At 37.1% G+C, this 288358-nt stretch overlaps 2 protein-coding genes and 3 pseudogenes across 2 annotated transcripts; 3 read left to right on the top strand and 2 right to left on the bottom strand.

The window, feature by feature from the left end:
• Window positions 1-45841: 45841 nt before the first annotated feature.
• Window positions 45842-99745, bottom strand: LOC122148917 (annotated as a pseudogene).
• A 720-nt stretch (window positions 99746-100465) lies between these two features.
• On the top strand, window positions 100466-127909 carry LOC109059402 (annotated as a pseudogene).
• A 1256-nt stretch (window positions 127910-129165) lies between these two features.
• LOC109112717 (E3 ubiquitin-protein ligase LNX) lies at window positions 129166-173139 on the bottom strand. The gene is given in 17 exon segments (XM_042777653.1): window positions 129166-129966; window positions 130089-130247; window positions 131677-131935; window positions 133417-133483; window positions 133485-133544; window positions 133546-133596; window positions 134882-134983; window positions 134985-135017; window positions 139581-139886; window positions 139888-139974; window positions 141132-141340; window positions 149893-149968; window positions 149971-150050; window positions 151552-151799; window positions 168584-168707; window positions 168710-169090; window positions 172894-173139. Coding segments are annotated over 16 exon segments (2280 nt in total). The 5' UTR covers window positions 168993-169090; window positions 172894-173139; the 3' UTR covers window positions 129166-129830.
• A 60136-nt stretch (window positions 173140-233275) lies between these two features.
• Window positions 233276-283974, top strand: LOC109112741 (annotated as a pseudogene).
• On the top strand, window positions 252729-254505 carry LOC109113154 (GS homeobox 2-like). The gene is made up of 2 exons (XM_042777652.1): window positions 252729-253403; window positions 253677-254505. The coding sequence occupies exons 1-2, from the start codon at window positions 253016-253018 to the stop codon at window positions 254015-254017; spliced, it is 729 nt and encodes a 242-aa protein (XP_042633586.1). The 5' UTR covers window positions 252729-253015; the 3' UTR covers window positions 254018-254505.
• Window positions 283975-288358: the final 4384 nt, after the last annotated feature.

Genomic DNA, 288358 nt, shown 5'->3' with positions numbered 1-288358 from the left:
AGCATAGCATGAAACCACAACAATTTACGAGATTAATATATTTTTGTTCTAAACTCACTACATAACGTCAATTTAGTGTTTTAAAATAACTTTTTTTGATCTGATTGTCGCAACTGTGTGTTTTACTGTCTTCGTGTGACAGTCAAAATGTATATAGTTGGATGCTTTTGTCCATATAAGGGATTTCTTGGAACTCAAACTAACCCATCCTTTAGCAAAACACACACCCAGCAACACCGAACTGTTAATAAAATTACTAGATGAGATGAACTGTGTCACTGTGTGTATTCAGATTGTATTTGCTTGGGAATATGTGGATAATTGCTTAAAAGGGAGGTGAGTGTGAGTTACCTTCATGAACATGCTGAAGCCAGTCTTAAGAAGGTCAGTGAGTCCCCCCGACATGTGCTCTACATCAGGGCATTCACGTCTGTCTGGGTGGAAGATCTCTTCTAGCACCTGCTTAAGCAATGGCCGGTATGTTGCCTATACACAGCAACAACAAAAAAACAACAGCTTATTGCATGTGTGTCAGATAAAATTCCTGGATAAGCATACAATTTGAGGAATTATATAAAAAGAAAAACCAAGAAGAAAAAGCTTGTTCTCCCACTCACAAACACTTTTCAGGTACCCTGCAGCATATGTTGATTTTAATTGGCCTTTTAGTATGCAAAAAGCGCAATATTTCTTTTACAAGAAAAAGCCTGATTCAAGAGAACCCCAAGAGGTACATATTTACAACTGTAAGTGATAAAAAAATGAGCGAAGAACAACGAGACAAAAGTGCAACTGAGCATATAAGCATCATTCAAAGTGACAAACAAGAAGACACATTTAAAATAGACTTGCTAAACACTATTTTCTTCTCAGAGCAATGTGTCCAAGAAAACAAGCAATCACCCAGTAATGAACCTTGAGGTACACCAAAGTTGTAAAAGATTATGCTGAATCAGTTGATATGACTATCTTGACAGAAGGGATCGGGTGTAATAATAAAAACAATGGCCTACAGTAAACTGAGCTCTCAACTTAGCATTTGTGTTTTGAATGTTTATAATTAACTTATTTTTGACAAAAAAGCAACAGCATTCAAAAACAAAATCCATGCTAACTTGTTATTTTTCTCTGTTTGGTGAAACCCATAACCATTCACAAGTAATTTACTTTGCTAGAAAAAGAACATAACAAGATGATACAAAGAAACAGGTATAATAATGTGGGCAGCCGTTCTGGAAAAATTAAAAATTATATTTTCCCATTTTCAATTATGTTTTTCCCATCTTGGTGTTCCTGTAATGTTCTGTTTGCTGTGTGGTGATTGAGTGTAGGAGCTGGTTTAAAAGTAAGGGTTGTTTAGGACAGTTATTATCTGCGCAGATACATCAGCGGGAGCCAGTAAAACTGGAGATTCAGTAACATGATGATTCATGGTTTCCCTGAATATAAACTCACAGCCCCGGGCCACTTCAAACCCCCCTACTGTTTAACTTACATTGACACTGCACTGAAATAGTGCCATTGTTGGGTTCAACACGGACTTAACCTGTTCGGGTGTTGTGAAAATATGTGTTACAAAAAGGTGGTGAATACACGTGTTCGTATGTGAATATATGCGAGTGTATGAGTGAGTTTAAAAGGGAACAAAACAGGCAGCTCTCCTGAGCCTACCTACCATGTGTTTTCCTAGGGCTGTCAACTGATTCAGTGTTTTAATAGAATATCACCTACATGATATGCTTGATTACCTAACTGAATAATTCACAATATTTAATAAATTAATTTTTTCTGGAAAAAAGATCCCACTTGAAAAGTGGCAGAGGAGGTAAAACACTGAATAGACATCACAAACAAAGTAACTTTAGGTAGTCTATATATATATATATATATATATATATATATATATATATCTATATATATATATATATATATATATATATATATATATATATATTTTTTTTTTTTTTTTTTTTTGTTCATATTAGTGAATCTAAGTCTGGTCATTTTTCTAAAAACTAAAACCCATTAAAATACATTTTGGTTACTTAAAAATGACTGAAATAAAATAAAATATATGAAATTTGAACATTTTATTTCAGCTAGCTGCCAAAGAAACATTTCTCATTTTCATTTATTTAACCTTGATGTACTTAAATAACTAAAACTGAAATAAAAATTAATAAAAACAATGTTCATATATTAAAATAAAATGAAAAAAAAAATGAATAAAACTATAACAAAATTGAAAAAGAAAATATAAAATTAAAAACAAATTCAAACTATTATTAAAATCTATAATATCATCTCAATAATACTTAAATAACACTGGTGTCAAGTTCAACTTAGAAAAGCACACTATTAAATGTGTTAACTTTTTAAAACAATTCCTTTTTGTCCAGAATGAATATGTTAAATTGACACCCTCTAGCTTTTGAATGCCAGCACAGACATTGGAGAGTTTACAAATGAAATACTTCAGCATTCCAGAAGGTTGACCATGACCTAACCTGCTCAACCTCCACACATCCAGATGCAGATTTTCCAGTAATCACACACACACACACACACCCACACACACACCACACACACACACCACACCACACCCACACCCCACACACACACACCACCCCACCCACCCACACACACACACCACACCTCTCAGGTGTGTGTTTAATTTCATAAATCTTTCCCTGAAATCTGCGCTTGGGGCTAGAGATTTCATACCTGGCCATGATGTCATGATGTCTCCCCCGCACAGAGACACACCTCTATTAATGTGCTGTCTTGAGTCTGTCTTGCAGGTTTCAGCATCTTCTAAACTCAGACGTGACTCAGCAACCTACCCTCTCCCACATGTGTGTACCTGTGGGAAACAGCTCTTCCTGGCATCTCTGAAGGAGTTGGTTAACAATCTCTATCACCAATTCTGCTTTCACCATTGGTGAGTGTTGCAACTCATGTGATGACCGCCATTTTTTTACCAGCCCCGCTTACTCTGTCTGGATGTATTCATATAAGGGTAGATATGAAGGAAGACACTTTGTATAATAATAGGAGCATACAGATGATAAATTAATTAACATTTGGCCAACAGACGAGGAACAGAAAACAACACAGAATAAGCACACGTGTACCATCATTCACAATATGCAATCTGAAATGAAAAACACTCACACCCAGTGTATATGCACTTTGTCACGTTTAGTCATCTAATGAGTCATTTCCGAACCCACAACCACCATTATTACACACACAAAACAATTTAATGAATTGCATTCATGACAACACAAAATAAATAATTTGCCTTTCCAGGTCACAGTGACACGCCTGTAAAAATGTTGCTCAACAGATGAAACATAAATGAGGTGCTTGAGGGGGAGATAAGCTATACTGAGTCAGTCTCTCAAGCTCAATGTATGTAAATAAACCGTAAACAAAACAAAGAAAATCTCATTAATTAGGGGGTGATTAATTATAAAAAGAATCTAGAAAATAAATTATTATTGTTTCCCAACTCATACACAAAATTCTGCAATAAGAAATTTAAATCTCAGCAAAGTATCTGAGTATATAATGATATTTATGAGATTAAAATGTATGATTCATCAAATATACAGTTGAAATATGCAAAACTCTTCCCTACACACTCTTAATATATTTGCTCAAGGTCAGATATTTTTCAAACATAAAAATATGATTTCATGAATTACACAGACTTCAATATGTTGAAAATATCTGAACCGGTTTTACCTTTGCATGTCTTTTTTTAATGTATTAATATTATCACTAATCAATACATGTCCTGGGACCTTCACAAAAAACAAACAAACAACACAATGTAACAAATACTGTCAAATTTGCTGCAATGTGTACACTACAGTTCTAAAATTTGGAATTCAAAAGTTTGTTTTTGTGAAAGCAGTGTCTCATGCTCACTAAAGCTGCATTTATTTGATCCATTTAACACAAATACCATTATAAAATATTATTACAACTTTAATAGAAACTGTTTTAAATATATTTTAGAATTATTATATTTTTATTCACTGGTTTTGTCACCAAAACTGTGGTCTACTGAGCCATCCAAAAATAACATGAACCCATTGCTTAGATAACATAGCCTTAGTATCAGTCACATTATCAGTAAACATCCAAGTTAGATCATACCTCTAAAAATCTAAATGTGTTTAGATAAAAGATACTCAGTATGCTAAACTCGTATGCTAAAAAAAAAGAAACCCCCAAAAAAGCATATCAAAAAAGGCTTATTATTCTTGATTTGAGTGTGACTCGTGGGTTTTTTCCTAGAGTGTCCCGGTGCCTAACCAGGTGGATTATGGGTAGTTTTGAGAGAAAGGCCAGCAGTCAGTGTTTTTTAAAAACCTGTCCTTGCTGCTCTGACCAAGACAGAATTCTGGAATGTCTGGGAGAATCTGAGTCTTTTACAAGCCTTATTTTCTTTGCATTTTACACGAAGTCAAGAATTTCCACAAGTTCAGTACCACAGAAGTACATGTTTTTGGTGTAAATATTGCCAACTAGATGTCAGCGTTTTAATGTTAATGTGAGTCTTTGTGAATGGTGAGTTTCATCACTGCCAAATTCTGTGTCTCGTACATATTATTTTTGGGGAAGTCGGTGGCCTAATGGTTAGAGGTGTTGGGACTTGCAATCCACGGGTTGCAAGTTTGAGTCTCGGGCCGGCAGGCATTGTAGGTGGGGGGGGGAGTGAATGTACAGCACTCTCTCCACCTTCATTACCATGACTGAGGTGCCCTTGAGCAAGGCACCGAACCCCCAACTGCTCCCCGGGCGCCGCGGCATAAATGGCTGCCCACTGCTCCGGGTGTGTGTTCACGGTGTGTGTGTGTTACTGCTGTGTGTGAGCCCTTTGGATGGGTTACAAGCAGCACGAATTCCGAGTATGGGTCACCATACTTGGCTGTATGTCACGTCACTTTCACTTTCACTTTTTAAGCACGTAATGTTAGCTCTTTCCACAGACAGAAACACAGAAATCTGACCTCAAGTGATAACGTAACCACATTAAAAGATGATGTATCACTGCTCCTCCTCTTTCAGCTTTTCTTTACTGGGCATGGCAAATGTTCCCATCAAAATATTCTGATCTAGAAAGATGAAAGGAGCAGTTGAGACACTATCTGCCGACACTAAAATTAACAAAAGTCTAGGGTCAGTAAGATTTTTATTTAAAGAAATAAAGCTTTTATTCAGCAAGGATTCATTAAATTGATCAAAAGTGACAGTTAATAAATTTATAATGTTACTAGCACAGAGTCTAGGTATTTTACAATCCCTGCTGTTCTTCTGAACTTTCAATTCATCAAGGAATCTTGACAAATGTATCACAACAAAAATATTAAGCCAGCACAACTGTTTTCAACATTGATAATAATTGATTTTCAAAATGTGAAAATGTTTCACAATCAGCAATTTAGAAGGAGCATGTGACACTGAATACCTGGAGTAATGACTGCCCTGCACCGGGATTTTCATAGAGGAAAACATGCGGTTAAAAACAATTTTTTTTATGTAATAAAATTTCACTAATATTACTGTTTTACTGTATTTTTGATCAACATAAAGGCATACTTTGTTGTATAAGAGAGCTTTTTTTTTGAACAGTTAGTTTAACATAGTGAAGACCGACAGGGAACTGTACTGAGGAGCGGAGCGTTGGAAAAGATTTGAGATAACAAACAAAAATTGGCCCACTACGCAATAACTTCTAGATGCATATGCAAAGATGTAAAGGGAGACCAAATGCTTAACAGTTCTCTGCCAGCGACTTCGTACATATTTCTTGTGCTGCAATTTATTTAAATTTTTTCCGAGTGTTAACAACATTTTCAACTGGTCGGCTTTTTACATTCATATCATTTACTTCGGTTAAAGCCATTGAAGCATCGCAATATCACAGCATTAATCTGAGGCCTACAGCTGGCACACAGCTTTTTTCTTCCCAACCGTGATTCCCCTGAGAAACTCATCTAACAGAGCTGCGTGATTTGATGTATTTCCAAAGCAAAATCAATATAACAAATCAAAAATTGATTTGGATGGAAAATACTAGGACAATATTGTTTCTTGCATTATCAAAAACAACAGAGAGGATAAAGCAAATTCGAGAAGCAGTCTACTGGTGATAAATAAGGATGTGCTATTCCAAACACATCTTGAATGCAGCTGTTGCAGGCGTTTTTGATGTTAGTTGAGGGCGGCTTACCTTGACAGTTTCATAACACTCCATCTGTGAAAAACACCTCTCGAGGAACAGATGGGATTTAAACTCCTACGCAGATCAAACATGGCCAAATGATTTAAGGCTTGTTGTAAAGGTTATAGACAAAACTAACAAACTTCAAAAGAGTATTTTGGCTATTGAACAGGCAAGTAAAATGAAAAATCCATTAAAAACATTCAGTGAAACTGTAGCCCTGCGAAGTTACAGTCTAGTGATAATCTAAAACAGCTTCAAAATGTGAAGCTACTCTGTTGGAGAAAGTACTAGATCCTCACAAAACTCACCAACTAACAGAAGCTAACAAGAGTAAAGAGTTTAATAAAAAAAACTACTGTTTAAAAATTGTTGGGGTCAGCCAGATGTTTTAATGTTTCTTTGAAAGAAGTCTCTTATTAGACCCACGGCCTTGTGTTATTTGATCCAAACAGTACAAAAGTAATAGTATGAAATACGATTACGATTTAAATAAGTGTTTTTTATTGCAATGATTTTTACAATGTAATTTATTCCTGTATGAGCAAAGCTGATTGTTTTATTTTTTTTAATAGCCGATTACTCATGAAACAGTTGAAACAGCTGTGCTGATCACTATCGGTTTTGTGGAAGCGGGACAACATGTGTTTTTTTTTTTTTTTTTGATTGTGTCAGGATTCTTTGATGATAGTGCAAAATAAAAGTAAAAAGAACTGGGAAAAAATTTAGATTTTTTTGGTAACAATGTAAAAATCTTTACTTTCACGTTTGATCAGTTTAATGCATCTTTGATGAATAAAAGTATTAATTTATTTTAAAACATAACAAATCTAACTGACCCCAGTAGTATAAACAGGAGTATATATCTGATGATATAAATTAAAGTTAAATGAACTATTATTCTGGCAAGAACTATGAATGTTTTCGAATCAGTTTGAATCTCCCAAGACAGCATTAAACTTGACCAGATAAATAATAGACCAGATAAACTAATGTGAAAACATAATTAAGAAAAACTAAACCTAAACTGAAAAGTGACTGAAATATGAAACATGAACTATTTCAATAAAACTGGCAGAAATGTCAGTTTAGAAGAGTGCTGCTGATAATCACCTTAGTTTGCCTGGCTGTAAATCTACATGTGCTATAATATGAATAATTTTTAAAATAGTAATGCACCATGATACACCACAACTTGATAGAAAAAGCGACACTATTTTTAAGATAGATGAGCTGTTGTCAGGTAGTGTAGCAGACACTGAGGGTTACTTCATAAAAATGCAATGAGTTCCAAGCATTACTATTTCTAGCTAATTATTCCCCAACACTGATGAATAAATCTACTAAAAACTACTGAACCAGCAGAGAACATGTCTGAATGACTGTATTGCAAGTGCTCTCTGGTTAGGAAAAGAAGACATTAGTGTGTTACATAACTAGCTCTCTTCCCCTCTGTCTCTCAGTCTGGATCTTTCTCTTTCGCTGTCTATAACACAAATGCACACAAGAGTGTATGAAACTCTTTCAGCGGTACAAGAGTGGATGTTCAGTTCTGTCATACAGTATGGCTAAAAGGCTGTGACGCACTCCAGCTTCCAGTAGTCAAAGACTCACACAGTCTGTCACAAGTCCTGCATGAATACAATTAGCAAAAAGCATGAAAGGCGCTATTTATTAAAAAAACAACAGGACAGAGAATTATTACAATATCTGTACGGAATCCACAGAGGCATTCTGCTCTGTATTTAATATAAAACTCTTTAACAACAAAAATGTTTGTATTGCCATCTGTAACACTGTACATTTATATATTAAAATGTTTATTTTGTGCATGGAATTATTTAGCAATATGCAACCATGCATATTTTTGAGTCTCTTGCAGCATCATACATATGACTTACCAGTCTCTATCTCTCAATGAAAGTACAAAAATGTGATGATTTATGATTTTGTTCTTCATATTTTTGTTAATGTGAGAAGTATTCCAAATGGAGTTCTGGGAAAAATGTGCCTGCATTCTGGTAACTTTTTCCATGAAGTTAGAAGTTAGCAGACCGTACAAATTGTGACAGATGTTTTCTTTAGAAGATGTTCTTCATTTGAACATTCTTGAATCATTCATATCACTTAAATTACAAGATCAGAATATCATTAGGACAATTCAACTTAAATCATGTATTATGTTGTGGTTTCTGATAAAACTGCAGCCAAGGGAAGATGTAAGTGGGTACAAAGTTGCAATCAGCAAATTTTTTTTTTTACATGCCATATATATATATATATATATATATATATATATATATATATATATATATATATATATATATATATATATATACTGTATAAGATTTCAGACATTGAACAAAAAATGAGGACAAGAGGATATCAGAGAGTTGGTTCAGCTGAAGTTTTTAAAAACGTGAAATGTTTTAGGGAGGCCAGCTAAACTTTAATATGTGGCATTGCGTGTTTGAGAAACATAAATTGCATGTTATCTACACGCCACTCAAGGGTCACTGACCTGGGGTGTGCTACATCACTAGAGAGTACACCGAGCTGAAGTGCTTCAGGTGGTCTCGGGCATGACTGACTCCCCCTCAGCCGCCTCAAACATCGTTTTCCAGGGCAGAGTGAGCGTGCTCCACTGTCAGCCCCTCAATGACTGAGACTCCTACAGACAAACATTAAGAAACAAATGAGTGTCTAAACATTACATCAGTGTTCATGGAATAATCACTCTTTCTGGCTTTCTTCACATGTAGAATTGCATGTTTGCACAATGTTACAAATGGTAACTCTTGTTTTGGAATTCCAAGGCAGCATCAAACTCTGGGGTCAGAAAATTTGGGTCAGAAAAGAAGAAACAAATGCCTTTTTTTTCAACAAAGACGCATTAAATTGATTAAAATTGACAGTAAGGATATTTCTAATGTTACAAAAGATTTCCGTTTAAAATAAATGCTGTTTTTTTGGATGTTCTATTTATGAAAGAATCAGGAAATAAAATATATTTCAATTTCAACAAAATATTAAGCAGCACGACTGTTTTCAACATTGATAATAATAACAAATGTTTTTCTTGATCATGTGACACTGAAGACTGGAGTAATGGCTGCTGAAAATTCAGCTTTTGCCATCACAGGAATAAATTACATTTTAACATATATTAAAATAGAAAAGAATTATTTTAAATTTTAATAATATTTCACAGTATTACCATTTATTTATTTGTATTTTTAATTCAATAAATGCAGCCTTATGAGAAGTATTTCAAAAACATAATCTTACCAACCTCAAACTTTTGAATGGCAGTGTACATATTTAGTTTTATATATAAAACTGAAAATTGTGATAAATTACATTGTAAATAAATATACTAATAGAATATATTAAATGTTGTAAGAATGTACTGTGGGATCTTACATTAGATTGAGTTGTATTCTGAAAGGGAATCTGAGGACAAAGCACTTTTCATTGGAAGGCAATAGCTTAGAGTTAATCAAAATTTAATGTGCACTCATCAAACTCAAGCTAGACGCTGGGGAATGAGAGAGCAAGAGATCAGAAAGAGAGTGAGAGAACGCCTCAGTTTCATTTAGAGCAGAAAGCTTTACAAAGCAGTTCATTAAAAACACATTTTGTTGTGAATTCCAACAGCACTGGGATGGTGCTGAAAGCAAATAGAGACTCTGTAGCATACAAATGGAGGATAGCCCAGCAACATGGGTGGGGTGAGGCTGGCACACCATTCCTAAGGCCAGCTGAGGAATGCAAGGGCTGGGTAATGATGAGCCGCTCATCCTTCAACCAGACCTAAACAATCTCACACCTGAGAGAAATAAGACATTCAGGTTCTACAGCAACCCTTTTGGGCTGCTAAAACCGCAGATGCATGGCTCAAAGCAGAGCAGCACACATTACGCAAGACTACAGGATGAAAATGGCTTTATCTCAGATGCATCAGCTCAAAAACATTTTGATGGTAGAATAAGACAAGAGGTGGCATATATATCATCTGTAGCTAATAATCATAAAATCATGAATTCCAAAATCATTGCAGCTCAAATGCAACCGCACAGTATGATATTGACTATTGGATCACAGGATGATTTAATGGCATTTTACAAATGGCTTCTCGGTCTTTGGTGCACCATATCCAACTTCATAGGTATTTGTGAGCTAATGTGCCACAGACACGGGTTTCATTAAATGTATAATCTTACTATGCATCCTACCTTTATAAAAAAAAAAAAACCTGGGGAAATTACTGAATTTTCAGCAGTCATAACTCCAGTCTTAAATGTCACATGCCCCTTCCGAAATCATTCTAATATGCGGATTTCATGTTAAAAACAGTTTAATGTTTTGTGAAACTGATAATTTACGGTGACGATTCTTTGATGTATGGAAAGTTCAAAAGAACAGCATTTATTTTGAAATAAAAACTTGTATAAATATCTTTAATAATACATTTGATCAATTTTAATGCATCCTTGCTCGCAAAAAAGTACTCATTTCTATTATAAATGTACTAACCTCAAACCTTTAAATGCATATGAAAATTACAAACAAAATAAATGACAAAAAAAATAAACATATTCAACATGATTTGCACACAGTCATCTATAAAACGAACAGACTCACTAGGACAGACTACATCAACAAGTCTACAGATAAGTGCAAGAAACAGCAATTACTTTAGATGCCAGGACCTGAGAATGAAAAAAATCAAGATTAACCCACCACAAAAATTAAGTGAATAGGGAACACATTTCAGCCCCAAAGTCCTTTGACATTCACAATCTTTTACAAGCAGCTCACTAATAATTATGACTTGAGCTCTACATGGTCCCATCATTAACATTTAATTTTTTATAAATGCATGCATAGCTGTTATGCAATGCTTTCTGATACTTGTGCTAACTAACAGTTTAAGCTTCTGTGGCTGTAGGCATCACAGTCTGGTCTGCATACACTCACTTGAGATGTTTTCCCTCTGTGTTAAACCTCTGTGTTCACTGCAGCAAGACACATAGGACATAAAGACGTTGTTAGGGTGGATGAATGCTCTCCTAAGTAAAAAATATTGCTCTGTGACCCTTTGTTCCTGCAGTGTGTGTGTGTGTGTGCAGTTGTGTTGCAGTTATATAACTCACTCCAAAAAAAAAAAAAAAATGAAATGTATCGGAGGGAAAACCCAACACAAAACAGTGGTGTATGTGTGTGTTTGTGTAAAGCTATAATCTAAATTTGGTATAAATATTTATAAGGATAAGAAAGTTCACTCTGGCTGAGGGCCTGCTGTTTAAACCAACCAAAGAGATCTTTTTTTTGGGTCCTGAAGGCCTCTGACTGCAACAAGTGTTTTTTTTTTATTTTTTATTGTAGATGGTTCCAGAAATTCTGATTTAAAGCTTGATATCAAAACATATCACAAATAAAGGCAGTGAGTGTGTATGAGTCAGCCTCTCTTCTATCTGTTTGTTATGTCCGTATTTAATGTCAGCTCAAATATAACTGGTTTCATATTTAGCCTTCTGGCTGTCTGTTTGAGTTGCTTGTTTTCTTTTTCCCCCCAAATGCGTGCTATTTAGCTTCCTCTGTCTCTGCTCTTTTCCTCTTGCTCTGTCGCTCATGACAGCTCGGTGGGAGATAAGGATGAGGGATGCAGGCAGATGCGGATGTGAATATTTGTTTTTTCCGAGGAAGATGGAAAGGCATGAGTAAATATAACATGCCTGAAGAAAACCCACGGCATCTAGGGGAGGTAAAACAACTAGTAACAAAAAATAAGTGGGCTTTTTGTGAAAGTTAACTTTTAAGATTGTGCAGCTATAAACCATTTCCCATAAAAAATATAAGAGAATATGTCAAAGGGGTAATTCATTTCCATACAGCTCTATAGCTACATTTTCCACAAAACTGGAAAAAACTAGTCCTAAGTTGGCCTCAAACTCACAAATCAGGGTGAAATGATCAAGGATATTGTAAAAACAAAAATATATAATAATAATAATAATAAACAGTCACAAAAAAACAAAAAAAACAAAAAAATTAATAGTGCAGAGTTGTACTACACACACAGCAACCAAATACAAAAAAAACTGTTAAGAAAAAAAAAACTGTATTGAAAAGATAATTTGTAACTTTCAGCCAATTTAAACAAACAAACACAAACAAACCAATTTTTCAGGGCAAAAAAAAAAAAAAAGGAAATTAAGTCATATCAGGAGATATAAAAGACACACTGTGAGAAACAGAATTGCGATTACTACCAATAGATTAAAAGATGTAATTACAATAAAGTCAAAAAGTATGAGAAATGAAGTCACTATTATTTTTTTTTTTTTCTTTAGTCTGAGGTGGAAACAGTCTTTATCACCATACCTGACTCGCTAAAATGAAGCTAAAACCCAATAACTTATAACAAATATCATATATATCTCACACAATCATATCCTTCCATCAACAGTTGTCCCTCCCTGACTAAGAAACTGCAAGATATCGACAGCAGACAGTTCATATGTGCAATATGTTTGTGTGTGTTTTTATCATAGCCACAGACGGTCGCTTGACTGTGTGCCAAAAGAAACGGTGGTGGTGCGATGGGGTGTTGGCTGCGGTTTAGATAGTAATGCTGATCATAACACCAAAAACGGTGAGAGCCAGCCAGGTGCTGGTGTGAGAACAGACGGGGGAGTCACACACGTGTGCATATCCCCCACATTCTCCTCTCACGCAAGCCCTTTCCTTTGAAATACAGACGAGACTGTGTGTGTAAAAGGCATCCGCCTCCACTTTTTTTGTATACTGATCTATAAAAAAAGGAGAACAGAAGATTAACATCATAAACACTCAAACAAGCACCCTAGATCTTCTATTGCATGTCTGCTTGCTTTGACCAAACAACAGTATACATGACCCCCAGAAAGAGGACAGTTGATAAAAAAGATAGTCACACAGCAGAGAACAAAAGGTGCAACAAGCAGTCTGTCAAATGAATGCGCAGCGTGTAAAATGTGGCCTTGTACACTCTTAATGAGATGTAATGAGAGACAGAGGTGAGGAAGTAGTCAACTACTTTTGACTAATATGTAGTTACTGCATTTTGCTTTTGAGCGACACCACGCACAAATGTGCATGCAGCAAAAACACCATTAGTCCTTAATGATGTGGGAAACTGGAAAGTGTCTGTTATTTTGCAGGGCCTGAATTTCGTTTTCAGGACCTTTGATCAGACCTTTGAAAGAACTTTGATTCCAAACTCTGAATTGAATATATTTCAACTAAAAAAGACAAGTAAACTGTCAGTAATAAAATAAGAATATATAAATGACAAGGAATGGCACAAACAAATACAATAACAAGATACAACTAATATTAACTGTGCTTTAAGTTTTTCAGGTAGGAATAAATGTAATATTCAATTAAATAACACTGGCTAGTCTTCAGTGTATAAATAAACATTAATGACAGACAGCAGCAGGTCTATTTAGGTTGCTGTCTCTTTAAGATCTCATGCATGGATCTAACTGTTACACATACATTTCATTTCTGTTTACATTCACTTAATAGCCTATATACTGACAATGTTTAGTATAAATGCGAAGCTGCTTATGTGAATTCTTATCCGCGATGGATATTTTGAAATAATAGAGGGGGGGGGAAACTATGATGTCAGAATCCGGAGGAAGAGTAATTTCGCGGCAGAGATTTTCCTGTGGGGTTTTTTAAAGGAGTTATTCAATTACTAAGTAAAATAAAGCCTGTGGTAAACATAACTTAACGATACTTTTAAGTTTTTTGTTCTACAGCGTAAATTACAGCATAACTACACACAAAACATCAAAAGACACAATTTGAAGCAGTTATGTTCATTTTTGAAAACTTATGTTTTTAATAAGTTACAAGATAAGAACGTTTGGTCTGTGAGTGTGTGCAGTTTACATTGTAAAAAGCAAAAAACAATAAAATGACAAAGGCACAGAGAAAAATGAAAATGAAAATATAAAAATCCATTGATACAAAAAACAGCATTAGAATTAGACTTTTTGTCTCTTTGAATACTGTACTTTTTAACCTTTTAAAAATACTTTTTTAGTTAATTGCTGTCTATTCAAATAGCACAGTGGTGAATCATAAACCCTGGAATCAATGCAGGTGGAAAGAGTCTGACAGAACAAAAGAACATTCCTTTACTTAATTCCCCCCACAGACAATAACATAACAATCTCCTGAATGCAATAAAGACTACTAAACTGGACTAAACAGAGCCATCTCCCTAACAACTGAAAATGGTTCCATCCTCAAAGGAATGTAGACACCTTAATAAACTTCCTTCTTTTCTCCATCGTTGTCTTCTTTCCCTCCTCACACAGTCACACCAGCTTCAGTCTCAAACCTTTCAGCTTTAATATTCAGTCTATGGTATTATTAATAGCAATGCTTGGTTTAGTAATAGGTCTTAAAAGGTAATGAAGAACAGGATATTCGTGTGTGCATTCATGCGTTATATATATGAGTTTGTGAATCAAAGTGCTGTCTTCTTGGCCTGGGAACAAAAGAAGAACATCTCTGTATAATGTTAATCCACAATGGAATTCTGGCTCAGACCTGAGAATGCGGTTGCATATTCCAGTGGCATTCAAAACACAACACTATAAGAAAGTGAAGAGGTCGAAGCTCAGAGACTAAATGACCAATAGCAAGCATGCTGAGGACACTCTTTGAGAAGTATTTTATAATATATTCCATAATTATTCCATTGCTCATTAAAAATGCTTAAACCTTGCTCTCAGAAGAAAGGTACAAAATCTGTCATTCAAAAAAAACGGTACCTTTTTTAAAAGGTTCACGTTTGTACCTTTTAGGTATTAATATGGACTCTAGGTACAAAGGTGTGCCTTTTGAAAAGGTACTCCACCACACACATATATTACACATTTTTTTTTCTGAGAGTCAATGTAAAAAAAAAGTTTGACAATTTGACAATCAGTAAGTAATGATACTGAAACAATTCAAATTGACGTCACGGATTCAGTTTGGTGAAATATTCGTCAGAATTTCATTAAAAGAATCGGTTCATAAGAGTCATTTGTTAAAAAAATCAGACTACATTCTTCCAAGAACTGTGTGTTTTGATTCACTGAAAAGAGTGCGGTTAATAAGAATCATGTGTTGAAATCAGGCTACACCAGTCCGCTGTATATTTTTAATTCACTAAAACATACACTATTTATGTTAAAACTACATTGCTCATTGCAATGACAACTCAATAAAATTATGTTTCTTGGCATTATTTGATAGCACATAGTCTTTTACTTGCATCAAATGCAGGCTCCAGCAGGCTGCAAACTTACACTAACTAAAATATGATTTATTTTGATGTTGTGTTGAAGATTCTGCTGAAACATGATGCCATGATAAAACCATCGTGCTTTGATATCTACCTTGATGAATGATTGCTATATTAATCTACAGTGAGTATTTACATGGTGTGCAAATGTAATTTTAAAGATACCATGGCACATACACCCCAAATAACATGGTTCTTTTTGTTAGTGACAGAGGTTGAGAATCTTTAATACTTTGTTTAGTAGAGTCCACAAGCTGTTGAAAGCCATACCTATGAAAATTAAATATATGGAGATTAAAATCAGAAACAAAAATTGCACATTTGGCTGCTGATCCCCTTATCAAGGCCAGCGGAAAACTACAAAACAAATTTAAGCCTGGCTCAGGCAATTGTTTAAGTAAAAAAATGCCGCATTCCCATTGTAACGACAGACTGATGCTGGAGTCTTACTTCACTTTCTCAGCACAGCATTCTTGCAATAATCTCTAACAGAACATTATATAACTCAGAAACGCTATTCCAGATACACTCGTGTTTTAAAAAGAAAGAAGTGTTGTTGCAGAAACTATGTGGCGGAGAAAGAGAGAAAAATACAAAACTGAGTGGATTGAGAAAGGTTTTGTAAAATGTAAACTTGACCTTTTGAAAACTGCACAAACTTCCTCATCATATGAATCACTAAGTGCTCTTCTGAGATTTGAAGAGATCCTCCTGCATCAAGTCCTTAGAAAACACTCCAAAAATCATTATAGTTTGAGAGATGCCAAAAATAATGCCATCGTCACAATAAACATAAAATATATCATTAGACTCATTAACATGCAGGATATGAGGTAATTTAAAGGTAATGGAAATGTAAAATAGAGTAAATATTGTTGAAATGGACAGCAATGTATGGAATGTTTTTGGCATATTACACAATGGCTGGAGTGGAATCTAACAATTAGGCCAAGTGCCATACTTTACACTTCACCAGCAATTTTAATAAACAACATTTTTGTGATAGTGGATAACATTCAAAGACTAAATTTTTTTTGTTAAAGTGTTCATAAAATGCTAATACAATGCGATTTCAGTTTTTCTTTTCTCTTTGAAGTGTTACAAGATCTTGGTGCATAAAGAAGATCTGTAAAGTTACAAAGACTAAAGTCTCAAATCAAAGGATATTCTTTAGTAAAGTTAAGTCAACCACACCCCCAAAGCGGCACGTTCTAACATACCGCCCCCACAAGTCTATGTCCACGATGTGGGAAGATTTGCCTAATGTCACACAAATGTTCAATGTAAAATAAAGTAAGGCATTACTTTTATTCTACGTTGTAGTATTGTTGTGCCTATTGCACAATGCTTTGTGCTGAATGCTATAACAAGGATTCAGTGCCATGCTGAAGGGACACGGCTGTTTTTTAATAAACAGGATGATATTAACCCGTCATAGTGTTAAAGCTGGTCATATGTGCTAGTTGCTGAGGAAATACATCAACTGTACAAGTTCTGGATTGCCTAATCAGCTTTCTAAATTGTGCAATCCAGTCTAAAGCCGGGGTCCAATCAGATATTAGTTTATAAAAGCTCCTTCCGTCAAATCTGCCATCCGGACCGTTCTCACATGCGAACCTCCGAAGTCTCAAGCCCACGTGTGTGTGACACTGTGTTTAGTTGTAACAAAACTACAAATGTTTGGTCTTCAAATAAGAGGCACCGACTTTAAATCAGTGGTTAAGTTGTATTTTACAACACTGTTTCAGAACAGTTCAACCCAAATATTCAGATGTGTGCAGATGCATTTTATGGGGACTGTCGGAAGCTAATCTGCCAGCTGTTCTGGCCTCCAAAACTGTGAGTAAGTTTTACTATATTTAAAGATTAGCCACTGATCAATTTATACATTACCATACAAAGCAACACTCAAAACAAATCATAAAACACAATAAACCGCTTGTCGTTTCTCCAATCACAAATGTAGACATGGTTTTATGCAGTACCATGCAATGCAATGCTTAAAAGACATTATAAGTCATTATAAACAGTAATTATGTCCCCACTGGACGCAACAAATGCCTTGTTTGTAAAGGGTTTTATTGGTTTTGTCTGGTCGTGCTGGGAGGTGGCATCACAGTATGGCAAGGGGCGTAACATTTCCGTCACACGCTTGAGGCATTTGGCAAATCACAACGTGCTGGATGGCTGGCCAATCAGAGCACACCTCGCTTTTTAGACCGATGAGCTTTGTAAAAAATCGATGCGTTTCAGAAAGGCGGGGCACAGAGGAGAAACAATATACATTATGTAGAAAATAATGTGTTTATTAACCTTAAACCACATGAACCTTAAACCGCATGAACACATTTCATTTCACAAAAAAATGTTCTTTTTAGCCAACCAGAAATGACCCCTTAAATAAAACAATTCACCCAACGCATCCTGAACCTCGACTGGATCCTGACTAAGTTAACTAGCAGACCACATATTCTTTTCCACTGAAAGGACTGAAACTGTATTGTGATCGACATACACTACGACTAAGTGAGGACGAAACCAGTGCATAGGTGTATAAAACTGGGCTATTAAGCCTGGGAAAGATTAACATTCTTGATATCCTTTCTTGGTCCACAATTATCTCTGTACTGTCGTCAAGGGGTTCAGATCCAGGGAGGCTGTGGCGTACACCACCATCTGTTCAATGACCCGAAATGGTAAAGGAAAAATGAACACAGCCTGCTTGGGCAACCCATGGTTCCAACTCGACTGACCTTATCCCCTTGTACATTGCCATGCAGACCATACAGGCTCAAGACTGTAAGTGAGATCACAAACTCTAGCAAAGAGCCAAACACAAGCCAGAATCTTTTTTTTCCAGGCAACAACAAACCAGTTGAGATTAAGACTATGTAAACGATGTTTGTATGTATTGTATATGCGTTGAAATGCCACAAGATGGTATTGACCGGCATCTAAAGCAAAACGTATTAGGATGTGCAACAGCTGAAGCAACCTAAACATCTTTAGGAAGCAGCATTAATCCAGTCTTCAAGTTTCACATTGATGGAATTTGGTGCTCAAGAAACATTTATTTTTATCATTGACGTTAAAATCTGCTGTGTTGCTTAATAGTTTTTGTGGAAACACAACACATATATCTTTTTTTTTTTCGAGGATTCTCTCCGATGAACACCAAAGTTCAGGGACCAGAGATAAGACCTAAAATCACCTTGGGCATACAATCTGAAATGGTCTCGAGATCCAGAACCAAAGGATAAAGGTCAGCGAAATTTATGTTGATCTCTGAAGTTAAAACTGTTATCCAGGGAGAAAGAGGAGAATTCTGGCAGGAGCACTTCAACACCTTTTGTACTTGTGCTACTTCTAATCCTTTAAACCATATCCACTTGGCCCTGAATGCGAGACTCATAATAATCCTTTTAAATCATGGCTGGATGAGACATAAAAGAGAGAAAATAAGTGAGGTAGACAGAACAAAAAACAAAGTGGAAGAGAGACCAAGCGTTTACAGTATGTGACCTGACCACTGTAGTTTACGTGTGGTTTAACATACCAAGTCATGTAGAAGAAAAGGAAGTTTCATTTGATAAAAAAATCAAAGAGTCTGAGCATGTATGACCTTTAGTACATTAATGGCTTTAATCTCAGTCACATCTGAAGTTTTGAACTGTTTAAAAACATGAAAAACAAGAGCCAAATAAAAACATTGCTTATATAAGCTAAGTCTACTGTATGTGAACTAATACGCAGGAGAGGACGTCCTAATTAGTGCCTCCTAAAGCACTAAACCACACCACACATGACAATTACTTACTGTATAGGTTCAGGTATCCACACATCCATGATCACCAAAGACCTGCCTGTATGCTTATGTATTATGCCAGGTTTAATACTAATGGAAACTTACTGTTCTGAATTTGGGGTCAAAGATGTAGGACGAGTGTTTCATTCCCCTTATATAAGAAATAATAACCACAGATGGCCTGGAATAAGGCTGAACTTATTATTATTATTTTTTTTTATGAAGACTGAACCCAGAAACATCCTAGTGTTGGGTTTTTTTTTTTTCCCCATGAATATCAGATTCTTAAATGACAAGCCCATCATAAAACATAAAGGCTGCAAGCAATTACAGGGGTTAACTGCGGGAAAAAGCACTATATGGCCTAAGCTTGACCTTACATTGTACTCGTCCATGAGGCATCAATCAAGAGGCACAAAACAGAGTTATGAAAGTTAGCTTTGGTGTATGGCCAAACATACATACATACCTCTTGTCAAGCAGAACAAGGTATGCACTTGTAGAGACATGGAGTTTTGGTCAGGCAATTCCCTTGAAAATATCTGAGCCAAATCTGGTTGACAAGGCTAAACTTTTCTCTGATTGGTATGAATGCATTTTCAGAGTAAGTTTTCTTGGCATGTTAACAGGAAAATGGGATTTGATAGCGCAAATCCAACTTCTTTTCTCAGCCCACGCCTATCAGTCGAATGTCCTTATATTTGATGTAATTCGTGACTACCTAATTTGTGGGGTTATATGATTTTGTTTAGAATAATAAACACGCGACATTGACACACACGCTGTACACTGACTTCTTTTAGCATTACTGCCCACACGCACACGTTAGTTTGTGTTTTCCAGTATGCTTCTGTAGTATAGCGCCGGTTTGGCCACTAAATGTCAATACTGTCAATGATGGTTACCTCACTTTTGTTTTGCAACACACCAAAATGTCAGGTGAGATACAGTAATTTGTCCAATGTTTTTTTTTAAAACTGCAGACAGAACAAAAATGTATCACTGGACTGGACTCTTTCAGGCCCCCGACTTTTAGACCCAAACTATTTAAAAGGCTAAATAAAATGAATTTTATTTAGTACTTTAAGAAGGAATATTGCCCAAATCATTAAAAACAAGTTTCTTTCCAACATGACAATTCAAGTGTTGGGGGGAAAAAAAAAACCCAGTTACTTTAAAAAAAATAATGCTTTATAAAATTGTGTTACGCCCTAAAAAAGTAACTAATTGTGTAAAAAGGTACTTTTATGGAAAGTAATGTGTTATGTTAAAAGTTTAACACTCTGACAAGCAATAAAAATATAATAGTAAATAAATAAATAAAACAAATGAATTTTTTTTCTAAAGTAATTTTTGCTTATTAGTATGCTTGAAATTAAGGTCAGCAGCAAAGACACTTGTTATAAAATGGGGATTAAAAACAATAAGGATATTTGTGCTATTTAGACTTACTTGATATTACAAAGCCAAACTGTGTTTAAATTGGTTTTTGTAGAGTTTGGCATGAGCCCAAAGAATTAGAAGGCGATAAATTTCGAGGCCAGATGTTACAATGCTGACAAAAAGTCAAATTTGAGCTTATGATGGCATTAGAGGGTTCCAGTGGAGAGATGGTCAGATTTGATGTTCAGATCCGTCTGCACCACTGGTAAAGCCCTGAACCATATGGTTCCAGGCCGCCGCCTAGACTCCCAAAGAAAACAAGAAGAAAACTAACAACAAAATGATGCCTACGCACATTCAGTTCTTGGCCCCTGAAAAAATGACAACAATCTCTCTGTCTTGAAAATATAAACGTACACCAAACAACCAGTCTAATTGGTTCCAACTGCTGCTAGATTGCTTTGGCTGCCAGCTCTCCCACAGGCTTCAGATTGTTTGCTTCCCTCTAGAGTTGCGTGCGATGTGAATATGTGATTTTTCAGCGGTTGCATTATTGTCAAGGTTTGATCATGTGTTTGATAAGGGTTTAGATTGAAGGTGGTTATACAGTATTTTTAGCACTGAGCTTCAATATGGGCAGCTCACGCTATGGAGCTAGCTAACCACTACACAAAATTTCACACACACTTTAATACACAATCTCAACTTTCAATTTTCTGCCCCTTTACCCTGCATATGACTAACAGCAGAAGGCATGAGCCTCTAACACAATCCATCTCACTGTTCTCATCAAATAAAGACGCTCAGCATGTGCCATCATTCCTTTACAAGCAGGTTTGTTTTGAATGGTGTTTAATATCTTTTAGAGAATTACACAGTTGCGCAATGACATTAGTAAGGATTTGAAAGGCACAAACCATATTTATATGGCTGTGTGTGTTCAAAACACTAGCCTGAATAACACAGAGATCATGGATTTCCAGGAAATGCATAAATTGATAAAATGTCTATCCTCTGAATGCAATATCAGTCTCTTGGAATCAAACAGCCTGACAAATGCATGAATACTGTATAAATGTACCAGAATAATATCTAAGATCTAATGTACATATAACCTTATTATATAAATATTACATGAAAATAATTAAACTGAAATTAAAATTGAAAAACTGAAAGCCATTTAAAATAACACTAAATCAACATAACTACTATATAGATAAATACTAAAATAACGCTACAACAGGTGCATAAACAACTGGGTTACACTGAAGGTCTGAATTTCGAAAAGGTTGTCTGGTTTAACTGTCAACAATATATGGAAATATTATGTTTATTTTTTAAGAATATTAAATAAAATGATCAAAGTTAATAAATTAAGTCTTCATTTTATTTTAGCTTCATATCCTCTAAGATCTACAATAAAACAAACTTCACAGTACTGATCAATGACTGTCAATGCTCATCAAGGACACAAAAATAAATTCCTTCTTAGGAAATTAGTAGTTCTATAGCTTTAATTATCATCAAAAGGGAAACAATGCATCAGAATTAAAAATGTCATATTTTTCAAACATGGCATGATCTTCACTGTAAGAAAAAGTGGGTCATGCTACTCACCAGGATAAATGAATCTTCCACTTGTGATTATTTCTGCATCGGTGAAAGGGCAAGTAATCACTAATGACTAGAAAAAAAATTGTTTATATGAGACAATATAATTCTGCACAGGACCTGTGGAGCTGGAAATTAGCGATGCATGAAACGCACTGCTTACACAGACTTCATTTCAAAGCAAGCAGCTTTTCTGCGAGTTAGACGCTGTGAATGCACCACAGGATTGTTCAACAGTAGTACGTCAGTTTATGTGCTTAGAGTTGTACAGCTGCAATTCCAAATAATAGACCTGACGGAAAACAAATAAAATAAAATCATTATTTGTCAGTATGTGCTGGTTGTACAGCTGCAATTCCAAATAATAGACCTGAAGGAAAAAAAAACTAATAAATAATCAAGTTGTCAGTATATGTGCTTAGAGTTGTACAGCTGCAATTCCAAATACTAGACCTGAAAGGAAAAAATAAATAAATAATAATTTGGTGTTTATTCCTCATGTACACATTTTAGACAGGCAGATGAAAACCTGTAGCTCCATTATAACTGCAACATGTTAACTTAGTGTGCACACCATATGTATCTAGACATTTAGCATGCTTGATGAAAAAGCTACAGTTTGGTGACAGTGCAACGTGGCCTGGACATTAGTGAACTTGAGGTAAATGCAGCACATTGTGCTGGTCTTTATTTCCACCGCACCAATGTACCAAGACATTTAAAAAGCACTGGACGAAAAAAGCTGCGGATTGTTTACTGTTGATTTCAACCTTCTGTGCAGAGCAAGACATTTATTGCACATTGAGAAAAAGCCTGCTGCAAATTGTTTGGTGTGGTGCCAAAGGGACATGGGAGGTTTGACATTTTAGTGCACTCAAGGTAAAAGCTTGGTAATGATGCGATTGTGAAAACAAAAAAACAAAACGTGTGTACCTAAAGTTTTAGTGTAACTTGAGAAAAAAGACACAAATTGTTTGAGCTGATGCACAGACAACGTGACGCTGAAAATACAGTGTACTTCAGTGTGAATGCTGCGAGTGTTTGGTGTCAATTCCACCGCACACATGAAGATATTTAGGTTATAAGCCATTCGTTGTTGGGTAATGATTGGAGTTGGTGGATGGAAAATTTTACTTTATGCAAAAAGCTGTTGTTCCACTGCACACATGTACTGTAACTAGAGTATTCAGTGTACTTGAGTTAAAGCCCACACACATGTGATACTTGAGGTTAAAATTGTGCTGTTTGTTGATAAGGTGTAAAAGTATCATAAATGTATCAGTATAACCTGTATGCTATATTCCAAGTTTTATGAATTCACACTGATAGCTGATAGCTTTGTGTAGAGAAAAACAGATCAAAATTTGATTTGCCTCATCAGAGTTCATTAGAGAAGTAGCAACTTGTAAACAACTGTTCAACTTCAAAACTGGCCTGGATCCAGTTCTCGAGATCGATTCACTTGCGGAGTGTACAGCTCTGTGGTTTGACGCACTGCTCACTTTAAACTGTAGAAACAGTAATGTGGTGTGTTGTCATACTGTCCCGTTGTCCAGTTGGAAACTGGAATCGTGGATGCGCTATTTGAGGATGCCTGCTCTAGAAGACAGAATGTCATGCAGGTTTTAGCACCGTGAATCAAATAATGACAGTGTTTTATTTTTAAGTCTTTAAGTACGTAAGTGCAGTACACTGCTCTACACAAACACGGTTTCTGACATAACCTGGACACACACTCCCATCTACCATATGAAGCAACATGTCACTGTGGCATGTTTAAAATTCTTATAACCGTCTTTAAACAGAGACAGAAAAAAGCAAATTCCTCAGCTAGGAGAGTTTTCTACTATGGACTACAGCTAGCCAAAGGAGCTGCAGCTTAATAACGTCATCTTAGTGGGGCTGCAGGTTTTGCAGGGACACTTCAGAGAATCACAATGACGTGTTTGGGAAGGAGCAATAAATACACAAGCAAACTTCAGTAGAACTTATGATTCAAGAAGGTGTTGCGATATTCAGGGTGATCCATTCATCCAGTCATCTAACAGTCATGTAAAATAGAGCGAGCATTTGTGTTTAAATAAGTGAGTGTGTGAGAATATGTATGAGTTAATTATTTTACATTAACAAAGATTGGACTTTCTGTAGCCCCATTCCATGTTACATTAATATTTATCTTTCCAACAGCCATGCTTTAGTTTGCCAGTGTGACTTACCATGTAAGTGGATATTATCTACATTCATTTCTAGTCCCATAAGTATATGACAATAAATATGAATCAGAGACATACACAAACACTTTCTTGATTATAGAGGCCTAATGAAACCCCTTTCAGATGGTGACCTGTATCTGAGGTTTAAATACAATAATATTCCCCTCTGAAAGATCCTAGTATGGCTATGAAACAGTGTACAAACATGCTCAAGGTTTAGGGCTTGAATGAGGATTTTAGTGTACTTATAATACAAACTCAGATTTTGTCAATTGAAAAAATTAAAATTCAAGAAAAAATATGACCACTTTTAAAAAAGAAACACTATGTGAAGAATTTGAACACTATTTGAACTGTTCTTCCTAATGTAGTACAATAGCTTGCAATTTTATAATGTCCAGTAGCTCTATTGCCCCCTATTGGAGATAATACTGAATAAGAAACACATAGACCCTCAGTACAGCTAATTACCAAAGTCTCCAAACAATAAAACAAAATACCAAAGTAGCATGCTGTATTCATGCTGCAGTGCATGCTGAGAACACATACATTATTAATAAATCAGTAACATTGTTCAATAAAAAATTTGCTTGTTAGCCTAATCAGGACACCATTTGATCTAAAAATTTTGTATGGCACCTTCACGTTTCACAATTCACATTTCTAACTATCCATGACTCAAAAAAGTACTCATCTCTTCATTTTCTTGTTTCCTCCATAGCAAATCAATGGGTAACTATGGTAACTGGGATTTGTCTCTGTCTTGACAACTGTAGGCCTATATGCACATTATTATTATTATTATTTTACAAACATAAAAAATATAATAACAGCAAAGGATAAAAAGAGTTAAAGGCGGGGCTCATAATAAGTTTGCAAACCTTTTTATGAGACTTGTGAGGCTTATGTTCATAAACTTTCACTGTTCTTAGAATAAAAATCTCTGGTTTTCACCACATGTTGGTCAAATGTATTAATGGCAATATTTGAGAAACAGGACACAAAACTCAGGGAGAAAGGCAAAAGGAAGTAACAAAACAATAAATCAAGGCAGTTCACTTCTGAACATGACACACACACACTCAAATATCTCCCATGACTCAGAAACACAAGGCAAGGGAATGTAAATAGACCAAACAATAAAACAAACACAGAAGAAAATAAGTAATCAAACTTTACTAAAAGGTAGGATGTACAGGAACAAAAAGACCATAAAAAGAAAACAAGCCTTACTCAGAACAACCTTTCAAGAACGGGTTGTGTGCCAAATAGTGGCCATCAATTCAAACTGCACTGATCATCCTCTTTACACAAAGCTGTTTTTAAAATATACAAAATCATCAAAGAAATATAGGTGGCTTGTGTCAGAGCAGATATGATTCAGAAATATCAAGATATCACTATGTGCAAAGAATAATCAGGAATAAAGAACCCACTGTGTGATGAAGAGAAAATGAAAGGTACTGTGATTGATCACCTGTTGAAGTCTGTTGGGCATCCACTATAATAATCCATGAAAACTGCCCTCTGGCTTCAGCCTGCAGAAATACAACTAGTGTCCTGTTATTCCTATAAAACAGCCAAGACATCACCAGGATATTTTTATTTATTTACATTTTTCATTCATTTATTAATTACTAAATATATTCAAAATCTTGTATTTATGTATTTTGTATATATATATATAATCTATATATATATATATATATATATATATATATATACACACACATACACACACACACACACACACATAGTAATTAATATAAATAGAACACGCTAAAAAAATTCTAGTAGTAGCCTGGCTTTATATTAACAAATATAAAAGAAAGATTTATGTTTATTAATTAGCAATTTATGTCTTTTGTCATTTCTTTTTATCTCTTTAGAGTGAGTGTAATTGTATGCATTCATATTTTCAACAGCATGAGAAGAACTTGAGTCTTAAGTGAAGTTTCCCGTGCAGCCTGCTGTGAAGTGATTACGTACAAAGGATTTGTGTCCACTGCATGAATCGGTGTGTGTGTGTGTGTGTGTGTGTGTGTGTGCTTTGGGGGAAATGCTCCTTTCCCCTCTGGGTTAAATGCCACCTGGCACTCTCATTACTACTTTGAAAAACAAACATATGGTTCTGACGTACAAAAAGCATATCTCTGCACGTGTGCACACACACTGTAAGAGTGAGTGTCAGAGAAATGGGTGTTGAAGTCCACAATGAACACACTGTGTGTCCATTGAGACAACCCCTGAAAGAAATGTTTATGACATCCTGTCCTAGAAGTTACGCAGCTAAAATTTAACTCCATAAAATTTTGTTGTAAAATCATGTTTTTTCTTACTTATGCATTCGACACTATGAGAAGTAATTTTCTTGCTATTTTGAAGAAAGAAAATGCTTATTAGATTCTGTCTGATTCCACATCTGATTTTCCTATAGACACTGCATGTGTAGAAAATAAAAAGTTTAATTTTACTTCCCCCTGTGCATTAAAACTGGTTCAGTCAACACTTGAAATGAGACGTGTACAGTATCATATATAGGGCTGCCTGTAAACATGCAACAGTAAAACTTACACTTGACCATTTATATACAGTAGAACTACTTGAAAACTCCAACTCTAAACATAAAGAAACAAAAAATGCAAGTGACTTGGTCATGCACCCACAAATAGACGCATGTTATACGCAAATAACAATACAGAAATAAAGTGTATGAAAACACCAACACAACATTCAAGGGCAGTGTGGGATAGTGACTTCATGGGAATGTGTCTGTGAGGTTTTATTAAACCACAAGGTGTCACTGTGGCACAAACGAATCGGTCCAACCAAACTAAAGTCAAATTCCATCCACCCCAACACCAAAATAAAATACAATACAAACCAGCAACACACACACACACACACACACACACACACACACAACCACACACACACACACACACACACACACACACACACACACACACACACACACACACACACACACAACACACACCACACACACACACACACACACAACCTGTAGTAAAACTTGGTTTTATTTCATTTCCTCCGGGGGATTAGCGTCAGTCTCGCATCGTCCAACATCTCTCTTTTTACAACACAAAAAAGGTCAGAAAAAAACACCAGCACTATGCAGCCCAGAATGTGTTTCTCTAGACGCATGTCCTCTCCTTCTCGATATCCTCTGTTTCTCCCTCCATCCTTCCATTTCCTCCCTCTCTCTTCCCTTCTTCTTCCCATCATCCCTTACTTGCAAACTGGTCCCTTATCATAAGAGTGCTCCCATGAAACACTGTGAAAGCCTGAGTGAGAAAATGCTCTGTTGTGCTATTTCTCAACACTTTTCTGTCCGATTTCAACACAAACAAAACTTGCTTACATTGTTCTCACATTTTAAGATACATGTTGGTGTTTATTTAACTAAAGAATGTGTGAGAAATGACAAGCCTGACGTCTGAGAGAACTGACAAACAGGCAAATGCTGTTTACTTGGCTTTTATTTTAGCAACCAATTCAATAATGGAATTATGCAAATCAAGCAATGTGCACAAATGCACAAATAAGCTGAAATAATGTGGACTGATGTCTTCAGCAAATGCATGTACCATTGATTAACAACCTCTTAGCTCACAGTAGGTCCATCTTTGAAGGTTTTAAAGTTATCGTTCAGTTTTCCTTATGGAGTAAACGGTTGGAATTTTTACTTCCTAACTGTTGTACTCTATATTTAATTGTACAAGCTCATTTTCCTAATTTTATCATCTAAACTACCATTTTCTTCAACTAATGTTGACTTAAAGTTAATCTTTATAAACACTTATAATTTAATAACACTGTTAAATGTAATCTGTAGCAAATATAAGAATTAACCTATTTTAGTTCATTTTAATTTTAGGTGTTTTTGCATATTATTTATTTAAGGACAACGCTGTATAAGAATTTTAATATTGATAATTTTTTGAGTTTTTGCAATAACATGAATTTAACAAGTCAATAACAAGTTTTCTGGCTCTTGTTCTATATCATTGAACAAAACCCTTATCCACAATATAACTTGTCAAGAAGAGAAAAACACTCAGGCTGAGCTATATAACAGCCACCAAACACAGCTGAGGATCTAAAGCACAGAATCATTTTGTTCTAGAATATTGTGAAAAAAGACCTGAAACATTGTGAGAATGTCAGTTTTGAGTTTAATGATTGAAAACAAAGTATGAAACTTGAGATGGCACATTGTTGACCTATTTCAAGACATCACGGCAGCACACATCAGTAAAGTGAGTTTACATGTTTAATCAGACATGATGTACTAATTAGCCAATGAGGGCAGTGAAGTAAATGTGTAATGTGATCTGAGGCCGAAACCTCTGGCTTGGCTCTGAACGTAATATTCATGAGTGAAACTTGAACCGCGTTTGAGTTTTTATAAGCAATATGTGTGCATATTAAAGTGTATGCTGTGATGACCTCTGCTAGCTCAAATGATATATCAACAAGAGCAAGCGCTCTGTGTGTTTGTGTTTACTTAGTTTAGGAGACAAAACTGTCTCCAGAAGTGAGCTGAAGCTGACAAAATTATTAATGGATAAATTTAATAAATCATTTTTATTTTATTTTATTATTAATATTCTATAATAAATAATATTATATGAATAAAATAAATATATATTCCTAATTTAGATGTTAAGTGTGTGTGTGTGTGTGTGTGTGTTCTGGAGTAAGACATGAAGTGTATTTAGTGAACCGTCATCAGTATGTTACAGGGCTGTTCTGTAGGATGAGACTCTGGCATGACTTACAGTTATTTCACCAAACGATCCAGCATGAAATTCTGCTTGCTGCCAAACCAAACCACACAAAACCCTCAGTCCACATGAGATGGACCCTTTGAGCTTGAGTGTTAGTGAGTGTGTGTGTGTGAATGTATTAAACATATGGGTTAGTCATGTTTATCAAACTGACATATCGGACTACCTAAAGACCAAATTGACAACTATATATATTTTTTTTTGAATTTATCCACCAAGATCCGCATTCGTTTTTAAAAGACAACATGAACTCGTATTCACTTTTAACGTCACAAAAAAAAAGACATAATTTAGACTGAAACCAGAAGTATCCAGGAGAATTTATCCACCAAGATTTCATATGATCCAGAAAATTAGACTATGATGTCATTAAATAATATATATTTTTCCAACTGCGTGGTATTGCTCAGCAGAACAGAAATGTTCAGAAGTGTAGAAATGTATTATATTTTAATGAAAATATTTTCCTTTTCTTCATTCAGAATAATGAGTGTACTTAACTCTTTCCCCGCCAGCATTTCTGAAAAAAGTTGCCAGCCACCGCCAGCAATTTTGATGATTTTCACTCAAATTTGATGGACTCCGGTATATTTTGCTGTATGAATATTTTAATATAGATCAGAGCCTCTACTTTTAAACAAAAAAATAAAAATCAATTTTATTCTGGCTTAAGGCATTCTTTTTTTTATCAACACTTGAATATAAGTAGGTTTCATAAAAATGTATAGTTTTGAGCAAAAAGATGAGAAAATCACATTTTTATCAAAAACTACATCTGGATAATATTCAGTATGATTATCAAAGCATAAATCCAGTAAATCGCTTCCATCAACACCTCCAAAGCTTGCACAGACATATACCACTTCCTGGATCAACATTTTACTCCGTAACCTTACGCAGTTTTCATTTATATGCTGTCTATTGCTGATAATCGCATTATTTTTAATATGCATCTGTTTACATGAGAGATCGCTCGTTTCTCCGTCCTGTTCATGTGTTTTTGTTCGGGAGGTTTTGTACTCGTTCTGAAGATGTGTAATAGCGCCCCCAAGTTTATAACAGTGAAAACAAGAAAAGCCGTAAAAACTCGTCTTTGGCGAGGAGGCGTTGTCTTCTAAAGTACGAGATAACTCGTCAATGGCAGGGAAAGAGTTAATAGTCAAAAGTACACAGAATATTAATACATCTGCCAAGTGTAAATTTTGATTTCAAACTCAAACAATTGTCTTTAAAACTTACTAAAACTAATTAATTGCTAGTCTTGCTAGTATTAGTTTATTTGTGTTGGCAAGAACGTTAAACTTTTTAACTTTTTATTTAAGAAAGAATTAAAAAAAGTATCATGCTTTCCACAAAAATATTAAACAGCACAACTGTTTATTTAGTATAGATAATATGGAATGTTTCTTGAACATCATCTTATTAGAATGATTGCTAAAGGATCATGTGACACTGAAAAGTAATGACTGCTGAAATTCAGCTTTGCCAATACAAGAATAAATAACAATTTAAAACATATTAAAACAGAAATCTGTTATTTACAATATTACAATATTATTGTTTTTGATCAAATAAACCCAGACATGGTGATCACGAGAGATTTTTAAAAAACATTAAAAACTCTTACGGACTCTTCTAAACTTTTGAAAGTTAGTGTACAAAAAATAAATAAAATAAAAAAATAATTCAAACAGGCGACAGTTTGTAACCAGAATGTGAATTTATCTAAACAATCTAACTGGATTTTGCAGCAGTGAGTGCTCAATCCTCCACGCTTTTCATCATCCTTTACAACGTTTGTTGCACTTATGTGCACAGTCACACAAACTCCACTTCACAAACCCATGAAATACAGGATCCATCTCACGTTAGGTAAGTGTATTTCTCATAAACACTATTTTCTTATTTCTCTCATAAACAATAACTTTTCAGACTGCGGTAAGAGAGACCTACACCAAATGGGTGAAATACCATTTCCTGTTTAAAGATCATTTACTGCACACAATGTCTGAGAATGCACAACAATCCCCATCATTTCAGTCTCTGCATAAAATATTGGGGAAAAATTCCGAAAAGTCAAAAAAGGGAACTAATTGGCTTCTTTTATTTACATTTTTTTCATGAATATGGCATCTGCAATAAGCACTTCAACACACACCATGAGTTATTACAGAAACAAAAGTATTGAATTAAGCCTCATACAAGTGTTTGTCAAATCAATGGGGAGTTTTACGAGGAGAGCTGGTGGTAAATCTTTATGCTGCGGGAGACATACATTCCACAGGAGGGAGATAAAAAGATGGAAAGAGCAGATGAAAATAAGAGGGCAACCACAAGATCTATTTTCTTGGGAAAATGTGTGAAAATGCCTTTGTGAGCATCAGCAGCACATAGCAGATGAATCTTGGAGCCTCTGCAGCATTTTCAGATGAGAGTCATTCATTCATGAGCTTGGGGAGGACAAACAGAGACCCATGTGGCTTGATTGATGAAAAGACACGATTAAATTTTGATCTTTCCTCCATGTGTGAATGTGTTTGAGAGAATCGAAGAAACATAATGAGTATGTACATTCATGGCTATGCAAATCTAATGATATAGGCCTCAATGTTACATAATAACAGAGTCAAATACAGTGCATTTAATGTATTTCACTCATACATTAAAATGATGTCATCATTTACTTACCCTCACCCTCATTCCAAACATTACATTTACATTTAGATTACATTTAACATTAGTAACAGAAGACTGTTAAACTGACTGCTAAACAAAATAATGCATCTCAGAAAAAAAAAAGAAAAATAAATATTTTAAATGTGTATAACATTTTGTTACTCTCAGTGAAGCATCACTGCATCATTCTCAAATCATGGTGGCTAAAAGTATACTAATAAATTTTAGGGTAAACTGTTTAACTTTCAGTCAAATAGTTATGATGATAATATACTGTACAGTACACTGCTGTTCAAAAGTCTGGAGAAGGAATTTGTAATGTTTTTGAAAAAAGTCTCTTCTGCTCACCACAACTGCATTTATTTGATTAAAAATACAGTAAAAAATAGTATTACTGTGAAATATTGTTACAATTTAAAATAAATAAAGTACAAAAGAACAACATATTTTTTTTTTAAATATAAATCTTTTGTAACCCCAATGCCATTTTTAATCAGTTTAATGCATTCTTGCTGCATGAAAGTGTTAATAAAAAAAAGTCTTACTGATATCAAATTTTTGAACAGTAGTGTAACGTCTAATGAAAAAGATATATTAAATTAACAGTATTTTATTAGTGTTCCCAGACTTTTGGAGCCCATTGTACACTCATAATATTATTAATAATCTTGTTATTCATGTGCTGCTGATTTTTTTTTCTTTCGTCTTTACAGTCTACTTAATGGAAACACAAATGCACAAATCCAGGCCACAAATCTCCTGTAAACAATGTTTCATTTGAAATTTCAATTCACAGGACCCTAAATTGCAATAGATTTCATAACAGATAAACAACTTGAGATGAATGCTCACCCCCACGAGTCGTGTTATGTAACACACAGTTCTGTTTGTGCATATGAAAGCAGGGCATATATATGATGATCTGATGATGTGATGGACTGCTCTGCTGGGTGCTAGTGTAAAACTTTCAACTTCCACAAAAAAGTGTTTAAGCCGCAGCCTGAGGTGCTCAGGTTTAGTGAAGTGGGCAAAATGCACAAACTCATCCTGGGAAAGTGGTTCTACTGACAGTACTGGACAATAGAGGACAGTGTCCCAGACTCTGTGCTGCCAGAGAGATTCAGGATAGAGATCTGGACAGCGGATGTGTATTCTAGATTGTGTTAGTGTGCTGAATGGAAACACACAAGCAATTGTATTTAGTGAGAGAGAATGTACAGAGTCCAGGCTTCCGACTAAGTTCTATGGTAGAATATATGTATAGACTACAGTTAAAAGACATTATTACTTTTATTCAGTGAGGGTGCATCAAACTGAATAAAAGTGACAATAAAGACATTACATTAACATTACAAAAGATTTTAAATAAATGCTGTTCTTTTGAACTTTTTATTTATTAAGTTCTTAAAAAAAGTTTCAAGGGTGTTCACAAAATAATTAAGCAGTTGCGATTCACAAACAAAATTCTTCCTATATTCCAGAATATATACAGTACATTGTGTTTTTAGACATTATAACTGAGCAAGAAAATCACAGTAATTAATTTACTTTGTTCATATGGAGATGAAACAAATCTGAAATCAGAACATAAAGTCACAGAAAGGCAAACTCAAAAGCATGAACTGCAAGAGTTTGTATACATATATGCAAAAATCGATTATTAAATGCACAACATGGAAAAAAACATTACGTTTAATATTCGCAAAATTATGGCATCAATGCATTTAAGTTTCCTAAACAGTTATGGCTGCCTGTGTATGGTCAATGTCACATGATACAGAAAGATATGGTATCACACCATTTCAACTTCTTCTACAGTAGTACAAACCATTTACAGTAATCTTAAAAAGTGTCTATGTGTGTTTTGGCCTCCTTGAGTGCTGCAGTCATTCGAGGGGCCTGCATTGGACACCTGAGCTACAGATGAATGTGTGTGTGTGTGTGTGTGTGTGTCAAAGAGGACAGAAAAATTTAAAAATAATAACTAAAATAAGCCAATGGATATGTTTTATTCTGGAGTTCAATGATCAACAGAAATTTGAAAAATGGGGGAGTTCAGAAGCCAAACGATTGTAATCAGAAAAAGCGGAGAAGCAGAAAAGCCAGTGGATGAGTGAGTGAGAGAGAGAGAGAAGAGAGCGAGAGGAGAATGCAGGAACGAAGTTATGAGAAGCATACTTTGCAGGCTGGGAAGGTATCGAGGGATGAGGGTATGTATGGGCAGGGATTAGGGGAGCTCTAAGGAAATTAAAAAATAAGCAAAACATAGAGTGCAAAGAAGAACACACAGGTTTCATGCTGGTATGATTTTCCTCTACTCCTAGTCAGGGCTTCCAGATTGCGACCTAAGATGGTCGAATTTGGCGACCAAAATTTGAGAGTGTGCGACAGACAAAAATCAACTGACACTGTTATATTGATAAGATATGAGTAGAGAATAGGTGATAAAAAAATTTACCGGTTTATGAACTTGCACAACTGGAAGTGCAAGCTTAATACAAATGACTCACAGTTATATTTTAAAAGAACCCAGAAGAAAGAGAAGTCTGTATTTATGTGGAGACATACAATACTATCAGAGCTGAAGTGGTGAACTCACACACACATAGCCCCTTGATGGAAAGCAGCTCTGTGCATAAAGGCGGTGAAGAATGAACCTTGTGTTGTGTGGTGTGTGTGTTGGTGTGTGTGTGGTGTGTGTGTGTGTGTGTGGGTGTGAGTGGAGTGGGTGTGTGTGTGTGTGTGTGTGTGAGTGTGTGTGTCCAGAGCATGCAGAAGACAAAGGGGCAGTGGTCCACATTTTGCTCAAGATAAGAATGAACAGATATTGTGAAAAACTAAACGAAAAAAGACAGTAAGGAGAGGAAACTATGGAAAAGATAGAGAGCTTGGAGAACAGGAAAAATTCACATTAAGTATGTGTTCACCAGAATGAGGCAGAAAAGGCCTCTAACATAGATATTGAAACACCATTAAATGACCACAGAAAGCAAGGGTATATTAATTCATTATAAATTAGAGGGGATTTTCTTCTACATCCATCCCCATTACCCAAGAGAAGTTCACACACTTTTAAATAATTCCTATGGTGGGGACACCACGAGGAGAAAAAAAAAACTCAAGAAACAGCAACAAATAGATATAAAATGGATAAATCATCATCCCTTAATTAATTATTATAATTCACAAAATCATATATGATGCACTAAATTTTTTCTTGTTTTTTTAAACTAAATAAATAATCAGTCCCATTCCTTTTTTTGCACAATATAACCATATTACCATACAATATTTCTTTTTTATTATTTATGCCTTTTGATTTGCCTTATTCTATATATTTATTTGTGCTGGTCATTTCCACATTTTTTACATTTTGATTACCTTTGCTTTAAAGTTAGTATTAAAAAACAATTTAATAATAGTTTAATGTAATATTTAGCAAAATGAATATCAATTTTTCTTACTGTACATAATAATGTTGTGACACCTAAATCCATTTGTAGCACTTAAAAAATTAATTTCAATTTTAAGAACAACTTTAATATCGCCCTAAAATGAAAATTATTATCAGCTTGACAGTGTTGGCCAGAACTCTGCTGGACTATTTGGTGTATGTAGTGAAGTCTCAAAATGAACACCATTATTATTGAACAAGAGATGGCAATTAAATACTAATCAACCAGTGAACAATAATAACTAATCATTAACCATCAATACACAATTACAGACATACTCAAGAAATCAAGTAAAAGAATAATAAGACAGAAGAATCAAGAGGAAAGAAGAAAGAGGCTAATGGTAGAGCAAACCTGGGGGGGGGAAAGTATAAAAAGAGAAGGGTATTCACCCCCTGCAGAGAAGAACAAGAAGACGGAGAGAAAGAGAGGAAAGAAGAAGATAAACAACAAACTTTTTTCTACATACAACTTGTTCTATGACTGAGAAAGGAAAAAGAACAGGGTTATGTGTTGGTTGGAGTGAGATCAGAATAGATTATATGGGCCGTTCCCCCCTGGCTGCAGGGCCTTGATGAACACCAGACCTCCAAACAGGAAATGACCCGCCAACGTCAAGCAAAAGGAGGCCCTTCCATCTGGAGCCCCAGTGCTGCATAAGACACGAATCACACACAAATATGAAACGACCGAACAAAAGAGCAGAGCGATAAAAACCAACACTGATTTAACCAAAACCAAAAACGAATAAGACAGCCTCATCATTTCACTGCTAATTCCACTCATTTACAGCAGTATATGGAAATTCCTGCCACGGACAATCAATTCAATCCCCAACAAAGCAGAGAGACAAAAGAGACTATGTAAACAGTATCACGTGAATAGGGCTACTATTTTCTACTATTAACTCAACAAAAACTGCTAAACGAATAAAGTGCACAAACAAACTTTCCTTAATTTAAAATGTAAACAAAAAGGGAAAAAAAAAGCAAAACATTCAAACAAAAACAAAACAAAAGGAAAACAACACAAAACAAAGTAAAACAAAAACAAAAAATGAACAAAATAAAACAAAGGGACAAAATGAAAACAAAAATAGCAAAGCACAAAGCAGAGCAAAGAGCAAAAAAAGCAAAACAAAACAAAAAAAAAAGAACAGCTATTAGAGGCATAACAATGAACTCAAAAAGATGCAGTATTTTGGAGACTGAAAGCACAATGTTGACATGCAGAGAGATGGAGAGAGAGACAGGAGGGAAAAAAGTTGCATCTCTGCAGTGACCCAGACAGAGACAGATATGCACACAAGTATGCGTTTAAGGGCAAGCAGGACAGACCCCAAGAGAGGACAAATGAAGTGAGAGAGAGTGTGTTTGGATTGTGAGTGAGTAATCTCAACCATTCCCAAAGGAGTGATATGACCAGAAAGAATGTGGACGTGTGTTTGGCTGTGTGTAAGACGGCAGGGACTGTCCCCTCGCTCGTGCTTGTCTGTCGAGTACGAGTGACCCCATGGCTATGATTACTGTTTAAAGCCTCTTTATGAGCTGTAGGGTTTCCTGCACAAATAAGTGCTAACTACATTTATTAGACTTTTACTTCCTTCATGAACATAAAGTACACACACCAGAATTAAACTGTTACTGAAATATCCTGCAGGCAAATTGTAACTGGATGATACGAGTGGTGAAATCCTCCAATCAAGTAGGCTTGTCTGTTGTGCTTCCTGTCCTGGAGCAGATGAGTATTTTCATTTTTCTTTAATTAAAGAAGAGATTTTTTAATTTCCCTCAAATTAAAGCATGACTGTTAATTTCCTCTGTAGAAACCAGTTTGTACTAACCACTGCTGTCATATCACACACACACACACGCACGCACACGCACACACACACACACACACACACAACCACACACACACCACACACACACACACACACACACACACACACACACACACCACACACACACACACACACACACACACACACACACACACACTGTGGTATTTAATATTGTTTAATAGTGGTATCATGGGATAAGAGATCTCTTTGTCTCAAAGCACACTCAGTAATAAGTACAGTAGGAGTGTTGCTTTGCTAACACAAGTGTTAGATTTAGTCTCCATGTGAACATCAACATCATTTTGCTTGGCACGACCTGGGCCACTATAATATAGGACATGATTCTGCAGGCAACAATAGTAACCACAAACAGTATTACAAAAGTCATAAAATAAATAAAATAATACTATATAAAAACAATATTTACAAAAAAATATAATCAATCAGTTAATATATAGCTTTTCAGTATTCCTCAATTAGGTAAACTGATTAAAATTTTCAAGTAATTCTTTAAGCAAATGTTCAGTAATAAAATAAGAAATATCAACAATTTATAACCAGTAGAACAAATGAGAAGCAAAATAAATAAAAGCAATAAAATTAATTGTACTGCATATTCAGAAATAGTTAAAAACTACAAACGTAATCAAATATAAAACTATAACTAAATTTATTTATAAAATAATTACCTAATAAATAAATAAATAAAAATTTAAAAAATATTTTGGTTTATAAAAATTTAGTTTTTTTGACTAATGTCAATGACATTCACACAAATCTGAAATTTGTCCCACATAAGGGATGAATATGAATACAGAAGGAACATTAGATGACATGGTATCTGATAGTTCACCAAAACAAGCCTACACATACACTCTACTATATGAGGCCACACTCAAAGAGGAAGACATCCTCATATCCCTCATCTCCAGAGAGACCTCCCAACATGATCCCTGCAGCCTGTGATTCTCACACTGATTGTGAAAAAATAAAACAATAAATAAATCCCTGTCATGTACTATGTGAACGTGTTAATTTGGATGCAATTGTACTAGTGTGTGTATTTGGTTTTAACATGTATTTGTGTTCAGTAATGAAGTAGGATTTAAGGATTTTTTTTCTGTATATATTTGCAGTTAAATCACTGTGAAAGAGAGATTATGTACATGGTTTATGTGCTGGGACACATTCAGGTCATGCATGATGCTTCTACATGTACATGTGTTTAATGTGCTGAGACACATTCAGGTCATGCATGATGCTTCTACATGTACATGTTCATAAACAGTTGTGCGTGCATATGTGTTTACTCCTGCAGGCTTTGACAGCTTTCCAAAATGTGTCTGTGTGTAATTATGAATTATATTTATAAGTGTATTAATAACTCTGCTGACAGATACAGCACTTTGTTTTGTTTCTCTGCCTTCTCATAACACAGAGATAAAGCTGGCACATATCTAGAAGATCATTCATAATGAATAATAAATGAATGATATTACTGGAAATGGTCCTACAAAAAAGCTATTCTATTATATTATTATATTCTAGCAGATATTGATAGGCCAGTAATTACTTAAATGTTATGGTCATATACAATAAAATAACCAATAAAATAGCTGATATTCAAATTCAGTATTATTTGTTGTAAATAAATTTAAAATAAAAACATAAAAAATTCAAAAGAAAGAAAAGAATTTTAAATGTTGGATCTAGATATTTCAGATACTGAGTATATATCTATAAAAATATATTCATTCATTCTGTGATTTGCTGAAGATTACAAGAGAACAGTTATCAGATAATTATTTCATATTATTTTATATATTTAACAAGTAATTAAGTTGTTAAATTAACAATTTCCTTTAAGTAAGAGGTGGCAGTAAAAAGAATAAATGAAAGCAATCTCTAAAAACAAACAAACTCTAATCCAATAACCAATATTATACCATATTTTTTGCATTTCTGGCCTTTTTTTCTGTCAATTTTTAAGGGACAGTTTTTATTTATTAAAAAATTGAAGGTATGGGTAAGAAATAAACACAGAAAAAACTGACCATTTTTAATCACTTTCTTAAAATTTTCTATCAATGCCACTCTTTTACAAAAACAAAACACCTTGCTCCATCTCTAAATCAACTTTCTTTTTCATGCTGTAAGTCTTATTATTTTTCAGCCCCTTTTCATAATCCAAAGAGTTCTCAATGGATGAAAATCACTTAAAATAAAATATCCTGTATCACTTGGAAATAACTACACGGGCTGCAACCACTTCTTCATGCTGACTTTAAACCTGGACGTGGCCAGCAGACATTAATATCATTCAACGTCATAAATCATAAACCATAAACCATAACAAAGAACAGATGCTTTTCTATTTCCATTTCTCTTCACTGTTCATAGCACAGAGCCATTTAAAAATCAGGTCTGTGATTCATGTGCTATCAATCAGCTCCTAATTCAGACAATACTCCTTTATAAACAGTCTTCAATGTTTTATTTATTGATGGGGCTCGTCCAGTTCTATAAACAGACACAGTAGCACACCATCACACTGTTTTCAGAAAATCAAACATCTCCGCAAATAACATTCTATGTTTCACACAAATATAATATTATATATAATATTTCTTGTTTCATAGCAGTAGTGATAGTTCAGGTTCCAACATGTGGAGTTGGCTGTGGATAACTCCACTAAAGAAACCCGTTTCCTATGATCTAAGACTGAAATGGAAACATTTTCCTAGTTAAACACACTCGTCCTTTAATTAAAAGCAGAGACAACCCCCCCCCCACCACACAATTTACTGACAACAATTAGAGCCAGATTTAGAATCAGACGCATTTTCATTCACATTCTACAGGAGTGAGAACACTCCTTTCTCGTTTTCTATCCATCTTCAAGTGAATTCATTCCTCTCTCAGTTCTGATCTGCTTCTCAACCTCTCTCTGTTTTCAGGAACTTTACAGGCCTCAACTCTGACTCTCCATCCGCTGTTCTGTGAAGCCACAAGGCTTCAGTGATGACAGCACTGAACTCCAATAACATCATAATAATATGCCGCAGCAAACACCCCTGCACTGCTGTAGATCAAACTCAGAAGAAAAACAAAATAGAGAACGCCATCTCACGCACAATATATAAACTACATAAACAGATAGATGGATAAGCAGGAGACCATTATAGTGAATAAGGTTGTTTGGTTCTAAAAACTATTAATTTATTCATTTGAGTCCCTCCCTAAACAGCCCTTTTTGTAGAAGGAACAGAACAACAGAATGACAGCTAGACAGATAGAAAGATATAATAGACACAGAGGAGACTGTTGACAAAGGAATTATTGAATAAAGTCATTATTTTTGTTTTCTTCGCTTACAAAAAGTGTTCCCGTCGCTTCATACAGTATAACCCAGATTGCACGTCTGATGGCAGATGGAGTATTCTGATGATGACTTTCATACCTTTTATGGACCTTGACATTTCTATTTACTTGGCAGTCTATGGGACAGTCTCAAGCCTCCCGGTTTTCATCCAAAATATCTTAAATTGTGTTCCGAAGACTAACGAATCTTTTACAGGTTTGGAATGTAAGTGTAAGTGATTAATGACAAAATTTTTCATTTTGGGGTGGGAGTATCCCTTTAAGACTGGTTTTGTGGTCCATGGTACACATATTAGCCCAGTTCTCTTAACTGTGCAAACTGGCTCCCTATATAAACAATGAATACATTTTAAAATCTGTGTAATGTACTTATAAAGCTCTGAAATGGATCTAGCTTCTCAGTACTTGAAGGCGCTCATAATCCCGTTATAGTCCGTCACGTCCGCTGCAATCCTCAAAACACTGGCCATTTTATAATCAAAATAACTGCAGACATTGCAGATACTTTACAATTTACACCCATACTCTGGAGCAATCACGTTAGCATTGTCGGGAGGCAGAAGACACTCTGGCATTTTAACTCTAGATTAAAAGACTCCATCTCTTAACTTGGCATACCACATAATACAACTGTCACATTTCTATGATTCAAATTTGTTTAGAGTTCAGATTGTAAGGCCTCATTAATTAGGTCAAAAACGAACCCGGGAACACTTTTTTCCCAAATATCAGATGCACTCCTATACATCAAGACGAAATGGAATCTAGGCTAATAATTCTCGCTTTCATTCTTATTCCAAGCCCATAGCTACCAGATCCATCGGTATCCAGATCAATGTGATCATAATACGACCTCTACAGCCCTGGATGTCAGCGGAGACAGATCCCCAGCAAAGACCTCATCACCTTGACAACCATCAGCAGAAGACAGTGAGAACCAGACAAGTACCCTGCACCTGTGTTGCAGGCTGAAATGAAACCACAACATGCTGGTTTCGTCTGGCCAGAGGAGAACTGGCCCCCAACTGAGCCTAGTTTCTATCCAAGTGTTTTTTTTTCTCCATTCTGTCAACCGATGGAGTTTGGTTCCTGCACACTGTCACCTTTGCTTGCTTAGTTGGGACGCTTAACTTACTGAGTTGCCCAGACACGTATTGGAGAGAGCTGAACTTGGATATGAACACTGAATCATCAAGACGGGACTTTAGCTGGAAAAATTACTCTGTTTATTGTCTTCTATTTTCTGTTTAGTCACTGTAAAGCTGCTTTGACACAACAGTAATGTAGAAAGCGCTATACACATAAAGTTGACTTACAGAATGATAGATAGAGTACAGAACAACAGATATAATGTACAGAGTGACAGACAGAAAGGCAGCAGAATGGCATAATGATATTATGATACATAAAATGTTCTCGAACAACAGACCGACAGATAATAGATAGAAGACTGGTGATGATAGATAGATAAAAAAAGATTTTTTCAGTCGAGCCTGCTAGACGCACCGACAGACAGATAGATGAGTAATAGACAGACGAAGACAAGATAAACAAACAGAGAAGTCAGACTGAATGATAGCCAACAGACTGGGCAGCTGATCTGTGGTAAACAGGACAGCAAACGCTAATGAGAATAGACAGCTGTGAAGATTACACTTTTCATCAGCCTAATCTGTAATTGTGTTTGCCAGTACAACACTCTGTAATCCACCACACCCCTGAGGAGGCGAACGCATGCTCTGTAGCGTTTTTTTGTGTGGTGTGTGGGGTGGGGGGGGGGTTTTTAACCTCATCTCGCCCTCTGCATGTGCTGTTTGCTCAGACAGGCTTTTTCTTCCGCGCTGTAATATATTTGTGTTAGGGGTGTAGCGTCCTGTTATTCAAGCTCTCTGTGGAGTTTGAGAGAATATGTTTATGTGTATGTGGTAAGGTGAAATTCATTGCATGACAGTGTAATGTGGTTCTTTCTTAGCTGATTTTCTTTCCTGCGGAGTTTAAAATGAGATGTTCCCATGCTGGAGCCGTAGCTGAGGATTCGATGGTTATTATTGTGCATAAGCGTCCCTTGTTCCCATAGCGACCAGATTTCAATTCGAGAGCTGCTTGCCATTCTGACCAATTTAACTGAGCTGAATGTCACAATCAATATATATTTCACTGATCACATGCACAGCAACTGGTACAAAGACACCAGCCACAGCTGCACTTTTCTTGTTATCTGTTAAATAATAATTTGATTGTTCCACTGATTAGTGAAAACTAATGGCAGAAGTTTCTAATGCATCACACGTGTAATGCAGGCTTCACATGTAAGCGTTCATATGCTCAGAAACTCCTTTAAAACCAAATAACTGTCACTGAGCAGTCATCTCATTTTCCCCGGAAACACACCGGGGGCCGTTGGCACTGTAATTGCAGGCCAGTTTTTATATGAAAGAGTCTCAGGCTTTAAAAGACAAAGAATGGGAACGAGTTGCCCCTCAGCCAAGAAGCGCAGGAAGTAGTTTACTGTAGCAAGAGCCAAGCTTCTTCATTAATCAAGAGAAAAAAAGAGCCAGGAAAAGAAAGTTAATATTCTTTTTAATATTATCTGTAATATTACATTTTTATGCCTAAAATATTGTAATAGAGCCAAAGCATTCTTTTATAATGCAAGATAAGCAAAACACAGGACAGGAATGAAAGAGGAGAGAAAAAGTTTTAATGCATAATATAAATGTACTAACATATAAAAAAATATAAAACTTTCTAAATGAAAGGAAATTAATATATATATATATATATAATATATATATATATATCAGTTAATTACATTTACTATAAAAATATCTCATAACTATATAATATCATAGTTTTCACTTTCTTAATGGCACTTTCTGCGCAAAAGACATGCAGACTCATGTATACTCAAGTAACAACAAGCCAGGCTGTTGGGGTTTTAAGACCTCACGGAATACGGAAACATTCATAACAACTTAAAAACCCTGATTCCAACCACACTGACACACACACAGAGATTGAAATGACACAGTAAAGAGATGAGGACCCACATTCCATTTCTATTACCACTCGCTTTGAAGGCCATGTGATGGCGACTCTCTCAGGGTGTAATCCACCATCCTAATAGGCACTTTGGAGTTGACTTTAGTACAACATCAAATCATCACAGGAGTAAAACAAGCTTATATACACACACTTACACACACACAAAAACAGGAGCTAGAGCCCTTAAGGTTGGAAAAATTTGAGACTTGTGAGGTCCAGTTTCCAAAAGATGCACGTTACACAGTCTTTTCATGAAACCTCCATGTAGCCTTGAATATCACAACTTATATGGTTCGGCCGCAAGCAATAATGACTAAGACACTAAAGCCTCTGGAATTATTTGTTTGAAGTGCAGCGAGTGTACGAGTTCATTCAGTCCCACAATCAGCCGAATCAGTTACAGGCTCTCATATTGGCTCCCAGATTCAGAAGTGCTAATCCATCAGCTTGTCACCAACCGAGAGAGAGAGCCTGAAAAAACTAGAAAAAAGGGAAAGGATAAGGCATTTTAGTAAAAAGTAAATCAAAGAATGTATCTTTTTTAAACTTTTGGAGTGGATTTCACCCTAAAAGGAGGAGTGTGTTTTATGCAGTGAGTGGTGTGTGACTGATGGAGTGTGAGGGTGTAAGTGCGTATTCCTGAGGACAAAGAAGACAAGACGAGGCAAGAGGTGCTTCCCTTCATTCATCTTAACCGCATTCACCTTGACTGTCCTCCACTCCAATGTCCACAATCTTGACTCCTCTCTGCACCCGTTCTCTTCTCCTGCCTTGCTCTCACTCTCCCTCCAAAGTAACATACAGTACAACAAATGAGCGACAAGCCTGTTGGAGCAACCCTGAGACAGGCTGTGGTTTCCAAAAATAGTGAAGCATGTAAACATTATCCAATAACTTGTTGTCAAATTCTAAGGCACACACCATGTCAGAAATTATTTTTTGGGGGGGGGGGGGAGAAAAAAAAAATCAATTCACGTATCATGGATTGCCAAGAAAAATTCTGATCATTAATAACGGTCTACCTTCATTCCATACTGAAAAGCAACCGAAAATATATATGGTGGTGAAACGAAACTTTACCCAATATTTGTGAGTTGTGTTTTTAATTTCTCAACAAGCGATCTTTTACAAGCCCAAATTTTTCAGGATGCCATTTTTTTTTCCAGGTTTTAAGTGAGCGTTAGATGATTGCATAGTTAAACTAAAAAAATCTCTAAAAAACTGGTCCAATCTTAATATAAACTTATATGGTACCCAAGATTATGTATTTATTTTTGGATGAATTAAATAACAAAAAACAGGTCAGGTTATATAATACATACATTTGAGTTATCAGTTGCAAAAAATGTGTATGTATGTATATATTCTGTTTATGTAGGCTATATACGTCAATTCTATATACAGTACCAGTCCAAAGATGTCCCATTCGTGTGGACCGCAAACTTTTGACTATACTTGTACTATAATATAAGCCTACACATAAAGAATTATTTGGCAGATATATATTGGTATCGTGTCCTTTTTTTTACTACCTTAATATCGGTATACTGGCCCCCCCAAAATTCCCCTATTGGTCGTTCATTGGGGCTCTACTACCCATCTGTATATAGTGTGTCCTAGGAGACATAGGAGTGATCTCAAACTTATAGCAGTTGAGCGAATGCGTGTGCTGGTTTGTCAGAGTCACCATTAAGGCGAGCAGTTGCCGCTCTTTTCCCCACTGATGTATGTAGTGTGAAGTGAGAGTTTTTGTTTTTTGTTCAGAGCAGCTGTGCAGCGGTTTTGTTGGTGGTTGTTTAAAGTTGTTCAAATGTTTCAATTAATCAAATAGTGTGCTCGCACAAGAGATTGGTCATGGACCAGCTTCATGAAAATCAACTCAGTGATGTGGAAAACTTGTGACAATAACATTATATAATCTAACCCTTTCCCATCAACCAACAGATGACTGACTGATTGTTCTATACACATTCCTGCTTTATTATATGGGTACGGGATCACGCTGAACTAGTATTCCACCACTTACCTGTGATCTCCATGCAGCAGAGGGTTAATGAGGTCTGCGGTGTGAGTCGGAGTGTCAAAGCGCCAAATTCCCCAACTAATTATTCCCACCTTCTTCATACATGTTATTTCTCCATCAGCACAGCCACCTGGACATGCTTCCTGAGACATAGAAGTACACATAAACGCTAGCAGCACCAGAAGATCATCAATGCTCAGCTCACTCAGGCCTGAACTTAGAGTCAGAACCTGTTCCAGGTTCACTAGGACTTTATGAGGGGAAGAAGTTGTTTTCAGAACCTCTAGCCAGGTCAGAGTCCCCCAAGGCCTGCAGAACAGAGACAAGACATCAATCCCAGCACTATTAAGAGACGGTATTAAAAACTATGTGCATTGCAATCTATCAAACTACAGCTGTGACAGTTATATCCAAGCAGGAATTATAAAAGTTATGCTATAGTTTTTTACCATGGACATGATCAATCATTATGTCAGAGTCCTCCCCACAGTCCTTTTCCACTTCTGCATATGTTAAATTCTTGTAGAAAATCAGTGTCTGAAGGGAGCAATTACTAGTTTTTGACCATGAAGTAAGATCTTAATTCTTTGAACTGAGCTCAATTTGGGAATGACATCTGCCAAAAAATATCTTTTTCTTTTTGATGTTAACAAATAGTTTTTCTCACAAACAAATAGTATAGGTTAAGCTATTGTTAGAATCGATTGTCTCTGAAAAAAAGTGTACAAAACATTTTTTGTTATAATTATCAATGTTGAAAATAGTGGTGCTACTATAATATTTTGTAGAAACTGATACATTGTTTTCCAGATTCTCTTTATCTACAGAAAATAAAAACAGCAATTATTTGAAAATAGAACATTTTTGTAACTTGTAAAATTACTTTTACTTTTGACTAATTTAAATGCATCCTTGTTGAAAAGTATTACAAAATAAATAAATAAGAAATAAAATAAAACAAAACAACAACAAACTTATTGACTTATTTAAAAATTTTTAATGGTAGTGTGTTGATGATATTCATATTAATATAATGTGACACATTAAAAAAAAGCACAATTATTTACTGCATTATTAATATTTTTTGTAAGTATATTAAAAATAATTAACATAAGTACAGTTTATTATGCCATCAACTAACTGCCTAATCTGCATACAGTAGTTGCAGGACATTTCAATGTTGCCACCTACATAGGGAACCTGTGAATGGGAATGCTTCTTGAAGTTCCAATATTTAAGCCCAACCAAGGTGAAGTGCAGATGACCCTGAAAAAGTTTCCACAAATTTGATATCTCCTGTTATGCCATCTATCTACAGGAGGCGATATCAGAAACAAATACAACTCTGCTCTCTGGAAAGCTGCTCGGTTTACGTGAGGACAATGGACCTGTTGAGGATACACATCAATGTGTTTATTTTGTGTGTTCATGTGAGTATGAGAATGATTGTGTGCTTGTGTTAAAATGTGTGTGTATTAGAAAACCCCCTAAAATCGAATAACCTTGAGGCTGGATTCATTGCGATGAAAAAAAATGTCCGATTGAGCTCAGCAAAGCTGTTCTGCCTAACACAAACACGGTTTCTCTCTCTGGAGAGCGCTGAACTGGCCTTGCTTCAGAATCTCATATCTGAAAACTACAAAATCCTCCCACTGAGCCTGAGAGTACAATGACAACCAAACAATACATTCCAAAGCACTGAAACATGGAGTCTCAGCCCAATAGGCCCCTGTGTGTCATCCTTCCTTTCCGAACATAAAGCGGCCCAACCTGAAACCCTTTTATGAGGCAACTATTATCAGTCAGAAGAGAATAAATGGAGTGTGTTGTAGGTATTCCTTGAAGTAAATGAGATTCCACACCATTATCTGCTTTAGGGATTGAGATTTCCTCACAGCACACAGAATCAGGATCTCAGAATCAGATTACAATTTAGATTTCCAAAACAATAAAAAAACTGCCGAGCAATCAAATTGAATGTCAACTTATAATATGCTTTTTTCTCATGACTTTGAGACGTTTTAGACTGTTTGAAGGAAGTCGAGCAAGGATCGTCGAGCCCCAGCGGCTAATTCAGATCGGTGCTCCATGTAACCTCCGAGCCAGACAGCAAGGATATGAAGGACTCACTCATTCGTCCATTGGACATAATCATTCTAAATCAGGGCCTGGAAAATGTAGGGAGGGACTTTGAGTTGGCGGATGACTGGAATCGGATTGAGTCACACCTGTGGATGCTTCAATCCATGAACGAAAAGGATATACATTAAAAAGAAACAGCTCTTTGAGAGGAAGGAACCATTGTAAAGCTATACATTTCCTAGGAAAAGATAACAAACAATGATAAACAAAACAACCCAATTCTGTCAGAAATGAAAGTGGGTCTGAATAAGCCAACTATCAAATTCCTTCAAAATTCTTTTTATTCCTTCTTTTGTATTATGCGGGTTAAAAGATTAGCTCAGGAATTTTGAAGACCTGTGCAAGTAGATGGTAAAGAAGGATCAGAAAATCCTTGAAATCTTGAAACACACATGGGCATCAACAAGATGAGCATTTCAGAAAACAGGACCATTATGTGATAGAGTTTTATGTGTAAGTAAATTGCATTACATAAATCATCACTTCACTGAACTTGACAATGTGCAAAATGACAAAACACTTTGTCCACAGACATTGTGATAAAAAATGGAGATTAACATGAGTGCCACATCCAGTCTTGTTCTGTTTCTGAATCAATGCCCAGATCCGTGTTTGACAATGAGTAAAATCGAGAGAAAACAAGAACAACACTCCCACAAAGGCATGTGACTCACACCAAACTCTACCACAAAACATATTTTTATCCTTTGACATTGTGAAATCGAAACCCTTAGCCCAAATATTTGTGGAACAGTGCTTAGGCGTTCTCTTTCTACTTCATTTAGTGGTGAAAGAAAGATAAGAGACAGAGATGGAGGGAGAGAGAGTGAGAGTAAGGATTATGATGTTGTCAGTGTATCATGATGGTAAGAGATATTCTGCAACTTTGATTGATAATGTACCACAGTAACATCATCTGGCCTCACAAACTATAAAAGGACACTCAAATGCATTCTCTCATTATGATTCTGTGCTAGAAAGGATAAGCTGTGGTAGGGCTGCCATGCACCTATTTATTTATTTTTTTAATGACAGTCCTTCCTCACTTGGTAGCCAAGGCAAGCTAGGACACATCCAGAGGAACAAGAAAAAATAACACCCTTGAGGGTTAAAACACAGGTTTTTTCAGCTTCTGCAGTTCAGACTTCTACTTGCCCTGCTAACATTTTGGCCCTAACACACTGGTACTAACACAAACATTTTTAATTTATATTTTGAATTTGTAGTATGAAAATATAAGATTATATTTTAAAATCTAATCTAACTACGAGTTTTTGACCTGTACTACTTATATGCTTTACGAGTCACTATGCTATCGTTGACTGTATGGCACCATCTTGTGCCACTTAGCCACCGCGTGTTACAATGGAAGACTTCAGCATTAATTTCAACATATATGGTAAAAACAAATCTTTTTAGCCATGTAAAAAACGGGATAATGTACATCCAGCCGGTTGTTATCTCAGAATAAACCCCTTCAGGCTGATACAAGACTTCGCGTCGGGGTCCTGATCACCCTGTCGGGGTTTATTCTCAGATAACAACCGGCTGGATGTACATTATCCCTTACATATATACACTTGTCTGAGTGTAAAGTGTGTGTGGTGTGTTTTAAAAGTTCTTCTTCTGTGTTCAGGGCCATAATGGTTTGTGTTTGCATTCTTTCGAGCACCTGACATCTGCATGAGGGTCATGTTCACCTAATTGGGCTGTTCAGTTAAGTGACCTGCTGAGACACAAACACTAGAACATGAACACACACAGGAGAAAAATGCACAGATTTTAAATTTACAGCTGTTGACGTAGTGATCTGAGACGCTATTTCCCCTAATTTAGTGTCCAGGGGTTTTCCTTGACAAAGTAGAGTAAGAAATAAAGGAAAGTTAAAAAACTAAACTCTCAGTCCTCAGAGAAACATTTTCTCTCTCCACCCAATGCTAACATTAGAATCCTTCAGATTAATCAATTCATGAAGTATGCAGAACAATCTCAAAACCAAATGAGATCATGTCTGTAACAAGAACTTGGTCACAAAAAACATGGGTTTGATAACGTGGATTCCAAAAAAAAAACTCGGATACTCCTACTGCATTGCAGTTATGCATTGAAATCAAGATGATACTATAACCATTAGCCGCAATTACTGAAAAAACAGGGGGTTACAGTAAAGCTTATATGGAAGTCGTACAGTATCACCACACTGTCGCCATAAAGCATGATATTCATTAAGCGGCATTCTGTTTCAGTGAACTGTTAGTGCTTTGATAAACAATGTAAATGTAAAATGAAACAAAAATTATTCATGTGAAATCACAGGTCTGAGCCTAATCATTTTAGCCCAAAAGATTCCCAGATTTCTGAGGGGAAATGACCATTTTAGAATCGAGTGTAACAGCGCCCGTCCACTTTTTCAGTGGCTTTGGTTCCAGGAGTATTATTCCCATTTAGAGGATTCAAAGAAGTCTTTGTTTAAGAGTTATAAGCCATGAATCAAACGAACTAGCAATGAGGTGAATCAAAACATGAAAAATGTTGATCTGAAGCAAAAATAGTATTTGAAAATCAGAAAAAAAGACAAAGGTACAAGACTGTGTGCCTAATGGCTTTAAAGAAATGACAGTTTACTTGTCGTTGAGATCACTCTACAGAATCACAGGTAAGTTCTTCATGAATGATACTGTTAAATACAATTATTTGAAAAATAAGTTGAAATAATGCAGGCTGATGGTTTTAAAAAAGCATATGCCATCCATTAAAAACCTTGTAGCTCACAGTAGATCTGTCTTTTATAAGTTGCTGTTCAAAATCTATTCCCCTATGAAGAAAATGAATGGGAGTTTTACTTCCAGAACCCGACTGTTTCACTCTCTAGAAATTATAAATATGTTCCAAGTAAACACTCAAAATTGCAAAAATTTCCTAAAATGAAAGACAAAAAGGTCTCATAAGCCAATAATTGAATTGACCATGCAGTTTCGCCCTGCCCTTTGTCTCCCATCCAATCACAAGAGGCTGCCAGACCACGCCTGTAATGGCTAGCTGTCTCCGACAGGAAATGAACTCCAGATGGGCCTCTAGAGGGAGCTGACCCTGCTGTGTGTGTGTTTGTGTGTGAGAGAGTGTGTATCCAGTTTGGCACTAACCAAAACCAGGTGCCTCTCTCCACACAATGGAGCCCTTCTATGGCCCTCAGGGCAGCAGGGACTCTGGGGTAAGATAGTGGGAGACGGGACCTTTTATGGGGAGGGGGCACTGTTGTTGTGGGCACACCGCTGGAGGAATGTTGTTGATGTGTGTATGTTTGATCCCTGAAGCCTTTTATAAAGAGGGCTGTAAAAACAGAGCACCCTAAGAATACCCTTCGCTGTCAAGAGGTTACAACCAGGCAAAAATAAGGTCTGCATATAAAAGCATGATGTCAGTAAGTAAGGAAAGATTGGACTCCACTGAAATAGGCCAGGAGCTAAAGCTCATTCAAATTACAATTAAAATTACACTAAAATTAAGTACTGTTAAGTAGTTGGTTTTTCTTAAAATTCTCCTCCACCCAAAAGCAGTTCTGCCATTATTTACTGTACTCATTCTCAGGTCGTTTCAAAATTGTGTTACTTAATTTCTTCAGTTGAAGATAATTGAGAAATTTAAAGAATGTTCTGGTATTTATTTTCATGCAATCAGAATGAATGGATGAAATGAAGGAAAAGCACAGTGAAAGTTTCAGAAAAGGGTATATACTACAATGAAACAAGAAGACAATGAAATTTAAGCCATTATTCATGGATTGACTCAAGCTATTCACTCAAGAACCACTATCACTGGATCACTGAGTTGACAGAGATACTGTTTGACATTAGAAGACTTGGAATATACAGTAGTCTACAAACCATACACATTATTTTTATGATATCTTGATGTTTTTGGTCCTTTTTGAATGACAACTCCAGTCCAGTCCATATTTTTAGATGAACTATCCATTTAACACACACACACAAAAACTAGAATTAAATATTGCAATCCATCAGTTTACAAAAAGACAGAGACCAGAGGAAAGTTTTGAAAAATGGAAAAAATGGCATCAGTCATCCATTTAGTCTACAGAGAACATTTAGAGACAAGGCCGAAGGAAAAGTGTAAACAATCAGATGGCAGTAAAAATTCATGAACACACACACTTGATGTAGGCTAACATATAATTCATCAAGACAGAAATAAACTAAATAAGAATGTCACAGGTCACTGCTTTCCACCGTAGCAGGTCATTAGAATTAAAAGTACAAAACTCAGAAAGACAAGCCACTAAATAAAGCTATTAAAAATTTCCAAAACAATTCAGTGCAAGGAAGACAAAACAAAGATGTACTGTCAAGAATGGCTACTCAACCTCAACATTACAGAATCTTGATGGTATGTGGACCATTGTTTGATCGGGTCACAACACCATCCAGGTCTCCAATGTTAATGTCAGGGCTCTTGAAAGAAACTAGGACTCTCCTAGGACAACACAGTCAATGAACTACTTACAAAATGGATACTTTCAGACTAATTCCACAGTTTCTCAGAGTAAAGGCTTCCCTATCTTTATTAACAGGATTATACACAAAGGTGGTTGCAGATCCTAGATTTGATGTGGTTTATGACCACAGGGCCTGGTCTTATTCTGTAAAGGCAGAGATTATGTGTGCTAGGTGAACATACAGAATGGCTGCAGGAAATGCAGTGAGGTGCAGAGCGTCTTGAAGTACAGCGCTCATTTCATCAGTCAGGCTGTAAATGGCCTCCTTACACCTGATCAAAGCAGTTTCATTTCAGCTCATTTAGTACAAACTTCTGGAGTTTATGGAGATGAAACCCAGTCCACATATAACAGACCAGCCGAAGAAGGATGTTTTGGATTCCCTTCTTCATTACATAAGTAAACATTATTAAATTTGATTGTTGTGTCAAGGACGTATTTTTGAAGGAGTCATGGCTCACAGCTCTCATATCTCGGTTTCTCCACCAAGTAGCAAACTATGCCCGAACACACTTCTTCCCGTTGATAGACACGATCGCTGGTGTTTAGGGATTCAGCATCTAAAAGAAGAGTTGACTGATCCATGTTTGCATTGTAGCATGCTGCCACTCTCAGAAAGATAGCTTTGTCTTGCAGAACTAGATCTTAACTCGTGGGCTAGCTTCGCACAACTGTATTTAATGCCACGGTGCGCTCAAAAATGTTGCACATCAGTGGCTGCTGGCGCTCCGCCGACCAATAAGAAATCTTTACCACAGACAGAAAATTATGAGCACTCACTATCGAACACTGTTGCTACTATCTCTTCAGAGATGGCAGAGATGAAACATCCTCTTCAGTCTTTACAATCCCCGGCATCAGCCGCGCCTACTGAGAACACTTCTGTGAACGAGAGTGTTTTCCACCCCCAAACACTATCGATTTTAACTCTCTCTCCATGAGTGCATCTACTTCACATATCCTTGATGAAGAATCGGTGGAACCTGCCATGCAGCCTGGCCCCCCACAGGATGCTCTCTCCACATTCTTTTGATTCTGCAGATGGCAGTGGCTTGTTTGGGTCTTAATAAATCTGTTCAGCCTGCTCAAACTAAAGTTTTCTTCAGGCAAAATTTTGATGGTACGTTTACTATGCCACCATGCAAGGACTTTATGACTGAATTCTCCAGTGTATTAACAGGCGCCAATGTGTGGAGAAAATGAAAGTTTGAAAGATGAGTTTTTTTAACTTTGCATGCATGTAATCCTATTGTAGGAGACTCCCAAAACAATATTAGGAACCGTAAAAATGGCATAATGGGGTACTTTAAAGCCTGTTCATTCTACTCCTTTTCCTGTTTGGGACTTGCTGCTTATTCTAGAGTTTCTTTGTACACCACAATTTGAAAGCACTGAATGTTGTGGATATTAAGTGGTTGTCCTTGAAAGTGTCTTTTCTGCCATTGCTTCTGCCAAACACATTTGTGAGCTTCATGCCCTGTCAGTGAGTGAATCGTTCTATGCTGGTTACCAGAGGATACCGGGGTCATTCTTCAGCTTAATCCAGCCTTCCTCCCAAAGGTCTTTTCAACACAATTTGTGAATCAGTCTATTCATCTGGCTGCTTTTCAACCTCCTTTTTCTCCCTCCAATGCAGTCGGGGAGAGGTCTGTCTTGTACGAGCATTGAGGTGCTATGTTAAGTCTGCTTCTTTCTGCTTCTTTCAGACAGACAGATCAGTTATTTGTTATGGTGAGGTACACAAGGGTGCTCCTTTGTCTAAGCAAAGACTATCATGTTGGATTGTCGAGATCATAATAATTCTAACCAACCTTTACCAGTGGGTGTTACCTGTCACTCTACTAGTGCTATCTCTTCATCTTGGGCCGCATTACGGGGAGTTTCCTTGGCGGAGGTCTGTGCAGCTGCTACCTGGTCCTCTCAAAATACCTTTGCACGATTCTCCAAGGTCAACGTTGCTGCTTCCCATGATATGAGTTCTGCAGTCCTGCTGGAGTATCCTTGATGTTTGCAGGTGGGTGGCATTCCTCATGACTGCATTGGTATGTGTCATCCACTAGAGCATAGCACCATCTCTGGCAGTCATCCGGAATTCAAAGAACCACAGTTACACATGTAACTAGCGTTTTCACAAGAATCTTAAGCAACACAATTGATTTCAACATTTATTATAATAAGAAATGTTTCTTAAGCAGCAAATTAGCATGTTAGAATGATTTTTGAAGGATCATGTGACAATGAAGACTGGAGTAATGATGCTGACAATTAATCTTTGCCATCACAGGAATAAACAACATAATTTTATAATACATTGAAATAGAAAATATTTCACAAAAAAAAAGAATGTTTCATAATGTTACTGTTTTACAGTATTTTTACTTAAAGGTGCTGTATGTAAGATTGACACAGAGTGGTTGAACTAGGTATTGCAGTCCAAATTCAAAATATTGGAGAGGGTTTTTTTCACCCGCCCCCTCCTCCTCAGACTTGACACACGCAGGTTACCAGATTGAACACACAAACAGGAACAAGCACACTTGATGATGAATGAAATGAAATACACTTTTTTTTCTCTGCCAACTGACAACCCGGTGTCACGATCTAAAATTGGTCAAACTCTCATTCAGCCCTAGAGCACAGAACGGGCCTCAAAATTAGGCCCTAGCCTGGTCCTGGCTCGAGACGCTCAGGCCCTAGCCCGGCATGTGTTTGACAGCTTATCAGAATTATCGAGGCCGCCTTTTTACCCCACTTCTCCCAAAACAGCTTAAACTACTGTTTCAGCTATTAAAAATAGTTCAGTTTTGTATTTAATGGCAAAGTGATTATATTTTGTTTCATTTTTTTTAAAGTTCATTTCGAAAAACGTTTTTTTTTTTTTTTTTTGTTGATTAAATATAAGTTTTTGTTTTTTAAAGTAATGACCAAGTGGTCAGCGGCAGACAGTGAGCTGCTCATATATGTTTGATCAATTTAGCCTTCTCAAATCATCACAACTTGCCTAAAATAAAATCTATAGATACTAAAACAGTTCAAGCATATAACAATGTTTAAACGTTAAACCTAGATAAATGTGCGCTATATCCAATAGTTTGTGCGGAGAGTGGAAGCTAAAGCGTGCTTTGCAGGATATGGAGGGACCAGCACGATCACTTGCATGTTTTCCGTGGATACACCGTCATTTTTGCTCATAAGGTAAGAGTAATTCATCATTCTTAACTGTTAAGGGTCTACAACAAAACGTTTTTAAAATAAGGAAAACAAACATGATGTGCTTTCTGCCTTCTGGTCTTGAACTGGAGCACTTCACAAAAATGAACCGAAACTCAGCGAATACATGCGTCACAGACATGATAAACATATCTATAGAAAGCTTTAAAATTAGTACTTAACGAAATAAAACATATCGAAAACAAAAACTCTTTCATTACAATCATAAAACATATAGATGCATTTCTTAAAGGCGCGAGGAGATGGCGAGCATTGCACATGACCAATTGGCTCGTTGTTTGTCGTGGTAATCAAATCAAAACTCTTCCAAAACGCAGCTTTTTCCAAAGCATTGGGAACTTTTAATACCTCCCCACGCTCCAACTTCTCCCTGATGCTCTGCATGGTCAACTGTCACCTGTATGCTAATGCATGCATATATGCGTTGCGTATTGCATAGGCGATGCATAATATTTATAATATAATCATTATAACAGTATTTCATACAGTAGCCTTTGTGTTCTCTGCCCACAAACTATTGGCTCTGTGCGTATATGGGCACAATAAAAGGAGAGAAGCTATATGAGGGGGACCCGACGGGCTTGCAGACCTCTAGTGGGCGGATTTCACAAACCAAAATAAAGACCGGCATTCCGGCCCAGAACGCACATTTTCAAAAGGGAATAACTGACTGTAGCATTGTTTTTCAGATAAACAATTATGTTAACTTAGCATGTTTCTTAAATATCTGCAAACATATTATGGTATTTTTATGCTTTATTAGAGTCAAAATCTTACATACAGCACCTTTAAATACATGCAGCCTTTGGAGCATAAGAGCATGTGTTGTGTTTGGTTGTCATGGAGGATCCTGGGACACAATTCAGTCTGTCTACAGAGAAAGACTAAAACAGATGGATGAGTGGATGGGATGAACATTAAATGAAAAGGACAGGAAGAGGCAAGTTTTAATGTAAACAAGAAAGATAATGAAATGTATGCAGAAAAAAACTAAAGAAATGTAGGCAAATGAATGGAGTGAGGCGAAGGCGGTTTACATAGACCAAGAGATAAGTGCAGAGTTAATGAGATACTCTTAAAGATAATGCTAGATAATACAGCTGATGGATGTTCTCTTAAAGGTAAAGGCAGATGGTCTGGCCTGCATCAGGGAAGTTTATGTAAGAACATCCTCGTGAATCTTGAGTGTATGTGCTTTGTTAGTGCAGCATAGGCCATGTTACCTTGATGTACTAATTCTATTCAGGGTATTCATTCTTAGAATTAGTTGAGTACAATGAAATTTCATTAGACAAAGAAAAGTTTCTCAAAAGTCTGGCAATTTGTGAGGCAATTCAGACACTTCAGTCACTTATGAAGTTACCTTTAATTTAACATGGAAGATATCTGCCTATGTAGACAGCAGACAATGAAGCAGCTTGCTAGGGTTTGGATCAGAGTCATAGTCCTTTACCTCAAAAAACAAGCAATGTGACAAGTCTTGTTTGCTTGACAGGTCCAGTGGTTTTAAACAAAGCCAGACTGATCTGATAAAGACAGACCATAGCAGTTGTGGTTTCAACGTGTTTTCTGCCGTTGAATGAGAACAATGCAGTATGTAAAATAATCAGTGCAACATAATGTTGTTTTTGCTGCAGTATGCAAACACACTTTTGCTTTCCTGCTCTCTTACACAGTGAACAAATAAATAAAGTCAGAACGTACCAGTATATATCCCCATTCTCTTCCCCATAATTGTATGGTTATGCTAACGGTATCATTTAGTTCAGAAAGTGTTTACAGACACGCACACAATCACATAGAGTTGACAGGCCACATTCTCAACAGTGTCACCACTGACCACAAGATGGCCACTGTGACACGACTCTGAAGCCAAATCCAAACACACATGCAAAAACAAAAAAACAACACACCTACTCGTATCACAGGATTAACTGCTATAATGCTAAAAATTCAGTGAATTTAGTGAATAAGATATTTTTTCCTGATGCCTGTTTCTGCCCCAGTGTAAAAACAAAAGGCAATTGTGACTTAATTTTTCACTTTATATTTTACGATTGCAACCTTGGTTTTGTAATTGCAGCTTTATATCTCAAAATTGTGACTTCATTTTTCACAATTGCAAGGTTATTCTGTATAATTGCAACTTTACACACGTCATATATTAACTGTAATTTGAGTGTGTTGTATCTGCATGAAAGTGTAACATATTTTGTTATTCATTTTGGCTGAATTTGCTATATAAGAAAGCAGACTATAAAGAAGTCTGACACACACAAAACACACTATGGCTGCAACTCAACTAATGTTCTGTCTCTCTATTACAGTCACACACAAGATAGACTTTGACCTAATAATTAATGTCAGACTGAAACACCAAAACACACCTAACAAAACATTACTCTTGAAAGCACACACAAGTATGCGATGTGAGGGGTTAAACTTAACCATCTGATTCTAGATTGTGTCTCTAACACACAGTCAGAGGGTTGAGTTCAGTGTCTGTGTGTGTGTGTATGCATAATGAGAGGAAACCAGGTTTCAAAATAAGAGTTCTGTATGTGATGTGCCAATGAATCATACTCCTCCTTAAAAAAAAAAAAAAAAAAATTAAATTATATATTTTATATATGTTAAAATATATATATTATATATGTTAATTAAAATAACATGTTGAAGATTTTTTGCACAAGTATGTGAACAGACTGAAATTAACTGGCTTTGGAAGTGCAGATACTTATGGTCTGTAGGTGGCAGCGACATACCATGTAGTTAGAGTTCATTCAGGAGTGTGTGTGTGTGTGTGTGTGTGTGTGTTATTGTGCATGTACTCTGTGTTTTGCATGTTTTCTTGGTTAATAAAATGCTCCCTACGGAGGATCAAGCTCTGAAATAAGTCTCTTTTTCAGCATCTGTTTACCGCGTCCTGGCGGACCTAGACAAACTAAAAGGTCCAAACATTTACAATCATTCGAATCAGGTATAAACAGGAAATGTCAGATTACTCCATAAACTCACACACACTCACATCAGTGTGCTTTTATGGAGGGAGTCTCTTACTGAAATGAGTCAAACACAGTGTATGCTTTGAAACATAATTTTGACTTCCTGCTAATTTGGGTCTTTATGGCAAGAAGGCATACACGCACGCACCTTTATGATTAAGACATTACTCAGCGGAGAGCATTATGATCAAAAAGATAGCTAATGGGGGTACTGAACATCTTCCTGGGATGTAGGCAAATTTGGTCTTTTATTCCCGGAAACTACAGCTGGATGATGAGTCACTGCAGAATTGGGCTATTTTATGATCACTGCATATTTAATTCTGTTAACACTGTACGGTTCAAACTGACCAGGGAGGAACATGAGTCTAAAAGGAGGACAAACGAAGGAATGCACACACTCTCTGTCACACATACGCATAAACAAAACAACAAACTGCCGAAATGCTGTATATCATATGGCTCAGTTATCTAAACAAGTGCAGACATCTTCTGCTATCATTTAGAAGGAGAGAGAGAGAGCAGTTGAAAACAGAAGCCAAAATCAGCATGTCGTGGTTATCAGTCTGTCTGTTTTCATTCTTTCAGCTTTCTCTTCATCTCCCACACATTCACAGAAAAAGATCCGGCATCAGAACAATCTGAACTCTCACAGTGACAAGACAAGGCCAAATTTGGTTAGAGAGGAGATCAATACTTGAGATTACATGCAACTCTGCAATATTCTTTGGGCATCTATAAGAACAACAACTAAAACTATAAAAAGAATAAAAAAACATGTTACTTGAAATAAAATAAATGGTAACAGATCTAAAATTGAAAAATATAACCAAAATTAAACAACAATAACAATGGACTGGATTTAAAGTTTAAATATTTATAAAAGCTATAAAACTATAACCTCAATGATACAACAATAACAATGGACTGGATACAGAAAAGAGTGCAGATTCTGATTTGGATTCCAGAACTGTACGACAATGAAATTATATTCCTAATCAGTATCTCTTGCTTGTTTTTCAGTAATTTTTAAATGTAAAACATGCCATTTTCTGTGCCACTTTAGAAACTCCTAAAATAATGATTCTAACAGCTTTCTCCTACATTACACCAGTCTGCCATTGGTCAGTCAAACAGATACTCACACTAATGTTGTGCTGCTAGAGTCAACCTACCAGAGATGTACTAGTTGTATCTGACTTATTATAGGCGCAATGGAGGACGAAGAATACACACAGTGGAGCAATGCGGAGGTTTCATGTCTTTTAAGTCAAAATATTGTGGAAAGCAAAACACTGTATAACTTTATTTGCATCTGCATCCATTGTATTTCGTGCTGTTTTACTTCCTTTTCTGGGTCAGAATGTCTACGTTTGGTAGTTTCAGCAGTTTATAGTGTAAATGCAAAAATCAGATACGGGTCACTTTTAAAAGATGATGTAAGCGGGTCGTCAAAAAAATCGGATATAGTCAGAAAATCGGATTTGGGCATCAAGATCTGCAGTGTAAATGCAGCCTAAGATTCACTTAAAGTGAGAACTATACATCTTTTCCAAGTTGAGAACTATTTACATTCACAAAGAATTGTTTATTACACTGTGCCAGTATCATGGACCATAACAATGTCAGCATCACTTGGCCCTTTGAGTGTAGTTTGGGCTCTTCCTCAATGCATCCTATAAATGCTCTCATTTGTCTTGCACACATCCAGTCAGTTTTCTTCATTAGTAACATGGGAGGTGTTGAATTTGATCTTTAGCTCCTTGCATTCTTTCTTATCATGTAGACAACAGGTTAAGTAAAATTATGAATATGCAACTTAGTACATATATTTAGCAAAATGCTCCCGTTTATAGTTATTTTTTCTAGCTGACTAATGAGCTTATGAATGTTTAATGGTTATTTTCTGAGGTATGTATTGCTACGTGACATTGTTTACAGACACTGCTTTTCTGCACTTGTACTTCGCAAGTGTGCCGTCAACTCTGGTCTTTGGTTGAGATGAGGACTGTCTGAAAGTCTTTTTTCCATGAAAACTTTGATGTGCATGGTCTCAGTTTATTATGTCAACATAATAGATGTGATCGCAAAACAAGCAGGAAAAAAGGCATTACATGCAAATTTTTAATATATGTTTTGTGACGTACATTAAAAGTCACCAGTGGAGATCTCAGCAAAAATATCACTCACAAATTAATATTTTTGGTGCAAATGTGACCGTTTTAGGTGCAGTCTGGAGTCCTGCGTTACATAAAACTATGACTATTTTGCTAAATGAATAGCAAATAGCAAAGGAAGAATCTGGATTCAGTTCTCTTGCCTCTGTCTATTACAATCTTACACCAATATGCTTAATATATCAAAAACAATGTCTCAATCCAAGTTTTCATGTAAACTTTTATCAGGTAAAGATCATGTAGTGGTTGACTAATATTGGATTTTTCAGTGAATGATTCTTAAACTTTTCTATTCAGACTAACCTGAAAATTTGCTTACACTCTTGGATGTCAGTGATGGGATGAAACCCTGTGTTGGTGCTTATTAGCGTGAGTGAGATGTGTTTTCAGGGCTGATGAAGGGCTGTACAGTATGTGTTCTGCTCTCTTTCCATCTGCTCAGTGTGCAGAGTCAGCAGAGCCGTTTGATTGACACATGGAGCTGCTGTGGTGAGCACGCCGTAGGAATCCAGCATTCCATGAAAGAGGACTCAGAGGAACCAAGCTGTTCCGCTAAGATGTACTGTAAATAATACAATAATGCTTCGATTAACTTGATCATTCATCATTCTATTATATCAGCGGCGTCCAGCAGGCACAGACTTCGCCCACTTTAAACATGATGCCAGGTAAGCTAAGGGAGGGGCCAGAGGCTGTTGTCATGGAGATTGAGAGAGTGATGTTTTGATGGGCTGAGAGAGTACTGTTCAGGACAGCAGGACAATGCAGCACTTGAGCTGTATGCAAACCAACATTCCCATGAGAACAGATAAGTGAAAAACAACACCAGTTAAATAGCAAGAGTAAAACACAGCAGCAAAATACTGGATGTTGTTTTCATTTCTCATTAAACCACTTTTATTTGTCTCTCCTTCTCTTTATTTCTTTAGCTCTGACCCTCATCTTCATTAAAATTCCTGTTCCTTATCTAAACAACTAACATCAGTTCATTCAGACTTCACTGGAGCTCTGGCCAACATATTCCTGTAACCTCATCTCCTGTCTGTCCTTCTGAATAACTTGGAATTTCAGTTATTTCGAAATGCTCCATATGATCCTGAAATGACTGTAATGATTTAAGATTATTAAATGTGCTCTAAAAAATAACGTAAAAATTAAGTCCCACAACACACATTACAATATCTTGTCTGTCCCACACCCTGATTAATTGATATAACAGAAAAGAGACAGATAAAGTTATCTGAAGCAAACCACAGAGTACAATACAGAGTACAGAAAACAAAACAATATGTTAACCTGGATGCTGTACTGCATTAACTTAGTAAACTTTGTGTGTGTGAGTGTGTGTCCATTCCAGACTACACACACACACACACACACACACACACACACACACACACACACACACACACACACACACACACACACACACACACAAGTAACCATTACTAACAGTCATTATCACAGCAGAGCAAATTACAAAAACAAACTCACAGATTGGATAAAAGAGTGAGTAAGTCTTTGTCTTTCTCTAAAACACACACACACACACACACACACACACACACACACACACACACACACACACACACACACACACACACACACACACACACACACACACACACACACACACACACGACACTTACGAGAAGAGTCAAGATCATCATAAGAATTTATAAGGATGAGAACAATTAACATTAAGAGCAGAGGAATGAGACTATCCAATTGAGCACTGAAAGATTTGGACAACACTGCTTATGAACATAAAAAAAAAAGAAATGAAAAAAAAACTGAAAAAAAAAGACAGACAAATAAGTGAACAAATTAACACAAATAAAAACAACTGACAAAAAAAACATGCAAGCAAAAGTATGTGTTGTAAAAAAAAGTACTGACAAAAGAACAAAGAAATTAAAAGGCTAAAAGAACAAAAAAAGAAAAAAATAGAAATGAACAGATTACTAAATGAAAAAATTCAGGCACAAAGAAAAAAGATAAAGAACTGATAAACAGACAAAAATGAAAATACAGACAAATGAAAAGAGTAAGTACTCAATAATGAACAGATGAATATATGAACAAACACAGAAAGAAATTTAAAAAACAAACAAGCATAGAAACAAAGAGCCAAAAATAACTCATTGAAAATAATTTATTAAAAAATAAAACAATTAACTAAACAAAGAAATGTACGTAAAAATTAACAAAAAATTTGTGAACAAATAAACAACAACATCAAAAAAGAATGAACATACAAACAAATGAGTGAGCAAAATACTAAAAGTAAAAAAAATAATAAAATAATAAAAAAATAATAATTTATGAATGAATGAAAAAATGAATGAACAAACATTATAACACACAACTATAACACATAAAGAAATAAAAAAACAACAACCAAAGAACTAAAGAAAAAGCAAAATGTAACTAAAGAGAAAGAAAGAAAGAAAGAAAGAAAGAAAGAAAGAAAGAAAGAAAGAAAGAAAGAAAGAAAGAAAGAAAGAAAGAAAGAAAGAAAGAAAAGATGTGGGCTGCATGTGAAAAGTGTGTGTTGGACCCATTGCCCCCTCTCCAAACAGCTTCATAATTAGCGGTTGCGTGTTGGCCTCATTTGGGTTACTTTCATTCCTTTTATTTTCCCCTCTTTTCCATGGAAAACAACAACACACATGGCACTACTCATCTGTTCTCCCCTAAACGAGAGAGAATGAGGGAAATAAGAACTTGAGTCCCCTTAGCCTCATGTGTAGGACAATACACATCTGAAGTTACGTTCTTCCCTCTGAATTTATTTTTCCCTCAGTCGCATCTTTCCGCATCCGGTTGTCACAAGTCTCTCAGGCGGAAAAGGCGCTTGGCTACGTCAGATATCAAAACCACACATAGAGTCAAATTTGTGTTTAGCCGTGGAGCTACGCCACACATATGAAAAGCAAATTGATGTCAGACACGCTGAGCATGTGGCGCTTTAGACTCGTGCTCAGTGCTGACACATAGGCTTGCCTCAAATCCATGTTTACGACTGAAAACATCTCGAATGGCACACAGTCTCTCTGAGCTGAGTCTAACTCTGAGAGACAAACACCACACGCTCAAACCACACAGGAAGAGCAAGAGTGTCTCTAATTACGGAGGTTAATTAGATAATGGATAAGTGAAAAGGAGGGAGGGGTGAGATAGATATGCTGCATGAGAGAGATTCAAAGACAGAGGAAGAGAGACATTTATTTATATTTTTGGCATATGAAGTCACATTCCAGTTGTATAATTATAATTTATTTTAATCAATATTTCTAATAATAATAATAATAATTAATATAATTAATTTCCAGTAGCATACAGTATATCATGTTTTTAATAGTTCCATTTTTATTTTTTTAAAGTTGTATTTTCATTTATAATGCCATGGTTTACCCACTAGGTACCTGTATGGCTCTCTACTAAATATGTCTAGAATATTTTTTAAGTTCTTCATTTGAATAAATATTTAGACATGATTAAACACTAGATTTTTACACGAGAAATTTAAAAAGTTCATAACTTAGGCCTACATCCTTTTTTAATAATACTCGCACAATTACACACAATGAATGCAAGCAAATACTGAATTTTTAAAAGCTTAAAATGGTGCTAAAAAAGGCATTAAACTGGATTCAACAAAATATTTTTATAGCCTTTATTTTTACATCATATACACATGAATTGATATTGAATCGAAGATTGAAATCATCAAAATACATGCAGCCTTGGTGAACATAAAAGACTTCTTTCAAAAACATTCTGAACAAACACAGTTTTTGTCAGGCCCATAAAACAGTAAATGAGTCACAGAGAGAGAGAGAGAGAGAGAGAGAGAGAGAGAGAGAGAGAGAGAGAGAGAGAGAGAGAGAGGAGATGGCAGAGGATAAAAAATTGATCCCAGCTTTTAGGAGGAGTACATCAGGCAAGCATAACATGGAATGCACTTCTCTGCTCACTAACACAAGTGATGTTTTGAGGGATGCTGCACAGGGGCTCAGTGCAGACCAGCAGCGGAGAGAAGACATTTAAGTACTTCCAGACACATCAGCACAGAGCCTGAGGCCTCTCTACCTCCTCTGTGTCCTGCTGTCAATCAGTGTGTGTGTGTGTGTGTGTGTGTGGAGATGGAGATGAAGATGAGTGGGAGGAGTGAAGCTGAGGGCTAGTGCCAAAAACATATACAGTATGTGACCCTGGACCACAAAACCAGTCATAAGGGTTAATTTTTTGAAACTGAGACTTATACATCACATGAAAGCTGAATAAATAAGATTTGTTAAGACAGTACAATATTTGGCTGAGATACAACTATTTGAAAATCTGGAATCTAAGGGTGCAAAAAAAAAAAAAAAAAAAAAATCTAAATATAGAAAAAAAAGAAAGAAAAAAAAATCGCCTTTAAAGTTGTCCAAATGAAGTTCTTAGCAGTGCATATTACTGATCAAAAATTACGTTTTCATATATTTACTGTAGGAAATTTACAAAATATCTTCATGGAACATGATCTTTATTTAATATCCTAATGATTTTTGGCATAAAAGAAAAATCAATAACTTTGACCCATACAATGTATTTTTGGCTATTGCTACAAATATACCCCAGCAACTTCTTTAGGGCAGATGAGTTTTCTCTCAGCTTCAAATGAATGCAGTCCAAATGTAAGTGTAAACAAAGGCCAAAACGAAAGAGAAACAACATGAAAATGGCATGCATTCTCCAGCTCTCACGTTTCACCAAAACCATGAGAGCCACGTCAAGCTGAAAACCAGACACAGTTACTGTTAATCAAAACACACACTGTAAGCAGCACTGCTGGTGCAGCAAAACTGAAACAGATGCACACAAACGTGGAAAGAAACAATTCACTCAAAGTGAAAATTCAATCATCATTTACTCACCCTCATGATGCCTGTATGAACACAAAAGGATAAATTATGGATAATATTCATGATGATGTTAGTCAATGAAACCAAACGCAACAAGTTCTTTAACCCAATCGAATGTGGGTATCAATACCACAAGTTTCTATTTCTATTTGGCGTACTTTTTATACGCACAAATTGACTTTGGCGTGCATATGATATGCAATGGTTAGGATTAGGGGTGTGGGGTAGGTGCGTATTATATGTACGCCAAAACTGCATATCATATGCACGCCATGACATTGCATATCATAAGCATGCGAACACTGCATATTATATGCATGCCAAACACATGCGTATCACATGCACACCAAAGTCAATTTCTGCTCAAGAAACATTTATTATCATTATCAACGCTGAAACTGTTGTGCCGTATGATATTTTTGTGCAAACTGTGATAAATTTTTTTAGTATTCTTTGGTTTTCATGCTTTAAAGTTGACAACTGAACCAAAGATTATAAAAAAATAAAATCAAGAGTTAAAATTAAATTATGATCTTTTCCCCCCGTTAAAATGTTACCTGACAATGTTTTTAAATTAGCCAAACAACTGAAAATTTCCAGTTAGTGCAACTTCTGGTGAAGTTAAGTTAGAATTTACATTTCAGTCTGTTCTTCAGTGTAATCATAGGGCTTCTTAACACTTAGAATATAGCGTTGTATATGGACAACATTTATGGTTGCTTCTATGTTCATGTTAGAGCCCTAAATACAAAACATCAGCTTTGAAAACTCTTCAGATATCTAATGTGTTCCATGAATAAAACAATCATTCAGGTTTGACACGATATGAGGGTTTTTAAAATGATGAAAGAAATATTAATTTTGGGTGAACTATTCCCTCCAAGATTCAAACACACAAATCAACAAACAACTTCAGACATCTGGACCCCTGGAGCTGTTTCATTTAGCTGGTATCTGACTTAAAGCCGCAGTGCCTTGAAACTATTCAGAATTAATTACATTACTCAACCGCTGCAGGACCAATCAAGAGTGCAGAAAGAACTACAACCACCAAGGAGAAAATTCCCAGGATGTTCAGAATTCTGGCTAAGCTATGCGATGAGAAAATTGAATCTGTGTCTTATTGACCGCAACTGACCCTGGACAACCCATTACCATGGCAAACAATCCAATATCTCTCACACACACAGCCTAAGGCTTGAGAGGAACATGGAGGCAGGACAAAGGAGGACTGTGTTTGAAGGTGATATATTACTGAAGGTGGATGTCATAATTTGAATCTGGGAATAAATAAAAATGTGTGTGTGTGTGGGTAAGAGTGTGAAACCAGCTGTATATTAGAGCTCTCTGTTGGCACTCGCTAACTGCTCTCGGCTCGGTGAAAGCGCTGCATTGTGGGGGATTTCCAAAGTCAGCAGCGTCCGACTGGAGCTCCAGAGTACACTCAATTCAGGCTGACGCCAGCTTGTCCGCAGACGCACACGCAAAGGTGAAAAGACACAGACCACCTTGACATTCAGACACACCGACATTGTGGCGGTACAGATTGACACACACACTCATACAGCTGTCAGTGACTCTGTCTACAAAACCAAAACACTGACCTGATTCACCATTCAGCATGTTTTCACACACCTCAGCCAAAAATGCATACACACATAGCGTATACAGAGCATATGTCTGATCCTTGCGCTATACCTCAATGCTGCATTCAGTAAGACTTACATACTGAGATTATGCATTATACATACAGGTTTCATAGAAGAAGTTACCAAAGGTTTCAAAGGTTATATCAGTAGTCCTGTACTGTAGTGCTCCATAAACTAAGTATATATTTGTCCAGAACTCTATATACATCTGAATAATGGACATTCAAGGCTGTTAAGTGTGTTTGAGAAAAAACTTTTCTCTGATCAGTTCTTGGTTTGGTACTGTACCTTGTGGGAGATGTGAGGCCCAGAGAGCTGTCAGCACATTCACTGCAGAGATGATGGACTCTCTCATACAGCTGGACGCAGTCTGACAGCCAATGAGTGCTAAGAAACAGTGACAGACTGATGTTGACCAGGCCTGTATATATATAAAATGTATTCCTGTGATGCAAAACTGAATTTTCAGCATCATTACACCAGTCTTCAGTGTCACATGAGCTCATTCTAATATGATGATTTATTATCAATAATGGAAACAGTTGTGCTTAATATTTTTTTGGAACCTGTTATATTTTTTTTCAGGGTTCTTTGATGAATAAAAAGTTAAAAAGAACAGCATTTATACAAAAAATAGAAATCTTTTATAATAATATACACTACCGTTCAAAAGTTTGGTTCTTTTCTTCTGAAAGAAATTAATACTTTTATTTAGCAAGGATGTGTTAAATTGATAAAAAGTACTTAATCCTACATTTATACCTAAACCTAACAACTACCTAACTATTAATAAGCAGGAAATTAGGAGTTTATTAAGACAAAAGTCATAGATAATAGTTAGTTAATCGTGAGAATTGGCCCCCAAACTAAAGTTTATGACCGAAATGTTTCTTGAGCACCAAATCAGCATTTAATTATTTCTGAAGGATTATTTGACATTGAAGCAGTGACTGCTGAAAATTCAGCCTAGCCATCACAGGAATAAATTAAATGTCAAAATATATTCAAATAGAGAACAGTTAAGTTGTAATAATATTTCACAATATTACTTACTTTTTTATATATAAATAAATGCAGCCTTGGTGAGCATAAGGGACTTATTTCAAGAAACATTCAAAAATTCTACCAATCCTATATGAATTCTGAGATTAATGACACAAATGTATTATTTATAAAAAATAAAAAACAGGGAAGAACCTTAAATACTTTCTCTTTGAAGTCCTTACTAGTTTTAAGTTTTTCAGAAATCCTATTTAAAAGTCTACTGTATTTATGTCCTGGTTTAAATGAAATGAGAAAAGAAAAAGTCTCAGACTTTACGATCCAAAATATTTTCAGCAATCACTAAAAAATATACTGGTTGACCACTGAGAAGAGATTTATGTCCCAGATAGTCTAAACTGTAAAATATGGAATATGTTTCCGAGAACTTGATGAAGAAAATGAAATTAGGAGACCTAGATCTGAATGTCTTTCCTAGATCTGAATCTTTAGCTTTTTCTTTGATCGCTGATTTATCTGACACATACGGACTGTTTCAAACACTTTCTTCAATCAGCAGTGTTGAATTAGCAGGCACATAAGGCTTTTACATACACAAAAAGACTGCCATATATGCTCAGGTCATATGCAAAGACACTGAGAAACAAATCCATGCAGGATGTTACTTCACAAACACAGCTGTGAGAGGAGGTCAGGTGTGTATGGAGGACGTTAGCCGCGTGAGTGTGCATCTCTATTTGTGGGGTTTTATATATGAAGTCAGTGTGTGGTCAGTTGATATATGTTGTGTTCGTGTGCATGTATATTTATATGTAAATGTATATGTGAGTGTGGGCGTTTACACTGGAGGGTGAGATGGAGTATGACAGACACTGGAACTTCCTGTGAAGAGTAAACGGATTGTGTCTTGTTTCCGGCAGTAATCCATATGCCCTAAACACAGGAAGGCAGACGGGCTAAACAAGTCATATCACACACACTAAAGCACTGGCTGGACTCCAGCCAGAACTCTTCTCTCATGTGTTTTCCCTTCCTCCTCAGAGTCCTATATGATGTGCTCTATCTATCAAACTCTTGAACACAAATACTGTTCGTACATTATGAGGTGCTGTCATCCCTAGATGAAAACATGAAGATCGATCAAATAGCTCACTGCCTTTTATAGTGCACTGAAAAAATCAAGAATCAGAATGTATATATATTAAATAATGGTCAAGAAATAAGCTCTTCATCAAATGCAGTATATACTTGGACAGTATGAGAGCTCAGACACAGCTAGAGATTGCAGACAGATAGATAAGAGAGATGAGAGGAACCAGAGAAGGAAATCAACAGATGAATGATCAAAGCAGCAGAGAGATGAACACGATTCAAATTAAAACATTAGAGTGACAGATTTACAAAGAAAGCTAGAAAGACTGTAACTCTTGCAAGCTGGGGACCGGCTCCAGGGCACATGTGGAGGGGTGGATGAAGGGGTCTACAGAGATGTTTTTTAGGGATCAGTGAGGACTGTCAGACTGGGCAGCAGGAAAAACAAGGATGTTTGGACACCGGGTCAAAAAAACGAATATGCTCGCACCCACGCACACATGAGCTAGATGCACATTCATACTGAAATAACGCCACGCGGTTTACTCCCACAGCGATCACGCATGTGTATGGGGGAGGCCAAACAAGCTTGTTGTGTTAGTGAGGTCAGAAAGCCAAGAAACTGTCCAGAGAGTGTCTCTGGGTGTGTGTTAGTCTGCTTACAGTTAGATATTATCCAGGACGAGGCAGTGGGCTCCAGGCAGAGGGGAGAGGGTTGAGCTGAGGGGTGGGTTACGGGTTCAGAGGTCAAAGGTGAAGCACCAAAACTTGTCTTTGTGCATGTTAAAGATGGCCTGGAGCCACTGATGGCAGTTTAACAGCGTGCGCAAATGTGCATTATCCATCTCTTTTCAAAGACAAAAAGAGACACAGAAAAGATGCCTTTGGCTCCTGATGTGACAGTACAAAGAATTAGTTTGGTCTGTGGATGTAATGTAATGAAAAATTGAATGAGAAACAACCAGTTTCTTCTACGATAATGTTTTATAAAAAGATTTAAATTTAATGACCATAGAATAAAAGGTAATAACATATTTTCTTTGCAGCTTGATTACAGAGAGCTTCAATTTCTTAATCATTAATTTTAAAAACATCATATGACTTTGTTGGATGCACCACATTACTTTGATTTGGTGGGCAAAGGCATTTCAAATATTGAAAATATTTTAACAAAATACTCTTTTATTCTAAGAAACAATATTGCAAGATTTTCAGATATTTAAATTGACAAATTACATGTACTACACTGAAGAGGTAATCAAGTCATTATACGTATGAATTATATTTTTTTATGTATTGTTTTTATTAATTAGTAGATCTGGACCAATAAAATTGTCATGTCATTGAACCCCTTTATTCTCTTGGTGAATGTCTGAAATCATATACTGTTAAAAAAACAAATTTTCTGTATTTTTGGCTATCAGTATATGTGTTTGTGTGTGTGTGTATATATATATCTATATATATATATATATATATATATATATATATATATATATTATATTTTTTTTTTTTTTTTTTTTTTTTTTTGCAAGAAATCCAATCCTAAAATGTTTTAAACTTCACATAATCATTTTTACTAGCCATTCAATAATCCAATGACTTAAATACTTCATTTTTTTTAAAAGCCTGCCATTAGTGTTTTTTTTTTTATGCATATTAGAGTCAAAATGAATAACGAACTCAAAATAGTAACACATTATAAATATAGGTAGGTGAGCCACATAAGCCATCATAAAATAGCAAATATATGCACAGCTGCATTTGTGACTGCAGAGACTCTATACCAGTTGTTTATTTTAACATTGATAGCATACTGTCATACCACCCAGTCCTAGGCTACATATTGAGTATGACCAGAAAGAGAAGGTTTAGAAAAGAAAGAAAGAGATCAGAGCTGAAGCCTTTTGTGGAGTTCCGCATAAGTAAACAGGATTCAAGCTGAGCTCAAGCAGAATGATTTCCTGATAGTGTGTGGGGTGAAAGAAGTCAAAGGTCATAGGTCCACTACGACGGTATTAAGAGCACATTTACCACAAAATTAATCAAATCTTCAGTCAGCCACTCACACCAATGCCCTTTGAAGGACCTCGATACCACAGACCATCTGAAAACATCTTACAATACATACATATAGATAACACATGCATCACTATTACTATAACTCACACTCCGTATGGGTCTTTTACATCCATCTCAGGGAATCTGATCACAAGTGGTCAGACCAAACAGATAGTTGTTTACAGTTGCTAGTACAACATGGCGTCCTTGTGATCAGATTTTCCAGGGGTCTTTGATTTTGTTACTACATACATCACTTGTCAGTGTGCCTGTGTGTTGTTAAAGTGTAGGTGCTGGGTAGCAAATCGCCACTTCACAATATCAACAACAAACGTTTAAGTAGGAGGTTTTTGATTTTTAGCCTACATTAGATGATCAGGGAGTGCGTGTTTGCTAAAAAAAGCCATATTCTGTGTTTCTGTCATGAACGACAGATGCAATTTTTATTGGATACTTCACATTCAAGAACATGGTGATGCTTGTAGTGCTTTTCAGCATCTGCTCTCTCCCACTATTTGAGGCACTTCAAATAAAACTTCATTTCGAAGAGATGCACTGAGAGTTCACTTCACAAGCATTTCACCATGTCATTTATTTCATTTGATAAAAAAAATTCATTAAATGCACACTGAAAAAGGGGAGCAAAGGTCTTCATGACAAACCACCTAAATAAAAGTTACTTTAAACTTAGAATTATGACTTTTAGTAAAATAGTAAAATGTACTTTTTAGTAGTAATAAAAATAATATACTACAATTTATTAGCAACATTTATTATATTTATTATTATTATTTCTCTCAAGAAATATCAGGAGCAAACCCGATATGTATTTTTTTGTCATTCTTGTTTTAATTCATGCATGTTACAATTTCTTTTGGTGCAGCAACTTAATTTGACAAAAATGTTTTGTTGTAAATTAATTCTTATATTTTTACTGGATAGATTGATTAGATAAAAAGACTGATTTACATTTTCAGAATTAATTTTTATTAGATAACATTTTTGATAATAAATTTGCATGAAATCATAAACATACCTGTTACAAGTAATGTACGTAATATTTGTAATAAATATCAACAGTGAATTATACAGAAAAAAAATATTGTGATAATATTTTTGGCCACTTAACGTCTTGCACCATGGTGACACCCATTCAAATTCCCTTCAATTAATGTAAAACTCTACTTAAATAATATGATCCCATTAAATAACTTCAGTGCTTTTTTACCTAATAGCATGACTGACACCATAATAAGGGAGGGTTTTGAGAAAAATGACATTTAGTATGAATCTAATTACCACTCTGTATGCTGGTCTGTGAGGTAACGGGGGAATGGGTGTGAACGAGAGTACTTGTTGACAGCTCTTCTTGACCACAACACACCCTCTACAGCAAACACACTCTACACATACAACACATTCCCCTGCCAGGGGATGCACACCAGCCGTACCAGACTCAAGGGCATGATGCCCACCTTTCCTCAGCTTTGTGTCAGCTTATTAACTCTAAGCTGCTCTCTAAAACCATTTTAGTGGGAAAAGCAGCAGCCAAAGAAACCCAACCTGTCAAAACTTTACAGCCATAGTCAAAAACAAATCAGTGCATTACTGTCATTAACTACCAGCCAAGCCCACAGCTTTAGCAAGGGAATAAAATAAATATAAATAAATAAAATAAAATTGAAATAAAATAAACACTAATAAATACGTACCATAAGACCTTTATCCTTCAAAATAAAATAAATCCAATATGGCTACCAGGGTAAAATAGATTAAAAATAGATTATTGTAACCAATATTTGTTTACTATTTATTAAATAGATTATTATAACTATATTTGTTTGCTTGTATATTTTTATTCTTATTAGAGAATCATGCTATAAGCTAACCAACATGCAAAATCAATCTTTGTTAAAATCAACTGTGAGGAGCACTGTTTTTGTGTTTGTGTTGTTGCTGGCAATGTAGAGGGCTCCAAATCTGTCATTTATGAGCTTCCATGATGGTTGGGATCATGCTATCTATGTAGGAAGTAGACAGCTCACGAGTTTTGGGAACAGAGCTACAGACTCAATGCAGTAGGGTGAGGCCTGGCTGGATGGGGCGCCTTTATTAACAATATGCAGCGGCTTTCCCGTACTGTGCCCCAGGAGGGTGAGAGAGGTAACCACAAAAATGAACAATTATCACGCCACAATCCACAATAACAAAAAACAAAATCTCTGGTTTCAGAATCCAGCATGCAAATATCAGAGAGGGGGGAAAAAAAACAAAAAAATCAAAATAAAAATAAATAAAAATATAATAAACAAGGGGAGAGAGGAAGAAAAAAAAATCAGAGATCCTGTTACGGCCAATGTTCAGAGTGCTAGCATAATTTTCTCAAGGCTGAATGCAGATATTTGATGTCCCAGAGAGAGCCTTATAATTAATGAATATTGACTTTTAGAGGCACATGCACACACGCACACACACACACACACACACACACAGACACACACACACACACACACACACACAGAGTGGGTAACATTAACACAATCAAGACATTTATATGCCTATGTAAAAAGTCTGTATAACTGACCAAGAATAAATAGTTCAAACATCTTATTTTTTGTAATGTGTTTACTACAGTTTAAATTTCATCTCTTTTTTTAAACTTTTCTAGTTAATTTAAACAGAAACCTGAGAGTTTCGCCAAAATTTTAAATTCTATTCTTTTACCCATTTATCTATAAAATTTCATTTACACTTCATGTCATTCCAAATGTGTATGGCTTTTCATTCTTCTGTGGAACACACAGGAAAAAAGGTGTGAATCAAAAGTGATTTAATTTGTCAATGAACCAATGTTTTTTCTGATCCCATTGACTTCTACAAAATATTTCTTTTGTGTTCTTCAGAAGACAGAAGCCAGTTTTACATGACATGAGGGCGATGACCAAATTTAAATTTTTTGGATGAACTAACCCTTTTAATAAAAGCAGAAATGGAGCATGCTTAAGGTAGTGCTGTTCTTTATATATAGCTTGGTAGCAACAAAGGATTAGCATCATGTTCAACATGCTAGTAATTACCTGTTCCCTCTTTTTTCCCCGCGAGGCAATGATGATCACTGGAGAGCTGAAGGTTTAAAGATTGTGTGCTGATTGCTGTTTAGCTGTTTTGGGGTTTGGCTGATGCAGCCCTGCTCTGGGGTGCCTGGCTTCTGCTTCATGTTTTTGCTGGATTTTTTTTAATGAGTTCCTATGGGCTGAGTTTTTCCCCGCTGATCTCTTTACAGCCACAGGAACCAGAAACTTCCATCAAAAACAGTCTGTGAAAACTAATAACAGACTAGTGAGATATTAGTCCTGGAAAACACTCTTTTCTACAAGTTCTAGAGTGGGTAAGATATTATTAAGAAGTTCAACCCTCTAATAAATTATTATTATTATTATTTTTCAAATGCTCTCTGATACTTCGTTTAGCTTTTTCTTCTCCTCTCTTGGCTCGTTGTTTTTCCACATTTCCTATTAAGGTCTCTGTCCTTTCTCTCTATCCACGTCTCCCTCACTCCTTCCGTCCTCTGCATATTTGACCCTTGACCTGTGATGTGATGCACACGCGTGTATCCTCTCAGGGACGGCCTCAACGAAAGCATTTCCTTTTCACTTTTGCATCCTCAGAGAGCTAACACACCCACTTGAAGTACTCCGATCCAAGCTGGCCTCACAACTCCACTGATGCTTAAAGAATCTCTCTGTTTTTTTTCCCAAAGCCAACACAGGGTGTTTACTCAGAGCTGTGGCCAGTTAGGCTGTTTAGAACTGTTTACCTCACTCTCGCTTCACTCACTGCACCTGCAGACCACCAGAGTAACTACAGAGAGTACAGAACTAACAGCAGTACACAACCACCAAGTTAAAAGTGACCAGTACAACATTACATTATCAGATGAAAGACATTAAAAACATCGATATACATAGCTCTTGAATCAATTAATCAAGATCTAACATAATATCTCTACTGTGTTGTCTGAAACAACCTCTGTTCATCAGGCCTGTAAAGTTTCTTAGAATCTAACAAAGACAGACAAACTGTTGGTTAGCTGATTGGTTAGCTGAATGGATGAGTGGATGGATCTGTAGATGGATGTGGATGGATGCATGAATGAACGAATCAGCAGATGGAATGAGCGGGTGGATTGATAGACTGATGAGTGGATGGATATGTAGATGGTTGGATGGATTTTAGTTGGATTATTTGGAGGGATGGATGGAATGGAGGACAGATAGATCATTGGATATATGTAGTTAGATATAAATGTATGGATGGATAGATGGACAGATGGACCGATGAATGAGTGGATGAATTGGTAGATGAATGAATGAATGGATCTGTAGATGGGATGAGTGGTTGGCTGAAATGGATGTATAGATAGGTTTAGTTCGGAGGGTTGAATGGAGGGATGGTGGGATGGACAGATGGATGGAGGACTGATTGACATATACTGTAGGTGTAGTTAGATGAATGAACATATGGATGAATGGATGGATTGATGTGTAGATGATGGACACATAGGCTTAGTTGGATGGATCGATAGGTTTAGATAGACAGATGGATGAATAAGTGGATGGATGGACCATTGGATAGGACGAAAAAAAAAAACAGGAGGAAAAAAAATGGATGGGATGATTGGGGATAAATGAATGTATGCATAAAAACTGTGAATTGAATTAATTAAAACTAATGGATGGATGGGCAAAATAATGGATGGTTCAGTGTATGGAGGGATGCCAGACTATAAGGGACTAATAACAGAATATATAGTCTAGAGTACACAGTGTGATATAACTGGGGAAGAACTGCTAGATACACTCCTGTGAAATCTATTAAAAGTCCAGGAGCTTTACATAATTATGCATAACTGCATAACTAGTTTAAAATGACTTCCGGTGATGATCTGAAATTCAAGGTGCTGTTTAAGCAAATATAGATTGACCTGTCAAGCCATGAACACTTGAAAAGTATGCACTAGACAAAGAAAAGACAATGAAGGAGAGACCTACAGAAATCACTTAATCTTTAACTCTCAAAATAGAGATATGAAGCATACTGCATTCAGGATGTCATTAATCAAACTCTATAGCCCTGTTTTTGAACAGATCAGTGGCTGTGTGATGGCTAACCTGCAGGAGGAGTCTCTACAAAAGGCAAGGCAGGCGTCCCAGCACGGGAGGGCGGGGATTACGGAGAGCTTGAGCAGCAGCCAGTCCCAGCTGTAGGACCCAACTGTGACTTTATCCAGAGCCCCCCAACTGTCCCGAAACACTGATGCACATAATGAACAAAAGCTGTTCGGCTGTAACTCGCCCTGAGAAAGGATAAGAGGGAGAAACATAAGGCTATCTTATTTAAGCTGTCTTGATTCAACAGTTACACAAAAAAAAATTTCAGTCATTCTGAATTCAGTTTACTTTCGCTTGTATCTATGGGTCAAACAAACCTTCAAAACAACTGTTTTGAACTCCAGAAAAAAAAAAAAAAAGTACTTCAGTCCCATCCAATGCAAATACATAAATTCACTGGGACACACACACACGGTGGTAAGGAGTTGTAAACACACAAGTCATCCGGTAGAACAGTCTCTTCAGGGTGTTATGAACTTCACAAAATGCTTGACACTACAGATAATCATAGTATTCTTACTAATAAGGAACTCAAACATAAACTCAACGTACGGGTACAAGTTTTATTTTTGACTGTATGCGTATTATGTAGTGCTAAGTAAAACCATGTTTCTATGTGAAACTTCAAAGAATATATAGGAATTCCCAAATTGTGAAGGAATCATTCTTTTGATTTAGTTAGTTTTCATGATGTGCTCAAAAAGATTCACAACGTACCTAAAGCACAAAACTGCCACTAGGAGAAACTCTGGGAACTTTTTTACTTGGGAGTAAATACTTCAAAAATAAAATAAAATAAATAAATATAAAATAAAAAAAAAAATCAGTGTATCGTTCTTTTGAATCAGTTCAATTATAACTGATACAACTAGAATGACCTTTGATCTTTCTAATGCTATGCAAAGTAAGAATATAGTGAGGTTTTAATTAAAACAGAATAGTACATAAAACAGGCACACTGCTGGAGATAGGGGAAGAATTTTTATCTTCATAAAAAGGACCGCCCCTATGTGGTTTGGTGGTGCATTTGAACAGCAGTGTGTTATGTTATTTTAAACACACACACACATGCTTCAGCTGGTCCTCCATGTGTGTTGAGATTGAGTGTTTGGAAGGATTATGGATCTAAAGGTCACACTGCTTGGTATCCTCATGTATGACATACAAGCCAAAAATATAAGTGTAGTAGGCGGTTTGTTTTTCTCCCCACTCAGAAGTGTTCGTATTTGGTCAGCCTCCTACTAAGCTCATTATTACGTTTTTCATGGTTCAGCCAAAAAAACACTCCTACACAGAAACACATCCTCACTGACCCTGGAGTTCCCTGAAGGGGGCTTGCCAAAGACAAGAGAGAGAGATGGTGACAGAGGAAAGAAAGGGATTTCATGTAGTCCAGCACTTTTACTCCATATTGGCCTCTTTAACCAATGGGTTACCCTTTTAGCTGATAAACATAAATTTGCTTTTAAATGAACACCATTTTGGCCACATCCAATTAGTTTGATACGATTTAAAAAAATGTATATATACACCCTGTACAAATTCTGTACTATTATAATTCATGCTCAAATTTCGGAAGATAAAAAGATTCAAAACACAGAAAAAAATAAGGGGTGGGTGGGGGCGGGGAGCATTTCGTCTGAGGGACGCAGAGAGTCTGAGGGTGAGGGTGGGGGGGGGTTCACATGAACTCATAGAGTCACATCGCTATGTTGATGCTATGAACCCAGCACCAGATGTGGGAGTATATCCTGTGCACCAATGCAGCCAATGTTTGCTTTAGGTCCACCCAACTGCACATGCACACACAACAAGAGACAGAAAGAGCACAAACAGAATGCAAGTTGGCTTGAAAAAATCACGTAGAACAAGCCTCACATCCAAACAGTAACAAATCAGGCAGACATCCAGAGGGTGGTTATGCGATAGATTGAGACTAAATCATTGGCGGGCTGAGTACAGAGCGGGGGGGTCTGTGATTCTCCATGACGTTTTTATTCTTCTTAACCTCTTAAGACCCCGAGAAAAAAGTTTTAGGAAAAAAATAGTTTTTTTCCATGTCTTTACATTGTTTAGAGCATTAAAAATATGGTAAATATAGATATATATCTATTTAATATATATATATTATAATATATATATATATATATTATTATAACTATAATCTATATATATCTAATTTTTAAAGTTGTTTCATCATAAATTATGCTATGACCGCGGTAGAGGACATCGGGACTCAATTTCTTGAAAAAAAAAAAAAATTAAAGACATGAATGAACAAGCATAGGCAACAACAACTGATTTTTTAATTCACCAATACATTTTTAGTTTTCAAGATTTTTTTTTTTTGTTACCAAACTTTGATAAAGATGATTCTCAACTAGGTTTTAACAGAATGATTTAATATACCATTTTCCTTTCTGTAAAATGTGTGTAAATGACCATAACGGGTTTTGTCTCATTATATACAATGTATCTATAAACTAAAATCTAATTTGCATATTAATGTGCTTTGGGGCAACTTGTAATGAAAAAACGAGAAGTGTAATATGGGAGTAAGTAATAATGACAAGATTTCCATAATAATATATATATTTCATAGAATATTGAAATATAATTTCTCTCCCTATTAATTTGTTATGTCCTCCAAAAATGCATACAAACAAAAATGCTTTTAGTATGGAGGGACATGTATGAAATCAATGTCCTTTTCGAAAACAGAAAGCTTATATTTTGATTTGAAAGCCCATACCATTTTCCTGAGATGTTGATTTATGATTGTTGAAGTTATCATATTTCCATAAGTGTCTGTCCACTAAATCTATTTCAGACATTTTGATGACCAAGGCGAGAGGGAGTGGTCATGGTGAAACCATTTCGTATCTCTGAAAAGCCCTGAATGAGCTCTGTACTGGACATCCATATTTAAAACTGTGGCATTAACAGTTTAGAGAAATTCACAAAAATATAATGTCCTCATATGAGGCCGCAGGGTCTTAAGGGGTTAAGATGACAGATTCACAAGATGTTTCCAACCCCATTACAGACTAAATTTCACAAACATACCATTCAGTGGTATTTTGTAACAATGTCTCTTGAGAAACCCTTTCTGCATATTTTATTAAAATGAGAAAGCAAATGAAAAACCACAATGTTAGTGGGGCATCAGGGAGTAGAATTAGGACATGGACACAAGACTACGTTCTTGCAGATAAAAGTCAAACTCTAGTTGGGGGTGAGGAGGAAAACTGACCTGCAAAACTGCAGTAAAATCTGGATGTGCAAGTCTGGAGATGGTTTAGTTTATGGGTCAAGAACCTTTTCCAACTACTGCAAACTAATTGGCTAAAAATCTATGTAGGGCAGAGAGCAGATGCATATGAAAACTGTTTGACAAGTGGCAAAATGAAAAAGACAGTCAAGCTACTCCAAAAGGCAGAAACACTAACCCCATAAAGCCTTTTTCTCAATAATGAACACTCGCCAGCTCATTTGTATGCAATGAATCAGGGGAAACTGTAGTCCTCTAATGTCTACTGTATGGCCACATTCCTTGAGTGGTTGGGTTAGGGAAAATGGTGGCACTGTCTAGAAAGACCAGTCGGCTTTTGCCAGCTCATAAAATTATGCTGAGAAAATGGATTTGTTCCAGAAATATCCAAAGACTGAAACGGGCTATTATAGATTGAGTCAGCTTTAGAAAGCTCTAACAAATACCCAAGAATCCCCTCAGCATAATTCGTTGGGCACAGATTTACCAGGAAAAAAAGAGAGAGAGTGGTTCCAAGCAGACCAAAAGCTGGAAGAGAAATAAGAGAGACACGGAGCACTAACCATAACATGACCATGAAAACAAGGGCTGCTGAACATACACAAAATACACACAGGGAAGCAATGACCCAAAGTATGCACATGCAGACAAGCAAACTCACGTTCACACAGCAAAAAGAAGACCACTAACTGTTGCATACAGTACATGCAAAAAATGAAGATCACCAGAGCACATACTCATTTTTTATGACACCGCCCATCTGAATAATGCATTTGATGCTACAAGATGAAGCAAAACAAAAATCTATAACAGCTGTGACTGCATTTGATAGAAAAATACAGTGTGTGTGTGTGTGTGTATGTGTGTGTGCAGCTTGTTCTGTTTGATACGCAGTAGATTGTTCTGGCACTGTAAAAGTTCTGTTGGCTTGAAGATCAGGAAATAAACTGATCCAGTGAAAAATATTGGCTGAAGTTTCTGTACTGTAAGAGTGCATGTGCTTTGGAAGAACAGCCCTGTGTGTTGTTGAATCAGAAACGTTTAGCAATACAAACCCTCTGGCATCATAATATTCTCTTACTCTCCTAAACAAACCCACATTGACAGATGTGCATGTTGTCACATTAACCAGAAGGGCACTCGCTTTATAGGATTTTACTGTTAAATTTACAAACAAACACGCAGAAACAGCAAAAATGGTTGTCTTGTTTGCATATTATAAGAACAAATAACTGAGATGGACCGGCAATGAGTGTGTGAGTCAGTTTAGAGATTACGGTCCAATGAACTGTCCTCCCTGTCATTTAGGGTGTGTATTCTTTTGCTAGATGTTAAAATTCAACTAATTGCACGCTGGTTGACAGATGAAAACTGTTAAAATGTTGCACTAAACTATAATAAAACTATTGAACTAAACCAAAACTGGTTGAAAGCTGTTGCACTAATACTGCTGAACTAAACTAACTAAAATTGGTAGGATAAAAATGTATAACTAAAACTGCTGAACTAAACTAACTAAAACTTGTGGAAAGCTGTTACACTTATACTTAAACCAAACCTTTAGTTTTTCCACCTAAGTCTTCTACTCTACTCTTCAACTCTAACACACTATTCCCACTGATTATAGTTATTGTGCCTGTGTGTATTTAAGAGCTCTGCGAATGTCTTACATGCCTGTGAGTATTTTTACCCCTCATTTCAGACTCTATTGCTTATGAACAGCAGAGCACCTTTAGAACATGTGTGAGCATGTGATATCAACATGAGGTTCATATTTCCTCAGTGACCACATGGGAGTTCTGCCCAGTACTGCTTGCAGTCTGAAGGAGGCGCTGTGGGTCTTTGACTGGAAACCACTGAATCGCACTGGCCCCATCTTATTCTTTTCCCTGTTCTTCCTTTTCTGTCTTTAACAGTGAATCTCTCTCTCTATTGTTCACTATGTTTGTAATGGCTATTGATGTAAAAACTTTAGTAAAAAGTTTTTGAATATACAACTTTGTCTTGTTACACAGTATTCTGCAGCATTGCACACACATAGTTAAAAAGCTCCAGTAAATGTAAAAAAGTTCTGTAAAGCCACATTGAGGCCCTTTGTTTCTATTTGTACTCTGGCAGCAATTAAAAGTTCATACTATCACAGCTGTTTGTGGTTAAATTTACCTTTACTAATTAAACATAAGCTTTGGATTTCTAAGCTTTCTGGATTCCCACTGTTTCAGAGTCAATAATTCTGTGAGTGTTTTTAATGTTGGTAGGGAACAGGTTCTCAATGTCTCAAGTAGTTGTGTATGTATATCAGTTTTAAATGTGGGCGTGGCCTTACCTAGACTCAATTTGATTGGCAGGTTTTCTTTGCTGGCTGCCTCGACCAATTGCCTCCTCACTTCCATCACTGCCTCTTTTTGCTTAGCAACAAGCATTGTTTCCCATAGCAACCGTGGCTGTGGGCAGATCTGTGGGAAAACATGGCCAGGAATACGTGCAAAACCTATTCAAAATCCACAAAACAAACAAAAACAAAAAACATAATATAAAAGAACAACAAAAACAAAAACATTTACATCAGACTTTATTAATGTATTATACATAACCCTCATGTTAATTAATTTAGAAACTATTACATAGATGCCCCTCATTGCTTGCGCATAATTTCACAACAGACAAAAACTGCAGTGATTTAGAAAGCAGTGTTTTATTTTATTTGACTTATTCATTACATATACAAAAAATAAAGAAACCACAAATAACAAAAGAATCCATCAAAACAGGATAACACCAAAAAAACAAAATCATCCTATCAAAAAATAGTTTACATAGACAAACAATTAATACAAAAATCTATTAAGCCATTTCTCTGAGTCTGATTTACATAGACAAACAATTAAAAAACAGTGTAGATTGACACAAGAACATGTCCTTAGTCTTGCTGAGTTGACTATTTATCTTTTTCAATCTCCTACCCATCCATCAGTAATAAACTGCTCTATCTTAAGTAACTGTACAATCATTTTTCAGCAAGGGTTTCTTAAATGATCTCCTCCCATCTGACCTGTGCTAATGAGGCATCATCATTCTGTTCATTCACACTGGCTTCCTCCTCTTTCCTGTCTTTAATCATCTCCTGGATTGTGTGTGCGTGTGTGTTCCGGCTTATGTGCTGCTTGTCATATTAATCAAGTCGTGGAAACTTCTCACGAACTCTTGATGAGAGAACTGACTGTATAAAATGAAATTGCGGAGGGTGGACAGCCTGAGAAACACATCAAGTACATGAGCAGAATTTTGGGAAAAGGACAAGAGTAGAAGAAGTAAAAGGGTAAAAGACTGATAAAGTGAGGTTGTAGGACACAAAACAAAGGACGAAAAATCCGATCGAGGGAGAGAGGAGACATGAGGGCAAGCGAAAATGGGTGGGGGTGTTTTACTGACACTGAAACCAAATGTTAAACCTGCTCTGTTTTTCTTTTGCTCTTTTTGCTTTTCCTATACATCTGTCTATTTCTCTCGCTCTCTTTCTAACAGTTGCCATGTGTTGGATCTCAGCTGTAATGTGTTCCAGACAGAGTTTTGGCAGTGCTAGAGAGAGGCCTGACTCCATTACTCCAAAGACGAGACAAAAAAGAGGGGGTACAAAAATGAGGAGGACAAAAGCCTACATAATAATCATGGGGCTTGTTGTTCTAAAGAGTAGACTTGTGTCAGGAATTACGAGTGGAGGGACAGTATAAAAACATGGCAGATAATGCAAGAACACAAAAAAGGCTCAGTAATCTGGAGATAAATGAAATGTGACCAAAAAAAAAAAAAGCGGGAAAATTGGAGAAAAATAAGATCACATGATGGGTTGGTCACACTTCCTTGCCGATTCTTGCGAAAGCAGAAAAAAAACCATAACATTTTTTTAACAGACTGTTAAAGCACGGAATGCTGAGCCCATTGTGTTTTCAGATTACACTAGATTAGGCACCAAGAAAAAAAAGAACAGTCGTGAATATAATAAGGGTGTACACTACCAGTCAACTGGCAGTATACACTTGAGTGAATTTATGTTTCCCATGATCTTAGAAATCTTTCCTTCTGATGTCTTATGTTTAAATGCTTTAAATCAAAGCAAAAGCAAAGCAAAGCAAAAGTAAAGTAAGTAAATAAAATATTAAATGAGTTTGGTAAATAAAATAAATAAAAAAATAAATAAAAGAAAATATAATATATAAAATAAGAAGAAAACAAACAGAACAAACAAAACAAACAGAACAAAAATCAAAGTCATGAACTGCACTGGCAAGTGAAGAAAAAAGCAGTCAACAAATGTCGAACATGTGAACTCCTTCAAAAACTAAACTATAAGATAGTTTTGACATTTTCTGGTCATTACATAATTCCCATAATTCAATTTGTGTAAATTCATAGTTTGGATGTGGAAAATAGCATAAGAATGACTAGGTTTTGAGTGGTAGTATTTTACTGGTAGTATATACTGACTATATCAAGGCATCTTAAAGAGATCTTTAATGGCCCAGAAGATGTTCAGCTAGTACAAATCTTTGAAACCTGGTCAAGAATGTTACGTGCTTGTGGGTAGGTACGGTGTCTGGTGCAATGAGGCTGAACTGATTTTGCATGTTGTAAAGAGATGCACATATATTCCGCGTAGTTTACATGCCAGAGTTAAGACTGGACCCTCTCTGTTTGCATGTGTATGTCAACTCGGCATGTATTCCAGGAAGACGAGGGGTCCGCTTGGAATGTTTTGGAGGGGCAACATGGTTCCAATTTACCCCAAAACCTCCCCCCTTCTTTACTCCACTCCTCTCCTGAAGTGTTCCCCAGGCTCGATGTCCTGACAGGGGGGTTCAGTGAGTTTGTATATGAACATTTGTGCTGCATTAGTACTCTAACCTATGGAGGGCACTGTTGGTCTGCAAAGACCACATATGTGGTAGGGGTTTATTACCCATCCCCGCCACAACTTCTTTGTGCTGTCCAGTGTGTATGTGTGTGTGGTAGGGGAAGTTCAGGGTTCCTGGAAACACATGACTGAGCACTTAAGAAACTACAACAACTGACTAAGTGAGCCTGAACGCCTTAAAATAGGTCTTTATACACGCACAGACACTAAATTGCATCCAAAATGGTTCCAAAATGTGATTAGCAATAATTAGATGCCGTTTCTCAACAACGTTTCGGGTGTGTTGTAATGTAACACGCACTTTAAATAAAATCCCAAAACAATACGGAGCCAATGTTTCACCCGCAATTTTACACAGATGTGCTGTTATGATGCCATAATCGTTGTGATGGGCTGATTGATTTAGTAGACAGTGATTAAGTCTGTGTTTATCAACAACAGGAAACAAACAACCCCCACTCGTTGGCAGCATTCAATCCATGTCAGTTTATTCTTCAATTACGCCCACTTCTAGGACTAATGACACTATGCACACATATGCTTGCGCACATAAGGAGACCTGGCAGACGCTCCACTGGAGAGGTGTGTGTATTTTTCATGCTCATTACAATCTCTAACAGGAGAAAAAACAAAACTAAAATAAGAAATAGAAGCAAGCAGAATCCTTGATTCATCATCAGAGAAACAACAAGAGCACACACACAGGACAGGTTTTTTTTTCCTGTCAGGATTTGATAAAGGAAAGAGCAAAGGAAATTGGAGTGCAAAAAGTTTCTAAATCTGAAAAGTATCTCCAAAGTGAGCCTGCCATTTCACTTTAAAGACAAATGTCATCTGTATCTTAAAGAGATTCGAGAATGACTGCTATGTAAGTGTCATTTGGTTGTTTCTAGCCTTTAGATCCATAGAGAATGAAATTATATTATTGGCGATTTTCATTAATAACTGCACCTAAATGTTTTATCCTTTGACTTGGTTTTATGTATGGTTTTAAGAGGTATTTTGTGATATAATGGTTTTATATAACTCTCTCTCTCTTTCTATATATATATATGTATATGTATAAGAATATAAAATAAGCAGTTTTATATATTGTGCACACTACTGGTTAAAAGTTTGGGGTCAGGAAGATGTTTTATTATGAGGCTGCATTTACTTCATCAAAAATGTAACGAGGCAACAGGGACTAGAGACGTGCGGATCCATTTGCAAAGCTTTATTCATTAGAATGGTCAGAAACAAGCAAGGGACAGACAATGGCAACAGGTATATTGAGGGCAAGACACAAGAGTAATCCGATGAACAGGCGTAGGTCGATCAACGGGAAAAATAATTCAAAGGGCTTGACAAGACAGGTAATCCAAACCAATAAGCAATAGTCTAGATGAGAGGTGCAAACACAGTCCGAAACAGCAAGGCAAAGGGTTAATTCAAAAATACACAGGCAGAAGATCAGAAAGCAGGCAAGGCAAGACTTTGACTAGACTAAGGAAACTACAGGCGCATTTCAATAAATTAGAATGTTGTGGAAAAGTTCATTTATTCAGTAATTCAACTCAAATTGTAAAACTTGTGTATTAAATAAATTCAATGCACACAGACTGAAGTAGTTTAAGTCTTTGGTTCTTTTAATTGTGATGATTTTGGCTCACATTTAACAAACACCCACCAATTCAACAAATTAGAATACCTCATAAGACCAATATAAAAATATATATACTTCTGGAAAGTATGTTCATTTACTGTACATGTACTCAATACTTGGTAGGGGCTCCTTTTGCTTTAATTACTGCCTCAGTTCAGCGTGGCATGGAGGTGATCAGTTTGTGGCACTGCTGAGGTGGTATGAAAGCCCAGGTTTCTTTGACAGTGTCCTTCAGCTCATCTGCATTTTTTGGTCTCTTGTTTCTCATAACCAGCTTCTTTGGCAATGAATGTTTGTGGCTTACCCCTCCTTGTGAAGGGTGTCAGTGATTGTCTTCTGGACAACTGTCATATCAGCAGTCTTCCCCATGATTGTGTAGCCTAGTGAACCAAACTGAAAGACCATTTTGAAGGCTCAGGAAACTTTTGCAGGTGTTTTGAGTTAATTAGCTGATTGGCATGTCACCATATTCTAATTTGTTGAGAAAGTGAATTGGTGGGTTTTTGTTAAATGTGAGCCAAAATCATCACAATTAAAAGAACCAAAGACTTAAACTACTTCAGTCTGTGTGCATTGAATTTAATACAGAGTTTCACAATTTGAGTTGAATTACTGAAATAAATGAACTTTTCCACGACATTCTTATTTACTGAGATGCACCTGTAGAAACTTAAACAAGGACAGGGAACTGGCTCCGTAAAGTAGCTATGCTAAACAGCATAAATACTAAACAAAACTCTACAGTTTGAACAGGATCTTTGTGGGTGTTATATAGTGTCAGTGATTGGTTTCAGGTGAATGTGTGATTAGTGAAATGGCTGCTGGGAAATGTAGTCCGGGGTGACATGTGAAAGTCTGTGTAGTGAGAGAGTCATTAAAATGGAAAAGCAACCTCTGGTGGTAATTGGATGGAATTCCATGAACCGGATTCGTGACAAAAAAATAGCAAAAATATAGTCAAAAACAGTAGTCAATTACAATTTAAATTAACTTTCTTTTTTTAAATTAACTTTCTTTCTTTCTTTTCTTTTAAAATGGCATTTATTTCTGTGACCGCAAAGTTGAATTTTCAGCAGCCATTACTTCAGCCTCCAATGTCACAAGATCCTTCAGAAATCATTCTAATTGGTCGATTTACTGCTCAAGAAACAAGTTTTTTTTATTATTATTATCAATGTTGAAAAAAGTCCATGGTGCTTTTTATGGTACTGTGGGTATATTTGTTCAGGACTGATCATCATTTATTTGAAATAAAAATCTTTTGTTACATTATAAATGTCTTTACTGTCACCTTTGAACAATTTAATGCATCCTGAAAAAAGTTTCAAATTCTTGCAAACTTCTTTTAACTTCCTGACCCTAAAATTTGAATGTAACAAAAATATAAATGTAAATAGAAACTATATTCACTGTTTGACTGGTGTGTAGAATGGTTCAATTAAATTTACAGACAGTTTAGTGGCATCATCTCCGTCCATAAAGATAAGCATAATTCTGCTAAAATCTTTAAGATAAAAATGCAACACAAAAGCAACATCCTGTTACATACATCTAAAAAAGACTGGCACACACAAACTTACAAAAACACATCACAAATCACCCTCTCATCTGTGGCTCATTTTGTTTCATGTGAGAATCCCTGAGCAGAAAGATAAATCCCAGAGAGCAGACACTAACCTTTAAAACACAATGAATGGGAGCACAGTCACAGGTTCAGGAGCTGCTGCTGGCGCACTCACAGCCCGCTGGGGGTTTGGAGTTTCTGCATGTATCAATACCTCATGTCTTCATCTCATTTAAATCTACTTATTCCTCCAGCTCCATTACAAATATATTGACTTGACAATCAGTACAACCAGAACAACAGAATAAAAGAAAAGAAAAGAGAGGAGAGGAGAGGAGAGGAGAGGAAAGGAGAGACAACAGGATCAAAGAAGAGGAAAAGAGAGGAGAAAAAAGATGATGAGACAAACCAAGATGAGAAGAAATGAGAAGAGGAGACACAAGACGAGAACACACAAACTGAGATGAGAGGGGAGAAAAGATGAGGTCACACAAACCAAGACGAGAAGGGAGAGACAAGATGAGAAGACACAAAGTGTGATGAGAAGGAGATGAGCTGCAGATTAGATAAGGAGGAGAAGAGAGGAGCAACAATATGAGGAGGCACAAACCAAGAGGAGAAGAAATAATAAGAGGAGAGACAAGACGAGGAGACATAAAGTGAGATGAGAGATAGTTAAGATAGAGTTGTGGTGAGAAGGAGATGAGGTGGGATATGAAGTGAGACGACAAGCAGAGGTGAGATGAGATGAGATAAAATTAAATGAGATGAGAAGAGAAAAAAGCTCTACATTTTTATACATGTTGCAAAAAGTATATACAGAAATTTCTATAAGTCAGAGTCGTGTGTGGGCTTGAAGTGTGCCTGTCACCATATTCTTATTTAACAATCCACCTGTCAATCAGAGACAGGGAAAACTAGTGGAGGGATATGACGGGGCTAAAGTGAGAGTAAACACATATGATCTGTCAACAAAGACTCAAGTACTCAATACTAAGCATGACAAAATGTGACAAATGACATGACATGAAAGTCAGTCTTTTTAGTCGCCTGTGAAATGTGTGTGTCTGTGTGATATATTGTCTCTTCTCTCTAGTGTTGTTTTCTCACTGCGTAGTGCAGTCCATTTCTCCCCCCTCCACACACACACTACCACTTTCATGCGATATCCTGAGCAGCTCTAGGACAATATTCTGGTTTAATGCTGGCTGGACAAGGCACAGAGCTGGGTAGAAGGTAGTAAAAAATAAGCTAGAAGTATGGAGGTTGTGTTAAATACCTTAAAATAAAATAGCTGAAGGGTCCCACACACACAAAATCAAAGCAACCCCACTCTACTGCAGTGCCAAGAACCTATTACACCAGCCTGACTGGAAACAGACAAACACACAATCATCCAGTCCAAAAACAGCAGATTTTTGGCCAATTGTAAATTGTCTATTTGTATTACTGCAGCAGGGAATAAAGAAGATAGGCAGGTTGGTTGATTGCGCAGTAGAGCAGAGCGTGAAAAACAGCCCTCCTTTAGCTAACCAAATGTGAAGTCCTGAAATCTGATTTAACCAAAATTTCACACACAGCACAATCCATTGCAGACTGCATATGCTACCATTTCAAAGAACATAAATTCATGTCCTTAGTAAAGTATTTCAAACCCAACCTTTCAAAACACCAGACATGGCATTAATTTCTCCCACAACCACACTAAAAACATAGAGAGATCTGGACATTTCTCCAGTCAGACCTGAATAGGCACAGTGTACAACCAGACTGTTATTAAAAATTGGGGTTCACACAGGCAAGAAAGAGGAAAGTCTCCTATCAGCAGCCCGGGCCAGTCACGCTCAAGACGGCTGCCTGAAATGACCCACCCATAAACAACACTAAATACAGCGACCCTGAAACAGAACCTACAATTACAAAGGGAAACACCATACAATAAAGAGGGCAAAATTAGCCAGACAGCCCACATAGTAGGATCTTAAAATAAAACCTTTCATAAATATTTCTCACAGTCTATAGATATAGCTGGGTTAGAATAACACAATGTACCCCAATCACATTCACCTGAGCTGACAAGAACAATACCCAATATCAGCACTGCAGGGCTAGGACACAAAAACCCAGTCAGAACCATTATTATTAGTGGTGTTTGCTGAGGCAAACATCCCTATTAGTATTGCTCACTAACTAGGGTTACAGGCTGAACAGACTCCACTTCAATTATAGACTCCACTTCTGTTCAAAAAATGTGTTCTACATAAGAAATAAGCAACCCAGACTCATTGGACAAATTTGCCTGTGCCATATTTGCTTAATTCTACAAGTCTGATCTCTTTTATTGTAACTTATGTTTCACTGGATGTATACCAGAGTGCTGCATTGCTGCACCAGGTGAGTTACCAAGCAAGTTTACTAAATCAGAAAAGTCATACATGTAGAGCTGGTTATGTAACATAAATGTCGAAATGTATTTTGAGGTCATAGTATTTGTGCAAGGATCCATGCAAAATCTTTAATCAATAATGTACCCCATAATCAAAATTTGTGTGAAAATCAATGAAGGTTGCTGCTGTTTTACTGACACTTGTGTTAATTTCAGATGGAATATCTATGCATACAGTAAAATGTATGCATAGATGTGTTTTTGGGGTTCTTTTGACGTAGAGGGTGAAATATCCTTTTAAAAAGTTTAGCGTGTAACTCACCCTGTACTGTTTGTGAATGACATGAATGATACCTCAAATATAGTGCAGGGTTTTGAGGTGTGCTATTTTCTATTTTTAAGGATTAGACTTACAATTTACACCTGGTGGGTGATAAAACAGGCAGCCAAAAATCCAACAGACTTATTTTAAGGCATGATTATCAAAGAGACTTGTACAAAACGAGTATGCTCTATTGATTTTGGCCTGCAAGCAAACACCCCAAAACATCCTAGCAAAGGTTAAATAACACTTTACAGGCTTAAAAATAAAGGCTACTATTCAAAGAAAAGCCAAAAGAAACCTATTCAAAAACATTTTATATTCCTGCAGTTCTTTAGAAGACCACTCAATGTAATCTAGCAGTAAGTATGTTTACATGCCCAGTTTTAATCAAGCTACTTGTCTTCATCTGTCTTTCCACGTATACATTACAGGGAAAATCACAGATAAGGTGAGTTTGATCACGGTTGGAGCTAAACTCTGCAGCGCATTGGGCAAGATTTGAGAAACCCTGCATTAGATAATGCCAAATTGAATATTTAAAGGTTTTAATACACTCTGTGTGCCATCTCTGTCTTTTAAAAAAAAGTGGTGCACAAAACAGGGACCAACTGCAGACTGATTAAAATGTATACATGCTGGACGAAGCTGAGCTATAATTACATTATTCAGAACTGTTAGTCCAACTGGTAAAATTTCAGTCTGACATAAAAAATAAATAAAAAAGTCAGATTATTTCAGTTCTGACTGTTCAGTTCAGACTGAAAATTTAAGTTTTAAAGTACATGTAACCCCAATTATTGTGGCAGCGAGTTTTGCACAGACAAACACCACTCATATTGTTTCAGAAAAATCTAGGTAGGAAGGTATAGAGGAATGAAAGTAAAGCATTAATCTATTTGTGTTTGGATGATCTGTCTGATATGTGCATATTCCTTGACCCAGAACATTGGACTGGCAAAACTCGGTCAGAAATGAATGACTTAGATGGCATTATACAACAGTCTGGAGAGATGTTTAAAGACATTAAAGGGATAATTCACCCAAAAATGAAAATTCTGTCATCATTTACTCACCCCCATGTCGTGCCATACCTGTATGAGTTGCTTTCTTATGTTGAACATAAAAGAAGGTATTTTAATGATTGCTAGTTATCAAACAGTTGGTGGTTGCCATTGACTTCCATAGTATTTCTTTTCCTACTATGGAAGTCAATGGCAACCACCAACTTTTTGATTACCAGCAATCTTCAAAATATCTTCTTTTATGTTCAACTCATAACAAATCAAATAATACATTTTCTGTGAGGCAACTAGCCCCGGCCTCTCCATCTGTGTGTGTGTGTGTTCGTGGTGCACCTGGGTATCCAAGGGAGTAGATTTGCTCTCTTGAGGATCAGCTGGGCCCTGTCAGAATGCATCAAAAGCTTTGATATTTGCCTGGAGCCTGTCTAGACTCTGCTAAACAAAAACCCTAGGCTTGTGACTCGCTTGCCTGCTGAGCTAAAGCAAGAAATCCCCCATGCTCACATTGAACAGATTTGACTGCATGGAACTGGACCGGTTCTCCTCCACTGAGTCCTGGAGCTCCAGCCGAGAATAAGCTGACCTGAAAAAAGAGGGAACCAGTGTAGCTACAGAGAGAGTGGGCAAAATAAATGCTTTTTTTTTACCCGCAAACTTAAATTAGAAACATAAGGGGGGTGAAAAACACTGAACATGACATTCTAGAGAATACTAAAACTACACGCAGCAACACAAAAACTCTGTCTCTCATGAGCAAACAACCATTCCTCAGTTAATTTGCAGATCACGTCATGACAGAATGAGCACATACTGAGGTAATTAGCACACGCCTACACAAATACTTTAATAAATTAAAAAATTAAAAGACAAAATCTATTATCTCAAAGCAGTCCGCATTGCACAAACACTCTAAAAGCAACCAATATGATTTTTTCCATTGTCCACTGTCAATACAAGTACTTATTAATTATCGAAACTGACATTCTAATTGTGCTATTTATAAAAAATGTAATTGTTTGTTTATAGTTTTACACACACACACACACATATATATAAAATTTATTATTCAATTTAAATTATTACATTTATTTATAATAATATAATATAATATAATATAATGCATTGATTCGATTTGTAAAAAAGACTAAAGAAAAGTTCTGTTATAGTGTATTCCATGACTATAAATATAATTCTGATAAACCATACAGTAGTAAGATCAAGTGGTATCTGTGGATCCCGTACTGTCGTTATTCAACTTTCAACATTTTGAAAACCTCCATGGATTATGTGATCCACATAGGGGGTGACATATATACAGTGATGAATGAATCTAGAGCCGTCAGGTACACACCACCTCATCTCTGCATTTGGATGCACCGTTCAGCGCTTATTTAAGATCAGAGCATGTTCTTTATATTCCTTCAGAGAAATATGCCAAGCCTTTCAGATGAGTCCCTGTTTCATGTTGCTCTAGTCAAGCACTTGACCAACCAAGTAAAAGGCATTTTCACATAAGGCCAACATCTGCATAGACTTATAACAAATATCTCATTAAAAGAAAGGGATCTCTTCAGTGGTTTTGTGCTGCCCAATTAATGTTTTGCAAAAGATTCAGAGAAGGTCAGAAAAATGGTTGTGTAAAACTAAATTCTGCCTGTTCTTGCTGTAAAAAAAAAAAAAACAGGCTATCATTATAAGTGGCCCTCAATGAAAAATAACAAAGTGTGAAATATGGGCCTTTTAAAGCACGAAACAAATAGAAACCAATTCCAAACCATATTAAACATGCACTTTTACACACAACCAGTTACAGAAGGCTCTTCAAACGGAGACTTGTCCTATTCAGTCTCCACGCCATCTGGCTAACATTGAGCTCTTGTATATTTATATGGAGGTCTCAAGAGTGTGTTTGTACTCAGCACTGCGGTGCTACTGTAACCAGCTAATGGGGGTGAAAGGATGTGGTCCTGGAATATGCCATGTGTCTGCGTCCATGTGTATGTAAAAACAACAGCATCAATGCTCTCACAACAACAGTGATTGAACAGGGTTAAGATGACAAATAGCCACAATGGGAGCCCAAAATGGAGACAAGACAAATCTGGCAGCTTTGGAGGCACAAAATGTAAAAGGTGAAACTGGTTTATTCATTGGTGTAGCTCATAAGAGAACTTAACTCAATCACTTCATTTCCGCAGGCAAATGTGCTCTCTGAATCCCTGCCTGACGGGATCTGGAAAGAAAACAGACATACGAAACACGTTCCTCATTTAACAAACCCTCACGTCTAACATGTGGGTTTAGACCTAATGGGTTGTAAACAGCGTTTGGGTTTCCATGCTAATACCATTTGACTTCCAGATGAAGTAGGTTTAGTTTTGACATTGTTACTTGCTTCAAAAAAATCTTGTATCAAGAGAATATTATATCAATATATGACGATCCACCACAAAATCATCTGCCAGAAAGGTTATATGGTGTCAATTACCCCAAACATTAACAGATGATGTTTTGACTCATGACTGAGTTCAACCAAAGGGCATAAGTGCAATACATTTAACAAAAATTTCCCATCCAAAAAACATGACTGGGTTCATTTAGGAAAAACATTAGGTTTCCACTCAGACAGTGCGTGAGTTCACAAAATATGTGTTAAAACAATTGAGCAACATGACAATATTACACAGAAACAGCAGTAATTTGGGGTCATTCATTACCACATCCTGCCTCATAGGAAATGACATCGGCAAAAAACTCCAACAAAGCCATTTAGTTTACAAATACACATTTATGATGCCTAAAGAAATGTGGTTCTCCATTAAAAATACTTGGCTGGGCATCGTTCTTGTGCCAACATGTGTATAACCAAGTCTCATGGTGTTCTAAGATCTTTCCCACTGTGAACAGACAGACTTTGAGAACAGCCGTGATTATGCAATATATTTCTCTAATCCTTTACCAGAACTGAGGTTTTTTGGTCTAAACCAAACTACGGTAGGGACATTCCCCTTGAAGCAGTGATGACAAAACATCAGACAGATGGATCAAGAAATCTAATATATAAATGCAGCTTAATAGAGCTGCTGTGGTCTATTTTATGTCCTTAATATTTATAAAAGAGAAGTAATGACAAGAAAAAAAAAGTATTTTGCTACTGAAGATACTGAATTCTGGAGTACTCTTTGTTCTATTCCTTGTCATTTGTTTCTTTGTTCTTCATTTTAATAGTGACTCTTAACTTGTCATTTCTGAAGCTATAATTACATTTTGGATGTGTGTGACATACGTATCTATTTATATTTATATACATTTAATAGCTACATGAAGTTACTGTATATCAAAATATACTTGTTTTAAATCAATTTATTTTTAATTATAAATATATACAAATATATTTGAAGTAATGTTTAACATTTTAAAGGGTTAGTACACCTAAAAATGAAAATGCTGTCATTAATTATTCACCCTCATGTCGTTCAAACTTGTAAGACCTTTGTTCATCTTTGGAACACACAAATTAAGATATTTTTGATGGAATCTGAGAGCTGTCTGACCCTGTATAGACAGCAATGCAACTAAAATGTTCCAAGGTCCAGAAAACATAGCAAGGAGATCTGTGATTTAATCCGTGTGACATCAGTGGTTCATCTGCAATTATACGAAGCTACGAGAATACTTTTTGTGCGCAAAAGAAAAAAAAACAAATAACGCATTTATTCAACAATTTGTCTCTTCCACATAACACCGGTGCCATTTTGGAGAATATCCACTGGACGCTGTTTCCGTTCAGATCAAATCAATTCACAACAACAGGAAAACAGATCCAGCATGACACAGCTGTGACAACAGTAAATGGAAACCAAAATCATCAACACACAGAGGGTTTGATTTAAAATCAGACCAAAGTTAAAAAACTGTAGTTACAGGCTAATACAAGTTGAATGAAGTTTCATCACAGCAACTCATAATGTAAGTCAGTAGTGTGCATGGCCTCCACGTGCCTGTACGCACTCACAAAAATGCCAGGGCATGCTCCTGATGAGATGGCAGATGGTGTCCTGGGGGATCTCCTGCCAGACCTGGTTCAGGGAATCAGTGAGCTCCTGGACAGTCTGTGATGTTCCTTGGTGGCTTTAGATGCTCCAATACATAATGTCCCAAAGTTTCTCAACTGGATTCAGGTCTTGGGAACGTGAGGACCAGTCAATGGCATCAATGCCTTTGTAATCTAAAAACTGCCTGCACACTCTAGCCACATGAGACCAGGAGGAACCCAGGGCCCACTGCACCAACATAAGGTCTGACAATGGCTCTGAGGATTTCACCTAACAGCAGTAAGGGAACCACTGGCTAGTAAGTGAAGGCCTGTGCGACCCTCTAATGATGTTTCTCCCCAGACCATTTCTGACCCAGCACCAAACCGGTCATGCCGGATGATGTTGCACGCAGAATAACATTCCCCATGGCATCTCCAGACTCTTTCATGTCTATCATATACTCAGTGGCAAATGGGGGTCTTTTTTTTGCAGGATGTCAGGCCCTCATGAAGTCTGTTCTGACAGTTTGGTCAGAAAACATGCAAAACCAGTAGCCTGCTGGAGCTAATTTTGGAGGCTCTGGCAGTGCTCCTCCTGTTCCTCCTCGCACAAAGAGAGAAGATACTGGTCTGCTGCTGGGTTGTTGCCCTTCTATGTCCCCGTCCAGCTCTCCTCATGGTAATGGCATTTCTCTCAGTATCTCCCCCATGCTCTTGAAACGGTGGTGGGTGACACACCAAACCTCTTCGTGACCACAAGTATGGATGTGCCATCCTGGAGGAGCTGGACTGCCTGTGTAACCTGATTGTGTTGTCTTGCATTTTTGGGGGTTGTCTTGCTGTTGACTCTCCAGTGCACCTGCTGTCACTTTCATTTGCACCAAAACAGTTGAAAGTGATTCATAATCATTTATGTTTCCTAACCGGACAGATTGATATCCCTGAAGTTTAAAATGACTTGGTTTTTATAACTGTTTTGAGCAGTGTACAAGTTCATCTCGTCTCATCATCATCCTCTCTCATCTCTCTGTCAATGCTTCTTCGCTTGTTTTCGGTTTGCTTGTTGTCTTGACACTTATGGAATGAGAAGACTGGTCAGTTAATCTTCTTGGATACAATTTGGAATATGATATGAATATATGTTCACAGCTTCATCCAGGTTGACTGAAATTTTGAAGAAGTCACTCAATTTAAATTCAAAAAACATTTTCAAAACACAAATATCAAGGAAGGCATTTTATTTCACTATTTACAGGGTATATGCAGGATTTTTAAAATGAAATTTAAGTCTTTTTTTTTTTGTCTTTTTTCCAAATTTAAGACCTCTTGAAGTTACGATTAAGACATCTCTTATACCATTTTAGGCATTTAATACTTTTTATGGCTTTAAATTTTGATACAACTAAATTTAAGTCTGTTTTAAGGACCCATGGGAATCAGGGGATTAGGGCTTCAGTTTGGTTTAGATCATTTTTATTTGGGAGATTTGTATTATTGGCCATTGTTATTGAAAGAACACTTATTACACTTTTTTTGTTATTGTTTTTTAAATCACAAACACACACACATAAACTGACTTAAATTCTGGCCCTTTGGCACTGGGGGGTGGGTTGTTCGAGCTACCCAAGCCCCCCCGTCTACGGGCATGTTTCAGTGTATGGACAAAAAAAAAAAAAAAACTTTTTAAAACTTCTTCCTTTGTGTACATACAGGTTTGGAGTGACATTAGTATATTTTCAATTTTGGGGTAAATTATTTCTTTAACTACAAAGCTTAAATTTAGTTTCAAATACAAACCTTAGGTCTAAATCTAACTGTTTAGTTAATGTAACAACCAGCCCATCTGAAAGAAGTAATCAATTTTAAAACATGTTAAAAATTAAAATACTGAACATTAAAACAACTTTAAAAAATTTTGGAGCTGTAATTCCACCACAGTGTGAACATGATCTCATTGCATGTTCATCGTTTGGCCTTTACAATATTGCTTCTGGGCATTTTCCTGAACCGACTTTAGTTTTTTGAGATAAAAAAAATTAACTTTATGATACCATGTCTGCATGCCCTAACATTGTAAATGCTCTTACTGGTTCTGTGCCAAGCAGCCTGGTGCCAAGATGCCCTTGTTATCATTCGTCTGCTTTAGGTATGTGAGCTCTAGCATGCCCACCTGAACGTCAGTCACATGACCTGGAAACTGTGGCAACACGGATAGGATTTTCTCAACCAGACTGTCACCATGGTGGCTAACAGCTCCTATAGATTAGGCAAAAGAGAAAAATAGGAAAAATAAATGATTTTGAAAGGTCATAGAATAACAAGTTAAACTGTGTTATATACACCACGATGATGCAACATATTAAGACAAGACACCACAGGTAAATAGATTAAAAATTAACTAATAAATTTCACCATATTTTCTAGTTGTTTAGTCACAGTACATTAAAAGAATTAAGTATTACAAATTTTGTAACAATATATTAAATACGCAAATGAGGCATTATCTAAAAAATGTGTACTAATTAGGTTCAATTTCTATAACAGAAATCTGAACTTTGGATAAAGCCAGGTTCAAAATTCTTCTTTTGTTTTGCTGAAAAATTAGAGTTAAAGGATTTTTGGATTTCTTTGTTTCTTTGTATCATGCCATAAATCACAAAAAACTTTAAACTTTTAAACTTTAAATCTTCAGAATATAGATGTGAAGAAAAGATTGGGTGTAGGTAAGTGCAATTAAAGTGGATTAAAATATTTCTGGTTCAGTGAAGGAGAAAAAAAAACACTATTTTTGAGAAAGCAGCCTAACACTATGTAATTGAAATGCAAATAAAAAAGACATTTTATGGAAGTTCATTAATCCAAAATCTCAAAAATGACCAGAGCATGAAAGAAAAAATAAAATAAGAACATGGTTTTGCCTGTAGTGTCTTGACATAAGTACTTATGATGAATACAGACATTTAGACAGACTGGACTACACCTGTGAGATCAAGAGTTCTGTCAATAAACACTGTTTGATGCTTTATTCAGGGCTGACTTCCTCCTGTTTTTGGCCTGTGGATGACTGGCCAGCTCCCCTGCGATCAGACGGCTCATCGGGACCCACAGAAAAGCTCTCCTCACGGGTACCGATGAAACTCAAACAGGGCGTTGATGGCTGATGCGAGAGATTTAATCTGAATCTGCAGCTCAGGGAGAGAGAGTGCATATCCACATCCACCAGACTCCCAAATCGTCTTTTTTTTCTCCGGCCTTTTCTCATTGATGGACTCAAGATCCACTTCCAAGGGGAAGAGATCAGAGAAAGCAGGCAAAAGGTGAAGGTGCGAAGACCACAGGAGCATGCATCACCTCAGCAGTATAGATCATATCACCCATCCACTCACACAGTTTCTCTTCAAACTGCTCAAACACCGGGTTCCCCTCCAGATCACCGGTCACATTATTCGCAAGCAGGTGAATGTAGTGCGGAATAGTTGTGAAAACCACGCAGTACTGGAAGCGACTGAGGGAAATGATGTCTTTGATAATGTCTGCCGTTTTACCTTTCAGCACGGTGCTGACCACAAACACAGCTTTGGGTTCGTTCTGTCCACCTGCTTCAAAGCTTGAGAATTGTTTGATGTTTCTAGCTCCAGGCACAAACAGAAGCGCAGCTCCCCCGGTTTCAGTGCAGAACCTCTCAGAACAGCGATCATCCATGAAAACAACAGTCTTTTTTTACCTTTGACATAACTTTTTCCCACGTCTGACGGGGGAAACCACACTGACACCGTCCGTGGGCAACATATTTCCAAAAATGCTGGCGGTTTTACACTGAGACGAACGATAGCAACAGCTGAACTGTCAAACAGACACTATTCAAAACAAACCCATGTGAGTCTCTGGAAGGTGACGTGGCGCAGAGAGAGGGGCGTCGCGATGATTATGCATCATAGTGTAATTATCAATCTGGGAGTTTTGAAAGCCACTATTAATCTTTAATTAACAACAACAAGAAAATCAGAGTAAAAAAATATTTTTTTTTTATATTAATATTTTGTCTCAGTATTATCTGATAAAAATGATGTTTTTCGTGGTTGCTTTTAATTTGTCATTGTTCATTGTTCATTTCAATTTTTTGTGATATTTTGTTTGTTAAAAAAAAATACTGGGGGTTGACATTTTTCATGTGTCATAAAATCCAGTCATTTAAAATTGATGCTCTGATAAATAAAATTGACACGAGAAAACAAACAAACAAAATAGCCTGTAATCATATTGATGTGGACTTGATGTTGAACTTCCTGCGTCTCCCGCACACGTGACGCGTCAGTGAAGATGTGGTCTCTTTGGTAAACGCGCACCTGCTACACCAACACGCGGCGTGTCACTGTGACAGCTGTGACGGTCAACCCTAAAACCTATTAATCACACTACGCAAAGTTTACTTTGGTCGAATCGGGGAATCATTTAGGTTACACTGAGATCTCAAGTCTCAACGCAAAAGCGCAAAAACCCGAGGTGATCATGTCCACAAGAGATGGTAGCAGAGAAAAACAGCTGATGAGAGAGCGCTGATGACGAGACGGACTGGCTTTATGGGGTGAGAAATAACAAACACACTGATGATCAAGACTTGAAAATTGTCTGGAGTGATTCAGGAAAGCAAATCAAACTTCCTCGTGGTGAGATGGAAAGCATTACTCCAACATCTAACAAAACCAAAAGCACACGTTTCTTCTAAGAAAGGATCTGGCCCTAAATTTATTACATCAGAAACCGTTATTTATTCAGCTGCACGCGTTTCAGAACATTTACGTTCAAATCAACGCTTACAGAGAACATATGGCAAAGAATACAGTTATACACACCTAACATAACAGCATCATGTAGTAAGTGCTGCTGCATTTAATAGCATCTGATCAAAGTTGGTTAGAGCTCTTCAGAAATATTATTATTTTTTTTTCAGTATCAATATGGCATAGGACATGACAGATCCATATCATGCCCAAGTCAGAGATGAATCTGAGAGAAGAAAAATCAATACAATGTACTATAGAGTTGACATTTTAAATATCAGGTTTTAAAATCGTATTTAAATTTATCCATTCAAGTTCGCTTGTTTATTTATTTGAAATCAGTATGATTCATATGAATTCCTTAACCCTCTAATGCTTGACATATACAATAACAGTAAGAACAGTATTGCATATATTTAAAATGCCTAGTTTTAGGATCAAAGCTCTGTAGTTTATATATATATATATATATATATATAATCTATACTATATTACTTTTTATTTTAATAATAATTATTATTATTATTATTATTTTTACTGTGGGATGCAAAATATACAAGGCAATGTAATACCAATGACGATTGAGCCAGAAATAGGCAAACACATGTTCCACAAAAACCTGATGTATCATATAGGAAATGCCCCATTTTAACATTACTTTTCTTAAAAAAAAAAAAAAAAAAAAAAAAAAAAAAAGTTTCAGTCCAATAACAACTAGAAAAAGTTACATAACAATTATATTTACTTACTAAAATGGACACAAACACTGTGACCCTGAAAGTGGACGCTTTTAAAAATTACAATAAATAAATAAAAAATAAAATGAAAAGGAAGAAAACTATCAGATGATAGAAAGCCTGTGATCATGTTGATCATTTAAATGCCATACAAATTTGCATTCAAATATGTCAAAGTGTAGCGTTAATAGTGTTAAAAACACTATGGCAAAAACTTTACATTTCTTAAAACTGTTTTTTTTTTTCCATGTGAAAATAAATCTTGTCCTAATTTCTACTTCTTTTTCATAAATAGATGACAATTTTGATGAAGAAGAGACAACAGAAAAGGAAGTTTTCAGGTGAGAATGCCCAAGAAAATGTGTTTAGCTGTTGAGAAGTTTCCAAAGAAAAGGAGTAGAACTTTTCATGTTTTAGCATCTTTATCTAAGATGCTAAAAATGTTTTTTATCTTTTATTGTCTTTATGAATGGATGTTTATCCAAACTTTTGTAGACTACACAGTTCACAACTGCATAAAAAGACAGAAAATATAGAGTACAAACTGGTGCAAAGACCTTAGGTTTAATTATTGCAGTATTTTTGTTGACATCTTAGCTTTAATCAGAGCAGTTGATTTATTAATCTTCTCCAAAATGTCGCTTTGCCTTTTTTTTAAAGCTATTTGAAATAAGCTCTTCCTCATATTCATTTCATTTGCATTTTCATCAGCATTTACTTTAATACATGGCCCCAACACAAACACATGCACAGTTCATCTCTCTGCCGTCTTGGGATTTTCTGCTCCTGGCAATGTCAAAAACTTTCAGGTCACTTTAGCCTCGAACTCTTTTGGATTTAAATGAGAGTTTACAAGACCTAATGGTGTGCCGACTCAGAATGAGAGAGGCTGGACACATTTATTTCCTGTTAGGGCAAGTAGCGTTGTACAAATGAAGCGTGTGCATTTAATTCCTGCTTAGTAATGACCATATGTGCACATTAGCAGTATGTGACACATCTTTGCCGATAGACCTCTTTGCAAAAAATGCTCCCAAAAGTGGATCAAGCCACACATGTTCTGGTGGGAACTCTTGGACGCTTGTTAAATTCAGCGTTGGATGTGCACAGGGCTAATACTCCTCTTATGTGCTCACTGAGGTAGGAGTGAGAAGGAATATTAACCATGTGTTTTTATCCTCTGCTTCCCAGCATTGTGTAGAGACGTGTTAACTGTTTCTTGGAGTTGACACAGCGTTTTTTATCGGTTGGATTGCTTCACCTTCATTAGAGTCGGGGCAAAACTCAAACCCAAGCGAGAATTTTCCCTCACGCTGCATTGGCCTTAAATAAGCCTGATGAGGCCGCAGTGATATAGGCCTCACTTAAACTAATGTAGGCCTGGTGCTAAAGATGTGCTTGTAAATCGATCCCCTTCATTGCCTATATCTGCAGAGTGTAGAAGCCGTTTTATTGTTCTGTAGCATCAATTAGTGCATGTGATTAAATCAGACAGACTGATGAAACTGACAGGAAGTGTGTGCATCCAAAGGAAAATGAAGATTCTTCTGCAGAGCACACACCTGGGGCTAGTTGCATGTCTTAAAAAGTTAGTCATATTTTTTTTTCTTCAAGACTCAGGATTTTCTTCAGATTCAAGAGTGATCTAATTTGAGTCTCAGAAGTACGACAAATTACCCCTTGTCTCGTTGGTGAAACTAGTTCTTAAATTTAAAATAAAAAAGAACAATTTATTATTATGCTTTAAATTTTATGTTTTTTTCCCCAAACTATCATTTAGTGAAATCTAATCTATATCATTCCCTAGTTTGAAGATGTAACTGAATCTTGATTATTTATGTAATATACACATTATTGTACAATCTAATTGGTTAATTATAAACACATATCTTCTTCTGCAGTGCTCTGATTGGTGATGTTGATGGAGTGAGTGGACTCAATTACCAGGTGCTTGTTTTAGCAAAACTTATTCTAAACTTTTTTTTTTTTTATCTATTTCGATTAGTTGTGATAATGTAGGATGTTCATTTACCTTTACAAACAGTCATTTTGTTCTTCCCTCACAAAGGAAAGTGAATCAGACAGTGATGATGATGTCTGTGTGACCATCGGTGACATTAAAACAGGCGGATCTCAGGGCTCGTGAGTAATTCAGTCAGAGTTTTACAATTTTAGTTATATATGTCACTGTCAAGTCGGTCTCGTGTCATACAGATACTGATGACATCTTCAATTATTCTGGGTCTAATAAATTGCTATAATGATACTTAATGGTCTGTTTGTGGTTTACTCTGTAGGTCATTTGGTTCTAGTTCCGTTAGTCTGAACATAAAAACCTCTGTATCAGGTAATAATGATATTCATTGCAGTACAATCTATTTTTAAATATTTGCTTATTATAATTGCCAAAAATGTTATGTGCTCCACAATTTTTTGTGAAATCCTGCATTATTTATACTTAAATTTGTGACCCCCTCCCCCCAAAATTAACATCATTTGGACGTTTTCGACAGCATGGTGGGCAGACAAGTAAATAGTCTAATTTGATTTTCTCCATTTTTGCTAATATTGTAATTTCTTCACGCTGAACTCCTCCACCCTATTACAAATATGTTTATCAATAATAGAAAATAATATAGCTCATGTAATTAATAGTTCAACCTCCTGAGGTTAACGTTTTCTAAATGAAGAATTTCCTTTCACTGACCATTAATTTGAAAAGTATTTCCTTTCACTGACTATTAATTTGAAAATGAAATTACTATGCGTCTTAGCATCCCAATGTCCATCCCTATTTTGTACCCTGTTGTTATTGTAATAAAAATATGATATGTAGCTATGTCCAAAGAGATGGAGAGACTATCAAGCCTACTATTGCATTACACATAAACACTGTGAAGTGACATTCCACCTTTAAAATTCATTAAAATTATTATTATAAAACTTGTGGACCATTTCAATTCAAAAAGTTTAAATATTTCAGGAGTATTTATAATAAAAAATATATATTCTATGTCTTATATTTCTTATATTACCATCATGCATTCCTGAAGGAAGCTTACATTTAAGCCTGACTGAACTGTGCTGCTGAGAATCCCTTTAGGATATTTCTCTGGGTTTGGTTTAATATGGGTGTGGGAATCCAGCCTCTAAAATCTTATCTGCTGTGAGTCAGGCTTCAAGTCCAGAGGGCTGGATCTGGATGCTGAAGGCAATGTCCTGAAGGTGGATGTGGAGTCCTTTGAGGAGAAGCCATGGAGGAAGCCAGGTGCAGTTGATAGCATTAGGATGTGTGAAGTGTGTGTGTTATTCTAACACAGATTCATATGTACCTTTTTCTCTAGAACAGCTAACAGTGTGTGTTGTGTATAAACGCAGGTGCAGAGCTGTCTGACTACTTTAACTATGGTTTTAATGAGGACACCTGGAAGGCTTACTGTGACAAACAGAGACGACTACGCATGAGCCTAGAGATCCTGAGTCTGGGGTCATTAAGCAAAATAATGGTACATTTAACATAAATAAAATATGCCCTTACTTCTATCATGATGGTTCATACTACGATGTTGATAATGAGTTATGAGTTCTGACTGGGCATTTACTGCTGTTTCTGACTTGAAAGCTTTGTTCCAAAGTCCAGTGAGCTGCCTACAAAGACAACTGGCTTCTAAGGGAGCTTCCTTATTTTTGTGAAACCTCAGAAGTGATTGATTTGGAGCACTCATTATGTATACTTTGAAATTGTACAATACTATCAAATTGTGATCATGGATCTTAGCTAGTTTTATTGTATTTATGAAAAAAAGTAATACATTCCAACAAATTTAGCATCAATACAGACGCTGCATCCAATGTGTCCGCTATGTTTTCTCCCTGAAATCCTCCACCCGGAAACTTAGGACTCATAATTACAACTTTGTAGTGGTGTTCATGTACACTCAACTTAGAAATATAATGTTTTAGACATGACTTGAATGCATCATGTACGATTTGGAAATGTTTCCAACAGTTTGACATTATCATGTTGCTAAGCTAATGGCACAATAATCAGCTCTTATGCCAGATAGCACATGTACGTCTGCAATATGTCTGTTAAAGATTATTTAATCTGGAAATCATCTGCTGTGTATATACATCTGATAGATGTCTTTATATATATATATGTGTGTGTGTGTGTGTGTGTGTGTAATTTTATTTATATTATATTTTGTCATAATTTTGTTATTTTGTTTTGTGAACCTTTCTTTTGCCTCGTCTGCCAGATTTTTTTTCCCACTGAGCTCAGTGCAGAGCATTCTGGGGCTGCATTAACCACATGTGAAAATGCCTTAGAATTTAAGATACCTTAGGAGGAGGCAACTAACTGGATTCATAACTTTTGGAACACCTTTTACTTTGAAAGTGCCTGTGGCAACTTAAAATGCTGCTTCTGTAGGTGGCTCATGAGTTTTTGGAACACTTGTGTATGTAGAATGAGTGTGTATGCATAATGTCTGCTCTCTCTCTCTCTCTCTCTCTCTCTCTCTCTCTCTCTCTCTCTCTCTCTCTCTCACTCCCCAGGTTCATCAGAGTTCTAGTAGTGATCTGTCAGAACACTCAACCAGGTACATCAACCTTTTATCAAACACATCAGTATGAACCAATCAAACCAACCAACCAACACCATACACACACATTGCACACATTTTACTTATTGAAACAACATAAGGGAGAGTATATGGTAACAGAATTTAATTTTTTTTTTTGGTAAACTGTCCCTTTAAAACAGTAAAAAAGGCCAACATTTTAGTTTTAAAAGCGTCTTTGGCTTTAGTCCTAAAACCATTTAAAAGCTATTTTAAGTATTTTTCTAGTATAGTGAATGCAAAAATCTCCACTCAAACTCATTCCATGCACTGATGCATATTATAGGCTATAATCAGCCGCCTGTAAGCAGTCATTTAAATTGATCTGAAAAGGTGTACCAATGAAGCAATGTCAGAGAAGGCCAGTAAGCTTTTGCATACAATGTGCATTGAGTTAAATAAACTGTATTAAGTATCTGTAATGAAGAGGAAGTAGAATAACTACAGTATACTTGATGTAATTTCTGATGCTGTTTTCTCTTTTTGTTCTTGAATCATCTCGTGCAGTTGAATTGTTTGGCATAAGGGCAGTGTAGCACTCTTAATGGCTGCTTATTTACTGTGCGTGCTAGCCATGTTCCCAGTAACGGCATCATTACATGATAATGGCTTTCTGCTGTTGTCCCAAATGCTCTGTACTCATATATACGGGTAAAAAAATTGCATTTTTTTCCCACTTGATTTCTATCAGCTCTTGTTTTCTGTTCTCCCCTGAAGAAAACATCCTGACTGTTGAAACCTATAATATTTCACTATTACTTTTCCATGAGACACAACACAAATACACACATGCTACGGTTCAGCCCTGGTGGTCCAGACTCTCTTTGGTCCTGGGCAAGAGTTAGCAGGGTGATTTTTAATCAGCCATTCCTTGAACCTCTCCTCAATCAGTTGAAGGTTATGCCTCGCTCAGGGGGACGTGTATGAACCGGAGCATTCAAGGGTAAAGCAACAGTCCGGCATTCATTATTACACATACAAGTACAGACAGGATGCAGGAGTCAGACACAGTACGCCCATTTAAACACAGAGCATGATGTGGCATTTTCAGAATCAAAAGGGTCTTAACAGAGATTGTCATTCGATCTTGTTCAGCCCCATTAAAATGCAATGTTTTTGCTCTAAAAAGAGTTCACATGAGTTAATGTGCATATTCAGGTACAGCTTGACTGCATGGTTCATAAATGGGACTTACTTAAAGTCAGCATGATTGAATGCACTGAAAAATTCTTAGAAAATTCTTATTTTGTCTTTCACAGAAGTGCACTCAGAAATTTTTGTTCATGTTTCACTGATTGATATTGAGTCGCTATTGAGCTTTAAACTGACACCTAGTTGCCAAGTATTTGGTACTAATGCTACGAATTTATATTTGAAGTTAGCCAGGATTACTTTATTCTATAAGTGAAAGCGTCACAGGGGGTTTAGCAAGATAAAGTGAGTAATATTCAGCTGGTCATGTGATCTCATAATGGCCACTTTCATACAGTAAGTCGACCCTCTCTATACACAATAAAACAACTTTTGTTAAGCTACAGATATGATGGAAGTTTTAGGCCCTGTCCCAAATGACACGCTTCATGTGCACTTGTGGTCTTGCAGATTTACAATGGCTGCCACATGCAGGCTGCCAACAGTCTCTGTATCGGTTGTCCCATTCGTCACATTAGCTTTCAGAAGAGTCCTTGTGAGCGCCTCCTTTGTAGCCACTAAGCACCTTGATGCGCATGTCTTCCAAACCCACACAGCAAGAGCCCAATAGATTAGGGTGCCATTTGGAACAGGGCCTTAGGTTAGTGAACAATATTTTAAGTTTTTTTTTTTTTTTTTTTTTTTTTTTTATGTAGTGTAAACCATTTTTATTGGGGAAGATTACTGAACACATCTTTAAAGGGATAGTTCACCTAAAAAAATCATACAGTATGACCTTTTTTCTTCCGTTGAATATAAAAGAAGATATTTTGCTAAATGCTTTTTTTAGTCCATGCACTTGCATTCAATGGTGCCAAAAACAGGTTAATTACCAACATTTTCAAAATATCTTCTTTTGTGTGAGTAAATGATGACAGAATTTTTATTTTGGGGTGAACATCCTTTTAAATGGAGAAATCGGTTTAAAATATTTACTGCATGACATAGATTGCTGAGATTAAAAATACAGATGAGCGCAGACTGCAGAGCCAGGGCTGGGGTGTGAATTTTTTATGTGTACCTTTTTTATAAAATCATAAGAGGGTAGCACTTAAATCTACTGTCGTGTCTGCTGAAAATAGGTGAAACACCAGAAGTGTGCCAATCTGAGGCTTTTACATTTGTGTGTCTGTGTGTCTGTTTTCCACTATAGTTGACTCTGTCCCAAACTCCACCAGCAAGACAAGAACAATAAGACTTTTGCAGACAAGCTGGTCAACTCTTGAATGCTTGCTTTCTTGCAGCATGCATAATTTTTAATGCAGCATTAATTTGCTCTGTTCTATCTGATTAATTTTTAGTGACTGAAATAGGTTATTGCCTAGTTCATTTGTGCATTATTTAGAGTATTTTTAGCCTTGTTTCAGGAGACTTGAAGATTTATGAATGGTGACGACTACCACACATTCGAGCGAGCGTATGACTGCTGTGTGTACATAAGCTAAAAATATTGAGGAGGAGAAGGAGATTTCCCAGATCAGCAGGAAAATCGCATTGACTGAGATTGTGTGTGTGCCAAGTGTCCTATAGCGCAAAAAAAGAACCAGTATCTTTTTTGTTCAATAAATAGCTTGTAGTGTGCAACCTCCTCACTCACACATATGGACTCAACATAATGATCTGATTTTGATTTATGCTTGTGGGTGTGAAATGCAGGAAGTCGAGTGGTGCGATCAATGTTATCAGAGGACAAGCAGGGACCATCAGTCGAGTGGAAGGGAGAAGACGTCACAGTGCTGATGAAAAATAACATCCAGGTGTGTTTTTGCATGCTTGATGGGCACAGATGTGAATCGCTGTAAATAGTAGAGTACTGATCTCATATAGTTGTGTAATTTCAGGTTGTGTCAGAGCAATCCTCGGACACAGAGTTATCTTCCCCAAAGCTGTTGCCCTTCTTTCCTCCCAATATCCCACCTCCACCTTTCCCTCCTCCCTCCATCAGCACCACACTCCCCCTCATACCACCACCTGGTAAGTGAGCTCCATGCTGTACACTCATGCACACTCACTTTGTCAGCAGAAAAGGTACGGGGCTGTGCTGTGCAGTGACGTAGTAGCATGTGAATGTTACGACATTGCGGGTTTTCCTTCAGCTTGTCCTTGATAAAAAAAACTCTCACTTTTAATAGTTGCAAAATCAAGCAGAACACGTCTGACAGTGACACAGTGCAGCATATTAACCAGCTTATTAAATGTAAATCAGATTATTCTCATAACCAGCGGGTCAATCCTCATAATACTATTAATAAGATTAAATTAGAAATTTTAATGTTATGTTTCAGAATATATTTGCTTAATATATTATAATATTTTTTTTTTTTTTTCAAAAGTTTGTTGTCAGTAAATAAATAAAATGAGTACTTTTATTCAGTAAGGATGCATTAAATTGATAAAAAAGTACAGCCATTTATAATTTTACAAAATATAAATATTTAAAATAAATGCATTTCTTTAAAACGGTCAAAAAAACAGTTTTAGCATTTTTTAAAAATAGTTTTTACACATCAAAGCATCTTCTAAAGGAGCATGTGACACTGAAGACTGCAGTAATGGCTGCTGAAAATTCAGCATTGTCATCACAGGAATACATTTTATTTAAAATATATATAACAGAAAACAGTTTTTTTAATTTAACAATATTACTGTTTTTAATGTATTTTGGATCAAATCAATGCAGCCTTGCTGAGCATAAGACTTATTTTGATCCATGAAGCTGGACGTTTCCTGACTGAAGGCCAGCACTCTTTCAAACAGTCCAAGGGAGGTTAAAGGACATGTTGATATGTTTTCATTACACTGCATAACCGTAGGGAATTTGTGGTTGCCATGACAACATTTTTCCAGGATGTGATTAATTCACACCCATATTGAGCGACCTGCTGTCTTCTCCTGGTCTGAAGAGATCCTTAATATCCTAAACACGTCTTATTGGTCTACTTAAAACATAAAGGTTATTTTTTTTATGATGCCCAAAAATGCTGTGTGCTTAAGGTTGAAGGTTAGAGTTCAGGTGCTAAACCAGATGAGCTGCAGCAGCTGTGTGTTTTTCATTTGACAGCGACTAAATATTGAGCATGCATGTGTCTCTGTAGGAGTCTGACAACATATGCGCTTGAGCTGGTGTGTCTGTATCCAGGTGTGTGTAATTCTCTCCAGGTTTCCCTCTGCAGCACAGGCCTGCTGGCCGTCAGTTTGCCCAACTTCCTGCTCAGATGCTGCACCTCCACACTTTCAACAGGACGTCTATATTTGAGCTCTCTTAACTCTACTCCTCTTCTGCTTCAAAGCCCTATCAAAAAATTGCCTTCTGCCAAATCCTGCCACCCCTCCTCCGGCCCACTCAGACCTCTCACTGAAAGACTCACCCATCATCCCGTTTTTCAGGACCCACTCATCCTTTTTAATACAGTCAAAATATCAAACTTTCTGGTCAGGCCTAGCCTTTGAAGTTCAGCCTATAATCCAGAACAGGCCTTTTTCGTTTTATCATAGAAGCCCACCTTCTCATTTTTAAGTTATAGGCCTCTTTATTTTTGACTCACTCCCCATGTGGATATCGCCAACCCATTATGGCCACGCTGTTCCTTTGTTGTCATTAATGTGCTGCGTGTGACTAAAAATAGCTCAGGGCGGGAAGAATGAAAAAGTGCCATGCTAGCAGAATCGTGGCACTGAAAATGTGCTGAATGACCCAGCTGTGCTGAAAGAGAGAGGGGAAAAAGATGGAGAGAGCTAGTTGTTAGGAGAGGAATGTTTTGATTAAATGAGGCTGTGGAGAAGTGAGAGTTTTTTTTTTTTCATTCAAATCATAATTTTAATGACAGATTTGTTATGAGAGGATTTGTATTTTACATTTTTGCACTGATAGTCTATATGTATATATTACAAAAAGAGTGATCCACTTTGATTCTTTTAGAGGACATTAATGGTTGTAAACACATTCATAAAGTACCTTTTACCCTGGAAGCACCATTTACACAATCTATATATATATATATATATATATATATATATATATATCTATATATATATATATATATATATATATATATATGTATCTATTCATTTGTTAAAATGTTAATTCATTTTCATTATTGAAGTAATTTCATATGGTAACACTATAGAGTAAAGTTCTATACTTTAGCATTATTGGTAATGCATTGGCATAACATGAACTAAGAGTGCACAATACTTCTACAGCATTTTTTTTTAATGTCGACATATACAGGTACACAGGTATTTTGAACAAACATGAATTAACAAATTTTTAAGATTTTTACTAGCAGATCTGTGATCTTACTGAACTATTCTAGAGCTTGCAACAGATCTCTGATATAAATTAGCCATAGTACCACAGGCAGACTAAAAAAAAAAAAACAAACAAAGTACATACTTTTGCACTTAGAGGACTCTGAAGTTTCAAGGACAGCATAGATGATTTGCGAGGCTCTGAGTGGATGCATGCGTTTGGAGGGGGGGACGCTGCATTTCTACCTCGTTCTGTGTTAGCCAGAGCTGCCTGATTTCTGTGTTGCTCAAATTACTGTTTTTCTTTTAGAATTTTTTTCAGTCATTTTTGTTGTCGTTGAAAACTGTCTTTTGGAGCTGGCTCCCATCAGGGGTCTGTGGAAAAACAAAAGTGGGATGGTGCCCAGATGTGCATGAATGTTTGTGAGTCTGTGGCTAAGTGTGATCAAAGCAGATAAGTGTGTCTCAGCCATGTGAGGAGAATGTGTTTTTTGGGTGCTGCGAAGGCCCATTTGTTTCACACACGCGTTTAAGGGGGGTGTCATGGTTAGCAGGGCAGTAAAAGTTGCAGGCCACTTAGTTTGTTGAATCCTGTCTGGATGTGTCATAAACACTGTTGAGTCATTTGAAGTCAGGACATCTGGACATACGCACACAGACACAAACATGCATGCGTGCATATAATAAATGAAATCATATGAAGACATTTGAAAATAATTGTACTGCATGTACACTTATGATTTTACTATTCCTCATTTTTCATGCTTATAATTTTGATTTCACCATATCATTATTCACATAACAGCTGTTTATGCCTGCCATTTCAGGTTTCCCATTACCTCCCGGGGCCCCTCCACCTATGATACCACCCTTAGATAGGTAAGTGTTCATGTTCAAGTTTTTTTTTTTTTTTTTTTCTTCTTACTGATTGATTGTTTATGCATTATAGCAGGTTTGTGTATGAAATATGGATCATGTGTGTGTGAATATGTCCAGGCTGGTTTCGTATAGAAACTGGAGAGAGAGACAAAGGAGATGTAGCAGAAAGAGAAAGCAAGAACATAGCAAGTCACTATACAGGCAAAAGAAGGAGAAAAAGAAAGACCGAGAAAGAAAGGGAGAGAGAAAGAGGTAGAGCTTGTGAAAGAGACTTAATAATGTTACGTCTTTGCAGAACACTTGTTTCTCAGAATGCCTGAATATCAGTTTATTTTCGAATGAAGTCAGTGGTTGAGTGTCCATCCATATATTTTATGCAAATTTTGAGATATAGCATAAAAATGTAAGAATGGAAACACCAAGATAAGAAAAAAAAAAAAAAAAAAATTCCAAAATGCCTGAAAACTAAGCTTGGTTATTTATTTATTCATTTGTGAATAAATATTTTAACGGTAATACTGTGAAATTACGATTATTATTATTGCAATTTAAAATATATATATTTTCAAATGTAATTTATTCCTGTGATGGTAAAGCTGAATTTTCAGCAGCCATTACTCCAGTCTTCAGTGTCACACGATCCTTCAGAAATCATTCTAATAATATGCTGATTTGCTGCTTCAAACATTTCTTATTATTATCAATGTTGAAAGCAGTTGTGCTGTTTAATATAAACATTGAAACATTTATGCTTTTTTGTCAGGATTCTTTGAATAGAAAGTTCAAAAGAACAGCATTTATTTGTAAATGCAGTTACTGTCACCTTTTAATCTATTTAATGCATCCTTGCTGAATAAAAAGTATTAATTTCTTTCCAAGAAAAACCTTTTGAATGGTAGTGTATTTTTTGCAACTTGAATGGAAACAAAGTTATAGTCATTTCTATTACATCTATTACTGTCTTGAGAAAGCAAGCAGTAGGCCAAAAGAAAAGACATTTACATTTAAATGGCGTAATTCTTAAATGGGGCACGTGTTTGCTACTTTCCAGATTAGCATATTTTTCTTATAGAAGACTGTTATGTGGTAAATTGCCACTAGCAAAAAGGAAAATCACATAAATCTGACAAAAAAAAAAAAAGATATGTAAATATGTGTAAAAAGTTATGTTAGTTTAAATGTTAGAGGGCTCAAACATTCAGTGTCCCTCATAACAGAGATGACTGACTCTTCTTAAAGCTAAGATTGGCAGCCTTCATGGAGTTTTTGGGACAGTAAATCTAGGCTGCAGCTACAAAAGCTGTAGTCGTTACTTCTGTCTCAGTTCCTGCCTGCAGTATGTAGGGCAGCTCATCAAAGTTACACCCCAGACTTAGAAGAGGAGAAATCAAGACAAAAGCACTAAAAATCCCATCTGCTTCAGTTAATCCACTGTGACTGTCTTTCTTCCATATACACAGAATTACTTATTCAGTTTGATCCAGCTCTTTCAGCTTATCCATGTGCTTGGAAGCTATCAAATGTGTGTTTAAGGTGGTTAAGTGTGCGTGTGTGTGTTTCTGTCTCTTCGTACACATACTTATTTGCTTCTCATTTCTGTCTGACACTGTAACTTATCTTCTTAGGACTAAAATATGGTTAAAAAGCCGTCCCCCACCCGGTCAAATGCCAAATAAGGCAGAGAGAGACACAGACAGGGTGGCCATGTTTGTGCCTCTGGCCTCCTGTTTACAGGCATCCAGAACTAACTCCCCATCCATCTATGCCTCATACTCTTCCTCCCTTTCTCCCCAAGACAAACAGCCAAGTCTTGGCCTGTCTATCTGCCCCCAACTTTATTTCTAGATTCACTCCCCCTCACAGTTCGACAGGCATCATCATCTGCAGAACATTTGTGTGGGTTTCAGTGCCAATTGTTTTAAGGCTGCAGTGGAATCATGGCTACACAATACATATATAGTATATATAGTGTATATATAGTATTATATATATATATATAGTAAATAAAATATATTAAATAAAAAGAAAATAAAATTTCTCTCTCTGTTGGCATTATTTTGTTATATTTTCATCCTCTTTACCTCTATTTCTCTGTGCTATTTTTATACTTTTTTTCACCATATTCTGACCCAACTTCCCCATTTCCTGGTCCTTAAGTTGGCTTTTTTCATACTTTTTTTTGTTGTTTAAAGAATGGTTCTTCTCACGTCTCAGTCTCTCTGCCAAGTCCAAACATCCTTGAAGGAGTTTCCGTTCATCCGAACCCTGCCAACCAAGGACTGTATAATTCATGAATCACTTCCTCTCACACCGTCATGCCAAAAAACTAACTTTTCTTCTTTTACACTCTCTTTTTCTGTCCTCTCTGTCACCTACATGATAATTTTTCACACATAAACATCACATGCTGTGAATATATAGTAAATTTAAAGGGTCCTTATACAAAGCCCTGAGGGACACCCCTGAAATAGTGCTCTCTGGGACACCATTTCAAAAGCACAACACCCTTCCTTCTGCTTTAAATTTATCAGGCTTTGGCTCTCCAGTCAACAAAAGAATTCACAGTCCATGTGTAGGAAGTCCATTTTCCACAACTTTTTAGAAAGAGACAGTAATTGTATATTGAAGGCAAATTGCTTTCAACACTGGGTTTGAATAGATGTCTTGAGACTTGGCATCCACATCCAGTATAACTCATTTCTTGTCAGCAATCCCTCATCACATGTAGTTGAATATCAAATAATAGTTGTGTTGTTGATACGGTTACTTACCAGAGCAATGTGGAACAGGCTACTGGATGGACAGCATCTTTGCACAGCCATTACTGTGAGCCCATTAGGGTCAAATTCTGCAATGATTAGCTGTCTTAATGAGCTAGGCGTTAATTAAGGCTTACCTCAGGAGAGACTGCGAGATCATCTTACATCGGTTATCATAAATTCCTCCTCTCATCTCCTTTTGTCTGCTCTCCTGTGTATAGACATAAAGCAAGAGTGAAGGGATAAGACATACTGATCATGTATTGTAGTTGGCTGAATTTAAAAAAGGGTTCATAAGAAAGAGAAAAGAGGAAGTGGATAGAGCAAGGGAGAAAGACAAAGAGAAAGAGAAACCAGAAAAGTGGCATGTTTTCCAGAGATATTAATAGAAACTGTGCACTCTTAACCAACACCTGACCACAAGGAGTCCTGTTGGATGCGATTTTCTCATACACACAAAACTTAACTTCTACTCCTGCAGAACACCCCCCGGAAACTAGCAGGCAGCCAGGGTTTATGGATCACCAGTGGTGTGTTTGCCAGAGCTGTATCTCCTCACACAATCACACACATAGTTACACACTGCTGGCACTTAACCGGGCTCATGCTGCACTTTGAATTAATGCCAGTAACATCAAACAATGAAGAAATGGAGCTCTTAAACAGAGGAACGTCTTTTGATCATTGTGAAAAGTTCTGACTACCTCTTTTTTTTTACTTTTACTTTTTCCTATTTTTGTTGGTATGCTCTATTTATTCCTCTCGTCTGTGTTGTTAGTTAAAAATAATGGGGTCTTGCTTTGTTCATAAGGTTCAGTTTGGGCAAAATAAAACATATTGAATATGTTACAGCACCGCTTTTTCCTGAAAGAGAAAAACTAAGGTTCAGATTAATGTGTATGTGCATCCATTTGATTTTTATAAAAAAACAAATCAAACTACTTTAAATATTTATAAAATAGAACCTTTCAAAATAGCAGATGATTTAACCACACTGTCAATGCTAACGTTATCTTTCTTATTACAGCAGTGGACGTTTGGCGGGAGGCTATGATCGACGCTCAGCTACAGCTTACCCCTTCCCTGCAGGTATGAACATTGAAAGTTTATGAAAGATATGCACTACACCAGCAATCTTGGGTAAAAACTTAGTTATGAATACATTTTGTTAAATGATTGTTCTAAAAAGCTTAATCACCTTTGGTTCTATGCCAGTTATAACCTAATAGCCTATAACCTAATCATCATTTTTAGCGATTCAAAGGTTAGGCAATAAATTTTTGACTTGAGAAAATAAATATACTTGCTTATGGAACATTTTGAGTTTTCATTGGCTTCTGAATTATGTGTGTGTGTGTGAAAGGAAGTCTGTGTTTGAGGAACATTTCCTTGTGGATTTTCCAAACACCTTGTAGCGAATAGTGAGAAAATATTTAATTTGGAACCTGCATTGGATGTGTCTTAATTGGAGCATCCAAAGTCCTGGACTGCCAGTCAAAAAAAAAAAAAAATTCTGGTCACACAAACACAGCCAGACTGCCACACACGTCACAGAGCTCTGAGGATGCATAGGGAGGCGTGCGGTTGGTGGAGACTACAGATAGTAGAACTATATACAAAGTGTTAACATACTCAACACATCATCACTACACACCCACAAACACACACACGTCCTGTTGAACTTTAGAGGGATACGTTTCCCGCCACTGAGCATAGAAATGCACTGCAAGCGTTTCCACTGCAGTCCAGCACACATCATTATTACAGGCAGAGGTTAACAAGGACATACACACACAAAGAAAAAAGGAGCATGACATAAAATCTGCTGTGGCCTTGTTAACCTCTGCATGTTGTAATGATTTGGGGCGTGCTCAAGAGGCTAAAGCAGTTATTGTCACTGTGAGCTTTCAGTGATTGTTTGTATGCATGTTTGTGTGTAAAAGATAGGCAGAGAGAACGCAATAGCTGTTATAATAAAAACAAGCTGTTATCCTGCAATCTGTCTCAAATGTGCAGTTTAAATATTCAGCAAAAATGTGCTGAATAAAACTGGTATGCCTTTTGAACAGTGTTTTTTTTTTTTATATATATAGCTTTTTTATTTAATTATTTAATGTCACTATTGTAAATCATTGTATGTGTGTGTGTAGATAGATACATAGAGTATGTATTTAATTATATATTATTATTATATTTAATATCAATAGATATGTATTTCTATCTGCTGCTTAAAAATCATTTTTATTTATTTTTTTTCCAGGTGTGTATACACCTGCAGTGGGGCGTGGCTTCATGGGTCAGGTGTGATAGGAAAGCAGCAAGGCATGGGAAAACTACACCCGTCAAAACAAAGAAAGGGTGAGAGAGAAAGCCAGAGAAAGAGGACACACAAAAGACCAGGAGCAGGAGAGAGAGCGGTATAGAGAAACAGATCGAGAACACAGCCCCTCCTCCCAAGTACACAGAAGGTAGTACAGTCAATTATCAGTCTCAATATAGCAAGGTTAATTGGATGTTTAATTGTAGCTGTTTTTAAGCTCTGTGCAGTTGTTTGACTTGTGTCATTTTAAACTTGCATTACTTCCATTCCTCTGTGAAACACAAACTGAAATGAGCTGTTATAGGAGCAGTAGCCATGTGGGCAGCGCTGTGTCTCATGTCATAGCTGTGCACAAGGTGTTCGAGTCTCAGCTCAAGGTTCAGGCTTATTTGTTCATTAATGACGTCATCAGCAACTAGTTGACGTTGACTCAACTTTCATAAATGTCAACTTTAAAAAATCTGAAGTCATTCAACCCCTAGTTTACAGCGCATGTAGAGCTTTTTACGCTTCAAAAATGAAGCAAAAGAATCATAAAAAGGGGTTTATCAGATGTGCTATATTAGGTAATAAAAGACTGAAATTTTTCACTGATGATAGGAAACAGGGGGGGGGGGGGACTGGAATTATTCACTGATGATGATCAGATCATTGAGTGATTTTAATTATTTATTTGTGAACTGAAACAACATATTCATTTAAAAGACCAAAAATTAACAACAAATGAACTCTTTCAAAGCTATTGTGTAGCACCAGAAGAAGTGAAATAGAGTGGAACACAATTTAAAATATTTTGGATGAAATGGTGCTTTGCATCTGTTTTGAAGCTTGGCAACTTCAGTTACCTTTCATTGTACTGTAAGGTATACTCCACCCCCATGTTGTTCCAAACCCGTAAAAGTTTTGTTCGTCTTTGGAACACAATTTAAAATATTTTGGATGAAAACCGGGTGGCCTGTGACTGTCTCATAGACTGCCAAGTAAATAACAGTGTCAAAGTCCATAAAAGGTATGAAAGTCATCGTCAGAATACTCCATCTGCCATCAGATGTGCAGTCTGGGTTATATGAAGCGACGGGAACACTTTTTGTAAGTGAAGAAAACACAAATAACGACTTTATTTCAACAATTCCTTTGGCAACAGTCTCCTCTGTGGTCTGTCCACGATCACCGTATGCTCTACTGTATCATCCGCGCCACAAAGATGCACAGTTTTCTTTCAAATCAAAGCTAAATACACATAGAAAAAGTGCATCGTTTTGGCGCGCATGATACAGAAGAGCTTACGTTATTGACACTGTTATTTACTTTGGCAGTCTATGGGGGGCACAGTCCACAGGTTTTCATCCAAAATATCTTTTCATTGTGTTCCGAAGACGAACGGAGCTTTTACGGGTTTGGAACGACATGGGGGTAAGTGATTAATGGCAAAATGTTCATTTTGGGGTGGAGTATCCCTTTAATGCAGCAAAGGGGCAGTCATGGCCTAATGGTTAGAGAGTTGGTAGTGAATAACCAGTGCTTTCTTCCTCCTTCAATACAACGACTGATGTGAGACCCTTGAGCAGGGCACCAAACCCCCAACTGCTCCCCGGGCGCCGCAGCGATATGGCTGCCCACTGCTCCATGTGTGTGTTCCACTACTGTGTGTGTGCACCACTTGGATGGGGTTAAATGCAGAGCACAAATTCCGAGTATGGGTCACCAAAACATGGCCACGTGTCACTTCACCCAAAAGCAACCAACACCATTCCTTAGAATTACTGTGTGCCACCAGAAGAAAAGTCGTACAGTTTGAAAGGAAATTTCACTTTTGGCCAATTCATATTTAGTTCTCTTTGACCTCAGGAACATTTGAGCCATTGCTTGTGGTGGCAGAGTATTCAGTGTGAGGTCACCATGGTGGAGAGAAGGTCTGAGATTAAAACCAGGCAGGCAGAACAGCGGAGCAAAGCGGTCTGTTCACTTATGAACAGTCAACATTTGGCTTCTTTCCTCTTTTAGATTAGGCTGTCTCTTAGGTCCGTTCACCAATTCACATGAACATGAGTGACCATATCTCAATATCTGTATGAGTATTTTCTCTTTAGTGCCTTAAAGGCTTGCTTTTTAATCAAAACGTGTGACCAACAGCTGCTAAATAAAATGACTGTCAAATCTCACATAGTCCTCTGACTCACGCTGGGCTCATTTGCAAAAGACACCTCACCCACGACCTTTTGGGCCTGGTAACGAGTAACTAATTTTTGTCACACACACCCTCTCCCTCGCTGCAACATGCCTAATGCTTTGGGCTACCTGTTTAGCGTCTTAGAGCGCTTGTGCCGTTGCTCTAATGAGTATAGTTCCTAACTGACTACAGCAACGATTATTACTCATCTCGACCTTTGCTGGGGGAGGCCGTCCGCAGCGGCAATGCCAGGTGCCAACGTGCGGGCTATAATCGCAACCCAGGAAAGCGTTGCCTACTTTCGCTAGGCGCGTGCTCTTCTGGACCATAATATGGGGATTACGTCATACCAACTTTTTGAGACTTTGATTATATTCTTTGGTTTGTGTTTCTGGTTGGTTTTTGACCCCTTGTAACACCCGGCGAAACAGTTTCCAGTTGGCTCCTTAAATAGGAATAGCCCCTTCGTGAACGTCATGATTCAATTCATCCTGGAAGAGAAGACAACAATGCTGACAGACCTCAGCTGTGTCGTGAACATTAGCTTTAAATTGAGTTGGAGATAAGAACAAGGAGTGTGACAACTATGCGATGGGAAACTAGTCCTACCAGCCAACAGCATATCAAGGTATACAGTTTTGTTAAGTTTGTATAAAAAACTAACTGCTTTTTATCCAGCATGTTAATCAGTAAATTTTACACATGATAAAACAATGCTCTTATTTGTTGCTTTGAAAATACTTGCGAATACGGTTAGTCATTAAAATAAAAAAACAACACTAGCCCAGCCTAATTACTATTTTTCTATATTATAAAAGTATTGCTCTTAAGTAGACCTGTATGTTTTGTGTATTACTAGTGCAGTGCTGTGTCCGTTCTTGGAGCATATAAGCCCTGCTCGTGTGAGGCGCGTTCGCTTCTGTCCTCACGCTGTTCTGTAATTTAATAAAAGTTTATTCTTCTAAACGTGTCGCGTGTCCATTTGCACCAAATGCTGCACCGCAACAGCTAAGTCCCTGTCTACACCAGAGACTGTATACAAGGTCTAACACTGGACATGACAAAGCGACCTTTGAAAATCATTTGAAATTTGTGTCAGCATGTCATAAATAGAACGAGGCAGCAGTTTACTGTCGGGAATTTGTCAGCCGCGCCGCATCCGAGTGTTTGACAGGTTTCTAATCCTGTATTTGCCGCGCTGCTCAAGTCCAGTGTAGACACGGAGAAGAATATGAATGAATATGAATATTCGGTGTTGATTGCTACCGAAGCTTCGAAGCTCAAAAAATGGCTGTTTGGGGTGGACCAGCCCGTTAGAAGACTACACATCCATTACTGTCTGCCACATGCGGTGGAGAAAACGCCAACGGACAATTACGTGTTCACCCATACAACAACCCTCTTTCGCTTTTAGCACATGCTGAGAGAACTTTTACATCTATTCACTCCACTACCCCGATCCCCTTGCTTTGATGGTCTTGTCTACGTGGCTGGTTTCCTTTCAAGGTGATTGGTGATCATAAAAATTAAATAAAATAAGTTATAGTTTTGTTCTCTTGGCCGGTTCCTTATAAAGTCCAGAAATTTTCTTTCATCGTGGGTCAAGTTTTTCGTCATGTTGTTTTTTTTTTTTTTATTATATGATGTCATTGGCTGTCTTGTACGGGAAGTCCGCTCAGCCAATGGGCTGCATTGCTGATCGTGGTGTTCACGCAGTGTGTGTCGGAAGAACCAAATTAGCCAGATCCTGATTAGCACCGATGAATAATCTTGGATGTGACATTTCATGCTCGGATGTAATAAGCGACGTAGGGAAGAACTGCCCCATTGTTATATGTTAGTAGTTCCTGTTGTTGGTAATGTTAGATTTTCTTTGTTGCTCATGCTGTACCCTGTCCTGGCCTGCCTGCCTTTTTTCCCCCCCCCCGTCGTGTAGTTTTGTGTTCGCTTTTGTTTTTGTTTTTACTATTCATTGTCCATAAAAGCCCATCGTCCTGCAATTTAGTCCGTCGCTATGGGTCATCCCTCCATTGGCACCTTGACACTTATTACATCTTGTGATGTAACAAGTAATGCAAATTTGAATTTAAATGTAAATAAAAGTACAAAACCCGATTCCAAAAACGTTGGGACACTGTACAAATTGTGAGTAAAAAAGGAAGGGAATAATTTTCAAATCTCATAATCTTATATTTTATTCACAATAGTTAATATAGATAACATATCAAAATGTTGAAAGTGAGACATTTTGAAATGTCATGCCAATATTGTGCTCATTTTGGATTTCATGAAAAGTCCCCTGGAAAAGTTCGGGCTGGAAAAGTTAAATGTACATATAAGGACAAGGCTGGAGGACCAATTTGCAACTTTTATTTTTAGGTCAATTGGCAACATTGATCTATAAAAAGAGCCTGGGTATAAAAAGAGCCTCTCAGAGTGGCAGTGTCGCTCAGAAGTCAAGATGGGCAGAGGATCACCAATTCCCCCAATGCTGCGGCAAAAAGCAATATCAGAAAGGAGTTTCTCAGATAAAAATTTGCAAAGAGTTTGAAGTTATCATCATCTACAGTGCATAATATCATCCAAAGATTCAGAGAATCTGGAACAATCTCTGTGCGTAAGGGTCAAGGCCGGAAAACCATACTGGATGCCCGTGATCTTCGGGCCCTTAGACGGCACTGCATCACTTACAGGAATTCTTAACTGTACTGTATGAAAATCACAACATGGTCTCAGGAATACGGCCAGAAAACATTGTCGGTGAAACGCAATCAACCGTGCCATTCGCCATTTGCAGGCTAAAACTCTATAGGTCAAAAAGAAGCCATATCTAAACATGATCCAGAAGTGGCAGGCGTTTTCCTCTGGGCCAAGGCTCATTTAAAATGGACTGTGGCTAAGTGGAAAACTGTTCGCTGTGGTCAGACGAATCAAAAGTTCTTTTGGGAAACCTGGGACACCATGTCATCCGGACCTAAAGAGGACAAGGACAACCCAAGTGTTATCAGCACTCAGTCAGAAGCCTGCATGCTCTGAGTGGTATGGGGGTTGCATGAGTGCGTGTGGCATGGGCAGCTTACACATCTGGAAAGTCAAACCATCAATGCTTGAAAGGGTATATCCAAGTTCTAGAACAACATATGCTCCCATCCAGACGGTCGTCTCTTTCAGGGTCAAGACACCTTGCATTTTCCAACATGACAATGCAGACCTGACACACTGCATCAATTACAACATCATGGCTGCGTAGAAGAAGGATCCGGGTACTGAAATGGTCAGCCCTTCCGCTACATTCCAGATCCTTTGCATGTCCATCACATCACCCATAAAAACATTTGGTGCATCATAAAGAGGAAGATAGCGACAAAGAAGACCTACAGACAGTTGAGCAACTAGAAGCCTGTATTAGACAAGAATGGGACAACATTCCCTATTCCTAAACTTGAGCAACTTGTCTCCTCAGTCCCCAGATGTTTGCAGACGGTATAAAAAGAAGAGGGTATGCCACAACAGTGGGAAAATGAGGGCCTTGTCCCAACTTTTTTTTGAGATGTGTTGATGCCATCAAATTTAAAATCAACTTATTTTTCTGCCTTAAAGATACATTTTTCTCAGTTTAAACATTTGATATGTCATCTATGTTGTATTCTGAATAAAATTATTGAAATCTGAAACTTCCCACATCATTGCATTCTGTTTTTATTCACAATTTGTACAGTGTCCCAACTTTTTGGAATCGGGTTTGTAATGAATGAATGAATGTGGATAATATAACTGTAAAGTTCATTTTTGAATACATGTTATATTTAGTTGAATGTATTTGATAAAACTAACTATAATTACACTCAAAACATCACATCTGGCAAATTAAAATAATGACATTTTAAAATATTGATGTTTTTTGTTAATTTTTTATTTTTAACTTTTTTTGTGCTTTATCAACAAGTAACCACGTGTTTTTGTAGCCCTTGTGTAGGCTTTTTTATATTATTATTATTATTATTATTATTATTAACATTATAAATGTCTCTTTGTCACATTTGACATTTAATGTGTCGGATGTTGCTAGAGTAAACAGTATTAATTGCTTTTTAAAAAAATCTTTTGAACGATGAAGCGTGAGTTCTGATTATCTTTATCGAGCCGATGACCAAGTAGAATATATAGATAGTACCTATTAGTACCTCAAACTAAATATCTTAGTCACAGATGGTTACTCTTTCTAGTACAATATCATCCAAAAGATTAAAAAAAAAAAAAAATTAAAATAATATAAAATAAAAATAAAAAAAAAATATAAAAAAATAAAAAAAAAAAAAAAAAATTAAAAACAAAAATAACTCTTTCATAGTACTTGTGTTAAATAAATAATAAAAAATTTTAAAAAAAAAATATTAAAAATTAAAAAAAAAAAAAAAAAAAACCATACACACACAAACAGGTACCTTTTATTGTTTTGGCCTGAATAAAAAAAAAAAAAAAATACACACTCATGTATGAAATCAGATCGCACAAGGTTTAATGTTAATAAAAAAAAAACAGGTGTATTAACAGGGCCAAAACTCAAGAGCAAGATCAGCACAAAGAGTATCGAACAACAACACCTGCAACTGACTAATCTGGCTTCATTAACTTCTTTCTCCTTCTTTTCTTACTTAGCCCTTTCCCTCACTTAATCTCTCTCTCTTTTAATCTGGCTGGTAATGCTCTTAGCAATTTTTTGGACATTTGGTGAAAACTTGGTCCCCTAAATATGGGGACCATTCTTGTGGCGTAGAGAAAGGACTGGCATGTCTTCAGTCCAGCTGGCACAACACCTACACACACACACACACACAGAGAGACAATCACATCATGTTTTACTCATTGTGCCTTTATACATTTATAAGTCCCAGAGGGGCATGTATATGGTTGTAATTCTTAATAAATCGCTTGAAAAATAGATGAAAACACAGATTCATGTGTTAGCAGTTTCGGGAGTGCAAGCTTAGTCACGTGCTAACAGTAACAAAGATATCATTTGAGTAACTATAAGAAAATGCAAAGAGATGGAAACGTCTGAGTTACTTACAGGATAGTTCACCCAAAAGGTTTATTGCAGCAGAGTGTTTATTTTTGGGTGAATGGTGCCCTTTGAGTGAAACAAAAACATTTGGCTGTCTGAAGCGATCGCACACAATCCACAAGTGCCTCACACTGACCATTGCAACCACAAAGTCTTTTGTCCCCATCATCTAATTAGTGTTTCCAAGACTAATCTATTGCACAGCACCTGAGGGCCGGAGGTTTCAACTGACTGCTAATTACAGACTCAAGTTATTGAGTTTGTCTCTTCTTTGTCTCTCTCTTTTTCTGTGTGAATGTGAAAAGAGAAAAAGAGAGAACGTAGTAATGTTGTACCTCGGAGCCATTCATTAGAATACTGTTACATCATAACAGCTGCAGGTTGAGCCCATTTCAGAAAGATGCAGCACAAAATAGCCACAATAGCACTGAAATCACTTTCAGAATATTTTTAGGTGATAAAATGATAAAAACCATTGACAGCCAGTTAGAGTCCAATCAAGGTTTAAGCGCCTAATCCTAGTGGCAGGGTCTAATATAGTTATTGTCATAGTTATCTTTTTAGGTGTGAACAAACCTTAAGTCTTACAGTTTTTCACAACTCTGTTTCATCAAACAAGGTAGGTTTGTCCCATCTGGAAGTGTGGGAAAGATACAGAAAGCCATTCATCTTATTAGAAGTCAGTGTACAATTGTAATGATTTTTAAAACTGCCATTAGCTTAGCAACATGCTAAAGTCAAACTTCCGTTGAAAAAAAATCGCCAGTTTTGCCAAGGAGAATGTTACTTGTGTGACGTACAAAGTTTGATCATTCCAAACGATCTCGATTGTGAGGTTCTTTGACAAATAGGATGCTGCACTAGCTATGTAGCAAACCAAGTCATCTTGCTCTGTTTTATAACAGACTGATGCACTATTTTCCCTTATTACTAATGAGTGTATTTGTACATGTGTGTGCAGTGAGGAGGAACGTGTGTCTCGACACAGGGATCACCGTCATTACGGAAGCGAGAGGTACCGAGAAAGCTCGGGAAGAGAAGGAGTGAGAGACAGACATCGAGAAAGAAGACACAGACACAGGAATGAACAACACAGATCCTCACGCAGGTAATGCACCGGGTCAGAAATTCACCAGGGTGCATAAATACCAAAGGTGACTAAAAATGCCCGAGATGATGGGCCAAAAAAAAAGTCCCTTCAGTCCATTTTTATTTTTTATCTGTTATCTAACATTTGATATCTATTTTATAATATTCTATTCTAATCCTATCTAGTTATGGGTTTAAAGGGGCAGTTCCCCCCAAAAAAAGAAAATTCTGTCATTAATTACTCACCCTTATATCGTTCTATACCTGTAAGACGTTTCATTCATCTTCGGAGCACAAATGAAGATATTTTTGGTTAAATCCGAGAGCTTCCTGACCCTGCATAGACAGCAAGGGAACCCCACAATGTTCATAAGGCCCTGCAATGTGGGAAGGACTGTTGTAATTTTGACTATTTTAACGATGCCCTTATTACGTTGCAGGGCCTGTGAACATTTCACTTTCATTGCACTCTATGACGGGATCAGAAAGCTCTCAGATTTCATCAAAAAATATCTTAATTTGTGTTCGTTCCGAAGATGAACGAAGGTCTTACGGGTTTGGAATGACATGAGGGTGAGTTATTAATGACAGAATTTAGATTTTTGGGTGAAATCTCCCTTTAATTCCTCTGCTGAAACCATAGTGACCCTGTAGCTATCATCTGTATTCACTGTTTCAGAGTCAAATATTGCTGAATGTGTAGCTAATACTGCGTTTCAGTGGTTAGATCAGTAACAAAATCTCATGTTATAATTATAAGCATTATAAGTTATCATCCATTTTTAAAATAGATTATTAACATTGCTTTTCTTTTTTCGGTTGCTATTCTTTTTTTAAACTCACTATAGTTTATTTTCATATGTGACAGCATTTGAAATGTACCAACATAGAACTACTTGGCAAATGTGTCTCCATGCCAGTGGATGGAGAGAACGAACCACTGTCAGAATGAACAAAACGAAGCCGAAATCTGAAAGCCGTAGAAACAGAGAGAAAAATAAACCAAAAGTAATATTAGTCACTAGTACAAGTGCTTGAATCTTTTTCATTATTTTTTCAGACATCGACGTTTATAGTAAAGAATGTGGGTCCACTTCGATGCGTTTTCTAACATGCAAAACTAAAGGAATTGGCAATGTGTGTCCCCCACCCAAACCCTACACATCCCAGCATCTCTTTCACCTCTCGTTTGAAGAAAACCCCTCTTATGTGCAGCATCTCAAACACCACAACAAATTTAATGTTGATTTTGATTGTATAAATAACATCCATACTTTTTCAGATAAATGTGTATTTATTTGTTTTTAAATTGTAATGTATTACATTATACTCAATATATTATACATAATTGCTGTGTGTAAATGAATTGATTTATTTTATTTAATTTTATCTTTTTTTTTTTTTTTAATTGGGGGGGGGGGGGGGGGGGGGTCTCACATATAATACCCAATATCCTTTTGTACAAATTTACACACAAAACCATAACAAATGCATGTACAATATGTCCACATACAAAACATGCCATTAGAGCTTCACATCAGTCACATCATGCAGAATAACACACACACAAGCAAAATCAAAAGGGCCTACAAAGGTGATATTCATTGGGGGCAAAGCGCAGCCTTATATAACCATAACATATATAGATCATGTGACCACCTTCTCTCTGTCACTCTCATTAGTGGAAGCAGTAGGAGGCATCATGATAGTGATGACGCAGATACCCACAGGAGACACAGGCACAAACGCTCTAGACACAACCGAGGAAGCCTTGAGCCCAGCGAGGAGTGCAATGTGGACCAGGAGAACCAGTCAGAAGCCACAGAATAACTCCCTGGCCAGCTGGTGAGCCCATTTGTGGACCAATAGGAGGTCTTTAGTGAAAGATCATTAGTCTTGTCACCAGTCAGATCCTGAGTGACCAACTGTGAATAGATTTTGATTTATAGTATGCCAAACACTTGATAAGCCTATTTATGTTACAGTTTTAGCAATTTAACATTTAATTTCTTGAAAATATGATTTAAAAAAATTAAAAGGTGGTCAACAAAGAACACTATTTTTATTTAAAAATGTATTTATTCAGTGATTTATTATTGTTTTGATAATACAAAATTGTATTTTTGTTGTGCCAAATGTTAATTTTGTTGACGCAAAATCATTATAAACATAATCAAGAAATGTCAATGTGTGTGAAGTATGATTTATAGTGGAGAACACCAACAGCTGTACTGGCCTTAAAAATTAATTGAAACGAATACATTATTCAGCAAAAATGCATTAAAGTCATCAAAACTGACAGTAAACTTTCTATATTCATCATAGAATCCTGAAAAAATGCTTTTCTCAACAACTATTATGCAGCATAACTGTGTTCAACATTTATAATAATCAGAAATATTTCTTGAGCACCAAATCAGCACATTATAGAATGTTTTCTGAAGGATCATGTGCCACTGAAGCCTGGAATAATGATGCTGAAAATTATGCTTTCCATTACAAGAAATAAATTACAGTACAAAATTAATTATGTACATTTTAAAATCTATTCAAATAGAAAAGTTCCTTTAAACTGATCAAAAATACACTAAAACAAGAATACTGTGAAATATTATTAGAAACAAATCCAGAATTTGTAAACCTTTTTCGAAACAAAAATCCTACCCTTCCCCAAACTGAATGGTAGTATGTATAGATGTGTGTGTTTGTATAAATATAGTATATATTTTATATACATACACACAGTCCACAATCGGAACACAAGACAGTAATACAAGTCTCCTTGAAGAATGACTTTATTGATCATTGAACCAAAGGTACCAACAGATACAATATACTGCACAAGCCAAAGCATGAGATGCCAGAGCACGCACCTTACCCCACAATGATACCTAGACACACACACACCCATACACATTCACACAGAAAGCCTTTCACACACCACTCTGTCCTTTTTTCTCCAAAGTAAACATAAAAGTCAGCAAGGCCGCCAAAATCTCATGTTATAATTATAAGCACTATAAGTTATCATCCATTTTTAAAATAGATTATTAACATTGCTTTTCTTTTTTCGGTTGCTATTCTTTTTTTAAACTCACTGTAGTTTATTTTCATATGTGACAGCATTTGAAATGTACCAACATAGAACTACTTGGCAAATGTGTCTCCATGCCAGTGGATGGAGAGAACGAACCACTGTCAGAATGAACAAAACAAAGCCGAAATCTGAAAGCCGTAGAAACAGAGAGAAAAATAAACCAAAAGTAATATTAGTCAACTAGTACAAGTGCTTGAATCTTTTTCATTATTTTTTCAGACATCGACGTTTATAGTAAAAATGTGCGTCCACTTCGATGCGTTTTCTAACATGTAAAACTAATGGAATTGGCAATGTGTGTCCCCCACCAAACCCTACACATCCCAGTATCTCTTTCACCTCTCGTTTGAAGAAAACCCCTCTTATGTGCAGCATCTCAACGTCCTCTACAAACAACATTAGAGTCACACAATCTGACTACATATAGCACAGTGCCCATAATGTTTATATATCTATTTCCAACTCATTTTTTGGCTGTTACGCGTCCTGAAATTGTGTTTTTAGACCCTCCCAAGTCCTTTAATACAGATTACAATCTCCACCTTCCATTTATAATGACACCGTGTTCCTCTCATGCACAAATATCATCTTTATGCCTTGCCAAATTAACAAAATGGCAATTGTGGAAAGCGCCTCATGGTTTCAGAGTGTGATAAACGTGCTTCTTGGTGGGCAGAGTCAAGTCGTTCGCTCCGCCTTTAAGTTTAGAGTCTGCGCTCCTAGTACCTGAATGAGGTCCATGTGTCATTTCCTGCTCCCGGGGGGCAGTCTGTATCATAAGCCCCGCCTTTCAAGGATGTCTCGGATTCTAAAATCCACCATTTTATTTGTCATTATAAGGTCTGTGGTGTAAGCTCCACCCCCTAGTACAGGGTCAATGTGATAAGCCCCTCCCTCATGCAGAGTAGTCCTAAAGCAGGCTGCCGGGCCAAGAAACGATGGTGAGAGTGATCCGACCCCTCAGCTCCTTGAGCAGGCGGACCAGAGCCGTGTGTGTCATTCCCCAAGTGCTCTTCCCGTTCACCTCCAGCAGGATGTCTCCACAACTAATTTGAAAAAAAGAAAAAGGGATGAAGTTTTAGTATGTTAGGAAGTTTATTAATAGGTGTTCTACAAAAAAGCATGGTTTCCGACAATAGTAGACATATACATATTCAAGTGTCTGTACCGTATCCTGCCATCGTTGTAGGCCGGTGTGCCCTCTACGATAGAGCGGATGAAGAAAGACTGGTTACAGTTGATTTCTTCTTGTCCACCCACAATACTGAAACCCAGACTGCCAGATGTGCTCCTGCGGAGGACAATGTCTTTACAGCAGTATAGATGTCTGGAATGGACAGAAAATTCAAGGTTAATTTTATTGTCATTTAGCAGACATTCATAAATCAACAAATTATTCACCAAGGACACTTAAAGGGATAGTTCACCTAGACATCTTTTTGGAATGGTAACTGATTGAAAGTGACTGACTGTTATTGTCATGTTCTATTGAAATAAAATGAGGGTAAATAATATAATTTCTGGTAACATTTTACATTAAGGTGTAATTCGTTAACATTAGCTAAAGAATTAGGTGCTACTGTATGGACAATACTTTTACATCATTTAATAATCTTGGTTAATGTTAATTTCTGCATATACAGTATTAATATATTTCAAACATTTCAAGTTGTATAAATTAGCTAATAATATATTTTTTATAATTATTATAAAAAAGAAAAGGGACAGTGATAGTTAATTTCTGATATACAGTATAAATACATTTTAAACTGGGCTGTTGTTGTTATTATTATTATTATTAGGTATTTTGATTATTGTTAATTTCTGCAAATATATACATACATTTTATTAAATTCCATATACAGTATAGGAATACATTTTGTTTAAATTATATTGTATAAAATATGATTGTATAAAATATTATTATTATTATTATTATTGTTATTTTAAAAGAAAAAAGTGGGGAGAGGAGCAGAGGAGACTGAGAAAAACCCACAAGTGGCGTGCTAACAAGAACAATGTGATTATGAGACACTGAAAGCAGGGGAGAGGAGAGAGGAGGAATGAGAGCAGCCGGGTTACCCACAGTGCTGTGTAAAGTATCATTTGCGTAGATTAATAAAATGTTGTTTATTATTACCTGATGCCTAATGCAGTAGCTAATGTTAACAAATTTAGCCTGATTTTACAGAATTATCATTTCTGGGTCAACTATCCATTTAAGGGAGTAATATAGGGGTGCATTTCAACTGGAGTGAAGAGAGAAATTCACAATAAATAAAAGATTCAAAAGGAGCTTTTGGATATCTTTGGGAAATAAGTGAGCTTCAAGTGGCAAGCAAGACTGAAAGAATCGATTTGTGCTTAAAGATTTACAGTCTCTGCAAAAATGCTACTGTTTTAGATATTAAAATATCGAAGGCCAAGATATCAACCATGTCTAACAGCTAACAGCATGAAAGCTCAGATTTAAAGTGGACTTCTGTGAAATGAGATGATGTAGAAATGGAGACCAGACAAATGTGTAAAGGAAAGAAAGATGCAGAACTAAGAAAAGTTCAGGGAATGAAAGAGAAAGCTCTATTTAAAGCCGTCACACTCTCAAGCGTCTAAACCTGTTACAGCAGAGAATGTGAGAAGGGCTCTCCTCAACCCTGTCGCTCTCTCTTTCTCTCCTACACACAACTTTCTCAGTTACTATATATATATATATATATTTGTTATATAGATATTTGTGTGACTTCCGCTCACTGTACCTGGGCAGCTGGAGCCAGGACACCCAGAAGGGCGAGTAGTCATCATTAGAGGGGGGAAGTTTGATGTCTCCAGGTGAAGAGGGCAAGAGAGCGCAGGGGGAATGCAGGGATGGCATGCAGTCCAGGGAGCTCTCATTTGGGGGTCTCATTTCTAGTACCCGCAGGACCACCGGGGATGAGGTGTTCTTCAGGTTAGCCACAGCCTCGCTCCGAGTCACACCCGTCAAGTCAACCCCATTCACGTTTAGAAGGATGTCACCTAGAAGACGGGATAGTCACATTACTGTGGGGATCATAGGACCGTAAAAGATCTGTTGTTGCATGGCAGAGTTGTGTTGATTGGAGACAATTCTTTGAGGTGAAGATATGATTTAAATGTATTTTTCCTTAATTTTTTATAAAATAATGTACATACAAGAATCCTTGTAATTGAATGTAATTGGGGTAATTTTTAATTGCATATTGTTTTATACATTTAATACAGGGTTTCTGCAGGTCCTTAAAAAGTCTTAAATTTAGTTGCATCAAATTCAAGGCCATAAAAGTCTTAAATGGTAAAAGAAATTCTTAATTGTGATTTCAAGAGGTTTTAAAATTTGGTTGTATGGAAAAGACCAGAATTGCAATATGGCTTGATGTGACCTTTAAACTTAAAAAGGTTCTGATTTCATTGATTAAATAAATAAACAAGCGATGCCTTAAATTGATCAAAAGTGAAAGGAAAGACATTCATAATGTTTCAAAATATTTTCAAATAAATGATATTCTTTTAAACTTTCCATTCATTAAATAATCCTCATGTATCACAGTTTCCACAAAAAAAGCAGAACAACAGTTTCCAACATTGATAACAGGAATGAATTACATTTTAAAATATCTTAAAATAGAAAAGCTATTTTGAATATAATGTAATGATAATTCACAGTATTAATGTTTTTCTGTGTTTTTTTGATGCAGCTGCATAAATGCAGCCTGGGTAAATGCAGATTTTAAAAACATATTTAAAAAATCTTACTGACCCCAAATTTTAGTATATACAAGATTATTTTTAATAAAATACATTGTTTATTTTTAATAAATTAAAACCCAATGTTGATAGTTATAACGCTAGAGGAAAATACATAATACCTGGTCAAGCATGAAATGCATAGCTGTGTTATGCACAAATATGCAAAGGGTTGTAGTTGTAGTTTATTACTACTGTAGCTTACCCACTTTACAGGATGCACTTTCTAAAACCTACTTTCTTCCAAATATCAGACCCTCCTAAAGGTTCTGGCTCAGTTCAAACCACTGAGCTTACCACACCTTTGTACAGCATATATAAAGACTCAAAGCTTTGATCTTGCATGTGTGTGTCTGTATTTGAAAGATACTTTAAACTAATGCCTCCATACACCAGCCTGTGCATGATCACACTTTCACATGCCTACATACATGTCACATATAAACCTGAAAAACTTCCATACGCTCAGTCGGAAGCTTATAATTGTGAGTGTGGATGACAGAGACAGATTTAGCAGTATGGCAGGTGTATGAGTGGGAGTGTGTCAATTTCTAGTGTTACATGCATGTATTTGCAGAGCTGATGACGGTCATACATATGCAGTAGCAGGTGTGTCTTTGTTTGTGTGTATACTTGCATTCAAGGAGGAAAGATCAAAGGGGCACCTTGGAAACAGGTGTGCGCGCTTTGTCAGATGTGTCTGAATAGGTTAAATACACTTTGTGAGGCTGTACCTTTGCGGATCGAGCCTTCTTTTCCCACCACTCCATTTGGGTCGACGTTGGTGACGTAGACGGGCAGGATCCCATCCCCTGCTGCTCATCCCACCTGCAACTGTCATGCCGAGAGAATCATGCGGCTCCCTTCAGCAGAGTCACTGTCTTCTCGTAACATGCAGGCTTTTGGCATGAATCCTGAAATGGAGGGACAGGAAATGAGAAAGATTAAGTCACTAAAGTTTCCTTGCAAATTGTTCGGTTTATGACATTTCTTAATCTATGATCTGGATTCACACTTTTCTGATGCCACAAATAAGAATAATGTCTGAACACATGACTGCCCAAATTGTGTGTGTGTGCTTGTGTGTTTGTAATAAATGTTGAGCTTGCAGGGACGCTGTGTTATTGCTGACAGCGGCCAGATTTTGCCTTGGATCCTTTTCAAGAACAACAAACACAGTCGCTAAGTTCTAACTTAATAAAAAGCATTATTAAAGTTCAATAAAAGGGCTGTTTATATTTAGTCTGAGCCTTCGGCTACAGAAAATCAGATCAGGAGTTAGTGTATTGGGCTTATCGCTGGAGAGACTGTGTTTGTGTGTGTGTGTGTGTGTGTGTGTGTGTGTGTTAGGCCGTGTCTAATTCAGAGGAGTGAAAAGCTTCTGACTATATGCTGCCAGAATGTTTCCACCTCTCCAAGTGTGTAAAAGAGAATTAACAAGAGTTACTGAAGGGACAAAAAGTGATTAGTGAGTGAGAGTGAGTGCAAGAGATATAATGTTAGGTTTTGGTTTGTTCTGGTCTGGTTTTATTGGGGTTTTGGGCCATTTGATCCTCATTGCTGTGTGTCAAGGTCAATAAGTCTTTTAAAATAATTTGGACTTTTCATGTCAAAGGTGAGGTTAGTTCAGGCTATAAAATGTCAATAACATTATGTTTAAAAAGTTTAAACTTTAAAAAGACTTTACAAATAGGAATTCCATCCTATCCAACTGTAATTGTGACAGCACCTTTATTTGTCATTGACACTTAAACCATCAAACCCTCACAAGCTGGTCTGAGAAGCTTTTTCTGCAAGGCAACAGAGAGAGAGAAATGACTAACAATGAATTTGCCACTTATTAGAACAAGGGAAGTTGTTAGTGCAGATATTGAGCAGCAGAAAATCCCATTTAGAAGAAGCACTGAAATCCAGCCTGCCATGGCTGTGTATCTGTTTCCTCCTGCTGGGTTTTCTTCTGTTAATAGGTTTAGAGACGGCTGCCTCAAAGAAGTGTGTGTGTGTGTGTGTGTGTGTGTGTGTGTGTGTGTGTGTGTGTGTGTGTGTGTGTGTGTGTGAGAGAGCTGGCTGATTGATTGATTCTTTGATGTAGAAGTAATAGGCTTTTGGATCTTTTTCCTCAATAAGAGAATGTTTAGTAAAGCGGTGCAGAGGGATGGGAAATAAAGAGTGTGTGCGGTTCATGCTCGTGAAACCCACCAGTAAAGTGTGCTCAATATCCACAGGCGAGTAGGGCGGTGGTCCTTCCATGTTCCAGGGCGCTTCCTGTAGGATGTCTGGAGTAGGGATGTGAGTTTGGCGGGGACACAATGAAGTGGACGCGGTCCGGTCCTCGCTCGCCCTACAGAACACACAAACAGATAGCATTAGTGTCCTGTTTTATGCAATTTTTAGGGATTAAAGGTCCGTTTGCACCAAGGACAAATAACTATAACCTTAACTATAAAGTTTTAATAATTGTTCTAATTATGTGAGAATAGGGATGTCCACACCACAATTATAATTATGACATATTAGAATGATTTTGTTGTAATCACTTTCAGATCCTTTTCCTTTTTTCCAGCTGATAAATGCTAAAAACAATGACAGCCAATCATAATCCATCTTGCTGTAAAGAGCCCAAGCATTTAAAGTTGCAGTTTATTATAAGCATGTTACAAAACTACAACATGCTTATAATATCAGAACGGTATTGTGCATTGGTGTGGACCGACATTAATATAGTTATTGTTTAAAGTAATCTTTATAGTTATTGGTTCTGATGTGAACAGGCCTTCAGAGAGTTTAATGCATGATGGTTTTAACTAGAAGTGTTAAAGTAACTAGCTTGACAGGGATATTGTATTGTAGAGAGCATTTGATTGGACAAAAATTTGTATAGCACAAGATGAGTCATCAGTATTTATATAAATAGTAAAAGAACAAGTTGAAATTCTGCTTTCTAAAGACTGCTCAGAAATTTATGAGATTAATCATGATTATATATTTTTCTATTCACAGGAGGCATAATTTTATGTTTCTTTTTTAAGTTTTCTGCATTAAGAATTACTATGATTGAGCACTGAAAAAAAATTATAGTTTTATATTTATAAATTAAAAAATTAAATATAAAATAGTTTCCTGATAATATTTTACACATTTTTATTTTTTACTGTATAAATTTATCTTATTATATGAAAATATATAGCTATCTTTATATTGTAAGAATGGGCTAAAATGCCAACACTCCAATTTTGATTTCATGGGGCCCTTTTGCACACTGGTTTAGGTTGGCTGAATGTTGGACCTAACATTAGCCATCTACTGCAAAAACCTTTCGAACTCCACAGGAGAACAAACAGAGGCCAACAACTTCCCTGAGGAGCGAGCAGTTCAAAAACTGAATTTAAAATTGAAAACAGTTTGTTCATACCCTAGAGAGTGTGTGTGTGTAATGTCTTATTACTCTCCGGACGTCTAGCAAGCCCTACAATTACCAGATGTTGTGATGACAGCCAATGCCCTACAGCTTCAGCTCAGTGTGAATGTGTGATTATAACTCAGAAGTATGTACTTATTAAAGAAACTACTAATATATATGGAGATTTGGGATCCATTCTGCCAGTCTGTGTGTATGTGTGAGCTGAAGGAGGGCCACGGGCTCTAGTTTTTCCTTCTCTGATTTATTTTTCACCCATTCTGTCATTCCATCTGAGAGCATTGCTGTTTTCTTCATTAACTCTATCTTTTTGACATCCATAGTTTTCGTTTGCTCTCAAGCGCACAACACTCACATTGAGAGCCCATGGAGTTCTTGGGAGTTCAGTGCTCTGTCGCTGCCTCTTAAATGAGTGGGTTTAGCTTGTTAACGCCCTAATTGGACTAATTGAATTAGTTTCCTGCCAGCAGTTAATCTATGTCAGAAACTCTTGCTGTGAGCGGCCATCTTGTCTCCTTCGAGAACAATCTGAACCAGACAGGAAGCAGCAAGCTGAATAAAAACATTCAGAAAGACCCATCACACTGAAATTCATATCAAAATCACACACTCACTATACTCTCTTACACACTCTTATATTGTTATGACACACCTCTTACCACCAAGATAAAATACAATCAAATAAACTGCCACAAAACTTATGTAAGCTCTACATTTTATGCAATACTGCCCAAGGAACACACTGAATTTTATTTGGAGCCATAATAGTTGGTTTTTGGGACCCAGGACTAAGTCTAATCCTGGGTTGTTTTGGGGTATTTTCCACTTAACCCTCTGGAGTCGATTAACGCGTATACGCGTTTTGGGGTATTTTCTCCTGATAACCCCCGAAAAGAACTTAAAATTACACTTTCAGTTTTGATCGTACAGATAAGTGCAATACATCAATCGAATCTGTAAAGGGTCTACTTTTTTTTTTGTATACAGACATAATAACAACAAAACTTTGTGCACTTATAAAATAAAGATAACAAACAAGGAGTGCTGTCTGCAGCCTTTGTCTGCGCTGATCTTCAAAAACAAATGCGTCATTAAAATGAACTGTAACTCAGTGAATACTCAACGAAGAGACATGAGAGAGATATCTATAGAAAGCATGACATGTCTACTTTTAAACTAAACAAGTGCTGCTGAAAACAAATATTCTGTGATAAAGTAATCCATATGAAAAACAACGCGATGTCCGTTTTTCACGTCTCCCTTCATTATCTTCTAATGCGACCACGCCCCCGCGACGAAGCGCGCTTTTTGAGATTCAAATGTTTCAACTGAAGCGCGCGGCTTTTGAATACGCCCCACACAACAGAAGACAACGCAGCGAGACTGTTCTTCAAGTTTTTATTATTTTTACTGTTTTCTGCTTCGCGATGAGAGGAAACTAAGACATAATTCACCCCAAAAAGATGTGATTTGGTTGAGGATTTGAGATTTGGATTTCCTCAGAAAAAAAGAATGAAGCACTTTATTCAGCAGAGATCATAAACAATGAGTAAGTCTCTTTGTTTTATTTATATACTTGTACTAGTTTTCACATAACGTGTAAACATTTTACTAGTCTAGACTTTTTCCAAAGACTTTTTTTCCAAACTATAATTCCTTACTAAATGTATAATCAAGTGAAATATTATGAAGTTTCAATAACAATATACACTACTATACCATTCAAAAGCTTGATGTAAATAATATAAATGTAACAATAAATGTAACTGTAACAAATGTAACAATCATTGCTGTTCTTTCAATTTATCCCCCCTAAAAAAACCTAAAAAAATTCTCAGCTCTTTTCAACATTAATAATAATAATAATAAAATAATAATAATAATAATAATGATAATAATGATGATGAAAATAATAACAATAAATGTTTTTTTGTAGAAAATAAGATTGTTAAAAGGATTTCTGAAGGATTTGTGTGACTGGAAGTAATGATGCAAAAAATTCAGTTTGAAAGTCAGCTTTGATTTTTCCTAATAAACTGTTTAACTCCACTCACAAGTGAATATTAAATTATGTTGTGGGATAATTAAATATATTCTAAATAAACTACAAACATAAAATTATATACATTTATTTTGTCCTCACATTCTTTCTTGTAACTCATCCCTCTCAGTGATACAGCTGACTGAATGGCTCATTATGCAGCTCATTATGCAGGCCTTTGTCTTCTCAGGTGTGAATTCATGATAGTTGACGCCTCCTCGCATATGACTTTTACCAACAAAAAGTGTATTTAGAAAATTTAAATCAATATATGTTTTTTCTGTAAGTGAGTAAAACAAGATGATTTTCACATAATTTAGAAAAAAAAAATTCTAGGCTACAAGCTCCAGTTCTCAAAATTCCTGGGAACCAATTTTTCTGTATGGTGTTTTATTGCCTTATTCAAGTGATTTAACATTTTTAGTCTTTTCACTAACCACGCATAACATTTTTTTTCTCAAAAACACAATCATGTACATACATGCTGCTCACATATTATTATAGCCTAGTTTGTGCTGATTACAGTGAGATTAGACTTTAGCCATTTAGATATTAAGAAACTGAAAAAAAGCACAAATGTCAGGGCATGACAAAACTTCTCCAGGCCCAAAAATACCCTTGGACTCTAAAAGTTTAATGAATGATTCGCTGAATTAGATGCCAATGGTTAGGATTAGAAGGCTTTATAAACATTCATTCTTTTAAATGCTGAAAGGGCTAAGCGATAAAAGTGCTTACTTTTTTTTTGATAAATCTCAACCACTTAATTGTTGGTTGTCTGTTGTTTTGATTTGTTTTGTTTTTTAACAGGCTTTACATAAATTAAGAAATGTTTAATATAGAGATAATGTGTGAACAAAACTTGAAATAATTTTTTTTCAGTTTGGCAAAGCATTGCCAGAAAAGCTTCATATTGATGCTGTGAGTGAACACAGCTGTGAAATTAATGGTTTAATTCAGTTTTGGAAAAAAAAATGTTGGTGAAATTGTACAGCCAAAAGTAACTAAATAATAATGCACCTCTTAGAATCTGAGAGGATGAAGAAAGACCAAAATTGATTCTCTCACTATCGCACATCTCTTTAAAGGCCATTTAAAGGAGTTTTAACTGCATTTTGGTGATGCAATTTCATTGCAATTTAAGGTTTACTGCATGAATGTCGCTATTGTCAGTTGGACTGCACATTTTGCATCTAAGCAAACAAAATCCATGTTGTCTGATGGGCTGTATTTTGCTTTTTAGCATGAAAAGGACAGCCTGCAGTTCATTTTCATTAATTTACTGTATGCGCACTTTTATCAGGGATTGACTTTGAATTGCATTTGTTTTGAATATTTACACTTTTGATTTGTGCCGTTGTCACCGTTTCGTCTGTTGGTTATGCACAAGGCTTAATACTCATCACATTACTTTTGGCCTCTCCCATAATTCCACTCACCTGAATAAGCAGCGCAGCATGCTCGGGAGCGCCATATCTCAGGTCGTGGCCATTGATGGCCAGAACGCGGTCGTCTACTCTCAGCCTCCCGTCACGGGCGGCCAGCCCTCCCTCCAGCAGGTGGAAGATAAAAATCGCCATGCTCATCAGGCCATGCGCACCAGCTTGATGCCCAGCTGTTTCATCTGGAGCCCTCTTAACAAGGACCACATGCAGGCTGTCATCCCGGATGGTGGGGGTGTGGGTGGGGAAGGCCTCGGTGGGAGAGTGATGATGGAAATGGTAACGGTGGTGCTGCTCTCGCACGTACGGTCAACCGCAGCAGTGTGCAGGGCTGCTTCAGAGACGCCAAAGCCTAACAGTGAGGCACATTACTGATGTCTATACCATTCACCTGAAGGGAGGAAAGCATGAGATTATAGAGCAAAAATCAAGAGAAATGTATGCGTTTTTGAAGCTCACACAGTAAAGAATGATTCTAGAAATGCCAGTGTCATGGGTTCAATTCGGAGGGAACTGTCGTCTGCTACTTTAAATGCTTGAGCTCTTTAAAGTAGAATGGATTCTGATTGGCTGTCAGTGTTTTTATTGTTTGCCAGTTGGAAAAAAATCATTCTGAAAGTTATTCCAATGATATAGTTCCTCCGTGCCTTTATCATTGTAGTTGTGGTGTGAACTCTGCTATTCACTTAAATGTAGAATGATTTTAAAAACTATATCATTATTATTATAATTGTTTTCCTTGGTATAAATGGACATCAAGTAATTTTGGATGAAAGTGTCTGCAAAAAAAGCATAAATGTAAATATAAGTAGAGAGAGGACAAGAAAATGATAGCAGTGAGGGAAGATGAAAGTGATTCGAAAATGTTTCCAAGCCTCATGTTTGTGCATGCATCATTAGGTTATGGCACAGATAACAATAGATACTTTCTGGATTTCTACAATTCTGTGATTTGGAAAAAGACAGAGGTGCTGCAAAATGTGTGTCTATTTAAATATTTAAATATTTTGATTAATTAGTACTCTCAGCTTTCTCATTTTTAGGGATGCACAGTGTACCGGTATCATTTTGGTTTGAGTCTGATCTGCCTTTTTTTTGTATTTACATTGGCTATTTAAGTGCTAATGCTCATTTCCTTTATGTTTACATTTGGATTGGTTTTACCATTGTCTTCCAATTAAAGTTATTATTTAAAAAAAATCAACAACACAGTTAAACAGTTTTTATACTGTACATGTTGTGATGTACAGGTTTTAGTGTTTTATTATTCATTTATTATTAATCTATTAATATGTTGGCCATTTATTGATTAGTAGCCATAACATTAAAATAATAATTTCAAAATTAAAAAGAAGGCTAATCCACAGATTTCCTCTAAAATTAAAATAAATAAATAAATCAGATTTTATCTGGCTATATGCAGAATCCTCACACAATTCCCCTCTGAACAACAGATGGTGAAGCCCATGACAACATGTGCTATCAAAACCAGGATGAATCACTCCTACTGTACAATGATGTAACCTCAGATTTAGCACACATACGCACCTTGAGGATCATATCTCCAGGTAGCAGTCTTCCATCCCGAGCGATGATGCCCTCTCTGTAGATGTCCTGAATGAGGATGCGAACCAAAGGTGTCTCATTGCCACCAACAGTGCTAATAGCCAGTGGTTCACAAGGATCTGCCCTTGTGATCTTTATACTGGTGACTTCACCATCAGGGATTAGATGATGCAGCTGAGGTAATGCAAATACTGAGAGAGAGAAAAAGAGAGCATCTGTAATCAGTGATGTCACAGGCTAACCTGTTATCTAGATATACGTGGTCTAACAAATATACACCCATAGTTCATTGCCAGCAAACTTAACAACTGTGTGCCCAACAGACAGGTGTTATGGAGATTTTTAGTCCAACATTTGTTACTTCTGTGTTTTGTTGTAACTTTCAAATCTTCATAGTTGGTTTCAGTAAGTACAGTATGCAACTATTTTTGTTACAAAAACAAAATACTAGCACACAACAATTCATATGACAATTACTTTTTATTTTCACTAATCTTTCATAAATCTGAATTCAGTTAAACTTCTCGGTTCTCACTCTGCACAGCCAAACCAATAATCTAGTTCAAACTGTTTAAACTTGCTACCACATCACTTCCTGTGGGAGCTACCATTTTGGTGTGATGTCGGAGGGGGGAATTTAGGAACAGCTGTTTTTTTTTTGTTTTTTTTTGCTGATAAATCTCTCTTTCATTAATGTTTCTTGTATTATTTGTTTGGGAAGTTTAAATCTTGTTGTGTTTTGTGTTTATACTGAATTTGAAAAACATTTGTCCGTTTATTCCAATTATGTTGGTTTGTCCTGTGGGTGGGACTTCAGCCTATAAATAGGCTTGCTACCTGAATTCACTCAGTTTTGTTTGTGGACTATTCTACACCTTCCAATAAAGCACCAACTTTTGGATTCTGCAACAATTTTTGCACAGCACATCATTCCCTTTTTTCTACTATAACTGTTTGGCCTTCCTAGACATGGTGTCAGAAGTGGGATTTTCTCACGAGTGAGTGGCATGCATGTAAAAATTACTGCCCTGCTTACATGCCACCCAGATCTAGGAGTCAGCCTGTGAAGAGCACAGGTGCAGATGAGGACCAAGGTGATGCTGGAGGTACTGCAGAGGAGCAAGTGCGGCCTACAGAGGTCCCTGCTACTGGGGGTGATGCTGCCATCACAGCGCTGGCACAGATGTTCCCAGTCATTCGTGCATAATCAAAAGGAGGGGGATGAGAGACAGGAGACAGAGGCTGCTCACCGTGAACAAAGTTACAAAGTTCTTAGTCACCAGGTCAAATAAATGCAGCTGGACAGGCAGCGGACAAGCCTTAGAGCTTCAGAAAGGGCTGCTAAGTGGGTGATAGACCACAATCCTCGAATAGCCAAGCTGGAGGACAGCAATGATATTGAACACTACCTTACCACTTTTGAAAGACTTGCAGAGGTGTAACAATGGCAAAGGGGAGACTGGACCATTCATCTTATTCCTTTATTAAGGTAAGGTAAGGCCTGAAGTGTTTTTGTGGCTATGTACCCCTCACAAACCAGAGACTATGACCGAGTGAAAGCCACAATTCTAAAAAAAAAAAAAAAATGAAATCAAGAAGAAGAAAGAAACTGGTTGAGATTACGGTCCCTTAGTACCCCTGCAGAGACCCCTACAGGACTCTACATCCATCTGAAGGACCTGTTCTGCAAATAAGTACACTATGAACAAAGTAACAAGAAGGACACTAAGGAGACACTTGGGCTGGAGCAGTACCTGTGAGTGACTTGGGTCAAAGAAAGAGATCCCACCACTGTTGCGCATGCTGTGACACTGGTTAAGGCCTACATCATTGCACGGAAGGGGCCAGGAACTATTCGATATGCTGGTATCCTGCACTATTTGAAAGGGTAAAGAAGGGGTTGGGGGTGGGTTCAAACTCTCAAAGTTGTGCCAACATCTTTACGTCCAGTCATACTAAACCCCAAACATTTACCACCATACCCAAGACAACAGTTAAGGGAGAGAGTGTTGTATGTTTTAACTGTGGTGAGCCAGGTCATACTAAGCCCAACTGCCCTCTCAAAGCGCCCAAGACAGCTCGTTTTTTTATGTACCTCATCCAGAATAGTTAAAAGCACAGCCCTATCAGGAGTCAGTCATCACTGTACTGTTAAATGGTAAACCCCTTCCAGCTTTGGTGGACACAGGTTGTTCCCATAAGCTAGTAGAAGCCCAATATATACTTAGATATTCTTGGAGTGAAGAAGACACAGTAACAGTTTGTTGTGTGCATGGGGATAGCACTGAGCTGCCTACTGCTGAGGTTTATATTGAGGTTTGTAATAAATCATATCTGATGAATGTTGGTGTTGCTACCAAGCTGCCCTAACCCTGTCCTATTAGGTACTGACTTCCCGGCCCTGGCTGACTTGGTGCAACAGACCATATGGTGTGGTGTGGTCACTAGAGCCCAAGCCATGCAGCTGGCACAGGAAGACTTTTGTGGTGGAAAACAGTCTTTTGTACAGACAGAGTAAAAAAGATGGACTGCAGCTGACTGTACCTAAGGCATACAGGAAAGAGGTATTAGAACTTGGGCATTCTATTCCCTGGGCAGATTACTTGGCTTTTATGAAGACATTAATGTGAATTGCCAAAATATTTTACTGGCCAAAGATGTACAGTGAGGTTAAGGAGTTCTGTAAATCATGTCCAGAATTCCAGCTTACTACTGGCCGTACCCCTGCATATGCACCACTCGTACCACTTTCTGTAGTTGACACACCTTTTGAGCGAATAGGTGTTGACATATTAGGGCCTGTGGAGAAGAGTCAGAGAAGGAACAGATTTATCTTGGTCATTTGTGATTATGCTATACCAGGTACCCTGAGGCATATCCATTACAACAAGTCAGAGCTAAGCGAATATCCACTGTACTTTTATGAATGTTTTCAACCAGACCCTGAAAACCATGCTGAGGAAGTATGTTTCTGACACAGGTAATGACTGGGGTAAGTGGCTGACATTCCTCCTGTTTGCATACAGGGAGGTACCTTAGGCATCTACAGGGTTCTCACCATTTAAGCTGCTATATGTCCAGCAAGTCAGAGAGCCTTTGGATGTATTGCAGGACAGATGGGAAGCCACTGATAAACCAGTCAAGAAAATCATTATCTCCTTTGTACATCTGTATCTGCAAAAGACAACAGTTCTTGCATGACAAAACCTCTTGCAGTTTCAAGCACTTCAAAAAGATTGGTACAACTGCATAACCAGATCCAGTACATGTGAGCCAGGTGAAAAGATCTTGTTGTTGTTACCATTGAGCAAGCATAAACTGTTGGCTAGGTATCAAGGCCCCTATCAAATAAAGTGGAAGTTGGGACCTGTGACTTATGAGATAGAGATCCTATCCAGGACCCCGCCCCTGCAAGTCTTCCATGTTTACATGTTAAAGAAGTAGTACACTCGTTCCACACAAACAGACCCCACATCTAAGGAAGTAACAGAAACAGCCACAGCCTTGTTTGTGAGATCTGTGGAAGGAGAGGAGGAAATGGAGGAACAGTACCTGCCTGGTCATCAGGGCAACAGTTCGCTGAGCCTCGAGCACCTGGAAGATGGATATTTACATTTAGTCATTTTGCAGAAGCTTTTATCCAAATCGACTTACAACTGGGGATACATAAAGTGATTCTCCTTAAAGAGGCAAACAGACACAGGAAGTGCTTGTAATACCAAGTTTTAGACATTGTTCAAATAAGTACAAGCTAGAAAGAGAAGGAATAAAAAAAGAGGAAGATGATTTTTTATTTTTTTATGATGAAGTCAAGTAGCTTCGAAAGAGATGAGTTTTCAGCTGTTGCTTGAAAATTGTCAGGGATTCCGCATTCCGGATAGGGGTGGGAAGATCATTCCAACAGCCAGGAATGGTAAACGAGAATGTTCTGGAAATTATTTTGTGCCTCTCTGTGATTGTATCACGAGGCGTCACTCACTATTGGATCTCAGACTTCTAGAGGGGATGTAGATTCATAGTAGTGAGTGGAAGTAGGCGGGTACTAATCCTGTGACTGTTCTATATGCAAGCATCAATGTCTTGAACTTGATGCAAGCCGCAACCAGTAGCCAGTGCAAGGAAGTAAAGAGAGGTGTAACATGGGCTCTTTTTTGGCCCGTTGAAGACCAGTCATACTGCTGCATTCTGAATCATTTGTAGAGGTTTGATTGTGCTTGATGGAAGTCCAACCAGAAGAGCATTGCAATAGTCCAGCCTAGAAATGACAAGGGTCTGGACAAGTTGTGCAGCATACTTTGTTAGAAAGGATCTGATCTTTCTGATGTTGTGCAATGCAAACCTGCAAGATCGAGCAGTCTTTTGCAATGTGGTCTTTGAAGGTCAGCTGGTCATCAAAGGTTACACCAAGATTTCTGACCGAAGTTGATGGGGAAATTGTAGATGAACCTAGCTGGATGGAGAAATCATACTGTAGAGTTGGAGTGGCAGGGAAGATAAAAAGCTCAGTCTTTGCCAGGATGAGCTGTAAGTGATATTCTTTCATCCATGCCAAGATTCCCGCCAGGCAGCCTGAGATCCGTGTGAAGCTACCATTGGGTCATCTGGTTGAAATGAGAGATAGAGCTGTGTGTCATCAGCATAGCAATAGTAGGAGAAGCCATGTGCCTGTATGATGGGACCCAGTGATGTTGTGTATGTAGAGAAGAGGGGTCCAAGTACTGATGCCTGAGGAACCCCAGTGACAAGTTGATGTGATTTAGATACCTCCCCTCCCCAAGCCACCCTGAAAGACCTACCAGTGAGATAGGATCCAAACCAGCGAAGTGGAATCCCTGTGATGCCCATTGATGAGAGGGCAGACAGGAGGATCTGATGATTGACAGTGTCAAAAGCAGCAGATAGATCCAGCAGAATAAGAACTGATGATCTGGAATCAGCTTATGCAGTCCACAGGGCTTCCATGACTGACAGTAGTGCAGTCTCAGTTGAATGACCACTCCTGAAACCTGACTAGTTAGCGTCCAGTTTGTTGTGCTGTGAGAGAAACAATGATAACTGGTTGAAAATAACTTTTTCGAGGGTTTTTGCTATAAATGAAAGGAGAGAGACAGGTCTGTAGCTATCTGAAAGTGTAGTGTTTAATGTAGGTTTTTGAGCAGTGGGGTTACCCAAGCCTGCTTGAGGACAGACGCAGAAACTTCTACTGTCTCTCCAAACACAACTCTTTATGGAGACACCTGGCAGGACAGGTGTGATTCACCATTACATCACTCTCAAGGATCCAAACCCCATTCATCAGCCAGTATACCAGGTCCCAGAGAGACTTCTGGCAGTTATGAAGGAAGAGTTGCTGCTGCATGCTTAGATGACATCATCATCTACAGTCAGACTTGGCAAGACCATCTGGATCATCTGAAGGACGTGTTAGTAAGAATTAAGAATGATGGTCTAAACATCCACCCAGACAAATGCACCATAGCTAGGACTGAGACCAAATACCTAGGATATGTGCAGGGACATGGGGCAAAATGTCCACAGGTGGGGAAAGTGGAGGCCATCAAGAATGCAGCCCGGCCGGTGACCAAGAAACAGGTGCATTCTTTTCTAGGTCTTGTTGGCTGGTACAGACAGTTCATCCCCAACTTCTCTGAATGAGCCTTCTCCTCACTGATTTAACTAAAAAGAACAAGCCAAAATAAAGTCAACTGGACTGAGAATTGTGAAAGGGCTTTTCAAGACCTAAAGGACTGCTTATGCACAGAGCCTGTTTTACAGAGTCCATACTTTGAATAGACTTTCACAGAGCAGACTGATGCTTCTGAGCATGGTATCAGGGCTGTGTTACTTCAGGAAGGTCAAGGGCAGCTACAATCGATTTCTCAAATCAGCAGGAAACTCCTTCCCTGTGAATCCAGGTATTCTACAGTTGAGAAAGAGTGCCTGGTAATTAAATGGGCATTGGACTCTTTAAGGTACTACCTGATGGGACGCAAGTTCAAACTTGAGACTGATCACAGGGCATTAGCCTGGTTGGGCCGTATGAGGGAACACAAATGCTCATATCATCAGATATTTTTTAACCATCCAACCATTTAACTTTCGTGATGTCCTATACACTTTATATGTCCCTATAAATTTGTACTGCAGATTATCTCTCTAGGACACCTCTGGTGCCTGAGGTAAGGGGGAAAAATGTCACAGACTAACCTGTTTTCTAGATAAACGTGGTCTTACAAACATACACCCATATCACTTGTACTGTTCATTGCCAGCAAACTAACATCTGTGTACCCAAAAGACAGGTATTATGGAGATTTTTGTCCAATGTTTGTTACCTCTGTATTTTGTCGTAATTTTCAAATCTTTATAGTTTGTTTCATTAAGTAAGTAACTATTTTTCTACAAAAACAAAATACAGTTCACAAAAAGTCATGTGACAATTACCTTTTATTTTCACCAATCTTGCACATATACTACCAACAGTTAAACTTCTTGGTTTTTACTACAACCAAACAAATAATCTAGTTCAAACTGTTTTTTAATGTTGCTGCCACATCACTTCCTGTGGGAGCTACCATTTTGGTGTGATGTCAGAGGGGGGAATTTGTTGATAAATCTCTCTTCTGTTAATGTTTCTTGTATTATTTGGGAAGTTTACATCTTGTTGTGTTTTGTGTTTATATTGAATTTGTTTGTAGCAAACTTTTCAGATTATTGCAATTATGTTGATTTGTTCTGTAGGTGGGGCTTCACCTATAAATTGGCTTGCTACCTGAATTCACTCAGTTCTGTCTGTGGAGAGCAGTTAAGTCTTGAGTTGTGTTGTCTTTAAGTTGAGTAGTGTTGCAAAGTTGGGTCAATTGGTTTAGCCAAATTAGCACATTGTGGCAGTTTCATTTTCCTTTTTGTACAGTTTTCATTTATATTAGTTTCATCCTCCACTGTAAATAATTCTAACCCCTTCCAATAAAGCACCAACTTTTGGATTCTGCAATTCAAGTTCTTTGCACAACACATCATTCCCTTTTTCTACTCAACTCTCACATGATCATCACTTTCTATGCTACACAAAAAGGGCATCTGTCCAGATCAAAGCAGAGCCAAACATGACTTCAAGCCGTAGAAAATCATTACATCGATACATTAGAGGAAGCAAGGGGGGGCAAAGCCTTCCCAAAATGTATTCAAGATGAATGTAATCATTTCAGTGATGGAGTTAACATTTATATCAATCATTTATCCACTAACTTGTTTACCTCTGGTATACTACATTCAAAAATCTGGGGTCAGTAAGATTTAAAAACAATAAATGAATAAATAAATAAGCAAGAAGGCATTAAAATTGATTAAAGTTACAGTAAAGACATTTGTTACAAAATGTTTATATTTAAAATAAATATAATTATTTTGAACTTTCTATTCATTAAATAATACATAAAAAATGTATCACCACAAAAATATGAAGCAGTGCAACACTGATAATAATAAGAATGTTTCTTAAGTATCAAATGAGTCTGAAGGATCATGTGACACTGGATTTTTGATCAAATAAATGCAGCTTTGGTGAGCATAAAATACTTCTTTTCAAAAAACCATTACGACCCATAATCTTACGACCCAAAAATTTTGAAACAGTAGTGTATATAGTGAAACCAATATATACATGTAGAAAATATGTATATTTATATTTTTTTCTTTCATTTTTCTTTTAAATTATTACTACATGAGGAAGAGAAAGACACTGAAGAATCACTGTTAGAGGAAGCTGACAGTAAGGCTCCACTTATCACTGAACTGACCATGTATGTTCATACTGTAAATGTGTTCATAATATGCATATACATTTGTATTTGTTCAGGGTGAAAAATTCGTACTTCACCTGTGTCTGAACAGACTGTAAACTACAGCTAGATTCGGTAACAATCTCTGTGATTTGTCTTTCCTTATCTTTATCCATCCATTCTTTCTCCATTACACACACTTTATCTTGCATCCTCCTGTTCTCCACAATCTGCAGTTTCTCACTTTCAAAGTCAATATTTTCCTCTCATCTCCTCTGATTGCTTGCAGGAGAGAGAGAGAAAGTGAAGCTTATTACTACTGCAACCAGGGTGTTACATAACAAACACAGATGCTTATCAGTATTTTCCTCACTCATTTTCAATCTCCCAAGCACTCTTTTTCTCTTTTGTTTTCGTTCAGAAAGCAACCCTCTCCCTCACCGTTCATCTGTTCCAGTCCCCCTGTCCCGACACACTGCTTCATTTCCTTTCTGTCTCCCTCTGACAAGTCTCCTCGGGCTCCATCTGCAATTATGAACAAGGACCATATGCTACTGCGGGGCTGAGCGGACCCAAACCAGACTGCCACCTTCTGACACTCCCTTTCTCCTTTTACTATACATTGATATTGGTTTAGCATGCTATTGAATGAAATCATGTTTTATGAGGTGCTATGCAATAATGCTTCATAACAGCACACAGTTACACTACACAGTTAGCAATTCTTTCATATTTATAAACATGCTAATTTTATAACACAGTGCATCTAAAAAAAAACAGTTTGGTTTGTTGTCCTTAACTGGGTTACATTCTGTCTAGCTGCTTACCCAGTTGGTAATATTCTGGTCTAGCACGATCTTCTTGCCAAGCCAAGTTGGGTGTTTAGCTGGTCAACCATCTGGATTCCAAACTTGACCAGCTGGAAAATGCCCAAATACAATACTTGCAAGACACAAACTTACCCTCAGGTGGTATGTTGGCATTTCTGAGGTTGTCTAGCTCCTCTGTGGTCTCATTGGGCCACGGCTGTCCCACTCTGGGGTTCTCCTCAGGACACTGAAGGCTCGATTCAGGCGGCGAAAAGAGCGACTACGCACTGACGTTCTGTCAAAGTTGCGATCTGTGAATGAATGTGAGAAGAAACTGAGTAAGAAAGGAGGAGAAAGAAAACGTTGCTACTAAACATGCCTGGACATGTCCCTCACACATTATGCTGTCCACTTCCAGCCAATCATAATTGAGCTGGCACACAGTAGCCAATCAAATTGTCTCTCTTTTTTGAGCATCATAATACATTGCACCTGCAGGCCAAGCGATGAACATCTGAAGTAAGCAGCACCTGCTGGTGCTGTATTGTGGACACTGCAGTAAGATTATAACTTCTTTAGGTCAGACCTGAATCAGCACAGAAAGTGCAGGACAGATTCTTCTGCATGTCTGTGTAACTTAAGTCATCAGAGATGAAAGTTTCAGACAAAAATAAAACTACATTATATAAAAGCTTTTAATGTTTCGATACTTCCAAGATTTTTAAACACTACAGGTGATCAGTGGAGAAAATATATAAGACTTACAGAGTGTTTGACAAACTAATGACCCATTAAGTTTGTTTTATGTTCCTAGAGTCAGTTAATGTTCCAGGAGGAAGTTATTATTATTGTGGGTTTATTAGAAGTTGAGAGTCTGTATCAAAACTAGCTGGGTCTGTAAAGGTTTAAAACAACTTTTTCTGTCTCATTCCTCAATTCTTTCGGTCTTTCTGTCCTGATGGACAAAGTTCTGACAGAAGCATTGGCCGGATTGGAAGCAGACAGCTTGTTCAGCTGGAGTGTCACACTGTTTTCAGTCTCAAAGCCAGACATGCTGGTGACACTCAGCATTTATGGTCCCCATTCTCCAGGCTTCACGTTTTGAGGGGATGTCAGAAAATGAAACACATCTGAACTCATTTGTGGAGGTCAGGAAATAGGCCTCACAGAGTATTTATAAGGCATATTTGAACTCTTTCTTTATATCTTCCTCTTTATTTCTTTAACTGCAATGTCAGTTGTGATGTCTCAGCTGAGCCTTTTCAGACATGCAGTTTGAACAGATTTTTGCATAAAATGCAATATATGGCACAGAGGGTAAATTTTAACAATGTACATTAGTCAGATTAACAGTCTCAGTAAAGGAGGAGGAAAAAGACAATTATTTATAGATATTGTGACATATATCCTCAATGGTAAAATGACCTTTTTCACATATATATATATCTATATAGATATATATATATATACAATTGAGATTTGTTCTAAATGTAAAAATAAAACATTAATAAATGCCATTGTATTGTATATAAGTAAATATATAATAAAAGGAATATTTAACAGTCACCAAAAATTATATTTAACATATATATATATATATATATATATATATATATATATATATATATATATATATATATATACACATATATATATATATATATATATATATATATTATATATATATATATAGATATATATATACATAATAATATATATATATATACAATTATATAATACTATAAATTATTATAAAATTATAATAATATTTAGACAAATACACACAAGCACAATGTGTGCACTCACACTCACTCTTCCTCGAACCGCTGCGTGCTGCCAGGCTGGTGGTGCTCCCAGATTGGCTGTTATCTTCCACACTGGGCTCATAGGCGGGGTTAACCAGGCCGGGCTCGTCTGATAGGAGGGCGATAGCAGAGGAGGGGCATCCCTCCCCGGGCAGTGCTGCCACAGTGAGCTCTGAGGTGCTGTCTGTGCAGTCTTCCTCCTGAGAGCGCCGCTTTCTCTCTGCGGAGAGCCCATAGTGTGATGCTCCTTTACACCTGTGAAAACACACACACACCGACAACTAGGTCAGCAAGATACATTACCTTACAATGAATGTCTCATCATCTGTGTGCTAATTAGGAAAGCAAAGTCACATAGAGGAGACTGAATAATTACATTGTTGCAAGAGGGTGTATTTGGACTTGTACTTGATCTGCGTAAGTCTATATTCTTGTGTAGCTGATAAATTATGCTGCATTGTCACAGATGAGACTAACAAACAAAGAGGTTTCACCCTAGGAAGCATGGGAAACAAACACAAAGAGCTAGAATATAAAACACCTCACCTTTGAAATGAGATTCCTTACCTTACAAAACTTATAATGTGCTAAAGCCATCTTTTTATGACCTTACTGTACTCATACACACTGACAGTCAGACGCCTATAGTGTAGATTACATATGAACACATCCAGAAATAGACCTGCACGCTTCAATCTGTACTCGAGGAGCATTCCTCAAATGTCATTATGTTCACACACACACAGACATTGGGTAAACCTTCATAGAAGGTGACATGTTATTCTCCATTCTGCATATGAGCTTTAGACTGTCCTATCTGGCCATAAGCAATTTGCCTGTCACACACTGAATTTAAAACGTAGAAACTTCTGTACAATGTCACCCACTCACATCCAGACAGAAGATATTTGATGTTTTATTTTGGACCAATGAGGTTTCAGTGTGGGCGGGGCTACCCAGAGGTAGGCAGACAGACAGACAAACAGACAGACAGACAGATTAGATAGATAGATAGATCGATAGATAGATAGATAGATAGATAGATAGATAGATAGATAGATAGATAGATAGATAGATAGATAGATAGGTAGATAGGTAGGTAGGTAGGTAGGTAGGTAGGTAGGGACAGACTTCCCAGTTACGCACTTGATGTAACTGGGTAATTTCATCAATACTAAACAGTTAGGTAAAAGTTGTAGTCCTATTACTAACAAGAAAACCATCAAATCAAATCAAACAATTGTAAAGTGAATGATGGCACCATTATGGTGGCTGCTGGAGCACAGCTCTCTCTCTGAGGGCTGGCTGTGAAGAGATAAATCAATGGGAGGACACATACAGCCAAAAATATGTGTACAGCACCAGTACAGATGCCATGCCTTGGGGACCTGGTTTAAACTAAAGCATTTTGTCTCCGTATTCATGCCTGTCTTCACCCTCATAGACGCCACAAGAGAGAGAAAGAGAGAAAAGGTATGGTGGCAGAGAGCTTGGACACTGGCCGTATATCTCACTTACTATTGACCACTGATTGGTGTGCCTCCAGAGGTGTGCAAACTTAATAACCACCCTAAAAGAGCAACGGCTGCTTTTAATCAGCTTCTGTTACAGTACTGATGAAAGATCTCAAATCCTACCTCACACTGGTCGATTGACAATGTGTCAGGATAAAATTACAGCTTAGGAGTTTTTTGTGATGACCACTACTCTCATATATAACTTACCCTGATATTGACAGACAGACCAATAGATAGACTGATAGAAAGATGGATGGATGGAGTCATTTACAGCTAACTGGTAAGAACTGTATAGTCAATGAAAGGCACAATTGCAAGGACAGTCTTGCGCTTCTGACTCACAGACTGTAAGTACATTTACATATTTAAAGAATTTGCCACTGACGATTCAAACATGAGTTTTGAGCATTTTAGAGTAGTGCTTGTTGTTTGTCATTTCTCCAATCACAAATTCAGACATGGTTTTATGTTTATGCAGCGGGATATGCAACGCAACGCATAAAAATACAATATAAGTCATTATAATCAGTAATTATGTCTACACTGGATGCAACAAATGCCTCGTTTATAATGGGTTTTATTGTTATATTTTTATTTATATATTTTTGTCTTGTCGCACCGGTGTTCTGACCAGGACACGGCATCACAATATGTTAAGGGTCGTAACATTTCTGACACACGCTTGAGGTATTCAGCCAATCACAATGCAATGGATAGCTGTCCAATCAGCATACACCTCGATTTTCAGAACGATGAGCTTTTTGAAAAATAAAGGCGGGGCATAGAGGAGCAACAATAATGTACATTTTATGGAAAAGAATGTGTTTTTTTAAGCTTAAGCCGCATATAACACACATTGCATTACACCAAAATACCCAAAATAATGTTCTTTTAGCAACGTCATATGACCCCTTTAAGTGAGTTTTTGCTTTAAAAAATACTGATTCAAGAAAATCTTTTCTTTTTTTTTTCAGTGTTGACCAAACAATCCTCAGTGAACTCTGAAAACTGTTGCAAATTATTTACTATTTGTTTTAATATAAGAACAATATTAATATCAATAATAATAATATTTAGATTGCATAGTGCTGTGCACTGTATTTGTGTGCAGAGAGAAAGAGAGAGTCTGAGACAAAAGAAAAGATCCGACACAATGGTCTTGTCTGTTCCTTCGTTAATGGGCTTAGCCAGATGTTAATTAAAACAGGCTTTCCTGCTAGAGATAAAGCAGAAGTCTGTGGTCTGAAGTCATAAGCTGTGTCTTTGTCCTGACAGACTCACACATAAACCACGCAGCCACAATAACAGCAATCCAGAGGTTATTGTTTAATCCATCCATCTCGTTAAATGGAATGATGGCATGTGTCAGTCACCTTGCACCCAATTTCCTCTTTCATTTTCATTCTTTCACACCATATGCAGCCATACTGACGGGCAGCAGGACACATAACAGAGAGAGAGAGAAAGAGAAAGAGAAAGAGAGAGAGATTAACAACTCTTATGCATTTTCCATTGCTCTCTCCCCATGTTCCAGTCTTTCTTTCATTTGTTCACTTCCCTCCATCTCTCAATCTTCCCTGGACCCTGAGCCTCAACAACTTCTTCTCATGCATCCTTTTTGCTTCACTGTCATCCATCCTGTATTCTTTCAGTTTAAACGGGCCTTTAGTTTTCTTGAAGAGACAGTACATCTGAAAATTGATCATTATTTTTATAGTCATTATTTACTCATCCTCATGAGTAATCATCCGGAATGCTGTTATTGTTAATTTATTTTATTTATTTATTTTTTTCCATCAAGCAATGAATAAATGAATGAATGAATAAGCAAGCACCTTTTTCCAGTCTGGATGTCATTATCATGAAATGTCATTGATTCTAAAGGGTTTTGAAACAAAGGGTTTTATATTAATTTTACATTTTATATAAATTTTATATAAAAAAGAATTCAGGTAACATTTATTTTATTTTTAAGTAAGTGTTATTATAGTTAACTTAAGCTGAATCCATTAAAAAACATTTTCATTACTTGAAATATAATAATCATGAACTAAAATAAAACCATTAAAAACAAACTTATTTATTATTTTCTGACTGTTTTTAATTTTCTTTTAGTTTAACTTGATGTATACCTAAAACTAAAACTGAAATAAAATTACGAGATAGACATAATAAAAAAAATTATAAAAAATCTATAAATAAAAATTAATTAATAAAACTTGATCTAAAATGAAAATAAAAAATCTATAAATAAAAATTAATGTATCTCAATTAATGTAAAACATTAAACTTAATTTAAAATATTAATTGAAAAATATAAGAGTATCTCAATTATACTAAAACAAGACTTTGGTTTTGTTTAATTTTAGCTATACTAGTTTTTAGTTTTACTACTTTAATTAGTTTTAGATATTAATTAGTTACCTGAATTATTATTTATTTATATTTATTCATTTATTCATTGTGAGAGAGAGAGATGCATTCGACAGACAGATTTTTTTTTTTAATCTAAAATCAATCATCTTGCTCTTCATTTTCATTTTTTCCTATTTTTGATTGTAATTGTGGAGATGTAGGCCACAGCCCAGAGAGACCTCATAATGGCCTGACAAAAAGAGGGAGAATTATGTGCCCCTCTCCTCTTAATAATAATGAAATTAATCTCTAGAATATTTCGCTGGCTACTTACAGCTCGGGACACACTAAATCCAGTACACTAAGTCTTCCAGTAAACTACCGACATCAGTATACACAGTGGTCTGAATCTAAGTCATCAAACCTGATCGATGTTTCAATCCTCTTTTGAGTGAATGGATTATCCTGAACCTACCCGAATAACACAGCTCTAAGACTGGGATGTACTAGTCTTAGACACACATACAAACATATTTTCCATCAGAGCGAGATGCCAGACTCACTATTCCTGAAACTGACCTAAAAAGTCCTCCACACAAACACACACATTTAGTTTGTTTGTGTGTGTGTGAGAACACATCATGTTCCAGTCATATTTTCAGTCTAGTACTGTTGCAGGACTGGTTGTTTTTTGACTGATTCTCATGGTGAAGGTTAGATTTTTGTTATCTATCACATAAACACACATGGTAACATTTTTGAAATATATACTCTTAACTGCAAATTTTGCAGTGCAATGTATTGCAACATTTTCTAGTAGGAACTGTAATGATTCAAATTCATAATGTTTATTGACATGAAACATACTAATTTCTGATCTGCATTAATTATGCTTTCCTTATCATATCATATCATATCATCATATTATATTAATGTAATAAATATTTGTATATTACATATATATACAGAAATAGATAAATAAACGATAAAGGTTGGGTTGTTCTTAGAGTGGCTGAAAGCCATTAAAACCTACAAAAATAGTACAGCAGTACACTTTTGACTACTATTAATAATAATTTGAATGCAACATCAATCGAATTTTCACTCTATACAGTATATACACCCTGGATGTATTTAAAAGGCATATTGCATCAGATACATTCCTCCTTTGCATTCCTACTCAAGTGTATTCATCTTAAGGGAAGCAGAGGTATCATAAATATGTGAGATATTTCATCCCTTCCCCCTGGAATCTCCACTGCTAGCCTGCTAATCCAGACCCAAGCATCAGGATAATCAGTAATCACAGCTCAGTGTACAACTGACACTCAGAGAGGAAAGGACAGAAATGTCATCCTCATAGCTCACTGCTGAACCACTGAGAAAGAGAGAGATACTAAATCACGCCATCATCGCACGCAATCAGCACTCTTATAAGTGGCTACACCGGCGTACACAAACACACACACACTTGCTTACACATACACTGCAGCAGTTAAAGAGCTGGAGACTGTAGTTGTCCGACAGACAGCATTGCAACGCAACGCTACACCAGCACAGAATGCATTTTCTGACAAAACTGCAGCACATTCAGTTCTGATTGACATCTGAAATCTCAGAGCACTGCAGGATATTGTGTGAGTCCCTGCAACCAGCTCAGTATAATCTTGAACTATCTGGGGACCAGTAAAAGAATAACAAATAATTATTTAATTGTAAATGTATATTATTAAAAATTTATTTTATATTATATTATATTATATTATATTATATTATATTATATTATATTATATTATAGTATATTATATTATATTATATTAATTTGATGTTAATTTTATATAAACATTAAGAATTTATATTTTATTTTATATTTAGTAAATTTAGTAAAATTGCATCAATCAAAAATGTGAAATATATATTATATTTAATTAATTTGAATTCATTTATATAAAGTAAATATAATGATTTTATTTCAGACAAAATAAAGTGTCTGAAGTACAGGTAGCTGCAATACGTCAAAAATAGAAATGCAGAAAATGAACATTGATTTGTATGTTAAACTAACAGTTGAGCAATCATAATGTATGAAACTATGTCTAGTTTATAGTAATAAAATATAGTGTGATATAGTGTGTGTGATACTGTAGAGCTCTTGCCATTTCTACACAGTTTGAACAGTTGTAAAGAGAAACGCATCATTGGAAAGTTATGCTCGATCTGTCTGATCTCTTTAATTGCTCTGACATGTTTTGACTTGGGAGGCATGCACACACATATAAATGCACTTTAATCAGTCTTTGTGAAGTTTATCAAAGGAAGTGTCTTCCTTCTTATCTGTACTTAATCTGCTGATGGGTTTGAAGATCAGAACTTCAGTGCAGCAGGAGGAAGGATTAAGGAAAGTAATAATCTTGGGAAGAAAAAGACTGGAAAGAGGAGGGAGAAGGAGACACAAATCTTTTTTCTTTGGGACTTTAGAAGTTGTGACGTATTCTCGTCCAGCAATTCATTGTCTGGAGGATTACACACTCATGGCAAAAGCTCTGAGAGAACTATTAAGACCAGAGAAGAGGAGAGACAGATGAATGGCCAAGGAAAACTCATTGGGGGACATTTTTAAAATCCATTTAAATTTCTCATAATTTCACAGCCTTTTTTCCCCACTTATCCTTTAGTGAACTCTCTAGTTGTGCTACTAGCAACACCAAATGGAGCTTGGAATTATTTGGGCAAACAGATAGCCCCAGATATATAAACAATTAATTAAATTAATATATACAGTTAACTAAGTATTTTAAAAAATCCACATACATAGGAAACTGGTCGTTCTTACTCGAGATTAATTAAGATTCTATATAGTTTTATTTATTATTTTTAGTTTGTTTAGTTTTATTTATTTCAGTACTTAAACTAAACAAAATGTTTAGATTTTTATTTAATGGTTTTCTTCTAGTTTTAATTAACAAGAATAACTTTGGTCCTTAATGCATTGGAGTTGCATTGGAATAAAAAATACAAATAAAAACACTTTGCCCCAAAAATAAATAACCAGTTCCTTGTGCTGAAACTGTCATGTGACTCACTCAGCCAAACAATGATCTCACACTGGCAACCTGCAAGGACAATTATGCAGACCTCCCTTTTCCTTCACCATCTCTCTCTCTCTCTCTCTCTCTTTCATACCTTCTTTCTATACCTTCTTCCTCCCCTCCCACTACTCTGTTTCCCTTTTTCTCTGTGATGAGAACAGCAGGATGAAGACAGCAGCAGATTTATGTTCATCCCTCTACTACCCTCCCCACCCCCAGCTGAGCGACCGCATTGACTTTATTTCTCACATTCTCTCCCTCTCAGTGTAGAACCAGGACAGTGATCTGCTTCAGTTCTCTACGGTGTGCTGGAGACAGTGCTGGGGTTTGTGTGTTATCTTTGCTCTGAGCGCTTAACCTGTGCCCAATCTGAAGTGGTAGATACAACTGACCTGCTCTCATGGCAGACAGAAAGCGCGCCCTTTCCATGCCATCCATTTTGCATTTGCGTGTTGTTCTGAACAGATTTAGAAGGACAGAACTGACATCCCACCGGTGCATTTTAAGTGTTTTTAAGATGCCTTGTTCCCCAGTGAACGTGTTTGCTTGTGTACTGAAGTTTTAAAAATGCATCTGTCCTAAGAACGCAAAATCATCTTTAGATGAGCTCACTGTTGGTTTGTGTGTATATGTGTAATCTTCTGTTTATTCACACTTTAGCTTCACTTGAGCAGCTCTGCTTGGCCTAGTTTTCCAGATATCTTCACATATGCGGTCCTCTCCGAGTGTGCCACTGTGACGACAAGATCCTGCATTGCCTTTTTCACTAGTGCGCAAAAGCCCATTGAAACTGAGAGGCAACGTATTTGTATCTTTGACGTTTATGTTTAATGATTATTATAGGCATGATGTGCTAAAGCAACAAGCAAAATCTTGTTTTTGTCCTGTTTCTGTGGTAAAATGCCAGGTTGCTCCACACTAAACCTCACTGGACCAAAGTAGCGTATTGACAGATAGCATAACTGTTTGTTGCAATCAGATTCATCCATAAGTTTTAATGAAGCTGAAGCTGAGTTGAATCTGTGAAGAATTAATTACTCCTTGCAGGTGAGTGTATGATTGAGTTGACCATTAAAATCTGCTGTGGGGGAGGGTTTGCGCTATTGGTTTAGGAACCAAAAATCTTGCATATTAAACATTAAATGTGGATGACGAAAAGGTTTATATTGCAAGTTCATAATCAAATATTATATGCCAAATCCCTCAAATTCTACAATGAGAACCACAAAAAAAATGCTTTTAATTTGACGCTATATAGTTACAGTGTACTGCTAGTGTGATTGAGACTGTAAACCAAGAGACCTTTTCTGATTGGCTTTGTTTTGTGATTGACTGTGACATGCCACGCCCCAGTTCAGGCTCAGTGTGAACTCACAAAGTGAGTGGAAGTGAGTGGAATCGCATTGCGCCATCCCTGGTTAAGAAATAACTTCATCCAAAATCAAATACTGGGTAGCTACTGCATTTGATGTAGTAAGAAACTTACTTCACAACCATTAAAAAGTGTTCTACACTCTCTCAAACTGGGGAAGTACCCTAAGGTACAAAAGCTAAAAGGTGCATCTTTGTTCCGTTATTTAGCTCTAAATGGTACATATTAGTACATATTTGTATTTAGTACTTTACTTAATAAAGTATTTTTACTTTACTTGTATCCTTTTTTTCTGTGAGTATATGTTGTAAAAATTGGACAGTCCAATCAAGTCACTCTTTCCAAAGGCATTTTCATTTACTTTTCTTATCATCTACTCACTATTATGTCACTCAAAACTCACTTGACAAATCAAAACAACAAACAAAAACCATCCACTACGCCGTCTATATATTGTGGGATGAGTATTTCATATCTTTCTATTTCTGCTTGCACGCTGTCTGTATTTTCAATGCAAGCAGGAAACACGCACCCTCCACTTCCTGTGCCTTTCCTACACTCTCTTACTGTCTCCCAGCAGTGACTGAGCACCCAGCCCAGGTGTAGATCCGGCCCTGAGCTCAGGTGCTGAGCAGGGAGAAGGACTCTGCCAACTCTGTCTCGGATGCGGCCAAAGTGTTGAATTAGCAACAACATTTTTGCACTTCCTGCTCCTCATCATCATTAACCTGATGAGGAAGGCAAGAGGATGCAGAACAACTGCAGGACAGACACTTAGGCAAGAGCGTAAGACAGTCTGTTGAACTCTTTGGGGAAAGTGCTCAGAAGCAGTATTTGACTCTGCAGAGGAGAACGAGGCAGTCACATGTAGGTCATCCTTTTCATTTGTCTGAAGACTGCTTTGATTTTGCAGCCTCGCACCAGTTAAAGGTGCATGTGCATGTAAAAGCTGAAATTAAAACTTAATGAGTAATTACAAGGAAGGAAAGCTGACAAGAAGTAATTATTTGGAGATAACCATTTATCTTTGAAATCTCTTATTAACACTCGGGATGAAACAGGACTTAGCCTCTGTCTTTTATAAGCTGTGTCACAATTAAAAATGAAAAATAATTCAAAGAGACACATCTGAGATCTTTCATTGTATGATAATGGGCATGACATTTGCAAAAAAAAAAAAAAAGATTTATTGTATAAAAATTAATGTATATATATATATATATATATATATATATATATAATTCAATAAGAAATTATTCTTAATATAATTCAATAAGAAATTATTGAATTATATTAAATAAAAAAATCTTGAAAAATGTAACAACATTGATAATAAGAAATGTTTATTGAGCACTAAATTAGCATATTACAAAGATTTCTGAAGTAACATGTTTATAAAATATTTAAAATATATATTACACTATGAAACAAGTTATTTTAAGTTTTAATAATATTTCACAACATTACTGCTTTCACTATATTTTGATCAAATAAATGCAGACTTGCAGACAAAAATATTTTAAAAATTTCACTGGTAGTGGATATATGTACTGTATATCTACATACATTCTGTCTGTTCAGTGACGGTTCATATAGTACATATCTATTTAACATCAACATCAGTGAACATGGTTCCCATATTTCTTTTCTATATGTAGTTTGCTGTTTGTGTGATGTGCCTTGGCACAGATAAGTAGATGGGTTATGCGGTCACTGAGTGAGCCAGCGAATGCTGCAGGACAAACCTACTCACGTTCAGCGGTCATCCGCTCACTATGCCTGAAAATAAGGTCACCACAGCAACACGTGGCCCCACAGCTACGGCCCTGTTTTCTCACTACACGTACGTCACCCTGATGACGACATGCTGCTGTCTGACCAGAGCCATCTGCTGCATGCAGACATACACTAATGCACATACACAAAATCAATCACCCTTCCCCACACCCATAACTGATCTATTCCTACTAAAAGAAAAATATAAATCAGGCGAAGTACACAAATCAAAACCATATTCTTCTAGAGTCTCATACTGACAGGGATCAGCCTTCCAGCCGCTCTTATTCACATTCATACGAGTCAGAGCAGCCAAGTCGTTTTCAAACACAGCTGTATCGTGTAGATATCTGATTCACAAGAACTGTTTCCAGCCCACATATGCCACTTTAATGTATGAAAGCTCCAGACATGTTAGCACTGCCCTCAAGAAGTGTGATGTCCTACCTCTAAAGTACATCTTATCACCTGAACACTTTCTTTTGAGGTAACCTTACATTGCATTAATGTTAACAGAAGCTCCTCACACCTATCTGGGCAGTTATAAATTCAGCTTTAAATGTGGACGGACAAGATGATGTCATTAGTATTCATAGGCTTTAATGCGAAACATTTATATGTATTTTTTTACATTTGGATGGACATAAAATGTACAATATCAACATATTGACAGCATCTTCTTCTAATGACATCAATGGTTATGCACAATGAGGATTCTCATTTATCAGTGAACTATGGAAAAACTTCAGGCAGTGCTAAACATTTAATTCTAATTTAAATTAAATCAAATGTTTATAAATACAATAAAAAACAGTCTATTCATTACATGAATTCAACATTCCATGAACCTCAAAAGATTCATACATATTTCCATATCATGAAATTTGTTCATACTGTACATAAAAGTGTTTATTATATGTGAGCTGTTTTTCTATAATATAACCTGATAAAGCATGTGCAGACACATCCAACATCACACAAACATGAAACGGCACATCTCAGCATACCTTTACACAAGATACACCTACACATCCATAAAAGTGTTGGGAAGCAGAAGTATTTTGGATGAATAGAGATGGACATCAGATAGGAAGGGAGGTTGAGTGTGTTAAAATACATTCACCTGTCCCTGTAATATACAGATACTATTATAAGTGATCCACTGGCAAACTAATTTTCTAAAAAGAGTGTAAATAATGACTATGATTAAGACTGTGACAAATCAAAACATCCTGACCAGCCTGAAACATTGGCCCAACCAGTGGCATGAGATTGAGGCAAGGCTACCTGCTTGCCCAATATTGTTTTTGCAATACCGTTTGGTGACACTAGTGGTGCAGAAATCACACAAATCACCTACAAACTGCTCACAGTATTAGTAATGCTGTTTATCATGTATTGTGCCCCTAAGAACAAATACACACATCAAGCAATTGCATAAAAAAATCTGCAACAGTGCACAGAGAAGACTAATGTTCAATTCAAACTCTAATTAAGCATAAGAGAGAAAGGAAATGTGTATAGTCAAAGGAAGATGGGAAGCCTCAGCCGAGATCAAACATTCAGGATATCAGCTCTGTTTACACCTGGAATTAACATTAATTTCACAAGTAGTCAGTTCTATATACAAGTGTAAACACAGTAAAAAATGGTGTTGATCCGGAGGTAGTCAGAAACGCATTGGACCACATCGCATTTGTCCCAGACAAAAATAAAATATATAAAAATATATTTGCCGCTCAGTCGTCAGTTGGACTAAAACAAGGGTTTTCTTTGCTGGTTAAGTGCAGTTTTTAAATAAAATAAGTGTCTTATTGAAAAATTTGGAATGCCAAACATATGGAAAGTTGCTGTTTAATAGCACAGATTATGTGAAACAATTCCAAAATACAGTATAAATACAAGTATATTTGAGAGCAGATTGGTTACATGAGATGTTAATACAACATAAACCATGATCTGTCTCGTCCGAACACTTGTGACTGGATCACCTGAGACAGATGTTAATATAAGATACTTGCCATCTTTCAAATGAATGCCCACCACAGCACTACAGAGAACTCTGTGAGAAGTTCAACATCTGATAACAAAGAAAGACAGAAAGGAAAAGATACCGATACGTAAAAAATTAAGAGAGGCATTCTGGGCAAAGCAAAACACAACTAGCTGAAATACAAGAAATAAGACCAGTGTGTGTGAGAGAGATGAGAATAGAAGCTTTCTGTCATTATATTTGTTGAAGACGAATGACCGCGCTCCCATCAACCAGCCAAACAAAAATGGACTACACAGTGCCTCTCTCTCTTTTTCAATGCATGCACGCAAGATTGCATTCCATGACACTCACATACACAGGGACATAAATCATAAAACACAGCTTATATGGTGACCCACATACACAGAGACGAAAGACAGAAAGACCTCATCCTAAGAGATCCAAGCCAAACAAACACATGGACAGATGGTGCAGGAAATTACCTTATCTGTCTCCTCACTATTCATCCCTCTGAAGACACCTTACTGTCCTGTTCCACTCCAGTCCTCCTTTTCTTTATTTTCCATGCTATACACACCAGTTTCAGCATGTCTGTGTTGTGTATAGTCTAAATTCTAAGAGCAGAGAGGATTTGTAATGTGGTCTGTTGTACTATGCTCAGCCTTTCACACACACTTACATGGCACAATTGTGTTTCTGCCAAAGACCCGGGATCAATAGAACCAGCTTTCACCCAGACACACTCGCGGTACTCTCATGCTGAATGCAGAAGTGTCTTTTTAACAGTGCAGTGCACAATGAAGAAGCTCTTATGCTGTTTACAGCCGCATAAGAGTGTATATTTTACTCTTATAAGGAGTGTGTTGGGATTTTGACTCAATAGAGGAGTTCAGCTTGAATGTTTTATGTTCCGTGCAGCTCCAAGACTGCTTGGATGTGCTGTTGTCAGATATGAGTATGTGTGTTTTGTTTTTCTGAATGGTGTGCATAGCAACGGTGCACTCAGTCCTTTTTTGCATGTTTGTAAAACTCTGCAAAGATAACATTCTTTTTATGTCTTAAAATATATGATATATGACAATAAAAACGTCCTCAAAATGTCAAATCCAAATTCCCCTGATTATTTGGGTGAAAATACACCTGCGCACACACATATTAGGTCATCTCAGCCATGCTGCAGTGTCCCTCACTGCCTGGTAGCATCAAAACAAAACATGCTTCATCACAAAACGCAATCATAATCACCTCTACACTGTCCCCTGCCATACAACTACAATAAAAAAACATAGCAGGATGCATTTTTTTCTTTTTTAAATTACATATTAGACATAACAATACATCTAGAAACTTCTACATAACAATAACACACACATATGCAAGCAATGCAGAAAGACATACAGGTATGCAAGCAATTGTTTAGGTAAAAAAAGGGATCGAATGGGATTTATACAGGTCGATGAGAATGATGTATGGCCACACACACACAAACACACCTATACACGCAATCAGATGCACACATTGCAGTGCTGGATGGGATGGGGTACAGTGCGACTTGTCCTGTATAAGACTAAAAGATGAGATGGTACTTATGGGCGCAACTCACATCGGATACGCACACAGGACATTGGCGAGAGCCGATGTGTGTGTTACTCACAGTTCTGAGTAGAGGATGTGCAGGTTGCCCACATTGTCAGTGTAGTTTGCTGGACTGAGCCAGGGCAGAACCAACAGCAGCAGAGCCTTCATGACCCTCTCTCTCCAGGGTCTATTGTCTTGAGTCTCTCTTTCTTTTGCTTTCTTTCTAGGCTGAATGCAGTCTTTCCTATCTGGCTTCCTCCCTGCCCCTTGTTCCTCCACCTCTACTACAATTTTTACCCCCCTCCTGCCTTTCTCTCAAGTAAAAAAAGCTATTCTTCCTTTTCCTTTTCTTCTTGTTTCTTTGTCTTTCCACTTTTCTTTTTTTCCTCACCTCCCTCAGTCTTTTAGCCCGGTCATCTCAGCAGTAGAGAGATCAGCAGCAGTAGAGGGAGAGGTAAAGACTCGGAGCGCTGCCAGCGGAGGAGAACAGAGAGTGCAGGATGAAGAAAGACTTGAGAAGAAAAGGAGTCAAGAGCGGAGTCTGGAGCAGGAACAGGTGCATGGGAGCCAAGGTGGAGAAGAAAGAGAAGGGTGAAGTAGAAGGAGAAGAGGAGGCAGAGAGCGGTGTTTGCTGGCACACCAGTCGGGTGCGATGGTTGCGTTGCAATCTAATCTGTCCTGGGCATCGTCCAAGAGTAAGAGGATTTACGCTCACGAGCCCACATGCTGCTGTGAATGTGAGAGAGAGAGAGTGAGAGAGAGTATGTGTGAGTGTGGCAACACAGCGTCTGACTTATACTGCAGCATGCTCTACAGAGAGAGAGAGGACTGGGGCGAACCAACTGACACGGGAGAGAGGGGGAGTTGCAGGCTTGGGTGGTCCATCAGTCATTTTCTATATGCCTCAATGGTAGAGCGTATGGCAAAGACCACCCCCCTCTGCAATGCAACGGTTCATTCAGCTATGAAGGGGTGTGTGTGTTTTTGTGTGTACATGTTTTTGTTGAGGGTAGATGTGAAGGATGGATGGATGGATGAAAGAGACAGACAGACATGGAATGTCTTCCATCTGTTCAGCTGTGTGAATCTAGCGATATATTTTTCATATTTTTCAATCATTCTCCAAACAGATAATAACTCACTAACTAAGCTCATGTAATCAGACAATGGTTATGGGTTAATAGATCTCCAAACTTTACAGCAGTTTCAATAACCATATGATTTGGTGACAGTATAACATGTGCTATTATTAATATTGCATGTTCTTAAGAGCCCAAAGTAGTACATTCCCTCCTCTCTGATCTGATCCAGGATTCCAGGAAAGGCTGTAGACTGCCAAATACATGCAGATTCAAGCACATGCTTACACGCTGAGAGACAAAGTGCATCTAGACATGCTTGACTGCAAACACAAAAACAAAAGAAGTGAAACAGACCACCATACAATACAAGATACAAACCTCTCTACATTTAATACAAAAAGCACATGCAAACTAACTAAAACACATCAAAGCAGCGATCAAAACTGACTCAATACACCAGATCTTCTCACCACAATGTTATGAGTCACCAGTGTGAAGGAACCTTCACGGTTTAACATCACATGGCCAGAAATGCTGGTACACAAACACAATCTGTAGCAGCTGACGCTGACAAATGCATCTCAGCTATTGAGCTTACGTGCATGGAATCAAGAGTAACTTTGTACTTTGTACAAATGTTCTCATAGAAAAATGTTTGAAGTGAATGGAAGGCCATTTTTACATAGAAAGAGTCACTGGCTGGTCCTCACAAGTTCTTGTTCCGCTTAAGTCCCATCCCATTTTGAATGTTTTCCAACTTTACAGTCCTGGACCAATTAAGACCACAGGAGACCATACCACTTTGGAGAAAGCAGTGAGAGGAAGAGAAAGACAAAGAAAGATGAACTGAAAGACTAAGTGCCCAATATAAAAAGAAAAGGATGTGGGAGGGTAGAGGAGCAATAGTATGGAAAGAAGCAAGTGTGGGTTTTTGGTTGACTGGAGAAAAGGGCAACTTGATTATGTTTCCATAAGTGGAATTTTAAATGAGAGTGAAACTTTCCATTAACGCCAGTAACATAATGCAATTAATTTCAACAGAGGCCCTCAGGCCTGTGGAGCACTAATGATTTAGAAACAGTCCAAAGGAACAACAGAGTCTCTACCATCCTGAAAATGGAGAGAGTGAGGGAGAGTTCCAATAAAAAGCATTAGTAAGCATAATGTCCCCAAAGGCTTTTGAGGTGGAAGATCAGTTTAACAGAGGTCACTGTGGGGCTTCTACCTCTGAGGAGTGGAGAACAAAATAATTCTCTAACAAAATAAACAAACAAATGCATGCAGGCAGAGATGTGCTCGACACATGTCTTCTATTGAGGCAAATCACTGACAAGAGTCTTTTATGAATGACATTGAATGAAGAGCTGCTTATGAATGCCAATGAGAAGATGAAGCGTGACTTCAATGCATCAGTTACATTTAGCAATTCAAAACTTGCTTACCTAGTACAATAACTTAAATTATGCCTTGCCAAACCTTCATGTTACCTTCAAATATAGACATCTGAAGATGAGTCCTTACTGAAAATGACTGAATGTCAGGATCAACATCCTTTTTAACCAATAAGATTTAAGATTTTAGATTTTAGTTTTGGGTTAGGATTAGGGATTGCCTCATTTTTATATCACCCCACCACTATTTTTTTTTTTTTTCATGATATCACATGGTTGTAAGCATTAAGATGTGGTTACATTTACTGTGGACTGATGAAATTTCACAGGCCAGTCATTTCACATTTCCAGTCATTTCAATGGGAATTGGTGTGATGAAATTTCCCTAGATAAAGTTCCTGTGGTGAATACATTTCCCTTCAAATTTGCAGGAGTGAAAACAGGTAGACAATTATAAAACTTATCAGCTTAGCTCATGAATATTAATAAAGCAACATTACCTAATTAATATTCAGAAGGCCTAAAGTCCTAATTGATTTGCTGACAAGTAAATAGGCATTTGCCATAGGAAAATGGCTGCTTCGTGTTTGCATCAATGATGTTTGGCTTCAGGTAAAAACACAAAAAAAAACAATGATATTCTCAAGAATAGTCATAATGTTAGTTACGCCCCTGGTAGTATTCAAGTGATGATAAAAGCAATATTGCTCCAGGACCAACAAAACAAGCAGATCCATGTTCTACTTGGCTAAATCACATTGGGTGTCTCAGACTGTCATCTTCCAAGCCTGTCTACCACCATCCTAAATTTCATTAAGAAGCTCAAATCTTGTTAAGATCCCTACTATCATATCAAAAACAGCTCTGAGGGCGATTTCCTCACCGGCTCCTGATGTGTCCTTCCAATTCTCCCCGCGGCATCACTTCAGTGCAGTGGTCAGTGAAGGGGCAGGATACCATCAGTTTATCCAGCAGCTTGTGCACCAGCAGGCTGGACTTCCGGCAGTCTGAGGCATCAGTGGAGTGCGGTCCACCGGGCAGAAGTCGCTCTCCAACAGGAAGTTTGTCAGACACTCCTGGCAATAGGTATGTCCGCAGGGGGTGTCCACGGGCAGGATCAAAGGCTGAAGGCAGATGTGGCACATAAGGTCATCATCCACCTCCTCTTTGTAAGTATATTCGTGGTTCTCCTCCTGTAGGTGTCGTTGTCCACAGACATGGCATAGGTCAGGGGGAGGGGAGGTGGGACTGACTCCTGTTGCACCACAAACCGCCTCATCCTGATCACTCATTGTGAAATGGTAGAAATGGTGTCAAAGTTTGAAGCGTTACTCAATCTTTGTGTGGTTGGAGGGCTTTGTTGTGTCAGGTTGCGTTTTGATCCATCCACCTGTACGGGAGGAGCACATAAAAAGAAAGAAAGAAAGGAACCATCATTTATGGCAAATAGGTGTGTCCACATTTCATCTTGTTAGCTGTGTTAGCTGGAAAGGCAGGTCGCACACACCCAAAAGACACAATTTAGAAAAAAGAGGGCAGCAAAAATGAGTTTTTACTATCTACCCGTTCTGCTCTTACTCTAATTTTAATTCCCTGAGCTGGCAGAAGGATAAATATCAGACTGATCCAAAACTCATTTTATATTCCACTGGCAACAGAAATATCAGTATTGCACCTGAGATTCTTAATAAACCCTGTTGGCGAAAAATAAAAAAAAAGAAGAAGCCATTTTATAACTGCAAGTTATACAGTTGAAGTTTTTAGCATGGCCACACAGAGACAGCTATTTTCTAGCATTACTCTGGATGTTTCCAGAAGCAATACCTAGCTTCATGTGAGCCTGTCATTTAACTAGTGAAAAGAATTTAGTTTGCGTGTGTTTCTATGTAGCTAACTTTACATAAACTCCTATCTTAGATTAGTTCACCCCTTAAGTTAATATTTTGTCATTATTTACTCACTTTCATGTAATTCTGAACCCGTAACTTTATTATTATAAGTATTATTTTCTTTGAAACACAAAAGTGAACTAATATTTTTGATATTTTTAATGCTTTTTTGTGCTTTTTGGAACTTGACAGACATAGTCTGTATAAACTATCACTTTATAATAAATGAATAAATGTTCCACAGTAAAAACAACAGCATACAGTACCAGTTTGGAATGACATGTGGGTGAGTAAATAAAGACAAATGTTTAACTTTATCTTGTCAAAGTAGTCCTGTGGTCAGGATCTTCTTTCATAAGTCTGAGTGCATCACCACACCTGTTGTAGTACAGACAACTTATTCGCACGTGAGAATTTGCACGGTTACAATGGGAGTGTAATATTATTACAGCCATAAAATTTTGTCTGGAGTGTCTCACCAAGTACATTCTCTGCACTGAACACAGTATACACCCTCATAGTCTCTCTATATCTTTCTGTGCATTTAATTATGGCTTCTACGATTTTGTGAAGTCATCCACTGTTGATTTGAAGAAGAAACCCTTGAACGATAGGGCACTGCAGGTGAATGCATGAGAATAGCTTTATTGTCTGCCTCCCTGTAATCTGATCTGAGCTTAACCAGAACTATATAAAATGACACACACACACACACACTCCCACCCATAAAGGAGTGTGCCCAAGGACACAGTTATACCTGGCAACCCTGCGTTCTCTGTAAATTATCATCTCTTTAATGATCCTTCAGAGTGACTATATGGCTTGAGTATGTGACTGAGTTGCATTACACACACAAACACACAAAAATAATTGCTTTTACCCTGCGGCTCTTATTCAATTGCGATTTTTCCATTTTCTTTTGTCTTCCCGCATTCAAAGGCTTCTTCTGGTGAAAAATTCATTGTCCTAAACAAACAGTATGACAGGACTGAATAACTGCTTGCTTCATTTTACTTTCTTTCCTTCAACTCTGTCTCTTTCACTCATATTTTTCTCTGAGGAGATAATATTTTTTCTCAAGCTACCTTTGGCCCAGAAGAAAGTAGTGGTAAGTTTACCAAGCATAAAAAGTGCTAATGGCATTAAAACGCACAATCATCCAGAAAGCTACACACATAAACAGCACATTTTGATCTAAGATCCAGTGGGATCAGTGTTTAATGACTGAAAATGCTGAAATTATCCTCAATACATGGCTTAATGGAAGGAATATACAGACCTACACAGAACATAGTGTGTATTAATGGTTCAATCATGGTGTAATATATTGTGCCCAATCACAGCCTCACCTTGTATGTGTGTGTGTATCAGCACTTTTATATCACTTAGCACAGACAAAAATACTTTTTCCATCACACAAAGTGCACCACAATGACCAATAGAAAATAATGAAAAAAAAAACATAAATAAAATAATTACAACACTAATTTCAATCTCTAAAATAAACACATGCTTATAGATGGCCTTTTTTTTCTCCTAATAACATCTCAGCCTTGCAATACCACCTGTGCTTCTGTTAGAATAGAACAAATAGACATGCTTGATGAAGGTACCACTGTAAGAAAAGAGGCAGCTGGGTGGATCTCTTGCTCTCAGTCCTGCTGTGGATCTGTTTTTGACTTCACCATGCTTTGTTCAGACATGTTGTAAAAGAACATTCCACAGCATTCTGAATCTTTGCATGCTCTGATTTAAACTTGAACGAAGAGTAAGACAACATATAAATGTTGAACTAAATGCTGATTTGTGCGATTTGGCTGGTACAGCAAATAAATATTAAATATCAAAATTACATTTACATTTACATTTTATATTTATGCATTTAGCAGCACTTTTAATCCAAAGCAACTTACAGTGTATTCAGGCTATACATTTTTTTTAACAGTATGTTTTAGATCTATAGACATTATACAATCTATCTCTCTGTATCTTTGCACAGGCACACAATATTATGTAATCATTTTGTTGAACAGGAATTAATGGTCGAGTTATAGGTCCTAACAAGGAGCCTTGGGGTTCCCTTTAGATTAAACATTCAACTGTTGCGTCATATAGCTAATAAATATTGCAATAAATCCATACAGTGATTAATGCACATATAATGACTATTCAGTGGAAATTATGGATATTAATTAGCATAGCCACACACACAAAAATAACACTCATAGAGAGATGACAGTAGTGGGAGTACTGAGTGAGTGAGTGCATAAGGAAATTAATTACTAATAATGCAAATATATCTCAAAAGACACATTTTGGACAAACACAATCCATATGAGAAATGAGGCTACATGTTTCTGGTATGTAGGAGAGGAACAACAGAACTTCACACCAGCGTAGCGTGGGGAGAGTTACATAAGTGTTCATATGTAAATCTACATAGCTCACCCCCACCCTTTCATTTTCTGCCTCTTTCTGTATGAACCTCTCTCCTTCCATCTTCCTCTTCAACCCACTTTTATTCCAACACGTTTTCATTCTGTTTCTTTAGGCTCTTGTCTCAATCATCTTATCTGTCTCTCTCTCTATACCATCATATTGTTCCACTTAATTACATTAAAAAGAGTTAATTATATGATCATGTAATATATAAATTATAATAAATATAATAAATATAATATAATATATATAATATAATATATGTACTACCATCTAACAAATGACTAGTATTTTGTATGAATGATGTTTTACACTCCATACAATATCTTATCACTGATAAAACCTAGCAGTTATGTCATATACAGTAAAAACTCAATAAAGATAACTGCAAACAAAGCCAAAGTGAAGCCGTAATTTTACATTTACACACACACACACACACACACACACACACACACACACACACACACACACACACACACACACCACACACTGACACACAGACAGTGACATGCTCTTGGTTTTCCTGGCTAAACAGCTGGTGGTCAGAACCGCTGATACAAACTCTCTCTAACCCAGAGAATAATGTTGACGATGATCAATCTAAGCTAAAGGTATTTACACTACAAATATATGAACATAAACACCTGTGCCATGCTTACACACATGCCTCTATGTGTACAAACACACACAAGTTTTTACAGCCTTTGTGACTTAATACTTTGCTTAATACACAAAGAAAGTTTCTCCACAGCTGTGCTGAGTCAACAAGTACATGATTATCAAACAAATCAATATCATGCGAAAGTTAGTGACAAAATGTGCTGAGTAAATATACTCAGACTGGTGTATTTCTCCTGCTTACCTGAACAGGTAATCCAACCGCTCCGGCAGAGGGAAAATGAGAAGGGGAGAGTGAGTGAGAAAAAGTAAAAGAGAAAATAGGAGGACTTTGTCCCTGTGGCCACAGGTTAAAAATTTCCCTGATGTCCGGTAAGCTCTGTAAGTTGTCCTGGTGGTCTTCAAGTGAGAATTTCAATCCAGGGCCCCCTGGCCATCCTATCATGTACTGGGCCACCAACTCCTTACATACGCATGCACGCACCTGATACAGGAAGTGAGAGAGAAGAGGCAGAGCTAAAACGGTAGGCAGGTAAACACGAGAACTGCCCTAACCTGCTCTGGTGGGGCCGGGAACTGGTTTACACACACACACACACACACACACACACACATACACAAACATGGCATAACTGAAAGGAAGATAGCAGGCTCTTAACATTATACTGTAGAAATAAAGAAAAAAGAAAAAATGATGGCCAAAACTAGAATCTGTCACAACACAAATACAATTTTTTAAGGAAGTAAATGCAAATGTGCACCAACATCAAACTGAATGCAAATATGCTGGTGGTGTGTGGCGAGCTGTGACATGCCTCTGACAAATCCTTGTACATAACCCTGAACAAAGTGCTTTAAGAACCCCAAACAATTCGCTAAAGCTGATCTTCACTATCAAGAGGCCCACACCCATCCAATGACACCAGACAGAGAAGAACGGCTGGTCTTATCTTCGCACACTACATCTGATGATTTGGTTAGGATATTTTCTGTGGGTGGGGGTTACCTGTACAAAACCAACTATAGATTTTTTGTCTATGCTTGCTGTAGGTTTAAATTTCTCAGGAAATCATGTGTCATAATGTTTGTATAAGCTTGTGTGATTAAGAAAGATTGTATAGAGATCAGTGGCAATTTTAACAGATGGTGTTTGGTAAAGTTTTTTCTCTTCCTGAGAAAAAGGATTGTGATAATTTCAGATTTGATAATAAAATTTTAATTCAAACTAAGAAATATTTAGTTTCCAAGGACAGTTAAAAGTAAGTGTGTGTGTGTGTGTTTACCTGCACAGCCCTTACTAGTTGGCCTCCGTTACCCCTCACTATCATCCGGGTCATGGCACCAGTGTAATCCCTGTGGTTCTACTCCCCCTCACTCGCTCTGAGCGGGATTTGAACCAGCTGGCCAATATTTAACATGAATAACAGATAGAAAACTCTATTGCTGTTCGCTACCATACATTTTCAAATCATCTTTTTGGCCTGATACTTCCTATCAAAAATGATCAATTGCAGAGTTTTTTTAAGTGAAATGTACTGCATGTTAAGATCTACACCTAGGCCCCTATTTCACAAGGTTTTTACACTAAGTATCACAGGAATAACAGTAAATACACTGAAGTGTAATTCTCTGAAAATATCAATATAAAATATCAACATCAATTATTGCAGTTGAGCAGTGGCAAAATCACTGCGGGCATAACTGGTTGCTAAATAAATAAACATGCTTCCCCTTCATTCTCATTTCTCTTAAATTTCAATTGCTTTCAACTATTTTTAAATACATTTCTAAATTAGATTTTATATGTTTTTTCAATCTTCAGATTCATCAGCAATAAATCTTTTTCTTTGTACATCTTTCAATCATTGCTATGTTTACTCAATCATGCATGAAGTCATAAGATATGTTCTAAATAACTTTGTCATTGGTGAATGGAGGTCTGATTTCTCTAAACAGGTGTATATATTCAGACGTAGTAGAAATTAATCAGAAAGCACAAGTGACTAGAAGGTGTTTTTGCATTCTACATGCCCGTGCAGGATTAAATGGGTCATTTGTATTTGTGTGTCATGGCATGAATATTTAGACAATAACTAGTTTCTGAATCATGAGAGAGATCACAAGTTCAAATTCTGAATAATTACTAGAAGTGTTTCACTTCATAGCAATAAACTTTTTGTTTTAAATAAATCCATGATGACAATCATATCAACCAGCACATCAAAAACTAAAGACACTAGAATATGACACTAGAACACATTTTGATGAATTAAAACACATATTGTGATAACTGTTAGAACTATCATTATTTCTGAAGAAGGTAAAAAAAAAAAAAAATTCAAGTAAAATCAGATCCCAAACCAAATCCCACTTCCAAAACCTTAATCAGAGAGGGAAAAGGAAGTCGAAATGGATGGCAAGAATCGTGGTTATCTACATTCACACAATGCACTGAAATTATATACAAATATCTTATTGTGATGATAAGAGCAACAGTGGAGTGTAAGAGATATTAAAACAAAACAGGCAATCAATCAGCTATGACAGCTGTACATGAGTGACCAGATGTTCAAAAAACAGGTTTCACAGAGCTGTCTGCATTGATTAATGCGAAATCAGTGGAGTACTTTAATCTTTTAATTCTGAAATTTGATTCTGGACTATAATATTCATGATGCTGCTTTTAAGGTTTGCTTGTTTGTTTGTTTGTTTGTTTTGTAATTTTGTAATCCCAAAACATTCTAATAAGCTCTAATTGCTGATGGAGAAACATTTATTCTTCTTATTAATCACATTTTGAAAACTATTGTACTGCTTAATATTTTTTGTCTTACTGACCCCAAACCTTTGAACAGTGGTATATCAGTATGTCTATGCACATGTATGTGGCAATGGCTAGGTGTATGTGATCATTAATAAAACATTAGATCATAAGTGAGCGCAAATAGGGATTAACTGGCAGAGACACCCAGTTTATGACAATTATATGACAATGCCCACATCATACAACAAACAATATATGTCCCACACACATACACACTCCCTTAAAGGCAGGCACTTGTCAGAACATCCACAACTTATTATATCCCATTAAATTGCTGTTATATCCCATTAAAAATGTATAAATGTTTTTGTATAAAAATCTGCTTTTAAGGATAAATCCCTGCAGATGTTTGGTTGTTTTAGCATGCTTTTATGTGTGCCTGTATATATATAAATATAGTCTAATGATGAAAGCTCATGCAGCTGATCTATTACTGTAGGACACACACACACACGCAGACACATTGGTATATATGGTTTACAGGGACTTTTCATAGGCGTAATGGTTTTTAATACTGTACAAATTGCATTTTTCTATCCCTCTTACCCTACCCCTACCCTTGAGAGAAAAATTTCTGCATTTTTAAATTAAAAGATTAACACCACACAGTTCAGTATGTTACACAGGAAGTGTCCTAATAAACCATGCTCACGTAATAATACTTATGCCATTATACACATTTGTGTCGTCATAAACCATATAAACCTGTACACACACACACACTCAAAGTCGTCATACAGGTTTGTAATGAAATGAGGTTGAGTAAAATGATGACAGAATATTCATTTTGGATGAACTATCCCTTTAGGTCTTGTGGGGAAACCATTGTGAAGTAGATGAGTGGAACTATTTATCTTGCTGTGAAAATCTCCCAAGTGATTTACATCAGTGCTATGTGTAATTAGATTTAGCACATTATTAACTATTATAAAATCTTTGTTGTTTTCTTTTCTTTTTTTTTCTTGAAGATGGTGTGTCTTAAGAGCTTTGTGTGTGACTGTGTTGCATATTGTGTGAATATATTTTAACTGGTGAGAATAAACACTTGGCCCAAAAGGCAATGTGTTTTTAGATCTGTCAATCGCTTCAGATATAAGCCGTTGCTTTTATTGGTAATGGGTATTTTCAACATCTCAAATGAGCACATTTTACTATAATGACATATATGGAGAGCCTCTGGGCCAGTCGGTTGAGTGGGTTAGTTATGAGATGGCGCTTTGACAGACCCGTAGGCTGACAGGGTGGATCTGTTTTTGAGAGGATGGAGCAGATAACGAGACTGCCCTCTCAGATGGCCACCTGTTCTGAGCGCAAACCCCTTCAGAGAAAGACCCAAACAGACTGCCGTTTCCAGAGGAAGTGAGTGTGTGACAGACAGACTTGCAAATTGGGAGCGCTGCCCTGTCGAGAACTTCAGCCGGAGGGAAAGTGAACCATTACCACAGGCCTGTTGGCTCCTTAGGGTGCAATATTCACCATAAGGCTGAATGTCTTTGCTGAGGTTGTTCTAAATGTGTGTTTTGTGCTGCTGGAGGCAAAAGAAGGACGTGTTTTACTCTGCTAAGACAGTTTGAGTGAGATAATGTTTAATATGCTTGTGTGTTTCTACCTTGTATTTACTGTATATTATTAGTGTGTGGTATTTGTGCTTTTATGTTGACTATGGCAGGGTTGAATGACATTTAATTCATTTGTCTTCATTTTATGCTCACTGCAGTGACACATTGATTCCTGTCTACATGGAAACACTCAACTGAATCTGAGAACCAATCAAACACAAGCATCATTTAAGGTGGTCCCCAAGGTAGGACATGGCTCACTGCCATCTATAGCAATCATCGGCCATTATTTCCTGCCATTATTTATATGGTTACCTTCAATTACAGACCGCAAACTCAACATCACAGGTAAAATATGACTTCCTTTTGAGGATTTTAGAACTGTAGAAATCAATATTGGAATTATTCACTTGAACATTGTGATTATTTGGTGATATTTTTACCTAGCCTTAATTTATTTATTTGTTTGTTTGTTTATGATTGTTCTTTTTTTGCATTATTGTTATTTATATTTTGTATTAATTTTCACAATTACACAATTTAAAATAATCATAAGCCAAACATTTATTTAGTTAATTAAATATTTCCCTAATAAAAAATAAAAATAAGCCATTCGTCCGTTTGTTCGTTCATTTGTTCATTCATTCAATGTTTATGTAGTTTATTTAAACAGAACTGATTGTTGAATTATTTGAAAATGAGTTTAATATTCAGAAGCCAAGCCATTTATTTATTTAAACAAAAGATTATGTTGAAGTATTTGCATTATGTAATAAATATCGATAAGCTATGTCTTCAAGTATCACATTCATCTGGAAAACAATATACTGTATTTCTATCTATTCACATATGTTTCACACTTTTGCTTTATTCTCTCCTCCTTTACACATTGTGTCATTGCCCTCCATCAGCTGTCTCTTTCTTGATTTGTGTTTTTAATCATGCTGTCCTACTCAGAACTGTGTATGAGTCATATCAGTATTTGGCTGTAGTTTGGTCTGAGCAGAGCTGGACTGGGGGGCTGTTGAGGTTCTGTATGCACAGCCTGCTTATTAGGCCCAGGGGAGAGGGGTCACCCGAAAAAAAATTAATAAATAAATTGTCTAGTATGGAAAGCTATTGATTAGTCTCCTATTTAGAAAATCTCAACCTCAGTCTCTCCTCCCTCTCCAGCTGATGAGTTATTGAATATACCATCATTAGCTCTTCATATTCATTTCTTCTGAAAAATGAAGATTGATTCTTTTCTCTTGTTGTTTCTTCTGCTCTTTCTCTTTAGCTGTTATGTTTACAGTCTCTCTCTCTCCTCTCTCTCTCTCTCGCGCGCTCTGTCTTCGTCTCTAAGGGTTTGTAGTGCCACTGTGACAAGACTCTGACCTACCAGCAACAAAAATATCATCTTAGTAGATGTGAAACACAAGACTTTAAAGCAGACTCAGTCCTCATTTACAGAAACACCCCTCCAGGACCTGTTCTAGTGTTTCCTTTTATATTCTCACTGTTCCCCAGCTGTGGGGTGGAATGAAAACTCTGATGTGTTCTTGTCTGATAAAATACCTTATATAATATAAATATACCTTAAAATATATACCTTATATAATAAGTATAAATCAACACACACACACACACACACACACACACACAGTGTATATTTGCATATGGGCTATTTATGACTCCACATCATTAACAGTATAAATCATTAACATAATTAATATAATAATAAAAAATCCTGCTTCAAATATGGATTTTTTTGCATAAAGTTGAATTCAACATACTCAACATTGACAACATCCGCCAACGGCTGTGTCATTGATGTCACTGGAAATTGCCTGGCTCTGACTGAAAATGATTAACATTTTGGTCTATTTGTCGTTCCGAGTTGCTGTATGTGTGTGAGCAACTTCACTGTTTATTGCTAATAGCCCTATGTCTCGTCACTCGTCTCACTTCAAAAATGATAATTTTCATAAGAAATGAACAAACCTCTGGTTGCTTTTGTTGTGCTGCTGAGGGGGTCATAGATTAAATAAAAAATGTGCTGATGTTTGGATTGACAAATATATATATATGTAAAAAATGGTTCTATGCTCCATCATCAAAATGCACTAGGTTAGATGTGTTGCAGTTTCTGTGAATGTGTACCTCTTTTGTGAATGCACACGCGTGCGTGTGTGTGTTCATGTGTTTAGTTGCAGTTTGAGTGATTGAAGCCCACACACCATTACTCTAAGAGGTGAGAGCAAAGAGCCATGAACCTCCGGTCTGACTCATATGCCACTTCTCATTAAACCTCCAGACACACACACATTCCCAAACACAGAGAGCCATGGATTTCTAACACATTAGTGCTGTTGCAAAGCCATCATTTTACAGTTCTGCTCAAAGACATATATGTGAAAACACAGATCATGTGGGTCAAGGGCAAATGACAGTGTTGAAGAAAAAGATAGTATCAGTCTATATCCTTCAATAAGAGCGGCAGAGAGAGTTCAGAGAAGGAGAGAAATATCTCCTCACGTCTTTGAATAATATACCTCAGTCAAGAGTATCTGGAATAAATATACTTCAATATATCATAGGCTTAGCAGTCCCACAGTGCTTTTTTATATGTGTATATACTTTTTTTTTTTTTTTTTCCTGGGCAAAAATATATTTGAAAGGTTTTTTTAATATATTTTGGAAAGGCTTGAGTATATTTCCAGAATTAAATTAAATACTTAATACTTAAATAATACTTTTATTGTATGAACATTCACATTTCTAAATAAATTACAAGATATATATACAGTATAGTATATATCTATATATATATATATATATATATATATATATATATATACTGTAAAAGGGAAAAAGTGGGAAGAAGGAAATTAAAGGAAAGGAAAGGGAGAGAGAAGAAAAAGAAAGAGAAAAGGGTGAGGAGAACAAAAGCAAGGAAGTGGAAGTAAGTTTAACAATAAAAAGTAAATTGCTCAAATTAATTAAAATATATGTTGTTACATTATATTACAATGCCCAATTTTTTTGCTATCTCTCTGGGGTTTTTTTCTAAATCACACCCGTAAAATGTATCTAATGATAACAATAACCATATATTATATACTGCATAAATTATGGTCTAAATTTTATCAATTGTATCATATACACATAATTGTATCCATATCTATATACCACTTCATAGGTTCTGCCCCCCTCCCCCCCCATTTTTGTTGTTTTCCGTTGTTAAAAATGATTTGTGTCATGTTGTCATATTGTAAATTTGTTCAGTTTAACAGCTCTATCGATCTATCTATCTATCTATCTCGGCTATCTATCTATCTATCTATCTATCTATCTATCTATCTATCTATCTATCTATCTATCTATCTGTCTATCTGTCTTTCTGTGTGTATTTTAAATCTGAATAAATTGAAATGAATAAAATAGAGATTTTTTTCTTTCACATTAGCAGTATTTCAGACTTCCAAACTATTCATAGTGAGAGTGGAGGCTTAATATCTTATTATTGCTGCCTAGAGCAGCAAGAGACTATAAAAAGCATGGATAAAATGTTCACCAGACTAATAGTATTCATTATTAGCTTCTTCACAATTTAGTAAATAACTCTGTGCACGTCTGACTGGATGTTTTGGGAGTGTGGGTGAGAGAGATATGTGCCCCCCGACGAGCACATGTCTGCCTACATGTTAGTCCTGAGGCTTTTGATGTGAGTTGGAGGATGTCACTCGGTGTTGATGGGAGGGGGACTGGAAGACTTCACTGCCATGATTACATCAGTTATCACCATCCGCACACCAAGCATGTGTGAAAAATCACTATCAGCAGGTCCCCCGACATGTGAAAGGGTTACTGTGAATGGAAAGGAAAGAAATGGTCTTTTCCCATCGACAAAGTTCGGGGGGGGGGGGGGCAGGGGGGGGGGGGGGGGTGTACAATGTTTGTACAGGTTTCACACAAACCAGTACCATTTTGGTGGAAAATTGGTAAAAGAGAAAAAAGATTGATTTTGATTGAGTTCCCATTATCACCGTATCCATATCCAATAAGGCACTTCTGGTACACTGTGGTCATTCTTGAGCGTCTAATAGCTGCTTGGCTGTGGTGATGGACTGCTTGTATTAACCCTGAATGGATTGCGGTGTGTTCTACTGGGCTTTTCATAAACATTCGACCTCTCCTATTCTTCACCCTCTGATTTCTGAAACTCGACTATGCTGAAGCTGGTTGGTAAAGGTGGAAGTTGATATGGTCCGGTGATTGGTTGTGCTTGGAGGCATTACAAGTGGCATAAAGGCGTCCTTGTTTATCTGTATATATTTAAAAATAAATAAAAAGTGTATATTCATACATGAAGGACTAAGATGATGGAAAATGTTGTATTTGGGAGGTATAAAGTCAAACTTATGATATGAGGAAAGTTAAATCTTGGAAATGAAATGACTTAATGTAATGTCATGTGTTGATATTTTGGAGAGGTATAAAGTCAAACATTATGATATATGAATTAAATCTTGAAATGAAATGACTAAATGAATGTAAATGTTGATATTTTGGAGAGGTATAAAGTCAAACATTATGATATACGAATTAAATCTTCATTATAAGAATACAATTCTTGAAGAAAAAAAAAAATAATTAATAATAATCCTTTATTATTTTTTCTTAGAAATATTTTGTTCACTGCTCATTAATATTTTTTTAAAAAGAAGTTGATCATTTTATTGCAGGCAAAGTTAGTTTATGTTGTAAAGTGTCATGTGGTGCAAATGCACAAAATGTAATGAGATTTCTGAATTAATAATTAAAGAGGTTATATGTTTTTTTAAAGATCATTATTTTGTGTATTCAGAGTAAAAGAATATGTTGACATGTTTTAATGTTCAAAAAACACATTATTTTTCAAATACTATACATTATTGCAGGTCTTCTATGCCCCGCCTTTCTCAAACGCATCGTTTTCTACAAAGTCCCTCCTTCTGACAAGCGCAGTCTGCTCTGATTGGCCAACTGACCCAGTGCATTGTGACTGACCGAACACCAAGCACTCGTCGGAAATGTAACGCCTCTTTCTTAACTTTCATAAAGAATATCTCTTTGAATTTGAGACTTTAGTCTTTGCAACTTCACAGATCTTCTTTATGCAACAAGAGCTTGTAACCCTCCAAAGAGAAAGGAAAAATTTAAATCTCATAATATGACCTGTTTAAAAACATGCTATTTCAAGAATTAAAAAAAAAAAAAAAGTTTTAATTGAACAAAAATAATAATAATAAAAATATTTTAAATTATTTTTAAAAAAAAACAAATAAATCTACATTTAAATTTAAATTATTTTTAAAAATAATTACAATTTATTTATCATGTTTTTATTTTATTTATTGTTGTCAGGGACACTCTTATTTGACCCAGAAACAGTTGTTTAGTTCAATTGTTTCCCAGAACAAAGATTATGGCAGGAGTTTGGGTTATGCTGAGTTAACATGCTTATTATGTTTAAATGATTCAAGCAAGATCCATTTGCCAATTCAAGCAAAGCATAACTCAATAACCTAGTCAGAGCAGAGTAGTTTCCAAATCTCTGGATCTCATCAGAAGTACTGTCTCAAACTTACACACAAGCTCACATTTTTGGGCTAAATGACTCCATTTTATGAGTGGCTTGTCTCACCACCATGTACTGTCTGTTTGATGACCTTCTTCTCAAAGTCTTTCTCTTGCATATTCATATGCACAGTGACATTAGCATTGCAGCTATGAAATATGTATGTCTTATGAAGCAGAGAGCGCAATGGCTGCCCTTTCACATCCAGAGTCACTGGGGAAGGAGGAGAGGGAGTGTTTCTTGACATGTTTGGAGACTTTTTGTAAGGGCTTTTGTGTCAGAATCTTGTGGGAAAGCCAAGTAGTTCCAGACTTGGTAATAGAAAAAGTGGGGGAGAAGGAGGGTGGGCAGCTAAGGGCTACGCCAGCTAACACTTTGGAAAGCCATTTAAGTTCCAGACTCACACTGGGAATTGCAGAAAGACTGAAACTGAACTAGATATGCACCCAGACTGATTTAGAGCCTGATATGAATCAGATTTTAAGCCTAAACTCTGTCAAACCCATTCAGACTGATGAGTGACTAACTCTTTAACTCTCTCGTCTACACTCCGTATTTTCTCTGCTTCAGCCTTAAGTTAGTCTAAAGTTAGCTAGGGTCACTCATTATGTTGGTGTAATTTTTATACAATTATTTAATATAAAAGTTATATAACATTTGATATTATTAATATTTTGTTTCTTATTTTTTTTTTTTCTTTTTTTTTTTTTTGATTGTTTGGATTTTGTTGTTTTTTTTTTGCAGTGAAGAGTTGTTAAAATATAAGAACTTTTGCTCATTGTCAATTAAATAATTTTCACAACTTTAATATAAATGTAATAGTAAATGTTAAAACAACATTAAGATTATAAGTGTGTGTGGTGTGTTGTGTGTGTGTGTGTGGTCGTGTGTGTGTGTGTGGCCATACGATAAGAAGATATTGGTACAAAAACTGTTCTGAAACATACTCACAAATATGTTCAATGGAAAAAAAAAGAAAGTCATTACAGGTTGGGAACAAACATGAGGTGATTAAATGATGACAGAACAGATTATCTAATGTGTAAACAGTCCGCTGCTCTATATACAGTACCCTAATAATTGATTACAAGATTGCACAAGACTGCAACAGGGATAAGCTTGTTAGGTCAGTATGTTACGTTTATTGAAAAAATGAAGGCTTTTGAATAGGTAAATTTACAATATAAAAGACTAAAGGTCTTACATTAATGCATTAGGTACCAGGAGCTAACAATTAAAGCTAAAACAGAACAGTATTATACCACAATTATTCATCTAGATTCATGTTAGTTTTTAAAAATTACTGTTTGTTTAGTGTTAATCCTGGTTTTGTTGCATTTTGTATTTAAATTATTTTTGTTCATAAAACCTGAAATGTAAAAAAATTTATACAGAAGTAATGTGTAACATAATTATAGATAAAATAATTGCTTTTCTGACACAAATAACCCATTTCTTGACATGTTGACGTATTTCAGCTTGCAAACCTGACTGTAATAGTCCAGAACCTAAACACTACTGAACACCAGTTACGGATATATTGAAACACAAACGTGAGCCAGAACCCCATTTGCCCAGTGTCTACATGTTGAGGAAAGCAAGTAGTCAAAAGCCTTTCACAGAACAGAAATCTCCACCTGTAAGATAATCACCCATTTGTGTAGCTTTGCAGCCTGAATGAAAACTGACACCGTTTTTGTTTTATGCTAGCTGTAGTTACTGTATGTTTCTACTAAAACTTATAAAATCCAAGTTACAAGATTAAACACCAACATGTCAGAAAAAAAATCTCCTAAAAAATTACTTACAAAGCCATTGGAACTATTCAACCTTGATCAGCTGTGGGCATTTTGATTATCTCAACCCTGAAAAGAGCTTTCCTGGGAGCATTTCATTCATTGGTACGGTCTTGGGTGAGGACGGGCTCCCGCCTAGCGTCAATGACTTCCCTTGTGAGCGTAACTGCCAACAACCCGTCATTATTCACACGCCTTCATGCGCGACCGTGCGAACGACCTGTCAGAACTGTGACCACACGTCTTATCTTTTGAGCTCTCCAGAGAGCCATGGGAGGGGGAACCGGCACAAGATACAGGGATATGTTATACCAACATATTGATGTTGTTAAAAGGGGTTTTTATCCACAAGGCCTAGACCCAGCGCACCGCAGAGATTAGTGGTTGTATTTGAAGTAGTATGTGGAAGGTATTGTTGGTATCAACACAGAATTCCCTGGACCCAGGACGTCGATCCAAACTGGATGAAAGAAACCAGAGAAGGAAACTGGTCCAGATAGGGCACCCAGGGGACTACAGCGGCAACTCTGAAGCAGTTGCCGGAATATTATAGACAAAGATGCCATATGTGTGCAATGTATAAATAAAACAATATCACGAGCAATTCTCCACAAATGTGCGATCTCGGTATGGTAGGTTTGCACGCAAAATCTCACTCCTCCTCAAAAAGGCAACATGCAGTCAGAGACTAGAGGTGGGGGACTGCAAAACACACCTAGACGATTCTGAGGAAGATGGGGACTAAAAATTTTAATATTCAACCTCAAACACCAAACCGATTATGTCTGGCAGAAAATCCACTACAGCTAACCATTCAACTAAAATCATTCCTCCAGTAAAACATGGAGGTGCTAATATCCGGTTGCTATGCAGAAGGGGACCACAGAGAATGGATGGCGGTCCAAAAAAAAACAACATCCAAATTCTTGAGGCAGATCCAAGTCTGGCTGCCCTCTGCCAGAAAGGGGTCAGCATGGGCAGAAGGGTGTACCGTCCAAATATCCGATGACAAGGAACCAAAGCACCCAGTGGTTAGGAAGGATGAGAACAAATAGCTTGACCACCTGTCCTTGCATGGCCTATGAGTCAGAGCCCAGACTTAACACCCACTGAAAATCTGTGGGAATGATTTGACGACTGCAGGTCCACAATACACTCAAACATCAAATTTAACTGAACACTTGAGCAGTTCTGCAACGAACAGAATGGGCAATGCACACACAGTCCAACCATCCGACATTTTAATACTGCGACCGAATTCAGAGCATTTGGTTCAGAGGTTAGAGAATGATCGATATTCATAGATCTATCAATGACATACCTTTCTTGTTCGTTGCTCTTTCGCTCCATGGCGAATTGTTTTAGGGCTGTCTTATATCTAAGACGGGGCAATAAAAAAAAGACGAGAAAACATTAGGAGCAGGCTGGTGCAATGATGGTGCTAACAGTCCTGTTCATTTTTATAATTTTCTGTCAATATAACGAGACAAAGTTTTACTGCTGCTCGTAACCGTTGTTTACCTTGCTAAACCTGCAACTGGAGACACGCACGAGTCACCAAAGGAAAAATTGTTGATCGTTTCTTGTCTGGTCGGATCGGCAAATCATCGACGTCCTCCCCCACGACACAGCACATCCGTAACGTCTCGCTACACTTTCCCCCAGACCACACAGGGGATCACCACCCCGCACTCCCACTCTAACAACCGCTGCATCACCAAGAACATTCAAACCTGGACAGACACGCTGGGAGCAATCGTGGCTGCAGTCCAACGCAGCTCCTCATATCAAACCTGCGGCACCAAAGGTTCCAATTCTTAACACTGATTTACTCGACTAGTATTTCCGAAATAATGGACTTGTCGCTGAACGACTCGTTGTAAACCCACCACAAATGGGCCCGAAAAATCGCTCACTCCCCACATCTCAGAGTACCTGGTTTTCAAATCCCCTTCACGGCTCTGAGAAATCCGAGTACGGCCGCATCCAAGACCAGCAACTCACACTTACCCACAGCCTGTTAATAACACCTTTATAATGACAGATGAGCTAGATGCAGCAGCGCTCCTCGACGAGGGGGACCATATTAAATGAGATGATGTGAACGTGCTCGACGACTATCACCGACCAAACTGTATCACTTAACAGCAACCACAATCGTTCATTGATGACGTTATGAAGCCCTGCATACCCACGCAACTCGAACCATAGTACCCTGGAACAGAATACTGGGGTCCACAAAGTAGAGACCCTCATGCAGACACCCCATCCACCAGCACACCCTGTTCTGTACTCTTCCTCATACTGTTAATCTACAAACACACACCTGCTACTCTTTTCAAAGAAGTCAAACGTTCACGTCTGCGGTTATGCTCCCCCTGTCATACATCCCCTTCCCTTTCTCACACAATAACTGCTCAAGGTTTATGCGGCATTTGTTTATACACTGTATGCCACAGCACCTGAAAGAAACCCTTTTTCCATTTCATTTTTACACTCCCCAAATAGTTTTGACCTACACATAATTTTCCTGCTTGTAATGAGTGTGTATTGACTAACAGATTACACTTCTATGGTTATAAAGCACAAGAGCAATATTAACAGCAATACAAACTTGCCTCTGAAAACTCTTCTATGGGAGCAACAGCAATGTTAAATATGTCTTTTATTTGTTTTCATTCATGTGTGTTTGATTTTTTAATCCCCTAACAGCTTTATACTTTGCTTAATAACCTGCTTTTGCACCACTAGCCGCAGCCTACAGAGACAATCACAGCTCAGTCGCGCAAGCCCATGCGCAACACACATAGAACAACAGACAGCAGGAGAAAGAGGAAACAACAGCCGAGAATTGCAGGAGCAAAGTTAGATCGCAGGAGTACCTGCTTCGGACACACGTGCATCCTGTCGGAATTCAGTGCTAATATAAGCACATCTCCAACAGCCTACCACCGTGTTTTATAGGGCATCTCTTTTAACCTCAAATAAAAATATGGAAGAGACTAAATCACACGATGGAAACATATCTGTATTAGTATAGCACAAGCTTTGTTCACTATAGGCTAATTTCTAACTTGATAGCTTCGATTTTCACAGCGTATAAAGGCACTTCACTGTGCGAATGATAATGATAATGTTGACGGAACAATAAAATAGCTAGCGGTAACATTATCGTTGCAGTTCATAGGATTATCAACCACACAGATGGCTAACAACAAAGAAATTGCCTATGCTATGCCAGGTTGGTGGCCCTAGCAATTCTTCTTCTCAGGTGAACGATTATGAGACAGTAAATTACAGTGTTTACTCACCCGTCTCTGATAAAACTGTTGTACCAACTCTTCCTCGTTGCAAAGGGGCGTAGTAATTTTTTGTATCTATCATGGCATCTACTACTTCTTTAATTTTTCTTCACTCGGTTACTAGCTGAAAACAGCATTTAGATGTCAGTAAGATCAGTAAGGTTTTAAGAATTCCTACTTTTCTTCCTCAAACAATAGATTAAGTTGCTCAAAAGTAGAAAGGCATTTATAATGTTTCAAAAGTTTTTTTTTTTTTTTTTTTTTTTTTTTTTTTTAATCAACGTGGACTTCCAAGCATCATTCTCTTACACTATTCCAAGTAGAGGACGCTGTAATTTCTGTAATGAATGAAATGCACGCCCAAACACCCCCTGCATCGCATTTGACCTGAATGTTGTGTAATTCAACACAGCTGTAACAAGGTCAAGTGTCCACTGGGTGTGGATGTTGTGTCAAACTCAGACTATCTATACATAGTGTGCAGATGCCACTGTGTTATATCTATGCAAATTGGGAAAAGATTAATCATCCCTGTTTAGCGCAAGGGCCGGGACTATTGATTTGGACTGGAGTAGTGACTAGGAGACAATGACCGTTTGGTCACGGGCAGCGGCTCTTTTTACAGTGCCATTGTTTACAAATTAGAAGTTGGTTTCAATAAGTCTAATGAGAAAAAGAGTAGTGACGTCAGACAGCCATGTGGTCTTTCTAGCCATTAGGCACAGACGACAAATTTACCGTTATGGATCAGTTTTTAAAAGAGATTAAAGCCCTGATTCCGACCCCGAGCCAGCCGAACACAACAGTGACAGAGGCGACCTAATCCCCTTCATTTTCAATGGTGAGCTGGCGGAATTCTGGCCAAACCGATGCGACAGTGACCATTGGCGAAGTAATGTGGCATTGTCAATCGACAAAGTTTCAGCAAAAAGTTCCTTCTTCATAACTTATGCAAATAAGCAGTGATGTTGTCGAGCGAGCGACACACCAATGCGAGTGAAGTCAGTGGAGAGCACCGGATTCATCTGCTTCCAGTGGAGTGTAAGGGGAAAACTAACGCAGTGGGGTGGAACTCCAGCAGTTGACCTCGATTGCCCTTCAAATAAATTAGCATTAAAAAATAATTTTTTTATAATGAATAATTGCAATGTACAATTTATGTTACATTCAGTGTACATTTTCACTTAAAGTTTACTTACAAAGCTGCTAAAAAATTTGTAATGAATCATTTTGTAATAAAACAAATTCAAAATAAATCTTTTTTTCATTCAAATAAAGAGAAAAATTTCCGACTTTTGGACTAACTATATGTACAGTTTAAGTATATACTGTAAGCAGAATGTCACAAGACCTCTGAGATACATAGAGGACTGAGCTGTATGACTGTTCTCGGCCTTGAAAATACTTACATAACTCACAACAGCAATTAGGACTGCAGGAGAACTTACAATCATTCTGTTGAGCAAATCAATTCACTTCCCTTTGGCATTTTCACAGCCTTACTGATTTAAAACCATTCCGCCTTAGCCATATGCTAAAGGCTTTAATAAAGCCGACAAAGGGGTGACTGCTTGTCTCTGAAATGTGCGCCACAGAGCAGATCACGCTCCTCAGCAACTCTCTCTCTTCTCTCTCTCTCTCTTCTCTCTGCTTCTCTCCTGCACAATCTCCTCTCTCTCCGTTTTCCTTTTCTCTCTATCTCTTCTAACTCTTTGAGCTATTTTTCTCAGCAAAGGCTTAAGGAATCTGGCATATAAAAGCAAAGAGGTGAAACACACAGGAAGGTGAATACAAGAGAGGGAAAGTTTCTTAGGATGAAATGAAGCGCATGGGTTCAATATCTTAAAACATTTGTATGTGTAATTTTCCATTTCAAACTTGTGCCTATAACAAGAGGAAGGAGAGAGAGAGGTGGGGAGAAACAGGAGAGAGAGGGGGGGAAGGAAGGAGTGAGTGAAATCCTGAGTAGGGATCTCTTTGGAGAGTTATTCCCCACTGATGTGTGATGAATGACTCTGTGGCAGATGTGAAATAGGCTCCGTTAAAATGCTCCATTTCAGCAGTGGAGTGTGGCAACAGTCTAAAACATCACCTGAGATATCAAGCACATCTCCCCTGCACTGTTAGACTCAACGCATTGGGAGAACAGCAACAAACACAGTTATGAAATTAAAAGCTTATTGGAACTTGATTGATTTATGAAGGTAACTATTGGGGGGAGTTTTCAAAGTTTGCATAATAGGACTAGGTGTTTTAATCCCAATATTCAGCACCATTTAGCTGAACTTGGTTCATCAGCTGTGTGCTCTTGTGGAGTCTGTTTGGAGTGGTTTGTAATGAGCTACATTTTAAAGGTGATGTAGGACTATGTCATTCTTTTTTTGCCCAGATTGATGTGAAATCATTTGTTGGTTGATTTATCCAAACACTATATTACTGTTTGTTTAACAATCATGTCAAAGCGACATTAAATCAACCAGATATTCATTACATATTTTACATTTTGGATGTACTGTATTATATGTAAAATTATGTTTAAAAAAAAAAAGACGCTGGAGAGCTTGATGTAATATTACGAGAGTGTTTCAGTATCCATGGAAATTTTATGTAAGCAAGTCTTGCGCAGTTTGTTTATTAGTTTTTTATTTTATTTATTTATTTCCATAAAACAATACATCCCAAAACATATCTATCGTAATTGTGTGAGTTGTGTGCTGCCTGAACACACTACTGCCCAACCCAGATCTGTGTAGTCTCCTTTTGCTTCCGTTCATATCATATGCCATGTCGCCATGGTTTAATTTCTGTTTTCATGCAGGCGCAGTGAGGGACATGTCAGAAATTCATCCGACCATCCTATTGCTGCTTGGTAGAGGCTAATCGCCTCTCGTTACCCCCTTTTCCACTGCACGTCAAAAGCAGAGCTGAAATTCGGCCCAACTCAAAAAAAAAAAAAAAAGTAGCACAAATCAGATTTTGGCACAAAAAAATTGGATGAACATCTCATGGCGTATACCAGGCCTTAAATATTCAAATATACCACATTGACAATAAACCCGAGAGCCAATGAGATCTGAGTGAGGTTTCTTCTTCTCCGCCTTCTTCTGCTGATATGCACGCTGGTTGTGTACCCTGCACTGCACTTCTGTTAACAAATGTGCAAGGACAAGATTTTATGTAAATGACAACTTAAAGGTCCACTAAAGTTGTTGAAATTATTCTAATATGTGCGTATGTAATTTCTGCTGAAAGAGGAAGGCAGGGCAGGACATATCGAGAAGCTCCACCCCCTTTTAAAAAATAGCCAATAGCGTTTAGTTTACCGACAGAGCTCGGTAATGTCATTGCTCCTGTAATGCTCAATTTTTTTTATTTATTCATTTATTTTTTAAAGCAAGAATTTTCTAATTAAAACGTGTTTTATATATATATATACATATATATATATTATAGCAGGACAATAGGCCTAATTAAAAAAGGTAATCTACTTTTAAAAAAAGGTTGTCACCAGGAAAAACTGATAACCATGGGTTCTTGAGGAATCTAAACTTGTTTGGAGTGACTCATTACACGTATCATTAGGAACTTCCATCAGTGTGCTGTCATTCAGCCAATCATATTCTGTAACAAACATATGCAGACACACACTTGCTTATTCATAATGAATAGGCAGCATGTCCTGTGTGAGTTGTACATGAATGGCCTGTTCAGTAAGCAATTTGGAGAGCGTAAGCATTAAGCACTGTGGAATGCTGGGTAATTACCAGCATTACCAAGAGACATGCAGCCATCAGATTCAGAAACACACAAACACCCACCCACCCTTCTGCGCACATTGACAGCAACATGTCAGCCAGAATATCAAAGATTACAATTTCCTCATTTATAAACACTGCTCCACCCAGAAGCCCACAGTAATACCATTATGGACCGCAGAGGTCCAGAAAAGAGATATTTGGATTAGGGCATTTGCATAACAAACAAGACAAATGAATGCACAAGTAGCAAGAAAAACATGAAGACACACACTGCATAACTGACGTGAGAAATGACAGTAGAATAACAAGAAGAATGGAAGTCACGCCCACTGAACTCCTGACACAAGTGTATGCGAATCACTGCCTGTGTGGTGGAGACTCTCAGTTGTAATATCAGCTGTATATTGTGATCAGATTGCAGACAAATTTTCTGTTTAAGTGCCTGACTTAATAAAGGAATTCAGATTTTGTTTGTGTGCTTATGATTACAGATTAGTGTTTTGAGTCCAAACTGCGAATCGTGTTTTTTGCGTGAATTATATTTGTGTGTGTGTGTGTGTGTGTGTGTGTGTGTGTGTGTGTGTGTGTGTGTGTGTGTGTGTGTGTGTGTGTGTGTGTGTGTGTGTGTGTGTGTGTGTGTGTGTGTGTGTGTGTGTGTTCACATAAAAAATCAGAAATTAAAATAAACAAAACAAAAACATAATGTGTTCTCTAACTTTTTCTACCAATCAAAGATAAGGGTACTGTCCTGGAAACCTGTTTAGAAACAGTAGGTGAGTTTGACTTTAACTGTCGCTTCCCTTATGAAAAAGAAGTTTATTCAAGTGTGCTATTAGTATACTCCTTTTAAACTAAAAATAGGACAGTATACTTTCAATCTACTTTTTTATGTACTTTTTACTTAAAATATACTTGAACTTTACTTAAATATACTTAATAAAATAAACTTGAACTATACTTCTTTTTGGTAAGGGTTGCCTTGTCGATCTGTGAGATTTGCCGCTTGCAGTTAGTTTAGGATTTAAAAATGGAGCTACTGTAAGTCGGACACTTTATGTTTTCTTTAGTGATGCTCACACAGTGTTTGCTTACTTTATTGCAGATTAAGTGGATTAGATGCAATATTGGTCAATTAAACAGAAGTTTACAGACGTTTAGCATCAGAAATATTTTCATTGAATATTTTTTTTTACTGTTTAATTCACCATCTGTATGTACAAGAATAAAAGTTTGATATAAGTCTGCATTATTAAATACCAATTATGAATAAAATGTAGCTTATTATTATCAGTTTTTATCTGATAAACATGACATACAGTAATAAAACATTACATACAACAAGAGAGATTTTACTGTTAAAAAACATGGATTTGTAAGCAATAGTAGAACTGACAGTGTCATAATAAACATAAAAAGCATATCAATGTTGTTGCTGATTGACAGAACCAGCTGCTTTCAAATGGCTGTCACAGTAATGTGGCGTCAGCGCTGTCTCAAGTCAAAAGATAAAATTTCTATCCAACATGCACAGCTTCAAATCAGACACTGACTGGTCAGCGCAGCATCACATGAAGTTGACCACACCTAGTTACTTTTTCCCCCAAATTTGTAAAATTGAATTGAAATCTGCCAATCATCACACTAATTTTTAGTCACATGGTATTCATGGCTCAGGTGATTAGTTTAAAAGACTCCCATGCCCAAAACTAAGCAAAGTTAACAGCCATTCAGATATCCAGCTATTATAGACCTCCTTGAGAGAGACACATGTAAGACCTGTTTAGTTTAACATCCTCTGCAAGGAACTTTTTTTCAAATGAAAGCATTGCTCCAGGACATGATTGGAGGCAAAAGCAGCCTCATTAGATCCCACAGCCTTTTTGGTACATGATCAACGGCTTTTGATGCTTGCCGAGACACTTGTGTCCGACTCTCTCTTTAGCACAAAAAAGGCTCTTAACCTTCATCGAGAGGAACAATCGTCAAACTAGCAATTCTGTAATTAACCCCGAGCAGCACAACGCAGGGGACAATGTGCTGATTAAATTCATAGTATTCATGATGCACGATAGCTAGATGTTACAGATGGCAAGAGCGAGAGAGAGAATCAAGGTCAGTGAATGTCCCACTGCCTGTTGCTTTGAGGCTCATTGTTTACAGTCTCGTTAAATCAGCCTCTGCTGTCTGCACGACTGTGTGAGCCCTTCTAATAGACAATGGGAACAGGTGTTGAGCAGGTATTCATCTGGGACAAGTATGAATGTAGACCAGCTCTCTGACTAAGGGGAAGTATTACATCAACAACAGTCATTGCAACAGGTGCGATCATGGTGAGTAAATGCTTGGAGGACTTTTTGATTAGTTGGCTGATACATTCACATGCAGTACGCCTACACAAAACTCAAACATACAGGCACTATATGAGCTATTCCAGCACATATTTTGGAGATTTTAATTTCCCCCTATTTAACCCACACAACAAGAGAGAGAGTAAGAGATTGTTTTCATCTCAGACACCAAATTGTTTCATCTTAGGTGTAAAACTTACACCTGGTCTTCCCAGCTCGATTCCTGGAGGGACTGAACAAGCTAGTCAAGGTATTTAGAATTACTTATTAGAAGGGTTTGGTTACATTGGGATTGTTAATAATGTCTGTAGGACACAGGGCCTCCAGGACTGGAGTTGAAAAGCCCTTGTGTTTTATTAGGAAAATAACTACAGGAAATAATTGATGTTATCTACAGTGGTTGAAGTGCTTAATCTGTCATTCTCATTCAGTAAACAGGGGGGGACTCTTCACTGACATGCTTGTCTTGTTAGAAAACCAACTGCATTAGGCTTAAAAAAATATATATATATATTACACATTACTGGTTCAAAAGATTGGATGTAATTTTTTTAAAGAAATTGTGTTGTTATTCTGCAAAGACACATTAAATTGATCAGGAAAGAACCAGTAATGTACAAAAATATACATTTTTAAAAATAAATTATTAAAATAGAAAACAGCTGTTTAATTGTTGTAACATTTCAAAATATTACAGTCTTTGTAAATTACAAATCACCGTTTGTGAAAGTAAGAATTTCTTTCAAAAGCATAAAAAAAATAGAGTCCTAAACTTGAAATTGATAATGATCTATTTATAAAATATCTTATAAATATTAAATATATTATGAAGGACTTACAGGACAGGGGGGGGGGGGGCCTGTCTGTGTACCCCCAATAGAGAGCTTCTGTCATGATGACTATTCTAGCAAAATAATAGAATCTCCGGCAGCTTGACTTTTCCTCTAAAGGAGACCAGCAGCTATATAGATCATGAGGAGCTTATAGAGAGCTCAGGCCATAGTAAATGTGCGTTGTTGAAACTGATCAAAGAAAGCTTGATTTAAGACTGTGGACTGTTCTTTAGATACTGTACGTACTGCAATCTCTGAGGAAATCAAGTATGGAATTATAAATGGCTTCTTTACGCATTCTGGCCCTTTAGACTCTTTATATGTCTTCTCTGTTACAGCGGACGGTGCTGGTTAGTTCTATTTTTATTTTCCTTAAGATGATGGTGCTGGCATAAATTATGCTATTTTTTTTTTGGATGTTTATAGTAGGCTCTTTTATCTCCGTCAGATGGATGACTCAACAGGAAGAGAGAAGAGAGAGAGGAGAGAGAGAGAGAGAGGAGAGAGAAGGAGTAAGTGAGTCTCTGGGGGAGAGGGGATGTTGTTCCTTTCCCTCCTTTCTCTGCCCCTCACATTTTTCTTTGCTTCCCTGTTTTACTCCTTTCTGTCTGCATCACATGAGGCCTGTTTCAACAAATCCACCATGTGAAAGCAGTGCATTATTTATTTCTCCATCCCTAATGATAACAAGTTACAGGTCACACAGTCCACCATAAACAATGCGATTCTCTTATAAGAAAAAGTATGTCCGAGATGAGTCTATTTTTTTTTTTATGTGCATTGCATACTATAATCTACATAAAATACAGTGAAATGCACTATACAACCATATTGATCAACACAATCTTCTGCAATAGTGGCCTTTTCTGAAGGAAATGTAAAATAATAATATACATGATATTTATCACCAGTTCTTTGAAAAAAAATGTCAGTCTGGCTTGATGTGATTTCCACACAGTGACAGACAAACAAACAGCACTTTCTGTTCAGTAAATTTGACTGAATCCAGAGTTTATTAAATACAGCTTGAGGTTATTACATAGGTCTTTTCATGTATAAATTAAAGGTCATCAAGTTACTAAGAATTCTAACTTCTGACAACCATTTTATAAATCATTGCAGTATTTAATTATTAAAAACAATTCTCAATGACAAGCTACACTAAGTTGTTAGTCGTAGATGGCAAGATTGTAATGGTGATATGTAGAACACAGGCAAAAGTCGAGAGATAACTGGGGTCCTCGTAGCACACGTTAGTGTTTGGCTAGCTGTTGTAAGGTAGGCATAGGCCAAAATTTTCAGTGAGTTTATGAGCTTGAATTAGCTTTTTAACCTACAAATTGTTTTCCCAGATTTAGTGATCATTTAACTCCTCAATCAGTAGTTCACCCCCAAAAAAGAAAAATGTGTTGACAATTGACCCACCCCCCCCTTCAAAAAGACATCCAAGATTCTGCATTAGTCACAAATTTGGAGAAAGAAATGTAGCAGAAAATCAGCTGTCACATCCAATGGACTTATCCGCAGCGAATATGGTGGGCCCAGAAACAGAATGCAGTCTGACTCGTTAAGCTGCTACAGAAAAATTCTCATCACAATAATCCACACTATTAAAATTCTGTGAAGCAAACAAGCTATGTGTGTGTAAGAAACATCCATCATTAAGGTGTTTGTAACTTTCATGAGTACGTATTTCAGCATAATTTTCAATTTTTGGCGAGACAGGGAATGTACTGGATCAATAATAAAAAAGCAAGCAAATTATAGAACATGGTGCACGATTGAGCCATGAGAAACATAGAATGTTTATGTTTCTTGTGTGTTTTAATGTTAGGCTAATACAACTACTTACTGCGATTTGCTTTTCTTTTCCTATATTTATGCAGCAAAAGAGCCTTGTGTGTTTATGGTACGAAAATCTATATATATATATAGTATATAGGATATATATATATATAATATATATATACTATATAATAGTTTGTTGTTGTTGTTTTTTACGGGCCTTAATATGGTATTGTGCTAGTGCTATGTAATTGTGCATGAGATTCTGGCAACAGGAAATTGCTTTTAATGGCTCATTGCTATTCAAAACACTTGTTATATGTTTTTATAAATACCATGTTAGATGTGCTGCGTGCCACATGGCTTTGGCGCACTGGGACTGATTCGAACAGGGCTAGGTAATTTATCGTGGGTGTCCTCTCTCAGTGTCTTGCACATGTTTTTTTGCATTCCCAGTTATTCATCTAATGTTTGCCTGCTTCTTGCTTTCGAGTTGTACGATTTATCTCTTCGGTCCTCGACAGCTCCTATTTCTTCTAGGTGTGATGTCCCATGTGAGGTGTGGTAAAGGGGCTTCCAGCAGGAGTGTACAGTCAGGGACTGAAGGTATTGAACAGACATAGAAAGGAACAGTGAGGAGGGAGCGTGACTTTGGAGTGTCCCCGAGAGAACTCTGACGCAAACAGGAACTGTTCACCAGCAACATTACGTCACGGACATTATAGAGTCAACAAACACGCAACAAACACACCAGTTCTTCTTTTCATCAACAGTTAAAATACGGTTAAAGCAGGTAGGGAAGAAGTTAATAGATGAAAAGAACAAGTAAGAAAGAGAGAAGATTAAGAGATCAGAGGAAACTTACAGGAATTGTAGAGGAGAGAAAGATATACAAAGAATCTAATACAATAAACAGAGCAAGCAGTGTTTAGAGGAATGGTGACTTATCTGATGGCTGACTTTTTTCCCTCCACCTGTGATTTCTAAAGCAACAAGTTTGTTTCAGTGTAAAGGTTCAGGTGCTTCTCATTTACTTTTTCATTGGATTTTTAGCATGATTTTTGTGATTGATAATTTGATTATTAATGTGAGTTCTAAATGAAAGTTTAGGAGGTGCATGTTTGGAATCCTGACCCTTCACAACACAAGGGCATTTGAAACATGCTTACCTCCCTGTATTCTTGAAACAATCAAACTCCTCCCCTTTTCTATTCTCTTCATAAAAAAGTAGAATAAAATAAATAGTCTGAGGTATAACCGGGTTATCATGTCTCATGCCTCCATTGCGAGAATCGCATATAATGCATCTATTTAATTCGTAGTTGACATTCATGGGCGATAGCACACTGCTGCACCGATGAAGTAGATTTAGAAATACGTTACTTCCAAGCGAAGTGTTGTTTGGACACTCCAAAAATTTATTATGTACTGCATCAAACCTCTCACCAACCAAGTATGGGAGATCAGTGATGTATTACAATAAACCATCTGGATTGTACTGGTGTGGAATGATATACTGTGATATTAGTCATAGTTCACTGTTCGACCAAAAATAAAAAAACACACAGTTGATGTGGTTTATCGACATTGTTTAGTAAGCACAATTCAAAAGACACTTCAATTAAAAGTACACTGTGTGTGTGTGTGTGGGTGTGGTGTGGTGTGTGTTGTGTGTGTGTGTGTGTGTGTGGTGTGTTGTGTGTGTGTGGGTGTGTGTTGTGTGTGTGTCAAACTAACTGCATAAAAAATTATCAGTTCATGTATTCCCTGGTAATCATAACTATAATTTTTGGCATTGTGTATATGCTACAGAATTTCTTAGTACTCATTCATTCCATTTGTTACACAGTTTACTTCTAAGTGATTGCCTATTGGATATTAGTGAATTGGTATAGTGCAAAAAGTACACACAAAACTATACCAAAATTGCGCAGACAGTTTCCTCGTATACTGGTAATCTAATTCCGGCACAGCCAGCTGGTCCACCGAAATGGTTAGCACCGAAGATCTACCAAGTAAGCAGTTTTAGGTAATGAGGACTTGTAAGTTAAGTTTATAAGTGTGCCTACACAGATTTTTGTGTATTCAACATTCATTAAAAGATGGGGGCTTGTTGTGGAGAGAAGCGACCTCGGTTTTGGTCTTACGAAGTATCTGTATGGTCCAGTGATGCATGAATGAAGGTCTTCAAGATGTCAGTGAGAACAATGTTAAGTCTGCATACGCGGCGGCCCTTCAAACCGGACCTCACCCTCATGAAACCCTCAGACGCAATGATCGCTGTGTATGTGGGATCTTACTATTTGGTAAAGTCCAGAAAATGTGTTCCTGTCTCAAATCATATGTCACTCAAAAAATTTGATGTGGAATGTTTGAATTTCGTTTCTCTGAATATATACTTTTGATTGGTAGGAGAGACTTTGTTGTGAGGACACTTGTTGAGGTCTCTGAAACTTCATGTGAGACCCACAGGGCTTAAGTGGGTCTCATTGTGGTGTGAGATTAATTAAACTATTTTTCCTATTTGGTTAGTTTGTTGTCGTTGTTCAAGAACCAGAGCCCTTAATTAACTTTTCATGTCCAGTTGTCCCCTCTTTTCCTTCGAATCTCACAAAGCTACAATCATATTTTCAAGAATTAGTATTTTTGTCTTCAGACATATTAATTTGGCGCAAACTGCTGAGGGAGCAATAATTTGAAAACCCAAAACAATCATGCATTAATCATAAATCTAAGCTCTATTATCTGGTAATATTAATTGAAACGAACAAGATGGTGTTGCAACACTGAGAGAGACTCCGTATTTAGGTTTTATTAAAGCGCAACCACAAAACAGGAAACGTATTAAGGGGAGGTCCTGGTAGGTCTGCTAAAAGCTTTTGCCCATCTAGTGAACAAATGGTCTCGCTCTGGTCCCATGTGGGGTCTGTTCTATCTTCCTCATTGGCTGAGAAAGGCTGGGTCGGACCGATGAAGTGACGCGAAAGCATGAGCTTCTCCTGCTCTGCTTGCATATCGTCTCCTTCTCAAAAAATGCCATAATCCCGAAATTAACCATCATCTCTTGTCCTCATGACGTATCTTGCCAATGCCTCATCCTTGTCAGGTTCAGTCTATGTCAAAATGCTAACTGGTGGGTTTTGGTGCCCCTTTTTTGTTTTGGGGTCTGGAATGAGGCGGTTGTAGTGAGGTTTATCTATTTCAAGTGTGTTTTGTGATTAATATTAATCAGGTTGACTTTGTGAGGGGTTGGAAGTCATATTTAAATTATATCAAATTAAATCTATCTATCTATCTGTCTAACTGTCTGTTCGGTCAGTCGGTCCGGTTTGTCCTGTCATCTATAGTAATTTATTATTAGTTTATTTATTTATGTTATTTTATATTTATTTACTCGGTGTATAACATATCAACTTATAATAAATCTGCCTATTTGTACTGTGTCAGCCCAAAATGAATGACAATAAAAAGTCACATTTATGGTTCCTTAACTTCTCTTAATTTACTTATGAAATTTTCTGTATAACTGTAATATATGTTAACACATTATCTGTTTGTCTAACTAATCTATCTTTTACTAATTAGATATTTATTATGTTCATAGGTTAGTTATCGTGGGTGGATACATTTGTTGAGTCAATGCAAAGAAAAACATAGGGCATGTGCAATTAAACTCGTGTTGTTTTTCTAGCTTTACAGTTTTTCTTATGACACTTAAATTGATGAGAGGAGGTAAAACCGATTATGCTATGGCTACTGCGTGCACCTTTGAAGAGCAAATAGTGAGATCGCTGACACAGATGTGGTTTATTTCAGACGCTGGGAGAGAAAACATGGCACATTTACATTTGACCCCCTTACGTAAAAAAATTTTTTGTTTTAATCAAGAATCTTGATCTCTGCAGGCACAGCTAAAACTTTTTACTCTGATAGGACTGAATCCGGAAAGCTCATTAGAGTAGCCGCCTTCGTTAATATGCTAAACCACCTACTTTGGGCTCTCAGCTTCCTTGCTCCCTGATGTATCTTGCACTCCCATTGAGAGATCTTCAACCATTCTCCTGCTGATCAAGGGCTTATTGTGTGCAGTGATGTTGCAACCTTTCATCATAAAGGTTACTTAACAGTGCAGAACTCTGCGTTGGCTGTGTGTTTGCATTTATGGCATCTCAAAAAGTCAAAGAGGGAATGACATTTTTTTTGTTTTTTTTAGTAGTCTGGCAAACTTACTTTGAAAATTGAGAGTTGTGATGTCAAAGATGCAGAGATTAGATATGGATAAATGAGGCAAAAGTTCAAGCAGATTTATTCTTAGCTTGTTTTTGCACCTGTGTAAGTTGCTCAACCCCTATTTCCTGACATACTTTTTACATTCTAGAAGTTGGAGGAAATTGGCAGGCACTTTGGGAGAAGAGGTGGAATGTTGAGTGACGCTCTGCACTAAGTTATTCTTAATGTTTGTTTAGGGCTTGTTGAAACTGACTTTTGTGTGTAAATCCTCATAGATTGCGAAGCGGAATCTTTTTGCTATGCCATCACACCCAATCATTTTAACAAAACATAAATCTTTGCAATAGGCCTCTGAAATGTGGGATGTTCCATAGCATACTTGACATATGTGCATCCAAGATCCACTCCGCGTCTTGATGTATTTTAGCTCCCAAAGAAGAGACGTAATGCATTTGTGTGAAATGTGGCATGTGCTTTCTTTTACAGGACAATGTGTCAGTCTAATGGACAAAGGTAGGGTGGAAGGGAGGATAATTGGAAGAGTCTATCTAGTGCTATCTTTAGCACCCCCGCCTGCAGTCAGAAGTCTAATCTAACGTCGAATGTACAGATCATCTCCGGCTAATATTGAAGATTAGCTTAGTTGCGCTTCATTAGACTGATGAACAGCTTCAACTAGATTGAGTAGAGACCACTAAAGAGAATGATAGATTACTAAGCGTACCCAGCAGTCCGGAATAACTGCAGAACCAGACAACGGACAAACACATATGACAAATGTTGAATGAAGTTAGCAGTGAATTCATCTACATAGATTTCAATTTTGAAAACAGGCAGGATGCACAGGAATACATGAAGTTAGCCAGCCACACCCACACACATACACACGAAATTTGATAACCAGAGCGCATCCATATCCAGACCGACAGGCCATAATGAGTCATCTAACCTGGCCATGGTGCTCACTCTATTTTAACTCTGTCTTGTTTTGCTAAGCAATGGTTTCCTTGTAAGATCAGAGGGATTTGGACCAAGGCTCCCAGTTGGCATTCTCACATTCCTCTCGGTCTAGGAGGATTGACACAAAAGAGTACACACATACACAGAAATCAAAAATGCAAATAGAGATGAATTCTGAAGAATATACCAATTTTGTGCATTTGAAAAGGCATTTTTCATATATTCTGCTAGACCTAAATGCAAATGTTTGATTTGCATATCTAAACATTTATGTAAGCCCTAGAAATGTATCTTTGTCTGAGTGTCCTCAAGATATTTCTACATACAATTAGGTTATTCATATAGACACAGGAGATGAACCCTTTTCAAAGTACGATGGTATGGGCGGCTAGCGTATCACTGCAGTAGTCTGCAGTGGGTTATCAGTGGAAAAAACATATTCCAAACTTTTTATGTGGTAGGGTTGTATAGTTTATAAAAACTTGTTTATATATGGTACACACATTGTAAAAAGAAAATCTGTACTTGGTACGTTTTGCATGCCCACGTTGCACTGTGAGAGAGACAGCATGCTGAGACATCAGGGCCAGTCAACCACAGTGGTGGTGCAAAAGTCCAGGGTCAGAGTTCAGAGGCTTTCCCACCATCGCAGGCATGTGTGGGTTTATGCTTACTGTCACCTCGTCACAGTCAACAATGCACATGACCCCTGACCATTCACAACCTTAGTGTCTCCAGCACCGCCAATTAACTTTGGTGAGGTATAAACGCAGCAGGCTAAATACACATTAAAATGCCACAACTAATAGGTAAACCTCGACTAAGAAGTCTATGATGCTTTTAGATTCCAAAAAAAAACAAAAAAAAAAAAAGAAAAAAACATAATGAATTTTTTGCATTTAAATCTTTTTTTTTTTTTTTTTTTTATTTGTTTACATCCCTTGACATTAAAAATTTCAGGAACCTTACGTATTTTCAGTTCATGTTACACTTTTCTGCACTACAGTTTATTAGTGTATATGCTTGAAGAAAATCATGGACACTCTAAACTTGATGTGTTTTGCGGGTCATAACAGCCATTATGGAGTAGATAAATAAAACCACATGATGCAAGAGGATCCATTACTCAGAATCTCAGATCAGCTGAACCGGATATATATTGCAATAGCCACAATCACAAGTGGCAAGGCTGAGTGATTTTCAGAGATGTCTCTCTTCATAAAGTGTTTGTGGTCTGCCCCCTCTCATTAAGAGCATTCTAAAATGACCCCAGTGCTGTGCCGCAGTTTTACTGGAGTCACTGCAAAATGGTATGTGAGCAAAGGTTTTGGTGCCAAAGCTTTAGCTTTTATCTGTCGGCAGGAGTCATTCTAAATGGGGAAAGTAGCCATGTCTGAGGGTAGGCAGGGGGGCATTTAAGGTTCTTGTTGATTTCATAAATCGCTGTTACTAAGGCAACTAAACCATAGACCCAATCCAAGAAACTGACATTCAGCTCTCATGCAAATGTAAGAGACTTTAAGAGTATATAGTCACCTGAAAGTGGAACAATTCTATTTCTATTACCACATGTCACTCCTGTTAGTTCCAAACCTGAAAATTGACAGTAAGAGACTTTATATTTGTTGCTATTGCTTATAAAAGCTGTTTGCTTCTAGATTTTTTTTTCCATGATTCTTATGAAAAATTCCGTTGTTCCCACTTGAGGACCCATAATATATGAAGTAGGCCTATTCATTTCATTGATAATATAGAAGGAATGTTTTAGTGAGAACCAATACCGCAGTCTATATGACCTGAAGATTGGTGAAGTGTCTTATTTTAGATTTCTAATCATAATTTTAATTCTGTTTACTGTTTTCTAATGTATTTAAACCTAACTTAAATAAATCAAGCAAAGCACAAGTCTTGGTGAATTGAGAGACGTCTTTTCAAAAACACTAATAATAAAAAAAGGAAAATATGTAAAAATCGATTTATTTTTCCTTGGACCATAGTGATAGACTGTATTATAGCTTCAAAAATACAAATTAAATGAAAGTATTCTCATCTCTCGGCCTCCTTTGGCGTTTCTCAGGAACATCTAGAGAGAAAGTAGCATGGTCCTATTTTGGAAATAAATGGGTATATTTCCCTGGGTGGGCAAATCTAATTAAATAGATAATGGGTGACCAGTACCACAAGACAAAATGAGTGACATAATGACAATTTTTGATTTCGAGTGTTTAAGTTAATCTCCATTAATTTTGTGAGAAAAATATAGTATTTATTGCACAAAACTCCGTGTAGTAGTGTCATACATTTTCTTTCCTATAATGTTAGTTTTCATCACTAGTCCCTCCACCGTTGGCTCTCTCTCTGTGTCCCTCTGCTGTCAATTTCAGTGTGAATATCAAAAGGAGTGCGGATCTATAAGGGTTGTCAGTTGGAGGACGCTCAGAGATGTGATTACTCCATTATTACACGTTCCTCCTTCCTTCCCCCAGGCTATCAATGGCTGCTTCTTCCTCACCGAGCGATTTTGCTTTTTTGGCTTCTTCAAACGAGCTGGACGATGGTGCAGGAGGGCAGACAGAGCAAGAGACATTAGAAGATTGTTGTGAAGTTGCCACACCTTGAATGTGCTACGATAACTTATTCATTCCTTCTCTTGTCAGCAAGCCAAACCTTTATATAAACAAATAACAAAGTTTCGTTATTAAATTGTTCGTGTGATGGTTAACTGTTTATAGATGCCTAACAGTGTTTTGACCACATGGCTAGACTGAGGGGCCTTTTTGTTTTGTGGGACATATCACATCATCCTGACAACCAAAAGTTTGCATTGTTTGTATTATCTTTATGCTATTAAACGGATGTCGTCTGGTCTGCTTTTTATGCTTCACGCAGTGTGTGACAAAATCTGCTAAATGGTTTTCACACTCATTCGCTCTCTCTTCCCATGCTCTACGAATTTATCCCTCTCGTTGCACCGGTGCTCTTCATTAATAACTAGAACGCCGTGAAGAGAGTTGTTTGTATATGCGGAGCTGTGATCCCCTTCCTTCCGCCCATGATGAATAACTAGAGTTATGTCGCCTTTGCAGGCTAGACAGTCTTACAAGTTTTGTGCATTAGTTCGTCTGTCATGCAGGAATATCATGACTCCAATTCCTTTGGTGAATATAAACATACACAATACTTAACATGCGGACACTGTAGTAATCTTGTTTACATGGCTAATGTTGTTCATGTCAAACAGCTCATCTAAGGTTTACGCCAGTACTTTTAATGAAACTGAAATCAGATTTGGTCAATTCATTCCAATTGATGTTGCTACACAAGAGCTTTTATTCCAAATAGGCAACACGTCTGATTAAAAATGGATTATTAGCATCCACATAAGCACAATACAGTCTTCTTATTCAAGATTCATACTGGGGAAAAACCTGCACTTTGTAACAAAAAAGTGCTTTCCTGTAGTAAGCTTTCCACAGTGAAACTAGAGAGGCATTTATTTAGAGTTAGATGAGTTAGCTGTAGTTGGCTTAGACATTGAGGGGAGCTTTCCGGGGATAATGATCCTGAATGAAATATCAGTCTTCTTTTCTCATAGCCTCTTGTTAAGTGCTTGGAGACTTCACTAATATCTAAGAAAGATTGCACTACACCTGTCCCTGATTTGACCCTTTGGAAACTTGTTGAATTATGTGAGCCCATTTACTTCAAAACCTACGTTATACTCATAAATTTAGCCTCATTAAGCTGTCAATACATGCACGCTGTCTGGGTTTACGTGAACACTTAATGTTTGCATGCTGTGTGTGAGGATCCATGCATGAATCATTTTCTTGGTTTCTTCACCAACAGTCTCGGTCTGTATTTGTTTTCTGAAAGGCCCATTGCCAGGCCTGAAGCCAGAGCATTTCCTGTTGCTCTCTGCTGACAGCATTTATGAGTCTCTAGTAGGGACATCAGGTCATTCAGTCCCCCCATGCAAACACAGTTAATGGCCAGGACTGTACACGACAGGATGGGTAGATCAGGTTTTGTCACCTGGGCTAGGGGTTCGAAAGTAAAAAAGAAAAGATTACATGTTTCCAAATCCTTAGTATTAATTTAGAAAATAATAAAGACATTGTTTCAGAAAATTATCAGATCTCTTCTGTCATCAAAGGAATGCGCACTGATCACTGATTGAAAGGTATTTTGTCTTGTGTTGCATGAGAATATGAAATACTTTTGTTGTGACGAGGAGAAAGAGTGGTGTTTTCAAAGTGTGCTGAAATGTCTACACGTTAAATCAGCTGACCACAAATAGCTCTGTCCTAAAGCCAAGTGAGGCAGGTTTGCGTGTACTGCCTTCTAAGGCAGCATGATAACTCGCTCACTGAACTACATAATGGTGACCTTGAGTGGTTATGAGCCTGGGATATTAAGCTACAAACTCTCTCCAGCGGACCCTGAGGAAAACTGGTCATAGATCCCAATATGTATCGCTAATGTACTTATTTCATAACTTTAGGGCTAGAAACTGCACCTGAGAGGGTGAATTTGGCCTGTGTACTGTTCATACACAAAATAAAAAACATACATTAGAGATTACCTTGTGTACAGAGAGAACTGCATGACACACTTTCGGTGACCCTACTGCGCTCCATCAATTATGAATAAAAGACGCTTGGAGATTCCCTCTCTGTGCATTCACTCTGTAACTGCTCGAATGTCAAATAGTGTTGCAATGGCGATTGACCTTGTCAGGGGTAACTCATATACACCACACTAAAATGTAACTGATCTTTGAATGATCTCTAATGACCTGTATGTGCATCATGCATCATTAACTTTTTGGCTCTGCAAATACAATAATGTTGCTTTTTCCACAGTCAGCTCAACCTTGTATTGTTAAACGAGTCTTTGGAGGTTATATTTTCATGACCTGTTTACTATGTTATGGCAGCTAGTATACGTGAGACACGGCAGCTCACACCATTACAACTAATACAAGACAGACACAACAGCAACTTCACTTGTTGCCATGGGATCTAGCTTCCTGTTTCAGTCCAGTGGCTGCAGGGCACATTCAGGATTAGAACTACGCTAAGGCATAGTGATGGTTCTTGTGGTTTGGTAGTTGTCTTACTTGGATAATGCTGGCCTAATAAGGCTAAACGGTCACTACAGGCAGTCATCAGGAGGCTGCTATACAATCATGTAGTCTAGACACACATTCTTTATTATTATGCTGCAAACTAACGTACATAAACAATTGCACAATATGTTATGAGTGTATAGGCACTTTGGGCTTGTGGAAGTTTTAGGAAACATCCTTAAACACAGCTTCACACTCTCGTTAGTTTATTAATTAGTCCACTAACAATCTCTAACATTTTGTATACAGTTGAGTCAAAATTATCACAGTGTCCACATTTTAATATCCACCACAATTTAACATTATGTACTGTTTCATACCTGTATTTGATGGAAATCATTTTTCACATTTTAAAAATAAAATGGCATTACCTCCTTTGTCTTGTCTATAAAATATTTTGTTATTGTATCATATATGTCAATTAAATTATTGTAAATTAGAATTTATTGTATTATCATGGTTTTGATAGTTTCCATAATCAAATTTCTTTCTATGTTAAAGGTCTACAACAATTATAAACAAGAAAATCTATACAGAGTGGCGAGTGCCCAAGAAGTTTCGATGTGATCTTTATATATATATAAAAAGTAAGAAGTATATAAATCTGTTTTTAAATCAACACCCTGGGACATAAAAGTCAAAGTTGAAAAAACACCCGTTTTTATTATTACTGGAATATCAATAACTTTGCTTTGTCTGGAGTGTGAGTGTGTGCCACAATCTTCATCACCATTGTCATACTGAGATTTGAAATTGGGTACAGCAGGATTATTTGATCTCAGTGCATGTGTGTGGGTGTGTTGATGCAATTCAGCACTGACCTCAGATGGGTTTATTTGTGCTGGCCGGCAGGACGCTGAGTCAAGAATGGTAATGTCATGAGGCAATACACAACCATACGCAATAAATCATTATATTTTTTATTTAAGAGAGAATTTTTGAAACACTTACTTTCTGAAATGCAACAAACAGGCTTATTATAGATGCACTGATAGTTTTCTAACCTCTTTAAGGGCGCAGTGTTCCTCTCAGTTAGACTCTTTGGCACAGCGGATGTGTAAAAGGGTCAGTCGCTCCAGACAGCCAACAGGATTTATGTCCTCTGTCTGGCTGTGAGCACAAACACGCAAAACAATCCAGTGGAAAGATAACAGGATACAAAGCTCACAGAGCACACAGAGCACACAGCTGATATGTGTGAGATTAAAGAGGGACTAGAAAGTGACCTGCACTGTAAAGATGCTCTGAATAAGAACAGAAATCAATCCAGTGTGTCTGTATATAGTCATTTCAGACAGATGTATTGTAATGTTTGATAGGTGAAGTGTGCTACAACATCTAAATAGCTGAAATGTTACAATACTGGAACATTTGTCATCTCCAGTCAAGCTTCACTATCAATTGCTTGGTGAAAAACAGCTGCTTATCTCACAATAACCCAAGTGGAAACTGTTTCTAGACAACCCCTGAATTCAAACATGCTCCGTTTATCATGACTTCACTTTTGAACAACTCTGGCTCTATACTTATTCTACTGTCGTACAAAACTAAATTTCCTGCCAAACATTGTATGCCCTAATTGAACTGACTGTTAGGATTTTTTTTAATTAATTAAAATTTTTAATTAATTTATTTATTTTAATAGAACATACTGGAAAGACTGGCATTACTTGTATCTTGAGGTCGAGTCACAACAATCTTGAGATTTAGGTACATAACCTATACAATAAATAAAAACCAACCCACTTTTTATTGTTTTGTTTAATTATTTGTGAAATTCACTAGCAATTTGAGTAAATTCTACAGGATTTTTTCAGTGTGGTAGATGATGGCAATTAAAATGTAAAAATATGAGAAATGCGTGCATCATTAAATAACAGACAATAACTGATATAGTACCAATGCAGTATGTTTTGTAAATGTTTATATATTTAAACAAGATGCTGAAGAGTAAATGCATCTTTAGTTTAACAGTTTGAAATTTAATACTTTGATCATCTATATGTTTTTAGTGTTCAAATTGCTGCATATATTTTTGTAGTTTTGCCCGTACCAGCATTGCAAGCTATTGCAAATGCATTTTGGGAGTTATAAATGCTGAAGAACATGAATGGCTCCTATTTACTCCTCAGGGACACTCTTGAAAAAGATGTTTCTCTCCTTCCGGACAACTTTCTCCAGTTCATCCTGATTTAGAGCTGTGATGTTCTGACAGTGCAAGCTTTGTAGGATGAAGATTTAATGTCTCTTTTTATAGATGTTATATATTAAAAGTTTGAAGTCTTGGATAAGTTTTAATGGCCCTGTGGTGAGAAAGTGTGTTTGATTCAGGGCAGATGGAGCAGTAGTTTACATGATTGATTTAGATTCTTTATAAAAGACCTTTAAAATGCAAATAGAGAAGAATGGGAAGGACAAAAATAGAGAGGAAGCGGAAAAGATATTGTTGGCACTCGGGGTAAGTCTATTAAGCTCTGTTTAAGAGATATGGAGTCGTTTGGTGACGTCAGTCCAGTCAGATGAAGATGTGTTGTAAGCCTTGACCATTAGTTGTCACTTATGGTAGTTCATTGGGATATAAAAATATTTAGATGTGCGTATATCTTAGTAATTATAACTGAACATTCTATGTAGAAAAATGTAAAATGTCAGCTTTTATTAATACACTAATAAAGAGTTGGTGTAGGATTTACTATGAAACCATTTTCACTCAGAAATTTCACAAATAATAACAAAGAAATGGCAAGTACTTTTTGAAGTTTTTTTCTTTTTCTTTTCTTTTTTCTTTATATTTTCTTTTAAAACATTTTGATAGTCTTTGTTTGATTTACAACTGCAAAAAAATCTATTTTTTCAGTGTAGAAAATATATTTTCCAGATATTATACAGATTATGTTTTTCTCAAAGTATACATGGGACTTTATACATAATAATATATAGCTGCTTATATATTTTATATTTGGTTTTTATAAATCTTTAACTTGAAATTAATTAATTTTGAACTGACTCAAAAAATGAGAGATGCAACTGAAGTAGCAACAGCTCTTTTTTTCCGTACTGTGATGTACATGAGCATGAAATGGATTATCGATGCAGATCCGAATGCGAAACTTAAGATCGACTGTAAGAAAGATACAGGCAAAATGATTGGGGTTCTGTCACTTATATATGGTGTGTGTGTGTGTATACACACACACACACACACACACACACACAACATATATATATATAAAATAAAGCTAAGACTTTATGGTATGTATGTGTACAGAAATTGACTCTAATATACACCTAGCTGAGAAATATTCACTGACTTCTAGCCTGTGTGTATTTGTTTATACTGGAAACTGTTTGCATGTGTCATGGAGACGTCAGTGGAGAATAATGCCCTTTCCTGAACTCTATGAAAATTAGTCTAAGTGTTCATTTCTCATATTCACTTATGGAAGAAAACACAGCGCAAGATGACTGATCCCTCTTTCCACATTCTCTTCCTTGCTCTCTCTCTCTCTCTCTCTCTCTCTCTCTCTCTCTCTCTCTCTTAGAGTGCACTGTGCAAAGTTTGCATCTGACAGCCTGATGTCTGGTCAATAATTGATCCTATCTGAGTGTTCCTCATGCTCTGGAGAGAAAGAAACCTCTGGCCATCTCTCTAATCTATCTATATCACTCCTAACCGCATCACTCTTTTTTGACATTTCTCTCCATACTTCTCTTCATCCCAGAGTCTCTTTTTCTCCCTGTTTCATTCACTTCTTTCCTCCCTCCCACACACATCCCCCCAACCCCCTGTCTTTTGGTGATGTGTAAGAAAGTGCGTCACTGATGCCAGTTTATTCCCAGCATTCCCTCAAGCCTCCAGTAACTCCTCAGCTGCGCTTTCATTAATGATCCATTACTGACAAACTATCCAAAAGCACTCAAACCTGCATGCACACACACAAGAAGACAATGCTTTCATGTTCTGCCATGCCCACATAATTATACATAAACACGCTCATCTACTTGAAGCCCATCTCCAGCTTGAGAACATGACCAAGTGCATGGTTATTTACTTAGGTGCTAAAATCTATTTACTCATTTTAGTATTAGCACTTACACACACACTCTCTATACACAAGTCTGTAATATATACATTTTATTACATTTTTATTATATAATGCATGTACTTATACTGTAAAATATTTGTAAATATTATGTTTTCAAGTACAAACAAGGTCACCTCATAATTAAGTCCTTTTCCTGATGTTAGTAGGTCTGTATTTCAAGGTGCAACATGTATTTAATTAATAAATTTAAGCACTTTTATTATTATTTCAGTTAATAATATACTGTACACTTTTTTTTTGGATGCAATAAATCAATCAAAAGTGACAATAAAGAATTTTACATTGTTAAAGCAATTTCAAATAAATGCTGTTCTTTTAAACCTTGTTCATCCTGAAAAATATATATATTTTATGACTTTCACAAAAATATTGTTTTCCAAACACAGTTATTTCCAACATTGATAATAATAAGACATGTTTCTTGAGCACAAAATAGGCATATTAGAGTAATTTCTGAAGGATCATGGGACACTGAAGCCTGGAATAACATCTGCTGAAAATTCTGCTTTGCCATCACTCGCATAAATTACACTTAAAATATTCAGATAGTAAACGGTTATTTTAAGTTGTGATAATATTTCACAATATTTACAGTTTTACTTTATTTATTTATTTATTTATTTTTACTGTATTTCCTTGGAGGGCATAGAGGTTTCTTTCAGAAGAATTAAACTCATGGGGCATCTTCGCCAAACTTTTCTGTGGATTTTTCAGAAACCACCAAATGCAGCCAGTTTTACCATATCCATGTTAATTCTATTTTGTTACATTGTATATACACAGCAACCCACATGTAGTCTTTATTACTTACTGTTATCCTTCTTTTCCATGTGGTAGGTGTCATTTGAGCCCCCCATGAAGGATTATTTCAGTATAATACAAATTCTGAGTATGGGTCACCATACTGGCTGTATGTCACGTCACTCATAAGGTCCGCCCCCTGCTGACCTCATCAGGCCCTTTAACCTCTGTCTCTAAAAAGCAAATCGGCAAGCTGCCAGCTCCTATTTAAAGGCCAGCACTGATACTTACATTATTTAATTTCACCCAAACCCTTCCCTCTCACACCTCACAGTTCATCACCTACAGAGACAGCCAAACCTGCCCTGATTTAAAAATGGGACACAAAAAAGAGGTTTTAGATATGAAATGCTTAAAGTGTTGATGACTCTCAGAGCGGTCAATCAAATTTAACATGTTTTATAATCATTTTTGGTACGTGGCATTTTAATGTATATGCATTCATTCCTTAATACTGTTACATCAGAAGAGAAGCTCTGTGACAGATTACATAATGCATGTTAAATTGTCTTTCTAAAGGAGGTCGCAGGTTTGATTGTTTTCTAATTATTGCGTAATCAATGAAAAACAGTACACAAAAGGAGAGATTGTGTTTTATGGTATATGTCCATGTGCATTACTTTATGAAAGGATCACAATATGAGACAATATTTCAATCCTTTAGCACATGACCTCATCAGAGGAAGTGGAAAGAGCGCTGTTTACATATATTACTAGGATCACAATATGTGACCATATGCTCTAATTTCTTTCACCATAAACTTAAACATCATGATTCTAACCTTTGTCTCCATAACGAAATCTCAGCTTGCTAGAAAGTGATTTATCTATTTTCTGAATCATTAAATAAATGCTTTTGAGAAACATTTTAAAATATGGATATATAGCGCAGCAAGATAGTAAAAAAAAAAGACAGATGCAGAAAAACAGTCAAAGATGCTTTTGAGAAACATTTTAAAAGCTGAACTTGTAACTTGACACACCATTTTAAATACAGTATGTGGTGCTAATGTGTGAGGCTCTAAAAAACAGACAGATGCAGAAAAACAGTCAAAGATGTCTGTCTAGTGCATGTTTACATAGAGACATGATTGAAAACCAGTGCAGTGGAACGATAAAATCTCTTTCTGTCTGAACCGGCCCTTAGAGGGAGGTTGTGTAACCATGGCGATCTCTCCTTGAGTTATCAAGCTACCATTAGTCACTGGCAATCAATGAGCTGTGACAAAATCAAAAGTGTGTGTTTTCTCTTGTGAAAAACACAATAGCTGGTTCTCTCTGCCATATATTTTAGCACTTTTTAGCCAGTAAATGTTTGTCCATTACAATAACATTCAATCATTCTATAGTTTTCTTGAACACAAACGACGTAAACAGATATTCTCCTTCCTAAAGTGAGCTCTAGTCTGCATGATGTAACGCATCTCTCCATACAGATCCATAACCGCGGCCCATTGTCAAATGAATAAAATAAATACCATCCTCTTAAAACTCTCTAAGCCACCCCACACTCTCCCCCAATTTATTCACACTCTCTAAGCCACCCGACACTGGTCGCGTGTGTTTGGGCGCGTGCATGTCATGATGAGAGACATTTGATGTCTTTGAGGTTCTCTCTCTCTCTCTTTCTCTCTCTCAAGTGAGTCATAGAGAGATATTCTGACGCAGGGCTCACTAGGGGACGGCAGGTGGCCTTAAGCAGTCTCTCTCTCATCAGTCCAGATGTCCTCCTGTTCACCGTTTTGTCATCCATCTCTTTCTTCTTTCTGTCTCTATCTGTCCATTCTTTGTGTCTTTCTGTCTGTAGTCTCATTCATCTTAATATTTCTAAATGCTCACAGGTCAGTTACTCTAAAAGCTTCGGTGCACTGGCAACCTTGACTGTCACATTTAATAGAGCTTGTGGATGGACAATTTTCTGACATGATCGTCATTTACTGACTAATTCTGAAGAGTTTTCTCTCTCTCTCTCTCTCTCTCTCTGAACTCTATTTATTTGTCCAAAGAGTTTAATTTAGGTTTAGTGCACCTGTAATCAGATATAACATAAAATGCAATTCATCATAAGGGCAATATCTTATTCTCCTTGTGCTTTTTCAAGGACAGGACACCTGAAAGCATTTTATTCATCCAAAAGAAAGTTTTCAGAGAAAATAAAAACCAAAAGTTTAAGGCAGTTCAACTTTAATAGTATTTTCTTTAATCTTTCCCGTTTTTTAAATTGACTCCTTCTGAGACAAATTTATAAAGTTCTCGACTGAGTTTAATTTTTAATAACATTTTAGATTAAACAGTTCCTGAACAATAAAAGCCTCAAGAACAAACGAAGACTTCCTGAACTCCTGACAATGCATTGCAGAGTGCTGTTTGAAATTGAAGACGAATTCTAAATGATGCTTTTGCTCTTCAGTGCATGACACTGGTGAAAGGTCATTACAGTATTTTATTCTTGTTTGGATGTAGAGGTGTATGGTCCCTTCAAGCCAGCAGAAAGAGGTGAGGCAGAAGGCTTATCGCAGGAAGCACTAAATCATCTCGCGAACAGAAACGTCTCTGCTGGATAACAGAGAGTCAAATATTTACACAAGTTATGCTCTGACTCTCTGTCTCTGCTTATTTTATTACCTTTTGTAAACAACCTTCTTTTTTTTTTCGTGAGCTGAAATGTTTTAGATCCTCCCCGTGTAAGATACAGGGGAAGCATTATAAACTGTTTTATTGCACATTTGAGAGGAAGCCAAAATATTTATCCAAGACTCCAAAGATATTCAAGGGGATGTCCAAGCTAAAAAATGAATGACAATTTTAGAACAGTTTCCATTAATGAAAAAAATCTTTCTTTTGTCACCACTTCTTGATCCTCTTCTCCTCCCCTCATTCATTAGCCTCATTCATTAGCCTGATTGTCTATGGATGGCGTAAACATGATGCATACATGCAAATGACGTGGCTCTTGTAAAGGTGCAGGATTGAGTCTGGTGATGTATGCCAATATTATTCCCACTCAGTCTCTATGCAATAAAGAAAAACAGAGTTTACGGAGGTAAAGGGAGGGAGTAAAAGTTCCAGTGAGAAGGAAAAATAAGAAACAAAAGTACTGGTGAGGAGAAAAGGTGCAAAAGATAAGAAGGGAGAAAAAAAATAGAGATGGAGAAACTATCAGGAGCCTCAGGCAGAAGAGCTCATGTCAGCAGATACAGTCGATTCTAAAAATGTTCTTCGTTCAAATGGAAGAGCTTGGAAGAGTACTTTCTATTCCATAATACCATAAATAACTCCTGTATAGCCCTCCAGTCAATGTAACCAGGAGGAAATGTACATCATTTATTTACTTTTATTAATGTGTGTGTGTGTGTGTGTGTGTGTGTGTGTGTGTGTGTGTGTGTGTGATGTGTGTGTGTGTGTGTGTGTGTGTGTGTGTGTGTGTGTGTTGTGTGTGTGCGTGCGTGCATGTGTGTGTGGGGGGTGGTGTGGCTGGGTGTCTGTGGGTATATATATATATATATATATATATATATATATATATATATATATATATATATATGGTTGTGTTGCTTAATATTTTTTGAAAACCTTGATACATTTTCCCCCAGGATTTTTTTGATGGATCACGTATTTAAACAGCATTTATTTGAAACAGAAATCTGATGTACCATTATAAATTACTTTACTGTCACTTTTGATCGATTTAATGCATAATAATTTAAAAGTATTAATTATTTTATTTAGTTTTATTCTTTTTTTGTATTGTATTGTATTCCTGAACACAATCCTGTCTACATTTAGAGGAATAAATAAACAATGCTGACTTATTCTGTGATATAATGAGACACATGCACACACTGCCTGCTATGAAATATGCATTTATAATTCACAAAGAAAGCCACAGAAAGTAGAGTGCATCTCCATTTTTGCTATTTATTATTCTTATGCTAAGATACTGTTTTGTTTTGTGGATGATTGTGTGCAGTACAAATAATTCACAAATGTCATTTGTGAGCCTAATGTAGAAAATGACATCAGGCAGGTAAAGTCACAGCCTGTTATCTTGTCTGACAATTTATGCTTGGGAGGCCAGAATCTGCTTCTATGAATAATGAAACAAGGTGTTTGCATGTGTTTACAGTGCTGGAGATTGTGAATGAACAAGTGTGGAAAAGTCTTGTTATTCTGAATTCTAAAGCATTGTTATTGCATTGAGACTAACAACACTCCTTTTGCCAATAAGGACCTGTACAAAAATGCTTTCTTCTTCTGTCCTTCGTGTTTCTTCTCCTTCATTACTCTCTGTCTCATTTCCAGTTGGTGTTTATCAATTTCCAATGCTAAAGACCCTCAGGCTTTTTTTGTTAAACTAATATTTGTCATTCTACCACGTGTATACACACCCACACACATCTGGAGGAGTATTATGCAGACTGAAACCTCCTCTGCTGCGGTGCATGTTGTTCTAATAGTTACACAAAGATCTCTTGAAGTAAACAGTTGACAGCTATTAGTCCTGTTTATGTGGGAAGACGCAGATTGTGTATCCCAAAAGGACAGGTTAAAAGCTCCATAATTCATTCATTCACTTACTCACTCAGACCATGTAATTTTATTTTCTTTTCTTTTTCTTTTTTTCTTTTTTTTTTTTTTGCATTCCAAATTATTCCAAAGCAACTTTACAAGGGGAAAAAATCTCTCAGTGAGCAAGATAAAGGCAAACTTTGGAATGGAAAAATCTCTCTAAGATGTTTAAACAGATGAAGAAGTTCATTCTGGGGAAACTAAGACTCACTCAGTCATTCATATGGTATTTCCTCAAAAATGTAGTCTATAATTCTTATTTTTATAGTTCTTTCAAACAGAGTTTCTGTGCATTTCTCTTACCCTGCTTTCGTAAGGCTTTTAGGTTAAGAAACTGCAGTTATCCTAAAAATGTCAGCTTCATTTTTTGGCTCCTCTCTCTCTCTCTCCTCTGTGAATACTGAAAGCCACCTGTAGTCCAGAGGTACTGTGGTGCGCATTAGTAATCTACAGCCATGCATTCCCCAAATTATTGTTTACAACAAGTTATTTTGATCTCGCTTGCATCCACACACACAAACACACTCCAGCCCCCAACACAAACACATCCAGACATATTCATAATATTCTGATTTGTCTGAATTAAGCAGTGTCATCTGTGCTTGTGGAAAACTCGCATAATCTAATTTGCATGACAGTGATAGTATGTGTGTATGTGTGAGAGAGTGAGTGAGAGAAAGCGGGTTCCTTATCTCAGTATAGACAGAGATTTATTCAAGGCTTTGAAATGAGACACAGACTAACACAGACTTTCGCTGTAATCCTCTCTAATGAGAGGACGAATCTTCCCTCATCCAAATGCTTCAATGACAGCTGAAGGAAGAGTTGTAAATGGAGAAAAACTGAATGGAATTATTTATTTATTTTCCACAGATAAAGTTTCTTTGACTCATCCCAAGGAAACATAGACTGTGAAAAAGAATCAAAAATCATAAGGATAAAATCCCATTGTACATCAGTCAGTTCCTGCCCTCTTTTTTGATTGTTCAAGATCCAGTTGTGATCAATATGTGTACATGCACGGCTATAATCGACCTATATATGTATTTATTTATGTAGGTAGGTAGGTAGGTGCTGTTGAGCCTTGAAACTTACATGATGGATTTGATAAAAACCAGGCTGGTTTGAATAATATTCTAACTGAAATCAAACTTTTAAAGTTGCTGATCACAAAGACGTTTCTTAAAAGTTTAACTTTATTTTAAGTTTTAACACTACATTTTTAGAATGCTGTGTCATGCAAAAAAATGCTGCAAAAGATGCGAGACATGAGTGCAGTCATCAGACATGTCAATTAAAGGTTACTCCACCACAAAATGAAAATTTTGTCATTAATCACTTACCCCCATGTCGTTCCAAACCCGTAAAAGCTTTGTTCGTCTTTGGAACACAATTTAAGATATTTTGGATGAAAACGGGGAGGCTTGAGACTGTCCCATAGACTGCCAGATAAATAACAGTGTCAAGGTCAAAGTATGAAAAGCATCGTCAGAATAGTTCATCTGCCATCAGTGATTCAGTGATTCTCTCCAAATCAGCTTAGCGCCATTTTGGCAATTCTGAGCAGTACACAGATGGCGTACACTCTTCTGTGTCAGCCGCGCTGCACTGATGCGCTGTTTGCTTTCAAACCAAAGCGTAAATACACGTAAAAAACGTATCCTTGGTGGCAATACAGAAGAGTGTACGCCGCCTGCGTACTGCTCAGGTTTGTCAAAATGGCGCTACGCTGATTTGGAGAGACACAGAGGAGAGGATATGTTGAATAAAAGTCGGTTGTTTTGTTTCTTTGTGTAACAAAAAGTGTTCTCATCAGTTCATAATGTTACGGTTGAATCACTGATGGCGGATGGACTATTCCTGACCGTTTGCTTTTCATACTTTCCTGTACCTTGACACTGTTATTTATTTGGCAGTCTATGGACCGTCTCAAGCCTCCCTGTTTTCATCCAAAATATCTTAAATTGTGTTTTCTGAATGACGAACGACAGCTTTTACGGGTTTTTGGAACGACATGGGGGTAGGTGATTAAATGACAAAATTTTCCATTTTGGGATGGAGTATCCCTTTAAGTGCATTTTATGTAGAAAAACAATGGAAAAGCCATGCAGTGGAATCCAAATATAAATAAACAAATACATAAATACGTGGGTGAACAGTCCCACCCCAGTGTTTTGGTATCACTTGCATTATTCATTTGAACATAATATCAGTTTTTGGCTGAACTATTCCTTAACTCTTCCTTGTTTTTTTTGTTGTTTTTTTTTTTTGTCTTTTTTTTAAAAGCAATAGCACACCACTGGGTTGTTATATATGAATTATCACCATCTAAATGAAGAATACCGTTTAACAGTGTGTTGACAGATGATATGGTTAACCTTTATCACCATGTGTAATGTGTGTTTTTGTCGACATGAGTCTCATTGGGCCCCTGATATGGGTTATGACTCAGGCGCTGGTCCTTTCTGTCACTGGGAAACCATCAGTCACAACACTGACCTGCTTAGACCCATCGCCATCTGGAGCCTGTTAAACCCACTCCAAACTTTCTCTTCCCCATCGGTCGACCACTTCACCTCGCTCCAATCCCCTCCTCATTTCTCTCTTTTTACGCCGTCCCATGGCTGTCTTTACACATGTCCGGCTCGGACTGTTTGCCTTTCAGCCTGTCCTGCCTCTCATTGTGTGTGGTTTCAGCAGGACCACATGTATAACTTTCATTCCACGCGTCCATTATCCAAATGAAATGGCCTAAAAATGCCTGCAAGAAAGGAATAGTGGAAATGTGTGCAGAGTTGATGGAGAGAAGACATCGAACACTGACTAAAAAGGCACTGTTTTAAAGTGGTTGTGTATGTGCAAGTTTAATAAAGCAATAACTCCCAAATTGCGATTATCTAGTCAGATATAATGAGTGAACCTTTACTATGAAACAACTGACATTTAGCCCTAACCTGCATTACAGAGACATTGCACACATGATTAATCAAATAAGCCTTCACTGCTTAACTGAACTTATCTGCATATTTTCCTTGAGATAATGCACAAAACAAACCAACCCTGAAATATCCATTAAAGCTTCCACACCCAAACCCACAGAGCCAGACTGGTTGTAACTGGTTAGTTTACCCCGAATGAGCACGATTGTGACAACCTACAACTCTGATATTCCAGGATACGACGCCAACATTACACTGAGAATGGTTAAAGTTTAATATTGGCCACACGGGAGTATGAAGTAATAGATTGCGTCCGAGAGAGCTGCAGAAGCGAAGTCTTTATGGTGAACTACTTATAAAAACTGGACGTGCGAAGCACATTCCCTGGGGGCGAATTTACCACAATGTCAGGACAAATGGTTTCCCCTCTTTCCTCTGGCTAAAGCACTTCCTAGTTGTTTTCTCTACTTTGGAAGCAGGTTCCTGACCCAATGGGGCCCCCAGGCACTGTCCCATAAATGTGGAGTAAAGGCTCATGCCCTCAGATCGCTGAAACAGACAGTGACAAACATATAGGGATTCCTAAAAAACGGTCTATGAGCTGCCGTTGTGCTTAGAATATTATACTTCACAGGTGATTTCAAACTACACCATGTTGAATCCCCACGTTGTAGATTGCTGGCAATGTAGTTTCTTAGGGTCCTGTAAAACCTTCAGAGAACACGGCGGACTTCATTCTAGCGCTGCTGAACTCAGTTACAGTATGTCACAGTAGGTAATAGTATGAGTGTCGGACAGGAGCGTCACAAGAAAGGGTGAGGGGTCAACGTGTGTTACGACAGATACAGCTAAGGAGTACGTATAACATCACGTTACTAACATCCTGCCACCTATACAACGCTCACATCAACAGTCAACAAGCATCACATAAAGCCAAAAAAATAACAAAAAAAAAGAAAACAGTGGATACACTACACGTGAATTTTTTTTTATTTTTTCATTTGAGTATTATAGTTGTCAAAGTTTTAAAGTGTTATTTGTTTTACTGGACGGCACAACCAAAAGAGTGTATGTGCATCGCACAATGTTATTGTTATGACTGGTGTAAGTGTAAACTTATGAATGTGGATAGGATGCATAAATATATCTTGTGTTAATCCTTGTGTTTGTTCATTATGTCCTCGTTGTTTGCCTCCAGGATTTCCCAGATCTGCTTGTTCCCGAGTATAAACAATCAAGCTGACACCTCTGTTAAAGTGTTCAGTATCATGTGATGTGCGATACGAGGGACGCTTATAGGGGTGGGTGTGTATTGATATTCTGTGGTGACCGGTCCTGACACTGGTCCCATTCACGCAACTCATGTAAACAGCCTCATTACTCGTGGGTTGCCAGAGTAATGCCCGCCCATGACATCTCTGGCTTGTTGCCGACATTAATCCCACAATGATTGTAATTGACCATCCAGCCTGCAGGATAAGAGTTGAACTCTGGTAAAATACCCATTATCCAATTAAAGCTGAGAACCTCTATAGCAAGGCGATAAGAGTTCACTTCTAAAAAAAAATTGTAACTGATGAGCTTAACTTGGAAGTAATTGCAGAGACAAGCAGGCATTTATTGGTGAAATGGCGCAGCAGACTGTACCTGATTATTAGACCCTAACCGGTTTGTCACTGGGCGTTTCCTGACCAGTTAATATTTTGGTCGTGGTGTTTTTTGTGAACACTCGCACAGATTACCACATTTTGTGCTGATCTTGATTGTGTTAAGACATTTATGGAATCTTCCTGAAATTGTTTCAGTCTCCAAGTCTGACTAGGTAACTTGGTTAGACAAGGCATATCTTTTATCATCTCCTGGTTTTTCTTTTAGGAAATTTTGCTGAAAAGTTGCCCCAGATTTTAGCTAAATTAAAAACCTCTTGAAAAAAATACCATACGTACAGGCTTTGTCCAAGCCCACAATCAAAAAAGGTTTGTATTTTGCAAATGTTTTGCTTCTTCTGGTAACAGTTTACAGAGTAAGAAATTGCAATTTAATTCTGAATGTCTCTTACCTTCAATTGTGAATTGCAATTTTACTTATACTTAAATATAGCTAATTGCGCTGGTTATCGTGTTAAATGACAAAAAGCTTATAGCTTAGAATGTTTATCAAAACCAATTAGCTTAAGCTCAAACATAGCTTTTTTTTTGATCCACCCAACCCGTTCTTATCTTAATTACATCGTTACAATTAAATGTATTAAAAACACAAATTTTTTTTTGAAAACATTCAGTTTACATCATTTAAAATAACTTTTTATATTGGTTGTAATGTTTGAATATTTCAGTGTCTTTGAATCTCTTTTAAAAACCAAAAAACAGGTTTGCGTGAGAGTTACTGTAGGTTTACGGTTTAGCAAATATTAACACCTCCTTTTAAAAACCATTGCATCTATAAAATATTCTCACTAATGTAACAAAACCAGAATGTGTTTTTCTGTATCCTGTGGGTATCCGGTCCTCTGTCTGGGTGTAGGGATGAGTTTCAAGGGTAGGGATACAATTGGGGTTTAGCTTTGTGCTGCTCTTCTCATGTCCTCTCTTGAGTAATGATAAAAAACATCAATGTTTTTCAGTTATAAACAATGGCTTCTTCGCATACTCTCCATCCCCTCGTCTGTCTCCAAGCCAGGACAAGGGCACATTCATAAAAATGCTGTGTTTGGAATGCTGAACACGGAACAGACTGCTTCCAAATTAATTGCAGAAATTACACATCTCACCTCATCTATATGAATAATACCAATAAGCCCATAAACTCAGACTTTTCCAATCATGCTGGGCCGGTTCATCACCACTTCTAGTTCGTTAGAGGGTTTGGGAATAGAGATCTTCCCGCTCATGAAAGTGTGGTCTATGCAGTTCGGACGCAGTAGGATGTGGCAGTAGTGATGGGCGGCGGTCCAGCTCAGCTGTCAAGGGATGCTGCTGTAATACTGGATGGGCCAGTGCGGCCTGTCAATCCGTGTGTTTGCTGTCTTGACCCTCTGACCCTAAATGGTCAGGGTAAGTTATGTTTATGTAGTATCCCGATAGTTGGGGGACCATGAGGAATAAAAACAAAAAAAAAAAAAACCAAGTACTCACCGTCAGAGACAACTGACGACCACTATAAAGAGAGAGATAAAGGGAGAGTGCATAAATGAGGCTGACTTGGGTACTTACATGCAAAGTAGGGATGGTGCAATCTGAAATGAAATAATATTGTGGAACCATAAAGAAAACTAATGAAAAAGCCAACATTATTGGAAAACTGCGGAAAAAATACCAAATAACAGATATCCTTTATCCATTCCCTAAATCAACATTTATAAAAATAAATTTATACCCTGTAACACAAGCACACTAAACTTTATCCAGCATATATTATTATTTTGGTAATATGAAACATTTGTTTAGCTTGTTGGTTTCACTTATTTGTTACACTTTCTTTTCGTACATAGGACATGTCCGGACATAAAGGAAAAATATATAAAGCAAACACCATAAATACGACGACCAACATCACAAATGTTTTACATTGATTTTAGAGTTTGTGTGTGAGGGGCTGTGCGTGTGGGGTTATATTCTCGAGTATCTAATATATCGTTAAAGCAGAGTATGTAATAAGAGAAAGCACCAAAAATCTATATAATACATAAATTTTTAATAATTAATGACATATACATTATTTTTTAAATCTTTTGAATATAGTTTTATATTTAATTTTTATATGTTTCCATTTTTTTAGGTATTTTGTAAGAGGTGGTTATTTTATTGATTGTTCTACATTTCTCTTTTATCTTTTTTTTATTTTTGTTTACGTTTTTACATTAATAATTCGTACTTTTCAATTTAATCCATTTAATTTAAGGTATCTTTTTAAGTTTGTTTTTCCATCTAGCTTTCATCCATCTTGCAGCTTTACTTTAATTAACAAAAACACATTTTTTATTTTTATTTTTTAGTTAACAACAACACTGCTATGAAAGTTACTTTGTTAGAAATCTTTACACATTAGACCGCATTGAGTTACATGTGTCTATGTTGTGAAAAAAAATCTTTTAAAAAAAAATTACTGACCCCAAAATTTATTACGTTAAATATTTATTTTGGAAATATTATAATATATATTATATAAATATAAATGCAAAATCAGTGCAATATTATAGACCGCATGTTATCAATAAAATAATGGCAACTACAGATGAACTGTATCTGCTAGCTTGATAATTTTGCTTACAGAAATCGGTAAAACATTGCAACGTGAATTACCAAGTTCAATGTGTAATTAGTTTTGTATATTGAGAACAGTTATTATCCTTTATTCCTTATTTATAGAATACTCAATCCATTTGGTGCTAGTTGCAGACGGTGTTCGGGCAAACATTTTTTCTTGGTTTGATCATAATGTTGCAGGTTACGCTCAGGGCAGGCAAGTCCTGCTCATAAAATCAGTTGGATATCACAGACGGGATTCAGTTTTACTCTAGTCCATCATGCCCACAGCCCAGCGACGCCCGACCCCTCCAGCATGGGGAATACCGACGCAGTGCAACATTTCATCTCAACACACTGATACAGAGAGAGTACTAAGGAGAGACTCAAGAGAACCTCATATGGCCGAAACGAATCAATCATCAGATCAGAGATATGAATCTGGCTCACAAGGATTAACAAATAATTGTTAGGTACCACATAAAATAAAGAGAAAGAGGTCCCCCCCCCCCCCCCCCCACCCCCCCCCACCACCCCCCCCATGGAAATTAAAATCTTTTTTTCATGCATTTTCATTATGAGCTTTGAAACATGTTGTTTTACATTTCTTGTGCGATGTATAAATTCATAATTCGCATTAATAATTGCTACATGAGCAACGGACATGACCTTAATCACCATGGCCTTGAATGTGCCAGGGTGGTCTAGTTGTGTGTGTGTGGAAGCAAGTTAATGTGCGGTCGTTCTCTTTCTTCTCTCGTGGTGTGTGTTGTTTGTAAGCTTGTTGTGCGGCAGCCCATCCCTAGAGCATCGGCAGACCATACCATCTCTCACTGTGTCCAATCAGTCTACACAGCGACCAAAACACTGTGAAGGCCACTCGATGAGAGATTGCAATGCCACTGTTCTTTTTCTATATGAAGAGCACTGCGATCCTTTTAGTGACCTTTCAGATGTGACAGGCGAGACTTGAGGGATTGTATGCACAGGGTAAGTTTTAAAAAGGGCATGCAGCAATGTAATTTAAGGAGACAGACACCAGAAGGCATGGCCCTCCTGGGATCAGTCTGACTAGTATGGACTTATCTTTGGAATGCGAAAAAGAGAAAGAGACAGTGGGGTGGAATCCCAAATGGATTCTCCTGGACAAGAAAAAAGAAAAATCAGGGTCCCATCAAGGGCAATTGTGCATGCATTTTACAACATCGGAAGGTTTATTGTTAAAAATGTTTCCCCCTTTTGTAGCTCATGATACTTCTCAGAAGAGTTTTCAGTGATTGTTTCATTTATTTAAACTTGTCTCATATGTTTCTTCATCAAATATCTTCAGAAGGAAATTAAATTAGACACAGAGGAGATCATTGATGTACTTTTCTAGATCTGTGAATTTATGTGTAAAGCAACACAAAAAAAAAAAATACTAATAATAATAATAATAATAAATTGATGAAAAATGCTGATATTTATTAGGCATGCTTAGCATGATACGGATAGAAAAACCTCTCAAAAATAATCATAAAATAATCAATAAAACTGTGTTATAATTAAATACAATAAAGGGCAGCAATACTTCAACAAAGTTGTTTCTGCCTCAAATAAAAATAAAAAAAGTAAAAAAGACATGTTATTGTGAGATTAAAATGTGTTAAGAACAAATAATCACAGTGTGAGATATTAAATTGTGACAAATCCAATGGAGTTGCAAACCAAAATTTCATTCTGGTCCTTGTTTTCTTTTGATAAGTAAATACTTTAACAAACATTCCTTTAAAAGCCATGTTCTATGTAGTATGAATGTGTATAGTATGAATGTAATCTGTCATAGGCCTACTTGACAGCACAATAAACAAACATTAGCCTACTCTAAGTTGCTTTATTCAACATCAGAGTACATTCACCAGCTCCCACAGAAAGTGTTTCATGTTTGATCTCAGTTATGCCATAATTTTATCCCAATGACTAAAGACTTTTTGTATGTTACATTGCTCGCTGTAAAAATCAAACATAAAAAAACGCAATTACAAACATGATTCGCGGTTGGTTTGGAAGGTATTACAAAGAATTACTTTTGCATTTTTTGTTTTTTTTTTTTTTTTCCCACTCATCGCGTTTTACATTATGCTATGTAGTTTTAACGCCAAGACATATGCTCCTCTTAAAACAGCCTAATTCAACAGTAATCCTATTTTTTGGAGACAGTTTCATTACGCGACAACAAAGGCATGGCGATATTAGGCACTATCCCATGGCGCATTTTCATTGTTGGGAAACGAAAGAGTGAATTTGTTGTTTGTGGCAGACAGCAAGCTGTATGTGGGATCGCGGCAGGGCCACTCTAAAGGGTAACATCCTCCACGGCTCATCTTTCACACACAAGACCTATATCAAACAGAAACCTCACAAAACAGCTTCACTTCCTAACCACTCAGGTGTAAATAGACCACTTCTATCACTGTCATTAACATACTTAATTTGCAGTATCCTATTATGGCCATTATCCTATTTATAAGATGTTTAGTAATTGGAAATCTGTTTCAAATGTGTCATTGTGAATGACATTAGTGATTTAGGAAACTTATTGCCGTCTGTGTTTGTTAAAGCTGGACTGTATAAGAACAACGTAGCGTACTAGCCACTTTGTCTTTAAATGGGAGAGGGAAAGAATAAAGCGAAAATGAAAATTTTCTCAATTAGCTTTTTGTTGAGGAACTTTCACGGACGCTTCTTTCTTCTCAGTTTACCACATATTCTTTAATTTATTATCAAAGTGCATTACTCACATATACCTATAGGGGGCGGTATGTGCCACACAATGAACTTGCTCCAGTGGGAAGTAGATGAAATTGCACAGTAAACCGAGTCCCTTCACTGTCTGTCTTTAGAGATCGATCGTGCTTTAGTGAATAGTGTGCAAACAGAGAATTTAACAGTGAATAAAAATATATTATATCTCAGGGATAGAGAGGTATATTTAAGCACCCATCTCATTGCATTCTAATTGTTTTGTGGAGGAAAAATAAAAAACTTCTTGGAGGCAATAATTAATGTACTTTGCTTGTAGGTCTGCCTTTCTTTAATGCTTTTCTGAGTCTCTCTTTTCCTTTTCTTTCTGTTTAATTACCCTCCTAACACCCCCACTTCAGGGTCAAGAGTCTCTCCCTTTCTCTTTCTCTCTTCACCTTCTAATCTGTTCATCCATTATATCTTTTTTTTGCCAGTCCCCACCCACTCTAAAGAAATCTTAATGATGTGAACTGTCTCAAAGTATGCCTGCGACAAAACAGTCTACATTTTGTCTGGGAAGACCGCATGAGTTTGCAGTCTTATTCTCTTTTCCAGAATGACCCCTCCTTTCTTTTTATATTCTTGTGTGTCTTATGCACATTATTGCCTCTCTGAGTGTGAGAACGGAGAGATAAATGGGACGTGAGCTATTTACAGTATAGTACTGTTGTAATTAGATAATCAGGCCTCTAATTTTAATATAATAGAAGCCCTGACTGAAGAAAGCCCACACAGCATTCATTGTTTCTCAAGTTATCAATCAGAAATGAAACACATCAAAGCGTCTGGTGTGTCTGTGATATGAGAATGAGTCCTTTGCTTCATGGTATTGCCACTGAATTCATATTTGGATTTTGAGTATGATTTATTTCACAGCACCAGTTCAGACATAAAACAGTTCAGACATAAACAACATTTTCAGACAATGAGCCTCACATGTTGCTTTGGTCTACTGGCAGGTTTATTTATTTTATTTTATTTTTTTGGGTGTAGGGTAAATGGAGATTTGACATTTGTCTGGGTGAGTGAGCAGAGGCCATAGGACTTCGCCACACACCACAGAGACAGTAACACACACACACACATGCTTCGGCAGATTATGACTGCTAATCTCACTTTATGGCATGCTGCCTTAGGCCGAACACTCTCACATTCACTTTCTCTCTGACCTATCACTAATACCTCCTCTTTCTCCTACACACACACACACATCTAAAATTTCCACACATCATAACACCACCGACAGTTCAGCTGAACAGACTGAATGAATTCAAGATGAGAATTCTGTGGGCATAATAACAGTATCTACAAATTACAAGTCTACGGTGGCTCCAAAAGTATTTCAACAATTTCACTTTTTCTAAATAAAATTTACAAACACAATAACATTAGATAAAAAAGTTTTGATAAAAAGTAAAATAAAAAAAATAATACACACACACATCAATCAATCATCACACACATTATAATATATTATTTTCTAATGCAGTGACATTCATACATTTTCAAGTGTGCATTTTCATTTACAATTTTAACTGTGAATAACATTTTTTTTAGTGCAGATTAGTTTTTAATGCAGATACTTTCATGCATTTCCAGTTGTGGGCTTTCATTTACACAATATTTAAAAGCTACATATTACTACTTTCTATTAGTATTAGTACCTAAAGTGTATGCACTTTTGAAATGTTACTGCCCTGTGACAGTTTTGTGACTGTGTGTGTGTGTGTGTGTGTGTGTGTGTGTGTGTGTGTGTGTGTGTGTGTGTGTGTGTGTGTGTGTGTGTGTGTGTGTGTGTGTGTGTGTGTGTGTGTGTGTGAGAGAGAGAGAGTGTGTATGTTAGAGAGAGAGAGTGTGTGTGTGCGTGTGTGTGTGTGTGTGAGAGAGGGAGTGTTGTGTGTGTGTGTGTGTGTGTGTCTGTCGTGTGTTGTGTGTGTGTGTGTGTGTGTTGTGTGTGTGTGTGTGTGTGTGTGTGTGTGTGGTGTGTGTGTGTGTGTGTGTGTGTGTGTGTGTGTGTACTGTACATTGGTTTTGCTGATTGTCACTGTTTCTTCTCACAGTGACAAGAGAAGCATAAATCAGAGTAAATTGTGGACTGAAACTTTTTTCTTTTTACAGAGGTTCTTGTTTTTTACACCTCTTAAGTGGCTTTAAAAGAGGGTTTTCCTTTTGTGTCAGCCAAGGGATTCCAACATTTTTTTTCTTCTAACCCTCAGACACATACAAAAAAAGCAACAACACAAAAGCCCAAGCTTCAAGAGCATCTCTAGACCACAACAAAACAGCAGTAAGTGCACCCACATATATTTAAAGCTTAAATGCATTGAGACTCACACACTCACTGCGTACTATAGAGTGACAGACTCCTAACGCACATGTGCCAGAACTGTTAATGATTTGGGACACATCACACAAGCCCACACATTACTTTCAAGCACACTGATCAGAAACAGGCCTTTCTTACACAGACATATAGAGGCATGAATACAAATAAAACAGAGATCAGGCCTCCTTCTGCATACCTTTAATGTGAATCAGCATTGAAGAATTTAACCACAAGACAGTTAAAGTAAAATGTGAGAACATATATCAGAAATATTAATCATGTACACATGGATGAATCATGAAAGTATTATGAACTTTTTTCTTTTCTTTTTTTTACTTTTCCCCTAAGATTTCTGATTCAAAAATTTGACAAAGTATGATTTTATTTCATTTTTATGTACTTTTTGAGCAATTTTTAGAGATACTCAATATATCTGTACCATTTCAGTCAATGTTGATTATTTAATTTTGCATTGCCATTTCCCCTGTTTTTACATTTACATTAGAGTAAAGTACACAAGTTAATCTTTAAAAAACATTATTACATGAATGCACACTAGGGATGCAAATATGGTTATTACCTGATATTTAATTACACACAGCTATTTTTACAGGTTGATTATATTTGCTGTAATCTAACACTCACTGAAAGTTAATCTTTAAAAACACTAAGAATTACCAAATATCAAAATTAATATCCATTCTTCATACTCTACATTATAATTTTGCAATGCCTAATTTGACACCACCTTTTAAGTGTAACAAGATAGAAATTACTGCTTCTCAGCATCTTTAGTAGCACATCGCTCTTCTAAAGCGAAGCTCACTGTAAAGGCAGCCTGGGGGAGCGTTTACACAGCACTAATGTGCATGAAATAGAGGATCAGGTTTCGAGGTGGGAGGGGAACGGACATCTTAGGGCCCACTGGCTGCTGTGCTGTGTTCGTGTTCCTCATGGGAAGTCTTATCCTAATCGCCCCGCTGTTGCACCAGCCCCCCAGGGTCCTACACAACACCCAGGGGCCCCAAGTCTTTAATAAAACAGGGTTATGAATGTATTTGTCTTAATGCTGCACTACTGCTGGTGTGTGTGGGTGGCAGAGAGGAGGGAGAGGGCAGACTAAAGGAAAGAGAAGGGGAATGGTGCAGCCTTTGAATGGCAAAACTGTGTCCAGTTTAATGGAGCCACTTTAAGCCGATTTTTTTCGGGTCACATCGGCACCAATGAGGGATTAACTTTGTTCACATCAACGCCCGATTGAGATCCCGGCCTCGCCACATCCTACACCTCGCTCTGAAAAGAAAAGGTCCACAGTTGACCAATTTGTACCAGCCAGGGAGAAAAAAGAATGCGCCATCCTATGAAGGACAAAAAGAAAAATTAGCTCAGTTTTACTGCTTTTTTGTTGTTGTTGTTGTTCTGTCCCTGTCCCAGAGAATTAAGGTTTTTCCACAAGGGATCAAAAAGATGATGAATACTAGTGTCTCTGAGTCTCCTTTTCTGTCCATCAGAGGAAGGAGCTTGTTCTTACAGCCATCAGCATTTCAGAGCATTTCAACAAGTGTGTTTGTATGTGATTTCCAGCATATATTCACAATAAACAGGTGTGAGTCTGACAGTATTTATGTGTGTCAATAACATTAATGGCTCTTCCATCAATTTCCCACAGTGACACAACTTCTGCCCTAAGGCGACTTGCATAGAGTTGACAGCATTTGAAAAACACGATTAATCATAAAATCCATTGTGAGTGCATTTTTGCAGAATCTCTGAGGCAATTCTTATTGTCTCAGGCTGAGTTGCGTATGTCGGCTACTATCGTGTTTACCATTTTCTCCTGGCTCATTCTCACTATGTTATTATCCATAATCATATGAGTAAACAAACTCTCTGAAAGCTGCATAATTAATGCAGGCCTTGTCAGCTCCTCTGGGCTTCTCTCTAATCTATTTTTCTAACACACTTTCATTATAAACATAAAAGACTGAATCAGAAATGTGTCGGAGTAGAGTACATGAACGGACTTGTACACGCAGTCATGGTGTTAAAAGAGAGGAGGAGAAAGAGTCAGACTGAAATATGTTTACTCTAACTCAGCAATGTTAACAACAAAGCTTAATGATATTTACATGTACTAAACATTAGTATTCAAACACTATTTACAAAGAAGAAGTGAGAAATGGCTGGAAAAACTAAATTTCACAGTTCACTTCAAGTTTATGTTAAACGTTTTTTTGAATACCTTTCGCACTGATATGAGGGTATATGTATCAGGATCTCCTTTTTGTCCTATCTATTAATTTATACACAAAAACATTAAAAATTTATTCATACATACTAGAAAGGACCCCTGCAGTTCTTCATGACTGTGTCAAGATCCATTAAGTATCAGATAATTTGACCCTAGTTTGCAAAGTGTCGTTTAGTCTAAACTTCAAAAAATATTTACAAACAACTTCTAAAAATATTTACAAATTAGTCATTTTTAAATGGTGTAAAAACATTACTTTGAAAATATATATTTAAAAACATTTTCTAAATAATAATTGTGTTAAAAGTTTAAGGAAAATCTTATTACTTTAAAATGTTATTACTTTACTTGATAGTTAAACTATATGACATTTTAGTCATTCCTTTAAAACCTTTCTTGAAAATGTTTTGTAAAGTTTTTCAAAACCATATGAAACCAAAATGATTATAAAGAGTACTTTTTTATTAACTTTTCTGCATTTTTTAATTCATTTTCTTTTCTTGATTGTGGACAATCTTGTTGACAAGTCAATCAATTTTAAGCAAATGTTCACAATTTTTTTAATGTATTCAACTTTTAATCTTTTGCAATCTGACTTATGGACATAAATAAATCAGGGCCCTTCTCTAAACAAAGTCATAACAACAAAAGCCAAATTTAAAAACTATCACAACAAAGTCATTGCAATGATTGCCAGATGTAAAAGCTGTCTCATAGTAATTATTCTCTAATTTTTGGGTTAATAACACAAGGTCATGTGTGCCAGTAGTACAGCTACATAGTACCGCAGTAGTTACCAAGTTCTCGGACACACGCAAATGTGCAGATTTTCAATTCAGACATTCTGGATGAGTGTAAGCTGAAAATCTGAAAGAGACTGAGGAAGTGAAGAGAGGAAGATGGAGCATGAACAGAAAAAGACATTCTGCAGGTGCAGTGGAGGAGCACATGCGGGCAACAGAAGAAACTCATCAGACATATAAAATCAGATTCATGTCATGACCTCTGACTTTTGGGTGGCTCCAGCTGGAGTGGGCATCGACAGCTCTAGTACCTTCCGAATCCTGATTTAGCTGCTCTCTGATTGGCTGATTAAGTTGGATAGTCCACAGAGTGGTAGCTAGTATCCTCTGCATCTGGGCAGAGAAGAACATTGCAGTGTTTGTGGGAGACAAGAAGGAAGGGAGAGAGACAGAAATGAAATGAAAAAAAAAGAAGATGTTCATAATTCAAAAATTAAAATATGACAAAACTAAAAAACAAAAAACCACTGAGGTCACCATTCACACTATAACTGCAACCAAAAATTACAGAGCGACTGACAATGGAGGGGAAAAAACAATGACAGCAGAGATCTGTGTAGAAAAGATGCCTGGAACTTTTCATGCAACCTTGTTAAGTTTTTAAGCACTCCATGGAAATGTAATATGTGAATGGTTTATTGGCAGCTAATCCAATTGAGGCTAATTTAGTAACCTAATTCAATTGCATAAAGGGATGATTTTAAATCCAGGTGCATATTAAGGGATAATGTACATTCTTCGTTAAAATGAGCCCTGACAGGGCATTACTAACACTTTGAAGGGTTTATTTTGTGACAATGACTCTACATTATCCAATTTATTACATGACAGCTTATCAAATAAATGAATGGATATTATTTAAGTTATTCTATTATGTGAGAAGAAAAACACTACAGAGTGATATAAGACCTGGGACTAGCACATGCATGTAATCAGTCAATTATTCAGATTAGTAGCCAATATATATATATATATATATATATACCCCAGCCCCTATATATATATATATATCTATATATATATATATATATATATATATATATATACTATATATATATATTTTTTACTATATTTATATACATATATTACCACAGACTTATCTGCTTGATTCTGATTGGTCAATTGCAGAATTCTAAGAATGGTGCAAATGACCAGTCAGAATCAAGCAGAAATATCACGCCCATGTAAACTTAACATGTGGCTCCTCAAATGTTTGACCAAAGTGGATTTTCAGCTTTTTATAAATAAATTAATAATAACAATAATAATAATAAAATACCCTCAAGAAGTTACAGATTTATTGTAGAAAAAACAATTGGTGCTGCAAATTGGTCATGAAATGTTCTGCTTTGAATCCAAATTGTGTCATTTGTATCATTCATGCAGTTTGTGCACGTTTTACAAAATATTTGTCAATACAAGACTACCAACAAGTGTTAGCATTTGATGAGGTATTTTCTATAATTTAAAAATCAGCATTAAACTTCGATCTCCTTGCATAATATACTGTATGACAATAACACCACTAAGCTATCATGCCTTTCAATCATTTCCTGTCACCAGTGTTCACCCAAAAAAATTAATTCCTTTAAAAATTTAAATTAGGATATGGAACCCCTGGAATCAAATTTTAATGATCTTTGTTATTATTTTAATGTGTTATTTTCTTTCCTTCCATTTTCAGGCCTGCAAGGGGAGCTGACAGGTTTCCTGAAGAATGATGGCAATTTCCACATACAGTGTTACCGGCACGAGCGAGGAGAATAGCAGCAGTCGCAAGTCCACCTGTGAGTGTTTTCTGAAAAGAGAATAGAAAATACAAGAGGAGTGGGTGGTCACCGTGCTACTCGGTTTGTGTGGGTGAGTGTATGTGTGCGTCTCAGTGAGCCAGCTCCCATGCTTGGTAAAAATCACCAAATTTTTCACTTGAGTGGCTCTCTTTGGGCAGTCCTCCCCCCCCCACACCCATCGACCCCTTCAGAGTAAAATTCCTCTAGTGAGTGTGAAGACTGCACTCGCTGTGCCCCCCACTCCCCCAGCACACACCGAGGGGCATTGAAAATGCATTAACACCAAATCAATGGAAAACAGAGGAAAAAAAGCAAAAAAAAAAAAATCTCCTTAGCAACATAATCTAGATGGCCTCACTAAAGGAGAGAGGAGAGTGAAAAGAAAGGGGAAAGGGGGAAAAGAGAAAGGGGAGGGGGTAGCTGAGCGTTTAGTGCCAAATAAGAGACTGAACACTGAGAGGTCTTGCACACAGACAGCGGACAAAATGGCTCCTAATTAACACACAGACAAGAGAAAAACTGTTCCTATTTAACACCAGGGGAAAAGCGACTATATTAACACCCTCCCATTAGGGGGTAGGGGGGATGAGTGGAGGCTGGGAGGACAGGATAGACCCCTAAAAATACTCTCGAAAAGGGAACAGAGAAAGTCAGCAATAATTGATTGTGGGTTTTTTTTATTGTTTTATAACTTATCATTAATAAAATAATGATAAAGGTAATGATTTTAGACAGAACTGATAAATTGCAATAACAAAGTTAAAAAAAAAGTAATATTCTAACAAAATTATTATTGTGCCTTTAAGTCCATGCACTGAAATTTATATATATGATTGATAAATGATTGATAAATTATATATTTATTTATTTTTAGTTAGTTAGTTTGTTTTTTTTGTTTGGCTTTTTTCCTGTTTTGTTATTTTAATTTCTTGTCTCAATTCAGTGTCATTCTGATTCAGTTAATACCAAATGAATTCATTATATATCAGGAAGGAAATTGAAACTCTGTTCAGTTCAGCAAATGTCCAACAAAATTTTATTTAAAAATCTCTCAAGCCATGAGACCAGCCACCATGTTGCTCCCTAATGGACAAGGCAGAGAGTGAAAGACAGAAGGTAGATCCATTATTTTGATTGGTGACGGATACAAAAGCTATACTCTGTGGAAAGAAAAGGAAGGATGTATTCCGCAAATGTAGGTATTCCCAATTCAATTAGTTTGGTGGTGGACACTGGTTACCAGTCTCTATGTAAATGACCTTTAACCTCTACTACATGATCTTGTCAATGGTGGGAGGGTTAGACTTAATTAGGAGGTCATTAAAACCTCAACCCATCAACCCTATAACCTCCAAAACTACACACACACATCCTAACAACTGACCCAATGATCCAATTAACAAAACCACACAAATAAACCAATAAAATTCTTTCCGTTTCAGAGTTTCATTGCGTCTGCACAGATCAGATTCGAGATCTAATACCAATAAGTGAAGATTAATTTGATGGTATTATTTCACTTCAGTTGCTTGAATCATGTTGTTAAATGATGAAGTAACATGTCATTGATTGATGAAGTGGAATCATGCAAACTGAAATGTCGAACTAGAATCATATTTTTAAAAGGGAAAAACACATATTTTCCAGCTGAGTGTTTCTGGAGTGTTCGGCCCATTATTTTCTAGGCTGCATTAAATTACTGTAGCCAAATGTGTTCCCATGCCCTCTGCCAAGCTGAAGTAGGATAAAATGAAGAATAAATTTGCACGTTTAGCATAAGAAGCTTTATAAACCTTTATGTGCATGTTTGTAGAGAAAATGATAAAAGTTGGGCAACAAAATTTTGGGTTAATGGGAAAAGTGATGGTGTTCAGGTGAAGATTTCCTGGCTCTCACCGAATGGGAATCTGGCACTAAGAGGGCCCATCTAAAGACTGAAAGATTGAGATAAAACAAGGGAGACTGAATGAGAAGAAGAGAATAAGTGAGAGCCGACAACTTCATCTACAGAGGCATTAACAAAGACAGTACAAAGAAGAAGGAGAGAAAAAGGGAGAGAGAAAAGGGCCAGAGGTTAGCTAAGACAGAGAGAGATGGAAAAACAGCGAGAGAGAGACAAGGCGTAAAAGAGGGAGAAAAGAGAGCGACTGATGTAGATAAACAGTGAAGAAAAGGGAGAGGAAAAAGAGATTAATAAAGAGGCAGAAGTGGAGAAAAATAAAACTGAGGGAGAAAGAAGGGACTCCAGTGACTCTCTTTGTCCCAATCGCCGATTTCACACCGACACAAAGGGCTCGGTGGACGTTTCATCCTTTCATTAACGTTTCTCTGGCGTTTATTCAGCGTTAGTCTGTGACGTTATGAAGTCAGCCCCATTCAGGCCACATTATAAATCACCTCCGCCGCTGCAGAGCGTGGCCAATCGGCCAATTACGCAGTGTGGCCGCCCCTGAACACGCAGGACAATGGCATCACAAGGCCAATAAACAAGCCTCTAATAGGGCGGCGGGGAAACGCGCCCAAAACAGGCCCCAACCGCCCGCCGCACGCACGTATTCCATCATCCCCATGCCCTCGCATTTCCTCCTGCTAACGCTAGCGCACACACACAGCTGTGGAGGGAGCGAGGCAGGGGCAGAAGGGTAGCACTGGCACACCGAGAGAAAAATGACCCAGCGCCAGTGCACCATGCAAACCCCCCCATGGCCCTTTTCAGGCTGGGAGCCAGAACAAAAGCATACTGTTGCCATACTGTGACGTTCATGCTAGCCAGTTAGCACAGCTGCAAGAGCTCACCTTGCGCTAGCGACTATTGTTGTCCTGTTTTAGAGCCTCTTCCATCCATCTTCTGGACTGGATGAGACAAATACAGACAGAAAGAGTGAGAGCTCGGCTGAGAGAAAGTGGTCGGGTGATGCAGCTGCAGAGTGAATGAATGCGGGCGTAAGGTGAAAAGGGGAAGACTGGAGAGACAGAGAGAGAGGTGTCAATGTAACAGACCACAGGGTGGTCCCACCCACTCACTTACAGAGCAGCTGCACAGCAGTTAAACAGTAACCAGAGAGATTAACTGGCCGGCGATGTTTATTATTTTTCATCTTTTAAGATTAAAAAAAAAAAAAAACTTTGAAACAAGGTAAGCTGAAATTACAGCTTTTTTATTTTTATTTTTTTACTCACAGACAAAAATCCTTGTCTCTAGTTTTCTTTAGAGAAAAACAAAAAGAGGTTTCGGTGAGGCACTTACAATGGAAGTGAGTGGGGCCAATTTTTGGAGGATTTAAAAGCAAAAAATGTGAAGCTTATAATTATATAATAAAATCATAAATATTTATTTATTTATTTATTATAATTAAATGATTATAATTATTTATATGATTAATAAAAATAAATTTATAATAATTAATCATTAATAATTACAGAGTAAAACCACATTAATTATTTTGTTTAAAGGGCCATTCACTCTAATAACTATAACTATATAATAACTATATTAGCCTCCACACCAATGGACAATAACATTCTGTTTATCATAAGGGTGCACTGCAGTTTTATTGTCTACCACTTTAAATGTTGTATATATACTATACCATGTATACTGTGTGAACAGGCCTGAGATATTTGTATTATTTGAGCTGTATCGTGTAAATCATCATTTATACAGTTGTTTTAGGGTTTATGGTGTTCTGTTTCATTGTCAAAGTTTAATATAATTTTACACAAAAAAGGTTACAAAGTGATTTTTTCACACCACATTTTTTTTTTTACATCTTGTGGCTATACTAGTAAAAACAGTAAGTATTTAAATGTTTATGGATTTGCCTCATTTTACAATGAAAATAACTCACCATAACCCAGTTTTTTGCTTCTTTTTTTTTAAAGAAAAGGAGGGACACGTGGATACTTAAATATTTATTTAAATATAGTTATATATATATATATATATATATATATATATATATATATATATATATATATATTTTTTTTTTTTTTTTTTTTTTTTTTTTTTTTTTTTTTTTGTGGTAATCAACATTACACCACAAATGCTGTCACTAAAGCTTAACTTCTATTGAACTTTGAATATTTCATTAAATATGAATGAAAGCGCAGGGGTGCTCGCTGTTGGCCCAGCTGGAACTGGCGAAGTTAGAGACATCTGCACTATACACTATCCTCATGAACCCTCCCCGTTGTACCAACGACGATTGCAGAAAAACCCCACCGTCACAAATCGGCAGTGCCCTGTCCTCTTACACACATACAAACTTCATCAACGGCCCACGTACCTCTGTGAATGCTCCCTCTCTAGATGCTTTCGCTGAAGTGTCTGCAGCTGCTAAGAGAATGTTAGTGTCATCTATTGGTTGAGTGAGTCTAATAGCACTTGGTACTATGACACTAAATACCCCTCGCACAATTCTACCTTATTCATTAAAAAGACCCTAGGCACGTTACTAACCCACTAAATATATCTGCCACAATGCCACTTGCACATGAAATTTCCACGAAACAAAAACACTTGTGCACAAAAATCTTTCCAATGAATTTCCAAAATCCCCACTCGATTAAATCACCCTGTAGGCAACACCAGCAAAAAACAATAAAACTTCACCTTCTTAGATCTCTAGGCTCCAGCCATCCATTGTGTCTGCACCAACATTTAACTTTTTTTATTTATTTATTATTATTATTATTTTTAAATAAAGCCATTTGTTGAGGTAAAGTATTGTTTGAATGTGTTTGGGTGGACCTATATGCTTAACTTATTAAAAAATATATACTGAAAAAGTAATTAAGATAAAAATAGATGTGCACTAATATTAAAATATTTTGCTAAAATCAATGACTGAGCCAGTTAATTATTTTCATGTCGTAACTGATGACCAATAAATTACCTATCATTATTTTTTTTTTTTTAATTCATATTTATTTTCATATTTTCTTTTTAAAAATCTTTGCTATACTCTGTTTTTTTATTGTTATTTGATTTATTATTATTTTTATTATTATTTAATTTTTAGGCAGTGTTTAATTCTTTGTTGTTGTCACGGTTATGGACTTCTGTTTCGTCTGTGTTTTCCTTATTTGGTCATGTTCCGTTCCTCGTTCTGTCTTTTGATTACTCCCCACCTGTTTTCACTCCTCTGATTGCCTTCCTCGTGTTTATAAGCCCTGTTTGTTTAGTTCCTCCGGGTCCGCTATTGTTTATTATTGAGTGTTTAGTGTTATAGGTGATGTTGGATTGTTGACCTGTTGACCTGTTCCTCTTGAGATTTACCTGGATTATTAAATAATACCCTGTTATACCTTCTTCTTCGAGAGCTTTACTCAGCACGCCAGCCCGGGTGTGACAGAATAGCGGACCGTTACAGTTTAGCGGCGTTTTTTCTTTTCATGTTTTTTTTTTTTTTGTTTGTTTTGCCCCCTCTCGGAATGGAGATCCCAGCCGTCCGACTCCTATGCCTGGAGCAACTGGACCCGTTCGCTGGAGGACCATACCAGGGACTTTTTTACGATCTGGCGTGCCTTACAGACTTCCCGGACCGCTCGCTCTGTGCGTTTTACTATGCTGGCCTGAGCGAGCGGTTGGTGTAAGGCACGCCTCCCAGCGAACGGTCCCAGAGAGGATTTCGCCGCGTTCGTGGGGGTGGGTGCTGGAGCAAAACGGAGCTCCGTTCACCGTCTGCCCCGCTGAGGAGGAGATCTCCAGCCCCACTCCCGACCCAGAGACCAGCCAGCCATCACCCCGCTGCACGGAGCTAGAGACCGCCGCAGAGCCCGAGCCTATCGCCGACAGGGAGGAGGAACTCGAGAGCGCGACTGACCAGGTGTGTGAGCCGGCAACCCCGTGCGTCGTGGGACGATTGGTGGAGATCGAGGGCGTGGAGGAGCGCCCCGCCCACACTCCTGCGACTGAGGGTGAGCTGCATGCGGTTTCTGGGAAGTATACAGAAAAACTTATGGATCTAATAGACTGGTTTGGGGAGGTTATTCCTGATCCTTCTGTTTCTCCGCTGGTTCCGTCCAGCCCTGACCCTCCTGTTTCTCCGCTGGTTCCGCCCAGCCCTGATTCTCCTGTTTTTCCGCTGGTTCTGTCCAGCCCTGATCCTTCTGTGTTCCCTCCCATCCTCCCTCTCCCGCCTCCTCTTCAACCTGTCAGTTTCTCTGCTCTTCCGCTGGTTCCGCCCAGCCTCGACCCTTCTGTTTCTCCGCTGGTTCCGCCCAGTCCAGATCCTTCTGTCTTTCCTCCCATCCTCCCTCTCTCATCTCGTCCTAGACCAGCCAGTTCCTCGTCCTCATCCCCGCTGGTGCCAGTCAGTCCCGCAGCTCACCCTCAGTCCGCGCCATCTGGGCGCGGAGTTTCGCCGCAGGACTTCCAGTCACCACCTCCACCTGGGCGTGTGGATTCCCTGTCTCCGCCTCCAGCCTCCGAATCCTGGACTCCTCCTCGGTCCTTCGACCCGGCGGCTCCGCCTTGGCTCCTAGCTCCCTCGTCTCCACCGTGGCCCGGCATCCCACCTGCTCCACCGGGCTCCCTCGTCCCTCCGGCTCCACCTTGGTCAGTCGTCGACCATCCGCCGCCTCGGGACTCCATTCCTCTGGCTTCGCCTCGTCGCTCCATCCCTCCGGCTCTGTCAGGCTCCTCCTTCCCTTCGGCTCCACCCCCATCCTCAGTCACTCCGGCTCCGCAGCGGTCTTCCGGTGCCCCGTCTCCGCCTTGGTCGCCTGAGCCTTCTGCTCCGCCTTGGCCCTCCGGATCCTCGGGGTCACCCTGGCTCTGCGGTTGCTCGGCTCCGTCTTGGACTCCTCTGCCATCGGCTCAGTCTCCGTCAGTCGGCCCCCTGGTGTTGTCGGCCCCTCCTCCACCATGGCTCCTCCCACCGTCGACTCCACCATGGGCCGCTTTCCTGGCTGGCCTCTGGATACCCATCTGGCTCCTCCTGCTCCGGGCTCCACCCTGGCTCCTCCCCCCGTCCACTCCACCCTGGTTCGATGCTCTGTGTCTTCTCCGTCGCCTGCCCCTTGCCTGCCCCTCGCCCACCTCCTGAACCCCACCCTCCCCTCCTCTGAACACTTTCTGTCGGTGCGTGGACGCACCGTTCCGGGAGGGGGCGAACTGTCACGGTTATGGACTTCTGTTTCGTCTGTGTGTTTTCCTTATTTGGTCATGTTCCGTTCCTCGTTCTGTCTTTTGATTACTCCCCACCTGTTTTCACTCCTCTGATTGCCTTCCTCGTGTTTATAAGCCCTGTTTGTTTAGTTCTTCCGGGTCCGCTATTGTTTATTATTGAGTGTTTAGTTAAAAACCTGATATACGATTGTTGACCTGTTCATGTTGAGATTTACCTGGATTATTAAATAATACCCTGTTATACCTTCTTCTTCGAGCGCTTTACTCAGCACGCCAGCCCGGGTGTGACAGTTGTCTAAACTTATTTTATTGTTGTACTTAACATAAATAAATTAAAAATCAAAAACAAACTTGAAATTAATCCTTTTAAATGCTACAAGTGAATATAATCATTAGCATTATAATGTACATTATCAAAATGCTATTAATTTTGAGATTTTCTAAAGATTACATTTCACAGTGTTATTAAATAGTTGGAATTTTTAAAGATTAACTTTAAGTTAGCATTAGATGACAGCAAAGGTAATCTTAATATAAAAAATAGTGGAAATGAACAGCACAATTAAATGTCCTATATTAAATATGCGCATTAAAAAAAAAAAATTAAAATTGACAGATAATTGAAATGGTATCGATATATTGTGTGTCCCTAAACAAAAACGTAACAATTATTATCAGATCACTGGTTGTAAATGTGGCATTTTGGACACAATCACATAGAGACATTTCCCAACTCTTCTGTTTTGCTCTGTCTGTTTCTGTCTTTGTCTTTCTAACCCATGTCCCATTTACAAACACATTTCAGCAGGGCAACTTGATTACCATTCAGGTGGACGTCTGGCTACAGCGTGTACTTGTTGGAAGAGCTCTTTGGAGTTGCTTGGAGAAGTGTGTGTGTGTGTGTGTGTGTGTTTGTGTGGTTGGAGGGGGTGGTGGTGCTGAGGGATCGATTTGATTCTAATCGGACCATGAAAAGAACATGATCTAACTGCTTTCAGCTGGGAGTACATTTGGGCCCTCTCCACTATTTGCTCTCCCTCTCTACTCCCCTTTTCCTTTCTTTGACGCGCTCTCTCGCTCTGTCTCTCGCTCTTTGACACACAATGTCTCTGGCCGATTCAAAAAGCCTTGAATGTCTCATTAATGACTTTGTGAATACTGGGGTAGAGAGATTTGAGGATGGACGTGGGGCGGGAGGGAGAAAAAAACAGGGGTGGAAAGAAAAGGGTGGAGAAAGCGTAAAAAATTCCACGGTTGTTTAAAAGGCTGGCCGAGATCTTTGCCATGGATTATCATGACAGCATTTTAGAGGCTCAGTGGGGTTGACCCCTTTGAATGCCTGTGTATTCGGCCGGATAGACACTCATTGGCTTTAACTGGGCTCACTGACTCTGAAAGTTTGTCTTCTTTCTGCATTCTCCTCCTCTGTCCCGTCTTAGTATTTGTAGTCTTTTTTGTGTGTCGGTCTCTCAGATTTTATATCCCCATTTCCATCTTCCATTGTCTCTCTCTCTCTCTCTCTCTCTCTGCCTCCCTGTCGGTGACATCATTTATCCATAGTTCACTCCCGTCCTTCCATCCACTTGTCATTGGGTGAAAAATATCTCCTCACTAGGTGATTCTCTCTCTCGGGATAAATCTGTTAAAGTTCCCTCTGCTTTTCAGATGATCCTGTCATCAGGATATTTAACACAACACTGAAGGCCATAAGTCAGAAGCCAAAGGTCAAAGGTCAAGGTGGTCCTGAGGCTCTCTTTTTCTGAATTTCTATTTTATTTTACTTTTTTTCCATTAATGCTTCACACATGGTTATAGTAGAGACAAACGGTAAGAAGTGAATTATTTTCATGCCCCAAGTCAAATCAGATATGCAATTCAAGTCTCTCCACAAAATACACATGCTTCTAATAAATTACAGAAATAAATAGCCAGTTTTAAAGGAGCCATGTGTAATGTCTGGCAAAAAAATCAAGTCATACTCCACACATTCCATATCAGATGGGGGCAGTATGCCTCAAAGTGAATTGGTCTACTCTAGAGTAACAAACGAGAAACGGCATAGTCTCTATGCTCCGCCCCTACCTTCACAACAACCCTAGAGCCATAGCCGAAGCCTAAGAGGACGTTTTGCCTCTAGAGGAACGTTGGGTGATGTCAAGTGATTTTGAAACATGACATCTTCAAGCTACTCCCCTTCACCTTTACCAGTGAATATGTTCATATTCGTTTTGTTCATATTACATTTTGAGTTGTATATAAACATTATTTGAATTAAATTAATTTGACAGACAGCATTCTGTCAACATCATTGGTCAACATCAGACAGCTGATGTTGACCAAGCTAGCGCCAACCAACGTAACCAGAGCTGCCAACTCTCAAGCATTCACCGTGAGACACACGCAATTGACTCTTTTCACACGCTTTCAAAAACTTGACCGCTCTGAATATAGTGAGTGAGTGCTCGCGCGGCCGGGGTGCTCTCTCTCTCTCTCTCTCTCTCTCTCTCTCTCTCTCGGGTTCATTATCATCGAAGACATTTCAAGCTTCTTAGGTAATGTTACATTTTAGCATCAGCTTGGTAGAGACGGGCTTTGGTAGATAACAGGTGAAAACCGGATCGGATCTGTGGGTAAGTTATAGCTAGCTAATTATCAAACGCACCGCTACGGTTAGCCATCGCTAACATTAGCACGTTTATCGAACAGCCTTCGATACATTTCTATGTTATAACTTCCCGAAAAAAAATACGCAAACATATAAAACAAACTTATAGCGAAATACTAACAGCATCTTACTTACCAATCCAAAAGAAATGTTGCAAGTTCGGAGTCGAACCTCATTTCTTTCAAGTCCATCAGTTGTCTCCAGCGATGGAAAGCAGTGCCGATGTTTACTCTGTTTCGGCTCCTTTTCTTATCGGATTTGATTTGTGATATCCGAGCGCGGTTATTTCCCTGTAGCGGGTGGTGGTGGTAGGTGTCTCTTGCCAAGGACTTCTGCCATCCTTCCGCTCTCTTCCCTGAACTGAAATGAAGTAGTGGGCTGTACCTTCCACACGATTGACATCAGGTTCAAGTACGCCCACAAGCCGTGCGAGTTATTCAAGTATAGGTCTCTGCAGGAAAGTAATGGGAGTTACCAGATCAGGGTTTTTTTAGACCATGATACCTGATTGGCTGACGTCATAGTGATGGTAGGTTTAGGGGTGGGGTAAGGTAAGGGGGATCTTTTTGATTGCATGATTTAAAAACACCCAGCAGTTTGAAAACACCCACAAGGTCATAAACGCCCACTTTTGCTCTGCAGTGACCTAAGTCTCGAGTTATTCGTGTATTGCAGGTTGGCTGGTGGGTATATTGCCCGCATACCGCCTCCCATGGCCGAAACTGGTATTACGACACCTGTCGGGCCATGGCTAGTAATGCTAATGCTAATTAAGGTTGATATCTCTGCAGCACTATAACTTGACATTTTTTTTTAATGACATCATCGCCCTTATTTCTTCTCATTCTTTTGATGCGTGTAGGTCATTTTTTGGATATTTTTACCTCAATTTTTACACATGGCACCTTAAAATAAATATAAATATTAAAATCTATAATTATAATAATAATAATATAATAATATCCATTTAGTTTTTGTCTCCTGAAAATTTCTGAAATATTCAAGACAAAAGTATTCAAGGGTGTATGGATTAAGTTTGTTGTACTTCCTAATTTATTAATTTATTTGTCTGTTTGTTTGTTTAATAGGAACAACAATATAAAGTTTTATTTTATTGTATTATTATTATTAATGATATCATTATTCCTAACTCCTAAAAATTTTAATTATTCATAAACTACACTAAAAACTTAAATTCTTCACTTACTTACATTTCTTTCTTTCCTTCCTTCCTTCATACAACATAGAACATTATATCTTAAATAGATTACATTATACATTAAAATACATTATACACACACAGGTAAAATGTATTTACTAACTATTGAAGTAACTAATTCTTTACAACAATAATGATTTGGCTCAATGATTTGGCTCAATAACCTAATACACACTCCACTCTCATATACTATAAGAAAAAACTGTCAATATATCAATAGAAAAAACACAACATACATAAGAACAAATTAAAGACACAGCGACAAATGAAAGAGACAGAGATAGAGATGGAGGAGACTCAAGCAGGTGCTGCGAAGCCCTCACACGTGCATCCACATTAGTCTGCTTGACTTGAACAAGAGTCGCTGCAACGAGCAGGTGAGGGGATACAAATTCTAGTGGGAAAGAGTGGGACTTCATCTCGCTTGCTTGCATACAAATTTCAGACACCTACCCCCAAAACACTCACACACACACACAGACAGACACAAATGTACTAAGGCAACACAAAGATGCAGCCACACTTGAAAGTCTCTTCAGCTCTAGTTAAACAGGACAGAGTGCGAGAGAGAGGGGCACAGCACAGCCCTTTCAGATCTACCCACTCCTCTCTGTACATGCACAACATTAAGGTCCTCTGGGCTATTTATGACACAAGGAAGCACAAAACTGCCACAATTAATGAAACACAGGGAAAACACCTTATCCTGAGGTGGCTGAAACACTGCTGGAAGCTTTCCAAACAGAATTAAAAGGCTTTCTTATCCTCAATCTCGTATTTGAGACCTAAAAGAGTTGTGATAATTCAATTAGTCCTTTTTTCATCCTGCTACATGAAGTGCACCCCAGACTGTAGAGTGCTTTTCCCCACACAAATTAATTGGGCCGCCACAACAATCACAACTTTTATAGGAGTATTCAGATTGTTTTAGTGCATTTTAGCGTGGCTTGAATGGATACTTGTAGCATAACATGGTTGCGTGTGTTGAGGTGTAGTGTGGGTGAATGTTGCATTGGAAAAGCACAAAGTGGGAGATGAAAGTGTTTTCTAAATATTAGTCTTTTTGCGATATGTGCATGTTAGCTAACAGTTTACACACTGATCAAAAGATTGTTGGTAGCCTTATAGGGAAGTTTGAAAGTTAACCATTTAACACTGGAATGATGAACATCCGATCAAGTTACGGTCGGTCACAAATCATGTACATTAAATCTTCAAAGTTTTGATGTAATGGTGACTATTTTTTCTTCAATATTGTGATATACATTCAGGTGAAATGGTTTGTCTAAAAAGAAAAAAAAATGTAGGGTGGGGGTTTTATTAATCAGTTGTTGATTAGTTGTTGAAGGCAAATAAACATGAGTTAGCAGAGAAAGGGGCGGGGCTTAAACAGACTGAATGATTGGAGAAGTCCTGCATAAGTCACCAGAGGGAAGTCTGTCATTTCACAGAAGTTAAATTTAGCATAATTTGATTGAAAAAAAAAGAAAGAAACATATTAATGAATTGTGTACAATAAATTAAATAACATGCATTTAGAAAATAAACAGTTAAAAATAAATATTATTGGTTCATTTAAGATCAGCTCAAGTAACTATATTATAGATGTAAAATAAATATTTGAGCTGTAAAGCTATTTCTCATCATTTTCATGGTCAGTTTAGGGTTTATGTCACTACATTGTCATGGCAACAAAGTTGTGAAATAATATATTACATTACGCAAATACACACACACACACACAAATGTCAATAAGCTGTTTTTCACACAAAAAGTATGTTACATACATGTTGTTTACATCTTATGGCTATACTCCCAAAACTATGAGAAACAATGAGTGCCTGACTGCCTCCAAAATGTTTGCTTATTTTTTGAGAAAACAAGGGACAAGTTATTAATTAATTAATTAATTAATTTATTTATTTATTTATTTATTTATTTATTCATTCATTCATTCATTCATTCATATTATTATTAGCAAATGCGTTCGACTGACCTCAACTGCAATGTTTCTTTAATATTAAGTCTATTTTAGAAGAAGGAAAATTCCAATCCAAACTTTGTTTTTCTTTGATAGTATCAGGTTAAGTCAGGTCTTTCATCCAGTTATGCCTCTGTTGCATTAGAGTTATAACTGTTGCTTTGGTATCTAACAATCTCCTACATATGCATCTACTCCTATTTGTGAAATTTATGCAACCATGTGTTTTGGAAAATCGGTCACGAGAATGCATCAAATGAATAAACCGATAGTTTTGAGGGTAAAATCTGTAATCTAGGTGGCATTAAGATGTCTGAGTGCAGCTCTAGAGTAATTATTACTGTATTGAGCACACCTTGCTGAAAACACAAGCACTTGAGTAACTTACCCTAGATTTGACTTATTATCCTGCACAGCTCAATTAATTCCAGAACTACTTATCCTGGCTTCAAAGCGACACACAGGTTACTAGTGTAGGCTGATATTTACATAAACACAGAGAACCTCAAATGACTCAATAAGCAGTTTAACCCACTGATGTACGATAGGCCAGGCTAACCTTTTGAACTGGATTAAACAGAACTCTGTTTGTAAAGCGCCACACTGCTGCAAAAATATGTTTTCATTATTTGAACATGAGGATATATAAGAGAGGGTTTATTAGAAAAGATATCTGAAGCAAAAAATTATAGGTGAAAAGAAAGTGCAAAGATATTTAAGGTGAATTAGGTTGATTTTCCATTTAGTTTAACACGATTAACATGTAAGACATTAAAATTCAGGATATTACAATTCTGACTGATACTGATTAGCCAATAATTATATTTTGTATTTTGGGCTTAAAACTGATAAATCGCCTGCATTAAAATTCTGTACTATTTTGTCTTAATAAATAAAACACGCAAAAAAATGAAATCAGTCATTTTAATGCTGCAAGTAAATTTAATCATCACTATACTACTGTATGTACATTATGAAAAATGTGTTCAAGATTACTTTTAACAGTGGTATTAAATATTAAAAACTCTTAAGGATTTGTTTTGCATGTACATTCCATGTCATGAATGTCAGTGCAACAGAGGTATGTTTTCCTAAGCATTTGTTAAGAGGATTAAGGGGGTTTTGGTGGTGCTAGCAATACATAGAGTGCACAGTTTTATAACAGTACCAAAAATAAACACAAACAAGCAAGAAAGTACTGACATTCAGAGACTGACAAAACAAAATGATGCTCCTCCTGATGACCTCTTCTCTCAAAATAATCTCTAAAAATCATCCTCATAACTAACACAGTAAGAGACCACAGCAGATAATGTCTGAAAATGGCAGAATACACTCATTTATAACGTGTGCCCGGTTCATCCAGAAAGGAAGTGATGGGGGGAAAGAGAATGTGAGAGAGGGAAGGGTAGATGGCAGTCATTAAAGTCAACTAGTGCTCTCTAGTAAGAGGACAATATGGGGAGAGTGGTGTGTGTTTGTGGGGGGGGGGGGGGGTGCGCATAACAATGACGTGCGGTAATGAGCCATGATAAACATTACTGTAATTGACAGAAAAACACCACACTCACACTCCAGTCACGATAGAGGCTATCAATAAAGTGTGCATCTGCTCACAAGAGAGTGAACAGAGAAAAACCCTCATCAGAATAATGAAACACAAATGAGCATCAGTGTCTGCAGAATCTGTGCTCTGATAACTTTCTAGTAGTTAATTCCTGACAATAGGAAGTATAATCCATTTCTGACAAAAGGAACAGGACTGTTCTTGATATATGTGATACATTTATTTTTGCAGTTTTTGAATTTATAAAATTAATTAAAACTTATATTATACAGATACTTCTTCACATTAAAAAATGAAAAGACCAAACAAACAAATAAACAAATAAATTTGCTAATGGAGTTAAACTGTCTTTATTAAGATCTGTGTAAACTGAATTGGTAATCTTATTTATTAAACTGGTGCATGCATTTTTTATAATCTTTAAACAGTAAACACAACTTATGTAACAAACTAGATGTCTAGTAATATTCTGATAATATTAATGATTATTAATTTATTAATTTTCATTTAATTCATAAAACTATATTTTTATTTCTTTTTTCAGGTGCATTTTACTGACAAAAAGGAAACAAATTTAGTACCTACATTAATTTAACGATTGATTCTAAATGTATGATTTTTATTATCTTGATTAAGAAAATTAAAGAAAAGGATTTCAACAACTGAACAATTTATGCTCATACAACAGATGAAACATTCTTAAACTTACAATTATTAAATTAAATTCAGATGCTAAATAAAATGAATTTAGATTTACAATTATTTAAACAAAATGGGATTAAAAATGGAAAAACATGGAATACATTTGATTATTATCATATGGTCTTATTTATCTCGGACCAGTAAACATCCATTGTGGCTAATTTACAGCACCGGACCTCCTAAATATATATATATATATTTTAAAAGAGTGGTTTGGATATAAATCTGCAGCTCTCTGTGGCCCTTTGATTAAGACCTTTACATATTTACTACATTTTATTTCAACATGTCAAGCGAAACGCAATCGGCATAAGGGCTATTTGGTCCTGCGTCTCGCCTGTTGTGGTTTAGTCATGAATGTTTGTCTAGTCGTTTGGAAGGAACTGTTGGCTATTAGAAGAGTTGTGTGCTCTAATAAGGTGATGAGAGAGAGGGTTTTTTTAATGAGGTTAGTGGCGATTCTGTGGGAAACACTGAGTTCAGCATCACTGAATCTGTCGGCATTTATCTTGTTTTGTGGCCTCTCCTAATTGCGCGCTGTTTATGAGGCTTCTCTTGCAGTCTCACCCATTCTTTGTGTGTTTATTGAGAAATAAACTCTATTAATAAATATATTTTGTCATTTACTCGCAAAGAGAAACGTTGATAATAAGCAACAGTTGCAGTTGCTGTAGAAATTCCTATGTGTGTGGCTCCGGCTCCTTTTCATAAAAATCGTATCCGTCATTAAGACATAAATTAGATTTTGACACACACAGGCAATTGAATTTAAGCCCCCCACTCAGCCCCCAAAACGATGAAATGAAGAGCAGGCCCTGCAGCTGCTATTCAGATGAAGGAGATAATTGGCAATGAAAAGTCACTGCGCTGCATTATGTTGTCTGCGGGATCATTGTTCATTTTCCCATTGCTTTTGAAGACTATATTGAAAACCCGAGTGTTTCTTTTCAGTTTTCAGTATTCACCGTGTGTTGCTTAGTTACTGGGAATGGGGGGAATCACCCACTGTATCAGTCGGGATGGGCCGCAGGCTGGCCCCTTGTGCCACAATGCAACTTTTGTGAGGAGGCGTTGACACAAATTAATGACACTTATGCAATACGGCAGTTATGGACCGCATATAGTGCATTATTGCACGGGACTGAAGGTGAGAGCTTTTGCCATGTTGACAACTGTGTTCATTTTTAACACACCACATTAGAGATACTACTCACGTAGGCTATTTGATGTAAATATAATTAATTAATAGTTAGCTAATAATAACGTAAGTGTGTGTGTGTGTGTGTTTAGAAGTAGCTTCTCCCTGTAGTTGACTTATAAACTAACTATGAAACTGCACCCATGTGTGATCCTTGAATTGAAATCCATTAAAAATGCATGAACTTTTGATTAGAATCCAACAGGTCTAAACGTTTAAGACCCATAGGAAAATATTTTATTCAGTACTGATAAAGTAACCGTTTAAGTAATGAAATGGTAAAGAATTTTGGGACATTTCAGCAGACACTGTCAATTTTTCCTGGTTTATTTCATTTTTGACACGCTATCTCACATATTTTATAATAATTTCTGTTTTATTCATACAGAACTCGTGCTGAGCACTCCACTGTGAGCAGTCCGTTTGGACCCACTTTGCACAACAGTCACAACAAATCCATTCACATCCGCTTATGCAAAACAGTTTGTGGAAGTATAAAAGGTGTTTATGAAAGTTGTCTAGTTTTAGGCTTTAGTGTTTGGCAGAAAATTACATCCAGTGGGCCATTTTCCCCAGGTGGCCTCTGCGGTTGCACAGAGAATATGTAAAATAAAAAGTAAAATAGCCATATAAGAATAGTATATAAAAGGTAGAAGACCACATCTTATTATTTATATTGAAATAAAAATAAAAATAAATTTGTTTCACTTGGCTTGGTTCCAGTACCAAACACGATGTTGTATTTATAGCGTAACGAAGACCTGAGGAAAGTAGTATTTTTAACTTAATACTTGTGTAAACTGTAATGAATTGCAAAGTAACCTTACAGTTGCCCAGGCTTCATTCAGGGCCTAGCTAGCCAACACTATAAATTACAACTGAAAGGGGTCAAAATATCGATTGGAGTCTTTACAACATTTTATCTGCAATTTTATCTGCAATATTGCGTTATTCAACCACAGTCGCTTCTCTTGGAAATAGGCACTTTGCTACGCGTTTTTTAGACTCTTCTTCTTAACCCAAGCAGACAAAGATGTATTCCTATCATCCGGAGCAGAATGAAAGGAATCAAAGGATTTTTCCCCCCTTAAATGGGCTATTTTTCCCCTTGAATTATGAAAGTAATGGCTAGGTAACACTCTGTGCACAGTACCCGACGGCTTAAGTCTTAAATCCTTCCACGTGGCCCGGCTATTCGTGGCAATTACAGCTCATTACAGACTCATAAAGGCTCTCATTTGTGGGATTACTTAATAGACAATGAAATTTTATCGTGAAGAATTATGGATGTGAAAAAAAAATAATATTGAAGACTGGACGGATCGGCGCGCGCCGCCAAATCATTCCGCTTGGGTTGTCATTCATATCTGTCCGTCTCTCTCTCCCTCTTCTCTCAAGTCTCATACGCCGTGTTTCCTCCATTACAACAATTACAGCCACAATGACAGATGTGTTTGTTTTTTCGCCTCCCCTATTCAGACCACTTTAAAGTCATATTCTACCTCGTTTAAGAATGAAACTTGCCGCTGATTTTAGCAATTAAATGCATATGAAAGAAAAGCACCCGGTAGCATCTTCTCTTGGTGATATTAACTCTAAATGCTGATATGAAATCGTCATTACGGCGCTTGAACTTTGCCCTCAATCATCATTAGCAGACTTTAAATTTTTTCATAACATCCATAAAAGCCGCCCCAAATGAGAGGTAATTTTACTATGTTTAGCATGTTATTGAAAAGCTCAGGTGTCAGGCCTGTAATTGTGTGAGCTGAGATAATTGCAGCCAACATCCACGGGCAATATAGCTCTTATAGACTGACAGGATTACTTTCACTGTAACATTCAGACAAGACTTGACGAGGTCAAGTCTCTCCCGACAGAGTAGGAGATAGAATAATGCCAGACCTGCCGTTTTGAGGAGACTTAACCTCGTCAAAGCTCGCTCGCTCGCGCCACGGGCCTCCTCGCGCAGTGTTTGGAGGTAAGAGGCGTTCGCGCGCAGATGAAAGTGGAAGCTCAACCCGCTGCTGACCCGCCGAGAGATCAAACCCGCTAATTATTGTCACAAGATGAGGGATTAACGCATTTCTGAAATAGCTGGCTGTTTATCCACTCCAAAACCTCCACAATAAACACTTTCTAATTGAATCCTAATCTCTATCAAATTGCAATTGCCCAGACTCCACTGAGAATCATAAATCTTTAATTGCCGACCCCGAGATCTTTCCAAACAGACCCGAACCAAGATTATAACATGCAGCTGATTTGCATAGAGAGTATTATTCGAGTTTTATTCGATTTTGCTCAGAGATTCAGTTGCTTTTAGTTTTTGAATCAAAGGGGTTTTTTATCATAAACGATACTTGGCAATAAGTTTGTTCATTTGAGACATATTCTAAGCGTATCCTAGATGTGCATTATAATTCATCACTGGTATACAGTGTTTCTTTTGTTAAACGGTCTATAATTTATCAAATAAATACAGTTAAATAGATGGGGAAAATGTTTATGTATCATATAGTTTTTTTGTAAACTATTAAATTTAAAGTTAGGTCAATAGGAATACCCTAATACGGTATACACATAAGAGAACCATGAGGGACGAACATGGCTTTTGGCCAATGATCTCTTGAGTTATTTGTATACTGAGGTGTAATTTGCCATGTCAAATGGAGAAAGTTACTTTAATGTCGACACAAAGACAATGTAAGCTCAGTTTATGTGAGAAATAAAGGCCTGCCTTTCTTCAACATCATCTGAAAATCTAAATAATAATGCAGTATATTAGACCAGGATTATAAAGGGATAATTGTTGATATCTCAGTAGGCGCACTTGCCAGAGCTGTTGTGCCACTTTGCCTGTCGAGAAGCGTATACCCGCGAGCTAACGAGACTGTATGGGCAAAGATTTGATTGGAGGCTCTCATGGGCATCACGTGTCTCGGGACACCAGAGGTACTAAAGCCCCTAGGCCGTGAGCGCACGTGGGTGACGTTAGGGCCGGCCCTCTCCGGGGTCCCTTTTGTTGAACTATCAAACATAAGCCAGCTCCCGAGGGCTTTAGGAACAGTGTTAAGACCACTGTGTGCTGCGCAAGTCCTTGGAGCATCGCCATCAGTGTGGTATCACTGACACCATCAGCATCGCAGACAGAAGCAATCATGTCGAGGTCTTTCTACGTAGACTCTTTGATTATCAAGGATCCCGCTCGCCCGGCTCTGAGCGAGCACACGGGACAAGACTTTCTCATCCCCATTGGCATGCACTCTCCCGGGGTGATGAGCGTCACTGCGACCGTTTGCCCGTCCCGGAAGACCGGAACCTTCTGTGTCTGTCCGCTGTGCGTAACCTCTCATATCCACTCTCCCCGCGGCGGAATCCCACTGCTGAAGGGACAGGGCTTCTCCGCCGGTGACGCAGCTTTCTGTCAGAGGGTAGCACACCAACAGAGCCCCGCGTTAGCGCACCCGGGACACGGACACGCGCCTGTCTGCACGCCCACAAGCTACAGCGTCACTGACCCTCGGAGGTATCACTGTCTGTCTCTAGGTGAGTGAGTGCGCGCGCATGCTATACACCTGTTACTCCTTATCATGAGACGCTTGACTATTTGACAGGGAAACAATTTATAGAATTCCAAAGTCTTTACGCATTTTTACCCTTTTGTATTATTTTTCTTTTTTATAAATGAACGCGTCTGACAATATTTTGCACATTTACATCTCAAATACATAGAATGATTTGTTAGGCATTCGTTTAATTATTTTGCAAAGTTGATTGTAATTGACGTAATTTTAAGAGTTTCTTTTTTCTCTCCTATAGGTGCGTCTGACAACAGCCACATACAGAACGGCAAACGGATGCGCACTGCCTTCACCAGCACTCAGCTGCTTGAATTGGAGCGCGAATTCTCATCTAACATGTACCTCTCCCGCTTACGCAGGATCGAAATAGCCACTTATTTAAATCTATCAGAGAAACAGGTGAAAATATGGTTCCAAAACCGCCGAGTTAAACACAAGAAAGAAGGCAAAGGTACGCAACGGAGTGCGCACGCAGGATGCAAATGCTCAGGCAGCCACTCACACTATCCGCGCTCAGAAGACGAAGAATCCCTGTCACCTGTGTCAGCAACAGAGGAGAAGGAGACTTCACCTATCTAGGGGCGCCGCGAACATCATAGACTTAAGTTTGGTAACTTGCATGGTACATATTACGGATCCGTTGAAACGACTGAATTTATTGGACAATGTCTTCCATATTTCCATAACCCGAAGGGTATGGAAGTTTAGCTACTACCAATTCCTCCCTATTTCCTCTCAATGTATTGTTTTACCCTGACACTCAAGTCGGGTATTTGTCCTATCTGTACGGCAAAATGTGAAATAATAGTTCAGTGATGCAAGTAAATAACGTTTTTACAGTTTAAGTGAAAACGTTTTTGAAAGGACCACGGATAATCCATGCTGTCATCCCTGTTGGATATATAGAGAAGATAAAACATTCCCTGTGTGATATTGTAAATATGCAGACTGTTAATCCAACCTGTCCTAGACTACTGAGAAACTGTGATTTTTTTTTTCACCTGAATTTTATTAAAGAAAATGTGTATATTTGTATTTATTTAAATAAAACTACTTCTGTTACTACACTCATGAGTTTTATTAATTATCCTACTGGAACAAGGCACCTATTCAAATATTACAAAAATAAAAACAAACATACATAAAACTTCATGTGGCCATTAGGATGGAGAAAGTTTGTTTGGGAAAAAAGACTGTGCCAGAATTGAGGCAACCGTAGCCTACTCAAATGTGAAATACACTCCAGTTCAACTTTTTATTTATTTCTTTATTGATGTTTGTTACATGTATAGAACTTTGGGAGACACGCTTAAGTTCTGCATTTGTTATATTATTAACACGTGAAAAATAGTTTTAAATGCGCCAAAAGCATGTGTTTTATTAAGAAAGCACTTACTTTTCAAAGAGAACACGAGAAGCTCTTTCTTTAAAAGTCTCCTGAAGTGTAACGCTATTTTTTAAAGCTTATTATTTAGCCTACATACAGATGTTTATGAAAATATGTTATTGAATTGTTAAACCTTTTGCGTATTTTTTCAGAGCCTTAATTTCAACTGGGGTTCACTTGATGTTTAAGTATCATTTAAACATAGATGCATTTTCACTTATTTTCCAGTGTTCTTCTCATATATTCCCTACTAGTGCATAGGCCACAAAAGGCTTAGGAGAGAATTTGTATCTCACGAGCCAGGTGATAGTCAATTATACGTCGAGCCTATTCTGTGTGCGCTTTTCAAGAGACGGTTGCCCCCCTGTTAAGTTAATCCGAAAGCAGTTTAATTGCAGTTTTTGTCCCACGTTGGTTGCTTATGTAGCAATTCCTTCAATACGAGCGCGGAAAAAAGCTACGCAGAGCTGGCCAAAGGCTTTGACAGGTTAGATTGTCCTGCCAGGAACTCGCATTTAGCCGGCGGACCCCCGACGGCGGCGAGCTCAAGGCCTTTCACTGGACGTCTACAGGGTTCCTCCGCGCGCGAGAAAACGATTTAGTCACTGTTTCATTAGGCACTATTTGAACCTTTCAACTTGGGCCAAATTGAGGGGGCATGCTGAAAATTGAGGGATTACGTAGGAGGGGTGATAGGAAATTAGCGAACGCTTAATTTAACTCGTGTTCCGTCAGAGTTTGAGATACATTCCTAATTGAGAGGGGAAGCAGGTGAAATTTTGGTCCCACGCAGGTCCTTTCAGAGGGGGAATAAATGGCCTCCTTTCACGTCTCGCTTCACGATCATATATTATCGAGGGAAGGCACCTAATGAATATATATTGAATTTCTTATTAATCGAATTAGACTTCAGCCCTCGCAGGTGTGAGAGAGAAAGACCTCCTGACAAAAGAGTTTTCAACCGTTTCAGAACTGACTCCCGTTTTTCAGACGTGACACGTTTGACCCCGTAGGCTATACACTTGTCACTTTATTAATATCAGTTTTGAGTTTTGAACTTGAAAACTTTGAAATGGCACTTTAATTTTAACTGGGTTATTGATACTAAAAAATAAACAAACCTAGATAAAAATCTATGTCATTTTACATGAATATATATATATATATATATATATATATATATATATATATATATATATATATATATATATATATATATATATATATATTAGCTTTTTATTTATTTAGGTAGGAAGTTGTTCTGTACTCTGTTCTGTTCTGTTCTGTAAAAAAAAAAAATGTATTAAGCTTCACATTTAGGATGTGAGGCAAGGTAATGCAAGCTTTCTGTTGGTGTTATGGCATGCGCATGGTAATATGACTTGTACGGGTAGTGCACTGAATACCAGATATATTAGAGAATCCTATGCTTAAAAACAAAAATTAAATGGAAACAAAGTACAGCTCAGCTTTTAAAAGATTATGCACTGTCGCAAAATGGGCAATTACGCATGACAAAGAGCAATTAATAGAAGCCCCTTTTAAGCATTTGCAGCTGCTTTCGCCTTGAGAGAAGTGGGGCACTCGGGCAATGAATGCCTCCAAAACCTGTTTTGAAACCGCTTTTACACTGGAAAGTGAAATGCTGAAAACGCCGTTAACGTGAACTCTTGAGCTCGAGGACATCGTTTGGGCTTTCCGTCCAAAACGATTGTTTTTATAGATGATGGAACTGGGAATTCTAGACACGTGTCCAATCAGTGCTGTCCATGGTGACTTAATTTAGTGGGAACTCGGTCATCACACAATATGTCCCGAGCGCTTTTGTCGGGCTCTCTAGAATGGGCCCTTTCTGAGACGTGTCAGCTCCTTTTTAAGGTGTCCCATTGTTGCTCTCCTGAGCGTGCCCACTATATTATCAAGTGTGCTTAGTGGCTTTGCTGGATTAGAATGTATAGCCGTTGTAAAAAGAGGTCAGCTTTGAATGAGATAATATATGATTATATTATATCCATCACACAATGTTAGAGGACAGAATATTATTCATTACTTTGGCCAGCTCATTCAGGTGGAAATAAGGAGAATCATGGTCTGGTATAAGTGGCCTTGTGTAGACTATACCAGTGAAACATATTAAAGTCTTAGATAGATAGATAGATAGATAGATAGATAGATAGATAGATAGATAGATAGATAGATAGATAGATAGATAGATAGATAGATAGATAGATAGATAGATAGATAGATAGATAGATAGATAGATAGATAGATAGATAGATAGATAGATAGATAGATAGATGGGATGCACGACCATGTGAGAGGAACCTGTGGAGTCGAGTAGTCTGAAGAACAGGTGGCAATTCTATTTTAAGATCTCAGCCCTGGTCAGTCTATTCCAGATATGCATTAATTTATGATAACATATGTAATTATTTGGAGAATAAACAAATAAAATGTCTTTGCTTCCTCTCTACAGACTAGTGTTCTTTGTTGATTGTATTGAGGGTTGGAAAGCAGACTTGAGGCCTGTAAATAATCAGAATGAATGCAGAAAAATATCAGTTCTTGTCATTGTAATCAGTTGTAAATGTTGTATTTGGTTTTCTAAACAATTATTGTGCTTCTTTGAACATCTACATTTTAAGGAATTATTTCTGACAAACACAAGAGGAACCAAACCGCATAAGCAGAAGGCCTCAGCCTCTGGAACTGGAAAAGGAGTTTATTTTTAACAAGTACATTTCTCTTTGAGGTACTAACAGGCCATAACACTAAACCTGAATGAACAATATTTCATATTTCATACTAAAAAGCGTACAGACATGAAGAATATCTTTGTGCGTATATTTGCCACTTAGTTATAAGGCCTACACAAAGTAACTGGTTGTAAATGTGATTAGTCAGTACAATACAATAAGTCAATACATACTCAATTTCATGATATAAGAGGACCTGTGGAGAATGGAATAGTGGGGACATTTTAAATGGTAAAGATTGCAAGTTGCTGTTGATTAGTAACTACAAATTATTGGCTGCTGAATTTTGATTGACTGTTGGCAGTTATTTTGTTTGTTTGTCAAATTATCTAGTTTTCTATGTTTATTTGTCTTGAAATGCTACAATTTAAAATTCCTCAATGGAAAGGTTGCAGTAGTCAGCATTCTCTGTTGTACTGCCACCTATAGGCGAAACTGTGATGCGTGTCCTCGGATTATCGTGTTGCCAATGCAAACCAAGTTTCATGCAAATTGGCTTTTGTAGACCAACAACTATCACTCTTCATTCAGCTCATGTGCTTTCTTTTAAACTAAACAGTGATGAGGATCTGGAACTCTACTCCATACTTACAGTTACTAATAAAAGCAATGTAAAGGTGTAAATTGCATTTAAAGCGTAAGAAAAAAAATATTTGCAGCATTTTACTGTTACTCGTAATTGTAATTCATGTATTGGGAAACTGCAGCTTCATGCTATCGCAAAATAAACATGATCTGCATTTTTCTGACTTCCATGTTTTAATTAAGTTGTTATATGTTTATTTATTTTTAATGTATGTGTATATTAAAAGTACCAATCTGGCAGCGAGAAAGATCTTGAACTAAATGAAGATTAATGTTTTGGCATTTAATGTGTTTATTGAACCAATCGGATAAGAGTAAATGGAGAGTCTCATTTGATTGGCTACAAGAAGGTGGTGGACCCGCCCTCTCCCTCACGCTTGCAAAACTCAGTGAGAGAATCATGCCAAAATTGTAAGCGCAGAGAAAAGAAAGCTGGAGCTATACATGTCGGTTTATGTCGGAAAATTTTGCCCCACATGCACAAGAAGTCATTTAGACATTTGCAACAGTTTTTTTTTTTTTTTTACACATACAGATTGGTTCTATGCAGTCAATCCGTTTTGCAGTTCTTTAAACTTGTTTTCACTTGCAAATCACTGTTCAGGGGCTTACTGCAGTACTTTTGAGCGTATTTTAGCGAAAACAACGTGCCAAAAGTGTAAGCGCGGAAAAATGGAAGTTAGAAAAATGCAGATCATATTTATTTTGCGTTAGCACGAAGCTGCAATTTCACAATACTTGAATTACACGAATAACAGTACAGTGCTGCAAATCATTTTTTCTTACGCTTGAAACGCAATTTACACCTTTACAAAGCTTCTCTTGTGCATGCAAATTTAATTTATGCTTGCAGTCTTATGTACACTTCCACAACTCTTACCCTGGTTGCAAATCTTTTAGACATTATTTTACCTTCATACATGACAATATGGACAAAAACAAGAGGGTTACTTTTATTGACCTATAATGACAGAAAATAACAGGGCTATTTTCAGCACCCATACAGCCATACAGATTTGAACAAAAAGTAAAATTATCGTTTCACTTTTTCCTTGACGTTTGAGATCTCTAGGCAACCAAAGCCCACCGAAAAAGCGTGTCCTAAATGTTTACTTTAACATTTTACACCCTCCGGTGCAAAACTCCTATTCTGACAGACTGTTTGCGTTCAAGGTTAACCATCATTCATTATAAAGTTTTCCTCCGCGCAGAGCAGTAGCGCTTCCGCCCGGCCCCACGCCCACTAATATATAGCCGATATAGAAAAAAAATGCGAGCTTCAGCACGCTGGACAGCGCGTGTGTGAAAACTGACCATGCAAACGGTATGACCATATCAGCACAGATAACAGAGAAAGATTTTTCTTTTGGAGTTGGAATGCTTGAATATCTCTTCAAGTTGGAATGATTTTCATTTCTAAGACTGAGAATTAATATCAAATTTGCCTTAAGGAAACTGGAATTGAACCTTCTATACTGCTGTTTACTATGTTAAATCAGTTGACAACGTAGTAACATAGTAAAAGCAGATTGTGGTAAAAATTACTATTCTGTTCTTTTTTTTTCTGTGAAATAACATATGCATGTCAAAATGTCAAACCTCAAGTCTTTGTTGTTATTGCTCCCATTCTTTATAAGTCGTTATAGCTCTAATAAAGTTAAATCCATATGTTTTGATGTGGTTTTTACTTCGAATCCATTTGTATTACTCCCAAGGGTCTTTAATTCTCTCTCACACTCTATCTCTCTGAATCTCTCTCTCTCTCTTAATAGGCTAGAACTGTAATGACAGGAGAGAGATGGATGCAGGCTGTCCCACCGATGGACACATACGCCACCATGTGGTTATCTATCTCGAAAGCTAGACTAGACTCAAAACGCACACCGCATTTCTTCATTCAGACATTTAAGGTAAAAACTCGGCCGCAACATCAGTCAGACTCTCACTGAATGTTCCTGTGAAAACGATTTATTCATCTTATCGTCAGACTAGGCTACTGAGAGGATGTAGACTAAAGTGCTGGTGTCCCGTAGCTGAGACAGATTCTCCCCCCTGCTCGGCATTCGTCCCATACTGGACATTCTTTTAAACTGAAATGAAATTATTTCCGAACAAACAGTCACAAACATATCGCTGAATGCGGAATATTTAACGTTATCTTACATTTTTTTCTTTTAGTTGCAGAGTCATGAATTGTTTGTTTTGTAGTTTAACAACTTTTTTTGCAAAAAAATAAATAAATATATATATACACACAGTTTACATGAAATATTTTATTTAAATTACAGCACAATCAGAAAATTTAGAAATTGTCGAATTTTGAGAGTTTTCACGGTTGTTTGAAAAGTGCTTGGTTTTAAACTTTTCAGGAAACTTTCTGAGACAGCTGAGCTGATCATATCTCGTCATTCAAAATATTCTCATTATCAAACAGGCTACGTCTGTTTGGTATATAGTTAACAGATCTGCTTCTTAAATTGAAATACATTTAATGCAGAAAGCTTAACAATAAAAAACTACAGCCGGTCGAATTAGAACAGCATAATTGCACGTATTGGTTGCCAATATTTTGCTGACTTCAATGCATTTAAATGCTTCTAAACTAAAGCACAGATCAACGTATCCGCGCTGTTTCTGAAGGCTTTACTTTTAGTCTCAAGAGATTAGAGTCTTTTGTTTCCAGAATAAGGGACTCTGTTCTTTTGCGCAGCCGGGCGGCACGAACATGTGGAAATAATTGTGTTGAGCAACTGGAGATGTGTTTCTCTGAGGGTGAGCTGCAGCGGGCTCCTCTGGACCGACTGCAGGAAGAACTGAAAGGGCTAGAGGGGGCCAAGCCTGCCCCGGGGCTTCACTCACCGTGTGCTGGGACACATATAGAGTACTAGTTCATAATGATCCATTATCTGCAGTCTGGTATACTTTAGGAGAAGACGTATATTGGCAATTATTGGGTGTTTTCCACAAATTTCACATTTCGAATACAGATGAACCCATTACGTTTCACGAGTGGTAATGTTTTAGATGCCATTTAAATGTTTATTTAAAAGTAGGCTATAATAAAGTATATATATAGAGAGAGAGAGAGAGAGAGAGAGAGACTGAGAACGACTGAACATGTTTCTTATGTTAGAGCGCCCCCTTGCATGCGTCAGCACGTGCTTTTGATGGACCCCCGATTTTGTAATTTCTCTACTGAATGAACCATTTCACAATCTCACTGCACTCTTCACATTTTGTTTATTTGAAATGAAGGCTGAATAAACGGAACTACTGAACGTCCTTGCAGAAATGACACGAGAACCACAAATGAAAGTCATCTTAAATGAATATACATAAAAGAAAGTGCAAATAGCTGCAGCAACAGCAACAACTATAAATGAAAAGCGCAATCAACTAAACGCTGAACGTGAAAAATGCAGCGTTAGGAACGGAATAATTGTGCATTCCCAATTCTTTGATTTCTTTTATACCTAAGACTCTATAAAAACACTTTTAATGGGTCACTTGCCTTCATTGTCCCCACAAAAAGATCCCTTTATTCCAAAAGGGCTTCTCTTGGACTTACAACAAACATATGGTCCTTTTCCCCCCGCTCAACCTCTTTTCATGCACCTCCTTCAGAACTGCAGAGCACGGAGAAATCTGACCTTCGGAGCTGTAGTGTGAAAACACAGACTCTTATTTTGAAAAAAAAAAAATGAAAAAAAACGCCTGGGGCAGAGGGAGGAGGGGCCTTTTCCTGAGAGTTTTTTACTTTGAGCCAGATGATTAGTTCTCTGGGAAGGGATGGACTGTAACATTGAATCAATTACAGGTTGCTGTGTTGCAGACGCGCATTTGTGTGAGTGGCCGTGGAGCAGGACGGAGGAGCGCAGCACAAGGGAGAGGATTACTATTGCTTTACAACTGAGGACCCTTGGGCTGATTAGAGTATTTTACAAGAGCTTTGACATTCATTTTGGCTGTTCTTTTATCAAAGGGAGCAATCAAAAGGCATTAAAAAGGTATTGTATGCTTAAATTAGTTTAATTAGTTTATTTTGTATTTTCTTTCATGCAAAGTTTCCCTCAGATGTTCAAAAACATTTGAGCATAATTGCACTTATTCAGGATTAGACTAATTAAAGCTGTTCTTTTTTTTAACAATTGCGTTTTTTTTTTTTTTTTTTAATTAATTAATTTCCTCTATTTCTGAGACGAGTAAAAAGAAAATTCACTTTAGCCCTATATCAACTCGCTAAATTGTTTTACTTTTAAATGACACTGGGATTTAAATATTTTTTCATCAACGCTCACAATGGACACGTCAATCATTCGTTTTCATCTCAGAAAAAAATAGATGGATTTTTCAACTTTGATTCTGGACACTTTTGCGTCGAGCAGGATTATAGACTTTTCCCCCTCCAAGGAATCGCATTATCGTCCGTAAAGTCTAAGCCTGGTTGTGCTGGATCTCAGTTGGAGCCGCAGGCGCGCAGCTGGGGGTGTCTCAGCCCGTGGGAGAGGCGCAGTACTGGCATCTAATGGCTAACACATTTCGGAGACTTGTTTACCCATCAAAATTTAAATGGGATGCCTATAAACATACTGGAATACCATTCGTTGGATTGGACTGCGGAATGGATATTTGTTTATTAGCGATGGAGTCAAAGCGCAATTGAGGAGTTTAGACAACTTCTTTGCTGCCTTCTGCGCTGAAGACCTAGTTGATGATGAATCTACATGAATGGGAAACTTCTTTCACATCTGGATTAAATTAATGCAATTTAGATACTATTTACCAAGGATCAAGAAGACCGTGTTGCTTTGCCTTGACTAAAATAAGGCTTAAACTGGATGAAATGAAAGGCAGCGATTACAAATGTACTCAGTAACTTTACCTCAAAAGACTATCTTTAGACCGCTTTCTTTTATTATCATGGAAATCGCTTTTACGCGTGAAGTAGCTGGGTGTTGGAGGGCACCACTCATTCAGCTGTTGCCCGAAAGTGTCAAGCGCAGCGGATCGGTTGTGTTTGGCAGCCAGATGCGCATCTGTGTGTGGGCGCCTGGCGATGGGGGGGCGCAGAGAAAAGTGCGGGCCGAGATTTGCGCTCCAGTCACCGCTGGACAGATGAGCGGTACCAAATGCGCACCCGTATGCGGCTGCCATTCCACAATGGATTCCCACGGCAATCCAATGGATTCCCAAATTACGGCACAGAAAGGGGTCGACTAATTACATTCTTACTCAACACCCCCCGGATTCACCAAGGATAATTAGCTTGAAAGGGCTGAGATGAGCAAACGGCTGTGCTTCTGTCTTCTCTGGGCTGTAAAACTAGTTCTTGTTTTTTTCTTTTTTCTTCTTCACTTTGAAGTAGACCTTGCAGAACCACTTATCTTACAAAATAACTGCATGATTTCATCAATCATTTAATTATTTAATTTTGTTTTTATTATTTTTTGAAAATGACTTAAATAATTGGTGCGTTTCTTCAGGATAACTGAGTTTTAACAGAGCTGACCACTTCAGATTGTGCGGCACTGACTGTCTGCTGAAGCGCTGATGGAACCCAGGGGTCCGAGGATCAGACAGACAGAGATAAAACACGCGAGCGCGGAATGTCTGATTAGAAATTTGGCAAAACAAGCCCATAAACCAGTGACGGGACAAAGACAATGCAACAAAGTGTGGACTGAAATCTGTTTACGCACTGTAGCTAGTCTCAACGTTCAGAAAAAGTTTGAATACCAATTTAAATGCAGATGACCAAATTTATCTTTAAAATAAAGTAAACAGTTAATCCCACATAATTTCCACACATAGATATATTAAGTAGCCTACAGATAAGCACAATAATCTTAATAATGATGTATGTGTCCATGTTAGCCTATATTTTGCTGTATACATATGTTTTAGGATTTAAAATTTACAGCTGTAAGAATGTAGTGAGAAAACACCATGTCTTCGGGAAAATGTGTACTGTGTCTCCACCTCGTGGTCAAACAAAGCTGAACCGAGCTGTCCAAGCGTTCCTCCGACAAAGAGTCTGGCGTCAGTTTACTGACTGAACCGCCTCCAGACTCTTTAGAGACATTTTATGTCTTGGCTCTGAACCTTTCCAAAACTTTCTGCTGCCGATTATTCAGTGGACTCCCTAGGCTACCTGAGCTATTACTGAATAGAGGTTCATCTTTTATATCGGATAACCACAAGAGATCAATACAAGACAACCAAGAACTCACAAAGACATTGGCTGGGTTTTATATGTTTGGATTTTTTTTTCTTTATGACTTTTCATTTTCTGTCAATTTTATAAAATAGAATTTCATATTTTCTCCTCTTTCAGCTGAGCACAATCCAAGTGACCATGGGGTTCCTGGAGACACATCTCGTTTTTGGGATTGTTTTACTAGGGGTATTGTCAGGTATGGATGTTAAAAATCTAGGAAAATGTTAATGTGAAATATATATATATATATATATGTATATATATATACATATATATATATATATATATATATAGATTGTCTATACAGTTGTGGTCAAAATTTTACATTTGCAGTATCTGCTTTTCGCTTTTTATAAATTTTACTAGTATTTATCTTGAGTAATGTTTTATATATATATATATATATATATATATATATATATATATATATATATATATATATATATATATATATATATACAAGACAACCATATATATATGTATTCATTTACATTTATTTTACAAATATACCACTGCTATTTAAAGGCATAAGCTATAATTAATCAAATATATTAAATATTTTCCTGCAGATGTTTCAAAACCTTGGCCGGTTATTAATTCAGATAAAAAGGAATTTATTCTGACACCTCATTCTGAGTTCACCATCACTTGCTCCGGAGAGAGGAGAGTGACATGGTTCGAGCCATTACCGGCCAACACTGAAGTGCAGTCTGGATTTAATCACAGTACTTTGGTGATCACTGATGCTGTGGCCTCTAACACAGGATACTACACCTGTTTGTATGAGGATCAACCTGAAAAAGACACTGATATCTATGTTTTTGTTCTAGGTACATTATTGTTGTTCAAAACAACTAAATATATATCTAAAATAATTAGTACGTTTTGCATTTGTAAAATGGTCTCCCATCTCTTTTTCCACAGATCCTGAGGTTCCATTCGTGTCAGAACCTGCTGTTGAGATAGATGAGGCAATGGGCACAATTATCCCCTGCCGTGCTACAAACCCACATTCTCAAGTGATTCTCAGAAACCTGCAGAGTGGGGATGAGGTTTCTGTGCCTTACAACCCCAAACTCGGGTTTTTTGGTGTATTATCACCGGGTCACTATGTTTGCGAGATGAGCGTGAATGGCAAAGCAGTGCACAGCATCGTTTATAATGTGACAAATGATAAGGGTAAGTAATGCACCATAAATAATTAAACATTTAGAGTGTTTTATTAAAATTTCAAACAGTATAATGTATAATGTATTTTTTTTTTTTTTGAGAAAGAAAAGTGAAACATTAGGTCATAGCTTTGACATTACATGAGTACCATGGGAGATGACAAATTCTTGTTAGTGAAGAGTGATGACATTTTGAGTTGGGGTGGGCTGCAGGTGTGAGATGCTGATGTATACTTGTTTCATTTTGAATCATCATACCCTTCAAGTTACTCATGAGAAGAACATTTATAGCCATTAATGAAGAGAAAAAGAGTGATTGGGTGTTTCTGAATTGGTTCTGGACTAAATTTGAGTAAGCAGTAACTGGCGTTGATTTCACATTTGTTTTTATTATTATTAAAGGACTAGTAAACAAAATGAATTTAATTGTAGCATTGTTAATTTTTCGAATGATTTGTATTGTACTGAGATTATAAAGAGAAGAGCTTCAGCATACAGCTGAGAGCCAGTATGGAGGACGTGAAAGAGGGGGATGCTGTCAATCTTACCTGTGAGACCCCTCCTGGGGAGGCTTTCCGCCAGCAGTGGCTGCATCCCCAAAAACAGGCAAGACCCTCATCTCTTTTCTGTTTCTCTCTTTCCCTCTCTGTTTTGTACATAACTAATATAAACAAAAACTTATATGAACTCCATAAGACTTCTGGTGTGATGCAGAGGCATATTCTGGGGCAGTATTCTCTCGTTCTTTATTTAATGGTTGGAGGGAAATGCAAAAATGTACAAAAGTCAAGGTAGAAACCTCAAAAGTGACACTAATTTACTATATGTACTTTGACCTATGACCCGCATGTCCTGTGAGTGTTTAAGACAGATGTGCGTTTCTCACCTCTGTGAGCCCTCTGTGGTTTTGTGAATCCACATGTGTTTGGGATTCACAAGATCATAGAGGTCTGTGTGTATTAACTAGTTTAATGAAGGGTTTTTCCAAAATAAAGATGCCTGGTAGTTTTAGTTAATATTTTTGTTTTGGATGATTGATGTCAATTCCAAATCAAAAATTTGTTTGTTAGTTATTTGAAATCGTTGTGTTTATTTGATTATTAATTGTAAGTTTCAAATCAACAGATACTAGTTTGTAAGTTAGTTAAGTAGTTAGTTTTAGTTGATATAATGGTTGTGTTAGTTAGGAAGGTAGATAGTTAGCTTATGTAGTTTTTGTATGGTTGATGAACAATGTGAGCTTCAAATCAAAAGTTGTTAGTGACTCAGTTGTTTTGTTTTGCACTTTTTAATATGAATTCCAAATTAAAAGATGCTGGTTAGTAATTTTGTTAGTTGGTTGGTTAGTTTTAGTTGAAAAGTTCTGTGTGTATTTGGTGGTGTTTTTTATTTTCTTATTTTTTTTTTCTTTTTTTGGTTATGGGAAAAAACATGCAAGTTAGTTAGTTAGAGTTTGTGTGTTTGTTTGCTGGAATGATTTACTTATATTTCAGTTGGTTTGGATGTATCATGTAGCTCACCATCCATTTAAATCAGTCTGTCAGAAGCATTATCTTTAAAAATAAGAGTCCTTGGTTTTTGAAAGCAACGTGGAATTGTGTAGAGATGCTCCAAGTCCTTGTCTGGACCGGAGCCATTCTGGGTTCTGCTGGGGTTGTTTGTGATGAGTACAATCCTTTAAAAGACTCGTGTAGAGCTGATTTATCTCCAGCAGACTGCACTGAAATATGGACATAAACGTGTTACAGACACTAAAGTACATATTTGCAAAGAAAAGTGGTGTTGATGAAATAGAATTTTTTTTAAAAGTAAAGAAAAGTAAGAAAAATAAAAACTGCATTTGATCGGAGTCATGCTGTCATTATTCCACATGTATATCCATAATAATCACAATGTGTGTAATACTGCTCTTTATGTTTCTCTCTTCATTATTATGCTATCCAGGCCAGAGGGGCTGTTCCAATGAAGTTAACTTTCCCAGACAAGGTTCAGTACATCCTCAACATCCCAGAAGCCTCTGTGGCAGATACTGGACGCTATGAGTGTGCTGTAACCAACCAATTAACTGGACAAACCGATTCTCTCATCCTGGGAATCACAGTCCACGGTGTGTACTTCTCTTTCTCACTTGGACTCACCTCTGCTTTTACCATTAAAACCAGTCAATGGAGATGGGCTGAACAGATGTGCATTAGACAATCAATCAGTGTTCTTTCTTTTTTTTTCTTCTGGCCTTTAGAGAGATCTTTTGTAGAAGTAATATCTAATGGAATTGGGCCAGTGGAGGTTGTATCGCTTCTGGAGGAAAAAGAGTTCACTATTTACATTGACGCTGACCCTGAGCCAAAGGTCAGTTGGTTTAAAGATGGCCTTCAGCTGGACGACAGCTACATCTCCACCAAGACTACTCATCTGACAGGCCTCAGGTAGAACTTAACAAAATTGTTCATAAAAATAGACATAGAAACTTCATATTTACTTACTTGTCTTTCTGATACAAATAGTTATGTTTTATCTCATAATCTCAATTACTATTTCTGTAAAATACAGTGTATCGTAATGTATTGATTTATTTCTTCAATAAGATATTAAAAATGTTTCATGGTAACATTTTACTTGAATGAATACCCAAATAGTTAAGTATATTAAATAAATAACAATTTTTTAATACTAAACATTAACATAAATAGACAAATACTGTAAAAAAAAAAATTTATTACTTTTTTAAACAAAAACAATTAACAATAAAATAAATTCTATGACAATTTGTTTTATATTTAAAAATGAAAATTAACCTAAATAAATACTGTAAATGTATAAAAAAAAATATTTATTTAGGTTAATGTTCATTTTTAAATATTCATTCAACTTAAAAGGAAGAAACAATTTACTCTATTTCTACCTGTTAAAATATATATATATATATATATATGTGTGTGTGTGTGTGTGTGTGTGTGTGTGTGTGTGTGTGTGTGTGGTGTGTGTGTGTGTGTGTGTGTGTGTGTGTGTGTGTGGAAATTATCCTTCACCCAGATTCATAAATGCTGTAAAAAATATTTGTATTGTGGTCATAAAGTAGAGCTATCTTGAACTATTGTTAGTTCATCCTAGCTAATGCATTAACAGATTTTTAACAAACTTAACCTTATTATAAGTGTCACCAGTTTCATAGTACCACTAAAATGATTATAATCATTATGACTTTTTCTTACAAAGGTATGAAAATATTCTGGTTCTCCGCCACCCCATAGAGGAGGACAGTGGCGTCTATGAGATTGTTGCGTCCACTGGTTCCAGAACTTCAAGCTTTTCATTCAAACTGCTAGTTGAAGGTATAATTATATCAAGCAGCACAACAATGTATGAAGTGTCCACAATGATTCAGAACCCAAATCTAAAGCTTCGGTATTTACAGTATGAGTTGTGTATGAGAAATTTAAATACTTGTTCATGTCATGATCAGCCATGTACCCAGAGCTGCCACAGTCAGTGCTGGCTCCAGTGATGTGGCCCCAGAGGGACAGCATGGAGGTGTCTCTCCACTCCACTTTCAGACTCACATGTCGAGGTCAGACCGAGCTCTCCTGGCACAGCCCTGTTTATCTCCACGATCAGATCGACACTGCAAAGAAAGGACTCTTCATCTCCACCGTGACTGTTGGCAATGCAACCGCCGCCCATACAGGAGAGTACATCTGCTACTATGACTCCAGCAACAACACTGAGGAGACTTCCATCTATATTTATGTGCCAGGTACAGTAGGTACTCATTTGTCTTTTTGCACAAGCCGGATTGACACAGTAACATTGTTTAAAAGAATAGTATGTTATGTAGTTAGTATGAAGCCCTTTGTACATGGCAAATTGATATTGAATTTCTTTCCGACAACACACGCAGATCCAGAAACGCCGTTTGTGCCTTCCATGTCCCCTTTTGAAAACCATGTGCTAACGAGTCATGATGAAATGGAGATTCCCTGCCGTGTGACAGACCCAAGCACCACCGTCTCTCTGATTCACATTGAGACCAATCAGGTTCTGTCTAGTGTCTATGACAGCAAGAGAGGATTCATTGGTTTCTTTGGTGCTGGGACGTATGTCTGCAGGGCCCTCATTAATGGACAGAAACATGACAGCATACAGTACATCGTTCACGGCTGGACAGGTGAGAATGTGTTTGATTGCGTGAATGGCAGGTGATATTGTTTAATTGTTTTACTTTTGTTTTATTTTACAGTTAAATAAACATATTCTTGATCTAAATATAGTTAAAATATGATTGGTTTATTTGAGAAGCAAAATTTAATAAAAAAAAAAAAACAATACATTTTATTTTTCAATTTTTAAGCAAAAAAAAAAACCAACAAAATCATTTGCTAATGAGAACTTAATTCAAGATCAACTTTATTCAGGAAATAGATGCATCTATTATATATAAATAAATATATATATATATGTGTGTGTGTGTTAAATTTATTTTTTTTCTACTGGAATAAACATGACAGAAAGGCTGATTAAATGTTTCTCCTTTTTTACTGTAAAATGTAAAAAAATATATTTTTTAAGATTAAAAAACAAAACTTTTTTATTGTTATGTTGTTAGTGTATATGCTTACTGTAATGTGTGTAATGTATTAGTCTTATAAAGACCAGATGTTGCAGATGTAATGTTCTTCACTATGTTTCAGAAAACAATGACTATTATTTCTTCCCCTGCTATGCATAACCAACTTAACTTGCTTTCATTATATTGTCTCTCAGGAGGGTCTGATTTGCGAGTCGAGCTGCGAGCAGAAAAGAAAGCTCTGCTGGTGGGTGAGACCATCACTGTTGACTGTGTGGCCAGAGGCAGTGAGATGCTGGAGGACCACTGGAAATACCCTGGGAAACTGGTGAGATAGAAACAGAATAAAAAAAAGAACAAATTTACTTCACATTGCCTCAAATCGTATGTAAATAAAATACAATCAATATTAAACTAATTATATATTTTAAATATATTTATATTCTCCCTCTGTCGTTCTCTCTTAGGCGGATCGAGGAGTAAAGACCGTAAAGGAGAATAAGCGAGATCTTGAGATCCATTATACTCTGACAGTGACTAATGCCTCACCGAAAGACAGCGGTGTCTACGCCTGCTCCATTACTGATATTATGAGCAATGAGAGCCAAACCAAACAGCTCACTATTACAGTCTATGGTACAGAGATTACATATACTCGCACAGACACACAATATAAAAGGATTTTAGATGCATTTGTCAAATTCAAACATGATTAACAATTGACAGTGATTCATTTGCAGTCCTAATCTGCCTTTATGGCTTTCATGTGCAGAAAGTGAGTTTGTGCGCATAAATCCAGTAACTGGTCCAGTGGAGACTGCTAGGCTGGACGAGGTGCGAGAGTTCAGGGTGGACATACAGTCTTTCCCCGCCCCAAAAGTCATATGGTTAAAGGACGGCTCGGTCCTAGGAGATGTTGCTGCAGAGATCACCACCAACCTCCTAAAAATCGACGAGATAAGGTAACTAAAATAGCTCTATCTTAACATATTCACCATTTTTCAAATATCACATTGCATTTTTTTGTGCTTAAAAAAAAAAAAAGCTTTAAATCACTTAAACATCTCTCTTTTAAAATCTGTTGCATTGTTTGTTCAGTTACGAGGGTGTGTTGACCCTGATCAGAGCTAAAGCAGAGGACAGTGGGAACTATACCATCAGGGCAGAAACAGGCAGCCAGACTACCAGCAACAGTTTCTACCTTCAGGTTAAAGGTGGGACCTTTTCTTTTTTCTGTACCTGCAGGTTGTTTTTGTCACACATTTGTTTACCTACATTTGCATGTGTTTGCTTTTGCCTCTGCTTCATGTTTGTTTATCTCAGTGCACCTCTATGTCTTTCTTAACCAGTCTTTACATACATTTGTTTAAGTTTTTATTGTTGTCAACTGGAGGACCTTTGTCAAGCAATGTGTAGCTACAGTGTAACTACATGTACTTACAGTATAAGTGCTGTTTTTTTTATGTACTGTTTCTGTCCTAACCAGAAGTATAGAAAATACAGAAAATAATTACACTAAGTTAAGGCATACTGTTTCAAAATGGTACTCAAGTTTTTATATTTAATACGACTTAACTATGTAAAAAATTGACTGATAATATCAAAACTTTTTTGCATGAAACACACTTTTAAATCACAGTTAAAGGCTCAAAAGTAAATTAAATGTTCTTTCATAAAACCTGTTTATAAAGCATCAAACAAATTAATAATGTTTTGCATCATTAAAAAAAGGTGTGCGTATGAAGTCCGTTTTCCTTATATTTGTATGTGTTGCACTTTGTTGTTTTCAAATGAAAAAATACTAATAAATTATTTGTGGTATATAATATATTTGTAAAGAAAACGTTCATGAAAAATATATTTTCAAAATATTTTCAAAATATCTTTCTGATGCTTGTAAAATAAAGGACTGTTCAAAAAGTTTTGGGGTCAGTTAGATGTTTTTTAAGATGAAAGTAGCTCATTAAGGCTGCATTTCTTTGATCAAAATTAAATTTTAAATGTATTACTGTGATGGCGAAAGCTGAATTTTCAGCATCCATTCCTCGAGTCTTGAGTATCACATGAACCTTCAGAAATCATTTTAAAATGCTGATTTTCTTATTATCTGTGTTGAAAACAGTTGTGCTACATAATATTTTTGTGGAAGCTATGATGCATTTTTTGGGGATTCTTTGATGAATAGAAAGTTCAAAAGATCAGAACATTTATTTGAGAAATCTATATAAATATTGTAACATTATAAATGTCTTTACTGTCACTTTACATCAATGTAATGCATCTTTGCTTGAATACAAAAAAAAATGGTGGGGTCCAGTGAAAATGTTTGGCAAGATAGTCAAATTATTTCTCTTCTTACAGTTCCCCCTGTGATTGTGGGACTTGATGGATATCCACCATGGCTCTGCTGCAGGTCAGGAAGTAGTGTGTGCTGCAAGCGGCTCCCCCACCCCTGACGTGGACTGGTATATCTGCAAAAACATTAAACAGTAAGCAGTCTGCTTTCTTGTTTTACTCTGCTACCCTACAGGTATTGTTTCTGTGTTACCATCATCCTCTATTACATCGTAATTTCTCACTTTTTCCTTCTATAAAAGCAGATGACAATTTCTCATCCCTAGAGATTAAAGTCAAGTCACCACAATGACATCATGCTGAGCTCGCTTTCTTTCTTCCACCAGCTGTGCCAACGATTCCTCCCAGTGGATGCCACTTCCGATCAACTCTACGGACATCACTGTGGAATTGCAAATGAATGAGGACAACAACGTTGAGAGTCAAGTCATTTTCCACCATCTTGAGAGCACAATTGCTGTGCGCTGTCTGGCCAGGAATGACATGGGTGCTGTTTCACGAGAGGTTAAACTAGTGTCAAATGGTAAGAGGCCTGTTTTTGTCTCTTTAGAGACGCCCTTTTTTATTTTAAGAACAACTAAGTTGATTTTATTGACCAGTCCATTCTTAGAAGTGCTCTAAGTCTCTTTAGTGTCACTGCTTGTTATGGGCTTGTACAATGTAAACAAAGTTTCATGCTGATTTGAAACTAATTTGAATCACAGGTGTACAGTTTTTTTAGAGATGTATTGCCGGCAGTAGATCTGCCCTGAGGTTAGTTTAGGTTTTGTTTGTTGAGGTTTCGGTCACTGTAAGGAAACATCTCTGTATTTATGTGTGATTATCTGTTAATCATTAAATCAACAAATGCTACTTTAATAGTCTTTACATCTGTTAGCCTCATTTTGTAAGCCGTGCCTGTCTTGTCAGGCTCCCTGTGTCTTTTTACCTGTGATAGATTCCTCAGGTGGACCGTCCATGGTCTTTAGAAACAAATCCATATGTGTCTACACTAGATTCTGTTGGCAGGATTTTTGCTTCACTACGTTACAGTTTATATAAATTGCTCACAGTGGGCACCTTGATTAATACAGCATACAAGAGTGATGGAGTTCAAAAATATTTATAATATTATGATGACATTATTAGGTATGTAAGTAAAGCTGTAGGTCATTAAGACAAGTTTGGTTTTGGCAGTTTTCAGAGTTTAGTTTTGCATCATAACCTTCCATATCTCCACCCACCTCTTCTTCATTGCTGCTGCTGCTGGTGTGTTCAGGTCTGCACTCGGAGCTCACTGTGGCTGCTGCTGTTCTGGTGCTGCTGGTCATTGTCATCATCTCACTTATTGTGCTGCTCATTATCTGGAAACAGGTACTCACTCATTCATTCCCTCACTCACTCATACACATCGACTCAGTTACTCTCATTCACTCACTCATTTACGTTTACTCATTCATTCATCCACTCACTCATTTATTTAGCAATTTACTCATTCTTTCACTCACTCATTTATTCACAGTAAGTCATTGACTCAATCATTCTTTCACTCACTCATTCCTATTTACTAATTCACTTACTCATTCAACCATTTGCTCATTTACCCATTTACTCACTAACCTGCTCACCCAATTAAACGTTTGTTAATTTATCCATACTTATCAAAAGTTTGGGGTCAGTACCATTTTTTTTTCCAAAGAACCGAATACTTTTATTCAGCAAGTAGTCATTAAATTGATCAAAAGAGGACAGTGAAGACATTTATACTGACAACATTTCTATTCCAAATAAATGTTCCTTTCCAAAAAAAACAATGAAGCAGCACAACTCTTTTCAACATTGATGATAATAAGAAATGTTTCTTGAGCACCAAATGGATTCTGAAGGATCACGTGACACTGAAGACTGGAGAAATGGCTGCCATCATAGAATTAAAATCATGGATTTGCCATCATAGAAATAAAAAATGAATGATTTTGAAATCCTAAAATTATAAATATAACATTTTTCATTATGTAATTGTAAATATAATACTTAAAATGAATGATTTTGAAATCCTAAAATAACAAAAAAAACTTATTTTAAAAACATTACAAATCTTACCAAACTTAGTAATTTAGATTTACTCATTGACTTATTCACCCTTTCACTCATTCATTCCCACAGTTACTCACCAATTTATTCATTCACTCTCACTCACTCACTCACTCACCCATTCTCTTACCTATTCAGTTATTCACTCACTCACGCACACATTTACAAATCACCAAATTCACTCTCTCACATTCAGTCTTTTAGTCACTCATACACATTTGAGGCATGAATAGACATAATGCAGCAACACAGTCATGTTAGCTTCTGTGAGGGCTGAAATGAGATGAATTGAACACCTGTCACCTGTGTGTTTGTGTGAATGACACCTCTCCCCTCTCAGAGTGTGGATCAGCCTGACCGTCCTCCAGTACCTGAAAGTTCTGTTACTGACCACATGAGAATTACTCTCTCCTTGTGCATCTCTTTACAGAAACCACGTTATGAGATCAGATGGCGTGTGATTGAATCGGTCAGCCCGGACGGTCACGAGTACATCTATGTCGATCCCATGCAGCTTCCATATGACTCCCGCTGGGAGTTCCCTCGGGATTCACTTGTACTGGGTGAGTCACTGTTGTAGTGAATCAGTCAACCATGATACTGTCCTGTGGATTCGGTGTGGTTCAACCATCTTTAAGTGACACTTTGTTGTGGTCATGTACTTGATGGGATTTTGGTCATCCTAATATGACATAATCACTAAACAGATCCTATTTAGGAGCTTTGTGGTAATACTGAAAGTTACAGAAAGCAATTTGAGTTTGCATGCTTTTTTAGATAAGATAATGTTTCAGTGGCATCCTCTGGGTATGCAAATGAGTTAAAGTTTGTGTCTATGTTTGTGTGTGTGTTGCAGGTCGTGTCCTGGGCTCAGGAGCATTTGGGAAAGTGGTGGAAGGCACTGCTTACAGACTCAGTCGTTCTCAACCTGTGATGAAAGTGGCTGTGAAAATGCTTAAACGTGAGTTAACTGAAGTAGTTGCATATACAAAATGCATAAAATTTCTTCATAAACAAGATAATAAACACAGAAACATCTCATCAATAAATGTTGATGATGATTAAGGACTTTAAAACACATATTTTTTGAATGGTTTATGTGTAAGAATACATCCATGGAAACTTTACATTTCACAAAAGGTTCTTTATAGTGAAAAGGGTTCTTTAAATTATTCAAATGTTTTTCATACTAAGAACTGGTTCTTTTAAGAACTGTTCATTGAAAGGTTCTTTGAGGAACCCAAAATCTTTGTGAAAAAGAAACCCTATCTTTGCAAAAATCCCCTTTTGGAAGTTTTATTTTTAAGAGTGTATTTAACTGGTTAATATAATTGCTTCCTCAGCAACAGCACGCTCCAGTGAGAAAGCAGGCTTTGATGTCAGAGCTGAAAATTATGACCCACCTGGGCCCACACCTAAACATCGTCAACCTTCTGGGAGCATGCACCAAATCAGGTGAACATGCACAAACACACAGATAACAAACACTAATACTTGGTCTCTAGGGTGGTGTCTTCTTGGTTCATGGGTGTTTGTAGTAGTGTGCAATTTTAACAGGCAGAGTTAAGTGCAATGTAGAACTTTAACCTTCTGTTTTTTAGGCATTTTACGAGTTTTTATTAACACTGTTCTCACTCTTTCTCTTTTTGTCTCTCAGGACCAATCTACATTATCACAGAGTATTGTTTCTATGGAGACCTGGTGAATTACCTGCATAAGAACAGAGATGGGTTTTCTCAGCCGCCACACAGAAAAAAGGGCAAGAAAGTTCTAGACATCTTTGGCATCAACCCAGCCGATGAAGTAGCAGGAGGTTTGATGACACACACACACAAACAAAAGATCTGAATTCATTAAACTGAGTGAATCATAAAAATCATTTGTAAAAATGCCATTTAAGTTCAAAACTTGATGTTATGAAATTTTGATCTTGCTCTTCAATCTGATTGAAGATTGATATTGTCAGGATTTCATTCTAATTAGGTATGAGAAGTCCTTTATACGAGGAGAGAAACAATAGACAATTAAAGAGGTAGAGAGTGAGCTACATACATAGATTGCCTTTTCCTACTGCCTACAATGACAGGTATTTTTAAAGACATCCTTTATTTCAATTAATTAAAACTATTTTTAAAAAGCCACAGTGAGAAGACCAGTGATCTAATCTCTTCACTTTCACTTACACATCAGATCTTTCTGATGACCTACCATAAAATGATCTAATCCTTCATTAGAATTTCATTTGGCTGGCGTGACCTTACACAGCATGATGTTCTCTCCTGACTTCTGTTCTGTTTTTATGTGTGTGTGCAGCTACGTCATCCTGTCTTTTGAGGGGAAAGGTGATTATATGGACATGAAGCAAGCAGACACCATGCAATACGTCCCCATGCTGGAAATGAATGAAACCTCAAAATACTCCCCCCTCCAGAGATCAGACTACGACCATCCTCCATCTCAGAGACAGTTCAACGGTGAGAGAACTCTTGTAAATATATAATTACCAAAAAAAAGGAAATTCAGTCATCATTTACTCATCATCATGTCATTCTAAACCAGCACGACTTTCATTCTTCTGTGGAACACAAAAGCAGATATTTTGAATGTACAATGAAGCACTGAAGCTTTCAAGCTTTTAAAATGAACGCAAACGTACCATAAAAGTATAATTAAGACTGACTTGTGTGCCGTAAGACTTCTGAAGCCATACGACAGCTTTGTATGAGGAACAGACTGTACAGGATTAGTCCGATCAAGTGATTCATTGAAAAGGTCAGACTCTAAAGAATCATTCATTCTCAAATCATGAACTTTTGTCAAGCAGAGCTGAAGCATTTGTCAAGATTTGAAATTTGAAAGCTCCAGTTCATTGTAATTCCACTGAAAAGAGCATGAAAAACTATTTTCTCCTCATGGCTAATGGAAAAAGAAAGTCAAACAGGTTTGGAATGAAATGAAGGTGAAGAAATGATGACAGAATTTTTTATTTTGGAGTGAACTATATATTTTTTTCCCTTCGGCTCTTTACTTTTCGGTCTGTCCCTTGCTTACTGCACACACTCAGGATGGTTTGGCATGCTATGGTCTGGTTTGGCTTGGCTGGTGGTAATAGGACACACACTGATGTTTAGCTAGTGATAGCAGAGGTCCACCCATGTTACTGTAGTCTATGCACCCTACAATTACAGAGGGTAATTGTAGCACAGACGTCTTAATGCATACATCTGCCTGCCATTCCTCAGACTTTACACACACATACTCGAAGCGTAATTTTCAGCATGCAGTGCTAATTCAGAATGTATCTGTGTAAACAACAGAGAGTGAAGTTGAGAACCTTCTCTCAGATGACACCAATGAAGGCCTGACAACAGTGGACCTCCTCAGTTTCACCTATCAAGTAGCTCGAGGGATGGAGTTCTTAGCCTCTAAGAATGTAAGTTAAATCCTGTTTGTACAGGATAACTGCCTCTGTCGCTTTAGTCTGTAAACATTTGCTCCAAAACACTTTTGTATGGTTAAAATTCATAGAATTGAGGGTTTGCAGGACCTCCTTGGTTAAACCTCCAAAGGCCAAGCATTGGAGATTGTGTTATCATTTCATGTTATGTTATAGTAAGTATTATTTAGACTTCTTGTGTTTTAAATTTGGTAACAGAGGGTTTACTAAATCTCATCTTACAAGAGTGGACTTTCCAGACCACCCTTGAAGAAAATCGAGGGTGGGATTGAGAGCTGATGAAAGGGATGTACCATGAAAATACAGTTGCAGCTGTGATTCCCAACCAGGGTGTGCTTAAGCAGATTCTAGAAGGTTCTTAGATATTTTTTATTAAACTTTTTTAAAAAGTTAAGTGTTAAGTGTTGTGTGTCAATCCCCGCTCTGCATTTAACCAATTAAAGAGGAAATTCAAGTTCACACACACAGTAGTGAACACACATACAGAGCAGTGTGCAGACATACTGCTGCGGCGCCCGGGGAGCAGCTGGGGGTTCGGTGCCTTGCTCAAGGATCTCACCTCAGTCATGGTATTGAGAGAGGAAGAGAGTGCTGGTTATTCACTCCCCACACCAACAATCTCTGCCAGACCTGAGACCCTTTGGGTTACATGTCTGACTCTCTAACCATTAGGCCATTAGGTGAACAGATAAAGTAAAATAAAATAGTTAAAATAATAATAAAATGAATTTAAATAAAACATTTATTAAACTAATTAAAATAAATATAATAAACGAAAAAGGAAAATAATGTTATGTGTGCCTTATTTAATTATTCTTGTATATATTTCGTTTATTAGGTGGTTTAAAAATGTCTTAATATTAATGATAATACAAAATGATATACAATATAATATCAGTATACAGTATAAAGATTTAAAAAGAACTTTTGAGCATTTGAGTATTTGAGCTTTTGAATGGGGCTATAAGGTTACGTGACAAAAAAAGGCTTGAGAAGACTGGGTTAGAGTATATGGGGTGGAGAGAAAATATGTTTAACCACTTCAAATAGCTAGAGATATCTCAAATAAATAATCTTTCTTTATTATACAGCCCACTAAAAAAGGAACAGAATGTCCCTGTAATGCACGCTCACTCATTTAGTTCTCTCTGTCTCTTTTTTCTCTGTTTCTCACAGTGTGTACACAGAGACTTGGCTGCACGTAATGTCCTGCTGTCTCAAGGCAAGATAGTGAAGATCTGTGACTTTGGACTGGCCAGAGACATCATGCACGATAACAACTATGTCTCCAAAGGAAGTGTGAGTTGTTGTCTTAGTCTTAATGTGGTGTTCTTGATTGTTCATCTTAGATTATGGAATTTTTCAGTGTTTTAACATGACCTTCTTTGGAAAAAAGAACTGGAACAATCGTCTTCTAATACTTGTAGTCTTTTTTCTCTCTCACACATAGACTTTCCTTCCAGTTAAATGGATGGCCCCTGAGAGTATTTTTGATAACTTATACACTACACTCAGTGACGTCTGGTCTTATGGCATCTTAATATGGGAGATCTTCTCGCTTGGTATGAATTTTTTATTTTTTTTTGCATTTATTTCTAAACTTTACAAATGTATTTCCAATACATTTTATTTATTCCATATTTGAATTTTTTAAAATACTATATGCAATGTGTTTCTGTAGGAGGGACTCCTTATCCAGGTATGGTTGTGGATTCTAGCTTCTACAACAAGATCAAGAGTGGATACCGAATGGCAAAACCCGAGCACGCTTCCAGCGAAGTGTACGTTCCATTACAAAGTTTGCGTGACTGTTTTGCTGTGCAGACTTCAGTTGGAGCAGATGTCTAAACAAATGTGTGTTTGTTTGTCTATTGGCAGCTATGAGCTTATGATGAAGTGTTGGAACAGTGAACCAGAGAAGAGACCATCTTTCCACAGCCTGAGTGATACGGTGGCCTCTCTGCTGCCCTCAGGATATAAGAGAGTAAGCCTGCAACATGATAACACAATTTCAAGTTTCTCAGTTTTTTCTCTCTCTGTTTATCACTCTCAAATGGTTTCAGGTTTCTTTAGTATGAAATTATTTTTCAGGAGAATATATATAAATACAAAAAAAAAAATTGATGTAGTAATTAATCAGTTCCACAAAAACATCTAATTTATGCATTTTGACAAAAAGAAACCACAGGAAGGAGGTATCTGACTGATATATACACAAAAAAAAACATAGCTTTCCGTATGAGATGTTAAGAGGCAAATAAATCTTAAACAGATGACACCACAATAATAAATAAAATTACAATCATTTACTCAAACTGTTTAAATTTCTCTTACTAAAATATTTGTGCTGTAATTATATAATAATTTAAAAGTATTATAAAATATTTTTATTTTATAAAAAAAATCTGATGTAGTAATTCATTTATTCCAGGATATACAGGATCCGTCTGATATTTAAAAAAAAACAAATAAAAAAACATAGCTTTATTATGTGAAATATAGGGGCCAATACATTTTAAATATAAAACTATACTGAAATCAAATTAAAACTTAGAGTAGTCATTTTCAGAAATGAACAAAATGAAATAAATGCTTCTTACACTCGATTTGAAACTAAACCGAAATTGAAAACTATAATAATAAAATTTAAAATAAAATATCCCACCATGCCCCAATAAATGGCCCAGATTAAAGTATAGTGGAAATGGCTTCCCACTTCCTGTAGCTTAAATGCAGAGTGTCAATCTGGGCTTTGAGGCCTCGGCTACGTGTATGTCATCATTGCCAACACTGCCAGACCGCTAACAGAGATTAGCACAGCAGCGCTCCAGCTAGCTAATGCCCCAGCAAGGCAAAACCCAGCAGTGCTAATGACCAGAAGCATACAGTTAGCGTCCGCCAGCTAGCCATAATTGCGCTATTAAACAGACACCACACATAGTACTTCAAAACTCTGCTTCCCAGAGTCACATGGCCCAGGGAATAACTAGCTCCTGTTATAGCACCTTGGGCAGGGGTGTGGTGGGAAATGCGGTTCGTAAATGGGCCAGTAAGCCCTCAAGTAACCACAGATCGCTTGCAGAAATGGAGCAGAACTTTGGCATTGAGCAGTGTTTACGGTGGTGTTGAAGTGCTATTTACAACTACCAGAAATGATTACATTTCTCCATCATTTCCTTCAGTACAACGTATTATAACAGTGAATTGCAAGCTTCATTTCTGATTATCGTTTCATTTATAACTATAATCTTTGTTACTATTTATGTTTGTATTATTGTGAGTGCACGTGCTATAATACTCAGTTGAACTTTTATATTTTATTTCTATATTTTTTTTATTAAATATCAAATTATTCATTTAAATGATTTAGTACATATTTGAATATTATTTATTTATAACTTTTTATATTGTATTTATATTTCTCTTGGTGTGGTGCTACGAACGCGTGAATCATGACTTCCTGAAGAGCGATCACCCTGCTGTGACTCGGGTGCAGTGCACTGACAATGAGGATGTGTACATGGGTGTGCTCTACAAGAACCAGGGCAAACTAAAGGACCGCAAGAGCGGCTTAGATGAACAGAGACACAGCTCTGACAGCGGTTACATCATTCCTCTGCCAGACCTCGACCCACTGTCAAATGAAGAATACAGCAAAAGGAACCGCCACAGGTAGCCCACCAATTTACATCACATTCTCACTGATATGTGCCTTTATATTTTAAAATATATCCTCAAACTAAATGTATTCAATTTATATATATATATATATATATATTAGTTTGCTCTTTTTTAATATATATATAATATATATATATATATATACTGTAATATATATATATATATATATATTAGTTTGCTCTTTTTTGTTTAAATTTGCATTTTTAACATTAATTTGCATTTTCAACAAAGTCATGCCCATGGAATCTTTGAATTTCTGAATTGTCTTCTCTTTTTCTCTGTAGCTCTCAGACGTCGGAGGAAAGCGCAATAGAGACAGGCTCTAGCAGCTCCATTACTAAGCGTGAGGGAGAGACCCTGGAGGACATCACCTTGCTGGACGAGATGTGCTTGGACTCAGGAGAATTGGTGGAGTATAGTTTCCTGTGAGCGAAAGATACAAAGAGTGAGAGAGAGAAAGACAAACAATCCTCTGACTCATTCCAAGTTCACAGATCTCTCTCTCGCATCCTTCTGCCATATTTTCCTCACTTCACTTTCCTGGAGCCTTCAGAAAAACAACAACAACAACCAAAAAAAAACTTTGATGCATGAATGTCATTGATTTTTTTTTGGATTAGACATCGCCTTCTACAGGTCTGGATGAATGAGCAGTGCACCAAAGGACTCTGAGAGCTCTTGATGAGCTTCAGTGAGTGTTTAAGTGACTCTAATGGAGCTAAGACCAATGAGGAGGCGAAGTGGAGGACATATTTGTTTTGTGTATCATTTCTGTATGTGTGTATTGTGTTTGTGTATGGTTTGAGTGAACTTTATTTTGACGGGCATTCCGAACAGCAATATAAGCATGTCATTTATAATCATATCAATGGCCTGAGTGGTTTCACAACTGCTACCTTTCAAATGAATCCATCTGAGCTACAAAGAAAAACAACAACACTATAGACATTTAAAAACCAGCACAACTGAGACAAAATGGCCTCTATTTTGGATCAGGCCTGCTTTTTCCCCTCACTCCCACAATTTTACAGGATATAGTCCACCAACTAAACAGCACATATAGGTTTAATGTAACATATATCGTCAATATCTCAAGTGTGGCAGTTTGAATTTTATTTTTGTACTGGATAGTTTTTGTTTGGATAGTATGGATATATTATTTGTGAATACTGGGTTGGGTAGGGAGAAATTATGTAGTCCTAAATGAAAAAAATGGCAACTGTGTTTTGACCTGTGAGTCACATGTATTTTTGTGACTTCAACCTTTATAAGATGCTGATATGACACTATTTAAAAAATTTTTATATCTGGCTGATGTTTTTACCAAACTTTCTGGTTTTATATCTATTTTGTCAGTCTGAGGCATTACTGATTTTCAAAGCTATGCTTTTGTAAAAGAGGATTCAAATGAAATGGCTTATTTCAAGAAGTTTCACACATCATAGTTTTTGAAGAATGTACTCCAGTGTAGTAATGAAGAAAGACTTTGCGATTCAGTGAAATTACTTACTCATGTTTGAAAGTAGGTATCTTTTTCTGCTTCCTCAGATTCTGCTGAAGTTTTACCTTCCTGTTCATTGGATTTTATATATGAGCAATAAACCAAATAAGATAATCGAGATAATCATGCCCTGACAGATGTGGTAGTTTGCTGCTTGTGAAGATTTATGTGACCTCCCTAAAACAAAGCAATTGAAAATCACAGTGTAGATTTACACATAGCCAATTCCTGTAGTCTTGAAGCATCTTAGTGACGCATCATTTGATTTTTTACTTTGATGTTATACATCACTGTTCATTGTAAATGTGTATCATTGTATATCAGGACTTCAGCATATCACTGCCTACCCCCAATCTTCACCCTCTACTGTGGTCTGTTTCATGGGCATGTCGAGAAGAGATGTATATTAAAACTGTTGCACTTTTTTAAAACTCTTCTTTTTAAAAATTTATTTTAGTATATCTATATTCTGCTTTCCTTATGTTTGTGTGTGTGTGTGTGTGTGTGTGTGTGTGTGTGTGTGTGTGTGTGTGTGTGTGTGTGTGTCGATGTTCGAAATGTGTCTGTGCATAAAACAGAAGGTAAATGATTTCTTAAGAGACAGTGGATTGAATGTTCTTGTTGTGCAGGAAGAGGGAAAATGGAGGAGAGTTATGAAGCATATTCCATGGTACAATATGTGTAATTCTAGGAAGTTATTCCCTTAAACAGATGTTATTCTTTTGATATAATATGCATAATGTCCATGTACATTGAAAAGATTTATATTTCAATAAATGAGATTTAATTGACTATGTAGTTTGTTTATTTATTTATTTATTTGGGTATAAGTCTCTATCATACAACCCCCCCACATCCACCCCCCCCCCCCCCCCCCCCCAAAAAAAAAATGTGAATAACTCACAAATGGCAGCTAGAACCTTATAATTCCAAGGTGACGATTTATTTATTTCTTATTTCACAGAAATTGGCTATCAATAAAATAAAATCCACTGTATATTCACTGTAGTAAAAAGTCCCGGTCTCACCTACATATGATGCAAATCATGTAAGCAGTACAAGTTAAATATCATGTTCAAATTTCAAGTGCTCTATTAAAGCATGATATAGTGAAAACATGTGACCACTAGAGTGCGCAGTGACATCACCTGTTAGTGTGTGTTTGCGTGTGTGAGCGTGTGAGTGTGAGCGCGCACTTCTCTGTCTTTTACCATGTTTGTTTAAATATTGTTGCAGCTGGACTTTTAGTGGCGCCGCCTTCGTCTTACCTTGTGATAGTAAAGTTAAACATTGAGTGAGTTTCTGGTTTTACAACAACAGGATATGCAAATGTGTGGATTAGGACAGAGTAGGAGAGAGGGTGTATGATAGATGTGATATGGGTACTGTGAAATGGTGTTTATTAAAGTTTCAGTGGTTTGAAAATAGTCATCCCTAGGCTTACTTGGAGAAAAAAAACTTTTAAAGTATAATCCTGAAGAGGCACCAGAAATAGGGATGTAAAACCGAGATGCAGAGGGCAGGAGACAATTTATGTTTTTATTATTATGCAAAAAAAAAAAAATTTCTTCATTATTTTGTCCAAACAGATTTTATTTCAAGTGCATAGCCTGTGTGGAGAATTATGGACGTTTATCAAGGTCTGGTGGAAAGTGTCCAGTGGCTTTTAGACAGGAATGTGCTATAAGTGATGCTTGATGATACTGGTTTTTAAAAGGCCATTTGTAAGTGTTCAAAAACCACAATTTGTTTTTAGGCTTAATTGCTTTTTTTGCATTGTGACGGTTCAGCACTGAAGAGGATACTACAACCATACGGTCATAACATTTTCCTCACCCTAGCTTTAAATGATATAAGGTGAGGTGTATAATATAAGGTTTTTTTTTTCATTATCATGCTGCGTTACTTTTTTTGCATTATAGTGTTATGTTACCACTGAACCATTGTTACACATTTTGTACTGAGTGGAAAGCTTAAAGGAATACTTAAGACCAAAAATAAAAAAAAAACTACTGAAAATGTATGCATCCCTCAGGCCATAAAATATGTAGAGTAGAGTAGAGTTTGTTTCTTCATCAGAAAAGATTGGAAAATTCAGCATTACAAAACTTGCTAAAAAATGGATGCTCTGCAGTGAATGGGTGCCGTCAGTAGAGAGACTGCTTCCTCCAGTGATAAAGTCCATCAAAATCCAACCAGCATATTTGTTTAATACTGTTTAGGACTGTTTTCACTTGGTGGTTGATCTGTGCATATTTTTCACCTGATTCAGACAAGACAACTGTTTACTGGATGGCATGAGGGTGAGTATATTTTTAGTAGATTTTTATTTTGGAGTGAATCATTCCTTTGAAGACAACTGATATGTGGATGATTTTGGTAACTACTTATCAAGTAACTTTATAATCAAATTGAATGTGAACAGAAATCCAGATCTCACAGGTGAGTTATCTAGCTTCAATAAACTACTGACTATGAGCTCAGACAGTCAACCTGCAAAACTCCAACATCCACAATATTATGAAAAAGAGCAAATTATTTGTATGATTAAGTTACTAATTCTAAATGTCCCTTATCTATCAAATATTTTATTTATTTTAAAACACTCGTTCTTAAATGTCAAATTAGTTGATAATGAGTGCTCTCATTATCAAAGATTTTTCTGACGCTCAGTGCAGAGTCAAAGGCACTGAAACTGTCTTTATCTGGTGTAATATGAAAAGAAAATTCTGTTTTTGCCTTCCAGGGAATGGGAGGTCCTTCCAGCAAACGTGTGCGTGTGTGCGTATGTACATATGCAAACTGCAAAGCTGCATAGTATCACTTGACAGTTCTATGCAAAATAGAAGCCGGTGAAAGATCATGTAAACAGGGTGGAAGAAGTGTGTTTGAGAGAGAGAGTATGGGCATCACCAAGAAAGAGATGTGTTTTCAAATAGTGTTTTCGTATGGAAGCCCATCCACAACTTTGGTAAATCATAATTATGTAAAAGTAAAAAAAAATAACATAATGATAATTATGAGATATAAAGTCATAATTATAACATAAATTGAAATTATGACACAAAAAGCTGAAATTATGACAAAATTTAATAAATATTGAGATAAATATGAGATAAAATGTCAACAAGAGATACTAAATCATAGTTGTGATAAATAAAGTTGAAATTTTCAGATGCTAAATCATAATCATAATTATGAGATAAAAGTCGAATCTCATCATTTCAACATTTTATCTCATAATTTGACTTTGTTTTCCTTATGTGGCAGAAAAGAACTTAAATACAGTCCTTTTCATATATACCATACAAATTAAATATATCTTGTTTTCTTATAGATCTAGAAATTAAAGACTGATATGGAGGCCAGTCAATCTACTGTTCTTTTCATGCTCAAACTGCTATATTTCAAAACTTACCCAAAATACATCAACAAACATCATAGCTACACCCAAAAATAGTCATATTAGCCACACCTATGTGTCTCTCATTATAGTGGGGATGAAAATCGACTGTGTATATAATCTTAAACATTTTTTTACAATATCTTCTTTATGACAGTTATACTCCCACCTTATTGTTCCATCGTTCAACGGTCATCCTGCCTTCCTGGCCCAGACCTGCCTAAGGATGACATCATCACTAAAAAATAAATAAAGCACGAGCTAGTTCACTTAGCATTGCGCTACTTGTATAGCTAAACTGACAGTATGAGCGAGTGAGTTCAACAGGTCTTGTAAACATGACCTCACCATATGTGTTTACCTGCCAGCAGTACTTGTAGGGTTGAGCTCAGCCGTCATTTATTTATGAAACATTTGCATGTTCAGTCGCATGAAGATTAAAACCTACAAAAGAAAACAATCTCAGCAAGAACATTTGGACCTATCGATACAAATACTGTAGGCCAATGCCTGGTGCTTTCTCGCAAGTGTAACAAATATGAAAGAGCACACAATTTAACTCAATCCGTGGAGAGCAATGAAGTGAAATAAGATATTGGTTTGTTGTGCTTTATGCGAAAGCTGTGGGGTAGAATTGAATTTATGATGTATTTGGCTGCAGATGCATGTGAAGGATAATCACATTAGTAATCTCTCAGTCTTTCAGGTGTAACTGAATCCTCACTTTAATAGTGCTGCTCTCTCCTCACCTCTCATCACTTAGCTCGGTTAAGAGAATATCACTCAGTGAGGGTTCAGATGGGCTTTTGCGCTGTGTTATTTGTCTTTGGACCCTGCAACCTCCCAGGAGCCTGTCTCTCGTTACCAGCCCGTCTCCATGGCTCGGTGCTCAGACCGCTCTTGTTTTTTTGAACAGGGTATTGCATCTAGATTAAAACGCCATTTCTGTAAGTGATACCTTGATTGATTTATCACTCAGACAATAACAGCCGCAACAAAATATAAATTGACCAAAGGTACACAGGAAAACATCTCTTTCCTCAGCGCTGTCTTATCTGAAGCTTAAGAAAATAAGCTTTAGGTTTAAGAATTTACATATAGTAACTTTTAATACCAAAGTTGCATACAATTTCCTCAGAAAAAAAAAGCATTATGATGATAAAACGGTTGTATGTAATGATGATGTCAATATTCATGTAGCCTGCTTTGGTATTTAAATGGTTTACCAAGATACTTTACAAATACCAATGTTAATGTCTAAAAAACTATAGTATTACCTTTTAACATTTACTAACATTACTATAGAACCATGTCCAAAATCTATGGTAATACTGCAGGATATTTTGGTACTTCTTTGTGTGTGTATGTGTGTGTGTGTGTTAGTGTTGTTCCTTCTGTAAAAATAACTGTAACTGTGGTATTTTGACAGAACCTGTGGTACAACACTCCTCCTCTTTTTCAAAGGCCACTAAATGATATAGGCATTATCTGCCTCTTAAAACTAAAAGCAAACATTTATGCTGATAGATAAATATCCAGAAATTGCAATAAAATGCACATATACCTCATGCATTTCAGATGGTGATGATCAACAAATGGTAATTGAGTAAAAAATATGAATTCCTCCTACCAAAAAACTACCAAACCAAGCTATTTTTTATATTTGTTAGGAGAACTTTTCAAAAGTTGTATTTTTTACAGTGCATATATTTTATCATATTTTCCAGTAAGCATGCATTATTATATTTATGCTCTATAATTGGAAGTACTTG

This window comes from Cyprinus carpio, chromosome A20 (assembly GCF_018340385.1).
Source record: "Cyprinus carpio isolate SPL01 chromosome A20, ASM1834038v1, whole genome shotgun sequence".
Classification (NCBI taxonomy): Eukaryota; Metazoa; Chordata; class Actinopteri; order Cypriniformes; family Cyprinidae; genus Cyprinus; species Cyprinus carpio.
This window is presented reverse-complemented; position numbering and strand designations above follow the sequence as displayed.

Excerpts from the sequence above, each read along its gene's own strand:
- LOC109113154 (XM_042777652.1), top strand. The coding sequence starts at position 253,016 with ATGTCGAGGTCTTTCTACGTAGACTCTTTGATTATCAAGGATCCCGCT. Across the intron at positions 253,404-253,676 it reads GTATCACTGTCTGTCTCTAG|GTGCGTCTGACAACAGCCAC; the intron begins GTGAGTGAGTGC and ends TCTCTCCTATAG.